Below are 281261 nucleotides of genomic sequence, written 5' to 3'. Positions count from 1 at the left end.
CCTTGGTAAGAGATTTGTTCTTTCTTACTTGTACATCAATGTATCTGATCTGAGCGCACTGGTTCAATCCATCCAAGGATGTGAGTCCACAGCGTCTAAGTGTCAAAGTCTGCAGGTTGTTACACTCGGAAAGTGTAGACAGGCAACAACCCGGCAGGTCTTCCAGCATCACTGTCGTAACCTGATTTTTACCAGCATAATGACAATAAAGTTAGCAGAAACATATAAGACATATCTCAGCCAGGAAATGAGTTTTAATTTCTACCTGTTTGAGAGAGCTCCAAGTTCCTGTTTTGAGAATAGTGCTCACAGACAGAGGGGGTAAACTGGGTACTCTTTTTCTTCTTGGCCCTCTTTTTTGGGACTGTTGTTGTGCCGAAGACACTTTCCTTTTGTTCTGCAATGATAGTTTGGACCAAGGAGTGCAGCTCATCATCCAGGCCAGTCGCTTCTGCTCTGTGCTGTCAGGCAGACACACTGAAACTGATTCTTGGCTTTCAGGTTCATGGTCCTTAAGATCGACAGCTGTGGTATTTTGATGTCCTCTAGTGTTCATTTCAGGTGCTACATCGTTCAAATCAGAAGCCGGCATAGTCAAGTCGGTATCTACGCTCGGAGTCGCTTCAACACTTAGGTGATCTGCAACACCTGAGGAACCAATTAAACTAATGCCAAGGTCATTGGAAAGTCCTTGATGTGCATTTATGTGGGATTCTGGAGTGGGTTTGGTCAATTTAAAGCTTTTTCTTGATTGTGAGAGATTTATCTGAGAATCAAGCTCTGCGTTGCCAACAACTCTTTTCTTTTCTTCATGGCTCTTTATTCTGTCTTGATCACTCTTTGTTTGCGGTCTCACATTCTCTAATCTTTCTGTGTCTTCTGTGCTTATGCCTTTAGTTTTGTCCTGTTTTTTCATCGCATTCCTGTCGTCATCCAATGTGTTTTCCATGTTCTTCCCATGCCTTATTCTTTCATTATTATCTTCTATTTTTCTCACAATTACCTCATTGGCTTTGATCTCATTTTCCTCTCTTTCTTCCTCTCTTTTAAATTCATCCTCCACCTGGCTACTGCTTTCCACTTCTGTTCTCTCCTTTTCTTTATTCTTCCTGTGTGCATCCACTTCCTGTCTTCTGCAATCATCTATTACACTTGTAATGTTGTTCTGTTCCTCCTTCCTCTTAATTTCCCTCCTCCTATTCTTATCTTCTTCCTCTTTCCTCCTCTGTTGTTCAAGTCTCTGCTCTCTCTCCAGACGATGGCGATCTTGTTCTTTCGCTCTTTCATAATCTTCTCTCCGTCTCTCCATTTCCTCCCTCTGTGCTCGCTCTTCCTCCTCGATCCTTTTTCTTTCCTCATCCTTCTCCTTCTTCATCTTCTCCCATTCCCTCTTCTCCTCCTCATACCTTTTCTCCTCCTCTCTCTTTCTCCTCAGCTCTTTTTTGCTCCAGCGACGAGCTAATGCTCCTCTGAGAGCAGCTTGGATCTTTGTGGCTGCTCTGCAGTGAAGCTTCTGGGTTCTCCTCCTTTCCTCCTCCTGAGCCTCCTCAAAAGCCTGCTTCTCCTCCTCAATCTGCTCCTCCAGTTTCCTGATTAAGTTCTGAAATTAACCAAAAAACTTGACTGGTACACATATATAAACATATATACATACACACGCATACACTCACCGGCCACTTTATTAGGTACACCTTGCTAGTACCGGGTTGGACCCCCTCTTGCCTACAGAACTGCCTTCATTATTCATGGGATAGATTCAGCAAGATGCTGGAAACATTCCACAGAGATTTTAGTCCATATTGACATGATAGCATCACGCAGTTGCTGCAGATTTGTCGGCGTCACATCCATGATGTGACTCTCCAGTTCCACCACATCCCACCTGGATGTCGCAGCAAAAATGGAGACTCATCAGACCAGGAAAGATTTTTTCCAATCTCTCTATTGTCCAATTTTGGTGAGCCTGTGCAAATTGCAGCCTCAATTTCATGTTCTTATCTGACAGGAGTGGCACCCGGTGTGTTCTTCTGCTGCTGTAGCCCATCTGCTTCAAGGTTAGATGTGTTGTGCGTTCAGAGATGCTCTTCTGCGGACTTCGGTTTTAACGAGTGGTTATTTGAGTTACTGTTGCCTTTCTATCAGCTTGAACCAGTCTGGCCATTCTCCTCTGACCTCTGGCATCATCAATTTTCATCCACAGAACTGCAGCTCACTAGATATTTTCTCTTTTTTCCATTCTCTTTAAACCCTGGAGATGGTTGTGGGTAAACATCCCAGTAGATCGGCAATTTCTGAAATACTCAGACCAGCCTGCCTTGCACCAACAACCATGCCATGTTCAAAGTCACTTAAAAAAACGTTTGTTCCCCATTCTGAGGCTCATTTTGAATTTTAGCACATCATCTTGATCATAGGCCATGAAGCCGGTTTAGGTGAATAGTCAGGTATATTTCAGTTTAGTTTGTGCCAACCCTGGGTTTTAGGCCATGAAAGTGGCTTGGCTTTTAGCGGTGTTCATCGTCATAGTAACTTACCCTCCACAGCTAACCTGTGCCATCTAACATGTCTGACACAAAAAAGAGTCACTTCTCCAGTTTCTCTTGCTCCAAATTAAAGGTCGCTACATATATATATATATATATATATATTATTATTATTTATTTTTTTAGACAAAACTATCTGGCTTTAAGCAATATTCATTTATTATAATAATTGTATGATCATTATTTATATAATGACTATATATCTAATCCATTACACAAGCAATTTTACAATTTAACAATTATTATTAAGCATTTAATTAAATTGTATATAACGACAATATGCAAGATAAATAAGATTTGGAATCGACAGATAAAAGCTTTAAAAATGACTACCTGTACATGTCATTTTTGAAGTCTCTGTGTACCTATACGATCAAATATATAAACTAACTTAACAACTTTCACTTGCACTGATGCTTGCACTTGCTAAATATTTTCTTCTTGCTGATAATTGAAGACATAATTGAATTGACTCTCTTGTGAGAAGTGAATCTGAGTTTCATTGCTTCACAGCATGTATATTGTTCAACCATGTACCATCATGGTACATGCCCAATTTCTACATGGCTAAATGCATAGAATTGCTGCTATCGGATTGGCTGAGATATTTGCATTAACAAATTTGCATTGTTGATCAGGTGTACCTAATAAAGTGGCCTGTAATATGTTTGGATATACAGTTGTAGTCAAAATTATTCAACCCTCATTGCAAATCAGGTTTATTGGCTAAATTTACAAACTTTCAGCTGTTTGCAACGAACAAATCAAACAAAAGTAATTGAAATAGCTCCAGACAACACCAGCTTCAGACAGCGTTTTTGAGGAATCTTAGCCCATTCCTCATGAGCAATGGCCTCCAGTCCAGTTCAGTAATATTCTTGGGTTTGGGTGCTGCAACTGCCTTCTTCAAATCCCACCAGAGATTTTCTATGGGGTTCAAGTGAGGTGACTGTGATGGTTACTGTAGAATCTTCCAGAACTTCTTCTGCAACCAAGCCTTGGTGGAATTTGAGGTATGCTTGGGATCATTGTCCTGTTGGAAGGTCCAATGACACCCAAGCTTCAGTTTCCTCACTGACGGCATGACATTTTCTCATAGGATTTCCTGATACTTCAATGAATCCATCTTGCCTTCCACAATCCACACGCTGCAGGTTTCCAGTGCCAGAGGATGCAAAGCAGCCCCAGAGGTCAAGCAGAACCAGGAACAAATCCCATAACACCCGATGTACTTCTTCCATCATAAGAAGACTGGAATCCGCACTAATATTAGACCAATGACCAGCTCCGTAACCATACTGAGCTGGTCTGTGTTTCCCAAAAGCACCGTAAGCCTAAGTAGATCGTAGAGCCATTGCCACCAATGGTCTCTTCAACTTAGCTCACTATACTTTTGAGAAACGCAGCCTTGGATGATGACATCACTGTTTTCTGGAGAACTACTTTATAGATTAAATGAACTAATTTAATAATTGATGATATTTACAACGGAACTGAATCAACACTGACCTGACTTCAGCTGAACAATGACACTGTTGTCCTTTAAAACTGCTGTACAGCCGAAATGAACTCTGTTTGCATCATTGAATCATTTTCCTGTTATCACTATCAAAGCTACTTTGAAACAATCTGTTTTGTATGAAGTGCTATATAAATAAAGGTCACTTGACTTGACATATACACTCAACAAATTGTCTCATTTGTGTGTTTTTACATAATACACCAACTCGGTTCATTCATATATTAACAAATATTTATTTTTATATTACATGTATGCATTCTTTATTCCATTTTTTTTTTTTTACTTTTGACACATTTATTAAATAGCATCTTCAACAATCTTAGGCATATTAAACTCACCTGATGTGTATCCAGCTCCAGTTGATGATCTTCTGTGTGGTGAACTTCGTTTTTAACTCCAGCATTTTGAAACTGTAATTGGCATACAGAATTTAGATCTTGTTATTCAATCAACTTTTCTTCTAATTTGAAAAAGATTATTATAAAAAAAAAAAAATGTTAGACAGTCCTACCAGAGTGACCTCCTCTATCTTCCTCAGATCCCCCTCAAACTCCATCAGACTTCTCCTCCTCCTCTCTTCTTCTTCTCTTTTCGAGTTCAAATGCAGCAGTCTTTCTACCTCCTGTGCAGCTAACTTCTGCTCCTCTTCCTCTTTGAGTCTTTTCTCTAATTCTCTCCACTCCAGACTAAGTTGCAATTCAATCTCAGTGAATGTATCACGCTCACTTACATCTAAAAACAGAGTAAAGGTACAATTCGGTGAATATAAAGAGGTTAATAAGCAATCAAAACCATTGGAGATATGGGTGCAGATTTAACAGCAGTGTAACCTAGTTTTTTAATAGTGTGTATAAACTTAAAATACAGGCCACATCATTACAGAAAATGTACCTTCCATCCATGGCATATTTGGAATCTCCAGCGGGGCATTCTGTTGCTCAACGTCTTTTAGAAGTCCAACTTGTTCCTCTAATTCAGAGATTATCTGTCAAAAACATGTGCATTTTTATAATATTCATGAACTAACGAAATAGGATCCATGCAATACATCATCTGATGTATGTTTGTACATAATCGGTATGCTGCATGTCTGAGGATAAACAAGGGTAATTTCTGAGAATTTACAGCCTAAATGAATATTGACTGAACACAAACAAAACTGGGATATGTAACAGATAATTTGCTACTGTGAGGGACAAACGGAATTAAAGGTTAAGTTAAGGACAAAACACAGACACTCCTTTCCTCTGCGATGACTCAGATAGGATAATAATCCCATTTTCATTTAACCACAAACAAACAACCATGATGACTCACTTTCTCTTTCCACTTAATGGGGTCTTCTATAAAATCTAAAGCTGGTTCAGTTGTAGGATTATCTTTGTGATTAAGGTGAGACTGCTCTTGGCTTGACAAATCTATGGGGAACCAGAAAAGGGAAAAACAATGTAATACCTCTAGTAAGCGGTCTATAAACTTTAAACTGTTTTAATTCAGAATTTTAATCTGATCTTTTAACATGCTTCTCACCCTTTTCTTCAAAATCTTCAAGGATTAATTGTTCAAAGGCATTCATTCGATTTCTTGAAGCTTCAACATATGCGAGTACTGAGTCAGGCAGCCTATCTTCTGCATGTAGCTTCTGTGAAAACAGGTTATTGACAGCGATGAAAGGACAGGTAACGTTAGAGTAAACGTACATATTTTTGGATGAACTACGTGAATTATAAATTATATCTTCTTAATGTCACAAAAGTGGAATAGATTACCATATTCAATGTAAATATTATGTTGTTTAATTGTTTTCTTCACCAGTAAAGATTAAATAGCCTACAATATATATAGCCTAACTTTAAATTATCAAATAAAGTTTTCATAATAAAGTGAGTTGTTACAATGTTGGAAAGTCAACTAACTTAACTTACATTCAAAATAAGTAACCTAACGTAAGTTAAGTAAATAACGTTAACGTTATAAATAAATAAGTAAGTTAACGTTATAGGAACTGAATAACAAAATAAAATAAAAGCCACTTACATTTCCATCCAAAACAGTAACGTTAAAGATGTCATCATCTGACTCTGAATAATTTTCAGAAGGATCGAGGTTCAATTTCATCAACTCCTCATCTATTGCCTGTTCGATGTTATCCATTACTAACGTTAGGCTATTATTAAGTCCTATATCTAACGTAAGTGTATTTGATCGCGAAGCAACAGCAAACGCGCAGATTTGTAGTTAAAGTAAACTATATATCATTGTCAACTCTTAACAAAAGCATACAATACTAATAATGATGATAGAAAAACATCTCGTAAGTATTCAACAAACACTTTATTTTCCTGACTGTGTGTTACACAGCACCTGTTTCTCTGTTTTCCTCATGTTTGTAGTTCGTCCACCGCAGTTGCTATGGACAACAAAGTACAGAGTGGCATGAGGGACAAACTTCATGAAGAGAACCCATCTAATATTGTCGGACTGCTTTTTAAGTTCAGGGTTATATTTTAATGTAAACGTATTCTTAAAAATTTAGTTAACAGCTGTTTTTGCCAATTCTGGACAGCTATTATATGGGAAGGTACAGCATTTCCAGCACACATTATTTGTTTATATTTGGTGCCCCCTAGCGGCAACATAATTCATTAAAGGGATTGGCTAGTACACCAAAAAGTTTAAATTCTGTCAGAATTTACTCACTCTCATGTTCTTCCAAACCCGTAAAACTTTCGTTCATCTTCGGAACACAAACATTAACTGGAAGAACAAGAACCTAGCCAGAACGATAAACTTGCCAGAACCTTGCCAGCTAATGTTCCTGTTAGCATGGGTCTAAATTGTACTTTTGCAGGGCCCATTGACCAGCCAGATTGTGGTTTTTATTTACGTTAATTAATTTGGCATGCAGTTGTTTTTATCCATAGCATTCAAATACATTTTAGAGCCCGGACACATTTTGATCATATGTTCCTCTGAGTGGCTGCAGGAGTCTGCTTTTGAAGTCAAACCAACTGTCCGTGTTTCATCAGATCCCGGAGCAGCATTCACCATGTTCAATTGCTCAAAAAGGCCCCATCAGCAAGCCTTGTCCGCTTTAATTAGCGGAGAGTGGCATCGACCCCTTTGTTAGTGGGCAAGTGTCCGGAGCTTTTGTCTGAGAGTATGGAACCCAGACAGGGACTAGACAGGCAGTGGCTGCAGATTTACACTGCAGATTAGGACAGTCAAAACCTGCTCAGCTCCGAACAGAGCTCAAGTTTGGATAGTGTTCCTGTGTTTGTACTGTAAAGGGTTTTCTGTTACTGGTCTGTTGCTTTTATCTGGTCATTGCTCTTCAAGCTAATTGTTTCCATTCATTCTCTCAGAGTGGGTGAGAGAGAGAAGAGAAAGAACTTGTTGAATAAAAGGCGGCTTCAGCTCTGGGTTGCTATTTGTGACTGTAGATTCTTCCTTATAGGCTATTATAAACCTTTTTGGTTAAGAGTTTAGGGTTTTCAGTTAAAGAGCTCACATATTGTCCAAAATGGCTACTTTTGGCCTTCATAAACTTTATTGTTTTACTTCAATAAATGGAAGATACACCCTATGATTCTAAACTCATTTGTGTTCTCCCCAGATGGATGCTGTCACACCCCACGCAACCTCATCATCTGCAGAGAGAAACTTTTGGTGTAATACACACACAAAAAACTATACCTTTTCAATTAAAGTGAGAACTGAAAATATAAAAATGAATTCAGAATATTAAGAGAAACCAAAACCTTAAAAACGACATATAGGCCTATATTTGTAAGTTCTTTGTGTGTTCACACCTGTAGTTCGGTTCACTTTGCTGTAAACGGAAATCGCTACTATGACGAGAAAAAACAGGTATGCTTGAGCTTTCTTTTCTTTTTAGGGTCACATCTTGTGACATCATGACCCATTTTTGGTTTGTTTACACGTCTTTGATCCGTGTTGCGTTCATATTTCATTCGAACCACACCAGAGTTCGTTCGGAAGAGGACAGTTCTGGGCAGAGCACAAATGAGTTTAGAGCAGTAAATCAAGTGGACCGAGACCACTGATAAGATGGGTCTCAGTCCGCTTCCAAACTAAATCTGGTGTGGTTCGAATTAAATATGAATGCAACACAGACCAAAGGCATGAATAAAACAAAAACAGGACATGATGTCACAAGATGCGACCCTTGAAAGGACAGAAAGCTCATTCATGGCAGTTTTTTTTTTCGCTGCGATGTTGCCCGTACAGGCATCAGAACCACCTCTTTATTCAGCATATCTTTCTTTGTGTGTGATGGAGGGATTCCTGCCTCTCATTTGACTCCTTTACAAATTTGATAAGCTCTTCACTAGTTCTCAGCTGGTAATACCATCATATGTAGGCTACGCACATACAACGGCCGCGTTTAGCCCACACAGCATTGTTTTGGATGTTCGGTCAGTTCCGTCACGAAATGTAATAGAAGAACATGAAAAATGAACATATTCCTATGCCTTTAGTTCATTGTAATGTCAGGACTAAAGGCTTTTTTTATTATTTGTCCGGAACAAACGAACCGAACTACAAGTGTGAACACACCTCGAGACCCATCTTTTCATCGATCTCGGTCCGCTTGTTTGGTGCGCACCAGGGTTCAGATGGCAACGTTCATACTAATGAACCGCACTAGAGCAATCGCACCATGGTTCATTTCAATTGAACCAAACATGCCAAACGTGAAGTGAACACACCCTAAAAAGATGGGTCTCGGTCCGCTTCCAAATGAACTGGTTTGAATAAAATATGAACGCAACAGGGACCAAAGACATGTAAACGAACCAAAATTGAGAAATTATGTCACAAGATGGCAAAAAGGACAGAATGCTCAAGTATACCTATTTTTTCTTGTCATAGTGGCAATGTTGCCCATCACAGTTCAGTACAGGCATCAGATCCAAGCTCCTCGCAGCAGATCTTCATCTGTGTTTGTGACAGAGGAATTCCTGCCACTGTTTTGACTCCTTTGATTTATAAGCTCTTCACGAGTTCTTAGCTGGTCAAAATACAAACATATAGGCTACAGTAGGCCTACACACACAACGGCCGCAAATAGTTCCATCACAAAATATAGCCTACGTAATAAAAACCTACCAATTGTGAACATATAGCTATGCTTTTAGATTCAGTATCTTTAGGTTCAGTGTTAAAATGCCAATATCAACGCTTAAGCGTCCCAGGACTAATGTTGTTGATTTTTGGTCCGGACCGAACGAACCAATGGAACCGAACTTTTAGTAGTATTGTTTGTACAGCATAAAGACAAAAATACAGTAAATATATTTTAATAATAATATTTATTTTATTTGAGCTTTCATTGAATGTAAAATATTTCCCACCTACTGTACCTTTATACTGCATGTAAAACTGAACAAATAGAAAAAATCTCTTCACAAATAGCTAAGTTGAGGCTAAACTCAGTTCATACAGTTCGATCTTGATCTTGATATATATATTATTACTGAATGACTATTCCTGTTGGTGCAGTATCTAATTACGTTAACCTTAATTGTCTTTTTTCTGGGTTTGCACGGGTTAATGCAAGTACCTGACACTGCCCTCTTAACCCAAATATTCAATTTCATATGTGAATATTGCAGTTCCCTATTGATATAAAATCTTTTTTTGTGTGTCTATGATATTTCCCATAGGTTTCATTCCTTAAAGGATTCCCAACCCTCTGATTATCCCATGACTAAGTTGAACCCAATGACACATAAATATTTTCTTGAGAAAGAAGACTTTCAAGACCACATTGAAATTAATCCTCTCAATGTCAAGCATCTCCGAGATCTTGTGAAGGCACTGCTGTCCACTCCAATTCCCACATTAATTCCATTATCTTGGGACAGTTTAGATATAATAAAAGGGTACCGGACAGAGGGAGATAAAGACAAAGAGAGCGAGAAAAAGCAGAGGGGAGAGTATTATCCATCTTTTTTCATCAGGATAAAGGTAACTGCAGTATGGGTGGGATTCAATGGTATGTGAATAGTGTCAAAGTGTATTAAATGCTAATTCACTCAGGGGAAAGCCGCTTACTGTCCTGTGCTTGCTGGACACTCATTCAGTACAGGACTCTTTCAGATGCATATCTATTTAATGGTAATGGAAATTAGCACTGATCAAACTTGGAGATTGAATGCATGAAATAACACTTTCTAGATTTTGTATTTTTATCTCCAAGAAAGCAACAGTTTATGAATTGTCTATTGTATACTTTAAATTAGGGCTGCACAATATATAAAAATTATCGAAATATCGCAAATGTATATATATCGCGATATGCATATCGTAACGGCTTGTAATAATTGGGGTCATTAACAAAAGACAAAGAGAAAATCAATCATTGCTCTTGGCTGAATAACTTTTGTAGCTTTAATAAAAATTATTAGTATATATATATATATATATATATATATATATATATATATATATATATAAAAATATATATATATTTTTTTTCATACATTGAAAACTAAGCAGTGTTTATTTTCACACTTGATTATTCCGTTTCTGTTGTTAAATAGTCCTAATGTTTATTCTTATCCTAATAATTTCCTTCCGGAAACCGGAAACCCGATTTTAAAATTACACTTCTTATGCTAGAGTAAAACACTGCTGTTCACTTTCAGAAGTTGTAGGGATGCTTTCTTGTCACAAAAAGAATGTGAAACACGTATTTAGGTTATATAATTTTAAATATATTTTATAGATCATTTACATACTTTGAGCATTATCGTATCGCATATAATGTCGCATTATTTAATGAGTTATCGCATATCGCATTTTTCTTCAATATCGTGCAGCCCTACTTTAAATTGTCATAATGATAGATTAATTAAACTCTTTGACTCAAACTATTATAATTTGGTTGTTCTACTAAACCAAAACAGTCACAATTTTAAAATGGACATCTGGTATTGGGGTAAAAAAAATGAATAGAGCAACTTGTGACAGCACTAAAGCATCATGTTACTTGACGGCATAGTTAAGAAATTAACTATTTAACAGGTAGGTAGAACAACCTGCCATCTGTGACTGACTGGTTTGTGTTTGTTATCATCACATGCTGGAACCATTCCCAAAATAATGCCCTGGGAAATGCATGATGCATGTTTATATATGATAAGATGTGATATTTCAACATTATTAAATGTAGTTCTATCTATTGAGATGTCTGTGGCACAATTGGCTTTATGTTTCATCTAATGATGTCATGGATTAAACCTTGTACAAGGAAACTGCTCCTGTGGCTCATCACAATGTGCTGAGTGCAACGTAACATCACACTAAAGTTCCAGGAACTGACATCATGATCACCTCCAGCTTTCAGCAGCACAGTCACATGTCACAAACAGAACAGCCTGCATGGGAACAAGAAAGCAATCGAAGTGCCCTTTTAAAGAACAAGTTATTACTTTAAAATCAATTACACATTTCCCAAATTAGTATATTCCAGAATCTTCACTCTGACTGTCCCTCAGTGTTGGGAGTCACTTAAAATCTTTAAGAAATGCCTGAAGACACAAATCCACAACACACACATTCTAAAGTTGTTTTCTCAAATTACCATGTTTTGCTTGTCTTCACACATTCAAATAAACATAATGGTTACACTTTATTTTAAAGGGGGCATATCATGACAATACGACTTCTCCGTGTTTAAGTGCTATAATCGGGTCCCCAGTGCATCTATACCAACTCAAAAAACATGAAAAGTGACAACCCAACTTTGTTTTGGTAAGCCTTTCTCTGCAAGCATGTCAAAAAATAAGCCGATCAGATTGCTCCCCTTCTGACAGGAAAGGGGATCTTATTATAATATTACTGCCCCTAATCTGCACGTTTCCACGCCACTGCCATTTGTTTTCACAAGCGACAACAGTGTTCTAACGCAATGGCAAAAGGTCGAACAAAGCATGCAAACTGTTCTGTCCTTGGTTGTACAGACGAGCACAGAACACTATTTGAACTAAAGAAATGTCACTGTTGTCTTATAAAGGCCTCAGGGAACTGTCAACTTATGTAAAAGTTAAACATGAAGGTACCACAACAACTGCATACATTTATATACACTAACCATTCAGAAATGTCCAGGTGTCTACAAGTTGCAACATCTTCCTGAGTCTCTCTGCACTCCGCTACTATTATTTCTGAGATTTTGGATGAATGAGATTATTTGCATGTTTTGTTATTGTATCCGAAGTGTATGGATCGGCCGTCTTCTGAACGGAGGCGGGGCCGCGGGGAGCAGCATCTCATTTGCATTTAAAGGGACACACACACACAGAAAAACGGCGCGTTTTTGCTCGGACCCAAAAAGGGGAAACTTTGACAAGCTATAATAAATTATCTGGGGGGTGTTTTGAGCTAAAATTTCACAGACACATTCTGGGGACACCAAAGATTTATATTAAACCTTGTGAAAAGGGGCATAATCACCTTTAAGGTGTCCTTGGTGTAATTATACATTTAAGTACTGAGTAAAAATTAGGCTACTTTAGGGTTAAGAATAGGGGTTGGTTTAGGGGTAGGTGCACGCAATCATGCATATTTAGTTATTACTACAGTAACTACAAACATGTGTACCCAGATAGCAGACCAACATTGAATCTACATCGAATCAATGTTAATGCATCAACCAAAACATTGATTCAATATTATTTTAACATTGATTTTTCAACATTGATCCAATATTATTTAGCATTGAATTTTCAACCTCAACCAAAATGATGATTCTGATGGAATTTCAACATTTAATCAATGTCACCTTGCTATCTTGGTAGCTAACAAGGACAGTAAAATAAAGTTACCAACACATTTTAGGAAAGAACATGAGCTTTGAAAGTAAAAAAGGTGGGCTTGTGTAAATTAAATATATTTTAAATAGCCTACCATTTGCCTATACATTTTTAATTTATACTAAACTACAACAGTTGTTATATTTTTACTGATAAATACTGCCAATTTATTTAAATTAATGTTTGTCACTATAGTGCCACACTTTGACTAAACAGCATCAAATTTGTGTCTACACTTAAAATAAATATACAGATTGAAAATCTGACATTTTGTTTAAGAGTAATTTTGTTTTCATTAAAATAGTACACACTAATTCGCTGAGGAGCCATGTTGAAACATCAGTCAAAAATGTTTTTGATAATTATTAACTTTAGATAAATCTTTCTGCACCATTTTTTTTTTATTTCAAATGAAAAAAAAAAAATCCTAAAACTAACTTAGTGGGCAAAATTATGGGAATTTCTGACTGGAAATATGGAGCTACGTGTGATATGAAGAGTATGAGCCAAGGAATTAGTGAATATAAACACTTACTATTATTATAAATTGTTCATGATTTATAACCAAAAATTCACAATTTATTAATTTTGTTTTCTCTATAGCGCCCCCAACAGTGCACGCGCATTTATACATAGACAGTATAAGAGGTTTTATACAGTCTATGATTTCTACATGTATTCCTTGGGGTGCGCGTTTCATACAGTCCAAATTTCTAATTTGTACCATTTACAGATCCGTACATCCGTTCTAAGACAAAAAAAAATAAATAATAATAATAATAATAGGATCCAGACAAAACAGCAGCGTTTCAAACACGTCGTAATGGCCCTTTGTTAATTAAATCCGTGTCAATATCTATGATTGCAGCCATTTTATTGTAAAGCTGATGTAAGATTCCCAAGCACGAGGTTATACCGGTACACCCCTAAAAATCAGCTTGTGGGCGCCGTAGTGGCTTGTACCACTGTAATGTGGTGGGGGTGGGGGTCCGATTTAAAATGATTTTCAAACATAAAAAACCCCCACTTTAAACCAAAATGAAGTGTTGTCATATTATTTGATCTGTTTAAAGAATTGATGTTGATAGTCTACATAAGACACGCCTATTTTAGTTCTTCGGGGAACACAAATCAGTTTCCTCCCCAATCTCGTGTGGGACGGACGACACTGATACAGTAGACAGAGCATCTGCGCCTCCTGCATCACATTTACATCAGATTGTACATGAGATGTCCAAACCATCGAACATAAACCGTCTTTAGGTCGAAACAGCTCTTTTCAAAACCTTAACTCGTTTCCTTTTGATTCGTTATAAGGTAAGATTGTTTTATTTTTCTATTCGATTGTGCTTATTTGACATAGAGATGAGAGAACGGCTGCGCAATCACATCCAGTGTGTATGATGAAACCTCGCACATGGGTGACAGTAAATTCGGGCGGGGTGTAAAAATGAAGTTCTTTACAAATGTATATTGTATTTCATTCGTAAATAATAAGTGTTATTCGCATGAGCGTAATTGTCTATTTCAGTCAGTGTTTTTTCCTAAAATAAGCGGAATTTAAATTGGATCTATACGTGTACACAATGGCCTTCGCTAATGACAAAAAAATATTTACTTTAGCCTATAATGTTGACATCCTATGCATATAGATTTCATGACCTTATTTTAACGATGTTTTTTTGTGTGTGTTTTTTTTTAGCTAATTTTAAAAGATTTTAGAGAATATAGGCGAAATTCTTTAAGAGATCTTACTGTAAATTAAATAACGAAGAGGCCAAAATGTGTTCAGCTGGATGCTGATTTATAAAAAGGTGCAGCCTTGAAAGAAATCTGTAAATCACATGAGCTTCGACCGATATCGGCCCAGCAGCATCATTCACATTGTACACTCGTGGTTTAGTATACAATGTACAAAACCAGAGGTTTTCAGCCACAAAAGATTTAATAGCGTGATTATTATTTTCCATGTTACTGTCCATCTATTGCAAATCCGCTCTTCAAACCTTTATTCTGGGGCGGTGCGACCACGTGACCACAGAAGGCGCGCTCTTGTCTGTTTGGGTTCGTATGCAAATGAACCGACCTCGTGCTATGAAGTGGAGCTTAAATTATTTAGATGCGAAATATGATCGTGTTCCAAACGATTCGGTTGGTTTAAATGACGTTTGATATCAGATGGAAGCTGTGATGCGAGTCATGGTTTACTCACAGCCTCCTGCTATTGAAAACACTGTATTGTGCTTTATTTACGTTTGTGCATTAGCGAATTTGCTGTTACTAGAATGAATGCGAAATTAAAAGTACCCTCTATGTTCTTTATCTATTTTTTCGCTAAACGCAATGCTTAAACTGTCCCAACTTAATGAGATATTCTGGGAATTACACCTGTTTCTGTGATATGCAGTCAGTGGAGAAAAATAAAGATTTGTGTGATCTGCCTGATGTCAAACAATAGGTTATTGCTACAAAAATATTACATTTGTAAGTCATCTTTTTTTAAGGACATTTAACATGCAAATAAGTGTCACATTGCATCAGGGGAACTAAGCTGTCTAGTTTCTGTTCTTTGTTTTTGTATCTAATAGGAAGCCTGTACCGTGAAAATGAGAAGATAAACATTTCATCAACCCACACTTTTCTTTCTGTTGACTAATTCCCTCTCTCTGACCTACATCTGCCCTTTTGAACAAAACCTACCCTGACGAAAAAGGATTTCCTAGAATCTCTCCCTCCCCATCGCCAAAAAAGACATTTTCAAATGCCCAAAAACAGCAAAACCGTCAAGAGAGAGATTGACGATGACGATGTTACGGAATCTGTCAAAGATTTGCTCTCCAATGAAGATAGCTGTGAGGACTCTTTCAAAAAGAGCTCTCTAATGGTAGGAGATGTTCCTCAGAATAAGGAGCGGGATGTTGAAGAGGGCTCAGAGGAAGAGGAGGAGGAAGAGGAGGAGAGACCCGCCTGGAGCAGCAAGCTCCAGTACATCCTCGCCCAGGTGGGCTTCTCAGTGGGCCTGGGCAACGTCTGGAGGTTCCCATATTTGTGCCAGAAAAACGGTGGTGGTAGGTTATGCATTTAAGCAAAATATATTTTTAATAAGGAGTGTAAATCCAATTAAATGTCTCAAAATTACCATTATGAATTTAAGAGCTTACAAAGGTGTCCCACTATTTTCCTTTTTTGTTTATAACGAATATCCTGTCAGTATACCATCATACTGAATTGCAGTAGGCTACCTTTCTCTTAGGAAAGGTACATTTATGCACACACACAGGTTTGTTTTGCTATACTTGTGAGGACATTCCATAGGCGTTATGGTTTTTATACTGTCCAAACTATATTCTATCCCCCTACACTAACCCTACCCATCACAGAAAACTTTATGCATTTTTACATTTTTAATCAAACACTGTTTAGTATGTTTTTTAAGCCATTTGACATCGAAATGTCCTCATAAATCACGTTGTAATAGCAGTGTAATAATACCCACGTCATTATGCAAAATTCTGTCCTCATAAATCACAAAAACAAACACACACACACACACACACATACACACACAGAGACAATTGAATGAAGAATCTTTTGAGAGTCTGTGGACCGAGAATTGAATCTGAAACCTTTTCAGTTCTGTAACACAATCTTCTATCAATTACAGACTATTGCAGAATATTTTTTTAATTGTGAGAACCCTTGTGGTTCCCCTCAAAATTTATATGAATGGAAGTCAATAAACCATTGTTTTTATAATGCAAACCTTTTAAACAAAACCTAATTTCCAAAACTTGACAACCTAAAGTCAGACATATGTCTGACACCTCATTTGCAAGTTCTCGTTATGCATTTCCTGGACGTGTCTGCAGGAAACACGAGTCTCGGTGCCAGAGGTCTTTCTATGAAAATACACACGATTATGAGAAATGAATGGCATTTTGAGGCATAATATTACAACTAATCAAAGAAAAATTTTGTCAAAATAAACAAAGATCTGCCAAAGATCATCCATATAAATACACTATATGGACAAAAGTATTGAGACAGACCTCTTAATTACTGAATTAATCTGTTTCAATCAGACCCATTGCCACAGGTATATAAAATCAAGCACCTATCCGTGCAGTTTGCCTTTACAATAATTTGTGAAACAAATGGTTCATTCTGAAGAGCTCAGTGAATTATAGCATGGTACTGTGATAGGATGCCACCTTTGCAATAAGTCAAGTTTGTGAAATTTAATTCCTGCTAGATAGGCCCTATTCCATGGTCAACTGTAAGTGGTATAATTGGAAAGTGGAAGCATTTAGGAACAGAAGCAACTCAGCTACAAAGCAGAAGACCACATAAAGTCACAGAGCGGGGTCACCAAATGCTGAGGTACATGGTGTGTAAAAGTTGCCAACGCTCTGCAGATTCCATAGCAAAAACTGTGTGGCGGGAGCTTCATGGAATGGGTTTCCATGGTTGAGCAGCTTGTCTCATATCACAAAGTGCAATGTCAAGCGTCGGATGGAGTGGGGTAAAGCACGCCTCCACAGGACTCTGGAGCAGTGGAAACATGTTCTTGGGAGTGGCGAATCACGCCTCTCTGTCTGGCAGTCTGATGGGCGAGACTGGGTTCGTCAGATGCCAGTAGACCGCTACCTGTCTGACTGCACTGTGCCAAGTGTAAACGTTAGTGGAGGGTAGATAATGGTATGGGGCTGTTTTTCAGGGGTTAGGCTAGGCCCCTTACTTCCAGTGAAGGGAAATCTTAATGCTTCAGCATACCAAGACATTTTGGACAATGCTATGCTTCCAACTTTATGGGAATGAGTTTTTTTTGGTGTTTTTTCAACAGAGATTGCGAGCCAACACTTCTCGTCATGGGTGTAAATTTCATCAGCAGTTGGGAGGGACAACACTAGTTGTTTAAATATGGGTTAGGTTCATCACATGGTCATATTAATTATTAAATTATCTGCCATCCTCCACATAGTATTTTAGGTTTCGTCTGGGACAGAGGACGTCTCTTACTTTGATATTCAGCAAGCCCACTGATCTGCCCACGGATCTCCAGAAGTGTGGAAACTGTTGTAGCTGCAAAGGGGGAGACCAACTCAATATGAATGTCTATGTATTTAGAATGCAATGTCATTACAGTCCCTGTTAGTGTAATGGTCAGGTGTCCCAATACTTTTGTTCATATCGTGTATATCAATCAATAAAAACGAATTAGAAATAGTTGTTTGAGTGAGATATCTATGTTCTCACATCAGTCAGCCATGGCATTGAAATGAAACGTTTAGCATGTTACAGGATAATCACAGGTTATATTACCCATCTGTGATTATACAAAGCTGTTTAATGTCAAGAGAAAGCAGATTACAGCTTCTTACCCTAGTCTCCCTGAGAGCAATGACATACAGAAGATTACTCATGTCTCTCTCTTTGTTCTCCTTATGTCATTTGCAAAAGACACTTTCAGAGTTAGTGAATGATTTCTGTATCAGAAAGAAAGACAGACGAGAAAGATCATTTTATACAAGGAATTCTCTTAATTTATTCTGTTGTAGGAAACTATTGTGTTTGTATACACACTTGTACAGTTTGACCAATTTTCTGTCTAACTGCATGAGAATTTGACCACAACCCTGCCGTGTCTTACTACTTACTCCAGGTTATAATAAGTGAGTGTGACCACCCTGCTGTGCAGATCTGTAATTAGATTAAATAGGCCACCGTGTGTGGGCTGTCTCTGTCTTTGCCAGGGCAGAGCAACCACAACACCGCACCATCTACAGTATGTGCCATCAATGACAGCATATGTTGTCCTCAAAGAAACACACCTACTGTATGACGTTTTGCTGCCCCAGTCTGCCAGATGTCATCTTACGCGCAACCCGTGGTGTCATACATTTTTAAACAAGTTTCTCGCAGCGCACCAATCTGACCTACATTAAAACTTAAACAAAATGCAAGATCTAAATACCCCTATTGCATGGCTACAATAAGGCTGCTATAAATGTAATGATAAAACATTAAAATCGGTCACCTTTTTCATTGCCTGGGTCAGGCACTCCAGAAATTGGATTACGTATGACAAAGGGAATCGATGCAAAATGGCTCAAAATTCTTAATGACATTTCATGATATCCCAAAGCCTGTACTGTATAGTTGCCATTTAACAAAATAGACAGGTTGAAGTAGATCTTACAAACCAAGCTGTTATTAAATAAAATATACTGCCGTTTACAGAACATACAGTACTTACTGTCTCGTTTAATTTTTGTAAATGACTCTGTAGTTTATGTTTCCAATTAGATTCATGTCTCTAAATATACCAGATGGTGGTGTCTAAAATCAAACTTATCTGTTATTCTCAGTAGGTTTCTGTGTTAAAGCACATGACTGCAACATGTTGGAAGAGCAGCAGACCTACAGGACTCTCAAAGCAATGCCATTGTATTGAAGTTGTTCCCCATAAGGCACTGGGGGAAGGAATGTTCTAACCTGTGCCATTGGCAATGCTTGAACAGTTTTGAAATGTCAGTCTCGTCCTTCTTTGGCTCTCTGTAGTGAGAGTTTAATTCAAGAGAGAAAATATTTGCAGATAATAACAGTGGGTTAACCAGTTCTTTCATATTTTATAAAAAAAAATGTTAGATTGTACCAGTGTTGTTACAAAACTAAAACTATTAAGCATTTAAAAACTGTCTTAAAATAAAGCTGAAATTAAACAAAATGTAAATAAATGGAATAAATAAGTTGAATCATTAAAAGTGAAATAAAAGTAAATTAAAGCTAAATAATACTAAAACAAAAGAACATAACTAAATTACTTAAACTGAAATGAAAATATAAAAATAAAAGCTAATTCAAAATATTAATAAATAGGCTTACTATATAAATAATACCAAAATAACATTGGATTAGACACAAAACAAACAAATTTAGCATTAAAAATAACCATAAATCAAGAAACAACAAACTAATAAATGAATGGATAGATAAATAAATAAATCGGCATAAAACCAGGAAAAAAACTATCAATACAGTGTAAAATACATAACATTAAAAACTATTTTATTTTAGATACATGACACCAATAATGGCAGTTTAAGAATGATCAAACATTGGCCTTGAAGAATGTTTGATTACAATGGGTAATTGCTTTAATTACATTTACATACTGTCACTTGTAACATGTATATACTGTATCTGTCATACTGTATATCCCAAGTCCTGCGTATAACAGTGTGGGAGTTTGGTTCCAAAATAAATAGGGCTATAACCAGTTCTCCTCTTTGTAGGAGCGTATCTGGTTCCCTACTTCATTCTGCTGGTGGTGATAGGAATTCCCCTCTTCTTCCTGGAGCTAGCAGTGGGCCAGCGCATCCGACGGGGGAGTATCGGGGTGTGGAACTACATCAGTCCACGCCTGGGTGGCATCGGCTTCGCCAGCTGTTTGGTGAATATCAGTGCTTTCATGTAGACATACGTTATTTTAAGTGCACTGTATAAAAAGAACCAAAGACGGACACTGTCTTTGCTCAGGGTGACTAATTAAACCTTTTAAAGACTTGGGGAGATGGAGTAGAGGGTGTAGCTCATACATTTAACTGCATTCTCTCTAATTGCAGGTGTGCTTTTTTGTGGCGCTCTACTACAATGTCATCATCAGCTGGAGTCTCTTCTACTTCTCGCAGTCCTTCCAGCATCCTCTTCCTTGGCACGAGTGTCCCCTGGTCAAAAACAAAACGAATACATGTAAGAAGACCGAATACATTCAATATATGACATACTGTAGACAGAACCAATAGATTTTGATATACTGAATAACTTTTCGATTGAATCTTATAATGCTGTACACGATTTTAAGTTTGATGTTTTTGTGTAGATATTGAACCAGAGTGTGAGAAAAGTTCAGCTACTACGTTCTACTGGTATCGTGTGGCCCTGGATATCTCCGATTCCATCTCTGAGAGTGGAGGACTTAACTGGAAGATGACTTTGTGCCTGTTGGTTGCTTGGACCATGGTGTGTCTTGCTATGATGAAGGGTATCCAGTCTTCTGGAAAGGTAAGAAAAGTGTTTTGTATTTTTGTTCTAGGAAAGTCTGCCTTTAGTCAAGGAATAAAGTCAGCCAAGACCTCAAGGGATGTCTTAAAAGTAGCACAGAGAGAAACACTGACCCTCAGACTGATCCTTCCTATATCAATGAGAACCATCGGCCTCTCATGTGATCCATGATTGCATAACTTTGTGAAACGTAATGCAGTGTCCATACGGATGAAAGCAAATGTGGAACTCTGACATCAGTGAGCTTTTGACCCGGTTCCCTTTTGACAGCTGATTTTCAAGTCATGTGGGTATTAAAACCCCCTAAAGAAGTTAAAACAACATATTGAGGGGTTTTCATTTTTTAAAGGCATCCATCATCATAGTGCATATGTAAAAAGAATAGGTAAGGTATTTTTCAATAATTCAATGGCCCGGAGTCAATTATTCTGGTTAAACTACAGTTACCACATCTCAAAACATTGTTCAGATTATGTATTTCCTGACAAATGTTTGAAATACATAATCAGAACAATGTTTTGAGATTGTCGCTTAGGTGTAGGACCAATTTCTTAAGCATCTAATCCTAAAACTCATTTGCTAATTCCAAATGTCACTTTAGAGCTGGTAACAGAGGCTTCAGCCACTGATAGGAGACTAATGCAGTTATTAATGCAGTTACCGCAGAGAGAGAGAGAGAGAGAGAGAGATCGTAGAGTATATGCGTCTCTCTCAACAGTGTTTGGCAGCAGCATCTCAACTGCAAGTTTATCTGCTACAAGAACAGTGCCGTTATTACCTCACAAGTGAGAAATTTCATGTAGCTTAAGTTTTTTAATTTTTCTGATTAAATCGTCATAGTCAATCAATTGCTGATGTTTGAGTGGGAGAAAAAGCGGGAGAAAGAGAGTATGTACTTTCCGTACATACTGAAACAAAACAAAAAAACATGCTCATCCACAATTCTTGCTGTTGTGGGCTGTAAGGACCATTAAAATATCTGAAATCATTTGGTGAAGTGATATGGAACTGTAATGCGGTCAAGACCTGCCTGGAATTACTCTAGCCGTGTGTTTCCCTGAAAATAATTGCACACCTTAGAACGTTCGTCAACCAATCAGATTCAAGCATTCAACATACCACTATTATAAATATAATTAATTACATACACAACGTTTAAATATCTACAAATTTTTTTTCTTACAGAGTGCACTAAATTGATGTTTGCTCATGATAGATCATCTATAGAGGTTTCTGAACAGCAGTTAAAGTTGGTATGAAACGAAAGTGTCAGAGTGAAACACCTTCTCGAACAAGAATAAATGTAGGGTGGGACTTGATTTTGTCCATCAGCAATTGATTGGCTCGTTGGATGGTTGTGGTTTGCTATTGCTGTGATCTCATGTGAGTGGCAGATTTTCCCGCCCAAACGCCATCAGAGAAAAGAAGAAGGGAAGTTAAAGATTATAAGGGCACATCAATACAAAAAATAAATAATAATAATAATGATGTGAACGGATAAATCATTTAGAGTTAATAAATACAGCAATATTCCATATAAAAAGAGGAAATGTCCATTTTGGTTTCATGGTGACTTCAATATATTGCCAGTTAAGGGGACAGCCATCCCTTCTACTGTGTAAGTGTGGCCCCTCAGTCAGTAAGGATATTATAGTATGGGATATATATGCTATACTCTGAAGGGGATAAAGACCGTCTTTGAAGCCTAATCTAGGATTTACCTCACAAAAGAATACCAATCTCATTCAACATTCCTACAAAAGCGTGTTTCACACACACACAAAAAATCCTAGTGATTTTTTTTCTTCTTCTTTGTCATTTTGTGTGCACAAAAGCATGGCAGTGCTGGTTGCCATGGTTTTATGTGCACCATCCCTATTCACAGTTCTGTGGCACTGTACCCAGTAACCTTACTCAACTACAATTATTGGTGTTTGAGGATACTGTACTGTATAATTAGAGTTGTGTCTGCAGGAAGAAGGATAGATTTATTTAGAAGGATCTTCGTATAACCTTTTTGATGCTTCACTTTTGGGGAACCACAAAGACATGTCTTTTAATCTTCTAAGTTGTGGGATAGTTAAAGTTAAGACTTTACACTATAAGACTGGCCCGCCCTTGATGAATCAGAGATGAGTCAGTATAGCCTTTTGAGCATTATGGTCATACAGTATGTACAGTAAGTCATTAATGCCATCAACAAAGGCCGTTTTGTTTACTTCAAAAGGTCATTTAAATTAATATATGACTGCACACGTTTTCATGTCAGAGCATGGTGCTAGTAATGCCAAGGTCATGGATTTGAATCCCAGGGAATGCATTAACTGATTAAATGTATAACCTCAATGCAATGCAAGTTCCTAAAATACACATTAAAAATTAAACCAAATTTAAATGTGTCCATAAAATAATTTATGGATATGCTTTAAGGATTAAGTTAAGTATTAATCATTAAGTCCTCAAATTATGGTTCTTGTAAAATCGAAAATTATTAAATTATGTTTGGGGTGTGACTTTATGACTGTACTCAACTCATAAAGAGAACCAACGTTCCCATTGCCGCAAGGTTTTGAGTCACACCAGTGTTATTGTAGTATTTTTGTTTTAGATTTAGTACTGTAGATTTAGTTTTATTTAAAAATTACAACACTGAGTCACACATGATCTCATTGTTGGCAAAAATGGAAGATATACAACTCAACAGTTCCTTCTCTTTTGATGTACATGTTTAGAGCAAAGCCTTTGGTTACAACATCCCTCGACAAACCGCAATCAGTATCATCATCTCAGTTCTGTAGATGACTATCCATGTACTGTCAGGATAAGCACTAGACACTTACGACTAGGCTTTGTTCAAACAGTCAGCAAAAATAGTTCTGACTCAAATTCGTTCAGTTGTATTCTGAATGGCATAATACCACATGAAACCCAGATATTACAAACTAGATCAAAACCAAAACCATTTGTCAGATTTCTGGAAATATGCTTCAGTCTGATTGGACTGGCCATGCAGGCTGGCATTTAACATCACACACAAAGTGTCTGCAGCTGTGTCTCAATTCACTCATTTACAGTCACATGTTGCATTCAGGCCTGCTATAGATGCCTTAACTACACCATCTGGCTTAAAGAAAGCATCTATCTTCATTAACGTTCATTCAAAATGAGCTGTGTATTGTAATAAAATATTTTTTTCATTGTAGTGTTTCAACAAATGCATCTGATTTCTTCTTTTGTAAAATGACGGACTGTCTAGGTTTGAAAAATTAACTAAAAGTCCCCCTGTAGTCAATCATTTTATCCCTTAAAACTCATCTGTGATCACCAAAATTACATATTTAAGCATTTTTCCTTGTTAAAATGTTCATGCCTTAAAATAACTTGAATGTAACTCTTCACCCTTGCCTCATTTAGTACACGCGTTTATATGAATATGTAAATGAGCCCCGCCTCCACTCACTCGCACCAGCTCAAAGATCCACTCGTTGATCACGCATTGACTTGATTGGTTACAAGGTATTTTGTGGCGTCAGAAACACCGGCGATTTCAAACCGCATTTTTTGAGACCTTTGGTTCACTGCAGTTTTAAGAAAAAAAATACTCAGTAATGGTGTTGACTTATGAATTTACACATGGTTTGTCTTAAAGCATATTAAAAACACCACATAGACTTATAGACAATATTAAAACCTTGATTTTCACCACAGGGGGACTTCAAAGGTTTGGAAAACAAACCAGAATCGGGTGCTCTATTAAAAAAAGCCTTACAGTCGATTCATAGTTTGTCAGCCCCTTATGTGCAGAAAATGATCTTACAGCTTAAGAAACACTAGCATTCAATTTTACATTGACATTATTTGATAATCTGTTTATGTCTGACTGCAGGTGATGTACTTCAGCTCTCTGTTCCCCTATGTGGTGCTTATTTGTTTCCTGGTTCGTGCTTTCCTACTCAAAGGTTCTATAGACGGCATCATCCACATGTTCACCCCGAAGGTAAGACGCTGTGTATGTGTGAGCAGATGACACATTATCACAATGGTTAGACCAATTTACTCTACATGCCCTGGTTCACACTGCAGCAATTAATCCAATTTATTGAGAATTACCGTAATCATCCATAACTAATTCCCATGTGTATCACTCGTCTCAGTTCGGTGAAGACCAGTAGATGTATCTATGGAAACAATACCCTAGCCAGATTTCCCAGCATGCATTTGTGATGTGACTCGGCAGAAGTGAATTAAATCTTCCATCAGCACACACTGAAATGCAGCAGACTGTCTAATTGTGCCAGCTATTTTACATAATATCCATCCAACACACAGACACAAGATGTGGTCACATTTTCTCCTCAGTGCAGAGGGCTGTCAATGTGTCCCTTGTTGAGTTATATGTCGCTTCAGAGTCTTATCAGAGGGTGGTTTGTGTAACACACAATTAAATGATAGTACGTAGCCAAAGCTTTAGATTTGTACTGCTTCTGTTTCACACACAATGGTAATTACCGTAGTACAGAGCCATTACAATCACTGCTTTTCTTTTTTATATAAAATCCTATATTTAACAAGGTTTTTAGATCTGTTTTTACATTTATGTTATCAAGGGTGCAATTCAGTAGTTAAAAAGGCTGGTATTATTCTATTTATATTTAATGGGATAGTTCACCCTAAAATGAATATTCTGTCATAATTTACTCTCCTGTTGTATTTTACTCCAAACCTTGCATAAATGCATTTCTTTATTCGGCGGAATACACACAAATATGTTTTGAAAAATGTTGGTTATCAAACAGTTTTGGTGACTACTGACATCCATTATATGGCAAAAAAAAAAGCCAGTTTTATTTACAGTTTTTTCCAGTTTCCAGTAAATTTTAGTGCTTCAACTTAATCTTATTTCAGGTAGTTACTGAGGCATTATTTTAACATTTTCTAAGTTTCAATCAATTTAAATGATCCATCTAATATTTATTTATTTATTATTTTTGCTTTATTTCAATTAACACAAATGTTTTAGTTAATGATAATAACCTTGATAAGTCAAATAGCTTTGGAACGATACAAGTGGGAGTAAATGATGAAAGAATTTCCCTTTAAGTGTGTGTATGACTGAAGGTAATTATTTAATATGATCATATGTTCAAATATGTAGTGTAGCCCAATGTAAAGTAGAAATCGATGTATATATCAGCCTGGATGGTTAAAAATATTTGTCCATTTTTATGTTTTCAGATATTCAAAATAAGGTATATCGCTGTGCATGATTTAGCATGTGACAAATAATACACTACACTATCTTCTTACAGCTGGAAATCATGCTGGAGCCCAAAGTGTGGCGTGAAGCTGCCACGCAGGTCTTTTTTGCCCTGGGTCTTGGTTTCGGTGGTGTTATCGCCTTCTCCAGCTACAACAAGCGAGACAACAACTGCCACTTCGATGCTGTGCTGGTCTCCTTCATTAACTTCTTCACCTCAGTGTTGGCCACTCTAGTAGTGTTCGCTGTGCTGGGCTTCAAAGCCAACATCATGATTGACAAATGTGTGGAAATGTAAGTTCAAAACCAATTAACCATGAGAAGCAGTTTAGTAGCAAGTTCCAAATATTATTCAAATGAATTTACAGTCCATAAGTGTCATCAAACTGCATACAGGCCCAATGACCGGTAGTTGAATTTCTTGTTTTAATGTATCTTAGGAACACAAAGAAGATCATTGATTTCCTTGGCAAAGAGATTAATCCAAGCTTGATCCCACACCATATTAACTTCAGTAATGTTAGCCCAGAGGACTACCAGCAAATGACCAGCATTATCCAGGGCGTGATGGAAAACGATTACCCACGCCTAGGCTTAGACAACTGCGACATCAAAGAGGAGCTAAACAAGGTGAGGAGGAGCTTAAAGTAAACTGATACACCACGGGGAAACCTTAGAGACACACGGGGAAACCTTAGAGACAACTGATATGCACAAACTTTCCATGGAATTTAACCCTGCTGGTTAGGCTCTCTCTCCAGTCATGTTTTGAAAGTTAATACAACACAAGAGAGCACTCACTATCAAAAGTGTCATTTTAAAGCCCATAACCCATGCTTCACAGCTATTAGAAAATCTGACAAACTAACTACTAAGTTACTTTTTATGGAAATGAATGTGTTGTTACTTATGCGTTACTTTTTCCTCACCTGTTTTTTACAAAAAAAAAGAAAAGAAAAAAATGGTTAGCAAATGTAAAGGCCCTTTATGTGGATGCTTTTTTCCACCACAGACTAAAACATTTTAAAAGATAATTCATGATTTTTTTCCTCAGAATTGCAAGTTTATGTCTCATTATTGTGACTTTATAACTCGTCACTGCGAGTTTATATCACGCAATTCTGAGAATATGAGGCAGAATTGTGAGATAAAAAGTTGCAATTACCTTCCTTTTTTTTTCTGTGTAGAGTAGAGGGCGCTGCTCAAACAAACCTTTCAGCTGTGAAATATAAATATTAAATATATATTTAAAATACATTCCTTGAAAATTATATAAATGTTTTCTAAAATTAAATGAATTTAAACTAGATTTTTTTTCTCAGAAATCCTTATTTGTAATTGACACATAAACAGAGGATATATAAATACGTTTATGACCAAAATAAAGAAAACTGCAGAGGAAGTACTTTAGTGACCTTTAGTGTGTAGGAGATCAAGAGCTACTGCATGATGAAACAAAAGGAAATAAATGCGGTACGTGTTGGCTGAGGTGATGCCATAATCATCAGATTAAACCACATTCACACCTGCAAGAACCGTCATAGACCGCAGCCTTCTAGAATATGAGGCTCTTTCTTTACACAGGCACATTTCCTCCCGCATCTTTTGATGTGTTTCGTTTTACCCAAATCTATTTTTGTAAGTTTCTGCTTGCTTCGAGGTAAACCCTCTAAAACATGTTGAATTATTCATGCAGAGACCTCAAGCCTAAAATACAGCATTTTAACAGTACAGAATAAACAGATGTATGTACATTATCGCTATAGCAGTAATCTAATATTAAAATCTTGACATTAAAAATTTAAAAAGTGATCAAATATATCTGAGGAAAATACAAGTTATGTTTGCCTGTGCAAAACAAGCTGCCATGATACAAGTCAAGCCTAATCTTACACTTGTCTTTTTATTTATATGTTGTTCACATGTTTTTGAAGGCATGCTAGAATCCTACCTTTACCTTTTCTCTCACAGGCGGTGCAGGGCACAGGCTTGGCCTTTATCGCTTTCACTGAAGCCATGACCCATTTCCCAGCCTCACCGTTTTGGTCTGTGATGTTCTTCCTTATGTTGGTCAATCTGGGACTGGGCAGCATGTTCGGCACTATCCAGGGCATCCTTACCCCCATTGTGGACACCTTCAAAGTACGGAAGGAATACCTCACAGGTCAGTCAATGCCAAAAAAAAAAAAAACATGACTCTGCAATATAGAGAGAAGAAAACATTTATACTTCATAGTTTCAAGAATATAATGGATCATGATCTGTCTCTGATAGATTTGCCTTTTTAGCTGAACTATTCCTTTAAATCACAACAAACATTATCATCAATGTTGAAAAAAAGTTGTTCTGCTTAATATTTTTGTGGAAATCGTGATAATTTGTTTTCCTTAATCTTTCAAATATAAATATTTTGTAACATTATAAATGTATTCACTGTCACTTTTGATAAAACTAATGCATCTTTTTTACTTTTACTTTGACTTTAACAGTAGGCTATACTGCATGGCTTTAATTGACATTTAATCAGATTAAACCTAAATCATTTCACGTAAGTTTATCCACGTAACGTTAAAGGTTTCTTTTGATAAAGTAACGATTTCTGTTCAGAAAACTAGCGTAACTTATCGGCCTGACAGAGACACATTTCCGAACGTTACTTCCGCTACTCACAAAGGTCAATAATGCCCACCCATTAGACAGTATATAAAAGTGCCCACCCACAGACGCAGAAAATCGCGTTACATTTATGAGCATAATAACTCTTATGAGCTTTCATAAAATACTGAGAGGATAACATCGTACCCCTTCCCATTTCCAGTTTAACTAACGTTATCCTTTTGATTTCTAATACACATTGTTGCTCTCTGCTTTCTTTACAGTTGGTTGCTGTGTACTTGCCTTCTTTATTGGTTTAATATTTGTCCAGCGATCTGGGAACTACTTTGTGGCCATGTTTGACGATTATTCTGCCACACTACCCCTGCTCATTGTTGTTCTTCTGGAGAACATTGCTGTGGCCTGGGTCTACGGCACCGACAAGTATGTTGCAAACTCAGCCTCTATTAGAGAGCTTACAGCGCCCTCTGGTGGCCTGATGAGCGACGTATTTATATCAAGAGAATTTATCAACACTACATAAACTACATTTATTCATTCAAATTCATGTTTAATATGGTCTTTTACTACCTTAAGACATTTTTAATTATAATTATGTAATCATAAAAGAATAGATTGCTTTCACAACCCAATTCAATGACACAAACTACTACTTTCAATTGATTGTGGCGTTGACTGATTAAATCATCTGGATTGAAAAAAGGCCTGCAGCAATTTGAAAGTCTGAGATATCTGAAGAAGATATTTTAAAAATGTTTTGAGTTTAAAATATGGACATGTATTTGTGGTTTTGCTCAGAGAACATACTGTACAGACTATTCATACTTTGTTTTTGTTTTGTTAATTTTACTTTTTTTATTAGAACTATTTAAAATATTTAAGACTAAATTTTAAACATAACTAATTAATAGACATTTAAGATACCGAATACTGAGCTTCATTTTGATGTGACAAGTATTTGTTGTCATCTTTATATATGAAATTCAAGTTTGTTACGGTTACAAGCAATGAAAAATAAATGTAGTTATAATAATATTGTAATTATAATTAAATTTTAAGTGTCCGGAGAGAATTGGTTTGGGGATTTATTTTAGTTAGATTAAACCATCAAAATATAAGGAAAATATTTGATTATTTTTAAGCATTTTAAAAACGAGAGAAGAACTAAACACTAAACTAGGTTTTATCTGACAAAATTATTTAGCAAAAAATGCCAACTGCAGTTAGTGTAGCAGCAACTCTAAGCTAATTTGCTTGGACATTGATGCCTCTCTCTCTCTTCTGTGGGTTTATTCAGGTTCTTTGAGGATCTGAAGGACATGCTTGGTTTCACTCCATACCGCTTCTATTACTATATGTGGAAGTTTGTCACACCAGTGCTGCTGCTGGGTCTTCTGGCCGCAAGTCTCATTCAGCTGGGACTGTCGCCACCTAGTTACAGCGCATGGAACCAGCAACTGGTGGGTACACTTTAATACTTAAGATACAATAATGTTTTGAACTTGGCCATCATTTTTTTTAAGACATTTTTTTATTCAGAGAGGTACCGGTACAGATTCCATACAGATTATTTCACCTATAAGTGTTCTATTTTTTCTTGATAAAAAAAAAGTAAAAACTTCAAAAATCACAAGGGTGTATTGATCTATTTTATGCTATATAATAAACATATCTTGAGCTTGTGTTAACCACAGACATTATTTTAGGCATTTATTGAAAAGATCATTAGCAGTGTCTGAAATCACATTCTGTCTTGAATAAGTACTTATTTTAAATAAGTACTGGTACTTACTCTACGTCTACGACCGCTAAAAAGTTATGTTCTAGATACTAGTGTGTAGTATGAATGTAATCCGGATATATTGCGTTCAATGTGTCATGTGATGTTGTCAACATCATGTGACCTTTCAGTGTCACTTGCGTCCCTAGCATTCACAAATCCTCTCCCGTGGCCTCATGGGATTGTAAAGTGTCCATCGTATTTAACTTCAAAATCCCGCTGGAAGAAGTAGGTCATCCGGGTACTTTTTGGGCCTTTTCAAATACCCACACTTGGCCACTTGAGAGCGTGTGCACGCGACAGGAAGTAAGTGTGCAAGACTGTCCCATGTCTAAAAAAATGACAAAGCGCAGAGCCCTTAGTGCACACTAACACACACTATCTTAAATACCGCGTCAGACCTGTATTCAAGGATAAGCGTATCCCATCATGCACAATGTTCGTGAAATCGCATTTTTTGCAACACATTAGTGTCCTATTTGCACACCTCACATTTGCAGTCTTCACGCCTACTTGAACACTTGGGCCAAATACAGGAAATACGTCATGCTAGTAGACAAGTGGTCAAGTGCAAAAACCTCAAGTGTGGGTATTTGGAAAACCCCTTTGCCTACTTTTTTGAGTCTTATGAATTCAGTCATTCTACTCTTGTCACATACTGTTTTTCACTTACTATACAGTAGGGAAGTATGAGATTTGGGAAACAACAATTTACTTCAGAATAAATGGAATTGGAAGTGCTAAAATGGCCTATCAAAAACATCATCCCTGCAGCACTCTATAGCCGCCTTTACACATCACAGCGACCATGTCAAAATCAAATTCAGTTTTATTGTCATTTAAAAATCACTTTAAAGTAGTTTTCTGGAAAAATACTTAGCATTTACACAATTTTACAATATCACAATATTACAGACAATAAATCAACATGAGGTATAATAAATGTGGGAGCATAGCACCTGCAAAAAAATGCATGTAAAAAATAAAATGTACATCTTGCATTCACCATAAATTAAATAAAACAAAAAAATAATTAAATAAAACAATCCCCAAAAAAATATTAACGTTTTTTTTATCAAAAAACTCATGCTCACTAAAGCTGCATGTATTTGATAAAAAAATACAGTAAAAACAGTAATATTGTGAAAAATTATTACAATTTAAAAGAACTGTTTTCTATTTTAAAATGTCATTTTTTCCTGTGATGGCAAAGCTGTATTTTTAGGAGCCATTACTCCAGTCTTCAGTGTCACATGATCCTTCAGAAATCATTCTAATACGCTGCTGATTACTTAATACAATAACTATAGCAAACCTGTAACAATGATAAAGTGGATTGTGCATCTTATTACAGTAATTGTCCGTTTTAAAAAGCTTAAGGTAAGGACTTTTATTGGTGTGACTAGTGCAATTTGAGCATTAATCTATGTGACTATTGAGATAAGTTAGTGCCATTGCTTTCCAGAAAAGTGACTGAAAAGAAATGATGTGTTTCTTTAAGCCCAGGTCGTTCTAAGGTTTTCAATGGCACAGTTTTACCACAGGATTAAAGTGGAATTATTCCCATGCCGGAATAATCCAATTGCTGTGTCTGTTCTCAGGCTCAAGAACAGACTCTCAGCTATCCGCCCTGGGGCCTGGCTGTCTGCATCTCACTGGTGGTCACCGCCATCCTCCCTGTGCCTGTGGTTTTCATTCTGCGCTGTCTGAACATCATCGACGAGAACGCAGGAGGCCTGTCCACCGTCTCCTACAAAAAGGGCCGCATTATAAAAGACACCGCTTGTAGGAGCAGAGAAGAGGATGAAGATGACGCAAGTCTTCTCAACACGAAGACGCCGAGCGAAGCCCCATCGCCCATGCCGGCCAACTACCGTAAGCAGAACGGCCCTGCTTCAAGTGCAGACGTCGCGCTCAACGGTAGCTGCAGCACTGGATACACAATGCCCAATATTACAGACATTCCGGACATGCCCGAATCTGATTTGTGAAGACCTGTCCAGTGTCATCTGTAACTGTGAGGACCACCGTCAGTTCATTTACCCTGTAAGAAGAACCTCTTCATCTTCAAGTTCCAGCACTTCAGATGTCAATCACCCGAGTAACCAATCACAATCAAGCTTATACTCTTTGCTTCGAACCGCTCTCTTCCATCCACACTGGTCCAGAACATTTCTAAAGCCTGGTTACACAGACAGGGCTTAGATTAAGCCAGGATTAGGCCTTAGTTCAATTAGGACATTTAAGTAGCTTTTATAAACGCGCCCTAGAAAAAAAACATTACTGGTGTGCATCTTGAGACAAAACACTCGCACTAACATACTTTTAGATATGTCAGTGCAACTTGCTTTACTTAAAACAGCTCAAACATGCATTTTAGTCTGGGACTAGCTTAAGCCTCGTCTGTGAAACCAGGGGTAATTGTATTATATGTGTAGCTAGCGCTAACGCACCCCTACCCTTTTCCCGATCCATTGCCCCAACTGCTTACGCGCACTTACCCGACTATCTAGGGGCCTGTAGGCCCTGGTTTATGCTCTACTGTAGAATGGCTATTTGTAAAAACAGATAATGTTGCAAGGCAGGGCAGTTACTGTCCACAAAAAAAGAGATTAGAAGCAGCTTAGCAGCTGTTGAAAAGACTAGAATGTAAATGTATGCGTAAAACGTGGAAAACATGCAATACGTTTTATTTTGGATGTAATTAAATCATTGTGTATGGATTGCATTTAATACAACCCTAACTCATTGTTCGAAAAAATGTGTGCCTAATCAATCCTAAAAATGTTAATAGAATACAAGGAGTGAATGTTGTACATAAGGTATTCTGGTATTCTGTAAATATATTATGAATACATTTATTCTAATATAGTTTGGAATACAGATCATGTTTTTTGGTAAGAAGTGCTTAAAAATCCAGTACGCTGACTTTTTTTGTTTGTTTATACGTTTGCTGATGTGCTATCATTGTAAGGAGTCTCGATACTCCTCCCTCTTCCTGTATATATTTTTCATGAATTTGCTCAATGACGCAGTATTTTCTTTTTCAGTATTGAGATTAAAAGATAAAGGATTCAGACACACTTTTGTGCTTAACTACTTTGTTGCACTTCACAACAACATGACCATGATCGAAACTGTACATGGACAAATATTAAGGATGCACCAATATTAAAATTCTGCCTGATATATATACGAGTAACATTCCAGTGTTGGCCATTATGGATAAATTATCAACTTATAAATATAAATTTTTATTATGCATCTTTTTAAAAAAAAATCAACCTTAAACCTTAGCCCTTGTTTAAATTAAAAGGTTTAACAACATAGGTGGGTTTAAAACATCTTTATTGTCCATTTTGATTTGTTCTGTCATTGGAAGGTCATTTTCAACAATAAAAATCTCAAAACAGGTAGTGTCTAAAATCATTATCTGACATAATTATAAAATAAACGTTAAAACCTGGTGTTACAATCACACAAGGATTAAAATAAACCTTGGCTAAAAAGCAAATGAGTGTATTTGTCATCTTTTTTTACTTTTCCCTGAATAATTTCATCTCCACACGCTTCTTTAAAACGAAAACATCTGAAAGCTAAGAGCAGTGCAAACACATCAATCATACCGCTACTCTGTCATTTAAGCAGAGATGATATTGAAAGATTCCTAGATTTCTTATTACTTTCATGACACATCTTTAAGTGTTAAGGTCTACAATTGGGCGGCCTTAGCAAAGCCCACTCGGTTACTCTCTCGATCAAACACGGTGTAGTACTGCCCTATGAACACATCACCCAGAATCCACAGTGGTCCAGCGGGGGGTGGGATATCCAGACCCATGAATCCACTCAGACAGATGTCCTTTCCACCCTGGCTTTCCTGTAAACACACATTAAGAGAATCTTTAGAATGTCTTTGTCATACATAAGAATCACTTCAGTGTTTTGCTTTGACTGGCTACAAGCTGCATGTGATTTAAAAGAAACACCATGCACATGTTTTTATTCTGACTCAGGCAGGACTTTTTCCTCAAACAACACCTCGATTTCACAGTTCTGCTAATGCAAAGTATCACATCAAAACAACAGCACTGAGGTGACAAAACAAGACTTACCTTGAGTATGTACTGTTCTCCAGTCAGAGAGTAAGTCTTTCCACCCAGGACGAATGAGACGGTGGGGAGTGTGGGCACCTTCTTACAGTCAACCATGTACTACAGAGGAAACGGGTTTAGTAAGAGAACGTTATCAAAATGTTAGATTTTCCAACACTATTAAAAACAACACACTAAGCATGCATGCTTTGTTCACAATAGTCTTTTTAAAATATATAAATATTAATAAAAAAATCTATTAAAAAAAATGTAGTTATAAAGTTGAGTCAGTATGATATATATAAAAAAATAAACACTTTTATTCAGCAAGGAAGCATTAAATTGGTCAAAAGTTACAGTAAAGAAATGTATACAATTACAGAATATTTACATTCAATTAAAAGGTTTTTTTACGTTCTATTGATCAAAAATATATTTTTTTTCACAAAATGTTTTTTTTTTTTTTTTTACGTTTTTTAATATTGATAATAAGAAATGTTTCCTGAGTACCAAATCAGCATATTATAATGTTTTCTGAAGGATCATGTGACCCTAAAGACTGGAGTAATGAAGAAAATCTGAAAATTCTGATTTACAATCAAAGGAATTGATTTCCTATTTTAAAGATTTTAAAATAGAAAAAAAATAGTAATGATATTTCACAATAACACTGTTCTTACTGTATTTTTGCTCAAATAAATGCAGCCTAAGTGAGAATAAGATAATTCTTACTGACCCCAATCTTTTGAACAGTAGTCTGTGTTTGTATTAAGAATATATATGTTAAAATAAAATATTTTATAGTATCTTAATAGATCGTTATTAAGAATAGATAGATAGTTAATTGTGTCACAAAGCTTCAGTGATGTATAATATAAATATTTAAAGTTGCAGCACCTCTCCTTGGATTAGAGGGATTGCTCCTATAGCTTTCTGCAGGGCTTTGACCTCAGCGGCGGGGCCGGTGATCAGGGACGTCCCACTGTCCACGATGGCTTCACATCCTCCTTTACACAGAGTCAGCTCGCTGCCAATGCTCATGCTACACACATAAACAGAGAACTGTTAACACTACATTATTGTTATAGTGATCTTCTGCATTGGTGGTTCAGTGGTAGAATTCCTGCCTATCACATGACAGACCAGTATATTACACATGCATGCATGCCATTTTTCATATACAGGTGAAACTCGGAAAAATTAGCTTACAGCTTATGAAAACCTTTTCACAATACTCTAATTTTGAATTTGGGGTTTTCATAAGCTGCGAGCCATAATCATCCAAATTATAACAAATAAAGGCTCACTTTGCATGTAATGAGTCTATATATTAGTTTCACCTTTTAAGTTGAATTACTAAGAAATAAATGAACTTTTGCACGATATTCAAATTCGAGTTTCACCTGTAAATGTCAAATCTGCTAAACTCAAGTTCAAACATAAATGAACAAACTGTGCTTAAAAGATTTTTATGATAAAGGGAAGAAATTACCATATTTAAAGCTCTATCTATAACCTAACAATTTCAAGCTGATTTGAGTGAAAGAAAGAAAAAAAGACCACTTAACAGTGGACAGTTTGTGCACTTAAAATGTGATTCCCACACAGAGAAATGCATGATGGAAAGGCTTAAAAAGCCATAAAGTTTGAAATGAGATACTCTCTTGCCTAAAAATAAACCATTTCCCAACTCTTGATTTCTAAACATAGATTTGTATAAATCAACTAAATGACCACTGCACTACACAGAAGCCAAAAATCTCTCACCCATCCATGTGAATCTGCCAATAGGCCTGTCTGCTGATGTCCACATAGTTAAAGTCTCCAGTGTAATATTTGGAGTCTGTGCCTCCAAGGAGCAACTCACCACCAGGTTGGGTGTCAGGGTTTCTGTCGCACAAATAAAACGGGGACATCCAAAACAATCAGCCCAAATGTTTCAACTGCATTTAATATACGTTTATGACAGACTGACATGTAACTATGTGCTTATTTTATAAACATCTGGAATAAACCAGGATGGCCTACATAAATTAATTTACCTGTTTAGGTAGAAAGAGAAAATATTTTTCTCCACTTTCTTCTGGCTCATCATCATATCAAACACAGGAGGAACCCCATCTACGGAAATGCGAGGGTAGGCCATGCCGAGAATACCATCGAACTTGGCAGCGATGAAGGCCACTCCAGGCTGTTTGATAGCCTCTCCAAATATCTGCTTCTCAACCGCAATATCCCCAACCTGAAAGAGAAGTAACAGATCGGTTTCCTGCCTTCACCGTTTCTGGTGACAAAAAAATGGTCAGACTTGTTACTTGTAGATTCCTACCGTGCATGTGTCCTGGCTGAGATACCCAGACAAGCTTCCGGATCCATACTGTATGGCAAATTCAGTCCCGTTCTTCACATAGGTGCTTGACTTGCCCCCGTTGTACTTGTGATGAAGCACTACAGGTTTAAAAAAAATAAATACTGAAGTTGCAATAGTCTTCTTCTCTATTGTGACATATATCCGAGTGAAATGGCTTCTCGAAACAAGAAAAACAGTAGTGTGGAACTGGATTTTATCCATCAGGAATTGATCGGCTCATTGGATGGTTGTGGTTTGCTAGAGAGTGCAACAGTTGGGTTCAGTTCCATAAGAAAAAACTCCATTAATTTTCTCCATAGGGAAATCAAAAACTGATTTTTTTTACAGTAACCTATAAACCTTTAAAGACAGCCTTACTGTGAACTACGAGGTTGATAGCATTTGCTTCTGTTGAAGCCGTCAGCCACATTATTTCTACTTAAAATAATGGTTCAACAGTGGAATTTGTGGTTAAAAACTACATTACCCATGATGCTGTACAGAAAATTCCACCATTCAGAGTGTTTATATTTCTCCATTGTTTTTAATTCGATTATGCTGTTCGCAATGCTTCATGGGATTGTAGTTCTTTCTCTCACTAAAGCCATTACGTACATAGTCTTGAACCTCTATTTTTGTCCAATTTCCAAATATACAGATACAGACCTTTGTTGAAATGTAGTGATACAATCTCTAAAAAGTTCTTGTTCAGATTACAGGAACCAACTAGCTACCACTAAAAAGATGTCACTGACAAACTTGAGCAACATTTGGCCACAGTGAAATAACTTCTTGTTTCTTGAAGAATTCATTTAGAATTGATTGTTAATCATTTAAGGACTTACAGCAAGCGATATCAGTCAGGGAACAGTGGACCGAGGGCACCCACAGGTTGGAGGATCCAGTGTCAAACACTACAGTGAAGGTCTGGACAGGAGTGCCAAGCCCGATCTCTCCATAGTACTGAGCCTGTAAACAAAAAATTCATTCAAAATTCAGCACCACAACAGTCTGTAAACAAAATTCAGCACCACAACATTCTGTAGACCTAAAAAAAAAATACAATTTACAATTTGTTTACAATTACTAGGTCACCCGAAAAAACAAAAATGTATGCATATATTGAAGCAATTTGCTTATATTATGCAACTATTGAAGATTTCAGTTCCACTGTGAATTGAAAATCTCAAAATTGAATAAGAAAAATGCAATAAATGTAAATTTTTAATAGTTACTGATTTACAGATATTCTAATGTATTATTACTTGAACTAAAAATCTACAAATGCCAAAGTTTTTTTTTTTACGGATGTAATTGAGATAAGATAAGATTAAAAAAACTGGAAATTTTTAGGCCAAAATTTTTTTTTGAATCATAATGCACATCTCCCATATGTCACTCAAAAAATTAATGTGATCTTTTACCCTTAAGATCTCTATTGTGATATCCCTATAAACCTTTAAAGACAGCCTTACTGTGAACTACGAGGTTGATTACACAATAGTAATTGCATCAATTACTTAAGATCAGCTGTTCATTGCCAAAGAGGATTGTTGTGCCCTACTGTGGTAAAGTCATTGTAACGGAAACATGACAAACAAACTCATGACCAGTTGTCAATCACACCATCAGCTGTCCATCACAGCTTATGACAGGAAGCAGACAAGCACATTGTGGTGAATAAAGATGACAGAACAAGTTTCAAGTTCACTTTTTCCTACAGCTAGTCACGTTCCACCATGCCGACATAGTGGTATTTACTAATCATATGATATGACTCGGCAAAAGGACTGTGTGCTAAACTATAACAACTGCTTGTCTTCATTCTTGCTACTTCCTGGATGTACAGCTTTGTGCAACCTCTGCCGTTTAAAAGAGACATTCACATGCCTCTGACGTCAAATTAATTCATTAGTGATCTTCAGAAAAAACAACAGGCCAAATAGAGATGTTTGGTAAATGATTTCACATTAAGTAGAGTCAATGGATTAATGTGCATGAGCAAAACGGCCTACACAGGAAATGATGTAAACAAGCAATACTCACATCCAGGTAGTTCTTGAGGGTTTCTGGAGTAGGACCATTACTAGCTGGGAAGCCCAGGTTGTATTTCAGGGGCACAGAACCAGCCACAAGCTCCTCCACAGCTCTGCCAGAGTCGCTCAGTGTCCGTCTGATGGAACGGAACTTCTTTAGAGGAATCCTGGAGAGAAACGGACACATTTGGATTTACTAAACTGCACACGGTTATCTTGCGGTCATAACCACATCACCTGCAGCAAACTACAAACATTCTCATGCTAAACGCAAGTCAAGGCTCCTTTCCACCCACTTTATCATGATGAACACAAGTTAGAACTTTTAAGTTGTGCAAGAACCCAATGGATCACTATACTTACAATCAACCATGCCAAGTTATACAAGTACTTTAAAAATGAATTAGTTGCATCAGTTATGGCTAACAAATAAAATTATATCTTTGCACGTGTATAACAATATGTGATGCAGTAAAAGCATGTGTTTTGGACTTTGATAAGGCGGTGAGTACTAAACCTCAGTATGTGTGTCCCTGAAAGATAAATTAGGTCAATTTATAAACATTCGAGTTAAATACAATAACAAAACAAAGGCCTTCCACCATAAGGACTAAAATAAAGTCATTGATGACCACGTGATTTAAGCATTATTCACTTGTTTTTCAGTCATGTGGGTGAGATTTATCAGCTTCAGTGCACTAAACGGGATTTCTAAAGGTTTGAACTTTAAAGGGCCCTTCATATTGGTCTAAACAGCTCCTAGTTTCTGCTGAATCACAAACGAGCACGACCAGCTTCGTTGTCTAGTGGGAGACCCGTAACGACCTCTGGGTCTTTGTGATCGTCTGCACAAAGGATTGTGTCTGTAAAACCTGGTGAGCAGACTAACGTTACCTAGACAGCATTTTTACACGTTTAAAATTATATAGAGACACTAATTACGTCTTAAGAGACAACTACAATCATTTTAATTAACTGGATACAATAGTAACGTTATTTAAACAAACTAGTAAGTGCAGGTAACGTGAATGAACTACAATTGTGTTGTTGTTATTGATAAGTTTGTTTGTTCGTTCGACCTTACCGAACAAGCGCGTCGGACGTCCACAAAAAGGCAGCAGCTAGCAGCACACAGACGATTCTCATGTTGGCGAGTCGTCGGGATCTGTTAACGCATCTGAGGAGTAACGTTAGTGTCTGTCTGTTGAGAGTGTGTTGTTGTGTGATCTGATATAAGACAAACGGCTGCAGTCAGCTGACGTGATGGTGCTGCCAAGCAACTTTTGCTCACCGTCATGTGATGATGCATTGAAGAACGTCAAGGCTGCGCTCGATTCTGCGCATTTAGAATTTGAATAAAGGCTCTGAGGATATGTTTCTTAGACACGGACGTGAGAAGATTAAACTACTGGTGATTAATCTGTCGACTCTTTGACCGGAATAAATGTAATTAGATCAAATTAATCACATTTTAATTTGGTCGAATATGTTAAATACCTAAATATATTTAGCCTATATATAGTAAATATACTTTATTTAGTTAATACTATATATAATATATAGTAATAGTATTTACTATAGGCTATATAGTAGCCTATATGAACTAAATAAATCTGATATAGCCTATTAGTAGGCTAGATTACTGAAACTGAATAGGCCTACATCTAAATAGCCTACACTACTCAGCCAAAAAAAGTTGCTTTTTGGATTTAAATACACTCTAAAATAAATTGGGTCAAATATGGACAACAGTTCTTCTAACCCTACTAGTGAGTGTAGCTTTTCATTTCTTAAAGTTAGACAACCATGTAGGAAGACACATCAAGGCCATATTCCAGGATGCCAATATCAAGATTCATCAGGTTCAAATTGTGAAAGAATGGTTGTTCATACTGCACATGAATTGGTGCCTCTGAGTAGAAAGTCATTGGGATGTGCTGGAATAGACTTTACAGAGTGCTTTACTCTGGTAATTTCAATATTAGATCTTGACCAAAAATGTATGCACCTCGAGTTAGAAGAACTGGGTAACACTTTATTTTACGGTGCCCGTGATACAGAGTAATTACATAATTAAGTACTTAGTAGTAGATGTTGTATTAACATGTAACTACATGTACTTAACATGTAATTAAGTTATGGAACAGCCTGTACTTACACATTGTAATTACACACATGTAATAGGCAGCTACTGTTACACATATGTAACAAGCGGGTCAGTTACATATGTGTTACCAACTTGGTACAATGTAATTATATAAGAATTATATAATTACGTTGTACCAAGTTGGTAACACATATGTTACTGACCCGGCTTGTTACATATGTGTAACAGTAGCTGCCTATTACATGTGTGTAATTACAATGTGTAAGTACAGGCTGTTCCATAACTTAATTACATGTTAAGTACATGTAGTTACATGTTATTACAACATCTACTACTAAGTACTTAATTATGTAATTACTCTGTATCACGGGCACCGTAAAATAAAGTGTTACCGAACTGTTGCCAAACATATAACATGCTATAAACATAATAATCACTGCAATAAAAATCTAATCATATACAGTACCCGTAAGCATTTGCCTTTTTAAATCCAAACTTTAAAGGCACACTATGCAAGATTTCCGTTTTTGTCAAACAGCGACCCCTAGAGTCGCTGTGGAGTATGTATTTAACGTTACTGTCGTAAATACCACTCACGCAGAGCCATCTCTGACCTCACGGCCTGATCCCCTCCCCCCTGTATACCGTTACAGTAAAATGGAAGCGTTGGACATCAAACAGACTCCAAAGATGTCTACTGGCCAGGCAATGTTTCAAGATTTCATACAAATATTAGGCTACATAATTGTATATGTTGTGCCGTAAAGCAAATTCTTAGTGATTCTTGCAAGATTTGGCGGGCACCACCTCTCAAACCTGCATTACTGGTTTTACCAGCGGCCCTATATCAGTTCGGTTACCATCGAAATCACTTCGAAGCTATATTATATTAACTATAACTGTATTAAGGTACAAATCTTGCATAGTGTGCCTTTAAATCTAAATTGTTAATTTTTGGCCTGCAGTGTATTTAGCCTATGTCCCTGTTAAAGATCCAGTTGGAATGACATGATGACATTGTACTGTATATGACATTGGTGAACACTGGTGCTGATCATTTCAATTCGGATTTACCCCCTCAATTTCATTTATACAATTTACATACATATTTATAGGCTAAAACTATAAAGGACTAAAAGTGACACTTAAAATAAAAATAAAGGAATAAGTTACCCATTAAATAATTAAAATGGAAAAAAAAAGAAAGAAAATATAAATAAATGACTTTTAAAATGGACAGATAGACATAACAAACTGTTTATTTATTGTTATTTTACTGGAATTTACAATAATGTAAAATGTTTACTATTTCATTATTTTATTGAACTACAGTAAATAAACCTTATGTAGATTTATTGTTCAATTAAAAAATTAAATATTAAAATATTATTTTATTTAACTTTAAAACACGAGTTAAATAAACAGTTTAAATGTCTATTAATTTGTCAATTTAAAAGTGATTTATTTATTTCCATTTTTATGTTTGAATTGTTATATTAATAAATCTCAATTAGCCTACATTCTTAAATAAAAATCTCAGCGATTTAAACTAAGATATTTTTGTTTAGTCACAAACTTAAAAAATATATATTTTTAAAGTACACTTCTAGACTACCGTAATTAACAAATGTAGCAACACACAGGATTGCGGAGAATGATTCTAGCCTACTTCCGTTTCCTCGTAGCTACCCTAAAACTCAAAATCGTGAAATACTTGTGTGTTTTATCACAGTCTCCACAGTTTACCTTTTCCCTTTTCTTCAATAAAACGACACATATAAGGTGAATTCAGGTTGATTGGAATACTTTCCCCAGTGATCTCAATAGCAAAAACTGTCCACTATTACACCACTATGTTATTTGAAACTGTAAGCTATAAATGACATGTGTCTTCACAGTTTTACCACTAGAGGTCAGTGTGATCTCGATAATGTTCTCGCTCCTGTCTGAGAATGTGGTAAAGAACCGTCTGAACTCTGACAGCAGATTCCACAAATTTACAACAAAGTTTTTGTTCTTGAACTTGTTTAGCATAACAGAATGCTGAAATGTAAAAACGAATGCACTCTTATCACTTCACACATCCCCGGCATGGGTGTCCTGAAGAAGTAACTCTTTTCAGTTCAGTGCAACCACTAAAATAACACCATTTATCACAACTCTTACGTAAGACTTCCAGACATCTATAGCTACATGTTTATATAAGTATGTAGTAGACGAGCCCTTGCTGTTGGTTTATCCTTTTTATTTCACAAAAAGCTATGATTTGCAGATTTTTCTGCCTAAAAAATGTTTAATGTATTGTATGTTTGTGGTTATCTTCCTTGTTTTACAGATTCATATCACATGTTAACTTTGGTTGGTCAACATTCCAACATTATGAATCTCATGTCAGCTGATTTTCAAGCTGACTCATTCTTTGGTTCTCAACACAAACATCCAAACACAAGCAAAAAGGAACCCATTATTTAATATATAAAATGTAATTTTATAGGTTTTGTTTGTTGGGCCTATCAAACACTTGATTTCAATTATATTTTGATTAATGACTGTAAAGAAACTGGCACGTTTTAGTTTCTGAACAGGATAGGTTTTATGTAGCTTTTATTGATCCAAAAGTTATGAGTGACTCAGAAGTATCCAGTTTCAGACTAAACTGATTTTTAGATTTCCTGGTTGCCTTTTATTAAATAGCGAAAGGTTACGTTAAATATGCATAAATGAAGCTAGGGTTAGCATATCTCTTGATGTCAGCTGTAGGTAAGTGGGTGTTTCACATTGAAAATAACTCTCAAACGGACTGTCACTGACTGCAATGGAGTCTGAATGATTCCGTCACTCTGTTTAAGTGTTATACTGTGTAATAAGCCTATATGAATATAATGTGCATATCGGTGCTGAAATGAATGAGAGGGGGATGATAGCATTTTGTTTACATGAGCTTATTTTATTTGACAACTGAGCTGCATAATTTCAAACAGCAAATGTGTAAAGCATTAAGGAAATGTGCAGCAGTCTCTCAGTGTATCCTTTAAAAAAATCCATAGATTTCTTCTACAACATGAACATTAAACATACAGCATTATTCACAAACTATATACATCCACATGCCATTGTTTAGGCAAATGACAGTTGAGGCAAAGACACTATAGGGCCTATGAAATGTGTTACAATGCAGAAATAAATGGCAGCTGGTACATCACCTATGCATTCATAAACCCAGGCCTAGAAAAATAAACACATTCAATAAAACTCAGGAGCCTTCCATGATCTCCTGATTTGATTTTCAGATCTATCCAATCTACATGTTTATTCATGTCATGTTACAGTGCTCCACAACATTTGTACAATACACAGCATGGCCCATTTAGCTTTTTCAAGGTCATGAATAGTGACAATGTTTCAGAAAAGGCAAAACACATTTGATATAATCACATATCTCTTACCTTACATACTTTTCAACGGCTGTCTCTCCTACTAAAATGAGCCAGCTCACATGTTTGTTTGTTTGTTTATGCTAGCTCAAGAGTATGATTTCATACATATATTCCAACACTTGCCTTGTATTTAAGAAGATTTCCTTAAGAAAGACATACATCATAGTTTGAGTTCAAAGGGCATTGGCTTAAAAACGAAGAGTGAGGATTGTGTTATAGGAAACTGAGAAGGCAAGAAAAAGTGCACTTTACCTCTGGATTAAATAACTACTTTTATCAGAATATATACAGTACAAACTTTTATATCTACCAAAAGAACACAGATTACATTCAATATCAAAGTTCCATAAGGTGCTATAATACCTTGTACATTTTGCTAGAGGTGACACAGGACAATGATGTCAGATTGTTGGCAAAGCACTCTCAGTGATGATTGACAGGTGATTGGTCCCGCCATTCTCATCCGGAGAGCTAATTTCCTTCACAACAAGTGATTCAGAACAATTGTTCGGGAGAGGGAGAGAGAGAGAGAGAGAGAGAGACGGGGGCTGCTGTAACATTACATCAGAGGTTTGTTGCTCACACCATTTGTCCAATTAAAATCGCTCGAAACATTTCGTCACCACCCCTACCAGAGGAGCATCTCTAAGAAATGAGTCTTGGCCCAAACTCTACGGTATGTTGAGGTATGTAGATAACTCTTTCGAGCACTGAACATTGAAAATAGCGAAATAGGACTGAAATCCAGTCATACTATAATAGAAAGTTATATTTGACAAATACTGCAGCAGTCGCACCAGCCTGCTTGAGGTCAATATCAAACATTACATCCAAGAGTCCAATATGTGACTTCCAAATCTTCACAAAAAAAAAAAACTCAGCTAGGATAAGTGCCGTTCTTTAGCTTAAAGAAGATTCATTTGTATTGCACTAAACTACATTTCTTCATAAAAAAAGACAACTACAATAACAACCCAAAAAACCCCAGAGCAAAGTCTGAGATTTCTCACATTTTCGGTCAATACTAGTTTGCCATTAAATGGCGAGACATAAAGGACATAAAAGTGGCTGCAGTCAATTGGATTTTCATTCAAATATCTCAAGGAATCAGTGCAAAAGGCACTGGCTGTTACAACGTCCCCCATTCTCCCCATTCTGATAAACCAATTTGTTGTGAAATTATGAATCCTAATAATAATTATAATAATACAAACAAAAACAAAACGATAAAAGAATAGCCTTTGCTTGGAAATCCATAGAAACACTATACTAAATACTCAATGACAATTAAATTAAGATGAACAGATAAATAGCAATATTACAAGCAAACTAGTGTGCACTCAACGGTCAAAAGGACCAGCTTTATGTACCATCATTTTCATTTCTTTGGGACTGATGACCGGCATCATTCTCTGAGCCATGGTCCCCAGACACAGGAGAGGCCGGGTCGGCGTCGCTGGACAGGTCACCGTCAGGAGACAGCGGCTCGTCGTCTTTTGAGGATGCTGCATCAAATCCGGAGGTTTTATCGGCACACACCCCGGGGAAACCGATGGCAGCGGCGGCCGCAGCTGCGGTGGAGGCGTGAGTGGGAATCCCGGGGTAAAGCCACGGGAATGGCGTGGTTAGCGCCGCCGCTGGATACACCAACTTCTCCAAATGACTTTTATCAAACAAAGGCATGTATGATGCTGCTGCGGACGGGTTTATGAAGTAAAACGGCATGCAAAAGGGAGTCTGTTGTCCACCGACACCCGTCATTCCCATTAAAGAGTTCATAAGCGCCACATCCGGTCGGGTATTGGCGGAATCAGATGCACCGTTCGCAGACCAGTTCAGTTTGGCTTTTTTGGTGACACGTTCGTCTCCGAACTCCTGCTTGATCTTAACTCCTTTCGCTGTGTCACATCCTTTCTCGCATTTGCCATCGCCTTTCTCCGCCTCTCCTCCGTATCCGCTGTCAGTGTCTGTGTCGTTCTCGTTCAGCTCGAGGTTCTGAGTCCTCTGGATGACAGGGACGCAGTTGGCTTGTGTGTCTCTCTGCGTGTCCCGCTCTGGAGCGTCGTCGCCTGGCAACTGCTGGTGCTGCAGGATCCCTGCGCCCGACTGGAACTGCGCGGAAACTTTGTGTAAGTGGTTGATGAGTCGCGTGCACCTCTGCTCACGCGCCGTCCAGTTCTCCACCTTGTTCAGATACTGCAGGACTTCTTTGGCACATGCTTGAAAGCCTGAGTGGAACGCGTCTAAGTCAGCCTGGAGGGAGGACTTTAACGATCGCTCACCTGTCATAAAACAAAGACAAAGTCCTGTCATATACAACAGAAAAATGACAGATAGACAGATACATAGAAATAATCTGTACATAGATTAGATAGTTAGATCACTTATTGATTGATTGATTGATTGATTAGATAGATAGATAGATAGATAGATAGATAGATAGATAGATAGATAGATAGATGCAAAACAGATATAAATATATATCAGATTTAAATATATGAAACCACGTGACATTAATATAAATAAGATAAATATAAAATACACATAATTATGCGTTCATATGTGCAGTTATGTTAGTGTTTAAGCTACATTTACTCTGTTTTACTTCATGTGGTATAGATGTTTCTCAGGTTGTATTGTGTGTGGGTTGCATATTATGTAATTTACCGTTCTGCAAAGCGATGATCTTCTGGTGCTGTTGCTCTGTGACAGCTGTCAAAGCGTTCAAATGCTTCAGCGTCAACTCAAGAACTACCGCTTTTTCCAAGTGACCTAGAGTCTGTAAGACAATACGAACATTTAGGATTTTCCCTACTTTCATGCTTTCCCTAATATAAATATACAAAACACATTTTAAAAAGACTAAAACATTTTTTTTACCGTAAGTTTGAGATGTTCGGGTAATAAATCTTTCAGCTGCCCAATACATTCATTTATTCGGTCCCTCCTCTTTTTCTCGATCAGTCTGTGTGGTAACTTGTATGCGTCCTGCGAATGGGAAGTAGCAATGCAAAAAGTTCTTAAAGTAATAATTATCTCTTAAATTCTTAATAACGAGGTGTTACGTGAACCTGACGGACATCACGTTTACATCACGGGTCCACAGTTTGCTTACCTTTCCTTCCTCTCTCTTCATCCCTCGTTTAGATTTGCACATGTAGAGAGACGAATATTCAACCCTATAAAAAGAAAACACTATATTAATCTCAACACACATTAAAAAAATTGTAACGTTACCTGAAACAAAATTAAAAACAAAACAACCGAACATAAAATTACCCCAAGAAATCCGCGTGATCCAGGAACTGTCTGCCCTGCATTCTAGGTATTCTTTCATCCATAACTTAGTCCCACTTTCTTGTTCGCTTCTTTTACAATCAGGTTTGGTTAATCCAGTATCAGCGGAGCGTCAGTGCGTTGTGTCCGGTCTCGCACAGCACCTCTGAATGATGAAGTGTGTGCGCGCTCGCCTGAGCTGCCACTTTGCCCAGCACTCAGTCTGCTCGTGGCGACTACCGCGCACGCGCGCCTCCAGCAGGCAGGAACCGCGCGCACACTCACGTGTAAATGCACCAGCTCGAGAGTCTGGGAATTAAATGGGTTTTGAAAGTTGTCAGTTCATTGCTGAATAGACTCTGAAAAATAATCCACAGCATATCGCTCCAAAGCATTAAAATAATTGCGTTTTAAGTCTCAGGAATAATATCTACACATGTAAATATGAAATACTAGTTCTTAATATATTATTATTAATAACATTTAAATGTTTCTATATAAAGCCAATTCAAATTATTATAGGCTAAACCTACACACATTTTTTTGTGTGTAATTTTAGAAAAAACATCAAAAATATTTCATACTTTAAAGTAAATAAACATTCAAAAGCTCATTTACGTAGCTAAATAAATGCATTATTAAAATGCCTTCATATGGGCTGTTTATCATGTTTGCCAAATATTATTATCACTATTTAAGAAGATAATTCCTCTTTTGGTGGGGTGTGGGGGGTCATAATTAAGCTTGATGTCAATAAATTCTTATTATTATTTTATTGTACATATTTTTTAAAGATTTTCAAATGGACAGTTATGATTATCTGGTATTTATTTTAAACGAAATGAACGGAATCAGTTTGTTTTTCAATTAGTCTGCTATGATGTTTGCAACTTTATAATGGAAACGTTTCTAGTTTTGTGCAGCATGTTGAGCATGAATTGACATCTATAAAATCTACTGAGATTGCTTTGCTTATATGCCGACACGATATAAACCGAGGTGTGACATTACACAACAGCAGATAGAATAAGCTCTCAATATAGTGTGGCTGAAAATAGACCACATTCTGTCAATATCCAGCCTTCAGAACACTTCAAGCTGATGAACCCATTAAAATCAGAGCATGAAATATAAAATGAGAAAAAAAATGTTTTACTAAAGCTCCAGGTGCATACAGACATATTCACTATAAGAAACGTGTCCTGCATGAAGTTAATGAATCACCATAATTAACACAAAGTGAAATATCTGCTCTCTCTCATAATATTCATAAGAGATTAACTGTAACCCTCTCACATGCCGGCGGATCACGTAACTTCATCAAAATCATGTGACTAACTCTAGGCTGTAATGAATAGATTACACAGTATGTTGCAGGAAGTTGGCAGGACTCAAACACTCGCCCACATGTTTGCCAGTGACAAGAGTTGTTTTTGCTCTCTCTGTAAGATCCCTGTTTCCTGTTTAGTTTCAGGGAGTCTAGTAGTTGTCGTGTGTTGGAGTCCCCCTTTATGTCTCCCCTCTCCTTTCCTACCCTCCCTCCTTTCCGTCTCCTCTCCGTGTGCTCTATATGTGGCTCTTGTGGAATCTGCTCCAAATGTTTTCCATATTAGTTCAGAGCCCTTTTTGCTTCCGAATAGCGAGCAGGGATCGCGTAGGGAGAGAAGCCTCCAGTGAGGAGGGAGGGGAAGGGCAGGGCAGGGCAAGCGGGGCGGCAGGCAGCGTGAAGGAACAGTCTAGCTAAAGAGAGCAAAAGAAACGGCAGGCGAGAAAGAAAAATAAGGACAAACAGATAGAGGGCGAGAGCAAGAACATCCAGTCTGCCTCAAAGGAAGATTAACAATCTCAGCACGAGACAGGAGGAATTATGGGGTCGGGGACGAGTCCGAAGGGGTCGCCTGGAGGAGGCAACGCAACCCCTGACAATGAGAAGAAGGGAAAAGCAAAACCTGAAGGCCCATTACTGGAGGATGTCCAAACATGTTGTGGCTGCCGCTTTCCTTTGCTGGTCGCTCTGTTCCAGCTTCTGTTGGGCATCGCAGTAGCAGGGGTGGCCTTCCTCATGGTTGCCATTAGCCCCTCTCTGCTGGCCAGGGAGACGCCCCATTGGGCCGGCATCATTGTAAGCTTCCTTTTGCTCTTCATCAACCTCTCCCTCAACTCCCAGCATGCCTTGTTTTACTCTTTCATGCATGAGGCCATCGCATCAGATTCATTGGCCACACAGCTTTATACTGTTCATAAGCATACAATAAGCAAACTGTTAGAGAGAGCATGTGCACATCCAAGTAAAATAATAACTACGTTCATACTGCAAGCCTTTTTTTTTGTCTTTCTAAAATGTGTTTAATATATCAGATTCAAGTGTGAACTGATCCCGATCCTGAACTGGCTCGCATGCAGAGGTGGGTAGTAACGAAGTACATTTACTTCGTTACATTTACTTGAGTATTTTTTGGGAAAAATTGTACTTTTAAGAGTAGATTTAAATGTGGGTACTTTTTACTTTTACTCGAGTACATTTCTAATAAAAAAACGGTACTTTTACTTCGTTACGTTGAGCGATGTTCCTCTCGTTACTTTATTTTAATGCAATATGTGTTGTTAAATGCGTAGTTTTCCAAGCGCGCTGTATCTTTTTTCTGGGCATGAGCGATGCTCAATTCACAAATGAATCACTCTTTTGAGTCGATTCTGTTCAAAGACTTCATCAAACAAGTGGGCAGATCTGTCTAAATCGGTTCGCGAATCAGTTTGTATGATCTGTTCAGTTTCCTGCACGCACTGAATCGTCTGAAGCGCTTTCAATTCACACTCGACTCGAAGTCGTAACAGGAAGATTTAAGAACATCAAGAAAGCTGGATGAAGTGGCTGTGGACCTACAGTACAGTCAAGTGAACGCAAATCTGCAAATGCATAATTTTTGCCAGCGATGAAGATCTCTATTATCTTCTTATGCTGAGGACGATATATCCTGTGGAACGATATTCGATTTATTTCTTGCAGAAATATACATTTGATTACATTTTGGAGAACAGACAGAAGAAGATCCGTCGATGTGCGTTTGATCGTCGTTTGTGTTCAGATGTTCAGTAGCGGTCAGCGCGAGCACATGTGAAGAGTTTGAACTCTTTCTTCTCTGTGTCAATGTTTCCCTTTACATGCCTTTAAATGCAAAACTCTGCAGATACACTATATTTCGACATTGTCTAATAATCCAACTGTAGTTGTATAAGTTACTATTATACAAACCAAAGGACAGGCAATGATTTTCGGGCTACAGATGGCAGAAATAATGCTTGTCTCTTCTGTTTTTGTGGCAAAGATAGCCTATCTAATTATGATAATAATAGTCATTTAAATAAAAAATATCTAAATAATATCATGTTTTATATATATGTCATAGTATATATAGGCCTATGATCCGAAGTAACTAACTATAGCTACTTGAGTAGTTTTCTCATTGGATACTTTTCTCATTGGATACTAATTATGATAATAATAGTCATTTAAATAAAAAATATCTAAATAATATCATGTTTTATATATATATCATATATATCGGCCTATGATCCGAAGTAACTAGTAACTAACTACTTGAGTAGTTTTCTCATTGGATACTTTTTTACTCTTACTCAAGTAACTATTAAGATTGTTACTTTTACTTTTACTTTGAGTAAATATTTCTAGAAGTACTTGTACTTTTACTTGAGTACAGTTTTTGGATACTCTACCCACCTCTGCTCGCATGCACAAAAAAACAAAAACAAAGACTGAAGTCAGTGTTATTTGTTAATTTCTAAGGTGATGCACAGGCGATAAGAAGGACAAATACAAGCATGAGGAGATCATATTTCAATATTTACGACCCCTAAAGTTTTGCTTGTGTAAAGCTGTCACCTTGATACTTATGGAAAAGTCATAAAAGTACCGTGAATAACGATATGACTGTTCAGACTGAGGTCCAGGCTACACTGTAAAAAATTATTGTGAATTTAACGGTAAAAGACTTAAACTGTGAAGAACAGTTAATTGGTTAACATAACGTTTTGGTATTAAAATAGATAACTGAAATAGATCGAACCGTACATTTAATGTACATTTACAGTAAAATACTGCTAAATTAACAGTTTTGGATAATTTACAGTGAAAAACGGTAAATTGACATTCCCAGAATTCCCTGCGTGACACTTCACTGTTTCTTCTCAGTTTTTGTTTTGACAGTCAGTTATGTACATTTAGGTTTTATGTTACATCTAATGTTGGTAAATTAATGTTTATTGACGTTTTTTTAATGTCATGTGTGTTATACCATGATGGTGTTTAGTGTTTGTGTGAATGACAATGTGCACCTTCTATCTATTAGTCATAACCTACTCAGCTTGAGCACAGCTGCTTGTGATAGTCTTTGAATCATCATGTGATTCGGATCACCACTGTGTTTGGTGCCTGACCTGTCAGTGTATTACACAATTATAAAACAGGTATTAGTTGTTCAATAGATTTTTGGTATATTACCAAAAGTAATATACCAATTAACTATTAGATTTATTGGTATATAAGCGTTTTATCAGTTTATGAAACATTGTATTTTACATTAATTATGTTAAATCTGTAAAACCTATGCTGCTACCGTATTTTTTATGGTACATTTCTGGCAACCACAGCTGCCGTTTTTTTACCGTAAATTTAACGGAACTTCTTTTTTACAGTGAATGGAAGTGACTTAAATCAAAAGATCAGTTGCCATGTTTGTGCTGTTCACACTCTAATGGAAAAAAAGAAGATTTGAGTCACATATTAAAGATTTGGGCCACTTTTTCTGATATGCTGATATGAGATTCACCACTAAGAGATTTTCATTAAATTTTGCTTGTTCATCAATGATTTACAAAGTATTCTCTTAACTTTTGCACATAAGTATTCAGTCACAGAAGCCTATTTAGAGTTTGAAACAACTCGGGTTCCTCAGCTAAATAAATCTAAAAATACTACAGTTGTGTTTGTTTGAGAATCACAAGAGAGTAAGATCAAACTTATAAATAGCAAACGATTGTTCAAAGAATTCAAGCCAGCTCAAAGCAATCCCTGAGTGCAGACATGCATGTTCAGTCACGTAGACCATAGGAAAGCACAGGGTCTGAAAGACAGGACAATAACTTTGCATGCATCAGTTGTCATCTAACCCTAACCCTTATGATGAATATAATAGAAATTACATTATTTCATTCAACTTTGTGTAACTGTAATGCATTTGTTACAGTATTAAAGGGATAGCCGTAAAGGCAGGTGACCCATTGACTTCCATAGTAGGAAATAAATAAATACTATGGACAAAATTCAACATTCTTTAAAATATCTTCCTTTGTGTTCAACTGAATTCAGAAAGTCATACAGGTTTGGAACATCATAAGGCTGAGTAAATTATGACAGAATTTTAATTTTTAGGTGAACTATCCCTTTAATCTTTGTTCAACTTTAATAAAAATCTTCCTCTTCCTTGTTAGTTCATGTTAGCTCAGGTCCATTAAATAACACTACAACTTTTGATATTAATAATGTATTAGTATTATGTTGAAATTAACATACAGATGCTTTAGAAGTATTTTTCATTGTTAGGTCATACAAATGTGGTTAACTAATGGTAAAGTGTTACCAACTTTGCTTTTAGTTGTTCAAAATGTCACATTTCAATTCAAATTACAGTTTTGCATCATTTTTGCCTCAATTCATATCAAGAAATCGAAATGAAATGTAAAAAGCATTGTCTGATCAATTTTGACTGCCAAACAACCCCCAACAACACTTTTATTGTGTAAAACATTATCTAATGCGGCAATAAAACATAAAGCGACGGCTATGTTGAATACACAAATTCAGAATCGTAAAAACGCACACATTTTATTGGAGCAATATAGATCAGAGAGATCTCAAGTTTAGGCCTAAAGAGAGGGCTGCTGTTCTTGGAGAAAACACACTGAGGTCAACAAGACTTCTCTGCCTCAGAACCTGGGAAAAACAATCAAATTAGATACCACACGTTAGTCACAAGACTCCAATCACGCTGAGAAAAGAGAGAGAGAGAGAGAGAGAGAGAGAGAGAGAGAGAGAGAGAGAGAGAGAGAGAGAGAGAGAGAGAGAGAGAGAGAGAGAGAGAGAGACAGACAGACAGACAGACAGAGAAGAAAAGAGAGAGATTAAAAGCGTGAGAGATAAAGATATCATGGAAGGGGGGGGGGGGGGGGGTCAAGCTATTCAATTTGCAGCAGCAGTCAATATATTATCAGATGACAGCTCAATGCTGAGTTGCACAATGCTGATTACAATGAGGGTTATGGTGGGCTCATGACAAGCCTGGCAGACACAGAAACACAGGAGCTCTGCTGCACTGCAAATAAGATTAGATCAATCCAGTGACTGGTGTGTGTTCATGGCAACAATGACATCAAATTTCAGCAACAGACTGTGAGTTGCTAACAGTGATCCACCCTCCAACTCAATTATTTTTGCTACATTTGGGGTCTGAGTGACAAGTCTATTAAAATGTCTCTACTGTATTTCCGTGTTTTGCAGATGTGTGTGGTGTCTCTGGTGGGATTCATCCTCTTCTGCATCACCAGAGTGCCTGACGAGAGGGCATCGACTCAGTTTATCATAAAGGTGAATGAGAAATGCAGCTTTTGGATAAAGTGACAATTACAATTGCCCCTCATACTGTATGCAAATACATTTCAAATAGAAACCCACAACGCTGCAGTCTAGCTCTGAGAGCGAAAGCTATCAACAGGTCTACAATAAAATTATCCGGAAATTAAAAATAATTTCATTATATAATGATCATTTACTCACCAACATGTTCCACTATTATTTCATTTATTTCTTCCATGAAACACAAAAAGTTATGATAGGTGGAATGTCTAAGCAGCTCTTTGCCATTCACTCTTAAAAAGAAAGGTTCTTTTTTGGCATTAATGGTTTCATGAAGAACATCTAACATCCATGGAACCTTTCCATTGCACAAAAGGTTCTTTATAGTGGAAAAACTTTCTTTGGATTATTAAAATGTTCTTCATACAAAAAATAAAATAAAAGGTTTTTTAAGATCTGATCACTGAAGAGTTCTTTGGGGAACCCAAAATGGTTCTCCTATGGCATCACAAAAAAATTACCTTTTGGAATCTTTATTTCTGGAAAGTGATTTTAAAAAACAAAAAACACCATAATATTATTACAAAAGCAGGCCATACTTGTCGAGCTCTATGTTCCAAGTCTTTGAATTATGAATTAGCAATGTTCTTTTGAGTCAGTTGTTTTAAATGAATAGTTTGAAGCGGTTAACAAAACCGGACTAAATACATTTTTTTCACAATTTGGTCCTGCAGATTCTCAAGTCAACAACATATTGAACCAAGATGATGTCCAATTGGTCTTATTCAATGAGTGAGCCTGATATTATGAGCAGTGAATCAGGCATTTGACTTTTGTTAAGAAAGTAACGTTTAATGAACGAATAGAGGGAATAAATCACAATCGTTATCGTATGGTAAACATTATGCCTACATCTCCTTTTGTGTTTCACACAAGAAATAATTTTTTATGGCTTAAGTGTGCTAATGAACTGTCTCTTTAATTAGGCATATTGTTTAATATTTAATGGACCATTGATATTGCCAGTAACATTCCTGAGTCCCCAAGACACCGAGCTGGTTTTAAATGAACAAGTATAGGCATTTTAGCCTATTAAAATCTAATTTCCATCGCACTGCCTTAATCATCACAATTGACTTCTGCCCAGCTCCTGTACTTCTTCCTGTGCACGATGGGGCTGGTCATTTCCGTACTGGTCATCGCATTCCAGTGCTACCATTACGCCCTGACCAGCAGCTACAGCTGTAAGGAAACGGAGGAGGACTGTAAGTGCACCCTGGACCCCGAGGACCCCATCGCCCGCACTTTCACCTACAGAGGTGTGACAGACTGCAGTGCCATCGACAGCACTCTACCGATGTATTACCTTCTGCAGATGCTGCTGAACCTGGCTCAAGCTATCGTCTGTCTGCTGGGGGCTTTCCTGATCTGGAAGCACAGGTACCAGGTGTTTTTCGCTGGGCTACAGATGGGATCTCCTTCTGTCCAGAATTGGCAGAAAGTTTAGGGCGGCGAGAGATTTCTGTCGAGAAGTAAACATGTGGCGCGTGGGAAGTGTTTGTGCCTTTAAGGAAGAAACTGTTTGCTGCAATATCTGCCCCAGTGGGAGTTTTCTGCCCTCTGACCTTTTCTCAAAGCAGTTGAACGAGTCTGTGTTTGTATTGCCATATTACAATATTTTGGAAAGTTTTATGCAATTTTTAGACTCATTGTATTTTTCTACATTATAGTTACCACTGCCAACACGAGTATTTTTTATCTATGATGCAAAACAAGACATGAAGATTAAAAAACAAATTAGTGACACAATCTGTTGTTGTTGTTATTATTGTGGTAATGCAATGCATAACAATTAATTTAATTGGCAGTATAAAAAGAAACACACACACAAAAAAAAAAAAACTTGAAATGCAATCAATTACACAAGCTTCACCTTTCGCATGTATTTTCTTACTTTGCACTTTTCGCTCATTGTTTCTGAGACGAAATTCCTGGTGTTCCATCCCCGTTTGCAGAGGAATATAAAACAAATTATACAAAACATTATATATCTGTCAAATCGATTAATCGTGATTAATCGCATCTAACTAAAAAGTTTGTGTTTATATAATGTGTATATAAAGTAGTAAACATTTGAATGTTTGAATGTATACACATATATGCATACATATAACATGTATAAATAAATATAATATAATCAGTAATCACACACATATATTATATAAACACAAACCTTTATATTAGATGCGATTAATTGCACTTAATCGATTTGACAGCACTAATACATACCTGTACATACATACATATCATTATGTTTTCCATTTTCTGTGCATTATTTTAGTAAAACTTGTTAGCATAACGATCAGTTCAACAGAGATTCATGCAACAGAGAAATTTGAAATTTAATTTAGATTTTTGACTATATATATATATATATAGTATGTAGTTTTGTATTGGAAGAGGTGTAAATAAAAAAAAATGTAACACAAACATACCAAAATAAATACAGTACTGCTTCAACTGAAGAACTGTCTAGAGAACTTGTAAAAAAACACGGTGTACACAACAGTCAGAAATGAAAGTGTGTGTGTGTGTGTGTGTGTGTGAGGGGGGGGGGGGGGGTCTTAGACAAACAGATACAGTAACGTTACATTCAATGGAAGGGTTGCTGTTTAACCTTTTTATTTTACATATATCTATTGCATATTTATGACAAGGTGAAAACTAAGCGAAACTTGACAATCAATCCAAACACGCTCAGTTCTTATTAACTCATTGTCAATGTAACTTGTAAGCAAATGAGTGATTTGAACACTGCCAACAGGAAGACGACTGCTTGATGTGTTAAAAGAGTCTGTTGCTTTAAAGAGACCTTCAGTCTGGTGTTGAGAAGAGATGCAACATGATGCTTCGGCATATAGGAAAAAAACACTCATAAATGTAAGCTTGTATGACTCATCTTTCCTTTGAGCTGATTTCTAATAAAAGGCATTTACATAACTCTCTCCTTTATCATCCAATTGCAAGTCTTTTAAAAATGATTAACTGAATTTCATACTTGTGTTTTTCTCATGCTGACTACCATCATTGGATCACATCCACAAATTTAAGTACCTAACGGTTTGCCCTGCCATTGTCACAAATAAGTCTTGTTTTATATTACTATATTCTTGTAGTAATATTGACTTTGCATAACAATTTTACAGGAATGATTTTCTCTGTTTAAATAATTATCAGTTTCCTAGTTGGGTGTATCACACAAAAGCTGTCAAGAATGTGTCCAGGTCATATTTAATCTAAAAAAATAAATACTAATTTATTAAAAAGTATTTTATTTTAATATATTTTCAATTCCTATTATAGTTGCGATTAATTCAAATCAAAGCTGAATTTTCAGCATCATTACTCCAGTCAGTGTCACATGATCCTTCATAAATCATTCTAATATACTGATTTGGTGCTCAAGAAACATTTCTTTACTATTATCAATGTTAAAAAAAGTTGTGCTGCTTAATATTTTTGTAGAAACCTTGATATTTTTTCCATGATTTTTTTTTTATGAATAATCTTTTCTAACATTAAAAAGTTGTATTAATTTAACGCATCCTTGCTGGAAATAAATTAATTAATTAATTAAAAAATCTATACATGGTATACTTATGCTTATTTTTTAGCTTGGTAGGTGACAATGAACTTTAATTGTATGTACAAGAGCAGTGTGAACATTTGAAAAACATCTTTTTCATTCCACAAAATAAAAAAGGGCCTGATCTCTTGGAGGGCTTCGATCTCTTTGTCTCTCCTGCAGACCTTCAGCAAGTCGCTCCGTACACTATTCGATTAGGCAGGAACGCTGAGTCAAATGAAAAATCCCCCTCAGATTTGCAGTGCTTTTAGGAGAGTGTTGCAGGGGGTGATCTCTCGCCTCTCCGGGACCAGCTCATGTGACACATCTCACCAGCATGACAACACGCACAGTCACATGCAGAAAGAAGGAAGGGAGGGTGGTATATTTAGATTAATGAGTGTGTTTATGCAGGATGGCGTACACTGTCTTGCCCTACCAATTGCGCACACCTGAATGATGGAAATGTGAGAAAGACTGTGTGTGTCAAGTCTTTACGGAGGATCAGTGATCATTAAAATGCATTCTGAGGGGACACTGAATTTACAACAAAATGATAAAACATTGAATAACTGCTACGTCTATGACATTTGCTTCTAGATTGAAAGACACGCGATCAGTGTGAGTGTGGACATTTAGTAAGAGTGGCAGTTATCCAACTTACTGTCTTCTGGTCCCTGATGGTGCATTCCAGACATGTTGGACTTTCCCTTGCTTAGTGACAGCTGTGAGCTATAACGGAGCCGTCAGGGGCTAATTTTAACCCGGGCCAGAGCAAAGGCACGAGCAGACATGGGTCTTTGTGCTCTGAAGAAATTAGGCAGAGTTGTACCCTAAATCAATAGCTTAAGCAATCAACGGATGTTTTTTGATGCAAAATTACTCCAACAATCATTGTCGACACCTTATGTAATCAAATTACTTTTTTCCCCAAGTAAATAGATATTTTGTTGGAAATTTAAAATGGACTGAGTTACTTTTACAAGTTACTTTGTTTTCCCATTTGTTGACCGACACCTCTCTTCTCCCAACGCTGAGAGAAATCGTGATTAATGTGCAGAGGCGTTGTGTGCGTTGAGTACCAGTTACTCATCTCACTTGGACAAAAACAGATTCAGTATTGTTCAAAGTGAATAAAAACAGTGAAATGCTAATTCTGATTATGCAAACCTGTAGTTAATACTGTAAATTACACAAATATAGCTACTTTATGCATTTAATCTCACTTTATTAACCAATGTGTTTGCTGTTGACCTTCGATGATCCAATTCAACCAAATTAATAAGCAAGAATGACTTTAGGTAAACAAAACATTGGCTTTTTTTATTGCCGAAATAAGAGCGTCAAACTTTCTTCTCCTGTATCCTATTCTTCTGCAAAAGGTTTGTTTGACATGCGCCTTCTACTGTACGGGAGTGATTTGCATTTTCTTCAGCCTGAGAAAGGGAGTAACGGAGTAATGCATTGCTTTTAAAAGTAACTTTCCCCAACACTTACTTGTTTAAGACTTTGACTTAATTAAATAGTTCAGTTAAATTGACTTTGATTTACAAACATATTAGAAACCTTAATCTGTGTTTCTAAAAGGTTTAAAGAATAGACTAGAGAACCAACATGAGTTTAACTTTGGGTCACAGTCATTCTGCACAACATCCAGAGTCAAACTAAGCATTGTAATACCAAATATAAATTCTTTATTATTTTCTGTACAACTGTATATAAGGCAAGCACAAAACATGCTAGTCACATGTCTGACATAAAAATACACAATAAAAGTCATTAAGAGTCAAGACTAGCGTTTAGGTCTTTGTAGAAGGTGATGCAAACACATTCCAACAGTCACGTGATTGTCTGATTATGAGATAATGTTTCCAGTCTTCTATCTTTCATTAAAGTAATTGTGAATTATAAAAAAAACTAGGAAACTCTCTAAAGGCACTTTATCTCTCCAGTTATTCCAGCACAGATTAAAGTCCACTTTGAGTTACAGAAATACTCCAGTTATGAACAGGACAATTAAAATATGATGGAGTTAATACTTGACACTTGAAAAAAAAAAAAAAAAAGACAGCCGAGTCCTCCAAATTTCCAAAATGGAAATTCCCTCATGAGCCCAGGGTTTGTGATTTTTCCGAATAAACACACTCTGTGCATTATTAACAAACGTCTTCCATCTATAAGATTTAAACGAGGAAACACTTACGAAATGACGCTCAAGTCTGTAGTCATTTCTATTCATCTATCTGGACAACTGTCATGTCATGATGGAAAGTGTGATATCACCATGAGTGTAGTGTTGATCATGGTGTGAACATCAGCATCTGTGTGTGAGTGTGTGTGGAGAGGTGATAAGTTCGTCCTCAGTGTGGAGGGGGGATTTGATGGTTTACTTGTGATGGTCCAAGAAAGCCCTGTCTCTGTTTATTCTTCCTTTGCTCCGTCATCTGTACATGTGGAAACACACACACACACAATTGAGTCACCTTTAAAAAAAACTTTACACTGTAAAAAAAGATAGATCGTTTAATATTGCAAGACTACAGTAAAAACCTGTTAATTGGTTAACTGTAACTTCCCTTACTCTACAGTAAAAAACGGTAAAAGATCTAATGACACATGTACAGTGTTAAAAAACATGTCAGAGAATTCAGTTTTTTTTACTGTAAATTATAAGGTGTAACAGCTGCTGCTGGTTCCTTATAGATTTTGTTTTTATAATGGGTTTTTTTCATAGTAAAATAAAGTCTGTGGTAAAGATAAGTTGATTATACTTTGACATTATGTTCTACAACATAAACTGCACACACCCATACAGAAAATCACACATTTTGAATCAGTTCTGTTTATTTTTGAGAACGTTGGTTTCTAATAAGTAACTAAATAAGTTTTAGGTGTGAGTGTGTGGAGTGTATTGTAGAACAAAACGTCAAAGTATCGTCAAGTTATGTTTTTACCACAGGCTTTATTTTACTCATGAATTTCATGCCGACTTGAAGATATTTTGATATACGTCTCAGTAGTTTTTTAGTATAATGAACAACAAAAACTGCTTGGTTACCAACATTCTTCAAAAAGTGTTGTTCCACAGAAGAAATAGAGTCATACAAGTTTAGAACAACTTGAGGATGACAGAATTTTTTGTCTGAACTATTCCTTTACAACAGTGTCATTTGGACCAATATCTTGTTCCATTGGTCACTTTTTTACTTTTCCAAACACACTGGGTTTAAATCATGTACAGCAGTGGCCAAAAGTAATGTCCGGCCTAGGAAAACTGATATCCACACCCTTTATTCAAATATTATAAAGATTTTGTATGCATATTGCATAGTATCATAGTTGATAACACAAAGAAACACGGCGAATTGAGTGGACATAATTTTCGGTCAGGCTGTCGTACAAAGAAATTATGAACACGCATAAAAGCAAGAGAGAACCAACAAAATATGAATAACTGATGTAGTAGTAAATGGAAGCTTTTTTTTGTTGTTGCAGATTTTATTTGTCTGTATAAAACCTGTTGCTTTAGTTTGCCTTTCTTGCCAAATAATCTAGTTTAGTGTTTTGCTCTTCCCTCATATTTAAAAAATATACATATATATATAAAAATCTAAAATATTTCCCTCATATTTTGATAGTTTTAATCGAACTTACAGGGTCATTAAAAACAAATATCTCCTCCGGACATCACTTTTGGCCACTACTGTACCTTTTTTCATGGGTGTTCCAGACAAAAAAAGGAAACTACTAAGTAAACAGGCCTAGCGAGAAAATGTGGAACACAGTGAGCTACACTAAATCAGAGAGAGCCTGTTTGTCTGAACACATGACGAGTTGGGATTTGGCCTACTGCATCTGAGCTGGATCTCAGCCTAGCTGGATCTGAGAGGTGAGGAGGATCTGTTTAATTAGGCCTGGCTGTCGGACGAGAAATCACTTTAATAAGTTATTTAACATCTAGCACTGCCAGGAGAATTACAGTAAGCCCGCTCCTCGTGACCGTCAGGAATCAGAAGGATGTGAGGGGCACCGCGGTGTGGTTAAATGTTCAAGTTCGAATGTTTCTGGCCCACTGGTTTGGACCAGTGCCGATTCTCAATGACTGTGCAGTTCTTGTGCGTTTCTGCACATAACACAGTTCAACTCAGCAGTCTGAGGTCAAACAAACATGCAGACACACACACACACACAAAAACAACTAAAAACTGAGCCATGGGGCAGCAATTTCTTTTCTAACGTCATTCCATTAAAACCTAAAGTTCTCCCTCTCCCTGTGTCATGTGAATCGGTTAAACTGTTTGTGCGGAATCACATGTGGGCCAGGCAGGTGATGGCAGTGATCCGACACAGCGGAGCAAAGCCGGAACATCCACATCGCCCCGGGGCACCGCCCCACCCCAGCTCTGACGCACTTCCACAGCAGGGCCTAATAGTAAACACTTCAGAGGCCCTGTGAGGAGAAAGACTGTTTTGCTCTGTGAAACCGGGCTGTCCCATTGGATGGCGTGCTGTACGTTACCTGTTCTTTAAGCTCCGAGAGCTGGCCAGACAGCTGAGACACGAGAGAGACAGTGGTGTCCAGTCTCTCGTGCAGCGATCGGATCTCGTTCTGTTCGCTCTCTCCCTCCGAGCTCACCAGAGACATGGCCCGCATCCGGGGAAACCAGTCCAGATTCTTCTCCTGAAGGGAAGAGAGAGATGTGAATGTTGTTTTGCAACGACTGTTTTACACATTTACACTATCATTTGAAATTTTGGGTCAGCAACACTTTTTGGGGTTCTTTTGAACCTTCTATACATAATAGAATTCAAAACAAAATATAGCTGCAAGCAGCGATTACGGGCCCAAGCCGGTGGCACCGCCACCCTGGTGCCTTTAGTTACACTAAAGGCACCGGGCTGGCGCTGCCACCGGCTTGGGCCCTCCATCGCTGCTTGCAGCTATATTTATTTATTTATATATATATATATATATATATATATATATATATATATATATATATATATATATATATATATATATAAAGCCGCCACCCCGTTGCCTTTCGGGTTCCTGTGCACGACGGGCAATAACGTAACCCCGCTTTGACTGTCGAGAAGAAGTCTGCTTTAGAGCTTGTATCAGTGTGAGTCTTTCTGCTCCCCTCCAAACACACACAGAAAAGGGGGGGGGGGGCTGTCTGTGTGTGTGCCCGATGAGATCTATATGTGTACCGAGTTTCATACTAATTCATGCAATATTCAGTTTGATATATGGACCAAGTTTTCGGACCCCGTTAAAGGGGGCGCTGTTGAGCCCCCCTGCCACGCCCGGGTACCAGCTTCAGCCCGGCCCTGATGGCCGCAGGTTCTGACCTGTGTGCAAAGTTTCAAGAGTTTTCGAGCACGTTAAGGGCCCCAAAAGTGCCCGAGAAGTCCCACACAGCAGAGAAAGGGTTAAAATAAAGCCCCCCCTCCTCTCTCACACACACAGACACTGAGAGAGACTGGCAAAATTCCCATCAAATCACATTCAAACCAAAATATCTGACTTCCTGTTGGTCGGAGCTAATGACTGTAAATTAGAAAGTTGTCCGGCTCGGGGAGATAAATATAAATACCGATTTTTGTTACTGTAGGTAAAACTAATACCCCATTTTTGACTAAAGGTGGCGCTACTGAGCCCCTTACCACGCCCGTTTCTGAAACTTTGCACAAGTGTACTAGGCAATAAATGTAAAGTGTCTGTCGAGTTTCATGCAATTTCAAGCATGCTAAGAGTCTCAAAAACTTTAAAAAAGAATATTAAAGTTTGCTGCATTGCCATGGCAACAGTATTTAAGATATCAATAATCCTTTCACAGGTCTACATCTGCCGTGTGTTTACATTATACACATAAAGTTTGAAGCAAATCGGGTAAAAATAAGAGGGTGATTTTAAAGCATTTTGAAAGTGACACACTTCCTGTTGCCAGTTGGTGGCGCTATAACTTTGACTCACAATAGTCACATCCATGTGATCGGCCTCTTACAGCGAACACACTGCTGAAGTTTCATCCAGATCAGTTAACCCTTCAAAGTCGACTGACGCTCTAGAGCGTCAAAGTGCGCACCCCTGACATATCTATTAATAACTTTGGAATGGATTAAGGTATTAACTTACTTTTTTTTTTATGAAAAAGCTGACATTCGTCTGCATAGACAGTGTTGACTTTCGCGAATGATAAGCCTTCCGTATTTTAGTGCAAATCTATAGCATTTTACCGCAAAACAAGGAAATTGTACTTTATTCTATCTAATGATATAAAATGCTGTTGGTGTGTGTGAACCAATCACAGATCTGTGTGTGAACCAATCACAGACCAAAAACAAAAAATGACGTTGTCAGATGGGCCAGGAACGTAAAAAAGGGGAGGGGTTTGAAATCAATTCCACCTGTGATAGCCGGATTGTTTGCTGACGCAACTTTTTTATACACGGTCTTTGGACGCGCACATTTGGAGATATATCAGATACGCTTATTTGTACTTGGCAAGATTATTTTCAAAGAAAACATGGCACAACGAAGATTCTCTGCCGAGCAAGTTGCTGAAATGCTTTTTGCCGACAGCGATGAGAGTGAGAATGGATCTGATCCAGATCGGTTTGATTCGGAGGAAGAGGATCAAATCTTGGACGGAATCGATCCATTTGAGGAGTAAGTATTATGAATGCTATATTGCTGATAATATATTGTCTAATAGCCTATATATTGTATCGTTTTTTTAGTAGAATTATTTTATTTTAGCTTTTCAGAAATAACGGAGCAGTAATCAAATAATGAGTGCCATCAAATAATGTGTGCGTTTTGGCCGCATGTAACGTTAGTCCATCTTCATTTATAAGCTATTTCGTTTACTTTGCTTGTCTATTTTATTGTAATGTTTTTTAGGGAAATTTTATTGTAGTTTTTCAGAAATAATGGTGCAGTAAGCCTTATCTAAGGCCTGTACTATTTGTCTACATGGGAGGGGGTTTGGTTGGTTTAGACATTGTATTTACTCTGTGCATTTTATTGTAATGTTTTTTAGGTAAAATTTTATTGTAGCTTTTTAGAAATAATGGTGCAGTAAGCCTTATCTAAGGCCTGTACTATGTGTCTACATGGGAGGGGGTTTGGTTGGTTTAGACATTGTATTTACTCTGTGCATATAATACTATGATGAAGGCTCCAGTAATAATTTTGTAGTTAGAAGTCCTATGACTTGGATGTAAAAAATGCACACATGATGATGACTAGCTAATCTTTATTTCATTATAAGAAAGGCTGTACAACTTTTGATATGTGGTAATCTAAACTAATGACAAAATCTGTGTGTTTTAGTCTAAATCCGGAAACCACAGAGCAGCCGAGTACATCTGCTGAACCCAGGACCCCGACCGCTCGCCCTTTTCCACCCAGCACCGCTTAGGCCTATATTTTTATACCAATATTTTTTTTCACCCAATTTTTTTTGCAGGTGTTCTAAAGCCTTTGAGGAATAAATATTTGTTGTAAAATCCTTTATTAATTTATTTTTTATATTTTTATATAATAAAAACAAAAATATTTAACTTCTGTTTTTGTATTTCTTGATGATATATCACATTAGAACACATACAAGTGTCTCAAGAAGTGTGTTGTCAATGCATCCACATTGTAGCTGAGAATCTATAGAATCCAGAAATATGTCTCTATTCACTCTGCTATGAATATTGACCATTCCAGAAGCCAAAATGTCAACATAGTGCCAGGCGGACTTAAAACCCCTTAGACTTTGAAGGGTTAATGTATGAGGATGTTATAACACACTTCCTGTTTCCAATATTCGCCATAAATTCGTTTCCTCGCCACGGCCAAACCGTTCGAGATATCAAAAATCCCCTGGCAATTTTTCATCCTCCATGTCTTGACTTCATGCACACCGAGTTTCGTGGTGATTGGTTGAATTTTCAAGGAGCAGTATTTTAAATTCCATTGCATGTGTTTTTTAAACTACGCCAAATAGCCGACTTCCTGTTGGGCTGGGGTAAAAAGTCAGAGCACGAAGGATATATGAACCGATGAGATCTATAAGTGTACCGAGTTTCATATTATTACACGCAAGCGTGTTTGATTTATGGACCAAGTTTTCGGACCGCGTTCCAGGGGGCGCTGTCGAGCCCCCCTGCCACGCCCGGGTACCAGCTTCTGTCCGGCTCTAATGGCCGCGGGTTCTGACATTTGTGCAAAGTTTCAAGAGTTTTTGAGCACGTTAAGGCCCCCAAAAGTGCCCGAATAGTCGTAAGAAAAATAATAATAATAATAATAATAATAATAATAATAATAATAATAATAATAATAATCCGAAGGAAAACAATAGGGCCTTCGCCTTTTCAAGGCTTGGGCCCTAAAAAGATAAATTTCCACAAAAATATTAAGCAGCACAACTGGTTTTAACATTGATGATAATAAGAAATGTTTCTTGAGCACCAAATTAGTATATAAAAATGATTTCTGAAGGACCAAAATGTATTAAAAATAGAAAAAAAAGATAAACATATTTCACTGTTACTGTTTTTACTGTATTTTTTATCACAAAAATGAAGCCTTGGTGAGCATAAGAGATTTCTTTCAAAAATGATAAAAATTCTACTGAGCCTGTTTAATAAATATGTATACATTTTTAAACCGTTTTTTTTACTCCATTTTGATTTATATTCAAGTCATTCTCAATGCATAAAAAGACATGAACTACACACTCTTGTGCCTTTATTTTTTCCCCACTGATTTTCAAGAAAATAAATGGGAAAAAATACTTCCAGAACCAAGACTGCTGATAAAGTGACATGTTGTATTGCGATATATGGACTAATGGCTTAAGTGCAGCTCTTTAAACCGTTAACAGACATATTCAACAAATAAATAGGCTAAATAAGTACAAAACACTAATAGACAGATTTTTGTTGCATAACAGTAGCAGTTAAAGGTCTCAAAGTCTAGTGCACTAAAGCACAGCATGTTGTCACTCAGAAACTGCCACTTTGGCAAATGGTGGGCCGCAAGTCTGTTCTAACAAGGTTGTGGATAGAAACAATGCAAACTAAATATACACCACCATATAAATGGTTTAAAGGTTGGGGGTCAAAAGGACAATTTCCACCTGAGATTTGGAACCAAATTACAGGGGGGTAAAAATGACTTTAAAAAGATGGCAGCATCATTATTTTATTTTTTACACACAGATTGGTAGGTCTATAGATATGGGGATTGCAATGTGGTTCCATGAGAAAATTGTTAAGTTGTACAGATTTTAAGTGGTACAGCTGAAATTTTATATGTTTGCTTTCATCACTATTAATGCTAGACTTTCTTTAGAAAAAAATCTTAACAAAATCAAACATTTTAGCTGGGGAAGTTTCTGAAATTTGGTTGATTTGACACGAAATGACCGAAAAGTCTTTAATATCACTTTTGTTCAATTTAATTCAATTCAAACTCATCACTTAGTGTCAACATAGACAGGATATCAGACATCATGGTTTAGTGCTGTGAATCATAGCCCGACTACACTAGAACATGGACTTCCGAGTCAATCATCATGACCCCTCTGAGCAAGTGTGCTAAAACTCCAACTCCAACATCTAAAGCAGAGTTCTCAAACCGGTTCCACGGAGGGCCTAGTGTATGGAGGTTTTTGGTCTTTCCCTTCAATTAGTGCCCAATTAAGACCTAGACTACCAGGTGAGGGGAGATCTTAACCAATTAGTGACCTACTCAATCAGTTTGGTTCAAGGTAAAAGAGAAAACCTGCATACACTAGGCCCTCCGTGGAACCGGTTTGAGACAACTGATCTAAAGCATATAGAGGTATAGGTCTAGACAACGTAAAGGCCTGGATGCAAAGACAACTTTAGAACAAACAGGAAGTAGTCACGCGAATCAACTGCAGCCAGTTATAAATGCTTTTTTGTGTTTTCGATAATAACAGCGAGTCATTATGTTTGTAAAGTGTGTGTGCCCGCACAGTAGCTCACGTACAAGATAGTTGTTTGTGTTCTACAAAATGTGTGTGTGAGCACGTATGCGATTTATGAGTATGTGTATGGTTTGATCTAGTCTGGGGTGTGTGAGATAAGGAGTGGGGTAACAGTGCAGTCTCTCATCACAGCAGTTACGTAAGGTGCTTTTTCACAGTCAGCCTGACAGGAGAGCTGCAAGGTACACGGAGAGTTCCAGGATATGTTTAGAGGTGGGAAAAGACTGCCTTCCCTTACACGATTATGAAACAACACACACTCACGAGGAGACACACCCAGGCACGCGCGCATTCGCACTCAAACGCAGTGCCTTTCTCCGCTATACAATAGGGAATGAGGCTTTCCAAGAAAAACACACTGAAGAAACCCATTGCTCTTCTGAGAAACAGGCGCATGAACAAGGTCAAGCACACTTTCAGATCAAAATTGGGACAAAGCACCTCTATCTCTCTGGAAAAGAGCAATCTTGTTTTGCAGGATGTTTCATTGGGATCTAAAACAGGAAAAAGGGGAAATTAGGATTAGGCAAAAATTGCGGCTAATTGGTTCCAGGGAATGGTGCATTATGAACTCTGTGAAAAACATTAAAGGAAGTGGGGAAACATAGGTGAAGTGAGGACGGATGAACAGAGACCAGATTGTGAGGGTCAAGTCTCATGAAATGCCCCATTTTTTAGTAAAGATGCAACCTGAGGATATAAATGGAGCGAAAAACCAAACATGAAAACAACATTATGACGACTGTCCAGCAAGGGAAACAAACAAACAAAGATAGAGTAGGGACAAAGTATCTTTCTCATGAAACCTGGACAACATTGAGCGATGGAGTTTTGTCAGGGTCACCAGGAGCCGGTTGCATAAACTGCTTAGACTAGTCTTACAAGTTAGTCATCAAACTTTTTCTTTAGGACTGCACATAACTTTTTTTAAATCAGGTATATAAAAACGTAGATTAGTCTAATACCAAAACATAAGAATGAATACCTCTAACTACCGGTAACTGCTAGTTGTTTGTACTAATTATTAATTGTTAATACTAACACTAAAGACCACCGTCTTAACATAATGGCTATCTGGCCCCTGATCATAACTTATAATAAATTATCTATGAGTAATTAACATTGAACATTCAATGATAAAGGCAAGCCAGTTGCTTCATAAACTCTGTGCAAGCCAAGGCAAATACTAACATGTTAATTTTTTTTAATTAACAGTACAGTTCAAAAGGTTGGGGACAGTAAGATTTTTTGGAAACTACAATTTGAGTGGAAGGAAAAACACGCTGTTTCGTGCATGTATCTTTAAATGCAAATGAGCTGCTGCTCCCCAGACAGCTTTCCAGAAGAGGGCGGAGCCTGTACAGCTATCATCTCTATCGCGGCCACGCTCACGTGACACTGGAGTTCATGCATTTTACAGCCATATCAGTTTAAACTTTTGATTCTGGTTTTCGGAGCGCACACATCCGAAGCACGCGCACAGAAACTGGATGTCAGTATTAAACTATGTTCTCCATCACGTCTTATTGCACTTAAACTGTCAAATACATAGTTATGTCTGTGTATTAGAGTGACAATAGCGTAATTTATAGTACCTACAGCCATATATGCTGTCAATATGAACCAAACAAAAAAAGGGAAACAGAAAATCCCTCACAGCTCTTGACTGAATGACTACAGTAGCTTTAATAAGAATACATTTCTTACTTGAATGCTGCTGTTAAATGATCTGGATAAACATGGCGGGCTGAGCTCATTGAGGGGAGGAGATTTACCATCACAGGAATAAATCAAAATAACAAATATTGCAAATTGTAAAAAAAAGTTTACAGGTTTTACTGCCAAATAAATGCAGCCTTGGTGAGAATTAGAGACTTCCTTACTAAAAACTAATATTACAGACCACAAACAAACAACCAAATCAAGCCAAATCAACCTGCAAATGGATTACTTCTCATTGGCTTATCATTAAGGTATATAGAAGAAAGCATTTTAACATCAAAGCGCCTAATAGCATGGCAGCTAACACCTCACAAATGTACATATACGCTTTGGCACAAGCACACTGCTGCAGGCTAGTGTGTGGGAAAGGTGTTTGGACTGTCATTAAAGTGCCATTAAACTTCTTTTTTCCATCTGACAGACAGCATAATCGTTCGATCACGTGTCCTGGTCTCTCATCATCATAAAGATGCTGTTTTGCAACGGAAAGGCAGTTTCAGAGCGTTGCCATCGACCCGGCTCTGGAAATAGCAGCACGATTGCAATAATCAGTTTGATTAGTATGGCCAGCCGCTGCGCACGCACTCCTGCAGTCATCTGTTCACACACATGCACACGCACACACACACACGCACGCATCCTGAGACGCCCAGCTGGGAGAAACGGATACAACAGTGAATGCGTGACCTTTGAACTTGCATTGATCACAAGTAGAGGCCGAAGAGTTTTTTTTTCTCGTTCCTGCCGACAGTGCATGGCGACGGTGTTGCCAAGGAGACGCCTGACTCACTGTGTGATAATGAGTGGCGTGGCAGGTGTGTGTGTGTGTGCGACAGGAGAGCACGTGTGAGGATAGGCTGAGCTAATAGAAGGCCACTTGAGATCGGTTACATAATGCTGTGACTGCTGCAGTACCTGCTCACACTTTTTCTCCAGCAGCCTGTGAGTGATAATCACACACACACACACACACACACACACACACACACACACACATACACTTGCTTCAATGTAAACCTGCAGTTGAAACTGTGCTGTGCTCAAAAAGTGTCATTCTCTAGAAGTGTTTTCTCTTTGAATATGAGCAGAGAAGCATCTAGAGCGTGCTGCTTTTGCAGAGAGTTGCATTACTTGTGTTTTCAGGTGAATGGAGTCTACAAACACACACACACACACACGCTCAACAATTTAAAAGCCAGGCTGTAGTGTTTTGCATTCAGTTACGGTTTCCTAACCCGTCCTTACATGAGACAGAAGAACAACACTGATGAAACTAAACAACCCTTAGTTATGCGTCGCCCTTCACAGCTTTAGCTCTCCATGTCTTAGCTCTCCCTTCACAGCTTTAATAAGGGCCCTTGTGTTTGTAGCAACACACAGTAATTAGTTAATGTAGTACTAATAGAACTCAATGTGTCATCAGCAGGACTTCATGGAATCTGAGCATGCAGTATCCAGCGAGAAAAGCTCTGTAGATTTCCACTGAATCCAAACATTAGTCTACTACTAATATGCCATTTTATTGGCCAGGCTGATAAACTGACCAACCTTTGGCCATTTTCAGATGATCAGCATCTGCCGCTAAAGCCTAGCCGATTAACCGTGTTTGCACTCCTTTCTGTCAGTACCAACATCTACATATAAAAAAATATATATTTAAATACACTACCGAAAAAGTCTGGGGTCAGTTAGATTTAAAAGAAAAAAAAATATATACTTTTAACCAGCAAGGATGCATTAAACTCATCAGAAGAGACAGTAAAGACATATAATGTTTCAAAAATGTCTATTAATCAAAAAAGCCTGACAAAAAAGCTGTTTTTAAACTGTTTTCAACATTGATGTTTCTTGAGCAACAAATTGCCATATTAGAATGATTTCTAAAGGATCATGTGACGCTGAAGACTGGAGAGTAATGATGCTGAAAATTCAGCTTTGCCATCACAGGAATAAATTACATTTTTAAATATAGTTGTTTTAAATAGTAATATTTCACAATATTACAGTTTTTACTGTATTTTTGATCAAATAAATGCAGCCTTAGTGATCTACAGTATATATCAAATCTCTCAGACCCCAAACTTCTGAATGGTAGTGTATATTTTGGACACATGAACTCACATTTAAGAATTACAGTAAAGTCATCAAAACTTTAAAATAACACAAATGGAAGTATGGCATTTACTGTACTATGTAACTAGTATGTTTTACTTGTTAATCTGTAGGTGAAATGTTTTTTGTTTTGTTTCTTATGTCTCCTATGTTTATTAAAATTTTTTGGATGACCGGATTATTTTTATCTGCTAAACAAGTTTACCTGTGGGTATGAAATAAAGATACCTTAACCAAAAAATGGTAAACAAATCAATCATGTGATATTTTAGACTCTTCATAGTTCATGCACACACTTCGTGTCCTGCAATACTTTTTAAACAGCTGTGAAATCAAATTCCTTGCAAATGTATTCCTGCAAAACCTGTTCCGACTTCTCCATTTAAAAAAAATATTGATTTATAATTAATTTTCATAAAAATATGTGTAAGTACTAAGTAGGCATAATTTTTAATTGTCTTGTAATACCCATATTAACGGACTGCTGTAACTGTAAATTTACCCTTTAATACACTTTTCAGAATTTTGCACACTACCATTGGTGCAGAAAATATGAAATTTCTATACAACACCACACAGATTGTTCTCCTACCCTCCACGATACACATTAGTCCCACTCGGCCCATTACCATAGAGAAAAAGCAGTCTTAACGAAGGCTTTAATTACTACACTACTTTCAGTACGCTCTGTGAGATAGCAGGAGCAAGAGAAGGTCACACACACAAATATAAACAAACAAATTAGAGCACACACACATCGAACGACTTTAGGAATGCCATCAAGGGAGTCTTTCTCTTATTTTAAGGAAGTTCACGGTCTCCTTTAGCTGGCGCCTACTGAAAACAGTGCACTCGGAGTCAGATACAGAGATATAAACACGAGTCCTGAAAACACAAGGAGAAGAACTTCGGATATTGCCATCGTTGTGTAAACATTTTGTCCCCGTATTGTAGGTTTTGCAAGGACCACACCCACACCCACACCCCCCCCCCACACACACACACACACACACACACAGTTCAAGTTCATGAATCAAGTTCAATCTTATTGAATCTTATTCAAAACTTATTTTGTGCCACAATTATGTGTTTTAATATTTTTTGTGTTATTCAGGAGAGTTAACAATGTCAACAATGTCAGACATAACGTCACAGAGATGACTGACTGAGACAAAACAAACATGCTGATTGACATACAGTGGACTCCAATAAAGTATTTGGAAATTTGAAATGTCGGAATTTCACTGCATTACATATGAAAATAAACAAATTATGCTTTCTCATAAAACAATTTTTTGTTAGACATTTGTTAGGCCTTTACATTTAGTGGTCTGGTGATTTTTAGTGTATCTAGTCAGGTTCACACAGGTGTTCCATTAGAGCAACCATGTAATTCAACACATTAACTATGAACATGATCCAATAACGTTTGACAGACACAAAGTGTCCAAATACATTTTAGGAGTCGCTGTATCATGGTACCAACTGTGCCAGAGGACTAACCTTAATCATTTGGGCCACGTAGCTCTCGGGCCCTGTGTACTCGGTGGGGTCCTTCACCTTCACCAAGACCAGGAAGTACAAATAGTGCCACATGCTGTGCTCTGACTTGATGTGCTCCTCGAACGACACGGTCTTGTTATCAAACTTGTCTCTCTCAAGACCTGAAGATGAGCAGATAATAAGAATGAATGATTCTTCAAAGAAAAGCCATTCCGTCTGTCAAAATCATTTGTTTTATTCATGGTATTCCAGTTTATAGTCACTATAAAACTTTCCCCCACATCTGTTCTTCTCTAACATGGTCTTTATGTCCTCTTCAGTGGAGTAAATGTCACCATGATCATAGTTGAATCCATCAAATAAAAAGGCCTGTCACAGACCTCATATAAAAATTCAAAGGCAGTCAGAGTAACAGAATGTGACAGGGCATGACATCTGCTTAGAGCCGCACCACTGGCTAGTTCCAAGCCATTCGAAGAGGTTTCGCTGGTGTGCAGATGTTGAAAAGACCCGTGTTTAAAGCTGTGATATTCTACACTTTTGTAGCATTTCATTTTTTGCATTAAAATAGACAAAAAAAATTTTACCTGACAATTTTCAGCCCTCACTAAGAATTTTTGCAACTGTACCTTTAAAGTAACTTATGCATGTGGAATACACTGAAATCTTAAAGAGGTCATATTATGCCCTTTTACAAAGTCTTGATTTTGTTTTTGGAGTCTACTATAATAGATTTTCATGCTTGAATGTTCAAAAAACATTATTTGTCACATATTTTACATTGTTGCAGCACCCCTCTTCTTCGTCTTTTAGTAACTCTGTTTAGTTACGGTCTCTTATCAAGACCTTCCTTATGAAAAGCACAGTGTGCTCTGATTGGTCGGCTGGACCAGTGTGTTGTGATTGGCCAACTGCTTAGAGTATGTTTCGTAAATGTCGCCTCTTACCATAACTGCAAATTTCAACACACTACAACACACTACTAATGCAACTCAACTAGGCCACGTTTTTTTGTGTGTGTGTATGCCTTCGGCGGGAATTATTTAAATGTGGAATACTGTGACATATGCGTTCCTGGAAGATTTGATGTCCCTTTGAAATGGGCTTTGTAGGTTTGTAGACCTTTTTCATGCTCAAACAGCAACATTACACACTAAAGAAAGTTGAAAATGTAAAAAATATTGGGTCCTCTTTGAGCTCCATCATAGTACTCAATTTAACCCAGAATTTCCACTTTTGAGATATAAAGAACAATTCATTTAAATTTTACTGAAATATCCAGTGATTTTGTGAAAAGATTGTTTAATGAGTACATGAATCCTGCTATTCATTTTCATTTTAGTTCAGAAATTCTACAAAATATAGAAACAAACACTGTTATGATTAGCTAACCTCTGTTAGTTAATCGTGTTTTTCATAATATGTTCCCCACTTCCCTTTAAGAAAGACGTACCACAAATGAAGCAGGTGGTCTTCAGAATTTCTTCCTTTCTCTGTTTCTCACTCCTCAGGTCAGCGAAAGTGTCAATGATCACACCAAAGATGAGGTTCAATACAATGATGATGACAATGAAGAAGAACAAGAGGTCGAACACGACACGTGCCGGGAACATGGGCTCCTGAGGATCAACAGCGAGGGGGTTATAAATTAAGATTTTACTTTATATATTTCGGCTGTAAAAGTGAAATATTACAAAATAAGTCCTAAATGCAGTTTATCATCAAATTATTGATCAGCAGTTTTCAATCATCCACAAAAAAGATCGCTTCAAAGAATATAGACAGATATGAATGCAGGGGTCTGTAAAAGCATGATGTACAGATGCCTGCGTGGATTATACTGACAGTATTAGTGACGCCACGAAGGATTTATTGGCGTATCTCATGTCTGAATGTGTTGCGTTGATGATATTCTGTTCACCTCTTTGGAGAGCTTGCGCAGAACATCTGCGATTCCTCCCCCGTTTCTCAGCCCGTGGTTCAGAACCGTAATGATGCACATCAGCAGGGTGTCACACACACGCTCTGTACCATCTTCATCCGCTTCTTCCACTGGGATGAACACACACACAAATATACAGACATAGATAACATAATAGTGTTAAACATTTGTAACTATATATTCAAGAATATTATACAATTATACAATATATATTTATGCACAAAAAAAAAAAAACATTATATATATATATATATATAATACAATATTATATATATATATATATATATATACACACAATATTTTATATATATATATATTTTATATATATATATATATATATATATATATATATATATATTATACAATATAATATATATATATATATATATATATATATATATATATATATATTATACAATAATATATATATATATATTATACAATATTATATATTATATATATATATATATATAGAGATATATATATATATATATATATATATATATATAGAGAGAGAGATATATATAGATAAACATACATACATAAATATTTCTTTATTTTGATTTCTACTTATCTATTCAGATTAATTATTTTATATTCAGGATTTTTACTTATATATTTAGACTTATAATTAGATATTCTGATGAATTACTTAATATTGAGGATATTACTTATTTATATAATTCAGTCTTATAACTATATTTTACTTGTATGTTTAGATTTATAGTTATTCAGAATTATTATTATATTTAAGATATATTTCTTTAAATATTTACATTTAAAATGATAAATTCAGATTTTTTTTTTTAGAATCATTCATATTTATAAATTCATATTGCTCCATCAATAAATCATTCCATTTATTCATCTATCCATCACATGCAAATAACAGGGATTTTTAATAATGGCCTCAGACTTTTGGCCCCACTGTAATCTATATACACAGTTTGAGAAGGCCATTAGACTTTTAAAAGAAAGTGTGCAGGAGCAGAGACTTAGAAAAGACACATCAACAAAGTAAGAAAGACAGGAAGATTGAAGGAGTGAGCGTGGAAAGGTAAGTAAGGAATACATGAGAGACACCGAGATGGAGACAGTGAGGGAGAGGTCAAAGAAAGAAAGAAAGAGGGTGAGCGTGTGAGAGAAAGAGTGCGCACGTGTTGATATCTAGAAGTACAGGTGATCTTTAAAGACTCCCAGGGCAAAGCAGAAAAAAAACAGCACATGAGTCATCTCCTCAACACACACACACACACACACACACACACACACACACACACACACACACACACACACACACACACACACACACACACACACACACACACACACACACACACACACACACACACACACACACACACACACACACACACACACACACACACACACACACACACACACACACACACACACACACACACACACACACACACACACACACACACACACACACACACACACACACACACACACACACACACACACACACACACACACACACACACACACACACACACACACACACACACACACACACACACACACACACACACACACGTCATCTCAGCACCTTAACCTCTATAATAAATACACAGGACCAGCCTTTCACAAACATACACTTCAAAAACCATAAACACAAGCACACACAAATCACACGACATGCCGCCACTAACGCAGTTTATGCTAGAACATTCAGCTGAAGGGTGAGACAGGTTAAATCAAGAGAAACTGCAGTGCTGCACAGTAAATGCTGAATTATTCTTGATGTATTTCTCAATGCGACATTCAAACTACACAATTAAATCCACGAGTCCAGGATTTTACAGTCTAACAAAACACAAGCACAGCTGTAGAATGGAAGTCCCATTTGATGGGACATCAATATGGCAAACTGTGCTTCTAAAAAGTATCACTTAAGTAACACCTAAATCACTTTTAAAAATGCATGAATGTCATTACATTAGCAAAAAAATATACCAGATCATGTGGCATCTGCAAAAACATTTCTCACAACTAAAAAACAAAGTGTCCAAATACATCTTAATTTCTCACACTATTATTATTTTATATTTCTATTTGTGAATTTTTTTGCCTGAAAAGTGTGTTCGCGCGCCATTTCTTGAACTAAATGCCACTTGGTTTGACATTTTGCTGTTTATAAGGACATTCATACATTTTAAGTGTGGCCTAACTGTCCAGAAAGTTTTTGAGGGGGGCGCTGTCACTGTAAATACAAATACAGAGGTGACTTACCGTGGTGAGAACTAAAGGCGGAGTTGGAACAGGACTCACTCAGACAGCTCATAGACTTCTTCACATTTGGCCTCTCTAAAAAACAAACACTCATCAGTTGAGTTTTTGGGTCAAAATGTTCAAATCAACATTCATAGCATGCGTTTGTGAATTTAAAAGTTTGATTTGATTCAGCTTATGGTCATTTATTTTAGTTGAAGAAGTTGAAAGTGTTTTTTCTAATGCTGTCAAATCGATTTAATCGCGATTAATCACATCTAACATAAAAGTTTTTGTTTACATAATGTGTGTGTGTATATACAGTATGTCAGTGGGTGTGTATACTGTAGACCCACACATATATTTATATATATATATATATATATATATATATACACAGTATGTGCCTATGTATATATATTGACACGTACACACACACATAGACGGATATATATATATACACACTCACATATATTATGTAAACAAAAACTTTTATGTTAGATGTGATTAATCGCGATTAATTCGAGTTGACAGCACTAGTTTTCACAATAGAAAAGCTTTATTAAATCATGTTTGTTGTGTTCCAGTGTATACGTGTGCCCTTTCTGTCCCCAGTGCTCGTGCAGTGCTGCAGTGCACAGAGGAAGTGATTACATAAGGGAGTGTGGCCACTGCTGGGTTATGCAACAGGTGCCATGTGCTAGCAGGTCCTCTCCTATCTCAACAACGCTACATGGCCATGTGTTCATATAAACACACACACACAGAATATCTTCACCGTCACGCATCCACATGTACACACTGAATTCATCGCAGATGTGCTACTCTCACTAAAAGAGACATTTTACTGGCATTCACACCAAGTCATTTACATATGCGATACGCAGGGTTGCACATTAGCACATGATAATGACTTCATCCGTGCAGAACATTTGGGAAATATGAAACGAAAGACCAAAACCACAAGTTCTATGCAATGTGCAGCTGGAAAGATAGGAGGCCATTACAGCAAAGAGCGTGACGGGGACATCATGTACACTTCATGCTTACTTAAAGAAGGGAGGTGGTCTACTTCCATAAGGAAGTCATCTTTAAAGAAGAGGAAGGCCACGATGGAAAAGAGGTAGACTAGGATGATAGCCAGAACAGCTGTGAGGAAGATGGAGCGGCCGTTCTTTGTCACACTCCTCATCACGTTTAGGAGCGTTTCCTCTCGACGCACAAGATCAAACAACTAGAGAAGAAGGAAAGACACAGGAATATTATACAAACAGGTTTACAAAAATAAATAATTTATTAAAACGCTGTTCTTTATCTTTCCATTCAAAAAAAAAAATGCATCACGGTTTCCACAAAATATTAAGCAGCACAACTGTTAATAACGATAATAATTTCATTCAGCACCAAATCAGCATATTAAAATGATTTCTGAAGCATCATGTGACACTAAAGAGTGGAGTAATGATACTGACCATTTGCTTTGTCATCACAGGAATAATTTACATTTTAAAATATATTTAAAAAAAAAATGTTTATTTCCAATTGTAATATTTCACAATATTACTGTTTTACTGTATTTTTGATCAAATAAATGCAGCCTTAGTGAGCATATAAGAAACCTTTATAAACACATTAAAAGAAAACGGTGTACACAAAAACATTTGTTTTTTATTTCTTAATGTTAAAACTAGCGCTGCCAATAGAATAAAATTAATTTGAACTAATCTCATAATTTCTGTCCAGTTTTTAGAAGCCAGAAAGAAACTGTAATAGTAAAAAAAATCTGTAAATGTGTTAAATTCTTTTATTATCTATTTAATTATTAATATCCTAAGCGAACAACTTTTACAGCCATAAAAATACATTCCTGGAGCACACTTTAAAAAAAAAAAAAGAATTAAATCAATTTCATTTATATAAAAAAAAAAATATTGAAATAAGTGTGAAATCGTACCAGGATACTGTAGAAGAACTCATGCACGAACAGACCCAGCATGCACACAATGACGTAACCGACGTGCAGAAGGAAGAAGATGTCCATGATAACTGCTTTGTACCCTCGTGTGAACGTGCCCTGGTTCCCCACAAAACTAACCAGGAACACGATTTTATTCAGCAGCTGTGAGAAGACATAAGAAGATAAAGCTACCCGACAGCAATAGATCCTTACAACAATCACATTAAACATTCTTCAATACAAACACCTTTCACACATAGCAAAGAAAAAACAACAATAAATGCAAATAACAATGCACCTAAACCATATAAATCATGCATAGTTGGGGAAAAATAGGCTTTTAATTCAATATCTTTTAAAAATGAAAGGAAAATGTTTCCATATCATTTGTTGTTATCTTCAAAGTAAGTAAATATGGGCCTGTTTATACTTGTTTTTTTCATGATCAGATAGCTATCCAATCGTGAGGAGACCAGTTGTAAATGCCCTCCGAAACGCTTTTGAGATGGATATATTATATATCCGATCAAACGACTTCAGGAGGTGGTGTAAGACTCATTCCAGACGAAACTGGACAATTGTAAATGCATCTGGTTATTGGGAGCCACATATGTAAATTTTACTTCTCCCAAAAATAAACGTGAGCGTGTTATAGGCTACAGAGAGTCAATCTGATCAGTAAACATATGAAGTGAAACGGGCCTTAAGCCTTGAATTTAGTGCAAATTCAAGCGTCACTTAGAAAGCTAGTACTTACTCAAAACCATGAGCAAGGTGAAAGAAAATATATACGGTCCGCACTTGCAGTGAGGACAAACGTGGTTTGTGGTGACTACTAGAAGATGTGGCGAGTGGCGTCTAGTATAACAGATCCCAGACTTCTAGAATCTGTTTCAGCACATGTCTCTGTTGGTCCTTCATGTGGTGCCATGATGGCCGAGGAGACGCCAGCTTGAACAGACGCAAACAGACTGACACAACAGAGGGACGTGTCAGCAGTTTGAAGGCTGGAGCTCCATTTGGCTGAGAGAGAGGCATGAAATCACTCTCATTTCTTATCTGACCGCACATCAAGCACATCAGCCGCTTCTGTCATCATACATGTAACTGACACTGATGCAAAATGGCAACGCTAGATCCTCTGCTGCCATCTTTCATATTTAGCCAGATATCGAGCGGCTTTTTGTAATTAATAGGTATTAACGATTAATCAGCAGACATGAGGTGTTAGTGGACGGTCTTTTCTAATGAAAGTCCGGTTGGTTTATAAAATGTAAAATGCACTTTGACACTTAATCAGTTCACGGACGCTGAATACCGACGGGCTAAATGAAGCGTGAATGGTTAGTAATGAATTTGCCTTACGTTGGTGGCCCCCAGAAGCAGCAGTGTGGGTCCTAAGCCCAGCGTGTAAATAGAGCGGAAGATGACGGCGACCAGGAACGCCAGGATACCTCCACGCCGGGGAAGAACAAACAATGTGAAGGTGCTCACGACCACTGCCACCCAAAGCAATACCGACAAGAATGGAGGCAAGATACCTAACAGACAAAACAAAGAACTGCATGATTTTTGGGTGAACTACCCCTTAAATTAATATCATTATGATGCAATGACTCAAATTATTAAATTATCCTTTAAACCATTAAAATTGAATCCAGAAGAATTATTTATTACAATTTTAACAACAAGAATGCCATATGAAATGTGTAGTATTTCTTTCAGAAATTCTATTTTCAAATTTTCTGGATTTCTTTTTTATTTACTACAAATGTATCATCAAAAACACATTCAAAGTAACCTTTTTTTTTTAAACAAAGTGCTGCACAACAGAGATTGGCAATTAAATGGGTTTAAAAACATGGATGAATTAAAAACATGGATGAAAAACAGTGATATACTTTTAAAATAATGTTTTAAAAACTTGTATTATTGTTATTATTTTAAGAAGTACATTCTACTGTACAATATATAATCATGTCATTTGTTCAAGTTAAACCAAACCTTTATTTCAGCAGTTTGTATTAAAGAGCTTCGTTTTTATTAAATGAAAAGGTGAAATGCTGGATTAAGTGACTCTCAGAGCAGCTCTAGATAAGTTTATATGAAACTTCACAAAAACACTACGTTGTGTACTTGAGTATGTGTAGGAGATGAAACTGTGCCGCTTATTCACACAGAATATGCAAACTCCATATCTAAATTTAATATTCACAAACACTATTCCATTTACGATTTGATGTGTATTTCTGATTTATTCATCAAATTTTTGCTAAATTCAGTGACATTCCATTTTATACAGTCAATTGAATTTTTATGAATAGATTACGTGATTCCGTTTGTGAAATCATAGGGCCATAATTATGCAACTTTTTAGTTGTCAAGAATCAAAGCCGTATACCTTCATCCCCATCATCTCCAAATGGGTAGAAAAGAGCCACAGCCAAGTTGATTAACACAGCCAAGTTAAAGGAGATACTTCCCCATAGAGATATATGTTTCGACACCCAGAAAAGTGGTGCATTATCTGCAAACACACACCAATACATCAGCATAATAACTCTGGCACAGACTCGAACTTGTGATAAATTGTTACATTTGAGCGAAGTGAAAACAACCCACTTCTTATTTTCTTCTGCCACCTCATCTCATTGTAGAGGTCATCAAACTGCTGGAAGAAGTCGTTGACCTTGCTGCCCTGGTCGTCTCGCTCTGTGGTGGTGAATACACGCACTTTTGATTCTTCTGTTAAGTACTCACAGATGTTGGGCACAGGAAACACGATCTGCTCCATTGTGCGATCATGACGAACAATCTAAAAATGCAATGAAAAAATATAGAAAAATCTCTGATGAAAGCAACGATATGTAAATAGGTCAAATGTGTCATAATAAAGTTACAGAGAAGCCATTAAATGAAGCAGTTATCTTAAACTCTCAAATTGTCGTACCTCTATCTGAGCAGTGTGGTTGGCGTAGTATCGGAGCGCTCGCTCTCCCTCGTTGCTGGGATCTAGGCCAGGTTTCAAACTCTGCTGGAGGTTTTTTTTGTGGCGTGCCAACTGGTCATAAAAATAAAATAAAACACTTCAGTCAAAACAACAGATTCAGAAACAACAGCTCCATATCAGGGTGATTCTTCAAATATGGCCACTTGTGGCCCTGTGGACTTTTAGAAAACAGACTAGTTTAAGTTTGTCTCATGTTTAAATTTGTTTTTAGTTTTTGTCTACTAATAATGTCCATCAGTGGAGAATTCTGTAAGTTTTGCTTAAAAACATGAACATTCCACAAACAGTTTCATTTTCACCTTACCTCAAATTATACGTAAAATTTTATAACATTGTTTAATGAAAATGACGAATGTGGAAATTTATTTTTTGTAATAAAATGGCCTCTATTTTGTCTTGCTAAATTTTATTTCATAGCTAGAATTTTATGTATGCTAATACACAATTATTAAGTAAAAGCAAAATGGACCATAACGGTGGCAAGATACCCAACATACAAAACAAAATTCATCCAAACATTGTGAATAACAACATTTTGTGGTAAACTAGCCCTTAAATTCAATTAGTTGCATAACAATTATTTAAAGTAATTGTAATTTTCATGAATTAAAAAAAAAGTATATTTTTAAAAACTTTTTGCATAACTAAATAAAAATTCCAACATGATTGAAAATGATGGACAGTCAAAAAAAGAAGAAGAAGAGTGTTTTCAAGTGATATTTATCTTTTTTTCTTTATTTTTCATATGAAATGTTTTTCTCATATCGAGTTTGATCTGATATGGTGGAAATAATGCTACAACCGAGGGAGTCATAATTTGTGTAAAAAATATACATAGATATAAAACACAAATTAAAATATATATATATATATATATATATATATATATATATATATATATATATATATATATATATATATATATATATATATATATAAAGGCTACTAATTTACACACACATATATATATATATATATATATTGTGAATAACAGTTTTTGACAAACGGTATATATATATACAAATGAGATATATATACATACATATATATATATATATCATTTTCACAAAATAATTATTGAAATGGTTTATGTTTATTTTATTTAGATCAAGATTTAGATGTAATAACTACATTTTATAATGGACTTTCTTAGTTTAAAATTTTAAGTCTGACTTTGAGACAATAGTACTTCAATAAAATCAACACGTTTGAAAAATAGCAACAACAAAAAAATCGAAAAAAACCTACTATTTGTTAGTTTTAATAAAAGTCAACCTCTGAGACAAAGTGCTTGAAGTTGCAGGAACACCATTAATCTATTAGTGACACATCGGTGATTTGTCTAACACAGATCACATTAGCGATTTAGAAGTTTCATAATGCCAATGCAACCCCTGGATGAGTCAATTCATAAGAGGTCAGGACTGATCAACCGGATTACTTCAAAATCAAAACATTTTAAGATGAGCCCACGCAGAAGAACTCTGATGTTTATCTCAATGACTGAATACCCACAGTGATGTGGCCAAGATTCATTAGTGAGACAACAGCATCCAGAGACAACCTAATCAAAAACAGCGCTCGGAAAATCATTTCCAACAGATGACGGGATCAAAGGGCAACGGACTATCAATATCGCTCTGCAAGATCCAAGCAATTCATTTAAGTAAAGAACCATCTCCTTAAAAAAAACAAAGTACTTTATACATAAAGGTGGCCGCTCAGTCTATTGAATCAAACTACTTACTTTTCTATTCAGTAACCAGTCTTTCTAAAAAGGCAGAGGGTCACTCTGTAACCTCAAACAAGGACAAGTCCTTGAGACAAACAAGCAATCATTCCACACCCTCAGCTTTCCTTCATCGCATAATGGCCTTAACACGGTAAATAGGAGCGAGGGATTTACATGCTTGTTTTCGCACACATTGAAAGAACACAAAAGATGTGCGCATTGAGACACTGAAGGTGAAATCACTTTGTCTCCTCACTGAGGTCTAAGCCAAAAATGTTTACAGTGTTCTTTTCATTTCAGATCAAAGCTACAGTAACATCAGGAATCTGTTTATGAGAGCTGGATGAGAGCAAGACACGCAATAGAGAGCTAAACTGACACCAAACAATGTCATTTACTTTGTCATGTACCCAGTAAACACAGGAGGATCTTGTATTTGGCAGTTGTTTTTTCAGCACTGTAGCGAACAAAAAAAACACGCCAACAATGCTGAGCAAACAAAAAGAAATTGAAACCACAATGGAAAAAAGGACATGGGAATGTTCTTTGTCAAAACCGTTTACAGTATCACTATTCAATTGACCTTCCTGAGGTACGAAGTAAATTTACACACATTTCTACGTGACAATCCAAGAATGTTTACAGAGCGCTCTCTCACGAACATAAGTTTCATGAATAAACTATTTTAAAAATTACATTTTTAAATAGAACATTTAATTGTTGCCAAAACCGACATTTCAAACCATCCGCAGCATTATGCAACTACATTTGTTTTTGTGTTCTGGGTGGTTACTTGATAGAAAACTGTAAATTCAAAGTATGAACAATTGCAACAGTGACACTTGCCTTAGCAAACACCACTAATTAAAAATAAATGTCAGTAATCATTAATAAATGTACATGTTTAATCAATGTTTAAGCACCTATTAATATAAGATGTAATATAAGTCTCAGGTGTCCCCAGTATGTGTCAGTTTGTATGTGTCATGTGAAGTATCAGCTCAAAATACCCCAAAAATCATTTATTATAGCATGCCCAAAACGCCCCTTTTTAATTTTGTTTTCGTGTGTCTATCTTTAAATGCAAATGAGCTGCTTCTCCCTGCCCCCCTTTCCAGAAGAGGTGTGCCTTTACAGATTGTGCCTCAGATACTCCGGCAACAACAAAACTGGACAAACAACACGGGGCCATTTCCACACAGCTGCTTTTCCATTATTTTCTATGTTAAAATGCACTATACAGACTTTGCATTGTTGAGGCACACTTTTTAGAAGTTAAACTTTTAACTTTAGTGCTGCATTTTTAGAATGCCGTTTCCTGCGCGAGACACTGTGAAGATTCGAGACACGAGCGCAATGGTCAACCACATCTGCCTAGCGCGTTTACATAGAAAAGCAATGGAAAAGTAGGGCAGTGGAATGGAAAAACGTGTTCGGTGTTCAATGATACAGCCAACAACAGAACATTTAGATTGATCATGTAGTTGAGAGACATTCTTGTGTTTCCACTAGCGAGGATATAAACATGGTGGACGGTGTACAGCTCACTCAGGGGAGGATCTAAGCTAATAGGTTAGATTCGGTCACCAGTCTTGACGTCACAATGTGTAGAAAATACGAACGACTCATTTTAACACACTATTAATGCTTTATGGGGAATATAAAAAAAAAGGAGTACCGGTAGGTGGATTTACACCATTATAGGTCGACACACATTAATGTTCAAACACCATGTAAAAGTGAATGTTGCATATTAGGTCCCCTTTAAAGTAATTTCTGTTTATTTATTTCTCAGTGCCAGTGAAATTAGAAAATAAGGGATTATTCCTTTCCTTTGACTCCCTCTCCTTCTTTCTCTGCTCGATTTTTATGTCCTCAGGCCCTGCTTGTTTTCTAATAGTGAGAATTTACACAGGAAAATGAGACTGACAAACATTGTGCAAATGGTCCAAGTGAAGTAGAATCTCCCCAACTAGATCATATAGTCATAGCCGTCTCAAAACCGTTGTCAATCTAAAATAGCCAAAGGGTCTGCGTAAAAAAAAGTCTTGAATTTTATACAAAAATATCACTGAACCTATGGCAAGTGTTTGCAATAGCAAAGCTTACAGTGAGAGAACTATGCATACTTGTACTGGTGTTCTCTCTCAGTCGTCTGTGTAATGTGATTTGTTTTGTGTTTGAAAATACCGAGATAAATGAACACCTGAAGTAATGTCATTATGAAAGCAGCCAGATATAAACTGTCTGGCAGATGGCTGAGGCTGTGGAAGTGAAAGAGAAGATTGAAACTGAGAAATGCACAACTTGAGAATTTCCTCACAAGGGGCCTTCAAGGGTTATTTCACCCAAAAATGAAAATTCTGTTGCTAATTACTCGGAAATGACACAAATTAAGATACTTTTAATGAAATCTAATAGCTTTCTGTCCCTCCATTGACAGCAATGCAACTACCATTTTGACGCTTCAAAAATTTAGTAAAACTAATCCATATGAATTGAGTGGTTTAGTCAAAATTTTAAAAAGTGACTTGATCGCTTTATAAGATGAACAGATTGAATTTAGGCTTTTATTCATATATAAATTAGCCTGGAAATCCAGACCTAAATCTGAAAGATTAATGAAAATCGTCCAGCTCGAGGGGCGGCACCAACCATGCATTTGAAAATCTCACCGCACGCAATTGGCTAACACTACGACCAATCACAACAATACACGGGGTGACGCATCACTAAGCCCCATGCGTTTAGCTTCCAGCGGAGTAGTAGTGGGAAGTTCGGATCATTTTACTGACTCGGGTATTTGAATCTCGTTCAGCAAAATGAACGAATCTTTTTTCGAGTAATTTCGTTCATTTCGGCATAATATAATTAAAATGTCATGTTAAATAGCGCAACACATAGTACTTAGGAAACCGTTGATTACATTTGAAAAGTTGGGTCCAACTTAAGCTATACTCGCTATAAGAGTAACTCGCTGAGCAAATTTAACTTGTGCTCTCGCGAGAACTCTGGATTTCCAGGGTACATATAACTGGTAGTTGCGTAGCTGTCAATGGAGGAACAGAAAGCTCTCAGATTTCATCAAAAAGATCCTCATTTGTGTTTTGAAGATGAACGACAGTCTTATGGGATTGGAACGACATGAAGGTGAGTAATTAATGAAATAATTTTTGGGTGAACTATCCCTTTAACCCTTCTTCAGAGGCATTTTTTTAAATGGCGAAAAGCATGTTGATGGCCATGAACTACTCGCAAACTTTCAATCTAATCCTCCGTTATCTTCAGTAGGTTTGTGCTTTTAACAGATATTGCAATGTGTTCTATCACTTCACTAAATGTTATATTGTCACATATAGTACCAGCGTTTCCCAACATTTTCATTATGCTCAAGTACCCTTAATCTCCACCAATCAATGCTGTACTGATTAGTTATCATAGCCAGCTAAATATTCCATTTTAAAGGTTTAACAAAGCAAAATGTCAGTCTTTCTAAGTACCCCTGATGTAAACAAAGACCTGCTTGGTAGCTCACATTAAACATTTAAATCTTACCTGATGGGCCAGGATGAAGATGTTGTGGCCAACATCTTTAGGTTTGATGTGATCTGATGTCTCTTGATCAATCTCACTCTCTTCTCCTTGAACGTAAGCCTCCTTCATCACATCAACCTGTAGATGTGACGTCAGAGCATTACTGCATTTATGGCACAGAACAGACATGTTTTGGCTGATAACAGATGATCTAAACCATATTTATTGATTGCACACCAGTTCGTTCAGGTACTAAGAATGCTGATATACAGTATCATCCAACAGCAGCAATATTATATGATCCTGATGAGCTCACCAGTTCATTGGGTCTCATCTTGTACAGGATCTTCTCCGCATTCTCGCTGTCATGACGACTCTCCATGATGGCCAAGAGAAGTTTAGATGCATTGTTCTGATTGTTAATTGTAAAGAAAAGAGCCTCTTTAGAATAAATTACTGTGAAGTTAAGAATATTCACACATTTTTCTCCTGGTGCTTAAAGTGCAGATGTTTTTACATGCCAAATCAAAAAATTTGCAATGCTTCCAAACAATTTGTTATCTGTAAAATTGTATTATAAATCAATTGCCCCCTTATTCAAAATACGTGATTAACTGGAAACAAACAAGTACCTTCAGCTCCAGTACAAGGTCAAGTCGGTTCTTTCCCAACGGATCAATTGGATTCACAATGAGCGCAATGATGATGTCAATGCCGTTTGACTCATGCCTTGCTATGCAAGACTGTGGAGGAGGAAATACACAATCTATGATACCAAACTATTATTTATCAAGTCTTAGACATTTAGAAAAGACTTATTTTTGCATCTTTAATAAAGCTAGAAATAAATACATTTTGGAACCAAATCTAACACTTGGACACATTTTCCAATGAGGATGATGTTACAATCAATACCTGGTTTTCATGGCAAGGACCCTGGCAGTACTCTGTGATGGTCTCAAGCGTCTGTATGACCAGGTATACGTTACTCTCATTAATGTAGAGCCCCAGCAGCCCTAGTCCTCCCGTTGTGCTGCCACAGATACAGTCAAGAAACTGCAACGTCTCACACACCAGGTTATAATTGGTTTTGTTGCTCTGATCTCGCAGAAAGTTCTGTATACAAGAGAACAGAAAGATTTGGACTAATAACTCAAGTCGAGTCCTGAGTAGCAGTAATTAGCATCTCAATTCAGACAGACTCGTCCATAACTAGGCCAGGGGTCCCTTGAGATGTTTATCTGCACAACAAAAATTGTTACTTTTCAAACATCAAGGTGCTTTTTGTTCTCACAATGGAAAAGGACTAATTTAAAGCCCTATGATTTTTGACACTGTAAAGGCAGCGTCACTGGTTTTCACTTCTAAGCACACTGGAATGGTTTACTTTACAGTCAAACAAACTAAAGCTGAGAAAAATTGGACGAATAAAAATGAGAGAAGATTTGCATCACCTACCTGCAAGTCCCTGTTGTGATTCTCACAGAGCAGCTGAAGGAAGCGTAGGATGGGTTTCATGATGATGATGGCCTGGCTCATCTGAGTCTCCTCCACCACGTCCTCCATCCCGTCCTGTCCCGACACCATCGGCTCCATCTCGGGGTCCAATTCCCGGCGATAGATGCTGTAGGCCTTTGAGGTGACCGAGGAGGCATCTTTAAGCTGACCCCGCATCTCTTCTCTGAGGTGTAAGGAGCCTCGAACTTCATAAGACAAGAGAGAATTAACTTCTGATTATTAAATTGTTACGGAATCAGTTTTGTTTAGTATTCATCAATATCTTGAATTAGCTTTTATTTTTATATTTTCATTTTAAAAAATTGTTTCCTACATTTAAGTTATTTTTTTTTAAGGTATTTTTTTAAAATATATTTCTATTTATATTTGTTTTAGTTGTAAAATAAAATTGTTGTTTTATAATTTTTGTAATTATTTTGTTTCGGTTATTATCCAAGGAAACATTTCATTTATGTTTTTTAATTTTTTTTGTATTTCAATAACTCAATTATTTTGAATTAATTTAGTTTTAGTTAACTATAACAACATTGTATGGGATGTAATATTAAAGAATATTTGCAAAACATTATTCAAAGATCAATTCAAATTCCATCATCCATACTAGGTACTGTACCTGTAAGTACTTTAGACAAAATATATTTATGAATATCACAACATCAAGCAATATATCAGACAATCAAGAGCTGTGATTCGGTCATAAGCATAAAGCCACAGGCTGATATTTATTGGAATTACTTTTATATTATAGTTCAATAAACAGGTTGTTATAGAATATTTAACAACTTAAACTCAGAGACAATATTACAAGCTATGACAATAATATTTTCAAATAAAACCAGACACAATCTGATGAATCAGCACTACTGAACGATTTGCTTAAGCAAATTAATCTATATTCACTCAATCATGAGTGAATCAGTGTTTTCAAACAAATCGGTTGAGGAACTGACTTCGTGATTGATTCACTCAAAGACAGTCTCTTGTTGACCTAGTGCATAATAATTCATTTTAAGTCCCAAAACTATATGCAAATCTTTAAACATAAAAACTTTACGTGCAAATGTGGATTGTTAAATTTAAACTTAAACTGAAAACCCGATATTGATAGACTAAGCCCCCCTTAATGTCTATAGTGGTAAGAAACACCCGACAATGTATATATATCTTCAATAAATGACAAATTCTTGCAGGATATACGGATTAAGTTCTCTTCAGCATGCTAGAGAATTGATATACCAATCCAAAGTCATCCATGAGAAGTCGTAGATACTCCTTTTGAAGGAAATATATATTTTTGGTTGTTTTTGGATACATATTAAGACACATTTGAATATTATTATTCAAAACTTAATTGCCATGTAACTGTCAACAACATTTCTCCTTATCAAACAATCATGTCTCTTGCACCACACTGTTTGACTAGGCGAATGTGATCTCTTTCCTCTCTCGATGAGAAGTGTTAAAGAAAACCCAGCTTTTTAACAGCAGGCCTTTGATAAAGCGCCAGCTACCCCTCACATGACCTCATGTGACAGGATATGGAGCACAGCAGTTGAAATGGGGACAGATACTATTCATATGCCCGATTGTTCCTTCATTTACGCTGCCTCCGGCCTGAACTGCAATCACATGATTAGCTATGCATTAAGGCACACTTGTTTGTGATAAACAGGCTATTCACAGGACCAATGACATACTTTTAGTTCAGACATAGCACATCATTTAGAGAGTCTAGGTCATTCTTTTTAGGTCCAAACATGATAAAGCAGAACACTGCAATTAGGACACATCTCTATTTTCAGCAAGAGACTAAAAGTGATTTCTAAAGGTTTATTTTTAGGCTTTAAGACATCACACCTGGTTTGTGGTCTTTTGCGGCCTTCCTTTGTTGGAGATACATTTCCACCAAGGCACCAAAGTTAGAAAAACAGCAACATTTAATTTTTCAGTTATTTTACTTCGACCCGAGAGAGAGAGAGAGCTTGATGTTTAAATGCAGCATCTTAGTGAGTATATACAAAATAAGTCCATAGCCCACAGCTGTTTAAAATAGGGATGCACCGAAATTTTTGCCATTTTGGCCGAAAGAGAAAAATGTCAGAAAATATATGGCTCCCCGCCCCTCGCTCAAGTTTCAGTCTCGCCGGTATCACTGCGAGTTATGATGCTCTGCTCAATATTCCGCTGTGCAAAGCTCAGCTGCTTACGGCCCATGCGAACGCTCCACCCATGTACCGCTCATTCTCATTGGAAAAGCAACGACCACTCAAATAATGCGCCAAAATGAAATGTCTATGAAGTAGTGGGTCTATACTTGTTTCTGACTGCAATAGCCCTAATGTGATGTAACATGGTGTATATAGTCATGCTGGGAAACACTGGGAAAACCACGTTAGCCTCTCGTTCACTGATCTGCTCACATACTCTGATAATAATAGCTTTGGACTATAGATTATTTGAATAATTGGTCAAAAAGTAAATCTGTTAAATCTGATTGTTGATAGAATAATACATTGAGATATAATATTAATATATTTTCTGTCCAATTTTAGTGTTACTTTCAATAAAAGTGTGGTTATTTTTTTTGTATTGACTTGTATTTTTTATTATTCAGTATCATTAAAAAGTACAATATCAATACACTTATACAAAAAAGCTAATTTAAAATAAAAAAGCCAAAAAAGCCTTTTTAAAAAGCGTTTTCAGCCAAATTTTCATTCAGACCATTTATCAACCTTGTATTGAAATAAATAAATCTGTTATCCATGGCAAATCTTTAGATATACTGTATTATCTCTGATCTCATTTACAGTATTTTAGTATGAAGCATGAACTTCTGAAAACATACAAAGAAACATTCCCGAGTCAATCTCAAAAAGAAAATAGAAGGGGGGGGGGGGAGAGGGAAAAAAAATATATAATAAGAAAATAAATAAATAAATAAATAACTTGCTTGATTTCATTAAAGCAAACTATTATTATACTGTTCTGTTGATTTTGGGGTGAAATATGACCCAACATTTCTTCATACTTTTCAGCATATTCACCTTCTATGGTCTTAAAAAAAACTTTTTTCCAATGAAAGAAAGTGGAAGTTCACCTTTCTTATATCTGATTCCAGAGCCTTCTCCTTCCTCTTCTCTCTTCCTGCAGCTGAGCTCAAACATGTTGACTGACACACTGGAGCGGATCTCTTTCTGAGCCTGCTCCATGCGGTCATAGAAGACCTTGAAGAACTTCTCGGACTTCTTCTGCTTGTGCAGTTGATGGTAGAAAGAGTTCTGCAGGGAGACATGAAGGAAATGACATCATCTGGATCTTATGGATGCCATGCTGTGAAAGTGTAACATCACCTTTATATACCTGAATCTGTGTATTCCCTCCTCTCAGCAGTGCAATGCCCAGCAGAATGCTTTCCTCAAATATACGGTCATTCTTAGTGCTGACGATGAGGTCGATGACCAGCTCGGACGCTCCCACGTTATCCAGCGCACACTGGATGTCTGCTACGCTAGTGCCTGGCTTATCGGAGTCCTGCCCAGGAGAGCCACCTAGGCACACATGTACACAGAAACACACTGTTGAGTCAGGATGTATATGGTGAGCGGACTGTGCTTCTTCTAATGGTCATCTGTGTACCAGACCTCCAGATGAAGAACTGCTCCCGCCGCTGTAATCCAGGGCTTTGTTGTGGGGCCGCTGGTTGCCAAAGTAGTGTGTAAGGAGACTCTTCCTCAGTGTGGTACCCTGAGGAAACAACAGAGAAAGGCAGTTGAGTCATCCTCAAAATATGGCATGTTACATGTCTTTAGATTTTTCAGTCATGAAAATTATTCTAAATGTTCAAGAAACCCCATATATAGGTAGACAGACGTACAGTTCTATAACTTTTATTATCAAATTATTAAAACCTTTATTATAGTTAAATAATATGATTTTGTTTAAAGAACAGAACTGTACATATATTTTTTCTTTATATATATATATATATATATATATATATATAGAATCAGTGCTTCATGTAAATGGGCGGAGCTAAAGAACTATTTTGGAGTGTGTTGCTTTTTCAACTCTCTGGTGTAGATTTCCGTCCAGCATCATGGGTAATGTGGTTTTTAACCAGCAATTCAACTGTTAAACACTGTCATTTTAAAAATAAGCTGAAATAATGCGGGCTGACGGCTTCGGCATAGGCAACCATGAATTAACAACCTCGTAGCTCACAGTAGGTCTGTCTTTAAAGGTTAATAAGTTACTGTTTAAAATGAATTTGCCAATGGCAAAAATGAATGGAGTTTTTACTTCAGGAACCCAACTGTTGCACTCTATTATTTTCAGGGAAATGCACGGCTAAAGTAGTTCCGCGCAGGTCTTGACCGCGTTACATGCTCCTTTCACATCACCAAATTATTTCATTTATTTATAAAGTCCTTACGGCCTACAACAGCAAAATAACCAAAACCCACAACGACACTGACCAAGCAAATAAATATAGTAAACAATAGGATAAAAACAACAAATTATTTCCATGTTTTTGTCACAAAATAACAGACCTGTTCTTGAAGCAGATAAACTTACAGTTTTGCTACTAGTAGAGACGCTACTGCCGAACACTGTTGTAATTCACAAGCTTAATCTCTCTCTCTCTCTCTCTCTCTCTCTCTCTCTCTCTCTCTCTAATAATAGCATTAATATCTGCATTAGTCTGCTATCAGTGGCTGAAGCTTCTGTTACTAGCTCTAAAATTACATTTTGGATTTAGCAATGGAGGTGTGTGATTAGATGCGTAAGAAATTAGGGTTAGGAGTTTTAAGAACAAAAAGCTGACAAATGTCTTGAAATACATCATCTGAACAATATTTTAATTTTTTAATAATTCAACAGGCCGGAATCAATTATTTCTTACTAATAATAAAAAACGTTGAGCACCAAATCAGCATATTAGAATGCTCTCCGAAGGATCATGTGACACTGAAGACTGGAGTAATGATGCTGAAAATTCATGAATATTTTACATTTAAAAATGTATCCAAATAGAAAACAGTTATTTAAAGTTGTAAATGGTTTTACTGTATTTTTGATCAAATAAATACAGCCGTGGTGCGCATAAGAGACTTGTAGAAATAGAACTAAGTGGATCTTAATCTGTACTGAACCCTGAACATTCCTTTAAGTATTTTTATTAAAAACAAAATTGTTGACAACCTACTGCAAATATTCATAGCAAACTCAGTTTTTCTGAGAGTGTGAAGAAGGGAGTGCTTCATTTCCTGTCCGTTTTGATTCCCTTCACACTTACACGTGTTTTCCTCCCAACTGTGTTGGATAAAAACACACACTCACATGGGAGAACTTTTACATAACTAGTATAAACTGTAGTAATTGCTGTAATTATGCCAGAAGTGTAGCGAAACCTCAGGGAGGCAGAGGGTAGACAGCGAGTGCTGAAGGTAGAGAGCAGACGGCTGCCTTGAAAATCTGTTTCCCAGTGGGAGAGAAACTGAACGTGTGAAAAAGACAGAGGGTGGGGGGGAGAGTGGCTGGCATAGAGACCAAGAGCGAGCGAGAGAGAGAGATAGATCAACACAGCGAGAGAGAGAGAGAGAGAGTTATGTAACACCTGGTGGCGGCTTGCTGAGAGATCACGAGGAAGACACGGCGGAAGGAGCGGGATGGTTTACTGATTGTCTCTCCCTTCCTTTGTCTCCTGGCCGAATGGTTTTTATTTTCTTTGTATCCTTCCTGCCTGTCCATTCTCTCGCTTTTATACATCTGGTTGGTAATGGTTGCAGCTATTTTTCTGTGTTTTTGAGTTTGGAGAGAGAAAGACTGTTCACGTGGTCACTGTTTAATTACGATTGACAACCGTATTTATCAACAGGTGTGACTCTCGGTTTGTCCTGTTCTTTCGACACCTTGTAGGACTGGCTTAAATATCAATTGTATGAAATATCAAAGATGACCACTTTCATTAGACCAGAAATTCATAAATGACATTTCATAAAGGAGTCCCAAATCAAATCAAATCAAATCAAATAATAAATGAATAAAACAATCAAATTACAATGAAAATAATTAATTAAATTAAATAATGAAATTGTCTAATAACAAAACATATTAAATGAATAAATGATAAAAAGTAATAAAAAAATGAAATAAAACAAAAAATGTAAATGTGTATATATATATATATAATTAAATCATAAAACAATTCAACAATCAAAAAAATAAAAACAAATGAAATAAAACTAAAACAATTAAAAAATATAAACAAATTAAATAATAAAACAATTTAACAATGAAACAGTAAAAAAGAAAAAGAATATTATAATAAAAAAAAAATATTTCAGGTCATCAATATGTTAGTTTACTTTTAAATCATACAGTATTTAACTTTTCGGGATAATCTACTAAAAATATTGTGAACAAATTCTACACATTTTGTCGATTTAAATCCCAGAATGACAATGTCCCTCCAACAAACACCACCTGCAACCGACTAGCTAACAGTAAATCAGGGATCTTGAATCCCCTGTGGGCATCAAGAAACAAGTAATGTGGCAGACAAGCAATGACATTTTACTCACTTTACCCTTCTACACTGTTGCACAGGAGGATAATGAAACCCAGGGTGGCTGTGTGGCCATGCATGCGCTGACACAAGACTGACAAACTGCCACAGAGAGAAGACACTTTTCTCTCTCACTCTGACAAGCACGTGTTGTTGCTGTTCCCACTCTCAGTAAACACCCATCAGCAGTCAGCACAGACAGTGTCTGCTTCAACTGTCTGGACCAACCATCACACACACACATTCGGTTTCACTATCTTTGTGGGGACTCTCCATAGGCTTAAATATTTTTATACTGTACGAACTGTATATTCGATCCCCTAACGCTAACCCTGCCCATCACAGAAAACAATCTGCATTTTTACATTTTCAAGAAAACATAATTTAGTATGTTTATTAATCTATTTCCCTTGTGAAGACACACACACACACACGTGCTATTTTTCCAAAAATTAAATCTGTCATAATTTATTCACCCCATATGTTGGTTTCAAACTTACTTTCTTCTGCAGAACACAAAATAATGTTGGTAACCAAACAGTTTTGGTGACAACTGACTATATCTGACAACTGACTATATTTCAAATCTTCCATTTATGTCTAAAATACTTGAAAAAGTTGTGTCCGCTCAACTGTGCTCTTTCTTGCAAGAAAACGATATCTATGAAAAGTTTCAGTCTGGATTCAGGCCACATCATAGCACAGAAACTGCGCTGGTTAAAATTACAAATGATTTACTTTTAGCTTCTGACCAAGGCTGTATCTCAATACTAGTTTTACTCGATCTTAGCGCTGCGTTTGACACTATAGATCATAAAATACTCTTAGATCGACTTCAAAATTACACTGGTGTTCAGGGACAGGCATTAAGCTGGTTTAGATCGTACCTATCAGACCGTTACCATTTTGTCCATTTAAATGGGGAAAAATCAAAGATAACGTCAGTAAATTATGGAGTGCCGCAAGGATCTGTATTAGGCCCCCTGCTATTCTCAATTTATATGCTGCCACTTGGTAATATTATAAGAAAACATGGAATAAGTTTCCACTGTTATGCTGATGACACTCAATTATATATTTCATCTAGACCAGATGATAACACTAAATTATCTAAAATGACAGAGTGTGTTAAAGATATAAAATATTGGATGACGTGTAATTTTCTTCTATTAAATTCAGATAAAACGGAGGTATTACTGATTGGTCCAAAAAACTGCCCACAAAACCTCTTACAATACAACCTTAATCTAGATGGACGTCCTGTTACTTTATCCTCTACAGTAAAAGACCTGGGTGTTATACTAGACCGCAACTTGTCTTTTGAAAATCATATTTCAAATGTCACAAGAACAGCCTTTTTCCACCTTAGAAACATTGCTAAGCTACGTAACATGCTATCAGTTTCTGATGCAGAAAAGTTAGTTCATGCATTCATGACCTCGAGACTAGATTACTGTAATGCTCTATTAGCTGGTTGTCCTGCATCCTCAATAAACAAGCTACAGTTAGTCCAAAATGCAGCCGCTAGAGTTCTTACTAGGTCAAGAAAATATGATCATATAACACCAATTTTATCATCTCTACACTGGTTACCTATTAAGTTCCGTATCAATTACAAAGTATTGTTACTGACCTATAAAGCCCTAAATGGTTTAGCTCCTGTGTATTTAAGAGATCTTCTATCGCCATATAATCCATCGCGCTCTTTAAGATCACTAAATTCGAGGCTTCTGGTCGTACCTAGGATATCTAAGTCCACTAAAGGAGGGAGGGCGTTTTCACATCTAGCTCCTAAACTCTGGAATAGCCTTCCTGATATTGTCCGAGGCTCAGACTCGCTCTACCAGTTTAAAACTAGATTAAAGACGCATCTCTTTAGCCAAGCATTCACATGATGCATCTCATACCTTTTATACTACAGTTAAATCAGATCAAATGCATTCATATTATGAACAGCAGCTACGCTAATTATTTCCCATCTGCCTTTTTTGTTGTTATCTCGGGACGCCTGTCCCGAGATAACTCAAATAGAGTTCGTCAGCTCCAGTTATGTATCCAGCCTCTCATGGAGACTTCAGATGCCCCAACGCCTGTGATGAGACGACTCGACGCCTGTGAAGAGACGACCCAACGCCGGCGATATGTTATGCCCTAAATTTCATGATTAACTAACTGTATTTTTGTATGTATATTTTTGAAATGCATTTTCTGTAAAGCTGCTTTGAAACAATGTGTATTGTGAAAAGCGCTATACAAATAAACTTGAATTGAATTGAATTGAATATCTTCTTTTTGTGTTCCACAAAACAAACAAAGTCATACAGGTTTGGAACGATGTGAGGATAACAATGTGAGAGTAAACGATGACAAAATTCCTGGGTGAATCATCCCTTTAGGTTTCAGACATAAGCCATAATTAACCATATACCGGTATGTCTATATTCAGGGCCTCTGTGACATGTCCCGCTCCTATTCACTGAAATTGGACATGCTTTCCTAGAAAGCTTTCTTTCCAACAAACTCAGCTGTAATGGCGGGGTTTAGTGTCTCCTGATGCTGCAGTCTTTCTTGCACTTCTGCAGAGGACTTGATAGGAAGACAGAGGAGGAAAGTGAGAGATGAAGGTAGCAGTGCCAGCCTGACTCATCCGTCTGCTGCTGCATGTAAGAGAAAAAAACCCTGCGCAGGTGAAGTGAGAACAAAAGAGAGAGAGCGACAGCGAGAAAAAAGGCAGAGAGAGAGAGAGGAGGAGGCTGAGGGAAAGATGGAGGGATAGATAAAGCAGTGGGGAGGAAGAAACAGACAGGGTGACTTTTTTAAAATGTGCACGGGCACGCCACACTGCGGCTGGCCTGGCTAAGCCTGGGATGCTTCAGCAAGCTTAAAAAAAAAGCCCTCCGCTGCTGTCTTGCAGGTAACTGCGAACTTCGGATGGAGGGATCAAGAGAACGAGAGATAGAGAGAGAGATAGAGAGAGAGAGAGAGAGAAAGGGAGGGGTGCTCTGTGCTGCTGGTCTCATCAAGTCAGGTTCTGTCTTAGGCCTCACAGCACACCCTGGGTCATTTCACCTCCCATTACAACACATGGAGCTCTGCACGAAACTTACAGCAGCCACACTTTCTTTTACAAGTTTTGGACATGTTAAAAATTGTAATAGAGAAAAAATATAAGTGTGCACACACACAATATACAGTCAAAAATAATATATAAATATATAATATATAAATATCACACACACACGTTTGTATATGGACAACCATTTTCAACATTGACAATAACTGAGAAATGTGTCTTGTGCACCAAACCAGCATATTTGAATGATTTGAATGAGAAAACGGTTTTAAAATGTAATAATATTTCACATTATTACTGTTCTTACTACATTTTTTGATCAAATAAATGCAGCCTAGCTTGCTGTTTAAGTATAATATAAAAAATTTAGAGGGTGCTAAAGTTATAATAAAGTCTGTGACAGGTGTGGTGTATTACAACCAAAAATTCCCTGCTAATTTAAGCCAAGGTAGTCATTTTATGTTTTAACCATTAAAGCAGTTCTGTAAACATCGCCCACAACACAAAAGGCCTTCAGAAAACTTCATTGCCACTGTAAAGTTAATAGACTGAAACCTTGCACTCTCATTTAAGGGCGGAAGGAGGACTATGACTTTGGGTGGAACAGATTTATGGAAGAGAAAGAGTGAGAGAGAAAAATCCATACACTGAAAATCTCATCGGGCAGTCTAGACATGAACACCATGGCTACATCTTTTCAGAGTTAAGAACTGGTTTAACAGAAACCGGGGAAGTGGGAAAGAATGAGTGAGAAAAAGATAATAGTTTTATGGTGCCTTCGCATCCTTTTTGAAGCTTTCAAGTATGCAAAAGCACATGAAAGTAGGGTCGGAAATTAACAAGGGCTTGAGACAAAAATGTCAGTAAAATGAACAAAAAGCCCCCCAAATTCAAAATAAAATAAAAACAGTTAAACTAAATCTATTACAATTGTCGCGATTTAAGTCAAATGTGAAAATGGATGAAGAGTGTCGACTGCGGCATCACATTTAGGCCTGTTCACCTTGCATCAGATTTCCTTTTGTGTTTTTGCATCATTGAGCACACTTGTTACTGTTGAGCTCATGAATGCAAAGGCCAATCAGAGTCACCGCTGTTCAGTGGACATGCTCACTGGTTGAATTCTCTCATCATAAACAACAGATTCAAGTCCAGATACAGTGATTGTAACATGAGTTTTGGTGAGAATGTATAACTCGAATTAGATTGACTGCTTTAGTAATGGGGAACCATCTTTGCTCACTCTCTGTATTTGAAAAAAAAAAAATATGCTACTAAAATAACCAATGTGAAGCCTTGATTTTTTTTAAAGTTTATAGTATTCAAATTGACTGAAGTAATTGTTCAATTTAAGTACCTGACATAAAAGACAACACAGAAACATTAAAAAGGTATATACATAAAAATGATAAAAGGTAAAAAATGCCCTAGGAAAATCAATTCCAGGAAGCAAATACTGCCCCTTAAATGGAAAAGTTAATTTCTGACCCTTATATGAAAGTGGTCCACATGACTCATGCACTATTGCACATTACACCAAGTCTTCTGAAGCCAAAATGTAAGTCATAATTCACTTACAAGCTCGGTTCATTCGAGCGGAACGAATCTTTCAAAGAAAAGATACGGCTCAAAAGAATGAGTTCATCTGGTTTACAAAACTGTTCTGAAAGATCCGTTCACAATTGTTTCACTTTAAGAACATTTCAAGATCTTACTGCATCTTGATCATAAGCTACACTTGCTTTGGTTCTGGCCATAAAACCCAACGCTTCTCTCTAATATCAATCTCCCATTGCATTTAATCTCCTCACAGTGAAGACTCTTAACTCAGGGTTCCTGTAAGCATCCGCCCAGGCTAGTGGCCTGACCACTCTGCGATTGGTCCAGACGTCTCTTATGACCCGCTCTCAGTGGCAGCAGTGTTCAATGTGGCTCTCCTCATAAACAGTGCCACTAGGAGCAAAACAAATTAGTCTTGCATGTGAGAGCAATTGGAGAGATTGTTGATTTGCAGGCAGGGCCAAGACAAACAGCAGGGACGTAAACAACCATTCCTGAAGATGACCGACCCTGGTGTCGTTCGGAAGTGGGGCATGTGATCGGCTAACAACATTAGGGGCACAGGACGTGTTTGTGAGATGCACTGTATGCCGTCAGCGCCTGACCCGTGGAAGCTTGGGCCTTGTTTTCGGACACACCCGAACCCTCGGAACCCACCAAAGTGAGCATTTACACACATATTAGCACGGCACGTTACGCAAACAGTACTCTGTACACATTCACAGATGCTTGGTCTCATGCACAATTAATCTGCATGATGAATCCACTTCAAATGTATAAGCAAAGGACTGACAAACTGCCAACATTAATAACATCTGTTGCACAGCCTTCCATTGAGGCAGTTATAAAAGCATGTAGGATGGAGATATCAATTTGTTTTGGGTACCAAATGAGCACAAACCACTGAAGCACTTTACTAGGGTGTGAATCCAAGTAAAGACTGAACCCCCTTAAAATCAAGTCAAAAATAATTTTTTGTAGGTTTTTTCATTTCTAATTTACAAACGTTGGATAAACTTTTAAAACTTACAGGTTTTATTAGCAAGACTGCATTCAGTTGATCTAAAGTGACAGTAAAGACATTTATAAATGTTACAAAAGATTTCCGTTGCAAAAAATGCTTCGCATTTGAACTTTCTATTTATCAAAAAATCCTTAAAAAAAGTATCAAGGTAGCAAATTTTTTTTTACTGATATAATAATAAATGTTTTTTGAGCAGAAATTATTTCTGAAGGATCATGTGACACTGAAAACTGGAGTAATGATGCTGGAAATTCAGCCTTGCATAACAGGAATACATTTAAAATGTACAAAAATAGAAAACAGTTATTTTAAATCAGAATATCTTATTATATTTTCAATCAAATAAATGCAGTATATATGTAGTCTGATAAGTAATCAGTTAATGTCCTGTAAGTACATAATAATGGTGGTATGGCAATAAATAAATACATTTTTCATTTCTGAGACGATTTTATTAAAATATATATTATGAGTAACAACTACATTGTCTTCCAATGGTGTTTTTTGACTATGCCGCACAAACGAACACCGCTACACATCAATAAAGAACCAGATCTACTGTAAGCGGCTGAGTACATGCTTCTCCTAAAGTTAGTCCTTTCTCTGAAGCTCACTGCTGCTGCATTCTGTGAACCCCATGTGGATCATCTATAGGTGTGTTTTTCTGACTCTTAAAGGAAAAGGAGCCGTACAGCCTGTACTGGCTTATTTCCATGGCGACCACACACCTCATGCACCATGCTTGATGACTTATTTAAACGGGGTGGGAAGGGGAAAAAAAACACCATCCTCATGAATAGAGAACAAAAACACAAACTTGCAAACAGATTGAAACATTTTCAACAAGAGATAATATATTAAAGATGCACTCAGCTCTGAATATAAAAATATGGGAGAAGAACACTAGTTAAAATTCTTAGTATTTTTCTAATTAAATGTTAGTGAAAAGTTGAATAGAAAATGTAATTTCTTACTTATTGTCACACTTTATATATAGACCCTTTTTACTGGGGCATGAGCCTTCCACATTTCACCTTGGTATCGCTATCGCTGTGTGTGTTAATGAATAGTATGTGAATCCCGTTTTCCAGATCTAATTTAATTGGCACGGATTTGATTGATAACGTTAGCTTGATGAAAAATGTCCCAATAATCAGTTCCTGGTTTTTACATTTATAACGATAGATTTTCTTTTTCCGGGTGGGTAGCCTATACTATTGGTCCACCTAAGTGTCAATCATTCTGGTGATATGTTTACGTAAGGCCGTCGTACGTGCTCGTCCCTATGTAGTTTTTTGCTTTCTGGTGTATTATGTGTGATGAGTTACGGTTTCAGCCATTCCTTTGAAAATGGCTGAGGGTCGAAAGAGAAAAAATGTATACGAAGTGTATGATAAGAAGAGAAAGGCCGCAGAATATAGAAACAAGACCAGAGTGATTTTGGGTGAATATTTCACACGCTGGCGTGCGCTAAAAGCACAGGTTGGGCTTCCCACTGATGCCGCAGTCGCAAAGATTCTACTAGACAGGTAAAGTTTGTCATGCTATTTGGAGAAATCCATTTAAAATCACTGCTAGTAAAAGTTAATGTAAGCGTTCCCTCTCGGGAGCAAACAGAGTGTTGCGCATGTGCATTGGAATTGGAGAGGGCGGGTCTTTTCTAAAATTAGGAAAGATCCTCCGCTATACCTTTAAGCAACAGCAGGAGTGCTGATATATCCCTGAATTTATTACAAATGTGATATTGAGATTATAGAACCGTTATTTCAACTGTTACTTCAACGAAAATAGTTCCAAAATAGCCAATCACGTTGCGTGTCTTCGAGCACCATGTTTCGTTCCTGAATGAATCAACGTTTCTGAATGAATTGATTTGAATGAATGATTCAATGACTCAATAAGATGTGACTTTCCGCCACCTACTGGTGGGTTTCCGTTGTAAGCTAGACATTTATTACATTTATTTTCTTTTTATTAATTTTAGGTAATTTTAAGTTTATTTAAATTCATTTAGATACATTTTATTTGCTCAAGTATCGAATAAAATGTAAACTTGCAATGATTAAGTTAATGTTGTTAGTAATTGTTTATAGTGAGAATAGTTTATAGTGAAAATTGGACCCTAAACTTTCAATATGGTCTCAATCTTGAATGTCCCCACCTGTAAGTCCCAGTACAGAAGTTAAATTCATATAGATTTTAAATGCCAACTGTAGCAGCAGGAACGCCGCATCCTGCTTTATTTCATTGTAAGAACAGGTCTGCTGGCATATGGCATTGGCGAGGCCCTGGGGTTAAACGTTTGTGTGTGTGTGTGTGTGTGTCTGTCTGTGTAGGCTTTGGTCTAAGAGCTCTGAATGCTCTGGTGGGATTTGTGTGTGGGCTGAAACAGTCGTATTTCATTGCAGTCATCAGGGAGACCTGCTAGCACGGAGCTAGTGTAAGAGCTGCGTTTTAGAGCATGTACGTGTCCCACCCCCAGTCCAGTGGTGTGTGTGTGTGTGCATCTGCATGTGTGTGAGGGGTTTAACCGTGTGAGGTTGGTAATCTGAAAAGCTGCTTTGCCTCCGGGCGGTAGTGTGAAACTTGGCTGGAGAGCGATACAGGCAGGATGAGAGAAAGAGAGAGGAAGGGGAAAGAGAGAGAGAGAGAGAGAGAGAGAGAGAGGAAGGGGAAAGAGAGAGAGGGAGAGAGAGAGAGAGAGAGAGAGAGAGAGAGAGAGAGAGAGAGAGAGAGAGAGAGAGAGAGAGAGAGAGAGAGAGAGAGAGAGAGAGAGAGAGAGAGAGAGAGAGAGAGAGAGAGAGAGAGAGAGAGAGAGAGAGAGAGAGAGAGTCAGTCTGTTATGTAACAGGGCTTTTCTTTCCTTTGTCAACAAACAGGAGAGACCTGTACACACACACACACACAAAGTTAGTCACCAAATACTGGCATGAGAGAGTTTACTTCAAGGGCACGCCTGACTCGTGAGACGTGAGGTATTACTCTATGCAAACACACTCCAGAACAGGCCGCGGTTAATGTTTTGTAAAAAGAGCTGGACACAAAATCTTGGAAAAGAGGGAAAAGTATGCGCTAAAGAATATAACTGGCCTGGATGTCTTACAGAGGGTTTTTTTACATGTACCCCGAGCCACGAACACTCACACATTTATCAATTTCTGGAAAAACATGAACCCTGTGTGGTGCTTCTATTACCGCCTCTTCCATGGAAATGGTCCTGGTGCTCATGCTCAAGTTCGTCCAGAGGGATTTATGAACAGGCCTGCGTTTCTCATTGACGTTACTGACTATGTTAGGACACAACCTGCCAATGCAGAAGCATAGTACAGTACATCCAGGTCTTTGTTTTGAGAACTTTCTTGATTGAACACCAAAAAGTGCAACTCATATTCAGAGCTGAGTCTGCAAAGCGTCAAGATAGACTGCGTTGATAGTGTTGCCAGAAAAACATAAATCTGACAATCTGAACAGCTCGGAGTTGAACGTCGCGGGTTGCCATCGCATAATTATGGTAATTATGACATAGCGTGAATGCAACATAAGCTTGTTGTTTTGGTTCAGGAGGAACTGTAAAAGCTGTTTGTTTGAAGCACTCTGTGACTGTGTGTGTGTGTGTACAACTCTGCACAGCCTCATGGAACACGCTAATGATGTGTGATGTCTGCGTGAGCGACAGGTAAGGATATATATTATGACAAGCAGGTTAGACATCCTATCATTGCATTCGGACCGAATGTTATGATTGGACAACATTTCTTTGCCCTAATACTTCCACAGAAGATATACATATATTTGTTTATATTTAGATGACTTCTAATATTGATTGCTATCAAAAGTGTTCATGAAAAACATTGCCTATCCTAGCTTTAATTATCATTGTGAGGGGAGAGTAAGTTAACTTTTTTGATTACGTGTACGAGGGCACTATTTATTTATTTGTATAAACACCGAAATATTCCATAAAAAAAAGAACTGTCGCTTTGATTTCATGGGGACTTGAAGTCATCGCAGAAACCATGCCCTCTCTCAGGAACCACAAGTCTGAACGCAACGAACTACACACAATCCTTCTATAGTGTCAAAAACAGTTTAGATTAGATACACTGCATGCGATTTGAAGCTTTGTTGTCAGCCTTCTTTGCTTTGACCGCTTGGCCATTACCACATATCTAAAACAACAGCAGAAAACAACAGCACCTGCTTGACATTTTGAACATTGTGTGCTGCCACATGCTCACGTTCACCTCAACACGTTGACATAAGTGATCATTCGAGAGAGAGAGAGAGAGAGAGAGAGAGAGAGAGATTTGCCAATTATATGTTCATGAGTCATGACCTGCTGCTCAGCAACCAAATCACTAAGTCATTGGTGAGAGCGATAGAAAGAGATAAAAAGAGAAGGGCTTCTAGCTAATACAAGCAAAATCCAACCAAAAAACAAAGACTTCGAGAAAAACACTGAGATAAACAAGTGTTAAATGAAGGGAGAGACCGAGCGAGTGAGCTAGAGCGAGAACATGATGAGCCACGTGAGTTTGGCTCAGACACTGCAGGCCGGTTACGTAAACACCCCCCACTCTGTCGCCTCATGGACTCAGCAGACACCGCACCTCTCCAATCCCTCCGCCTGCTGCTGCGCCACGCTTTTTCTCTTCCCTCACATGGCTTCTCACATGCTCGCTCCCTCCCTTCTCCTTTCCCCTCGCTCACCCTCCTACTCTCTCTCTCCCCGGGGAGCCGGCGGTCTGCGTGAAACTGCAGCACCACTCTCAGGGCGGGAAGAACACGGCAAAACAGCTCAACCCCGTGGAGAACGAGCGCTCCAAAATAAACAAACGCATACTGACGTGGAATTATGCACACTATCGTTTTTGTGGTGGAGAGATGGAACAAATACGAGTTGCTTTTCACACAAGTTCTGAATTGAAATCTTCTGTATAGCTGCTTTATGGCAACGAATGCGTTTCATAATCGACACATTTTTGCAACATCAACTACTGAACTGGGCCGTTTCACAAAAGCATTGTGAGCCCGAGTTAAATGTGAAGAACATTACTCACCAATGTTCTCTTAGCTTACAATACTTTTGGGAAATGCAGCCTAGAACTGAGGCAACATTGAACTAACTCCAGCTGAATAACGACACTATTGTCTTCTGTAGAGCTGCTTATAGCTAAAATTGAACTTGTTTCATAATTAATGAACTTTTCACAGAACTGACTTGAGCTGAATAAAGATACTATTGTATTTTTGAATCTGCTTTACAGCCCAGTTTGAATTGATCTCATATTTAATGAAATTTGCATCGTTGACACTGTTACTTTGCAATTTATTACAGTGAAACAAACTGTATAATGCGCTATACAAATAAAGCTGACTTAACTTGACAAGTCAAGTCACCGTTATCTATATAGTGCTTTATACAATACAGACTGTTTCAAAGCAGCTTTACAGTGACAAACAGGAAAATAACAGAATCAATGATGCTGACAGAATTCAATTCTGCTATAAAACAGCTCAAAAAAAGACAAGTGTCATTATTCAGCTCAAGTCAGTTCAATGCGGATTAAGTTCAGTTTATGAAGCATAATGAAACAAAGTTGAATCAGCTGAAATGATACATTAAAGACATTCCACAACTAACTGTGATGTCATGATTATGATGCAACAGCTGGGAATAAATCTGATTTTCCTGTCCTTTATTCTGTCCTCTTCCTTATTTTTCCCTGGCTCTCTCTTTCCCCATGTGCAGGGCTGTAGTCAGCTCTCTGCAGTATTGATTTGTGGTGCTGGGTGATTTTGGCTACCTGCTCCAACACTAGGAGTGTGTCCTCATGTGCCTTTGCTTATGTAACAGCGCGGGACTCTTTCTCCGCGGAATGCTGATTAACTGTCTGGAGCTTTAGGACTCCCAGCATTCACCCTGCCACAGATGCCAACGACACTGCAGAGGCCCGAGAGCTGCGCTTCACTTCACTCGCCCGCATATGCACACACACGCACACTCTCTCGCGCTCTGGGAGGGGTCATCAGGTTCACAGTTCTTGGTTTTGGCACTAGCGCCCTCTTCTGGTGGCTGTTGGTATGGCATCAACAATCCCTGGAGGCATTATGACATCACAGGTGGCAGGTGGATATTTGATGTGTGCTACACAACCCGCGTGTAAGATTGCATTAGAAACCTATTTCTATTAGTCAAAAGTTTTTTCATGTGTTTTTAATGTTTTTGAAAGAAGTCTATTCTAAATGTCTTTCACGCGTCCTTGCTGAACAAACTTTTTTTTTAAATAACTTTCTTGAGCAGCAAATCAACATCTTAGAATGATTTCGGAAGGATCATGTGACACTGAAGACTGCTAAAAAATTCAGCTTTGCCATCACAGGAATTAATTACATCTTAAAATGTATTAAAATAGAAAACAGTTATTTTAAATTGTAATAATATTTCCCAATTTTACTGTATTTTTAATCAAATAAATGCCTTGGTGAGCATAAGAGACTTCTTTCAGAAAACCTTCATAATTATTCCAAACTTTTGACCGGCAGTGTGCACAAGATGAGTCGTAATTTTGGTTCAAGACTTAGATAACGTATTCATTCATGAAGTAAAAGAGGGAATAAAAAAGGCTGAAATTAGGTTATGGAAATGTTTTCATCACACTTACCTTCTCCTTGAGTGTCTTCTTCCTATCAAGCATCTCTTGCAGAGTCTGGAGGATCTTAATGCACAACTTCTCCTCTTTCTCCATCAGTTTCTTGGTGTGTTTGATAAGCCTGCGAGAAAATATAGTATCATATTTAACAATAAATCAGGAATACCAAACTGGCCACCTGGCCATCAACTACGAATGTTTTAGAACTATGAATTTAACTGTAATAACTACATTTTAGTTTCAGTTTTTGACCTCATACCGAAAATATTATTCTTCATGTTTATTGGAGTAATAATGGCTAGGATTGTATTCGTAACTTTAGCATACCGCCCCATTAAATAACTAAAAACATCACACACTAGATTTTACAGTATATAATGGTCAAACATTATTTATATGAGCATGGACTGAAAGTACACTACTACTGTTCAAAAGTTTTGGGTTGGTAAGATTTTGTAATGTTTTTTTAAAAAGTCTCTTATTCTCACCAAGGCAACATTTATTTGATAAAAAAAATTTAAGAATGTAAATAGAAGTAAGAAACTTTCTTATTATTATTATATCAATGTTAAAAGCAGTTGTGTTGCTTGATAGTTTTGTGGGAAAGTTTTTTTTGTTACAATGTAGAAGTCTTTACTATCTTGTTTGATCAATTTAACGCATCCTTGCTGAACATAAAATATTAATATCTTTAAAAGATAAGATGACATCTTACAGACTCCATACTTGTTTTGAACAGTAGTTTACATAGTCTACATCAATCCACATATTTGATATCTGTCAATCAATCAAATCAATTGATTTGCAAGCCAGATTTGAGGAAAAACTATTGACACTTTAGGCGCATAAAGGGATGCATCGATATGGAAATTTTGTCCGATACCGATAATTATATTTGAAAGCCGATAACCGATATATTGGCCAATAAATCTAAATCCAAATTATTATATCATTTTTGAGAGCCTGATTACAAAAACAAAAGTCTCACCATTAAAAGCCATGTCCCAAACACACAATTATATATAATATTCTCATTATAATTTTATGTAGCCTATATAACAGACTTGCGCTGCACATTGCACTTAACTGTATTTTCCTCTTTGTAATTTCAATCATATTTCAAGCAATTCATTACCATCATGATGAACAGTGCTGAAGCGTATAGCTGAAGGTAATAATCCATTATTTATCGGCATAAATATATCGGCCAAATTTTCTTGTCGGCCCGATAACATTAAAAGTGAACACACACACATACTGTGCAAAAGTCTTAGGCACGTTAGAATTGTCACACACACAAAAATTAGTTTTAAGCCAGTTATTTATATCTTTTGCTGTAGTGTGTCAGTAGCAAATATAAGTTTACATTTTCAAACATTCCTTTTGCCATTAATTTTAATAATCCAGTGAGATTTCTGCATGCACAAAGAGTCTGACAACAGCCGGTGTTCCACACAAAGATCTTATCCAGTCTGTCTGTGATTACATTACATTAAAAAACGAGAACTTCTGCAATGTCTCCAAGATGCTTGAAGAAACCTACCTGCGCTAACTATCCCATATTATCAGGGACTGCATTCAAGTATTTAAATAGTTTTTGCACAACAAATTTCCATAAGTCACGTAATTTCAATGAATGAAGCGCCCCCAAAAAATCAGGAAACAGGAAATATGTTTTATGTCTTAGCCGTGTAGACGTATATAAGCGCACCTCAAACACAGACCTAGTGTGATTTTAGAGGTATATCTCGCTCAGACACAGATAATTGCTTATATAAGGCACTCAGAACCCCAGGCACATTCACAACAAATACATTTTATAGCTTATATATGATGTTGCTGGTATGCCATTCACAGCAGAAGCAGGTCTGACACATATATACAAACATACAAATGTTTTCAATTCTACTTCATTACTTAATCCCATTTTTTACAGGCAAACCATACAACAAACAATCAGTTGTTTAGGATGTTGCTGATATAATGTTTGGAAATATAGCAGAAATTCTCATGGATCTATAATGTCATACCTATACCTACGGCTATTTTTAACACTGTCACTGGACCGGTTTAATATATTCACTGTGGATGACGCACAGCTTTAATTTGTTTGATGTGGGTGCGTGTCTCACTTCGACATGAAGGCTCCATCCTCTCTGCGGAGCTGAGCAGACTCTGGAAACAGCATCTCTGGGCTGTGCAGCACGTCTACTAATACAGAGAACTCGGCTTCTACCCGTGGATTAAACTGCTCCTCCAGATAGGCAACGACTCCCTGAAACACATAAATCAAATCAAAAGTAGTACGGTAATCAACTTAAGACAAAAGCCTTTTTTCACATACACAAGGCTTTTAACACAAGTACGATTACTGTTATAATTAGCAGGTTAGCACAGGAGTTTTCAATCTTTTGGATGCCATGGACCACTAAATAAGAAATTACAGTAATGTACCGGTATTTATTTTACTCAATGTTTTATTTTATTCCATTAACACAGTTCAATCTTATTTTGTATTTATTTATTTGATAATTTAGTTCTCATCTAGTAATCTCACTATTAAAGGATTAGTTCACTTTTAAAGTGAAAATTCTGTCATCATATACTCACCCTTAAGTGGTTTCAAACCTGTATGAATTTCTTTCCTCTGCTGAACACAAAGGAAGATATTTAGAAGAATGTCAGTAACCAGACAGTTTTTGGTTCCCAATGACTGCCATAGTAGGAAAAAAATATACTATGGCAGTCATTGGGAACCAAAAACTGTCTGGTTACCAACATTCTTCTAAATATCTTCCTTTGTGTTCAGCAGAGGAAAGAAATTCATACAGGTTTGAAACAACTTAAGGGTGAGTATATGATGACAGATTTTTCATTTTAAAAGTGAACTAATCCTTTAACCAGTTGTTTATTAGCACATAATAATGCCTTATTCTGCATTATCCCTACCCCATACCCAAACTTAAGCATTATAACAACTACCTTACTAACTGTTAATACGCAGGAAATAAGGAGTTTGAGGCAAAAGTCATAGTTAATAGTGAATATGTGTTTTCCGCAAAATAAAGTGTTACCATTTATTTATAAAAAAAAATGTACACAGTTTTTCATTAGACATTTCCACGGACCCCGTAGGGTTAGCAGATGAAAATGACTGGATCAGTGAGGATGTGCAATGATGTGTATTATTATAATTTTTTTAAAATAATAGTATTCAGGACTACAAATCACACCAGGACAAAATTGCATTGTCGACTGTTGTGGCAAAAACTATATTTAACAAACACAGCATTCCCAGGCAAAAGAGACGTCAAGATTCAAATTGTATTTACAAGAAAAGATACATTTATTCTTGCAAGAATAGTTCCCATTCTAGCCACACAGCCCAGCTGCAGGCTGAGGTGAAACCCCAGCCTTAACAGACCAGTTTGCAGGCAGAAGTGAGACACGGATAGGTGCTTTACTGGTAGTTTTATTATTGTTCTCATCAAAGCATTCTCTAAACAACCACCCCAGAGGGCAGGACCTGAGGAACCCCCATGCTTGCCTCAACCCCTGCCTAGCCTGGGGATCTTCTCACCTCTGTATCACACACAGCTGTATCAACGTTACAACATAAAGCTCAAAATACAGAACACGTCATTCATTTGTTAAATCATTGAGAAAACAAAATAAGAAATAAAAGATTAAAATTGCCTCTACAATTAAAAAAAAACTCAGATACGTCTCATTGATGTATAAGTCACATGTTATTATTACAATATGAATTAATGCAAAATACTGGTATATAAAATAAAATCTTTACAAACATTATAAAAATACATTTTATTTCCCCTCAATCCACAACACATCTTTTCAAATTGCCAGTATTCACAAAAGGAATGAAAAACATAAAATATATAAAATAAACAAATCATGGCATTCCTTTCAAACAATACTTATTATAAACGCAGAGCCTAAACTAATTTATTCAAAGCAAAAAAAAAAAAAAACAACGACAAAAAAAACATGGGGATTTTGGAAATACGTTATACAAATAAATTCATACCACATTTCGCAAATGTGTGTACTTAGCAGGTTTTACGTGCTTGCTGTTAATGACATTAAAGGGTTAGTTCACCCAAAAATGAAAATAATGTCATTAATGACTCACCCTCATGTCGTTCTAAGCCCGTAAGACCTCCGTTCATCTTCGGAACACAGTTTAAGATATTTTAGATTTAGTCCGAGAGCTTTCTGTCCGTCCATTGAAGCTGTATATACAGTATACTGTCCATGTCCATAAAGGTAATAAAAACATCATCAAAGTAGTCCATGTGACATCAGTGGGTTAGTTAGAAGTTTTTGAAGCATCGAAAATACTTTTTGGTCCAAAAATAACACAAAATAAGACTTTATTCAGCATTGTATTCTCTCCCGGGTCTGTTGTCAATCTGCGTTCAGGACTCCACAGTGACGCTGCTGACGTAAGACGCTGATGACGTGTTATCTGGTGCGTCCGAGCTTCGTTTACAGTCTGAGGGAGACGCACGCTATATTCAAGCTATTCTACATTGTTTGCGTGGATATCATTTTTTTAATGGTGCGTAAATGTGCATGTCGCGGATGAGACACTTTTACAGCGTGCGTTTCCCTCAGACTGTAAACGAAGCTCGGGCGCACCAGAAATACACGTCATCAGCGTCTTACGCCATCAGCGTAACTGTGAAGGATTGACAACAGACCCGGGAGAGAATACAATGCTGAATAAAGTCTTATTTTGTGTTATTTTTGGACCAAAAAGTATTTTCGATGCTTCAAAAACTTCTAACTAACCCACTGATGTCACATGGACTACTTTGATGATGTTTTTATTACCTTTATGGACATGGACAGTATACTGTATATACAGCTTCAATGGAGGGACAGAAAGCTCTCGGACTAAATCTAAAATATCTTAAACTGTGTTCCGAAGATGAACGGAGGTCTTACGGGCTTAGAACGACATGAGGGTGATTCATTAATGACATTATTTTCATTTTTGGGTGAACTAACCCTTTAAGTTGCTTTGGAATATAAGTCGCAGCACGTTTCAGATGGTAAAATTATGCCACTCGTATTCAGGTACATGATTCTGATTGGTTAGTTGCCTTTAGAAAACTACACCGATGAGGGTATTTTACCGGTGACCGTTTTTGATGTGAAAGTGACGTTACCTGTAGTTTCTCAATGATCTTGTAATCATGGGCCCCAAAGGGCTCCTTACGGGGTCGTCCGCGGGTCGACAGCTTCCAGTCCTTCACTGCACGCTGCACCATGCTGGTGTGTGTCTTCAGCGACAGGGCGTTGACTTGACCGTCCAGGTCCACTGGAATGGGGATGGCCCGACTCTTGGCTGGGAAGGGTTAGGAGGAGGACAGCGTTTACAAATGTACATATTTTCAGACTACAATACATGTGTAACCTCATTACAAATGAATGAAACAAACTTTATCCAATCTGAGGGAAACACATGTTTTAAAAACATGTTAAACATATTAAAAACCTCAAATACTGATAGCAAACACATCTGTATTTTCCTTTGATTTTTTGGGTACGTTTTATAGTATGATTTTTTGATTATTTAAGGCAAGAGTAAAAATTTTTGACAATATTTCCACAGATACATTTCTTATTCATACATTATTCATTTATTTTGCAGGTTGCATGCTTTTTGTGAGCTGTACTTGTCAAATTAAATGTTATTATTATCCTCACAAATACTGTACGAAAATGAGTATGTGAAAAAATGTTTAGAAATATAGCAAGTGAAATAGCTCGACTTAACCATCCAGAATTAACTACTTGACCCAAGATGAAGTATGTAAAGTAAAATGGGAACAAGATAACCCAAGATTTCTTAAACTAGGGTTTAGAACTAAACGGGCTTAACAACTGTTAGTGTGAAAAGTCTATTTGACAATTTATTTACCTTGATTTATCTCATGTATTTATCTTCACAAAATTCTCGTTTTAAACTGTTTTTCCATAAAATATATTTTTTATTTAATTCGGTGCCTATTTCAGCAATTTTGAAATCTAATGAAGGATTGCCGATATTTAAAAACATGTCAAAACAAGATGAATTAGCAGGAAGCAGTTTTAGTCATGTTGAAGATACCGTATGACCGTACATTAAAAATAGCATTTTACGGGCAAACCAAAACCATCGGTCACATGGCGGCCTCATATTTGGGTTAAAAGTCACGTGTCTGAAAGAAATTAAACTTACCGACATCGTTAAGGGTTTTAATGCAACTCTCAATGTTAGTCTTCTGCAGGGAGTTAAGCCAGGTGCAGTTGTAGAGTCTGCATGCGGTCTGCAGCACTTGAACGAAAGTTGCTTGATGGGCCTGGCGAAGAGATCCAGTATGATTTCCCAGTCAGACAGCATAAGTAACACCACATTAATATGATTGATTCATAGAGGAGAAATGCACCAGACGAATGAGACATGTTGTGGTCAAACTCGTGGAATAAAACTTTCTCGCTCTACCTGAAGGTTTGAATTGCTGACAGAGAACTGGGAGCCGAAGAAGCCCTTGACGATGGCCATGATGGTATCAGTGACGTATTTTTCGAGGCATGTGTCAGCGTGCTTCCTGTCTGTGGTGCTGTTAGACACCTACAACAACATCATCACAGTTCAGGATGCTTATCACCCACATAGCAATCACAAATCAGTCACAGATGATCTAAACAGCTCTTCAACCCAGTATGTAATATATCATGCCTCATAAATTGCGAGGGAGGGAAAGAGAAAGAGAGAGTCGGTGTCCTTTAACTCACACTGTCCATGTCTTTAAGGAAACTTTCGAAGAGTTTCCAAATGTGATTGCTGGTGTAGATCTCCTTCATCTCCACCTCAGTGTCCACATAGCAGTGGTTCACGAAATTTACATATGCTATTTTCACCTGCAAAAGAGGTAAAAGCAATGTTCAAAAAGACTAGCTGATGTCACTTACAAAAATATGGTTTTAAATAGTATTATCATCCATACAATCGTGGTTTTATTATGGGGGGGCATGGTTTTCTTTCAAGTACCTTGTAATACCAGCTAAATACCATAGTACAGTATATGAAATCTGTAATCTTTCAGTACCATGGTATCCAATTGCCCCAAAACACTTTTTCAATGTAAATAAACATTTTTCATTAAACTACATTTTTGATAATTATTTTATTGGCTGTTATTTTATATTATTCAATACCATTCATACATATTTTTTATGTGTGGACAAAAATATACATGCGCTACTGTTTAAAAGGTTGGTGCTGGTAAGATTTTAATATTTTTGAAAGAAGTCTCTTATGTTCACCAAAGCTGCATTTATTTGATCAAAAATACAGTAAAAACAGTAGTAATTGTGGAAAAAAACATTTATTTTAATATATCATGCCACATGATACTTAAGAAATCGTTCTAATATGCTGATTCAGTGCTCATGAAACGTTTCTTATTATTATCATCATTGCCGAAAACAGTTGTGCTGCTCAAAATTTGTGGATTATTTGAAAACAACAGCATTTTTTTTAAACAGAAATCTTTTGTTTTTGAATAAAAGTAATCATTATTCTTCTTTAAAGTCTTACTAACCAGGAACTTTTAAACTGTAGTGTATTTTTTTTACTTCTGTATATCAACGCATTATGGTATTTCCATCTTATACCATCACTGTGCCTTTTTTCTAAGCGTCAACTTCCTACTGTACACGTTCTTAAGAGTGTTTAACTTTTAGCTCATTTGGGATGGACTGTAATAGTGCAAGCATTAATTTTGTTCTTCATAATTAGACAAATATCATTAGATAACTTATAAAGTGCATAAACAACAACATGTACAACTTTTCAAGAAAACATTCAGATAGGGATAATGTCCTGTTACCTCTGGAGTGCAGTCGCTGTGCAGGACCACTTTGACAATATCATCGAGTGGCAGAAGTGAGTTGCACTTGAGCTCGGTATCAACATTCTTGCCCTCGGTGCAGGCTGCCAGCAGCTCAACCAGAGTGATGTGGTACGCCAGAGGCCCGTTCTCATCCCGCTCAGAAGACATCATATTTTGCAGTGTCGGAAAAGAGGCACGGTCATTATAGAAGACCAACACGTCTTCTCCTCCGTTCACCAGCTACCGTCCAAAACAAACACATTGTCTGATTAAGAACACAATATAAATTCACTTTCATGTGAATGGAAGCGTTTTTTTTATAATAAGTGGAGAGAGATACAAGAATGAATATTAAGATATTCTCAAAATGTATGGATAACTATCACGAAATACACATTAAGAAAATGTATTCAAAACATACTGAATTTTTTTTTTTCAAAATAAAAACATTTTAAAAATAGTTAATTATTATTACTTTAAAAATATGTGCCAAATATATTGTTTTAATATTAATGTGTATTATGAACATGATTAATGTGTGTTTTGAGTCTGAATCTCCATGGAGCATTCAATTCAAAGTCCATCTCACCTCACTCATGATTTTGCACTGACATTCCTTCACGTATTTGCCATCAGCTTTGACGATGGTTTGGAGGAAGCGCAGGTACTCCACGTGACGGCCGTGGGTCTCAATGCAGTGCACGAAGTGATGCACCACGCGGTCGCTGATCTCATTGCACAGGTGGTAGTTGTTCCTGAAGATGAAGCCCATTGTCTTGGCCTCCAGAAGCTGAGCGAAGCGAAGGCAGAATCAAATAAAATATTCTCCGAATTCCATTTCAACACCAAATAATCTATTATCAATTGCAAGGACATGTAATGCTCATTAAAGGGATAGTTCATCCAAAAATGAAAATTATGTCATCATTTACTCACCCTCAAGTTGTTCCAAACCTGTCCTTTCTTCTGCAGAACACGAAAGAAGATATTTTGAAGAATGTTGGTAACCAAACGGTTGATGAGCCCCATGGACTTTCATTGTAAAAATACTATGGAAGTCAATGGTGCCCGACAACTGTTTGGTTGTGAACATTTTTCAAAATATCTTCTTTCGTGTTCAGCAGAAGAAAGAAATTTGACAATTTGAGGGTGAGTAAAAGACAGAATTTTCATATTTTGGGTGAATAACTCCCTGGTGAAACGCACCCCGGGTGTGAGGAAGAGGTTGAGGTGTTTGTGCAGCAGCGCCTGGTTCTGAGGGTTGTCTCTGCAGAAGTACTGAAGGAAAGTGTGGGCTAGAGTCATGATCTCGTCCATCTTTTCGTCCCCCTGAAGATGGAGCAGCAAGAATTTGGCAGCATTAGGATCCTGAAATGATAATCTCCAAATCTAGAGTAATTTTACTGTAGCATGTAATAAGGTTAAACCCCTTTCTGAATTAATTCGTTAGTGCCTGCTTGTGGAATCCATCAAAAACTGAACTGGTCGGCATGAGCTGGTCACATGATTCAAGGAATGTCCACTCACCTTCTCATACGGGATCTGGAGCAGGTCCAGCACCACAGTGTGAGCTCCCATGTTCTTCAGCAGCCTCTGCTGCTGCACGCGAATCTTCTTAGCAGGAGAGCAGAGTTTACTGAGACTCAGCAGGATCTATGTCACACCAGACACAAAACCACGAGACCGGCATTACATTTAGAGGGAATTCTGCTCTGTATGCGGCTATTAGCAGTGCCATTATGTAATATATAAGACTTTTACTCTATGGAGCGGAGGAAACATTGAGTGAAAAAGTTCCCACCTCTTTCACAATTTTGTAGTTGTTGGCTTTGTTGCTGTCTATTTGAGGTTTATTGTTCCCATCCTGCACTGGGCTCAAGATACCTGCTTCCTGTAAACCAGATATTACACACAGTCAGGTGACATCATCGATACTGATTTTCTATGACAGATTATTCTCATGCATGTGACTGTGTTCGCATAACAGATATGCAGACTATTTAACTCTTATTTCTGCTTTAGTGTCAGTGAAGTTTTATTTATATACTACTAGAGTATTTATTAATATTTTAATTAGTATTCATTCATATTTTTGGAATAACTATATTTTCAGTTTTCATTTTAAATTTAGTTTAAGTTTTAGTAATTTTGTGCTTTTGTCATTTTTATTAGTTTTTTAATATTTCTAACCTTTCATTTAACTTTAGTAATATTTTATATATTTATTCATATTTTATATTTTAGTTTTAGTAGTTTGAGTATTTCAACTTAAATAATAAATAGAAAAGTTTCCTTGCCAAACTAACTGAAAGAAAAGAAAAACATTTTTTTTATATTTAATTAAGTTTAGTCATTTTGTAATGCGCTTTTAAAAAAATGTATTTAGCTTTGTTCCATTTCAGATTAGTTTTAGTAGATTTAGTATTTCAACAAACAAAATTAGAAATCTTGTTTTGCCAACTAACTGAACGTCAATTAATAAAAATGTTTTTTAATAGATTTTGTTACTTACAACACTGTTCTGCTTTTTGACACAATAATAACAAAATTTGGATTAAAATTGGATTGGATTAAACAACAAGAGTATGTGCACTGCATTATGAATATTATATTTCTAATATTGGTAATATGAGTTTATTACTTACAGACAGTAATATACTGTAATGTTGGACGATTACTAGAACTGAATTATAAGTCAGCCAATCTTTTAAGGGTCAGAGAAACATTATTCACTATCAAAAAGTATTTCAAAATAAGATTTGAAATGTATTCTCTATATTGAATTCGCAATGCACTGTGATGAAGAAGCGAATCAGTTGCATTATAATTTAGCAATATGCTTGCAGTGTTTATCCTGCACACCTCTAAATTCTGCTCTTTGTTTTGATTCTCAGCAATATCTTCACCGCCGTAACCTCCACTCTTCTCAACCCACAGCTCAGACTTCTCCACTGTCAGACGCAGCTGGTCCAGGCTCGCCTTAATCTTCTTATAATTCTCCACATCCTCCTCAGAAACCAGCAACTGGACCTGCAGAACAAAAAACATTCATTGGCACATGATCATGTGGGTCTATCAATAAAACAGAGCATTTAAAAGCTTGCCAGTCTCCATACACTGATAAGAAGACCGTTGTATGAGTGAGAGTGAGACCTGTTTGAAGGCCTGCAGAACTTCGGCTCTCTGGCTGAAGTGTTTAAAGATGAGCTGAAGGGAGCCGGAGACCAGTGGAGGGTAGTCCTGCATGATGAGGTGAATGAGCACACGCAGAAACGTCTGACCACCTTCATCATCGAGGTCCACTGGGCTCCTCTCCTTAGCACTGTGAACACAAAACCTGATTGAGTAATGAAGCCAATCAGTGTTTTTTTTTTGGTCCCACTTTATATTAAGTGGCCCTAATACCTGTGAACTTACATGGTAACTACATGTGTACATAGTATGTAACTACAGTGTAAGTACACATTGGTACATAGTATCTACAACTGTATTATTAGTGTAACTACACGTATGTAACAACCCACGTAATGGTATGTGTAAGTACAAATGTGTAACAGGACATTGGTAACAACACTTTTTCAGTGTAACAGGAATTATGTAACTACATTTTGTAACAACAATATGTAGCCTATTTGTTGTTCCACTTCCACATGCAGTCTTAGATACTGCAGTTACCAGTTTGGGTATAAATATATTTAATTTCCAACAAGTGGACAGTTCCTATGGAATTATCATGTAACGACACTGATGTACACAACAATTACCTTAACAATTACACTTTATATTAAGTGGACAGTTCCTGAGGAGTTACCATGTAACACTGGTATCACAAGGTGAAACTTTAGTTGTAATTCAACATTAGTCCTGCCAGTCATAAATACATGTATTCCAACTGGTAACTGCAGTATCTAAAACTGCATGTGGAAGTGGAACAACAAATAGGCTACATATTGTTGTTACAAAATGTAGTTACATAATTACTGTTACACATGTGTACTTACTGAAGTGAAAATTTTTTGTTACCAATGTCCTGTTACACATTTGTACTTACACATACCATTCTGAGGGTTGTTACATATGTGTAGTTACGCAAATGTTACAGCTGTAGATACTATGTACTAATGTGTACTTACACTGTAGTTACATACTATGTACACATGTAGTTACCATGTAAGTTCACAGGTATTAGGGCCACTTAATATAAAGTGGGACCTTTTTTTTTTTTAAATAGAAGTTTTAAAAGACAGCAGCAAGAAATGCTAAATTTAATTCTAAGTGTCTGATAGGATGGAAAAGGTCATGTACAGGGTCAGAAATTAACTAGAGATGGGGCAAAAATTGCATACATATGGACCTGCAAATTATTGAAATGTAATGTAGCAGAATGACTATTGTGTTTTGATATCGTGAGCATCTTTTTAAAGATTCTTGATATTTGATGTTGATTCTATATTTAATAGCCATTGTTCATATTGTTGTTTGTTTCAATTAATTCAAGTATTTGACATAAATGGACAGCACACCGTTTCTTTTTATGGTTAAAAAAAAAAAAATGCCCTCACAAATGCTCCTGAAAATTAAAACAAGAAAAGTTACAGCAGTTTAAAAGTTTGGGTTTCATTAAGATTTCCTTTTTTTGATTAAAAGAAATGAACACTTTTCTTCAGCAAAGATGCATCAAACTGATAAACTATTACACAAAATACATTTCAAATAAATGATGTTCTTTTGAACTTTCTATGATCAATATTTCTGTTGATCTTTCTATTAATCCTGGAAAAAAAATTATCAGTTTTCACAAAAATATTAAGCAGCACAACTCTTTTCAACATTGAGAATATATTTTTAAAAAAAACTTCTTGAGCAGCAAATCAGCATATTACAAAGATATCTAAAGGATCATGTGACACTGAAGACTCATTTACAACATTACTGTTTTTACTGTATTTTAAATCAAATTGAAGGGTTAGTTCACCCAAAAATAAAAATTCTGTCATTAATTACTCACCCTCATTTAATTCATTAATTATTAACCCTTTCATTAAGACCTGGTGAGCTTAAAAAGCATTAAATCTTACCAACCCAAAACGAACAGTAGTGTAAATTTAAGTCTGTTTTAGTTTGTTTTGAAGCTTGACAGCAATTAACACACAGTATCAATTTTAATTTGGTTATGTCTGACTGATAACCAACCCATTTAAAAAAAAAAAAAAGTACAGATATCAATCCAGCCATTTCAATAGTTCACTCTTAAGCACCAAACACAACCCAAGTAAACGTAACACAAGGCAAATAATCACTCCCTCACCTTCCCGAAAACATATTCTCTGCTTTCTCTGCAATTTCCTCAATGTTTGGCTCTGGAATATACAATAGGAATATTAAAACATACACAAACAGACCCTTAAAACAAGAATAAACTCCTCAACTGGTATCTGAAAATGAATGTTTACTGTATGTCATGAAATGTCTCTCACCAGCCATGACAGGAACTTCCATCACTGAGGCAGAAGTGTCCAAAGTCTGCTCGGCAAACTCTTTTTTATAGATGGACAGTAGATAGGTGATGCGGTAATCGAGACGCACATTCAGAATGAACTATAAAAGGAAAAGATGAAATGTAAAATCATGCCAACATTTAAAGGGATAGTCTGGACCAAATCTGACTGCTCTATGCATGTTAGTTGATCAATGTTTATATGTGAATAAAAGCCTAAATTAAATTCGTTCATCAAAATGTTAAACCGTTCAAATGTTAAACCGTTCGATTAATATGGATTCTTTGTGATCTCTTTGTGAATGTTTTGAAGCATCAGAGTTTTGATTGAATAGAAAGACATAAACTTGAGTTTTGTGCAGTGTAACTAAAACATTTATTTTAATGCAACAGATGTACAGCAATCTGAGGGCATCACCTGCAGAATCTCAATAATCCTGAGCTTGGTGTCCATCACCATGACGTTCTCGTTGTCAGGGAGACAGATTTGCTTTCCGTGGATTGGCTGAGCATCGGGGAGACAGTGGGACATCATCAAGCCTCTGCTCAGAACCATCTGAGTCACCATCTCACCCACACCGTGGATGGTACGCATGACATTATTACCTACACAAACACAGCCTAAAGTGTTACACCGCCTCAAGCACAAGCAGCTATTATCTTATAAAACAAATACTGAAGACGCATTACTTGAGTTAAAACAGACAACTTGAAAACACCTCTCACCTCCCTCAGGGCTCTTGTTGAGTTTGGATATGAATGTGAACGTGGGTTGGACAATGTCCAGGATGGCCAGCAGGGTGCGCGTGAGGCACAAAAGCTCATTAAAGCTGTAGAAGCCAAAGTAGACCAGGTTACGTGCCAGGTGGACCACCTGTGAGAGGGACAGACAGAGGCAAAGCCATTAAAATTCATAAAAGTGTTAGAGAGTGAATCATTAGTATTCTGTTAGAGCTAATGCAGCCAATCTGCTCTGTCCTCTGGACACATCACATAATACGCTCAGGAAAAACCTCAGACCTGACACACAAATAACAGATATAAACATTGTCACTAACTATACCGATTTAGATGTCACAAGCATCAAATACAACATGATGTGATTCACTACAAAAGGACTACAATGGTTGTGCTGTGTTGTTTTGATTCTCTACAAGAACCAACTCATTAGAGTCATTTGTTTGGGAATCCGTTGGATTACATTGTTCCACTCTATACGGATAGATTTTATTTACTAAAAAAAAATAGCTCATAAGGTCATTCATTTGGGAATCAAAATCAACTCTTTAGAGTCATTTGCTCAGGAATCAGGAACACCAGTCATGCTCTATAAATGGATTTGATTCACTAACAAAAGCAGCTTATAATAGTGAATACTTCAAGAAGTGGACACGGTTTGCACTGTATGGTTCTGATTCACTACATCCAACTCACTTGAGTCAAATGTTCGGAAATCAGTTGCACTACACTGATTGCACTGTATGAATACATTGGATTTACTAACAAACCAGCTCATAAAGGTCATTAATTAGGGGAATCGGACTATGCTGGTCACAGTTTTTGATTTTGATTCACTAAATAGTACAAACTTTTTTATTTATTTTTATCAGAAATCATCTGGACTACACCATCCATACTGTATGGGTGGATTTGATTCACTTAAAACAAGCAGCTTATAAGAATCATTAGTTTGTGCTGTATGATTCTGATTCACTACAAAGAACCAACTCATTAGAGTCATGTTTAGGAGTGTAGCATAGACAGATTTGATTTATCAAAACAAACAAAAAAGTCATAAGGCTCATTAATTTGGGAATCGGACTATACGGATCACGCAGTATGCTTATGATTCACTAAATAGAACCAACTCCTTAAGTGTCGTTGACTACACTAGTCAGTCAGCTGTATGGTTAAATCTGAATCACTAAATAAAGCAGCTTATAAGAGTTCTCAGTTCAGGAATTGGACCACACTGTTTGTACTATATGGTTATGATAAAAAAAAAAAAAAAAGTAACTTAGAGAGTCATTAATCCAGGAATCGTCAGGCTGTATGTTTGCACTGTAGATTCAGAAGTGGTGTTGCTGAATACCAGAAAACAATGTCATAGCATTTCTGCATGGTTTTCTGTCCACATTTATGGAAAATTACATCTGTTATAGGAACCAACCATAATCTCACCTCAAGGGTCAGTTCATTCTTTTCACTGTCTCCAAATGGATCAGGCTGACTGACAACATCTTTGAGATATTCATCCACAAAATGCATTGTAGGGGCAAACTTTTTCTTCATCTCCTCTCTGGACGTGTCTCTGAACTCATAGTCATACCTGTGCACCAAATATACATTCAGACAAGCCAAACAACACAAAAAAGTCTTATAAATAAAGCTAGAAGCAACACTGGCAAAAAAAGTGGCTTCCATCTTACTCATTGACGGAGATCTTGGAGGGTATCTCGGTCCACAGACGTGCATAGCGAACGGGCACCACGGCCTCCTGCGGGTCGCGGTCCACGTGCATGTGCAGCATTAGACGACAAAATGAGGCACGCAGGTTGTAAGGCAGACAGTCATCAAACATGCAGCGCAGGATTAGATCCACCGGCAGCTGACTGGAAATCTGATTGATGGCCAGATATTGCCGGTCCAGGCACATTTTAGCAAAGAGATTGAGTTGGCACCTGCAAGAGAATGAATAGGGCACTTGATAACACAGCCGTTTAAACATTCACAAGTACTCCGATTCGAAGTGATTAAACTCTCACCTATAATATGTAATGTTGTCAACGTCCACCTTTTGTCTATCCTTGGCATCCTGAGCCAGGTGGCGGATGGACTTCCCATGAGGCTCTTTGTGGTTATCAATCCAGTATAGCCACACTTCTTCATCATCACCATCCTCCTGGATTAAAGATGACTCCAGAGAGGTCTCTATGTGTGGGATCAGTCTAAAGAAACACAGGCCACTGTCATATATCTTAACATAAAAAGCAAAATGATCTTGTCTATAGCTGTGTTACAGATTAATCCAATTATTCTGAGTCATTGTTACACAGCTAATCTCAGGAGGCAGCACAGAGCGGCTCTCACTTGGTCTGGAGGAGGATGTCTGCGTTGATGGGGTTCAGCATGAATTTGCAAATGAGCTCCTGAGTGACAGGAATGGCTGTTTTGTTGGAGACACACAGGTCAGACAAATAATCCAGAAACCTGGGGGGAAATGCACAAGAACTTTGAAACCACTGCTAACCAATGTGAAAATGGCACTTGTATCAAATGCAAGAATCACATCTGAATGTTTACTGCTGTTCAGAAGTTTGGGGTAGTATTTTACTTTTAAAGAAATTCATACTTGTATTCAACAAGGATGCATTAAATTAATCAAGTGACAACAAAGGCCTTTACAATGTTACAAAAGATTTAAAATAAATGCTGTTTTTTTAATGTATCATTGTTTCCACAAAAATATTATGCATCACTTTTTTTTTTTCAACTGTGATATAACAAAATTACGGTTTTACTTTTTTGATAAAAAAAAAAAAAAAGGCTGTCTTGGTGAGCATAAGAGACTTCCAAAAAATCTTACTGATTTTACTGACCAGAATTTTGAATGGTAGTGTAAACTGGACAAAAACAAAACAAGAAACATGGTTCTACAGAAAAAATGCCAACCAACCAGTCAAAAAAAAAAGAAGAAAAAAAAGAAGGAAAGCTTATGCCCATGTAATTAAATCATATTTTGGAACCAATTCTAAATAATCCTAATAGGACAAATGTGACCCTGGACCACAAAACCAGTCACATTTTATTTATACATCATCTGAAAGCCGAATAAATAAATTTTCCATTGATGTATGGTTTGTTAGGATAGGACAATATTTGGCCGAGATACTATTGGAAAATCTGGAATCTGAGGGTGCAAAAAAAAATCAAAACATTGAGAAAAATCGCCTTTAGAGTTGTCCATTTATGTTCGCGATTGTGCTGCATTAACTCACAAAAATAAATGTTTTATATCTTTACGGTAGGAAATGTACAAAATATCTTCATGGAACATGATCTTTACTTAATATCCTAATGATTTTTGGCATAAAAGAAAAATGTATAATTTTGACCCATACGATGTATTTTTGGCTATTGCCACAAATATACCCGTGCGACTGGTTTTGTGATCCAGGGTCACAAAAAATTATTTTCGAAAAAATTTAATAAGAAATTGGAAAATAAAAAATATGATTCATTTCTTTTTATCCAGCAGGACATCACAACATTCTTCACACACAAAGAATTCTTAAAAATCTCTTATTTGATCTCAATATAACTGGTCCAAAATGATACAAATTAGTGTTTATTAAAGATCCTATTCCATTTCCTTTCATACTTTCTACAAGTAGTGGTTAGCACCAAATATTTGAGTGGATGTCAAAATCTCTGGGTCAGACCTGGGCTCTCGGTTCCTGCGCAGAAGTTTGACAAAGGTCTCGATCTCACGTGCGGTGATGTGCTTCTCTAACAGCTTGCGGTTGTTGTGCAGAAGAGCAGTGATTGTGTCTTCGGCCAGGATCTCATAGCCGATCTGAGCCTGCATGATGGAAAAATTCTTGGCTATGTACTCCTGTGATAAAGAGGACACGTGTATTAGTCTCGTACATTGATTGATTAATTGGAGTTGATAATTGAAGATGTTTCTTGCCTGATTCTTGCGGTAGTCTTGTTGGGAATGGCGCAGGATTCTGTAACACAGCTGTAGCATGTACTTAAATGCAGCGTTGCGCTGCTCGCCCACATCTTCAAGCTTCGGCATTGGCGAGTCTTTAATCTCCGAAAATGGGGCTTTAAGAATTCCAAAGATCTGCAAACATAAAAATGACAGTCAGAAATCTGCCACGGAAACGATGGTCCTTAAAGAAAATCAAGTTTTTAATGTTGTTTATATGTCTATGTGGTGTTTGTAAATATGCTTTAAGACAAACCATCTGCAAATTCATAAGTCAACACCATTGCTGAGTTTTTTCTCCTTAAAACTGCAGAGAACCAAAGACAGTCTCGAAAAAGCGGTTTGAAATCGCCGGTGTTTCTTATGTCACATACTACCATGTAACCAATCAAGTCAACTTGTGGGCGGGCTTTAGCATATCATTAAATAAGCTGTGAACAAGGGTAGTCTCAAGAGAAGCCAGGTTATCATGGTATATTTTTCTGTCATGATGAACTATATGCCTTTCTCCACTGGCGTTCTAAGTTGTTCTAAGCGTTTGTAAGGACGCTGATTGGCGAACAGAAACATGGTTTGTGTAACATTAGAAACACATTATTAACTGTTTGATAACGTAGTCAAGCCAAAGGCTAATCATATTAATTACCGTATTACCATATTAATTACCGCCATACATAAAACGCATTACCATTCTGATACATCGACTTGTATACGACCCTGTATAATTCGCTCTTCCACTTCTTCTTCTGAATCAAGTTTCTGGTTCAAACATATATGGTCGAATTAAACCAGTATTTTCACTTGGCATTGTGCAGCGTTTACTACAGTAAAGTAGAGTGAGTGGATCAGGTATTCTGAGCTCATGTGATTGAGTGGAGGCGGAGCTAATTTTCATATTCTTGAGTCCGCGTATACTAAATGGAGGAAGGGTGTAGAGTTGAATTCAAGCTATTTTAAGGCATAAATAACTTTTTTACGGGGGAAAAAAATGTAATTTTGGTGATCAAAGATGAGTTTTAAGGGATAAAACCATTGACTACAGGGGGGACTTTTAAAGAATAGGTTTACTGTAAACTACACTGTTTGAGCAAACCTGTTTCAGGATGTTTTGCTCTCTCATGAGTTTCTGCCTCTCTCTGTTGGGGTTCGAGATGACAACAGCCAGCACGTCCTGCCCGTTGTTTGGCACCTCGCACACAAAGAAGATCAGATCCTCCAACAGCTTAATAGTAAACCTGAACATAAAAACATATGATCAAGTATGTTTTTAAAACTATAAATGTATAGTAGTGATCACATCTACTTCATAAGAATCCTTTGCTTATGGAAATGTAACCCAATATATATATATTGGAAGTTTTATGTGCCGTTTTCACTCATGTTCACGTTGGTCACTTGAATTCGCCGTGCTGACCAACAGAAAAGGCTACTTGGTTAAACACATACATCTCTACACTCTTAAAAATAAAGATTTTTGCTGTGATGCAATAGATGAACTATTCAGGGTTCACACCAAAGAACATTTTAGTAAACAGTTCTTAAAAGAACCAATTTTTCTTAGTGTGAAGAACATTTTAATCATCTAAACAATCTTTTTTCACTATAAAGAACCTTCAGGGCAGTGGAAAGATTTCATGGATGTTAAACGTTCTTCATGGAAACATAGATCCCAATAAAGAATCTTTATTTTTAAGAGTGCATGATATTGACATGGACATGTTTTTGCTAAAGTGCAAAGAAAAGGTCCATTGTGACCACAACTTAACGCATTAAAAGGCCTATTATCCAGTAAGTATGACATTACCTGCGTTCATTTGCTGCTGCGATATTGGTGGAACCCAATATATCCACAAATGCCTCCAGGACCTTGTTGGCATCGTTGGCAAAGTCCAAGTCTCTGACCTCTGACAGTGGGACAGAATTAATGGAGAACGCCTCCTTGTCCTCCTTCATGTGGCAGGTGCCGATCTGCACAAATAAAGAGAGAAATGACATGAGCTTTCATTGACATGGATCATTTTCCTCAAATAAAAATGGAAATAAACAACCTTGAGCATAACGGGTCGTTCTTCCTCAACATCAATAGGAATGTTAGTACTGGTCACCCAGGTGTTTGTGCACAAGTTCCTGAGTCTCACATACGAGTTCCTGAAAAAAGAAGGTACATATTTTCAAGGGATCGAACCAAAGAACTTGCAGTGGTTAGCGTCATTCTCTGATGTTAGAGCTACAGGAAATACCCAACAGTACACGAGACTTAGTATGGACTCCTATCCCATCGATAGCACTTGAATAAAAACCAACCTGGACAAATGGTTTAGTAAGTACATTTTTAAAATCTAAAAGGTTGCTCTAAAAAGGCTTTGTGAGCACTTGAATGCATTGAGATCACTTGTTCTACAATCATTAACACACTATACTCCCTATTTCACACCTACATCTCTTAGCTTGCACTTCTATCCAATTTCAGATGTTCACACTGCTTCTGTAAGGGTGATTCCTTGTAGAGTTCCTTATTTTGGATACAAGTGTTTGCTAAACAAATAAATGCAAATCTAAACTGTTTTCCATTCTAATAGGGTTGTCATGGATGAAAGTTATTTTGGTGAACAGGAACTGACCTGGGAACCAGGCAGTCTGCCCGCTGTAAGGTGGTGGCATCCAATTCGAAGAGAGAGGCGATGTCATTGCCGTGGGGCACTGCAACAAGGATGAAGGGGATCTTGTCAGCCTGCCACTTCTTTTTAGAGTACAAAGAGTCTGTGTTGGTCTGATGTTTGCACAGAAAGAAAGGGGAAGGTCACATTGGTGTATAAAGAGTCACATAAGACAATGCAAGTTCACTGAATCTGCACTTATAGGTACCGGTATTTTTACATTAATAGAAGAATAAAGGTGATGGACATCAAACCAGGGTTATTATAGCTAAAGTAAAACAAAACAAAATAAAATAAATCAATTTATAGTGATGGAATTCCAATGGAAGTCTATGAGAATAAGCATTGTAAAAACAGAAATGTGGAACTCTTATTTTTGTTAAATCAAGACAGGATTCAAAGCTTGACATGATTGCAAGCAGTTTGATAACACCAATCTCATGTTAAAATGTATAATGTTTATGTCTTGTGGCTATATTTCCGTTAGTGTTTTTCTGGTGCAAAATATTTGCCTTGTTTTTAAAAACTGAGGAAATGAGTAGGAATAATGTTCAGTATTAATTGACAGCATTGAACCAGGAATTACTATAATGGACACAGCTCCTGCACCAAAAAAAAAAAATCAGAGACAAACACAGAGGTCATCCACAGTGAGAACATTATGCAGGACTGCATCTGTGGCACAGACTGTTTGCACCAGAGCTTTTTTGATGGAGGGCTATTTGGAGAGCGGCATTATACATTCTCCTCTGCTCTGACTCTCTGCAGCTCCTCTGACTCACTCCTCCACGGAAGCAGACATAGACAGCACGTCTGCCTGACTCTCACGGGGCACCCCCAGATTCAGACATTATGTAAGGAGCCCCCTCTGCGCGTGTGCGAGTGTGTTTGTCTGTGAGGCTGCTGAAGCAGAATGCTAATACAGCGGAAAGGTGCAGTGCGTGATGCAGGCTGAAAAAAAAAACATCTCCGGAGAGTAGGAGGACGAGAGTTGTGCGAGTCAGTCTGTTGCAGCGTGAAGGAAGGGAGAGAAACGGATTACGTAATCGTGAAGTTGTGCGGGAGAGTTGGGCTGAGCCACAATGCTGTGCAGCCGACACAGAACGGGGTACCGTTCACTTAAAGGGATAGTTCACCCAACAATTGTAATTAGCCCATGATTTTCTCACCCTCAAGTCATCCTAGGTGTATATGACATTCTTCTTTCTGACGAACACAATTGGAGTTATATTAAAACATATCCTGGCTCTTCCAAGCTTTATAATGGCAGTGTTTATATTTTGAATTCCATAAAAGTGCATCGATCCATGATAAAAGTGCTCCACACGGCTCCGTGGGGGTAAATAAAGGCCTTCTGAAGCGAAGCAATGCGTTTGTGTAAGAAAATATCAATATTTAAAACTTTACAAACTGTAACCGCTAACTTCCGCTAACTGTCATCCGCGTGTTCATGAGAAACTGCCGTTCCAGCGTGTGACGTAGGTCGCTCCGGTGTTTTGCTCCATCCTCTGCGCTTCCGCGTTCGTCACCAGTACTTGCGTCATACTGTACGCTGGAACGCCAGTCTCTAGCCAACGCACGTACGACAGTACTTCAGAAGGGCTTTATTAACCCCCTGGAGCCGTGTGGAGCACTTTTATGATGGATAGATGCACTTTTATGATAGATGCACTTTTATGGATGTCAAAACAGAAACAGCCATTCACTGCCATTATAAAGCTTGGAAGAGCCAGGACATTTTTTTCATATAACTTCGATTATATTCATCTGAAAAAAGAAAGTTGTATACACCTAGGATGACTTGAGGGTGAATAAATGCATGGGCTAATTTTCATTTTTGGGTGAACTATCCCTTTAAGCTGAGCGAGTCAGATGCAAAACTTGATCTAAAGTTTAACACAATCAACAAATGTGATTCTTTCATCCACTATTTGTTAGGGCTGGTTTTAGCTTACTTTACTTTAAAGCCTTGCATCAATGTTTTATCGATTGCTAGGTCCAGGACATGCCAGGACATGGGAAAAGCAATTTCAATGGAACTCTGCAGAGCTTCCTGCGAAATTCTGCAAGCTCAGACTCATTAATGTCGTAGTTATGACATTCAAGTTCTATTTTGTAGGCTGGCATCCAAGTGAGGTCTGACTTACCTCATTTTTGGCACTGATACTGTCTGTTCGATCTTTAAATTCAGGATTCACCTGAAACAGAACCAGAAGTGTTTATGAAAGCCCTACGACATTCACAGAGAGACAAAGGCAGGTTCTTTCAGCATTTTTATCTCAACAATAAGCCCTCTGTCTGGCCTGTGCACAGTGGATGGCTGCGAATGGTTCTATACCACTGTGACAATAACATTGTGAAGACTGCCACCTGCAGCCCACTCTCAAAACCATAAAATATAATAATACATCCCTCCAGAAGAACATATTGTTGCTCAGAGGTTAGTCCTTCATAGTTTAAGAGATCATTAAGAGAATTCAATGAAGTTCACAATTACGTATACTATACACTACCGTTCAAATGTTTGGGTCGGTAAGATTATTATAAAAAATAAAAATAAAAAAAAGCTTAATTTATTTGAACAAAAAGTTTCTTCTTTTACAATATGAATAGTATTAATACTATTAATATTGCTTAATATTGATTAAAATATATATAAAAAGTAATTCATTCCTGCGATGGCAAAGCTGAATTTTCATTGCCACAAGATCCTTCAGAAATAATATAAATCTGAATTGATTCTCAAGAAACATTTTTTTTTTTTATTATCAATTTTATTCTATCTTTACTGAATAAAAGTATTAATTTCTTTAAAGAAATTACTTACTGATACCAAACTTTTGAACATTAAAACATGTCACATAAAAGAATTAGGATGGTTCTTAATATGTTTCTCCGGTGTTAACTCCAAAATAATATAATAATAAATAAGCCACAAATGAGACTAATGTTGACATACAGCAAAAATACATAGCTATAAAATTAATTGGAATATTATTATATCTCATATTGGTCTTGGGAGAATTGGATGAGAAATGTTTGAGTAGCCTATATAGACTATAGAGTTGCCCCAGTACCCTATAACATGCTTTCACGTGTTTATTTTTTCTAAAACCATTTTAGGAGGAGTAAAATTTACATATGAGGCTCCAACAACCAGATGCATTTACACTTGTCTAGTTTCATCTGGAATGAGTCTCATACCACCCCCTTGAGTGATGCGGAATTCGAATGCATCTTACGTATGAAGTGACCAGGTGTAAACAGGCCTAGCGTTCAGATACTGTTACGTCAGGGTCAGCTGACGTAAATACAGCTAAATCGCCCTGGGAAAAGCTTCATGTGCAGTGCAGCATGCAAATAAATGTAAATTACAGGCATTCACACAAACCACACCAGGTCAAACCATATACTACACAGCTCTTTAAAAGGAAAATAGGATTAGTTTCAGGGAAGGACTAGACAAAGTAGATGGAATGTGTACCTCCGCTGCAAGGTAGTTTCCTGTGGCGAGGTGTTTGAAACGAAACAGGCTGTTCCACTGACCGGCTCCTCCTCTGCAGGGGTCGTAGTGGACAACCTGAAGCACACGGGACAGGATTAGATTGAATTTCTTTAAAAAAACATTTTTAAACGGTAGCATCTACCACATTCATAAACCATAAAATGTTATTATGCTACATTTTACTTTATTACATACAGAGAACTTTTAGTTTGTAAAAACTAAACTGAAGAACTACAAGGAAAATACTTTTATTTCATCATACAGAACTATACCTCCACTTCCCAGAGTGCTTTTGAACTGGTGGCGGAGGTTGCTGATTGGCGGAGAGTGGCCCGTAAGAAGACATACTGCTGCTTCTTGTACTCATCACAAGTAAGAAACTTTTCTTGCTCTGCATGAAACAACCTCACCACATCCCCCTGAGTGAAGCAAAATGAGAGACCCACATGGTTAAAAAGATTATAAACCACAAAACAAACCTAAACTTCAACTCCCACATAACTAACATCCCGCAAACAACAGACTCACCCCTTTTAAGACATCATCTCTGTATTCACTATATTTCATGAAGAGAGTGACTTTCCAACTGGTGGTGCAGTTCAAAGCATTAACCTGTCACAACGGAAATATAAAACACACATCTTTATTGAATTTCCATTACTTTTTCATGACCTTTCTTAGTTGTTTGTGGTTATTAGATACAAATCTTTGACTCAAAAGAACAATTCACTCATAAATCATATATTTGTATGGCTTCAAAGCAAGTGTTACTCTTCATACAGTATTATCTTTTTTTATATTTAATATTTTAATGTCATGTCAAAAGCAGGTCTATCTTCATGGCAAGAACAAAATAACAAAAGTCATACACGACATTAAAAAAAAAAAGTAAGGCAAAACAAAAATTAATTCAGCTTAGTACACTTTTTCAAGATTCATTTGATCAACTTCCTAGACGTTTCCAAGCCTGGAATCCTAAACTTCCCTGATGTTTTCAGGTTTTCCAGGTAACTAACGCAACGCATCAGAACCTGTGCCTCATCATGTGATTTCATTAACAGCGCTGTGGAGAACACATCTGGTGCCTGACCTCTTTGCAGCCACGGTTATCCAGGAGTTCGATGTTGCTGGCATGGAGAGGCTGCCCTGCGTTCACAGGCATTAGAACCACTTTATCTCCAACCACCACCTACAAACACACACACACACACACACACACACACACACACACACAAGTAACACTGTATTCCACATCAACTGTTTCTGCTATTGCTCCTTTTCAACAATAAAGGAAACTAAATTACATCACATCATGTGACATGCATAGTTTGGAAATTGGTGTTTTAGAGACATTCTTGAGCCCATGAAATCTAATCTGGAATTTCGTGGCTTTCACTCACACTGGTGTAAAGTATTTGAGTAAATGTAATTAGTTACTACTTAAGTATCTTTATGGTTACTTTGTAGTTCGAAAATATTAGCATTAGCATAACTTCGACTACGTTTTTGAATAAGTATATACTAGATAATCCAATACATTTGTGATGAGTAATCCAATTACTTGTTACATTTTGCATGGCACTTAACTTTTTCTGCAGCAGTTTATTTCCGCTACAAAAGAATCAATATCGCCATCTACAGGGCATTGAAAATACTGTATCTTGTAAGTTTTGCCCTTACTCACCCAGTAATTTGTCAACAAGGTGGTTACTTTACACAAATGCGAGTGCATTAGCATTAGGTAGTTGTGAATCGCAGGTGTTTCATATATGAGATGAGGTCATGACTGCAGCCGGTCATGAGGCCGAAACCAGTGTCCAGTGCAAGAAGGCTTTGACTATTCATTTTACTTAACATCATTTTATGCATCCATCATATTAATTATAACTTTTTTTAAGGATATTGGTTTTCTTTTCCCCTTTTTGAGCACTTGAGCTTAACTGTGACTTGAGTGTTTGTAGACGTTGTGTCGAGTCTGTCGACCTGGATTTATTACAATATTGAGGTGTTGCAATATTACAATATTTCGATTTTAGAAAATAAACATGTGACTGCTCTCCTCACAAATCAACTGTTTCTTGTTTTTCACTGGCATGTCTCTTAGGTGTTGAGGACTAGGGCATCTTTAAGCCTACATTCAATATTAATAAAATACTCAAGTACTGTTGAAATCAGATACTCTGAGGCCTGGTTTCACAGCCAGGATTATCATGATTCATGATTCATGGCTTTAAAACAAACTAACTAAGGACATTGGCTATTAAGAAAGAAAATATGTCACATGGGAAAGAAAACTACATTTGTCAAGCCATTTCGTCTTTAAAGATCAGATACTAATGTAAAACGAGAGCACTAGATATTCAACAGAAAAGAGAACTTGTTTACACTCACTCACACACACACACACACACACACAGCATGCTGCAAGTGGTAGTGAACACAATTTGTAAAGAACGTGTGAGTGAAGTTGGTCGTTTAGCACTCTCTTACCCTCTATACACAACATAACATCATAAGACAACCATGTCATTCAGACTTCAACCTGTGAATGTCAACAGTCACTGTGATGATCTGAAACTGTTGAATACTATTTCATGATTTAATTCAGATTTGGATACCAGTTGCAAACTAGATCTAATAGTATTTGGATACCATTTAATAATTCAGGCTTGAAAGGAAAATTAATCAAGACAAAAATCAACCACAACTTTGTGCGAACATGGTTCTGTAACAGGCTGTTAGGGTTGCATGTTACATGCACGTTAGCATGCTGCATACATCTCTGTGTACACACACACACACTCACATACATGCATGCTGCAAACAGATTATATACCTTCATGATTCAGTTGCTGAGATGAAAACAAGAAGAGAAACCAGATGAGTTAAGACAATAAGATGTTAATGTTATGATGAGGCGATTAGCTTTTTAAAATGGGTAAAAGACCCATAAACCACTGCTGCACACTATTTCAATGTTTTAAAAAAAGAAAAAAACATGATAAACATCAGAAACTACACAGTGAGTGCCTACATTGTCTCCTTCACTGCGTAGCTTCCAGAAAGGCTGGATGTTGAACCAAGAGCCCTCATTTCCCGAAGGGTCCAGAGAAACACGCATGGCGTTCTTCTCCAGCAGGGCCGGCAGACGCTTATTCACCGTCAGGTACTTATTACTCTTAATATGGAGCAGCTGAAAATGCAAGGATAGTGTATTAAAAATATTGTAACACATAGATTACCGTTCAAAATTTTAGGGTCAGCACAAGCAGCACAACGGATTTCAACTTTGGTAATAATAATTTCATGAGCATTAAACCAGCAAATTAGAATGATTTCTGAAGGGTCATGTGACACTGAAGACAGGAGTAATGATGCTGAAAATTCAACTTTGCCATCACAGGAATAAATTAAATTTTAAGATATCCATAAACCATTGTTTTAAATTGTATTAATATTTCACAATATTCCCGTTTTCTGTATATTTGATCAAATAAATCCAGCCTTGGTGAGCATAAGAAATTACTTTTAAAAACATGAAGAAAAAAAACGTAAAAGTTCCAACCCCACACTTATGAACAGTCATATAAGTTAATACAGTATAGATTTAGAAAGTGTAAGTGGGTGTGATATGGATGTAGACACAATATAAGTGGGAGACTAAAATAAGCTGCAACATAGACCAGACATTATTCAGCAGTACGAAGTCTGGTTATGTGAGACTATAATCTGACAATAAACTCAAAGTGAAACACAAGGGCACTGGCACATGGATTTAGCTCCATAATCATGACTTCATAAATCATTAGCTTTGAAAGCAACAGCGGAAGTCAAAAGAAGGCAAGCGGTGCTCAATGCAGAGATAAATGGCATCATGGGTTGAGCCTGATCTAGTCCAGCTCCTCCTCTGTGGATCTAATGGGTGGAGGGATAGAGTTATGGGTAGGGTTATGGTGTGGTTGGACCTTCTAGCTCCACCTATTACGCCCCAAATTACATCCAGAGAGGCGGAGCTGGACATCACGCTTCACCCATGGCTCTGCAGTGAGCAGCCTCTCAAATAAGGGGCCCTTTGGGTCAAATAAGTTTGGTACAATAAAATGTCTGAAACTATGGCTTTGGTGAAAGCTTATAGAACCATTTAGATTAAAGTGACCAATCAAACTTTCTTTCTATTGGTTCGGGAGCCGTATATCACCCACGCTGTCAAACGCATATTTGGCCCTTGAGCAGTGCACTAGCAGCCTTGGCAACAGTGTGAAAACAAACAGAACGTTCTCGATGTCCAGCCAAAAGTGTAAAAAAAAACATTTGTTGATAAGGAGGAAGCTTGACTGTACCTGTATAACCCGACTGTATTTGACAACCTCTCCCAGCAATTTCTTGTTCTCAGTGTCATTTTGTTTCTGCTCCAGTTCCGCAGCATGCTGCAAAATGTGGTAGAAAGGACAGCAAACTATAATTAGCAATGTCAAAATGCCATTCTATCGCATAATCAGTGATTTTAAAGAACTAAGATGCATATCTACTGTCTGCAGCCGGTTCTACCTGTAATTTCTTGAAGAGATCTCCCTGTGAGTTGTTCCCATGTTTTCCCTGTTTTGCTTTCCAGAACTGTCTCTGTGCAGAGTACCTATTCATAGGACACACCTTGAAGAGACAATCTAGACAACAGAAAGAACAATTATTGTACTAGCTGCTGAAGATTTCTGGATACACATTATATATATATATGAATGAATGAATGAAGGCATTTATATAGTTTATTTAAATGCCACACACACACACACACACACAACTGTGAATAAGAGAAATTGTAAGCTGGTTTCAGTGTAGTACTGAATCCAAGCGACTATCATTTGTCACCGTATCACTATCATGTTACTCCAGCAAACCAAATAGATATGATTTCCTTTTGAGGCAAACAAAATAGTTCAGTAAAGACAAACTCAAATACACTTAGACAAATGTCCTATTTGGCAAAGTGACAACTGAGTAAATCCAATAGAGTCAACGTGTATTTGCTAACAGAGTGAAGAACATAATATTATAGAGGGAGCAGTGCAGAATGTCAGATAGACATTTAAGGAGCCACCAAATTGTGTCTATTCCAAAAAAGGAATAAGTAAAATCTAAAGGGTCAGATTTTTTTAATACAGAATAAGACCTCTCACTTGGATTTATTATATACATGCTCATTGACATTGAGATTAGATGAATCACCACATAAACCACATTTATCGTTGGTCATTTTAATAGGAATCCACACAATCAGAAATTTTGCAAACGGGCAAAAGATTTCCCAACAGGTTGACGAGTTTCAGCGCATTGAATGTGACTTACACATAAAGTGAGCTTTACAAATCGCTACACTATTGACAATAGACCTGAAAATAAACTAACGGGTACTTTAATATCAGGGGCTGATTTTTATTTAAAAATACATATTTGACATTTTTGTTGACATTTTTGTAACAAGGCTGTTACATTCAAAGGCACAGTATGCTTGTATTGACTTGCACTGAGCCTCTTGTTTCAACAAAGCCCTCCAGCACAAGAGGAAAATAAGAGTTGACGGTTTGTGCTATTCTGATTCGTGTAAAGTCTACCAAATTGCACTTGAGGAACAACACTGTTTACCCACCTCAGCTTACAATTGTAGTCATTAAGCAACAGCCAGGCACCCTACTGAGATCTCACTATAAAGCTGAAGACGTAGGGCGCAGACAGACTGTGTGGCCTTGGCAAGAGCAAAGATTCAGTGTGTAGGAGGCTGTTATCGCTCAAGGGCCGAGTAATTAATCAGGTGTTAAGAAACACACACACACACACACACACATACAAAGCTACAGCTAGCATAATTATATTGTTTGGTGTTGGGATTTATTTTGCCGGCCACTTTTCTGAATACACTGCAGTGGAACTAAGCAAAGGTAGCGACACTAACTTTATAAATAAACAATTGATTGATTGATTTATCCATAACAAGCGCTTATAATGGCGCTAATATGTTATCATTGGGCCATTTAGTGTGAATGTTGTCGAACTGACTCACCTCTAAATTTTTTTGGTGGGTTTGCAAGATCCCCAGCATCAGGCTGCACCACACATCGGTCATCCACCAAACTGAGAGGAAAAATATGACAACTCATTAGTATTCTTTCATTGAATGATTCAATGTCAACAATTTCCTTAAAATAGAAAATTACTAACAAAACTAAACAGAAACAGAGTTGGCAGCACTTGCTGGGTTGACCCTTCAGGTTGACCCTTCAGAGGATAAGCGGTTTGGGGAATGGATGGAAATACTGTATGGTTTAAACTTCAAAATCATATTTTATTAGAAAGGGTTTTGGACTGAGTCAATTTTTCCTGCGCCCAAGTCCATTTTTTTTGTTTACACCATTCCCTCACTAACATCCCGTTGTCTCATTCACTCGGATGTACGTCATTGCCCTTGCTTGATCACTTGGAATCCTCAATGGAGCTGATTTGTTTTTTTCCGTTATGAGTTTGTTTTACACACCATTGTATGCTTGCCTTGGGCTGCTTCCCTGTGATTGTACTTGTCAAAGGTTAGTCAGTGAATCTTTGTCATTTAGGAATAAATCACGTGGGTGTTTGAATCAAGATCGCTATCTGTTAACGATTAATCATGCAGCTCTAGTAAAGACATTTATAACATTACAAAACATTTCTATTGCAAATAAAAGCTGTTATGAAATTTCAATACATCAAAGAATCCTGAAAATAATGCACCAGTTTCAACAAAAACATTAAGCAACAAAACAGCACAACGGATTTCAACATTGATAATAATAATAAATATTTCTTGAGCAGCAAATCAGCATATCAGAATGATTTCTGAAGGATCATGTGACACTGAAGACGGGAGAATGATGCAGAAAATTCAGCTTTGCCATCACAGGAATTAATTTAACTTTAAAATATGTCAAAACAGTTCTGTTATATTGTAATAATATTTCACAATATTGCTCTTTTAACTAAAGAAATGCAGCTTTGGCGTAATATACCGGTACTAGTTTCAAAAACATCAAAAAAAAAAAAATTACCAACCCTAATCTTTTGAATGGTACTGTCTGAAGCTTATGTCCAAATACATACATTTTTGCTCACTCTTTCCTCAAGACATTCACTGTTTGAACACTGGAAAATGTTCTCTTAGGCACCTTTCTCCAATTTACAGAAAATTTCCATCAGACAATGAACAAGGGGATCAGATTACATAACTTATAAAATGAAAGTGTAGAAAATCAGTCCTAAAGATCAGATTTGAAAACTAAGTCAGATTTGCGTTCAGTCGGTTCAAACTTCAAACAAAGTCAACAAGTCCAACGTCATTTTCTGAAGTCTCGCTGTGGACACTGACTGGTCTAAAAGAGATTTTCAAAAATGTTTCAATGCTTATGAGTGCAACTGCCATGCATCAAATGAGAGTGGAAGTTAGTAAGATACTCTGGGGATTCAAAAGACTGAAGCACATCAGAAAGTACATGGTAGAAGCAAAATGAGAAACTTGAGAATTTGAAAAAAAGACCCCATGCTAAAGCGTCAAAACATCAACAATTTTTTGAATTGGTTTTATTATGAAGAAATTAGACTTAGTATAGGCTTAGTAGAATATCAAAGCAAACAGTTTCCTCTCACGAGGACTCACTTGAAAATGCTTCTAATCCTAAATCAACAAACTATTCAACTCTCTGAATGCAGAGCATATTTGCCCACTCTATTGTCAATGCAAACCCATACAGTCGAATTTAAATTACACACTATCCTCCATCACAGGCGCTCATAACAGAATAAGGTTACAGAAATGTTGAAATCTTTCAGAATATGATTTTATTTTGTTTATCATCAACAATTTGCCAGAGATTTGAGGGGCAATTTAACTGACGAGCCTCTCCTTAAACATAAAGAGGCTTCTTGTGAAAGCTTGGACCAACTTTAGATAAAAGAGGAAGCTGCAGTGCTCTTTGTAGGCCTGATAAACGTACTAACACCCAGGCTTCACCCACTGTTACAGTTACAACTAAAAATAGGCAATAACTCAACGGCAGCTCAAGGTTTTCTTAATGATAGCCCTCGACTCAGCTCGACTATCTTGTGGACACAGATCTGTAAATAAATACGTCAGCAATAAAATGTAGAAGTTCACACCACTGCGCTGAACTGACCGAAGGGACATGGGTGTGTATAGATTCTTAAAGGTTACATGTTGTGTTGACATAGAAAATTAAGTTGCTCATTGAATTATGAATATGCTTCATGAATCAAACCAGCACTACAACATAAAGCTAATCTTCCTTGCTTACAATGGCAGAAGACACACAAAAAATGGATGAATAGTGTGAGGTCATACCACACACTGCAAAACAGAACATTTAAAGGAAGTGCCACACAGCAGTTGCATTACTTTTCACCTTTTACTCTTTCAAGCTCATACACAAGAGCTGGGAGACAGTAGTGTTTCCCCAACCTTCTTGTACCTCAAATACTCTTTCAACAACAACAAATCAGAAATGTGCTCTTTTAAACTGATAACAAGTATAAATCATCAAGTGAAACCCATAATTTATGTTAATGAAAAGACTGGCCCATTTTACAGACAGGGCTTCAATTAGGGCATTTAATTCTTGTGTGCATATATTTTAGGATATGTCAGTGCAAGTTGCTTTCAGTCAAAACAGCTCAAACATACATTTTAGTCTGGGGCTTGATTTTCTCATCCTCAAGCCATAGGTGTATTTGACTATCTTCTTTCAGACGAACACAATCAGAGTTATATTAAAAAAGATCCTGGCTCTTCCACGCTTTATAATGGTAGTGAATGGGACCCAATATTTTAAAGCCCAAAAAAAGTGCATGCATTCATCATAAAAGTAATCCATACGACTCCGGGGGTTAATAAAGGCTTTCTGAAACAAAGCGATGAGTTTTTGTAAGAAAAATATCCATATTTATAACTTGAACAACTAAAACTACACAAGTCAACTTACGCCAAAAGAGTAACTTCTGACGCAATGTATGACGTAGGATAGGAGTAGCATAAGCTTAAACTTAAACGCCTCTTGGTTCAAACAAATAGGGCTGGACAACAAACTCAAGCTCCTCTTATATCGAAATCCTCCGATAATTTTCCTTTAAAATCCTCGTTTGGGACTTCTCGTTTTATTTTGCTCTTTCCTCTCTGCGCTTCTGTGTTCATCACTTTTTACCGGAGCTTACGCTTCACCAACGTCCTACGTCACGCGCTGGAATGCGATATATTCAAAATATTGGGTCCCATTCGCTACCATAAAGCTTGGAAGAGCCAGAATATGTTTTAATATGTTTGTCTGAAAGAAGACCATACACCTAGGATGTCTTGAGGCTGAGTAAATCATGGGATCATTTTCATTTTTGGGTGAACTATCACTTTAAGCCTTGTCTATGAAACCAGGGGTATATTATATGTGGCAGGCCAGCATATTTGTAATATTGGCATATTGGTGTGGGAAAAGCTGTTCTATTTAATTATCACAGTTATACAAAGAGTTCATCTTTCATATTTTATAAGCATTGATGCACTTAAAAACATTTTGAATTGTTTTCTTTAATTATTAAAAAATAAAGTTAATTTCATTATTATTCGTTTCTGTGCTTTGAGACAGAATAAAGAGCACTGAACAATTTAGCATTGTGAAAAAGAAAGAAGACCCTTCAACCTAATGTATGAATTTCCTTCTACATTAAGAAGTTAAATTCTCTGGAATGGCAAATTAGCAAAGACCTGATTTTCAAGTCTATAACATCAAGTAACAGCATGTTTTCCCCAGAATTTTAGAGCATACTTTCTTTTTTTTCACACAATGCTTCATCATTACTTCAAGGTCATTAAAATAAGGATTAAGTGAGGGAAGATATGACCAAAATCTAATATCACATTATGAATAATTTTAATTCACAATAACAATAACAATATATATATATATCACGATAGAGTTATTTTTGTTTTAAATAAAAAAGTTATGATGATGAAACATTTTATTGAAATTTCTTAAATCTCATCACCAATTTCAAAAATCCCATAAAAAAAACTAATACTAGAAAAATAAAAGTAAAATACAAAAACAAAAACTCAAGCACACTGAATGAATTCAAGTAAACCTCAGTGATAAAATAGGAACAAAGAAAATAGTTACAAGCAAAAGAACAAAAAACTACAATAGAACAAAGACAAATGAAATCGACCTACCTGAAAAACTTTAAGCACTAGAAATAAAAGACTACAATAGAACTTTAAGAGTGAATGCACTGATCTCATATACTGATACACATGCGCTTTCTTTAAAAAAAAAATACTTTCACTTCAGACATAAACGACTGTTTATGAGAATACTCGCAAAGGCAGGCATTTAGACATATATAAGATTAGATTAGATCAACCTTTATTTGTCTCACAGGTGAGACATTTCAACATTTACAGCAGAAAGTGGATAGCATGGAATAAAGTAAAATAAGTGACATTAACATAATACTAACAATATCAAAATGAAAATAAATAAATTACACAATAGGCCTACTAAAATTAAAAAGACTGTTTTTACACCTATAAAATAAATAACCAAAGATAAAAACAGTGAATATATGCATAGATGGCATGCTTTTAACAGATAAAAACAAATTCCAATATTAGTGATGCAAAGTGACATTGTGCATTGATTTCATTTTCCACTCAGTCTCTGAGTTGTGGTTTCAGTTTTAATGCTTAACAGTGCGGATTATAAAGCCTCACAGCCGCAGGAAGAAAAGATCTTCTGAATCTCTCCTTCAGACAGCGTGTCATATAAGTGTGTGTATTTAACAGTTCAAGCCCAGTAAGGCACTAAAAAGAATTCTAGGTGCCAAGTTCAGTATCTGTATGTCTCTCAGACAGCGGGTGCATGTACCAAAATGAGTCCTCTTTTGCTGCTTATTGCGCTTGAATGGTTTAAAATCACTTGTTTTTAAACCGCAAAACATAAAAATGCATTCAAACGATAAGCTTTCGAGACATCACATAATGGCAATTCCACGTGAGCATAACCGCGATAGAGACAAATTTCTACCTGTTAATCATGTCTACCGGTATCACCCTTGCACCTTTAATAAGGATAATGAAAACCTCAGAGGGAAGTATGGGGGATTGCATGCAATTTATCAGAAATGCTTTATTAAAGTCTGTCTATCCTCACATTAACCTCTAGGTATGTCTGCATTCAATAGCAATCCCTTATAATTAATAATAATAATATATATATATATATATATAAACACAGAAAGAGCCACTCCACCGAATGATGACTAAGCCAAATAAGTGCTGCAAATGGATTTTTTTTATAGTGACAAATTGTTTTATTGGCTATGCCTGCACACTTCCTCATCTTCCTGTGTATTTGTATAGGCGTATTAAACAAAGACATTAAGTACATTAATAGGATAAGTTATAGAAAGGGGGGTAGAAAACAGGAAAGGTGCTAACAGTTTTACATGCTCATAAATGAGTAACAGAGTGCTTAGTTCTCTTTAAACTGTTTGACAGTCAGCAATCTTCAAAAGACACAACTAAGTACAGCGAGTTAAACATGAACCAAATGCAAGCCTGGTCGGCAGTGTTCAAAGTTAAACATGCTAATTATAGCTCCATTACTTGATGACATGAGTGAAGGAGTTAGACCTTGTCTAAGCAAAAGGATCATTCTTAGCTACAAGTTAACAAATCCTATTATTTTACTTAAAAGAGAAGCTGTGTGTATTTCGTATGTAAGAAATTGAGACTAAAATCAACTACATTTGCTTTTACAACCTTGAACTGATACAGTATACAGAACTAAAGCACCCACATTATTGTCCTTTTAACCAAACTACTTTCAAATTACGGCCATAAATCTTTATTACGTAGAATTTCAACCAATGAAGCCTCTTATCAGTATTTCCTCTAGGTTTCTAGTACATCACAACGAGTCCTTGGTACCTAAACAAAGACAAGCCTTTCTAATTGAAGTCTATTTAACTTCCATTATATCTCTACAGACCCATGACAGCCTGGGAATTAATCCAAGAGATCGCCTTGTTTAGGATCAGATTCAGAAGAAAGGCTTTGGCTATGTTCGGCATGGAGTACAAGTATACTACTGAATACTGTACAGTTTATACAACTGCACAGTTAGCAAAATAGTTTGAAAAACAATAGGCGATATGCAAACAGAAAAAATTTAGTTTTCTTAATTTGCAAAACATGCCTTTTGCAGTCTGATCGACTAATGTTCCATTTTACTCAAATAACGTTCCGTTCATCACAATCGAAATAGAAAGTAAAGTCAAACACAATGCATTCTGGGTAGAAGTACTCCTATAGAATGCAAAAGTGGCCACCTACATTTTCAGTGGCCTTGGTTTCTAAAGTATTTTTCCCATATGGCTTCATAAAAGTGTTCGTTTAAGAGTTATAAGTCATGAACCAAAGTAAACCAACAAGCTGAGGTGAATCACAACATAAACTTTGATTGGAAGCAAAAAACAACTTGAAAATCAGACAAAAAGACAAAAGGTACAAGACTGTGTACTTAACGTCTTAAATAAAGGATAGAACTACAATCCCATGAATTGCATTGTGCATTGTGAATTGCAAAATTGGTGATCTTATATTTAGAAACAAAATATTTCACGTTTATTGCAAAATATTATGCATTTAAATATTTAAAGGGATAGTTCACCACTTCACCCTAAAATGAAAACCAAGTCACCATTTACTCACCCTGGTGTTGTTCTAATGCCAGAATGCCCTTCTTTCTTTTTCAGACCACAAGAGGAGAATTCTATTTTAAATGTCCCGCTCGCACATCCATATACTGTAATGGCAGTGAATGGCGACCAGCACAGATCTCTACAAACGCAATTTGATGAGGTTAACCATAAAAAGTTGCCTCCGACGCGCATGTAAACAGATTAGGTTTTTGTGCCACGTTCTGCTTTGTAACTTTGCAAAACATTAGCAAACCATAGTAAATCTCACAACATTATTTAGAGCAGTTTGTCTCGATCCAAACAAACTCACACACAACATGACATGAAGCGTAGATCTTGAGAAAATCCTCACGGAGTGACATGAAATGCTGCTTGGCTAAAGCTATAGGACTTCTGGGATCCGGACTGTTTTACAGCTGAAGCACGCTTGGACCATGCGACACGAGCGCACAGCTAGAACAGCACTGGAAGATCATCACGAACTAAACCAAACTTGATTTTATGACCTGCCATTCTTTCTAATAGTCACCATGTCAAGCATGAATAAATAACAAAATAAATCAATAAATTGCAACACTTTTTTCTGGGGTTGTCTGTTAAAGGTGCTGTATGGAGTTTTTCTACTAAAATGAATCCATTTTTTATTGCCTGTGTGTGAATGGGTTGTAATCTCACAATAAAATGATCCACTTGGCGGGTTTTGCCATTACATCTGAATGCAAGTATTCTTATTTCTATGTGAAGGCTCCGAGTCGGATTTGACGCGAAATCCAGTGACGTGATACCTGCATGCGCGCTCCCGAGCCTCTCGCCTCGTCTACTGACTTTGCACTCAACAGCGACGACACTGCAACTTTATGACATGGAGTCTCCTAATACTAGGAAAAGACTAGCACAACACAGACTCCAACACAAACTCCACATAATAATAAAATAACAAAAAAAGCACGTGCACGAGCACGAGCACTCGCTTGTAAACGTATTGGTTGCAATCTGAAACATCACCGCTAGATGCCGCTGAAAACTCCACATACGGTATTTTCCGGACTATAAGTCGCTCTGGGGTATAAGTCGCATCAGTCAAAAAATGCATCATGAAGAGGAAAAAAACATATATAAGTCGCACTGGACTAGAAGTCGCATTATTTAGAAATTTATTTCACAAAATCTAAGACCAAGAACAGACATTTAATCTGGAAAGGCAAGTTATTCAGATTCACAATACCACACAGAACAACAGGCTGAATAGTTGTCCGGTATGTTAACGTAACACATTAACAGTTATTCAGCTACACACTAGCACAGTTGTCTCAAACCGGTTCCACGGAGGGCCTAGTGTATGCAGGTTTTCTCTTTTACCTTGAACCAAACTGATTGAGTAGGTCACTAATTGGTTAAGATCTCCCCTCACCTGGTAGTCTAGGTCTTAATTGGGCACTAATTGAAGGGAAAGACCAAAAACCTCCATACACTAGGCCCTCCGTGGAACCGGTTTGAGAACTCTGCACTAGCATAAAGAACATATACCTGGAGGCTGAATAGGCTAAATTAACATAAGCCAGCGAGTCCAACAAGTTACCGGTAAACAAGTTCACCAAGCTCCCGCGATCTCATTCCACAACACTGAATCCATGGAGTTCTTTCTCGGTGTCGCTTCTGAACAACTTCGCCAACTAGAGCGCCCTCTCGCGGCTGTAGACAGTAATGTTTTCTCTTGGTTCATCTCAGTCAGTATGAATTCATTTTGATATATAAGTCACACCTGACTATAAGTCGCAGGACCAGTCAAACAATGAAAAAAAGTGTGACTTATAGTCCGGAAAATACGGTAGCACCTTTAAGTACAGAAGTACTATTTTAAAGGTTTCCTTTCAAATGATAAATCATGTAAATGCCTTCAGGGTGTAAGGGGTTAACAGTGACTGTCAACATAGAGCCCTTACATATTAATTATAACAAGCTTAAATTAATTGATATCGGACGATCACGATGACAAGAAATCTGTAGTCGGTATACGCTGCAGAAATTATGATCGGAGCATCTCTAACAAAAAAAGTATCTGTGTACTTTCTTCACTGAGTTGAACATCTCTGGACAAGAACTCTGTTTGTCTGATGACAGATAGAATGACCGCAAAGCACAAAACAGAATTTTAGCAATGAACACTTAGACTATATTAACCTCGGAGAAGAAAGTACATGTCACGCCTTTAAAAAAAATTAAAATAATCTTTTGAGGTCAGAAAAAGAAAGAAGGGCGTGTCATTAGAACAACACCAGGGTGAGTAAATTATGACATTTTTCGTTTTAAGGTGAATTATCCCTTTAAGCAGTTTGAGTGCTTAGAGACACTGACTAAACCATTGGCAGTGCTTCATGGGAGGGAGTGGGTGCTAGGTCTGTCTTTAAAGGTTTAGAAGTCAAAAATCAACTTAATGGGAATTAATTAGAACTTAATGAGAAAATTAATGGGAATTTTTTAGTTATTTTTCCAGTTGCACTATTGCAGTGTTCTGTACTGTACATTTTAGCAGATGTAGTAGGTCATTAGAGGTTTATGCACAAATTCTACATACTGTACTGTGCACAGTATACATACATGTAAATGTCAGGGACAGTAAGAATTGTATGTTAATATCCTATCCTCAAAAAACGCTGCCTGTCTCTAAATATGGAACAATATGACTGGATAAAAATGCTGCAAGTGTTACAAAAGGCCTAACAAAAACTGGAATGTCAACTATGCACTGCAACAATGGACACATGCAGTCTGACAGTTTACTTTGACACAAAGTCCGCTCATATGTCACTCTTCCAATGCAAGTGCACATTGCTACAACTATGTGTAAACTATGTGCATTTCAGAATTGAACTACACATGAAGTTTTACAAACATTGATACTCCAAAACAACTAAACAGCTGTCGTGAATTGCGAAAAGTTACAGAAGTGACCGTTTCTGCAATCCATCTGATGCAATGCTGCAAAATCAAAATTAATAAATATTTGAGCAAAGAGAAGCTGTACTGTGACCACAGTGAGCGTCATTTGTTCTGCACTTTAATTGCTTGATGAGTCGATGAGTCAAAGTGATTCCACACAACCTGAAATGGAGCTGAGCGTTTCAACGCCATGTGGTTATACATTCATAATCTTTCATAAGACACAAGCAGATGTGTTCCTACATGACGACGTGAAAATCTAATGAAATTCTTCTTGAAACTGTCAAATTACATTTGACGAAGGTTAATAATTAAAGGTGCACTCAACTCACAAAGTTTATCTGTGTTTAAGCACAGTCTTATTCATTCCACGAGTTCCAATGTTTAAATTGACTATATTTTTAAATTGCGCGCATCCTAATTAATATCTTTACTCTGAATTATGATGTTGACTAAGACTCCATGTCTGCAGTATAATGTGTTTGTTGTCATATTGTTTTATTTGCTATACTTTGTAAAGAGCACTAACTGAAAAAGTTTCGATAAAGAGAACATTATTATAATCATAATATGATTATTAGTAGGCCAATTACATGACAGCAGGCCACATGATATGAAAAATGGCGGCACCCATGAGGTGGCGACCCGCTCCATGTAGAATAAAACTGCTTTTTCTAGAAGAAAGATACGCTTGGAGTCTTCATGCATGTTGTGTGCAAAACTGCAATGATATTTATCTCAAATGTGCTGTCCATTTCCCCCAGGTGTAAAATGGGATTTTTAAATAAAAAAAATACTCCCATTACATTTTTAAATTAGGCCAACATAGTTGTATTTGTATTGGTGAGTAAACTAACAGCAAACTTTGCATTCCTGTTCATGATTTGCATGATTGCTTTTGAAGCAATGCTGTAACAGCACCTCTGGCCTTCAGTATGTACTCAAATCACTTCCTACTTCCACTCAACAAACTTCATCTGACATCTGAAATGTCTTGGAAAAGGTTTTAGATGTTTTTTTTATAAATATTTTACTATTGCATATTTGGGCAACATAATCACACCAGTAGCTATATCTGAATAAAATGTATAACTGCCATATTTAGTCATTTTTAAGACTACTATAATGATCATTGGGAGGCAACTTACCCTAAAGTGCTGATAAATCCATTGACAGATCCCTCCGCGTACAGAGACACGATATCCCCAATGTGAAGGAAACTGGACCTGTGGTCCGACATATCTGTAAATGTTTCAGAAGATTTTCTGATACTTTAACTACTCTGATCCAGCGCGTTGTGTCCAGTCGACTCAATGTCTCAATCCACTTGTTCCTGCGCTTTGACAGTAACACATTTTTAATCCAGCAGCCCAGAGAAGAGATGCGACTTTAGAGTTTTGATTCCTCTAACTGTCGCGTTTCTTCATGTTTTCAACTTCTTCCTGTGAAACAAACGAGGCTTTTTCTCACCAATATGCCACTCGAGTGGGAGGAGACTCACCCTCTGTCCCGTGAAATCAAGGAAGTGATGCTGTCTGTCTTTTGCTGTGGTCTGCACAATGCAAGTGAGAATGCAACTTGTGTGTTTGCGCAGTCGTGCAGGCATTAAGTGTCGGTGAGGTGGTGCAAAATGATTAAAGTTTCTCCTCAACTTTTTCATTTTATTAATAACTTTAAATAATTTTCTAATGCTTATGTATTCGCGAAAAAGCCTATTAGAGCATTTAATATAATATCGGCAGATAAATGAAAAGGCATTTGTTTTGTTTTTATTTGTAGCCTACTTGCAAGCATGCAACATTTTGCACACACACACAAAAAAATCATATTACTTTATGAACCATTCAGTTTTGCCATTAAACAATAAATTGAGATGTTTTAGATACATTTAGTAGTAAATTTGATTGTTTATTTGACGCATTTTCGTGCTTTTGGGGGGAAAAGGAGAAAAGTTCCTTACCATATCAAATGAATATTGGTAAAATAGCCTACTTCTGAATATATTAAATGAGATAGCTTTGTAACCTATCTAGGAGGTCAGATAAAGTGTCAAAGTTTCTTTGAATAATCTATAGGCCATCTTTGCATAATCACATCACCCACTGTGCTTATCAGACATGTGCAAAGTCTTCAGTAAAATAATATTTATGATTAATGGTTCTATTTAATATTTATTCAGGTGTAATTTGTTGAACAACGTGAATAGATGACAAAATGTTTTATCTTTTTCCATTATTAGAGTTTTTAAAATATATATTATATGTTTCTATATAGCCTACCTACATTATATGCTCGCTCTATCTCTTGAACATGAATTCGCCGCCTGCACTGCCATCTAGTGTAATTTGGGATGAAATAAATAAAATAAAGCCACATGGTCACATGTTTTCTTGGTTTTTACTGAATTTTGGTTTTATAATCTAATTAATACAACTCCACAGCCACATAATGTAATCGTATACAAAAAAAAAAGTATATTTTAAAAAAAAATTCGTGTGGAACTTTGAATTGTGACCTAGATGAGATGATACTAATGACTGAAATTCCCCATATTTCAAATAAATGTATAGGTTACATATGTGTAATTGTATTTACATGATTATATAGCATGGGTTCCTTCCTGACAAATATATTTTTCCATTAACTTTATCATTGCTTAGAATTCTATGAAGTTCTTAAAAACAAGAAAAATAAATAAAAATGACATTCAAATAATGACTTGAATAACTCTTCTACGATCAACTTTTTAAGTAGGCTACTGAATTAATATTTACATAATTAATGAATTAACTTTTTAGATAATAGGTTTTCAAAACATAAACTATCATGAATTACAAGGACATTTCTAACAGCTTGGTATGTTTTTTGAAACTAGATTTTACAATTTATAATATCAGTCATCCTAATTTGTCACTGACAATAATACACCGTCCAAATAAATAAATAAATAAAGGTTGAGAACAACAACCTGGCTGATCTGATCTCAGCATCAACCCTATCACGTGGTCACTGGAAGGAAAACCAAGATGCTTGACATTTGCTCACAGTTTCCATGAGGTTAAAGCTCATGAGTGACTGGCAACGACATCTAACCTGCCTGCCGGGTACCTGTAATTTACTTACTTACATATCTGTCTAAAGAAACATGAGGTCATGAACACACGCAGTACGAGATTATACCACACACTCACACACACACACACACACACACACACACACACCAACACAATACATCTATGCTCCACCTCCATTGACCTTAGGCGACAAAGCCGCAGAGAAAACCTCCCTCACATAATACCTGCGGTGCCACAGAGCCCGTGCATGCAGTATTTATCATACGCTTATTTCACTTTAAACGGAGCAGGATTCTGTTGTTGCGTGTACCATTGTGAGGATAAATAGCCGGTTTGAAACTGTAGCAGAGACTTGTACATTTGGTCCAACTCTTTTCCCTCCAGCAGCCCGATTCGCAGATCACCCGGGAACAACTAATCGGTAAGTGGCACAGACTTAAATAATCGACACTTATAGTTATCAAATAGCCTTTAACTTTTTTTTTTCATTGTCTGAAAAGATACATCTGCCTGCGATTCGTCCGCAAAAATAAACGTTTAGTTCTTTGTTTCTTGTTTACAGAAACAAAGAAGCTATGGTATTTTACTGTCTGTTTTTTACTTGAGTGCATTATACAACATCATGCCTTTTACTGTTACTTTATTCATAAATACTTTTACTTTATTCATAAATAAAGTGCATTTATTATCAGCATCATCCCTGTAAACCTACACTATTGCCAGAGCAGGATCAGGTGCCTTTTCCCACGCTGCTCTGTCACACTGATGTACGGTGCAAGTCAAGTTTCTTTATCAAGTGCACAATGATAAAGCATGCAGTAGTTATTAAATATAGGCTAATGTTGGAAATGTATTTGGGTTAGCCTATTCCTCATAAAAGGTGCCTTTTTGTGTCTCGCATGTAAACAATGACCACGCATGATATTTCCTAACACACCATCAACAACAACAAAAGTAGGCTACAGTAGGTTTCTTTGTGTGCTGTGTGTTCAGGTTACCATTATAACCCATCCTTACTAAAATGTTATGACTTCTTTTTGTATCACTTTATCCTATATTCTGTTTGATTTCTTATATAGTCACCCCCTTAAACCATAATTTTTGTATTTGATTATTGAAAACTGGATATTTGGTAATGACTAAATTAGCTGTAAAACTATCCCTGTTCGTTTTCTAATGTGGCTGATTGCACAATTGGTTTTGTAATATGAAATATGTTATTTTCTGATAGAATATATATATATATATATATATATATATATATATATATATATATATATAATATAAATTAAATATACTTTCAAAAATCACAAAAGGCACCCATTTCATGTAATGACTGTTTCTGCAGGCTCCACAGAAGAATACAGAGATAAAATCACAGATATAAGATAAGAGTTAAAAGTCAGAAATTGAACATACGACATATATATAAATAAATACAAGTATATATGCTACGTTATAACATGACTTCAACATGGACTGTTGGCTACTACAGAATAAGGAATATCACTTTAAACATGCTATATGATAAACTAGACTGCCAATTGAGAATGTGGTAAAGAAAAAATAATCCTCTTGAATTGTTTGCTTGAAAATTGCATAATGTTTATGGGGGCTTTCAATGTCTGGGCGCTTAACTTCATAAGTATTGGTGAATGCAGATTAACTCATTTAATCCCATTTGTGACCAAAAATTATGTTGTAGAGTTTGAAGGTTCTAAAAAGAGTTGTTGATGTATTATACACATGTGTATAATACATCAACAACTCTTTTTAGAACCTTTAGACCTGCAGTTTCATTTGTAGTTTATAACTGCAGTTATAAACTACAAATGAAACTGCAGGTTTTCTTGAATTTATTTAAACATTACTTTATTTAAGTTCCATTGGTAACGTTTTAAGACAATGCATGCAGTTTCTTTAATTGGGTTATCTAAGGAGATAAACACTTGTGCTGGGAAAATTTTGGGATTAAATGGGCATACTGTACATGGCTAGTTCTACAAGAGTTGCAATAAACATAGTGGGTGGCTTTTCTAATCCTTTCTTGCTTTTCAGAAGCTCCAGAGACATGGGTTTAAGGATTGGACACATTTTTGTGGGAATGACCCAAGCCAAACCTACATCTGATTCTTAATCAGTCTTCTGTTGTGGGATATAATGCTGGATTACTCAAGATGACTGAGTTGAATTATGCTTTCATAAGCGAAAACGGGAAGGAAGCGGATAAAACTTTGGACTGGAGTTGTATAGACTGGCATGCGAGGAAAGCGATAAAAGGGACGGATGCACAGACTCAAACCCAATGTGTGCAAAGCGAGGACAAAGACACACAAACGGCTAGTCCTGTCATAATGCGAATAGATTTAGGAAGGACGTCGTCCAGACTGAGGTATGGTTCCCTCACCGAGTCCGACGGCGTGCCCGCACATTTATTCCAGTTTGATAGACAAGCCCCGGCCCGCATCTCCACGTCCCCCACTCTGAGGAGGATGAGGAGTACGAGAATCTCCTACCGAGAGCCAAGCAAGTTGGACAGTCCTTTAGGAGAGGAGTCTCCAACTCCGACGAGTCCACTTTCTCAATTTTTCCGGCAGTCATCTCCACTGGCTGTTCAGTTGGATGGAGAGAGCGGGAACTTTGAATCTTCAATGATTCATGGGAAACTCAGATCTCACAGATCAAAAACCATTGACAATGGTGTCATTTGCAAGTGCAAAGAGTCTCGTGATTCAAAAGAGCCTGTTTCTGATGACAATGAGAGCTCCACCGATGACAATGAGCAGGTATATGTCTTTAAAATGATACAGGCATTCCTAACCCTATATCTATATAAGATACTTAACTGAAACATGGCACTCTAGAATACTTAATTCTGATTGGTCAATCGCGCTAGTGTTCTGATATTTCCCAATATTTCCCATCGTCCATAACAACTCTGTATATCAGACTGCTTATTCAGATAAAAAACACTGTTACTTTCATGCTTGGTATTACTGTAGTATTGTTGCAGTCAGTGTTTTAGAGCCATTAGTTTTTTAGCAAAAGCATTAAGGTAATATAAAGATAAAATGATCAATTATACACTTATTTAATCTCATATGTATTTATTTGCTAAGTAACAGCGTAAAAAAGATAGGTGTCGATTATAGATTTTAGTAATATTTTAATTAGCTTTTATTTAATATTTTTGATTTTCATTGTAATTTTAGTTTATTTTTAGTTTTTTTATATATATATTACTAGTAATTTTTTATCTCAGTTTTAGTAGTTTTAGTGCACAATTTCAGTTACTTCTCATTTTGTTTAGTTTAGGTTTTTTATCATTTAGGTTTTCATTCAATTTTTAGCGTTATTATTTAAATTAACAATACATCTTTAATAGGCTTAGTTTTAGTTAATTATAATAACCCTAGTCCTGATCACCCTGTCAGACTTTATTTAATTGTATGGCTGTACATTATCCTTTTCTAAATAGTTGATAATGCGTTTCATATGATATGTGATGAAACAGTTTTTTTCATGCCTGTAAATCAGTCTTTCCGCTCTGATCAAAGAAAGCCTCTCGTCTCTTGTCTCATTCTTCTTCGACCTCCTGAGGTAGTAGTTCACAATAAGAGCTTTCGACAGCAATTGAATCAGCAGTTTCATGCATTGTCAGCTTCAGACCTCTCCTCTGATGAAGCTCCATTCAGCGCATTCGGCAATCACCAAATAATGGAAGGGTCAGTGAAGAATCAAAAGTATAAAAGGAAAGCCCCATTCACTCCTCTCACACATTCATCCAAGCATTCCCACAATGGAGTGAGATATCTGTAGATGTGAGAACTTTAGGGTTCTTTAACCCGCACCAGTTGTATGATGAGATCCTTTGAAATTGATATTATGCAGCCGATGACTTAGAAATGACTAGTGTTTTTTCTTCTGAAAGTACTTTGCTCACGTTTTGTTGTATCTGCTTTTGATTACAGGCCAAAGATCCCTGTCATAAAAGGTAGGTGAGCTGTTTCTATCTAATGTTTTGCATAAACCGTCCCCACCCGAGTCATATTTGCATGTGAACCGTAATTTTTCCCTTAGTGTATGGTCACTTTGTTCTGTGTCAAACCAGCATTCTCATGTTCACTTAAACTACCCGGCCGGTACTTGTTGCTCAACATCTCCTATTTGAAAAGTTGTTTCATTAATCCAGGAATTTGTTTGTGTGGAAACATACCGTTTGGGGGTAATGAGGCTAAAGCGGGACACTTTTTCAGTAGAGCGCCACCATGCTGGCGCAGTGGGTGTTGGGATTGAGGGAAGTTCTTTGTTCATTGTATTGCCGCTTTGTTAGCTGCGCATGAACTTTTAATGGAGAGTTATTAGAGTTCCATCATTCGGCCCTGTACGGGCCAGACAAACTCTCATTAGTGACGCTTTTCCCCCTGTCGGGCCCACTCTGCTTGGACCACGGTCGTCTTTTCAGCGGTGGATAATTAGGCAGCTATTGTGGCCTTAATTACAGTATGGCACCGTCTGATTGCAGTGCTCATCCCTGGACGGCGATTGGACGGGACAGTTATGTTAAGGGGGCATCTTTATTCCGTGGAGGTGCGAGGACAATGCTCCCTTCTTTGTGGTCGTGCTGGGGCAGGGATAGTCGGCATAGAGGGCTGCTTCATTCTAGGATTGCCTCTAGATAACAAGCCATTAGCAGTGACCTGTTTTTAATGTCGGTAAAAAAGGAGACGCAATGAGTGACTTTTTACTGGTAGGGTTCAATGTACTGGCATCTGTGTTTCTGTTTGCACTTGCAAAGGAGAAGTTGGTAGTGTAAAAAGACACACATGTTTTTTTAAGGGGTTTTAACAAAGTATAAAGTTAAAAAGGAAGTATTTGATGGGTTCATTGTGCCAGGTACCTTGGAAATAGGTGTTCACTTTATAATGATGAAGAATTCATGTCTCACAGCAACTTTATATGAGTCAAGAGTTTATTGGTATATGATCCCATATTCACTGTGTTGAAAGACTGATAATAGTATCTGCAGTTGTTATTGTATTCAGTTCTTCAGTTGGGGTTCTTGTTATGTTAGTTTGTACATAAATATACATTAAATAAGGAAGACAACAGGTTAAGTAAAAAAATATAATTAATATGTAATATAGTGCACCTATTTAGTAAAATGCCCCTCTTTAGAATCCATCCATCCATCAATATCTCTCTGCCTGGCCTGCCTATACTATATATGACTTTCAAATTTCTAGGCCTTCACATTTCAGATAAAGATTTGTAAAGCCTTGATCAACCCATATAGGTTTTTTACTTTAATGTTGTAGTAAAATTTGTATTTATTACATGGATGGAAGGTATGGAAGGTATTTTTTCTTACTTCCAAGCTCTTATTGCTCCACAATACCTACATTTGAAGATGTAAGTAATCCCCTGTAAACTGTTTATTGACACACCACATAGTGGCACATCATTGAGTCTCTGTACAGATGGATAGGCACAAAGCTGAGGATGACTCAAACAAAAACCAGACTATCAAGTTGTGTGTGAAAACAGTCACTGCCCTTCGGATTTTATGTCTAAAAACGTAACAGGGAAACTGAAGCAGAGCAGAAAAAAACAGAAATTCACTATACGGAACTATATTCATGCTTAATATAGTGATTACTGAGTTATTATACACTATAATGATGATTAAACAGTATAGGGAACTGCACAAGAGCATAAATGTGTCCTTCTCTACATTGTTTGCAGTCCACCATATACATGAGCTTATTACATGTTTGTTTTCTCAACAAAACAAAAAAAAATCATTGGATTTGATTAATAATGACTTCCCACCCCTGCTGCTGCTGCTCTTTGTTCTTAACCAGTGAATATAATAATCTGTATCTTTCCGATATATCCCACTGCTCAGTTGTCCATTGACAGACCTATAAATCCGCCATGCAATGGTGTGCAGGTACAGCTGTTACATGGTATGGTTTCGTTAGTCATCTTTGCAAACGCAGTTCCGGCCACCCAATACTAGCAAGGCATGTTGGAAATGTGAACATGGAATTCTTTGATTTCCTGCTAAAGCAAATCTGGTTTGAAATTTCAAGTTTAGCACGGCTTGGCCCTGCATAAAGAGATTACTATACAGCGCATTGGCCAAGGTTTATCTAACCTTCTCGGATTAATTTAGTGAAATAATTGTTTTCCGAGGTCTAAGGAGCTATTGTGCTATTCTGGACTGGGTAGAGGTTAAATTAATTTGGCGGAATTGCATTTCACATGCAAATCTACCCTCTAAGCTTGTAGAAAGTGTCGTTTTACAAATGCTAAGCAAATACATGTTGAATGTGATGCTCTGTGGTTAACCAACATTATTTCAGTACACATACATCATGCATACTTTTACTTTGAAAGACTGGCTGCCTCAAGGGCTGGAATGTTCTTCAAACTCACCTGTTCTCTTCTGGTTGACTTTTTCCCAGGCTGCAGGAGAGGAGGCGGAGCTCCGTGGTCGTGAGTCTTCCTGGATTGGATGTTTCTCCTGGAGATTTGTTTGTGTCCAATGGCGCTGCTGATATTTTAAATAAATCTGCCTATTCAGGTTAGTCATGCCTTGGTCAATGTCATGACTCAGGGTTTGATATGAATTGCTAACATTTACTAACCTATATTTACACTCACAGAATGAAATCTTAAAGAAAGAATAAGTAGCTTTATAGCACATTCTCCAAATTGCAATACTTGAATGTTTTGCTCTGTATTTTCAACACTTTACAATACGGTTCATTAGTTAACATGAACTAAGAATGAACAATACTACATCATTTATTAATCTTAGTAAATATTAATTTAAAAATGTACTAATACATTATTAAAATCAAAGGTTGTATTTGGTAACATTAGTTAATGCACTGTGAAGTAACATGAACAAACAATAAACAGCTGTATTTTTTATTAACTAAAATTAACAAAGATGAATAAATACAGTATCAAATGTATTGCTCATTGTTAGTTCATGTTAACCAATGAACCTTATTGTAAAGTGCTACCAGCATTTTATTATTCCATTTTTTTACAGACACTAAGAAATCAAAGTGGCCCTTCTCGAGGCGTAGCACAGTAAGTTCCCGTATTTTAACGTTTCAACACCATCATGCAGACATCTCTCCCATGAAGTTTTGATCTAGTGCCAGTTCTGTGGTTAGTGCCATCTGCAGATACTCTATTGTCATTTTTCAGATGCTTCGTGTCATTCGGATGATGTCTAGCACATAGTGTTCACTGACCCATTTTGAGCTACATCAGATTTGAATGCATGCACACCTTCCCCCCAATCAATTCAATTAACAGTAAACAACAACAAAACGGGCCTGTCTAACAGAGCTCGAACATGTCCTGCTATCCAATCTGCTCCACAGTTTGTGCTCAAACACAAAGAGACCTGTTGAGGGCAGGGCAGTGTGATGTTAAGTAAATGTGAGTGGTGTTTTCCAACAGACAAAAGGAAAGACTTGCAGCGTAGCCGACATTGACAAGTGTCTAGCTGACGTTCAGGTCCAGGAATGGAGAGACACAGACTTTCAGACATTTAAGGTAAAAAATCTGTTGATTTTGACCACCTGAGATGAGCTTTAGAGCACCTTCGTTTTTTTATGCATGTCACATTAGAAGTCCTATTTTTGTTATTATTATTAAGTCAAGGCACCCATGCGTAAAAATGTTTTAAGTTCTCTTTGTTCTCAGACTATTTTTCGGAGAATTGTGAGATATAACCTTGCAATTGCAAGTTATAAAGCCAGAATTGCAGGGTATAAACTCGCAATTGCGAGAAAAAAAGTCAGAATTCTGATTCAGACTTTTTAACTCGCAAGTGCAAGTTTATATCTCACAAATTGCGACTTTATCTTTATTTCTTCATGAAAAATATTTTTGTCTGTGGTGTCTTGCCTTAAGGAGTCAAATTTCTCTCTCTTCTTTCAGGATATGTCTTTGGAGGACTTTTTGAGGGGTCACTCTGAACTGGAGGCAGCGGAGAATCCAAAAACCTACCGAAAACAGGAGGCCATTTGGGAGCTTTTCACCAGTGAATGTGTCTACTTCCTTGATCAGCTTATGGTTTTAAAAGAGGTGTGAACATGATGCCTTCGGTATTATGGAATGGCATGTCTTCCAGTGAAAGAGACAAATACAGTTGTTGTTTTTTTATCGTGCTTTATATTGCATGGTTACAGTAACTCAAATTTACCAGTGAACACAACCAACCACAGCCAACCAACCTTTGTAGTCTGGCACCAACCATGTGCTTGCCTTTGTTCTGCATATAGGTGTTTCTGACCACACTAACAGACCTGCAGATGAGAGAGTGTCTACAGGACATTGACTCCTGGAGGCTCTTTGCGAATCTCAATGAGCTCTGTCTGGTAAGACTTCAATGAGTTTGGTGGGAAATTGTTACAGGAAATTTAACAACTGCAGTTTTGTGACTTATCTGGTTTATAACATAAAAATATTGTTCTTAGTTCTCTTTTGTTTCTTACTATATTTCAGGTTAGCTTCGGCTTCCTTACTAGTCTCTTGCGTGTCATTAAGGAAATGTGGGCCAGTCCAGACAGCAATAGTACTCAATCTCTTCTTGAACTCCTTAGAAAGGTAGGATACTAGGTTGGCATGCACTGTATGTACAGTATGCACAGCGTGTGTGTGTGTGTGTGTGTGTGTGTGTGTGTGTGTGTGTGTGTGTGTGTGTGTGTGTGTGTGTGTGTGTGTGTGTGTGTGTGTGTGTGTGTGTGTGTGTGTGTGTGTGTGTGTGTGTGTGTGTGGAAATCTTGGTCACACTTTAGTTTAGGGTCCAATTATACTAACTATTAACTATAACTTTAGCCTCAAACTCCTAATTTACTGATTATTAATAGTTAGTGAGGTAGTTTTTGTAGTTAAGTTTAGGTATTGGGTTGGAGTAAGGGATGTAGAACAAGGTTATGTAGAATAAGGCATTAATATGTGCTTTATAAGTACTAATAAACAGCCAATATCCTAGTAATATGCATGCTAATTGGCAACTAGTTAAAAGTGAGAATTGAACCCTAAATTAAAGTGTGACTGAAATCTTTAACAATGTAAAAGTCTTTACATACAAAATAACTCATACAATCTAAAATAAAAAATGCTTATAGAAATGGAAAGTCACAGTCAGTGACCTTTAAACATAATGTATAACTGCCCAAAAGCAAACATGAGATCCAACCCCTTAGCAATATTGTGCTTACATAATGTATGATTATGTTAGAGATTCAGCAAATGATTGTTTTAGAAAACAAAAAAACTGAACTCCGCTAATCTTTTGTTCCCTGTTTGCTAAAAGATAACAGAACTTTCTCTCTATTGTTCTCTTCTGATCACTCTCCCTTATTGACTGTTGACTTTACAGGCATTTGGTGAGAGCATTTGCCATTGTCTACAGAAATACTGCCTGAATTACAGTACGGCCATCTTTTATCTGGACAGCCTGAAGCTCAGGGAGGACTTTGGCTCTTTCGTGAAGGTAACCGTGACAGGCAAGATTTGATATGGTAAATCAGGGCTTGGTCTCAATGTACTGACAAGATCTAGGGAACAGGGCAAATGTTACCACACGAGGCTCAGGCCACTGCTGGTTGTCAGGGACCGTTGCTTCTCACGCTGGAACATGGGGACCAGGTCGCTGGGGAAAATCTGTTGACTCTGCTACTTTCCCTCTCTTACATCACCAGCTGTCTCCACATCAATTTTGGCCTGTCGCTTCTTGCTTTTCCACTTGCACACAGGGGATCTGATTTGTCAGTTTTATTTATTATTTATATTTGTCACTATTATATTCATGACAAGAAGTAGGCTACAGTATTATAAAAAAGTGTGTCCCTATTGCGCTTTTTTAGATATGACCTTTTATGTAATGTTTAATATAGCTGTTTATGAATGTTAAAGGTCTGCAAAGTTTCAAAGATCAGTGCACGACCAGCAGAGTTATTGTCTGCATCTGAAAACTTAAAAAATGCTTTATTCCAGGGTAAGAAGGCATCAAGGCACGTCCGAATCCAATGTTAGCTTCACTTCTCTTGAGATACCTACATCTGATCGATTTTTTTAGGGAAGCATAGATGTATTCTTCCCTGCTTTTGATATCCCACAATCCTATGCGTTCCATTTGGTGACAGTTGAGCTAGAAAAAGAAAGATGGCAACTGAAAGTTGCGGTTGCTGGTCAGTTTGTGTGTAAATGTACGTTTTGACCTACGTTTTCCAACTCGGATGTCATTTCTAGCGAGAAATTACTACTGTAGTAATTCAATATTTGTTTAGTTGTCACCAAATCTCTCTCTATTTTGCTGTAGATCATTAAACTGTTACGCTGCCTCAGTAGTTTGTCTGAAATCAGTTTCGTAACGTACCTTGCGCAAACGCCGCCTGCGAAGTCATTGCCCAAGTTTTCGTATGCAGCCATTATTTCCCAAAAGATAGAATCGATTCTAATCTGCCTGAATCGTGTCATCAATAATTCCATTCTTACTTCCTGCATGAAGCTACAGTATGTACTGTACGTTTGCCTGACAACAACATTTACTCAGGGCTGCCAACTCTCACGCAATTGACACTGTCTCTCACGCCACACATCCATTTTCGAACACATTGAAAAATCGTGACTCAAAGAGGACACTGACACCGGAAGACAACACAGAGCAGGTTTCTTTTGATATGAAACAAAGTCTCAGCTTTCAAATTCTGTCACTTTTATTACCAAAATTCAAACAACAAATAAAGTTTAAGGCACTCTTAAATGTGACGTGGCCGATCACTGTAGCGCCTCAGTTCAAGCGGTCTGTGGTCCTCTTTATTGCAGTGTAAAAAAAATTATATGATCAGTAAGTTATGACAAGACGTTTTTACATTGCTTTAACTCATCAACATAAGTTAAGCATTTATACAATCTTGTATATAAGTTATACAAGATTGAACTCATTTTTTAAGTCCGTTTAATGTAATTTAAGTTGAATTGACTTAAACATCCAAGTTGATTGTAGTTAAAAATTTAATGCAGCATTTTCCTTTTTTACAGTGTACTAGTTAATAGTAAATTAACACGAATGAATGTTAGAAGGTATGTTGAAAGATACAGTACAACTTACCGTAAAGTATCATGCCTCATGTAATCTATCAATCAGAGTTTAAACCACGATAAGAGGTCAATAAAAGAGCTGTTGAACAATGTCTTGTAACGTTACAATTACCTGAGGAAAGTCAAATAATGACCATAGCATGTTAGTTAGCTAGAAAAATGAACTATAGAGAGGAGAATTTGGCTAAATTAATTTGAGTTGTTAATTTGCACATTTAATAATACCAGCTGACAGGGCTCCTTGTATGTTTACAGCATTAGTTGAGAGATTTAAATTCACACGTAACTACTGTAGCTGATATTTATCCAAATGAATCGATATTGAATCAAGCTAATGAATTGAAATCATGAAATTTGTGATATGGTAATGACCAATCAGAGCGAAGAGAGAGAGACCGAATCTTTTATCGAACCGTTTCAGACACTGTGAGAAAAAACGTGATGCTGCAATGTATATTTTGAGAAAAGTAAAGTGTTATTTTACCTTGGATGCCTGTATATTGTAGGAGACCAAACAAAACAAAATAAGGAGCCTTAAAAAAAAACGACATAATAGGGACACTTTAATACTTACCTACTATCTTTCTTCCCATCCTTCACTCTTTCTCTCCTCCAGTGGTGTGAGCGTAACGAGCAGTGCCGCAGACTGCAGTTGAAGGATCTTCTGGTGATTCCTCTGCAGAGGTTTACACGCTACCCTCTGCTGTTGAAGAACATTGGGAAGAGGAGTTGCTCCGAGGCCGAGGAGAACACCATACAGAGCATCGTGGATCTTGTTGACCGAGCCATCTGTAAGTCAGTGGCATTAATGTGACAGTTGAAAGTACGGACGCACGATGTGAAAATTCATGACAATAGCAATAAGCTGAAAATTATTTTCGTGTTATGGCTGATAACTGATAAATGGCAGGTATACATTTTTTTAATATAAATTAAAAATAAAACACTTAGAACTAAAATAAATTTTTTAAATGCTGAAATGAAGTAAATAAAAGTGAATTTAGTTACGTGAACATTTTATATTAATTTTGAGATTTACTAAATATGACTTTTAAAAGTTGTTAAATTAGTGTTTTTAAAATGTTTACTGTAAGTGATATTTAAATGTTATAGTACTTTGACTGAATAAATTAAAAATAAAACACCTAAATAAAAAAAAAAAAAAAAAAGTAGGCATCACAAAATTATAGTGTACAGTACTACAGACAAAAAACATTTTGTGAACATTTAAGATGACCGCAAAGGAAGTGACCATGCATCATTAAAAATCCATTATCAACCCAAACCAACTAAATTAAAACAACTTTTTTTAAGCAATACTTATGTGGGGGAAAAAATAGTTTTCTTTGTTCCTCATATGCAGATGCTTTGATCTCACTTGTCAAACCAGGAATTAGAAGCAGTGAAAGGTGACTTTTCCGGTTCTCATAGAGAAGCTGTTTGTGAGGTGTGTTGTGACAGCCGCTGTGAGAAAAGATAAGCAGAGTGACAGCTGCAAAATCAGTGGCAAACACTGAGAAAGATGTAAGCCAAAACAGTTGAAAGTATGCCATGTTTTAGTTAGTCATGAAAACCTGACATGCCCAGTTATCTTTTATGAAGCATTACACACCTTGTCATAAATCCATTATGTTTTTATCAAGTACCCTGTTTCGATAAGGAAATTAGATGAATACACCCTCTGTGTTTTCATGCATCCATGCTTGCCCTTCCATCTGTTCAAATGTTTGTATTTTAATGTGTGTTTTTTTTATAAAATTAGATTTATTTAAATATATAATTTACTAAGACAAACTTGTTAATCAAAAATGCCGTTATGATGGTAATGACCATGTGGTAGAGATACAAGATTTTGCTGTTGACACACAACAAAGTCAGGCCCTATATTTAGTCGTTTTAAAAGACAAAACGTTTTTTTTTTCTTATTTTGAAACAAATAACCCACTAACTGACTATGTGTGATGATATATGTATTTCACTTTCAACATAAACATACAGTGAAATGTATGGAAGCTTGTTTCTGTCACAGAATGAAAAAATAAAAAAGGTTATTGCAACTTTTTATCTAATAATTTTATCACTTTTTCTTGCAATTGTGACTTTATATCTCACAATTCTTACTTTTTTCTCTCGCAATTTGAGAGTTCATATCTCACAATTCTGAATTTTTTTTCTTGCAATTGTGAGTTTATATCTCACAATTCTGAATTTTTTCTCGCAATTCTGAGCTAATATCTAACAATTCTGAATTTTTTTCTCTGAATTGTACGTTTATATCTCGCATTTCGGATTTTATGACTCATATTTGTGAGTTTATAACTCACTATTCTGACTTTTCTGAGAATTGTGAAATATAAACTCACAATTGGGTAAAAACAGTCTGAATTGTGAGTTAAAAAGTCGCAATTACCTTTTTGTTATGATTTCAGCAATATTCTCTATGATATTTGATGTGATGATAATAATTGCATTTGACTTGTTGACCTGCTCCAGGGCTGATTTATGGCTAGACAAGCATGACATGAATAATAGGTTAATCTTCTATACAACGTCCCAAGATGGCAGCACCTCATTTCAACACACTTAATGACACAGTTTAACCAATATAAGGGTGTGTGTTCAACTCTACCTGGTGACTTTCAGTTGTCTGATGGGTGTGGGGTTCAAACAACATGAATGTTCGTCATTGTTGATGAAAGAGCCTTTATTTGGAACGCATCTAGAATTGAAATAAAGTCGATTATCTCCAACTGAACAAACAAAAACAGGGTCTGTGGTTGTATAAAAGCAGTAATGTGTGTTTGGGGAGGTGTGGATTAATGCACTGAACCTTTCAAAGCCAACCACCTTTGTGTGGGCTGATGAGACAATAAGTTCCCCTCCCAAATCTCTCTCTCTTTCGGTCTCTGTACAGATGATCTTGAAGGAAAAGTAAAGTGGTTAGACAACTACCAGAAGGTGAAGCAGCTGAAGGAATCTCTAGTGTGGCTTCCTGTGTGGGAGCGAGACAAGAGGGCGCATGTTCCTGAGGTCTGTGTCAAAATCTGTCTCTATAAACACACATTATACTTAAAGGCACAGTATGTAAGTTTCGCTGCTAGAGGTCACTTGTTTAAAACGATAACAAAAGCGTAGCTTGATGACGCCGTGAATGAGCGTGGAATCATGGGTGTTTTCGTCTTCACCTCCATGGAAAGCAATCCGACGGGACTCTGGCAGAAATCATGTTCATTGCTGAGCTAATGTATTCAAGTTTTATTAACGTTATTGTGGAATGAAACAGGGCGGGGCAGAGAGCCTTGGAAATTTTACGTTTGCTATTTTTATTATGCTTATATGCCGCAGTTGGTCGGCATATTTATATTTTACGATTCAAGTTCCGTTTAACGCCCGCCTCCTTCTTCTCTGAACTTGAACTTTGTTACGGTTATGTTTGACTACTTAAATTCACATACTTTTATTTTATTCGATTGAAACAGCCGCAAGTGCTGAATTATTACTCATACAGGTCACTTTATTTGATGAATTAACATTGTTGGGTAACCCAGCGCTGTTTTACTTGGCCACAACAATCATACTAAAAATAAGTTTTGAGTGTGTTGAAAGTTGTTGTAACGTTACCCTGTGTGTTTGCTCGGTAGCTAGCTGGTATGAGACACTTGTTCCACATTGCAGTAAGCTAGATCAATATTAGAATATCATATTAATAAAAGCTGGATGACTTATGTTGCTAAACATTGTATGGTGGATAATGCTGTATTACTGTTACTACAAATAAAGCTCTTTCTGATTATGCTATGTTAGCCACTTGACAAAGTAGTGTTGTCTCTGAGGCATGGTACAAACATGTTAGTCGCCATGAAATTGTTAATTTCTCTGGATTTAAACATTGCTGAAAACATTTTTATTCAAGTCAACAAAATGTATAACATTGTTCTAGTGGTTTTTGGATATTTTAATCCAAAAACCTTACATATTGTGCCTTTACTAATGTTAATTTAGCTTCATTTGAACTGTATTTGTAGAGATTTAACGGCCGTGCGTGTTTGATCCTTCACAGAATCTGAAGCACTTGCTCAAATCTGTAACCCTGGAGAACCTGGTGTCTCACCGTAGTCTTCTGCACGATGGGAAGCTCGTTCTCATAGGTCGGATGGCTGAGTTTTTCTCATTGGTCCACTTATGCTTTTAGGATGGTTGTGTGGCGTGAACTTACACTATTTCTTCGTTTGCACAGAAAACGCAAAGTTGCATGAGGTCTACCTACTTCTCTTTGACGAATTCCTTCTAATCACGAAGATCAAGCGCAGCAAAAAGGTGCGGTTCTGTATGATTTTGAAGCGTGACTGTTTGGTGTTATTACTGTAAAATGCCTAGCAGCCATGCCTCTATTGACATAAATCAAAGCATGGGTGCTGCGTACGAGTGACGGTGATGTGAAAATAGATTTGTTGATTCTGTCTGGGAGTAATTATTGATTCAAACCATTACTCCCTTTTACACTCTAAGGTTGAATAGAGATCAGTGGATTGTGACAGATCATATTATTATACTGACTACTGTAAATGGAGATTAAAAGTTGAATGAAATGTTGCCTATTTTATCTTTATATGAGATATATCACAATGATACCAAAAAATTGTAAAAGTTAATTTTGCAAGTTAATATACAGGCTATAGCGCTAAAATGTTGAAAAGTCAAGATGAAATAAAAAAATTAACCCATTTACTTTTTATATACACTACCGGTCAAAGGTTTAGGTTAATACTTTTTTTTTTTTAAAAGAAATTAATATTTTTATTCAGTAATGATGCTTTAAATTGATCAAATACTTTACCTTGTTGCATAAAATTATATTTTAAATAAATACAGATCTTTTCTACTTTCTTTTTTTTCTTTTTTTTTTCTTTTTTGGCCCGCCACAAAAACGTTATATTAAGCAGCATGACTGTTTTTAACTTTTTAAAATAATAATAAATGTTTCTTAAGCACCAAATCAGCATATTAGAATGATTTCTGAAGGATCATGTGACGCTGTAATGATGCTGAAAATTCAGCTTTGCCATCACAGGAATAAATTACATTTTAAAATATATAAAGGTAGAAAACATTTATTTTAAATTGTAATTATATTCAACAATATTACTGTATTTCGTTTGTTCAAATAAAAGCACTGCTTATGGTGCGCATAAGACACTTCTTTTTAAAAAACATAAAAAAATCTTACAGACCCAAAACCTTTGAACAGTATTAGTGTACATTTCACTGGAGTTATTTGGGACTTTTACTGAAATAAAATGAATAATATAGTTTCATTATACTGTAAATGTTATACTTTTAGTTTTTTATAAAAATCTTACCAATAGTTATATATATATTGCATGATTTGAATTACATGTAATATCAGTTAATGTATTTAAATAATGCAGCTTCCTGGTTTGGTGTGGAAAGGCCACTTTTTACAATCCAATCAATTACCAGTAAAAAAAGAAAAGTCCAATTCCATCCCACATTTATTTTAAATATTAAATATTTTTTGGAAATACAACACAACACAGAAGTAAACTGGGTCAACAAGTATTTTTTATGTTGCCTTTAAGCACAAGTTAGCATTCGTCTATTTGAGAATGGCCAAACTCTCAAACAGCTGTTCTCACAGGCTTGTGTGTTTTATGTTGTAGAAGTCTGGCGTAGTGGAGTCGAACCCCCTGCGTCCGGCTGCGGGCCAAGAGCTTGAGCTCTTATTGCAGGAGGGCTGTAGTTTCACTGTCCTGGACCAGCCCATCTCTCTGGACCGCCTGCAGTTAAAGAACATAGACCAGATCAATGCCACAGGTGTTGACGACACACACACACACACACACATACCATGACACATTCTCTGGATTAAGGTCATGTTGCAGTTGTTTAGTGCAGTTATGTAATCGCTTAGCAATGCAGACTTTTCCATTGAGGATGAACCCATGTGATCAGCACTGATAATGATGTCGATGCAAACACTGAAAGAGTGTTCACTGTTGTCTTTTGAATGTTTCAGCCGCTGGTCTTCCCAATTCATTCATAATAATGCACCAGAATCGTTACCAGCAATGCATTGGAGTCTTCATTCTACAAGCCCAGACTGAATCTATGAAGGTGAATAGAAGATTCTGCGTATTTATGTTGGATTTCAACAGAGCCAGGCTTTGATTTCCACCCAACACCCGTAATTCGCAAGATCAACCAGTGCTAACATGCCAATGTCATTACATTGAATGTTCTTAGCAGATGCTTTCTTAGAAATTACAACCGTTTTAAAATTTTAAAGGGATAGTTCACCAAAAAATGAAAATGCTGTCATCATTTACTCACCCAGCCCTCAAGTTGTTCCAAACCTGTATGAGTTTCTTTCTTCTGTTGAACACAAAAGAAGATATTTTGAAGAACGTTGGTAACCAGACAGTTGACGGCAGCCATTGACTTCCTCAGATTTTTTTTTTCAACGATAAAAGTCAATGGCTGCCGTCCATTGATTACCAATGTTTGATTACCAACATTCTTCAAAATGTTTTTTTTTTTTGGGGGGGGGGGGGGGGGGGGGGGTTATTTTGTGTTCAACATAAGAAACAAACTCATATGGGTTTTGAACAACTTGAGGATGAGTAAATGATTACAAAATTGTCATTTTTGGGTGAACTATACCTTTAAGATAAGTCCTTTTACTCAGCAACCATATTGAAGACTAAAATAATGGCTGCTGAAAATTCAGCTTTGCCATCACAAAATGTTATTATATTTCAATAACATTTAAAATCGCAAATGAAATCTTACAACAATGGTATTATCAATCATGCTAAAAATCGTATTCAGGCTGTACGTATGTTATGTATGTTTCAGAAAGCGTGGGTGTCTGTGATTGAGGATGCCATCAATTCTCTGCTGAAGCAGGACTCTCAGCAGCCGCGGGTCAAGAACTCTTGTCTTTATCTGGAGTCTTCACAGATCTAATTTATACAGAGACTTTCTGTAGAACCTCCTCCAGAGTGCCAAAAGATCACTGCATTGCACAATGCATCTCATTTACTTTAAGGAGAAATTCTGTCATCATTTACTCGCCCTCACGTCGTTCCGAATCTTCTGTGGAACAGACGTTTAACAGAACAGTACAGTGGGAATTTTTAGAAAAAAAATTGAATGGAAATAAAGCTGAAATAAACTAAGGGGGAGTTTACACAACACCGTTGTGTAAAAAAAAAAAAATTTTAAACATGCGTTCTGGACATTCATTCTGTCAAGCTTCTAAAAGGACAGAAATCACCTATGAGTATTATGAAAGTCCTCCATATGGCTCACATTGTGCTAAACATCTCCTTTTTTATCCCAGAAAGAAAGTCATAGAGGTTTGGAACAACAATATTTGACAGTGAGGGTTGATTTTAAAGCAACATTAATTTAATATTTTTTGTGTGTGTGTGCTAAAAATGGATAAACAGCACAGCTGTAATGTGGTGACCCTGAGCAGTTTGAAGTTCACAAGAGGAACCATTTTTCAATTCCCTTTTTGAATTTTTGGAGAACGAACAATGTTACATGTTCCTGTCGCAAATAAAGATGATGAATTTGTTTTTGTCACATGGACATGTTGTATTGGGGTATTAAAGTTAAATGCTTAGATAAAGAACCCATGTAGATTGTAAATGCATTGTTTGTAAGTTTCCAGTTGTTCACATTTGTATAAATTAACATTTTCTTTAAAAAAAAAATAATGCTCTACAATACATTGTGTTGGAAATAATTTCCATGTTTGACCATGAAAAATGTAATATTGTCAAGTTGTTTTTATTGTGAACAAAGTATTTCATTTACCAGTATTAACTACAGATTCTCGAAAATGATTCAAAATGCTGCCAGCCCTGTAGTTGGCGATGTCACTTTACATGTAAAGACGTAAAGCGCATGATGTAATTTTTTATAAATTCGTGTGGGGTTTTTTTTGTCTACACGGAGACGATAATGGTAGTTTTATCAAATTTGCAGTTTAAAACTTTGCCCCCCAAATATATAAAAAGTTTACCATTTTTAGTTGAAAACGGTGTCGTGTAAACAGCCCCTAAAACAAACTATTAATTGTTTTCAGTAATGGAAATAAAGCTGAAATTAACTAAGGGGGGGGGGGGGGGAGTAATAAATAAATAAAAATTAAAAAAATTAAAAAACATGCGTTCTGGATATTCATTTACACAACAACGGCATTTTGGGGGCCTAAAAAAACCCGCAAACTTTGTAAACCTTACAAGTTTTTGAAAACGAGTCTGTTATCTCTGTGTAAACTACAAAAATGCAAATTTGTGAAAACGGTGACGTCATGCGTATTACGTGTTCAGTCCCTAGGCACGTAATGTTTATTTAGTCGTTCTCGCGGATTCGCCTGTACACTTTTCCAATTTTTAGTACATTGTTGTCGTGTAAATGTACCATAAAATACAAATATTAGATAAGAAACTTCCAACTTTCAGTTACACACACACGTACGCCTGCAAGATGTCTGTTAAAGATCACTTAATCTGGAAAGCATCTGCTGTTTACAAACATCTAATAGACGTTTTTAAGATGTCAGTTTTACATACATTCTAAACGTCTATTTGACATCTGACAGGAAACGTCCTATAGACGTATTGCAGATGAGCTAACACTCTAAAAAATACGTCCAGATGTAAACGTGCACATCAAATAGACGTCTCCGAGACGTTCGTACGTGTGTTATCTGGGTTTAAGTACTAAAATGACTAAATTAAAATAAAAAAAAATTAAAGCTATATAGAAATATATAAAAAGCTGACAAAAGCACATGACACAATTACTAAAATTAAAAAGAAAAAAAAAGCTCATTCAAAATAAAATTAAAAACTATAATAGTAAAATAACACTGCATGACACTGAAAGAAAATAGAAACAACTAGTTTATTTTTTACTTTTAAACATGATGGAAAATTAGAAAACATCAATAACAACAAACGGGTAATTCACCCATTCTTCATTCGAGTCATGACCCCAGTTAACCTGAAATTACCTTTGGAATTTGATATTTTTGCACTATTTTTATGCTTTTTTAAAATAATATTCTGATTGATTTCTCATCTATGTCTGATACTGCTTTCACATCACAAATATGTAGAAACCTGCGAAATGAATCAACATATATTTGATGTTTTTTGCCTGGTGGGACTTTTCTGCATTCAGAAATACACAAAGATGACACAAACAAAGCTTGACATAAGGCACACACCTACACCACCACAACATGAATGTGAACACCCTGCTGTTCAGCAAATTAAAATGTGTCAATGAGTAATAATAAACAACCATATAACAGATACTGTTAGTGTGTAGTGCTGATACAAGTGATGCACTTTGCATATGCGGTCACAACTTAGCTTTATTTGCAAGCTGCACAACCTGTTTTTCTTCTGAATGTGCTACAAACACTGCTAATAATTACAGCATTGTTAATGGTTAGAGAAAACAGGACGTGATGTCAGATGGAGGGTTTTGACCAGTTGGCACTGAGTGATATGATACTGTTGTAGACGGCAGCACACATTCCATTCAAAATCAAGTTAAAGGGCATATAATATTCCATTTTCTGAAGTCACGTTACTTGACTGAGCTGGTGATGTGCGCAAAACATCCTGAGACACTTTAGATTTTTCCTAAAACACTTAAAAATCATTATGCATTATGCTCCTGAATCCATCTACCGACACAAACAGCAAGTAATCAATACATCAGAATCACACTGACAACAAACAGTGCCATTGATGCTGCAAGTCGATGTGCAACCTATTAAGCGAGAACGTGGCTACTAGACAAACCACATAGGCCTACAGTGAAGCGTACTTTACAGCAGTTAGTTGCAGTGCACTCGCTCACACGCAGTTCTACACTAAAAGCGCCAGCTAATAACAGGAAATGTTCTCAAAACTTCACCTGACATCTGGAAAGGTTCTGTCAAAGTTACAAACATTCTTCCAGTTATGTTAATAGATGGTTCCTTACAGGTCTTTAATAATGCTCTCAAACGTTAGCACAAACATTTCATTCATACATTTTTCATGAAATGTTTTATTCAAGATTTTAGTTGGACGTTCGTCTTTTTTTTTGGAAACCTTCCGAAATAACGTTTTCATAACTTAATGGCAACGTTAGCAAAACATTCCCTGAACTTATTTTTATTAGCTGGGTACAAAAACGCCTGGACCATCTCGCCACACTTACGGCTAAAAAAAGTTTACAAAAATTAAAACGAAAATTGTCTAGTCATTTACGCACTCTCGTGTCGTTTCAAACCTCTATGACAGGAACACACAACAGAAGATATTTTAAAAAAAATGTCAGTTTTTTTGTTTTGTCCATACAATTACAATGAAAGTCATACCGGTTTGAAACGACAAACTTTGACCGAATTTTCAATTTTAGGTGAACTATAACTAAGTCTAAAATGTTCACTTCCATCTCACACGTTGATGCCATGAATGAGGAAAAAAACGCTCAGGTTGAGGAAAAATGTAGCAGCTGAGATTTATAAAACAATCAGCGGTCTGTCATTCTTTTTCAATATGCTAGCAGGCACACAATCACACCCAATGCACAGTTATTGCTTAAAAGCAGGGCACGTATATCTGACGTGTACACTTTGATAAAAGCAAAGGAAACAAAAAATAAATGTTTGTGTGTAAATCTTTCAAAGAATCACCAACTTACTGGTGAGATTATGAATGCAAAACAAAAATCAAGTGTTTCATTTCAACAGATAAGAGCAGCAAAGCAAGCATGTACATTACACCCACATACCTTATGTTAACATGCCCACACTGAATGACAAATGTTACAGTCTCCATAGAGTGACAATTATATCTGAATTATTCACATGTGCCTCTTTTGTCTGTACATTTACTTACAAATACGATACATCAAATTAGGACCCTGCGCACAGCTTTGGTTCTACTCAGAACCCCTCTGTATACACCCTCGGCCATCTTTCTAAAAGACGATATCAATGTAAACCTCAATCCTGAGTGCCAAAGCTGCTGTACTTTAGCATAAAACATCTGTAAGGAGCTGATCTTTATATTACAAGTAATACATCTCCTCAAGCGGTCACTCCCTTTTAATTCCTCTGGGTCTGAAAGTGGCCCCGTAAATGGCAAAGGCACTGGACAGATGAGGACAGCCATTCTGATCTGATTTTCAGAATCATGTGACCACCGCAACATGCTGTTCCTCAGTGGTCCCTGCAGCTGGCCTCTCCTGGTTGCTCATCTTTCCTGGGGAGAGGTCAGGGTGAGCGGGACGCCGAGGGCTGCAGGGGACGGGTTTGTGTGTGGGGGGGGGGCATCAGCCCTGGAGGTCATCAAAGCAACCGTCACACACTCGGACGGGCTTCTTGGAGGAGGGCGTCAGGGCGTTGCGGGCCGAGCATTCTGCGCAGAAGATGTTGCCGCAGTGTCGACAGTGGTGCTGGGGGAATAGAGAGAGAGAGAGAGAGAGGTCATGATTCAGGTCAGGTGGTTAAGTTAGGTTTAGGTTAACGTGACTGATTAATAGAATGGAAGTGGTAAAAGTTAGATCCTGTGATTGTTAGGGCTGCGTATCAGAATTTATTTGACTCAAAAGATTTTATTCACAATCTGATTTGGGTACGGATTAATTTAGAGATATTTTAGTTATTCAGATATTTCTTTCTGATGCACATTTTGGAACTTTTATTACCATCTTGGTGTTACAAATCATATATTTCTACTGTTTCCATACAGTTCACCAAAATGTGAATACTTTTTGTAAAATGTAAAATATTTTATTCAGTAAGACATGGGACATATCACATAAATGTCTGACCTATATAATATAATATAATTATTCTATTATATGTAAAGCACTATTTGTAGCATACCTCCCGTCATGCAGGTTAGGTGTTTATGTGAATAAATGATAATAAATTATACTATTATTATTATACAACTGAAAAAAGGCATGGATTAAACTATCGATGATGGGATTTTAGGAAAATTGGTATCAGATAATTCAATAAACATAATAAATCAGTGGTCCTTAACTGGTTTGGCCATGGGACCAACATTTTCCCAATTATTATTACGCTGTACCCGAATCTGCCCAAATTCATAGAAATGTGTATTTATTTATTTATATATATATATATATATATATATATATACACACACAGACACAATTCAATTTTGTGACACAATTCACAATTGCTTTTAAAAACCAAGTACTTAAAGGTGCAGTGTGTAAAAAAATATGTATATGATATTGCATTTCTGTCAACAGATCCTCCTAAATATTACACAATGCACCTTTAAAATACACATAAATTGTAAGAATATCACTACCACTGATGAATAAACAGTATAAGGTAAGGCTATTAAATAGTAGTCCCAAACTAGTTTTTGATAATAATAAAAAAGTTAGTAAGTTGGTATAACCCAGTCAATCAAATATAGAAAATAACAAACTAAGTGAAAGTGGTAGTTTGCAAACTACAGTAACTATTATTTTATAGGAACTTTCTGGTGTAACATGACTCGTAGCATGCTAATAATTTAATATGCTCTTTATACAGCGTGCGTCTGACAGGATAGGACAGTTCGTTTTTCTGAGGTGAGAGACTTTTTATTTTCGCAACAAGTTAAGAAAACAACACTCGAATAATGACTCTGCTGTCAGATGAGATGTTGTCACGCTATATGTCAGTTACTGAATCAGGACAACACGTTTTTCTCAGGCACGCTTTACTTAAACTGCGTCTGGCAGAAGAGTCAACAGCTTTCACGCACGTCTTTCAAAATAAAATCCTCACACCAGAAAAACATTTAGGATTACGTTTTTTTTATTGTTGTGGTTTCATTGACTACACACTCCGTGACCCACTTTTGGGTCGTGACCCACCGGTTGAGTAACACAGGGATTGATCATTAACACAGTATTGATCTCATTCTTTGATTCATTGGAGCGGCAGCTTCATGTGAGCGTGTGTGAATGCATGGTGCAAACCTTTCTGATAGCGAGAGAGAAGCCTTTCCCACAAGCCATACAGTTCTGCACCTCGTGATCTTCCGCCCACTTCCGTGTGAGGGACTGCGACTGTTTTATCTGGAACAGGAAAAAGGAGTCACATATGACTAAATGCTAAAGTTTCCATAGCTAGGGATCCCAAACAACATTGTAAGGTCATTCAATTCATTGTGTCTGGTGTTGGGGTCAGTCTGACCTGTAAAGACTGGTTTTCACGACCAAGCTCCTGCATGGCGGCCGTGGTGTCATCCAGTTTCCTGCGCATCTCCACCATCTTAGCCTGAAGCTTCTCAATCTCACCCTCACCCTGGACACACCTGGAACAGGAGCGACAGCATGAGCGACAATTCAAGTTCATGAAAAAAATATGACTGGACTTAAAGGGTAACTGTTGCCAAAATTTAACCTAGGCTCTTTTTGTTAATCTACCCGACTCAAACTTTCGTGTAAAAGCATAATTAGAATGGAAACACCAATTTTAAGATTTTAGCTCAAAATGCCTTTTGAATGGGAGTGCTTCTATGATAGCATTTTTAAAGCGCTATTTTTAAAGCGCTAAGGCGGCGCGACAACATAAAACTGTGCTCGAAGTATCACCAGGGGCTCTACACATGAACTTGAGCATTGACTACATTGTTTGTGTACATAAAGTTTACTAAAAAGAAAGGTTTTGTACGACTCACTTTATCAGTTAGTGTTTCCGGTGGCTGGAATTTTGTCAGTCAAAAGTAGTCGATCTCCGAATGCAACGTAACATGAGGAGAGTAAAGATGGAAAGCTCCTAAAGCTTGTTTCCATATAAATTCTAAGTGTCTAAGTTATCATGCTTTTCATTGGAATCACAAGTTCATGACATTTCCTCATTTCGCCACTTTAAGGAAACGCCTAAAAGTGGCGTTTCCATTCTAATTATGCTTTTACACAAATGTTTGACTCGAGTAGATTAACAAAAAGAGCCTAGGTTCAATTTTGGCGACAGTTACCCATTAATGGTTAATGAATGGTCACTTTCTGTTTGTTTATTTAGGCCTAAAAAAATGTCTAGAGCCATCAAACCTCTCGAGCAGTGCACGTCTCTCGTCCTGGTTGTTCTGGACGGTGGCCTCCAACACGGCGATCTCCCCTCTCAGCTCATCCGTCTGTTTCTCCAGCTCACCCACTCGCCTCTGGCTGCTCTGCCACTCGCGCTTCAGCGTCGCCACATTCTCATTTAGTGCCGTCACCTGCAGATTAATCTTCACCTCAGCCTCTTCCTTCTGCTTCTCCACCTCCTCTTTAGCCTTCACTTCAGATGCCTAAAATGAAGAAATTAAAACTTTTCTGTGGAAAATTTAGAAAGCAATTTTGCTAAATAAGTCGGCAATAGAGGTTACTTACGTACTAATCGTAAATCATAATAAATATTAATATTAACAACAATAAGAGCTATTATAAATATATAATATAATTAATATAATAGTATAATATAATATGGTAACACTTCACAATACGGTTCATTAGTTAACATTAGTTATAATGTATTAACTAACAATGAGCAATACATTTGTTACAGTATTGATTAATCTTTGTTAGTGTTAGTTAATAAAAATAAATAAAGCTGTTCATTGTTTGTTCATGTTAGTTCACAGTGCATTAACTAATGTTAACAAATCCAACATTTGATTTTAAAACGTATTAGTAAAAGATTAAATTAATATTAACTAAGATTAATAAATGCTGAAAAAGTATTGTTCATTCTTAGTTCATGTTAACTAAGGTAATTAACTAATGTTAACTAATGAACCTTATTGTAAAGTGTTACATACAGGTGAAACCCGAAAAATTTGAATATCGTGCATAAGTTAATTTATTTCAGTAATTCAACTTAAAAGGTGAAACTAATATATTATATAGACTCATTACATGCAAAGTGAGATATGTCAAGCCTTTATTGGTTATAATTTTGATGATTATGGCTTACAGCTATGAAAATTTGGGGTTTTCATAAGCTGTAAGCCATAATCATTCAAAAACTTCTGCACGATATTCACATTTTTCGAGTTTCACCTGCAATATAATATAATATAATCCGTACCAATTGCTGGTGTAGTTTGTCGGTCTCAGCTTTGAGCAGCTGCTGTTTTTGTTTGATGGAGTCTCTGGTCTTCTGATGCTCTCTCTGCTCCTGTTCCAGAGATGCTTGAGCTGCTTCTACTTTCCCCTGCTGCTCCACCTTCTGCTGGATCAACAGCTGCTTCACTGCCTGAAGCTCCTTCAGCTCCTGCGACATACAAACCATTATCCCAGTTATAAACACATAGTGGGATTTGAATCTGCACTGTTTCTGGTTACAAGCCCAGATCATCAAACCATGCTGCATAATGCACAAGAGTTCAAAAGTCATCAAAAAAAACTGTAGGATTAAAAAAAATAGACAATGGTGCTGTATGTCATTCTGAGGTGCATTTACGTTCATGTTTTGTGGGCTGATTCAACGGTCGTCTTGTACTTTACACTCAAATTTATCAGGATAGATACATTACTATTCAAAAGGTTTGGGAAAAGCAAGGACATTCAGCTAGGACACATTTAATTAATTGTAAGTGACAATAAGGCCATTTATAATGTTACAAAATAGTTCCATTTCAAATAAATGCTTTCTATTAAACAAAGAATCCCTAAAAAAACGTGTCCTGGTTTCCACAAAAATATTAAGCAGCATGACTGTTTTCAACATTGATAATAAAAAGAGTTTCCTGAGCACCAAATCAGCATATAAGAATGATTTCTGAAGGATCACGTGAGACTGGAGTAATGATGCTATAAATTCAGCTTTGCATCACCAGAATAAATTACATTTTAAAATATATTCAAGTATAAAACAGGTATCTTAAATAATAATATTTTACAATTGTGTTGTTTTTATTGTATTTTTGATCAAATAAATGTAGCCTTGGTGAGCAGCAGAGATTTCATTTAAAAACTTGTTTTTTTCAATCACAAAGCTTTGAACACTAGTGTACAGTCTCACACAAAGGTGAAATATTTCACCATTCCAGAGATGCCATTATAGACGTACCCATCTGTCATGATTAATTCATTCAGTAACCAAGAATGTATAAAAATAGGTCACTGAAATAAAGTAATTTTGGCTTGACATTTAATCTCAACATGAGGGTGCCTATGAGGCAATTCATAATAATAGTAACTTTTTTTACAATGAAAAAACAGTGCACCTTTAAACAAGTTGCTTTGATTCATAAATGTGTATATAAAGTGGGGTTAGAGGTCAACAGACTGACCTTCTCATTCTTCTCGGCCAGAGCTTTGAGATCAGCAGACAGTTTGTTTTTGTCCTTTTCCAGAGCGCTCTGGCACTCTCTCAACTCCTCGCATTGAGCTTTCTCCTTCTTCAGCTGCTCCTCTGTTTGTTCCTGTAAAAGACACACACTTCAGCTGAACAACTCGACTTTTCCATAAACATTCTGAAATTACATTCTCCGTGTCTGTGTTGATAAGCAAATTAAAACTATGACTATTCCTGGCTAGAACAGAAGGTTGTGTTGATTCACTGAGTCTGGAATAAAACAGAACAGAGTATCGGCACACAATCGAGCCCGGTGGCATTTATTCCCGTAACTTTCACACCACAGAAAAACCTGTGGTTCAAGGCCTTGCCTGAGGGCACAATGGTTATAACTCAAAAATCTGTAGCATATTTTGTTACCTGTTGTTTCTGGAGTTTCTGTAGAGCCTCCACCTGCTGTTTGATCTTCTCGTCTCTCTTGCCGAGGTCTTTCTCTAGCGTTGTGCGGCCCGTCTTCAGCTCCTTGATCTGGGTTTCGTGAGCACTAAGCTGGTTCCTATTGGCCACCAGCTCTTCCTGAGCTAGAGCCAGCTTCTCCTCACACACCTACATGGCAAATATAATCAGATACTGCACATAATCATTTATTGGGATGTTCTTGTACTTTATAAAACAGACCTTGAGGTCCTGGCGTACAGCAGAGAGCTCGGACTCTTTGCCGTAGTAATCAGACTGAATGGTGGCGAGACTCTCTTTGGTGCTGTCGCTGGTCTTCTGAAGCTCTGAGCACCGATTCGTTTCAGATGTTAAATCTTTAGACAGCGCCGTCACCTGCTCCGTCAGCTTGGTCTCCTCTTCGGCCTGAAACACAATTCAATGTTATTTGAAGAAGTAGTTCAGTCATAATGTCCAACAACATGTCATATTCAAAGGCAACATCAACCCAAAATGTTTAATTCTGCCATCATTTACTCGCCCTCATGTTTTTCTGAACCCATATGTCTTTCTTTCTTCGGCAGAACACAAAATAAGTAATCTTGAAGAATGTTAGCAACCAGTTTTGGTTCCCAACATTCATCAAAATATCTTCTGGCATGTTCGACAAAAGAAAGAAAGTTATTCAGATTTGGAATGACACAAATTTTTACTTTTGGGTGGACTATCTTTTAAGAACAGGAAATTAAACAGTCGATTTGGGTGAGTTAAGAGTACTATTATGTGCATTTTATGACACATTAGTGTGTAAGAAGACTGTACGTGCCTTCTTAGCGAGGGAAGCCTGCAACTCAGACACTTGTGCCTTATGTTTCTTCACTTCCTGGCTCAAGGACCCCTGCGTAGTCTTCAGCTCTGCCTGTAGCTGCTGTGCACTCTTTTCTTTCTCTTTCAGTGTATCTTGAGATTGTTTTAGCTGAGTGTTCAGCAAGGTCAGCTGAGATTGTAGACCCTTTTCTGCCTAGAAAATTCAACAATTGTGAAATATCATGATTCATCTAACATGGGGTTAATGTTTCCTTGAAACTTAACAATAGTTATATTTCACAATCTTACCTCTATCGATTTCTCAAGCAGACCTTTAACATGGCTGAGCTCTTTAGAAGTGGTGTCCGTGTTTTTCTGAAGTTCTTGCTGTGCCTTCTGATAAATTTTCTCCTTAAAATGAGAGAAAAGCTGATAATTAAACTTCTTTTTGAGATTTTTTTTAGCTTGAAAACTGTTGCCAAATGTATTGAGATGTGTTGTACAATGCCATAACTTTCGTTTATTTTTGTACATGCACAAGTTTCCAAACACTTTTTGATGCCAAACTCTGTCATGTGACTCACCTTCTCTTCCAAAGTGGCCTTGCTGCTCTTCTTTTCTTTCTCCAGTTGAGCCTGGCTCTCTTTCAGGGCTTTAGAAGCTTTGCTCAGAGCCTCTTTCACTGTCGCCATTTCTTTAGTCTGAGCTTCCTTCTCCTCCTGAGCTTTCTGGAGATCTGCACTCAAACCCTTAACTTTCTTGTCCAACTCTGCCTGCCGCTTCTGACTCTCCTGAGACAGTTTCTCCAGGCTGGCCTGCAGGGTCACACGCTCCTGCTCTGCCTTGTCCAGCTGTTGTCTCGTTTCGGAGAGGGCTGAGGTTTTCTTCTTTAACTCCTCTTGCTGGGTGGCAGCTCTGAAACAGAACGGAAAGGGAAGATTGACAAGTCACGTCTGTGATCTATACTCATCAATATTAAAGGTTTGAGGTTGGTGTTTTCTTTAAATGTTTTTGAAAGAAGTCTCTTTTAATCACCAAGGCTACATTTATTTGATCAAAAATACTATTGTGAAATTTAAAGTAAATTACATTCTAGGATAACTATAATTTATTCATATGTAGTTAAAGCTGAATTTTCGGCATCATTACTCCAGTCTTTAGTGTCACGTGATCCTTCAGAAATCATTTAATATGCTGATTTGGTGCTCAAGAAACGATTTCTTATTTTCAATGTTGAAAACAGTTGGCTGCTTAATATTTATTATAATACAACCGTGAGACTTATGATCAAAAGAACAGCATTTATTTAAAATAAAAATGTGTAACATTATAAATGTCTTTACTGACACTGACACAATTTAACACATCCTTGCTGAATAAAAGTATTTAAAATTCTGCCCCCAAACTGTTGTGCTAGTATACTCCTAAAATTAAGCACACACACACACATATAAAAGGTATAATCTTTCTCTTCCTGGAAACTAAATAAACTATGTATGTATGTATGCATGTTAATGTTTGTTTTTAAATCAGAATGAACCCTTCGATATGCCCCACTCTAACTTCCAGTTTCAATAGGAAATACACAAACATAGAAACAAAAGCTGTTCCAAAACAAAGATATTTCAGTCTTTAACATTGCACATTTTCCAATATGAAGTACCTACCCTTGTTTTTCAGAGTCTAAAAGACGGTTCAGTTCCTTCGTCTTCATCTCCAGCTCACTGATCTGCTTCTTCAGCATCTGCTGCTCCTTCTGAGCTTGTTCCCTTCCGGAGCGAAGCTCAACTATCTCAACCTCAGCTTTCTATGTCCGACAAAAAAAGTATTTCTCAATCAAGTAAACATTCCAAATAATTATTAGCAAGTAAATAGTCAATAACAAACAGCAAAGAAATCAATCAAGACCAATTTCTTGTCAACATTGTTGTATGATTGACGTTTGACATCTAACACACAACAGGCGTGAAGCATTTCAAAAATGAAGTCATGGTGACAAAGCAGAAATGTGCTGCAGGGACGCTGACCTTGGTCTGGGTCTCCAGTGTCTCTATCCTCTGCTCTGCAGTCAGCAGTTTGTCTCTGCTGTCTTTCAGACAGGTCTCCAGCTGAGAGCTCTGCTCCTGCTTCTCCTGCAGCCTGCGGCCCTGCTCCTCCAGCTGAGCCTGCACTTTACTCAACTCCTGCGCAAACACACACAAAAAACACTTCTGTGAACTTACAACCCTCGTGACACTCTTCTATTTGACTAATACAAATATAATAGGACCAAATGGCGTCACATCAATAGTACATACGTGTTGCTTGTCTTGCAGTGCATTCTGGGCAGTCTCTAGATGGTTCTCTAAGTCGGCTCGCTGAGCAATTTTTGCTGCTTCTGCAGACAATAGCATCTCTGTCTTGGCTTTCACCTAAGAAAAAAAAAGGCATGAGGTTTTTTTTAGATTATTCAGTGATGATAATTAAATATTAATAAACTTGACCATAAGAAATCAGTAGACTGGGATAAACGCAAATAAAAATCACTCTAATGTCTTTAATCACTCTAATCACTTTGCATTAAAGGTACAATATGTAAGAATTTTGTATCAAAATATCCAAAAACCACTCGCACAGTGTTATGTATTTCTTTCAAATGTGTACTTACATTATCCTAAATGTTTCCAAAAATTTGTGAATTCAGAGAAATTCACAATTTTAAATAGTGTTAAATAATTTTAGAATAATCCCTTGTCACTTGTCGCCTGTCAATGACGTAATATCCGTGTTATCTCTGTTTTCTGCTTGTACTGCCATAGTAACCATGGCAACAGACGTGGACAACTGTGCTACGTCTAGCGGCACGCTCCCGCTGTTGTTGTTTCGCTCAAACATTATGGACCATGGCAAGACTTTGGGACAAAAGTAGAAATAAAACGAGGATCAATATCAGAATGGCGTTTTCAAGATGCCGAGAGCTCCACGACAAACTTCGACTTGACAGAGCTTCACGAGTCACGACTTGACAGAGACGCCGCTCTTGCATGCACTTTATTAGACAGGTGAGCAATTGTACATAAAACGAATCAATGTTATATAGCTCAACATGATGAAATGTTAGAATATGATCAGTATGTTATTCCAATGTTGATCTACCTTACTGCTAGTCTCATATAGCCAACAAACTAACACATAGAATAACATTATAACTTTCAAAACACCTAAGTGCAGTTTAGTATGATAGTGTTACGTTAGACCAAGTAAAACAGCGCTGCGACAACTCAAGTTTAATTTGTCAAACAAACTGACCTGTGTGAATAGTAATTCAGCACTTGCGTGTAGTAAATGTCCTTATTCCTTTATATCCGCGGGACTTGCGTGTGGCGCTGATATCTGTCTCTCATTAGCAATCGCGCCCAGCTTCATACCACAGTCATGTTAAAAAACATGAATGTTTTCACTCATCCATAAACATTACTAGATCCATGACGACAAGTTCCATGATTCCGCTTATCACTGCGTCATCAATCTACGCCTTTGTTATTGTAATAGGTTAGTGACCCATAGCGGTGAAAGAAATTACATATTGTAGCTTTAAGAGGTGCATCAATTTTTGTTCAAGATCTTATCAACTAATACAACACAAGTACCTGTGTGTCTAGCTGGACAATCTTCTCTTTGCTCTCTGTGAGCTGAGTGTTAAGTTCAGAGATGTTGGTCTCTAGGCCCTGGCACCGGTCTTGCGCTGAACGCAGGTGGGTCTTCTGCTCCTGTACCTGCTCATGAAGGTTGTCCTGAGCCTGTTTGTGGCTCTCTGACTGGTTCTTGAGCTTGTCAGTAAGCTGCGTAATCTAAATTAACACATGAGTGGAAAGCTAGAGTCAGATTCTGCCCTGTTCATAGAGTAGGATTGTCTAGTAACACTATTGAAGTGTCCAGTACTTGTTCCTGTAGTGAATGATTTTTCTCCTGAAGTTGGTTCAGCACAGCTGCCTCTCCTTCCCCGGCCTGGATCTTAGCACACAGATCCTCTCTCTCGGCCTCCAGCTGGCTCACGCTGTCCTTACTCTTCTGCAGCAGAGCTTCAAGATTCTGGATCTTCTGGTCCTTGTCCCCGATCTGACGCAACACCTGCTCCAGGTCGTTCTGCATGGGAAGGTCAAAGAAACGTGTATGTTACATGGTTTCCAAAAGAATATTAAGCAGCACAACTGTTGATAATAATACAAAATGCTTCTGCAGATTTCTGAAGGATCATGTAACGCTTAAGGCTGGAATAATGATGCTGAATATTCAGTTTTACCATTACAGGAATAAATTACATTTTAAAAGATATTTAAAAAGATATTTCACAAATTATTATGTATTATTTCTGATCAAATAAATGCAGCCATAGTGATATATATATATATATATATATATATATATATATATATATATATATATATATATATATATTGATAAATATAGAACTAAAGAATAAAAGGTATAAAAATATATATATTTCTTTACATTTACTTTCTTTCCAAAAAATACAAATAATGTTTTAATCTCAAAAACATCTTGAAATTATATAGCTATAATGTCATAGATACATAAACACATTTTTGAAGATGGCATTTACTGTAAGAAATCGGTCATCTTTAATACGATGATGGCAATATCCTTACATATGTCTGAAGATATATTTTATGCACAGTGGAGCAAATCATGTTTTTTTTATAGAAAGGCCCTTTATGAGATGCTACAGTTATGTTTACCTGTGCTTCTCTAAGTTTGCCATTAGTGCTCTGTTGAAGGGTTTGTAGTTCTTGGTTTTGCTGTTTGGATTTGTCCAGCTGATGCTGTAGGTCAGTAGACTTGGCAGAGGTCTCCTTTAACTATACGAACATGGTCACAGATATATCCGGGGGAGAGGGAGAGAGAGTGCGAGTGAGAGAGTGAGAGTGAGAGAGAAACCAAAGTGAAAAGAGAAAAGTGAAAACAAGACACTCAAGCCCACCATAGTAATAATTATTCTGTCTGGCTTGTGCACGCAAATACACACATTGTAAATTAAGAAGCTGATTAAACTAATAATTACTCTTAGTGTGCATCACTGCATTCATGTGCTCCAAGTCTTCAGCTTGTATGTCCAGTCCTGAAAATAATCAGCCTAATAATCAGCCATTTTCTGTTTTTACCTGTTCATCCACGCGGGAGAGTTTAAGCTGCAGGTCTGCCACCTGCTGTTCACGATCTTTGAGTTTCTCTCCTGACAGCTGTCTTTGTTCTTTAAGCCGGCCCTGCAGCTCCCCCAACTGACGCTCGGTGTCCAGCAGCTTCGCATGCAGCTGAAGAGGAGGAAAATATGAGAGCCTGATTATGATGATACAGCTTGATATCATATCATCTTAATGTAGGATGCTACCCTGGAAATCCAGAATTCTCGCGAGAGCACAAGTTGAATTTGCTCAGCGAGTTACTCTGGTGTTGAGTAATGATGCTCATTAAATATGCCCTTGTATCTGAGCTGCACCAATCACATCGGGTTATCTGGTATAGGCGGGCCAGAGGCGAGCTAAACGGATGACGACAGCGCTGCGACGTCATAGTAAACATTGCAAGATGGCTATGGATGAACACTAGTTGTTTGAAACGGCTTTGGGCGCTACAATGAAAGATTTAGACTTGCCTTTTTCTCTAAAAGAGGAACAGAAGACGCCGCTCGAATCGTTCCTTTGCAAGAAGGACGTTTTTGCTGTTTTGCCGACCGGATATGGCAAGATCTTCTAATCTACCAGTTAGCTCCGCTGGTAGCTAAGCGTATGAAACTTAAGACTGTGTATTGTTGTGATTGGTTGTAGTGTTATCCAATTGCATGCAGTGAGATATTCAAATGTGTGCTTGGTGCCGCCCCTCGATCTGGCCGATTTTCATTAGTCGACGCCAGACCATTAATCTTTCAGATTTGGATTTCCAGGCTAGTAGGTTGCTACTGTACAAATATAAATGTGTAATGGATTGATGGGGCTGATTCTGGATAAATGGATTTGATGTTGATTATGATTGTAAATAAAAAAAATTAATTGCATGGATGAATGGATAGATTTGATTCTGAACTAAAAGATGGATGGATTTGATTCTGAACTAAAGGATAGATGGATGTGATTCTGGATAGTTGGATGGATGTGATTCTGAATAGTTGGATGGATGTGATTCTGGATAGTTGGATGGATTTGATTCTGGATAGTTGGATGGATTTGATTCTGGATAGTTGGATGGATTTGATTCTAACTGGACGGATGGATTCTCTTTCTCACCTTGCTAATCTCACTTTGCTGCTGCAGGCCCTGGTTTTCTTTATCGTCTCTCTGCTGTTGGAGTTGTTTCCTCTCTGCCTTCAACTCCAGGTGGTTCTTCTCCAGCTCAGTGAGTTCCTGTCTGAGTCGTGCGACCTCTTCCCCGCGTTCGGTCGATTCAGTCTGGACCCGACTCAGAGCTGCCTCCCCCGATGACACCCGGGCTTGGCTCTCCTGGAGGTCCAGGTCTTTCTGGTGCAGACAAGCCTGAAGACTCTTCTTAGAGGCCTGTTCCTGACCCAGACGCTCCTCAAGTTCCTGATTCTCCTTCTCCTTACGAGATAACTTCTCTGACGAAAGCTGAGTAGTGGCAGAAAGATTAGACACTTACTGCATAAAATGACATCTCATTTGTCCAACATTTAGTCTTATAATGCCAACCTATAAAAACACAGTAAAACAAGCATGCATCAGACCAGTCTATGCATACTGTACAGAACATCAAGATTCAATAAGATGGCAAACAACAGTGTTGAGGCATGATGACAAAATGTCTGAGAAATCTGAGATATCTCCCAGACCTCTTTTATGAGTTTTTTTAGGGCAGGGCTGGATAATTGTGTTCTGACCTTTACTTGTGACAGCTATTAAAAGGGCAAGGAGGATAAGGGCACAGTGACTAACACAAAGGTGACACGAAGACGATAAATACATCATATCCTGAGCTTTGCTTCAGTACATAATGTCAAGGTTGAGAGCAGCTGAATACCCTTTCTCTTTTTGTCCAAAATCTTTGTAAGCTAAAGGCTGCAGTGTCATTTGGTCATGTGTTGCTGTTAACAGTGTTGTCTGCATTATTCCATTTTCTATTTAGTCCTCCAAGTATCTGAAAGAGTCTTAAAGGGATAGTTCCCCCAAAACGTAAACATTTGTCAACATGAGGTTTGTTTCAAACTTGAAATACTTAATTTTTTCCTAAAGGTACACTTTCCAGTATTTTAGAGCAGTGGTATACTTTATATGTCTATATATCTGTAAATATTTACATTAACAGTCAAACCAAAAATTAATCAGACACCAGATTTTCTAGTGGGTGCAGGACACTATAGACAGGGTGCACACAAGTGATGCGCATGTACGACCAAAATAAAAAATGTTCTGGGTAAATAACATAAATTGACAGCTGTTAATGAACAAACACCGTTTTAGACCGACACTGTAATACTGTATAAGATTTCCGTTTGAAATTAATGCATAAATGTGCTGGTTTCAGAGCAAACCGCGAAACTGTGACATTCACTGACTCGCTTCACTCGACAGTGCTAAAACCGGCACTAAAGTACTTACTTCCTGGCAACCCGCCAAAATAAAAGCTTGCTGATTTTAGGTTTGAAAATTGTGGGAATTCTTATAAAAAAGACAAAAAATGTAAATGTAAATATTAGCATTGTATTTAAGTGTACTATAATTGTATTTTTATTTAATATGTATATTTTTTTTAAATATAATAGTATCACACTATTCATTATTTAGTTTATTTATTTATTTTTAAAAACACTAAATAAAATGCAGTAATACTATTATTAATTATTTGTTTTTATAGTTATATTTAACGGGTCACACTATGTGCAATGTGAGCACCAACCCGAATCTCCAGGTGCTCTTATGAGAACCAGACGGAAAAACGTATGTGCACCCCTGACTACAGTTCATTTATGTAAGTGAGGATAGCAAAATAAAGTAAACTGTGACATATTATACCCAAGAATTCTTCATACAGTGGACTACCAGTAAAATGTGTAAAAAAAGGGACAAAAATGTATTCAGACACTTTGACCTGACCATGTTTTGCTTAAGTGTTTTTTCATTAAATTGCTAATGCGATCTTTTTACACCACATACTGAACAAAATTAAGCATTGCTTAGTAACTGGTTGACCTAAATTGGTATTATGTAATCGTATACTTAAATTTAACAGCTGACAGCTATTCAACATAATTAATTTGTGACAGTCTAACAGAAGGATGGCCAAAACCAGTGAAAAATCAACTGATTTGATAACTCTGAGTTCTTGTCATATTTTATTACCATTTCCTAAACTATAGTGAATTAACTGTGATAATGTGAGAAATGTTGAAGGTGTTTGAATACATTTTGGTTTGACTGTATATTCTGTAATAATGGTTCACTCTTCAAGATGCCCAAATGCATAAACTTACGTTAAATTTTACAAAATAAACCTCATTATAAAGTGTTACCAATACATACATAAATATATATATACTAATGTTATGCTAATGTTATACCTTTAAAAAGTTATAGACTAGATGAAACAAGTGAGTAGCAAGTTTAAGTTCACTCTCTCTCTTATTCCTGTCCTTGAAAGTATCTTCCCTTTGACCTTGAAAGTATCTTCCCTTTCACCTTGAAAGTATTGTTTATATTTATCCCGCAGTACATTTCACAGGGATAGTTCTATTAACGACCCCTTAATCGCCCCTATTTCACTTCCCATCAGTACCATGGTCCACGTTTTTCAGAAGTCAGTGGGCCTTTGGACTCTGATCTCCTAATCCCGTCCTGACAGCTTGAACAATGGACTAGAGAGTTGTAGGTCATTACCTGCGGCCGTATATCACTCTGACCGTCAAAACAGGCACGAGACGAATCATCCCCTGCTGCTTTAATTACACAGCATCTGTGATGCATATGTCAACACTATTTAATGGCCAATCAAAACACACAGTGTGCTGACAGGTCAATGGGGCCAGTTTGGACTGGATACACGGGGCCAGCAGCCCGAGCAGCTTCCTGAGAAATGTGTCAAGCCGTTTCCTGAAAGCCAACTGGTAGTGCATGTAAACAGAGGTACAGTAAACTTAAATTTGGAAGTGGGTGCAGAGGCTGGCAGGTCTTAACATTGTCGGCATTGGCGTGTGTTCTGTAAAGCCATAAAGTAGGCCATTAAAATATACAGCTGGATTTGCTGGGAGCATACAGCACATGCCTTGTTGCTTAGGAGGGTCCAGTAACTCTAGACACAACATATCTGCTTTTGTTTGTGTATGTGAGTGTTACCTGGGTCTGCTGCTGGAAGTTGTTCAGGTTGCTCTGTAATTGGTGGATCTGTTGGGTGTAAACCGCTGCCTCCTGAGGACCTTTTTCCAGTTCCGCCTTCAACTGAGCAATCGTTGTCTACAAACAAGCGCACAAATGTGAGACCGCCACAGAAATCAAGTCTAGCCTGTAGTATGGCCTGTAATTAATTTGCAAACAAAATAGAAGCTGAGAGGGACAGAAGTGCAGTCTGTTATGGTGCACTGTTGGGTAACTTGGTGTCAAGCATTCAGCTGATTAAATTAATATTTAAGTGTTGTTTTTTTTATTACTTTTTTTCCAGTAACAGCATTAAATTGATCAACAGTTCAAGACATATTAAGTGTGACTACTTTAAGACAGAAAATGGTTCCCTTGAGTTTACGAATCTCCAAGAGAATGCAAAGCAAGTGCAGTGTTAAGTGAAGGGTGAGAGAGAACAAGGGAGAAGGACACTCGATACACAAACCAGTGAGGTGAGACATGACACACAGTACAGTAACAGAGGTGCCAATACACTGCGCCTACAGGTTATGACAAGTACATTGGAGCAAAACACTGGCTGTGTTTCAAACCCTAGTGAGCTGCCTACCTAGGTGGAATTTTTAGTTAGTAAGGTTTTTAAAAAGATATTAATATTTTATTCAGCAAAGATGCATTAAACGTACAGTATGCAAGTTAAGAATATCATATTAATAAAAATAGCATTGTCTCTGATGCATAGTACAAACATGTTATTCGCGGTAAATCAAGAAAACAATGGAATCAAACAATAAGATTAAAAATGTTGAGGAATATAGCAATGATTCGTTTTCTATTGATAAAGGTTTCCAAACAGTCGCTCACCTGTCTAATAAAACAAAAAAACATTAAAGCATCTTTGTTGTTTCCATGGTTTCTACCGAAGTAAAACTGGACATCGAGGGTAAGGCGGATATGACGTCACTGTCAGGCGACGCAATGACACGGGACGTTACACTGGTTAAAATGGCAAATTTCTCTGGATTTAAACATTGTTGGAAACATTTGGGATAATGTAAGTACACAAGTGTGCAAAATATGTAACATTGTTCTAATGTTTTTTGGGGTATTTAAATAAAAAAATCTTACATATTGTGCCTTTAAATTGATCAAAAGTAACAGATTTCAAATTTCAAATAAATGCTGTTCTTTTGAATTTTTTATTCATCTAAGAATACTGAAAAAGTTGTAACACTGTTTCCACAAAATATTAGCAGCACAACAATTTAACAATTTTAACAATTCGAATAATAAGAACTATTTCTAGAGTCCAAATCAGCATTATAATAATTTCTGAAGGTGAGACTGTGAGACTGATGACTGGAGAAATAGCTGCTGAAAACATTGCTGTTATCATGGGATTAAATTAAAATATATTAAACTAGAAAAGTTATTTTAAATTGTAATATTTCACAATTACTGTCTTCACTGTAATTTTAATCAAATAAATGCAGCCTTGTTGAGCATAAGAAACTTCTTTCAAAAATCTTACTGACACTTTTGAAAGGAAGTCTTGGAATATGTTTAGTACTGAAAATTATTGGGGGAAAAAACATCAAATTCAAAATGAAATAGTTCATCTAACTTTTGGGTGAGTGATTCATGTAAGAAACAAATCAATTATTAAGTTGCAGCTTATTTCTATACCAGACAGCTCTCAAGAGTCTGGAACAGAGGCACTATAAACTAATGGATTTATGGAGGCATTTTGTGAAGAATAAGGTTTGCAACCTAATATTTCTAAAGCAAGCCGTGATAGACATATTTTCACTATGTTACGGAATAGAGTAGTCAGAGAGATAAGGATAGCCGAAGCAAACTTCTTTTTGACCATAATTGAAAAAGCAGGAGGTGTGACATATTAAGATCTGTCCAGGGACAGCAGATGTAAAATGGCCTTTTGGCTAATTTTGGCACACTGTACAATTATTTATGTATTATTAGTGTGCATTGTCCCTGTTAAATAAACCTGAAATAAATAAATAAAAATAAATATTTGCTTATACAGTCACTAGATGGCAGCCTTTGAATTGAGTGGACCAACCAAAGTCAAAACAGAATATCTGAAAAAAGTGCATTCAAGTAACTTGTGTGTAATGATCTATGAACCAGGACTATTCTGCTTTTGAGGGACCTTATATAATGAGAAGTAATATTTAGGTCAAAAGTGCAGGCGATTACAGGCATGTTTACAGGAAACACTCAGGGGTGGGAGGCCTGCCAGGGGGTTAATGGTTAACTTTAGGAATCTGTTAGAAAGGACAGTCAGTGTGACCCTCAGACATTTAACAAACATGTCCGGATACTACATTATGATTGTAACCTAGAGTATAAAATCCCTTGAGAGTGTATCTTCATAGTTGTTGTCTAGACAGGGTAACCACTAATCTACAATCGGCTATAGTTTGGTTTAAAGGGCAAAGTGACGTCACTGGTACACCCATTCAAAGGTCAGCTGCTTATCTTTGTCTCAAAATGACCTCTTATTATCCCTGCCTTCACGAGTTATTGATTTTGGCAATAGTCGACATATTTGCCAGATTCTATCAATACCTATATTTTCCGAATAAACAGCACAGAGATCAATTGTTTATAAAGCAAACATCATGGCAACTCTGTCCTTATGTCAGTGCAGTGCAGACAAGGTCACAGCAGGTTTGAGCTCACCTCTGAGGTAGTGAAGTTGGCCTGCAACAGTTCGTATCGGCTCCTGAGGCGCTCGGACTCCTCCTCCCTCTCTCGGGTCATGTTATCCATGAGCGTCTGCACCTGCACCAACTCTTTCTTCAACACCTCCACGTCTTCCACTCCAGGCCTCTGAAGCTGGAGGAGAGCCAATGACAGACAGGATTAAGCTGGGAGAGATTGATGATGTATACGCAGCAGCAGCTGAGAGGATGCGAACTCATTAATTATCATGAGACAATAAAGGAGACGTTACCAGCTCTGCCGCCAGTCTCTCCTTCTCCTGTTTCTCTCTCTGCAGATCTTGGTTTAGATTGGCCAGCCTCTGCTCCAACGCTTCTTTCATGCTTTTCTCCTCATCATAACGAGATTTGATGTCTGAGATATGAAACACATACTTATTTTAAAGCCATTTTATTTTATTTCATATTATCATAAGAAATGTAATATTTGTGTTAACTTCTATATTTATATCACGGACAAACTCACGGTGGCTGAGAGAGCTCATTGCGCATCTTCATCAGTATGCCAACATAAGTGCTGCAAATACTCACAATGCAACTAAATACAGAAACACGCTGCAAATACTCACAACGTAACCAAATACAGAAACGCGCTGCAAATACTCACAACGCAACTAAATACAGAAACGCGCTGCAAATACTCACAACGTAACCAAATACAGAAACGCGCTGCAAATACTCACAACGCAACTAAATACAGAAACGTGCTGCAAATATTCACAACGCAACTAAATACAGAAACGTGCTGCAAATACTCATAACGCAACCAAATACAGAAACACGCTGCAAATACTCACAACGCAACTAAATACAGAAACGCGCTGCAAATACTCACAACGCAACCAAATACAGAAACGCGCTGCAAATACTCACAACGTAACCAAATACAGAAACGCGCTGCAAATACTCACAACGCAACTAAATACAGAAACGTGCTGCAAATATTCACAACGCAACTAAATACAGAAACGTGCTGCAAATACTCATAACGCAACCAAATACAGAAACACGCTGCAAATACTCACAACGCAACTAAATACAGAAACGCGCTGCAAATACTCACAACGCAACCAAATACAGAAACACGCTGCAAATACTCACAACGCAACCAAATCCAGAAATGTGTTGCAAATACTCACAATGCAACCAAATCCAAACGCGCTGCAAATACTCACAACGCAACCAAATCCAGAAACGCGCTGCAAATACTCACAATGCAACTAAATACAGAAACGCGCTGCAAATACTCACAATGCAACCAAATACAGAAACGCGCTGCAAATACTCACAACGCAACCAAATACAGAAACACGCTGCAAATACTCACAACGCAACCAAATACAGAAACACGCAGAAAATACTCACAACGCAACCAAATACAGAAACACGCAGCAAATACTCACAGTGCACATGCGATCAGGATGTTAAAATAAACACAAAAAATCCTCACCTTTCAGGTCATTGACATCACCACTGACGAGTATTGAACAATAAACGGTCCCAGCCTATTAAACATTTCCATTGTGGTCTGTGCTATTTGCAGCTTGTTTCTGTATTTGGTTGAGAATTTGCAGCACATATGTGTTGTCAAACTGATGATGTTTTTTTTATTTTGCAGGTGTTTTTTCTATTTACATGCGTTTTCCTCAGTTGCAGCCCGTTGAGCTCTCTCGGCCACCGCACAAGCTGCATAAATATAAAAGGCAGGAACTTTCCCGCAAACTTACCAACTATCTCAGTTGCGAGCTGAGCAGCTTTCTGTTCAAATAAGTCTTTCATCTGTTTGATGTTGAACTTCTCGGTTTCAGATTCGTTGAGCTTTACCTCGAGCTCTGAAAAGATAGAAATACTGACTGCGGCTTCACAAAATGATACAATACAAGACACATTCAGTTGACAAAATTATTTTAAATTGACACTATTGTACCACACCCTACTTACAGTATAAGTAAACTTGGCCAAAAGGTTTAAAAGCCAAAATGTGAAGCTCTTATTTTTGGTAACTGTGATTAAGCATTTTTAATGATAAAAACAAATGATAATAATAAATATTTTAATATATATACATTATATATATATATATATATATATATATATATATATATATATATATATATATATATATACACACACACACACACATTTTAAACGCTTATATGATTACAGGATATTGCTAAGAATGTAATCAATGAATCAATGTAATCCCACAGATCTATTGATTGAGTTTAACTTTTATTGAACCTGCTAAATTCCTTTAAAGAACTAATTAACACTACTCAACTAACCGGATTCTTCTCCACTGGTACCACCACTCTGTGAGACCTAAAATCGATACACATACACCCATTCAATTAGAGAACACAGCAAACATTCCTTCAGTAATCAATAGACATTATTAAAAGTGTAAACCTTTCTTAAACCATCTTTGATTTCTGTGTGTGAACAACCAAGCATTTCAAAGCATTTACTTTATTAGTTGCTAGTTGTCCTTGTACTTTTTCTAATTCTTTTTTCAGTTCCTCAGAATACCAGCGTTCCTCCTGAAAACACACACCACAAATTGCACATCAGCAATTTCAAACCTAATAGACATATCCAATGGAAATAACATAATTGAGTAATGGTGCTATGAGTAGTGCACATTTCAGGCATACTAAGGCTGATAAGAAGGCAGAATACCTTCAGTGAAGCCTGTAAATCTTGGACTTCCTGTCGAAGGACTAGATCCTCCCTTAACAAGAAAAACACATACCTTTATAATAAACTTTTCATATTATGCAGTTTTCTGTGGAATAACATGTCGCAATACATGATGTTTCTTTGATGATGAACTCATGTTCATGGTCATACATGGTCCACAATAAAACAAAAGATTATCTGGGTTTAATACTACAGAAGCCCACCTGCCAGGGCTGAAGGGGGACGGCTGGTCTCCTGGCTCATGGAACACCTCATAATGTTTGAAGAGCTCCTCAGCAGAGTTATGTGACTTCATACACTGGGGACAAATGAAGCCCTGCAGACAAACAAATTAACACCACAATGAGATTCAAAAGAGCAAAGAACACATAGGCTAACTTAACATCATCATACATCCATTATTAAAATGAGAGTTAATAATTTATATCCCCTCATTTTTGAACCCTCATTTTTTTCTAAAACCATATGATTTTATTTCTTCCATAGAATACAAAAGGAGATGTTAGGCAGGACGTTCAAGTCAAGCCAATAACACAGAACATCTACAAAATTGAGACACAGGGGAATGAAAAATTGGGTCTCATTCACTATGCATGCGCACACAGATTTATGTGTAAAATCTGCATACTAACGTTTTCACAAAACATGATTATATTATATTATATCAATAAATATTACGATTTAATTTCATCTTAAATATATTGGTTACACTTTATTTTAAGGTGTGATTGTTACAGTGTAATTATATATTTAAATAATATTAATTAAGTACATGTACTTACTATAGGGTTAGGGTAGGATTGGGATTTGGTTGAGGGTTAGTTGCATATAATTATGCATAATTTACTGTTATTACTATGGTAAGTAAGTACATGTTACATATGTAACAAGGACACTGTAAAATAAAGTGTTACCAATATATTTCATCATATAGCCTACAGTGAAAGAAAAGCTGTGTTATAGCTTTAGCTGTGAGGTTTAGATAATGCAGATTTACTCGTATGTACAGCTGAATACTGAGAGGTCTGTGATCTGCGTCTGAATAAAAGGTGTTTATAGTGTTATTGTGAGAGCGGCATATGTTTGACGATTCACGAAAGGCTGTAAAGGGAAGGTTGTGAGGAAAGTCCTTACGTCCTATCCAAATGACTAACCTCGTGCATGCGGCCGCTCATTTAAAATGCTCATATATGAGTAAAAGGTGAACAAAAAAATTTATTAAATTAAAATGCTAAATTTAGTATTACATGGTGGGTCTCAAAGAATAGGCTTGGACTTGGTGCTGGTAACCCAATGCACAAGACAATGGTGACACCAGAATAAACATATTAATGATTCTGAAGCTGAAAATACAGAATTATTTAAGATGAATATGCTTGCACTCTGTCACTGACTATAGGACTATTTAAAATAATGTAGGCCACTTTTTACTGGTAACATAAGACATTTGGCATTATCAGGAGGACCCACAAGTATTCCCCCATTGCATTATTATACATTATATATAGTAGTTTAATACTAACATTAATACTAATACTAACATAAAAACTCTGTAAACTTGTTTTTTTTTTTCTTACACAGTAATTTTTATTTTGGGTGAACTATACACAATACAGATGGTCACTATCCACGATTCATATTGTTCAATTTTTTATTTTGTGATATATTGTTACACCCCTAGAAGCTTGACAAACCCTGGTCACCATTCACTTTCATAAGAGTAGAGTGAACATTGTGATAAACTTATTTTGAAAGAAAATCCTAATAAGAATGAGTAGCTAAATGATGGCAGAACTTTCATTTCTGCGTCAACTATCCCTAAAGTCTTGAATCCAACACTGATATGATTTTAGCAAATGACAGAAAAAGATATTAAGGCAATGAGGCATTTGGCAGTAATATGTGAGGGTTATACATTTAATTCGGCTTACCTCCGAGGACTCATTATTCATATCAGCAGACGGCTGCTCAGACTCCGAGCTCTGGGAGCCTCCTTTCCCAGGAGTCTATTTCCACAAAGATATGTGCAGAGAAAGTAGAGAAAGGAAGGATTTGAATCAGACGTCAGCTGCGATGAAACTCATCTCATTATTTCACACTATTCATGTCTGGCACAGCTGATCAGGTATCCGGGCAGCTGATCAAGAATGAGTGCACATCATTTCATGTCATTCACAAGGTGTAAAGGCAAAGACCGCTTTGTTCACTTCTTGGGATGTGTTCGGCATGGCTGTCAGTCATCGGGCTGAAACGGTATACTCAGCAAGAGGGTCGTTTAACGTTTCCTTGATCTTGGCAACCGAGAGCAGTATGATGTCAAACAATACTGTTCTCTAACATTGATACGCCCTTGACATTTCGTATGTGCCTACTGTCAGATCACAAGACGTCACAACAGGGATACAAGTGGCCGAAAACTACGGCTTAGTCATAACTAGACCTTACTTTCAGCTTTCCTTCCACTTCTGAAAGAGAATAACTGAAACTTCACCACGTAACACACATTGGCTTGGTTCAAGAAATCTTTTTACTAGTATAAAAAAAAAAAAGTATGTCAAATAAACAGGACTTTCAAATCCTCAATGACTCGCTGTATTAGAGATGGGAGTTGGGTCAAGAAATGGCATGTAACACCCCAAAGTAAATACAAATAAAAAAGAACCTTTGCATAATTTTAATTTGATATGATCTGCTATTAAGACCCTTAACACTTTTTGCACTATGATATTATTTTTAGGACAAATAGTAACATTTGTATCACCCAATTATCATTACTGCAATGCAGCCATTTACTGTAACACTGTTTTGTAATGATTTTAAATAAATTAACTTTTAAATAAAGGCAGTTCAGAAAATGCTACCAAGATGTAAAAATACTTATAATAACTTTTTGAATGAAATTAAACTTTTATTTAGCAACGATGCATTAAAGGTGCAATATGTACGAATTTTGTAATAAAATATCCAAAAATCACTTATGTGATATAAGTGATTTTTTTTCCTGCAGTTGTGATATATGTGATATATTTCACAGTGTGATATATTTCCTGCAGTTGTGTACTTAAAATATCCCAAAAGTTCCCAAAGATTTTTAATTTCAGAGAAATTCCAATTGTAAATAATGGCTCGTCCCTGTTCACTTGTCGCCTGTCAATTACGTAATATACCTGATTTCCGCTTGTACTGCCATAGTAACCATGGCGACTAAGGGTGTCACGATTTCGATTTTAAATCGAAATCGATCGAAATTAAGTCACAATCTCGATCATCGAATTCAAACATGGAATCGTCGATGCTGCCACGCCCCCATGTCATGTTCGGTCGGCTTGTCAAGCAGAAAAAAAACGCGTGTTGAAATGCTGCGAGTCAACCTCCTCTGGGGGCCGCACACCCGACGAGTTGTCTATGACAACTCGAGGTATCGCACACACCGGACGAGAAGCGCCGCGGCGCGTCTATGACAACTCGAGGTATCGTACACCGGACGCACACTTTCATGTGGCCTGCAATATTGTGTTTAAGGACATTATGGAACTCATGTTTATGTTATGAGGCTACTGTACAACGTTGCTTAGTCTGCACTTTATCTCTATCTCAGAGAGCGTCAGTTAACTGAATGTATCCTGAAAATCCAAAAACATCAGCAATTTTCATTCAACCAGCTGATTTCTGTAAATGAATGTAAAACATTTATATTGCAGCAAAGTCATAACGACGATTTGAGACAAATAAATGTATATAAAATGTATTCATTTATAATAAATGTAATATAAAACTATGTGAATGGCGCTCTCTGGCGCGGCAGGATTCATTTTGAACAAGGTCCTGAGCCGTTGCTGGGCGCCGCGGACAGACGGCGAATGGCGCCGCCGATGTGTGTGTGTGTGTATGTGTGTGTACACTCAGAGAATAAAGTGTTAGAATTTTAAAGACGTGGCTCTGCGCGACGCATATATTTATCTGTTAAACTGTTTGTTTGTTTTGTTGTGAACTTGAATGTCATCTTCTGTGAAGAAGACTGCAGTTACAAAAAAGAAACTAGATCGCAGGTTATTTTGCTTAAGTTTCCAATTGACTGAAGAAGTATTGTTACATTATGTTCTTAATAAATGTTTTAAATTTGACAATGTAGTGTGGTACATTGCGAACAAAGGTCAGATATTATGCATAAAAGTTTGGTCTAAAAATGGCATAGCAACCTGTGCTTAAAAAAAAAGAAAAAAATAATAAAAACCGAGAATCGAATCGAACTGTGACCTTAGAATCGAAAATGTAATCGAATCGAGGATTTGGAGAATCGTGACACCCCTAATGGCGACAGACATGGACAAATGCGCTACGTCTAGCGGCACGCTCACGCTGTTGTTGTTTCGTTCAAACATTATGGACCATGGCAAGCAGACTTTGTGACAAAAGGAGAACTAAAACGAGGATCAATATCAGAGTGGCGTTTTCGAGATGCCGACTTCGACTTGACAGAGCTCTTACATGTACTTTATTTTAGACAGGTGAGCAAATGTACATAAAACTAATCAATGTTATATAGTTTAACATGATGAAATGTTAGAATATGATCTGTATGTTATTCTAATGTTGATCTAGCTTACTGCTAGTCTCATACAGCCAACAAACTAACATAGAATAGCATTATAACTTTCAACACACTTAAATGCAGTTTGGTGTGATAGTGTAGACCAAGTGAAACAGCGCTGCGTTACCTCACAAGTTTCATTCGTCTAATAAACTGACCTGTGTGAGTAGTAATTCAGCTCTTGCGGGTAAGTTAGTTCGGTAGAATGAAATGTCCTCATTCCTTTATATCCGCGGGACTTGCGTGTGGTGCTGATATCTGTCTCTCATTAGCAATCGCGCCCTACTTTATCCCACAGTCATGTTAACAACATCAAAGTATTCACTCATCCATGAACATTATTAGATCCATCAACTTGATGACAAGTTCCATAATTCTGCTGGAATTTTGCATCAACCTACACCTTTGTTATTGTAAGAGGTTAGCGACCCCTAGCGGCGAAAAAAAGGACATGTTGTAGCTTTAAATACCGGTAGATCAAAGGTTGACATTTATAATGTTAAAAAAATATATATATATTTTAAATAAATACTGACCTTCGCAACTTTTTATTCATTAAAGGATCCTAAAAAAAATGATCAGTTTAAAAAGATAGGCTATATTAAGCAGCACCACTAAGTTAATAAAATAATAAGAAATGTTTCTTTAGCACAGAATCAGCATATTAGAATGATTTCTGAAGGATCACATGACACTGAGAAGTGAAAATTAAGCTTATTCAATTAATTACATTTTAATACATAGCATATTAACACATTAAACAGCCATTTGAAATAGTAATAATATTTTATAATATTACTGTTTTTTATCAAATAAATGCAGCCTTGGTGAGCATAAAAGACTGTTTTGAAAGGTGGTTTATACACCATACACTACACGATTTGCATGGGCACTCCAATGCACTTATTATTATGTTGCATGCCCAAAAAAATTTACATTACCATAATGGATGACACAACATCTTAAGGTGTCTGCTGCTAGACCAAAAACCTGTGGTAGATCCACAGTATCTTACAGGAATATTATTAAGCATCATTATTAATGAAAGACTCAAGGACAGTCAGCTGCTGCCTAAAAGAACAGGTTGTATAACTATAGCAATAGGATATGACAGATCAGACATTTCTATTAATGGGGAAATCATATAGTGTGAGTCACAGCTTGACAGATAACTGAAAAATACATTCACACCAGCTATTTCAACGGGACACGTCTTTGGGACAAAATGATCAAAGCTGACACCTTGTCATTGCTTGTCGTTAATCATAAAACGACTTATGAATAAGCAATTCGACAAAGCTATATAGCCCGCTAACCGGCTAGCAGCTCAGTCTCCATGTCAACATTCACGCAGAATGACATCATCAGAACATTCACTGTTCCTTAAGAACAAAAGAGATCTGATCCAGTCGCGATTCGAGACTGTCCTCAAGAAACCACAAGCGAAAAGTCATTTTAATCAATCTTGAGCAAGGCCATCATTCAGTGTCAGGCCCGACGAGCTACAAATCACATGCAACTGAATGAGTGTGTCTGTGTGTATTTCACTCACCATCTGTAATATTCGTCTTAACATTCTGGTCCTTTCTCTGGCTAGAACTATGAAAAATCAAATCTTAAAAGTTGTGTGCTAATGAGGGAGTGTATATTTTGTTGTTGACACCTGCAGACACACACTGCTGCTTCTGTAGAAGCACACCGTTTTCCGATAAGTCCCGCCCTTCATCTAATCAATGTTTGCGATGATTGGTCCGCCTGCATGAATGGCTTCTAAGCTGCCCAATTGTAGGCTGTCTGTAAGGAGCGTCCACCAATCATTGAAAAAAGAGATTAGGTCAAAGGCGGGATTTGTCGGAATGGAGCGCAACAGTGACCGCTCACTTTTCCTTTATTCCGGAAGTATTTTCTCATTCATTTTTTTTTCTTCAATTAGGTTTTTTTTTTAAATCCACTCTAAAACGTTCTTAGCCACTGACAAAAGCAACCAGATCAGACATTAATCGCAACATAACAAACATTATTATTTTTTTAAAGTATTAGAAAATCGGAGAAGTAGGCTACATAAAGGTAAAAGGTCTTTTATGAAGCATTACGAATGACGTAATAGAATTCAACGCGACGATATTATATTGAATTATAAAAAATAAAAAATTGAATTAGGCCTATACCATTTTTTAAATTCTAAAATACATTTTTGAAGCGTATTGGAGAAATAGTCAAATATATACAGACGTTGTTTGAGAGAGTGGGTCGTCTGACTCGATTACTTTATTTGCATTGCAAATGAGAGTTGTGCTCTCCATCCAGCCAAAAGTCAGAGATTTCATTAAGATATTGATAATTCCTGTGATTTTTGTTTATAAGAAAAATAATCTTTTGTCCTCTGTTGTCCTCAAATTATATTTTGTAATTGTGTATACACAAAAAAAATTGGGGTGGATATGGAGAATTTTTTTTTAAAGGAAAACGGATATTATAATCAAGATTAATAATTTTGATAGCTGTATTTAGGCTATGTATTATTCCAATGAAAATAATAAAAATAAAAGTTTATTTTACAATTTTACATATAGGCCACACAAAACAAAAACAACAATAGACAAGAAACACGAAAAGACTATCATGGAGGTGATGGATTGGAAGGATCCACATCAGTGAAAATATATTGATCTGTGACCTTCACTGTTATGAACTCGCATTGAATAATTCCCTTTCTGCTGCTGTAAACAGTTACTCACATTAGTTCAAATTGATTCACTTCATATTACACATGTTATATGTTTTAATTATCAGGAATCTTTCAACTTTAAGTTTGCACACTTTTTTATGTCACAGGTTAAAGGTGAAGAGGGACGATAATCTACATTAGGGGGAGTTGCAGTTGCGGTTGTGCTTGTTGATCCACAAGTGCTTCAGATTCGGATCGTTCATGTAGCGTTCAACCAGTAACTCTTTTTCTCTTCACTCCTTCTCCTTGATTATTTTCTTCTCTTCCTTTTCTTGCCCTTCTCCTCTGCCCAGGTGAACAGAACACTGCAGAACACTTTTCTTTTGCACTTTTTCTGGATGTTCACATTGTGCAGCGTCTCATTCTTGCGCCTGTCAGGAGAGACTACACAGAAGAGCTTCATCATGAGCTCATCGATCTCAGAGGCATCATCCGAATGGCCTTGTATGGCCTTGGAGTCTCCTATTTCCCTGGGGTCACCTTTCTCTTCCTCAAATCCCTGGACCTCCACCACTTCGCTCACCCACAATGACAACTGTGTACAACTCGTTCTCCTCATCCTCTATGTCAACCAGCTAACTGCGCCATCATGGACACCGAATGCTCCAAGTCAATTAAATATTTGTGGTCGATATCTGCAGAAAGTCTCAAAAGTCTTTTGATCAATTTACTCATAACAACACACCAACAGCAGACCGGAGACAGACCTGAAGTTTAGAGCTGCCAGGACGGAATCTCCATGATATCACAAAAGTGAGTTCAACCCTGAGTGAGAACTCACACATTCACTATAGTTGCACCAAATAAAATACTGACTGTTTCCAAAAAGGTGTCCCATCTCTTCCCCCTCTCTGAATATTCAACTGAGATGTTTGTTTTTTTTTCTCAAAAAAATACATATTTCTACATTAAAACTGTTATATTTAAAACGTAATTTATGCACAGTGTTGGGTAAGTTTCTCTAAAAAAAAAAAAAGAAGTAATTAATTACTAGCTACTAATTATATCTTCAACAGTGTAATTAATTACTACTAATTACTCTCTCCCTAAAAGTATTCCATTACTTATTACTAATTATTTTCTAAATCTCATCAACCTCGACAGGTTGAACAATGCTAAGATAGACATGAAACGGCTCTTTGAATTCTATCCTTAAGTCCTTGAGTTAAACTAGACCACTTTTTGTTAAACATGTCATTTACATGTTTTCTTCTTTTCTTGATTAGATAAGGTCCAGTTCTAATATTTAAATTTTCAAGGTAGGCTATATACCAACAAAACATTATAGATCATGCTCTCCAGACAAATTTCATTTTTAGGTAAAGTGGACCATCCCTGATGAAAATTGATCCTGCATCTTAATTAAAAACACATGATTAATTAACACATTTAATACGACAAACATATTCAACAACATAAAACAATAACAAACCCAAAAACGTATAGCCTATAACAAGGACCCTGTTGTAACATCCTACAAGGTAAAAAAGAAAAGAAAAAGGATTACATCTACAGTAGTCGAGAAGACTAGTAATAATATTCACGTTAGATATTGGTTGTGTCTAATGTCGCCCTACCTTCATATCAATATCAAATTTATTTCTAGAACACAGTTCCAGTAGTGGGATTGAATGTGAGATTGAATAAGTGCACTCAATAACGTCCACAATGGTTTTGGACACCCAAATGGCTGTTCCTTCAAAAAAGTGCCCTATATTTATAGTCTCTATGAAAAGTTTTTTGGCTTTTAATATGAATATGTTAGCCTTACTGTTATCTATAAGTTAGTGTGCTTCAAAACAATGTCACAATTTGCATTTAGAAGACATTTAAAATGAAAATCAGGTTGATGTCAGAATCTAACGTAAGATTGACGTCAATCTCAAACGTTGGACAGATGTTTTATTGTGGTTGAAAATGAAAATCGGGTTGACGTCTTTCCGACTTTCTTTTCCAACCAAAATCCAACGTCTATCCGACGTTGGATGTTGACGTCAATTCGATGTCTGGTTCTGAGGTCAACCTGACTTTCATTTCCAACCAAAATGCAACCAGAATCATTCCCTGACTGACGTTACTACTTTCTACTCAAGGACCTTGACAGAAATGTAGTGGAATAAGAAGTACAACATTTGTCTTTCAAATGTAGTGATGCTAAAAAGTTTCCAGAAAAAATAATACTCATGCAAGTAAAGTACAGATACTCAAAAAGTGTACTTAAGTACAGTACTCAAGTAAATGTACTTTGTTACTGTCCACCTCTGCGTAAAATACACAAGTTCACTCAATGTCAAATTCAAAACTGATAGTAAATGTTGTGTTTACATTAAATGTAATGAAATCTGAATATCAAAATATTCAGAAATCAGAATGTTTATGAAAATGAACTCTAAACATATTACAAATGTGACTAAACACATGCAACTAAGGCTAACAAAAATTTAACAAGAGGAATATTTAAAATGGTAACCATATTAAAATATATTGTCTGTTTTCTCTAAACACTTTAAATTAACTTTGTGTCCAAATTTTAAAGCTTTATACTCTCATCCTTCCTTCGCACCAGATTAAACTTAATGCCTTGCCTTCTTTTCTCTTTCTTCTATCTCTGACTTGGATTTCCTGACTGCACACTCATTTCTGTTTTCTAAAAAAGTAGATTATACACATCAGCTATTAAATAAATGTCAATTTATTTAAAGAATTTGAGTATAATTACTGAAGGTTAAAGGTCACCTTACAAGAAAACTAACAAATGGTTAAACATTTTTAGCATTCTTTCCTCGTCAACTGTAACAAACAAAACGGTAACTGTCAGAATAATATTTGTATAGTTTTAGAGAGCAACCTTATAAATTACAAATGAAAATCTTATGTCAAAGGATTTTCAACCTTTCACATTGAGGAAATATTCCTTTGAGGTGTGGCCACACCCCCTAATGTCATATTGCATCAACCAAAATTATTTTAATATTTAAAAAAATAGCATCTCTTTAATAAAGATAATTTTTATGCTCTGAAAGTATAAACCCATTGAGCACAGTACAATCAAGCTTAAACGACCCACTTTACCTGATGGCCCACTTTACCTGATGGTCCACTTTACCTGCATTCAGCTATACTGTATGCCTCCAAGAGAAAACTTGACACATGACTTTCCAAGAATATCCTTACCTGATTATATAGAATATTATCTAATGTTATCACCCCGAATCCCTCTTTTAGCCATGTTTTTTTAAGCTTTATATAGGCCTACATACAGATAAGCTATTACAAATCACAGTTAACATCCCGACTTGTTCTTTACAGAGTTCATTCTGAGTTTGGAACAGAGATGAGTTTATTTTGTTTGAAATTTTTGATTTCCAAAGACAGGCAAAAAAAGTAAAAGTTTCTGTCAAATCACATTCACATTGTGGACATTTTAACACCGAATTGTTTTACATACTCAAACAGTGTTTATTTGAGCCTCGCTGATAAACAAGTAAAGAGCTGAGGTGCCTGTGTTTTTAGCAGTGCAATAATTTAACTTTAACTGTCTAAAACAAACTGTGGGACTCATAATACCAAATAAACTACTAAAAGGCAGAAGCTGACATTTTTATATTAAAACATATTTACAACCTATAACATGCAATCTTCCCTCTGAAGAAAGATAAGTATGCTTGTTTACCATTTACAGTCTTAATAAAACAGTTTGGCCACATATTCCATCCCGTTCAGTGAATTCCGCATAACAATTCCACTGAAAAAAAAAACATAGTGGAAGATTACAAAGGCCTCAAAGGAAAAGCATTATGCACAGTTACATAAAATCCCTCCTCAGCTATTTAAACTCCCAAGATTGAGCTATTTATGCAGGAATTGTTACTATAATCAAAATAAATGTATAGACCTTAGAAAAAACTGGTTTGACGAGATGTATTAGGGTTAACATTAGGTGTTTATGCCTTTTCTTTTTCTGAAATATTCAGAATATCACTTCAGGCAATATAAACAGCATAACATTACATAGTCTTTCATGGACCAATGACACCAGGCTTTTTATTTATTTATTTTTTTCCTCACATTTTACCAAATGCCATTGTGTCTTAAAGAGACAGTGGCTCAGAAGTAATTATAAGATGGAAAATTAAACCTTTATGTGCAAAGAGAAAGAAGGGTAATCACATCGCACCGCTTAATGTGGCAAATTCACATTTAAGACCAAACTGCGAAAAGACCTTCAACTTCACAGCATGTTAAACCTATATTACAGGTAGATATCTGTGATGAAGGCATCTAATATAACCAAAAGTAGCCCAAATCCTCTTTTAGACTACTTACGTATTCTATAATTCATGATTATGATAATTTCTTGCCCCTATTTGGTTCTTTATCAAGAATTTTACCCAATACCTAACAAATAAGAGTAGTTATCTATTAGATATAAATAGACAGCATTTCAAAAAGACCCATTCTTTATCCTTTCTAAACAACAATCAATCCTTTTCACATCCATCATTGTCTTCCTCCACCTAAAGCATCTGTAAAATAATATTTCTAAAATGTCCATCACGGCACGCGCCTCCATTAATCAGCGCTTACTTGACGTCACTCTTCTTCAAATAACTTTACCTTATTTGGCTTGAAATGCACGTTTACGAATGAAATATTATGAAAACGACTCTCCTTGTTCTTATTGACCCGGAAACTTGCAGGCATTTCACGACAAGCCTTTGGTTTCTACACTTAAAAAAAAGTTTCAAATAGTAAACATTGAAATTATACATGCAAAACTGTCTTTTCCAATCCAAGGATAGTTTTCCTTGCATCGGTGCCCTCTAGTGACAGTTCTATCTGTGCAAACGGGCCAGTTCACAGTCCTGTGAGGCTGTCTGGCGGAGGGGGGCGTTGTCATCCGTGTTCTCCGGCTCCTCAGCATTGCCGTTTGTGGGGCCGCAGTGAGGAGTGAGTTTGCGGAGGTACTCTGCGTGGACAGGTTTGTGGCACTGTAGCACCCGGATCGCCTCGTCGATCTTGAACCATTTCCGCTTCCGACCTGCAAAACATATAAATTCAGAGCAATTTGAAACATTTAGAAGCATAAAATACGGTAGTCTACGGATCCCCTTAAGGGACATTGTGATGGGGAAAAATTAGATGGGAGGAAAAATGATGTCAATGCTAGATAAATAAAATTAGTAATATCGCAATGTAAGATTTTGGCCATATCGCGCTCCCATACTCTCACAAAAGTTTTGCGTTCCCCTTTGTGCAAAGTTTCTCAGATGAATGCAAACATTTTGTGAGAATATGGGTAGGCGATATGACCAAAATCTTATATCGCGATATGAATCATTTTATTTTACGATATCCATATATCACGATATAGTTATTTTTACTCTAAATAAGGTTATGATGATATCAATAAATAAAATTACTAGTTAAAATGACCATTTTCAATATCACAAAAAAATTATACTAGCCTAAGTAAAAAAAAACAATAACTCTTAAGCTTACTGAAGACTTGCAAAAAGTGATTAAGAAAGAACAAAGAAACGAATTACAAGCATATAGGAACAAACTACAATAGAGAAAAAGACACAAATTAAAAAGACCTACCTGAAAAACTTCAAACACTAGAAATAAGAAATACGACATCAATTGTATAAAGTAATAAAATGTATTAAAAAACACTGCATAATCTTCACTGTGTGAATCAAATCTACGTTTAATATGTATTAAAGTTACAAAAGTGATTCAGTCAAGAGCAGTGAGAAATGTTCTCTTTTTTGTTGTATGAGTAACATTAATAACAACAGCAGGCACATCTGGATGCTGTCACTTTCTTTTGAAAGAAAGTGATGGATTTACAACAGTTTGTTGACTTGTTGATGTGCATTTCTTGGAAACTAATTTATGTTTATGTTAATAACTTTGTTCCCCAGCAACAATTCAATAGCAGAAATACAGGTTTCACAGCAGCATTAGTTAAAATACTGTCATGATTAACTCACCCTCAAGGTGAGGCAAGCAAGTTGACTTCCATAGTATTTTTTTTCCTACTATGGGAGTCAATGGTCTTCAACTCATCGACTGCCTGCTTACCGACATTCTTCAAAATACCTTTTTTTTTTGTTCAGCAGAAGAAATAAATTCATACAGGTTTGAAACAACTTAAGGGTGAGTAATTGATGAAAGAATAAAAAAAAATTAAGTGAATTATTCCTTTAAGACTGCACGGATCCAATATACTCATCCATTTTCTTTCACTTTGTTCACTTTACCTTCACTTAAGACATAAATGACTGTGTTGACTTGCAAAGACATGGTCACTTTGACAAATAAGTATGTGTATTTAAATGGATAGTTCACCCAAAAATGTAAAATTCTGTAATAATTTACTCACCCTATGAATTTATTTCCTCTGTTGAACACAAAAGAAGATATTTTGAAGAATATGGGTAACTAAACAGTTTTTGGTCCCCATTGACTTCCATGGTAGGAAAAAATACTATGGAAGTCAATGGTGCGCATTCTTCAAAATATCTTCTTTTTTGTTCAACAGAGGAAAGAAATTTATAGGTTCAACTTGAGGGTGAGTAAATGTTTGGGTGAACTATCTCTTTAACTCTTCAAGCTCAATTAGTCGGCAAAAATCACTCAGTTCAGTTCTCACGCGCTTTATGAGCAGCGGCTTTATGCGCTCGCGTCTCTCAGACAGTGATGAGAAATATAGCGCATATAGCGAAATTAGTCATCTTTCGATGCTAACTGCACTTTAAGGTCTAAAATGACTTGTTTTTAAACCAAGATAGTTTAAAATGCAGATAAACGATAAGCTTTCGTGACTGTGTAGCACAGCGACGTCACGTGAGCCGCGCAACCGCGATAGAGCAGATAGTCCAAAATCTCAACCGGTTGACAAATGTTTTGGTGACAACCGGTTAATCGTGTCTACCGGTATACAATATGTGAGAGAATACAAAAGCATTGAAAAATATTTGTTCCTCATTTTCACCATGTCCCCTTAGTGGATCTGCAATTTTGTCTATTGCCCGAGGTTATACATTTTGTACTTGCAAGAGCTATATAGATTTACTTCTGACATAGCTCAGCTAACAAAAATATGTTCTTAGAATTCTTAGAATCCCATTACATTATGAAAATGATATTAGCACCAATGGCGCGAGACTCCTCATTTCTGAATGTTCTCTGAACGTTCAAAACAAGTAGTAACATTTAAAAAACATTAGACAAACATCTAAACAACTAAAACGTTTCACGAACGTTGCACAAATAATATTTATTGTGCTAATGTTTTGAGAACATTATTAAAGACCAAATAACTTGAAGAATGTTTGCTCATAACTTGAGAAAACCTTGCCAGAACATTAGCTAAAGTTGAGAACATTTCCTGTTAGCCGGGTAACTTGCTACACTTGCTGCTCAGTTTTTTTTCTTCTGCAAAATATATATATAAAAAAACCACCAAAACATATAGCGTAAATATATAGTTATCCAACAAGAGCAAATAGGGGAAAGGGAGGCAACAGACATCCAATAAAAATGTCCAATGTTCTTTACACAGTCCAGTAAATGGAACGATAAGGGCGTCCACTTCAGGCATCAACAGGTTTAACCTTGTTAAGTTGTGCTGTTGTACATTCATACTTTACTATGTTAAGAAAGTTATATATCCAGTATGTTTTGGTAAACATGTGGCGTTTTGTTTTTTTGTGGACGCAAAACCAGCCAACACAAAGATCAGAATCATCATTATGGAGACAGACCTGGATTAAAGATCCAGACGGTTTGAAGATTTGCTGCTCAGTTTTAAAAATGCACAGCTTTATTTAAATACAGTACAAAAGGTCAACTTCACAGTGAACTTGACAGACATTTGGCTGCCCAACCATCTGACTGACAAACATTCCACTATATTTATAGTCCTCAAAACTGTCTCTCACAAAGTGCTGAAACTTAAACATTCACCTTAAGCATTTTTAAATATGTCATATATGCAGGAAGGTTAAAGGTCATTACTTTGACAAGCAGACTATTGACCTTTTCTATGCATTCAGCTCAGCTCTGTGTCAAGTACACCCGCTTCCTCATGTGTATTGAGGTTATGATGCCCTATTTGGCAGCCGAAACTTTGGTACAGGCAGAGCGAGGCCAGCGATAGGGGAGTGTAGTGACGCTAACTGGAAAACAACTGTGCCCCTGCTAACAGCACGCCTCCCTGTGAACAAACTTCGGTCTATTTATACGGCTGCTTGGACTGAAGGATTACCTGTTTTTTTCTTTCCTCACCATCCACAAATAGTGCAAGTTTTGAATTGCGCTGTCTGTGGGAAAATGTTATTATTGTGTATCCTTCCTGACAACAAAAAGGTTTTAAGTGGCTAATCCACATGCCTGCTCTATATCTGTAATAGCTTTGGAGAATAGTTACATAAATCCCCATATCTGCAGCTGCTTACAGATCAGCAGTTGCGTCTTATGAAAAGAAATGAGCTGGTTATGATAAGCTTGTCTAAAACTATATAAATTCTGTCCTGTTAGCCGACTAAGCTGTTTGTAGACAAATAAAGTCCCAACTATTGATTTACTGCAGACTTGGGAAGAGGTCACTTTGTTACAGGTGAACTTCTCTGAAGGACCCAATTTCCATAGTAATCAATCCTGTGTGCTGCAATATCCCAAGTCTTGTTCTGAAGCCGTGTGATAGCTTCGCATGAGATTTGAGAACTATGGCGGAGAGGAGGATTTTTAGTGAGCAACTTTATCAAATGGCTTCAGGAGAATTGTAATAAAGCACACAAATCAGACTACTTTTTTTATATATATATAAAAGGGTATAAATACCCTGTGTAAAAAGGGGACATTTACACGAAAACAATGTACTAAAATCGGAAAACGGCGTAACAAGTTTGACGTTTTAAGTAGAGCTGTGAAACGATTAATCGCGATTAATCGCATCCAAAATAAAAGTTTGTGTTTACACAATATATGTGTGTGTACTGTGTATAATTATTTTGTATATATAAATAAATACACACACATGCATGTATATATTTGAGAAATATTTGCATTTATATACTGCATATCTATTTTTATATAATTTATATTATATATAAATAAATAAAAAATTCTTAAATATATACATGCATGTGTGTGTATTTATACAAAATAATTATACACAATACACACACATATATTATGTATATAATGAACAAACTTTTTGGATGCGATTAATCGCATTTCGCATGTATTAATTGCATGTTTTCCACAAAAAAAGAGTTAGTGAATTTTTTTTTAACTTTTAGAATAACAGTTTACCATATCATTTTTTTATGGCTGTATTTATTTGATCAAAAATACAGTAAAATTAGCAGTAATATTATTTTAATATTACAATTTAAAATGTAGTGCCACGTGATCCTTCAGGAATCATTCTAATATGCTGATCTGGTGCACAAAAAACATTTCTTGTCATGATCAATGTTGTAAACAGTTGTGCTGCCTAATATTTTTGTGAAAACTTTCCAGGATTTTTTGATGAATAGACGGTTTAAAATAACAGCATTTCTTTGAAACAGATTTTGTTTGCAACATTATAAAAGCCTTTACTGTCACTATTGATCAACTTATTGGATCCTTGCGCAAAAGAAGTATACATTTCATTTGAAAAAAGTAAATGAAATCAAAAGCAAATCTAAATCAAATGTGATCTGATTCACAAGTGAACAACTCTTTTGAGTCGACAATTATGAATCACATTTTAGCAGTAACTGAATTAATCTGAATCGTTTATACAAAGAAGACAGTCTTATTCATAACATCAACTCACCAATATTGACTGAGTCCTCCCAGTCTTCCAGTGTCTCTGTAACAGTAAGCACATACACATATGTCCGATGCTTGCTGTCCTGGTTCTGCTGTACAGAAAGAGAAATATAAAGTTATCACATGGCTACACAATGTGCATTGAGTAGGTGTGAAGATAAGATATTTATGAACGTTTATGAAATAAAGCCTTGTTTATTGAAGCATCAGTGACAGCGTCTTATTTTATATAAGGCAGTTTGGCAGTCTTACCTCAAACACCCCGAGTAGCCTGCCAAGGGTACCCCTCACACCAGCCTGTTTAAGCAGGAATAGACACGGAAAAGGCATTAGAGAGACTCACTTTTGTCCCAACCCACAAGCCTTTTCAGTTTAAACATGGTTAAGGCATCAAACTGTAAATCATACAGAAATATAGTTGAAATTAAATAACAAAAAATATAGTCCCATAACAAATCAAATATATACATATTTATAACATCAAATATATGCATGGGGTTATGATGCGTTATTGTGCAGATTATTGCACTTTAAAAAAGGAAATGACTTCAGCTATGACATAAGCTGCAGAATTATTCTATCAGTGCTAACAGCAGCTTAACATGAAGATGAATACACCAAAATTTCTGGAACCGTACCAGCTGACGCCGACACATCAGGCCAAAACATTAGCCCCAGCTCACTGATCCGGGAGACCTGAGCTGCGTGTTTCCATAACACAGGAGATTCCCGGACAACATAATGCTCATAAGGGAACATCATGTCTTCATTCAGACATTGCAAAATGCCCCAACCCGCCCGAGCTCACCCTGCAAATTGGGTTGATACGACTGTTCACAATCGGAACTGACAAACAACAGGGGGCGATTTCAGGACTATGAGAGATTTGTCTATTTAAAATGCCCTGAGAGTGTTTCTGTCATATCGGTGTATCCTCATCTGACACGATCACATAACATGAGCACTGCCTAGACAAACCCTGAAGATAAACATCATAGCTGGAAAAGGGCCAAATTTAAACATTTCATGAGGTAATAATGACGTTTTTATGTCCCATCCAGAGTTTTGGCCTAGCTAAATTCATTTAAAGAGGACCTATTATGCCCCCCTTTTACAAAGTCTTGATTTTTTTTTGGGGGGGGGTCAATTAGAATACCTATTCATGCTTGAATGTTAAAAAAACACCTTATTTTTCTAATATTTTAGATTGTTGCAGCACCCCTCTTCCCAGTCTGTTTAGTTCCGGTCTCTTATAAAGCCCCTCCTTTCAAAAAGCTCTGATTGGTGCTCTGATTGGTTGGTTGGACAAGTGTGTTGTAATTAATCAACCGCTTCAAAACGTGTTTCGGAAATGTCACGCCCCTTACCATAGCCGCGAGTTTCAACACACTACAAATGCAACTCAACCAAGAGGACTTTTTTGCGTATGCCTCAGGCAATAAATATTTCAATGTGTATGTTGTGATGTATACGTTCCCGGAAGAAAACTCAAGACTACACTAGTCCTGGGCAAAAAGCCAAGCCAAAAATGGCAAAATATGAAGTAGTCTTTTAATGCTCTTAACCATTTTAATCACAAATCACTGGTCGAGAAATTAGCAAGAATACTGTAGATTAAGTAACTTAGGGCGGAATAGCCTTTCCCCAACTTGCAGACAGCCTTTTACATGAAGAAGAGTCAGTGTTGTTTCACTCAATGTTAATGATGTCAAACAGTTCATTAAGAGTTTAAAATGTCTCCCAGTTCGTTTGATTTTATTGTGAGACCAAATATGCACTATAGGGTTCAAATCTGGACTCTGACTAGGCCAAAGCACGAGCCTCATGGACTTATTGCATTTGGGGCTTGGCCCTTTTTTCCTGCCCAGGAGTGTACAATTGAGGCGTTTCAGGGAATTCAGAAACAGTCCTTACTGATATAGAGAATAACTCACTTTGGAGTGGACTTTGTACTTGTGCAGACTTTTTTAATGTGCATTGTGCAAACAACAAAATTACATACTTAAGAGAGTTGAAATGTAATAAAGCATAATAGGTCCTCTTTAACATGTCAAGTAAACTAATGTATTAAGTTATCATTAAATAATAAAAAAAAGTTCCTTTTTACAAGAGGCCTGTTATATAAAACGACCCGCATCGCAAGAGCTTTGGGACATCCCATCCCTGGCAAAGCCCCTGGGGGTAGTAGTGTAGGTCCCATGAGTGTTGCCATAGCCAGCAGCATGCTGTAATTCACAGACAGGTTTATGGTCTCCTCCAGGGTCTCCCTAACACTCGAATGGCTTGAGTTACACCTTTTAAACCATTATGTAACAAATAAATCCCTCGAAGTACAAAATAAAGTCTTATGCATGAAGGATAAAATGGAAAAAATAGGCCAAATATGGCTTAGTTGGGCAGGTTTTTTTTCAGTGTTATGCAACTATGCTTTAGTTAACTGAAATGTAAAACTCATTCAATCGATTTTAAATTATTGAATTGAATTCAATATGTTATTAAAGAAAGCATTACAATCTGGCGGATTATTTTTTTTATACAGCCAGATAGCGTGTGCAGCCGTGTTGTAAATGTCACTATTCGTTTAGGGTGCAATAATTAATTTCATACTTAAAAAAAACATTACCTGCTGTAATTAAGCTGCATTCACATTGGGCAACTGCAAGTGTCCAAACATCATGACTCTTGAACCTCAGGGACATGTGCATATCAGACGGACGAGGCCAACGGTAACAAGACACGGTTTCTAAATGTCGCTGTAATGCTTCACAGCTGTCAACAAATTACCCTCTTGGCATCCTCTACGATGGCCCTTCAATGTCATGACACAGCCCATCCTTGAAATGGACCACATAACCATTAGCAGGGATGGACATGAAAAGATTCATTTAGTGAAGCCTCTTAAATTGAAGATGAAAGAAAACGGGCTGATGTACAGATTGTGAATGATGATTGAGGAATCTATATGGTGGTGGTGGTGGTGGTGGTATCACATGACCATAGCTCTCATACCGAAATCTATAACAGTTGAGTCAAAGGTGTGGGCAAAAACTGAATGGAATGCAGTGTGAATGAGAGTTTCAAGGACTTTTCGTGGATAATTTAACTGCGTAAAACACATTAAAAGAAAATAAACAAAGATGTGAGCTTAGTCTTTTGTTTGTAATATTATGTAATATTTTTTCTTGACTCGTTATTTGACTAATTTAAGACATTTTTTCACAACTGTATTAAAAATTAGTTTACCGAGATGATGATTGGTTGCAACTTGCTGTGCTGTCTTACTTTTTTTATTTTTTATTATGCAGCATATAGTATATACTGCTAAGTGTGCAATAAGCAGTATGGCATGGTGTAAAACAAAAAATCCTGGTGACAAGATACGAGACAGCTGCAAACCATAACTCTCACCTAAACATGAGCACGGTCTCTATGCTGGCACTTTAAACATAACTACAGTACAGTCAAGCCTCATTTAGGACCTTGGACCTAGCGACAGACCCTCAGAAGCCTGAGGGACCAACATTACCCAACAGACCAGCTGATGATGCAACCCCCTTCAGTAAACCAGTAAAGATAAGACAAGATTTTATTTTACGCTAATAAATACATAAATAACAAAGATCAACTGATACGTCACAGTTACTGATAAAAAAACAAACAAAAATAACAACTTTATTCAACAATTTCTTCACTTCTGTGTTAGTCTTCTACGCTGTTGACGTTGTAAACACAGTGCGGCGCTTCCGGGTACTATATCAGAACGCCGGCTCATTATTGGCCAGCTCCGGGGTCAGCATCACACGCACGCGTCGTGGTGCTCACGTGAACAGCGTCAGCCAATAATGAGCCGGCTTTCTGACGTAGAACCTGGAAGCGCGCGCACTGTGTTTACAACGTAGGAGACTGACACGGACGAGAATAAATTATTGAATAAAGTTGTTATCTTTGTTTGTTTTTTGCGCACAAGAAGTATTCTCGTTGCTTCATGACATTAAGGTTGAAGCACTGTGGTCACATGGACTATTTTAACGATGTCTTTACCCCCTTTCTGAGCCTTGAAAGTTACAATAACGTTGCTGCCTATGGCTGGTTCAGAAACCTCTCGGATTTCTTTAAAAATAACTTAATTTGTGTTCCGAAGATGAACAAATGTGTTACGGATTTGGAAAGACATCAGAGTAAGTAATTAATGACAGAAATGTCATTTTTTGGGTGAACTTACCCTTTAAATCTGCAGTGGTCAGCTAGTAAAAAGCATAGCTCTCAGAAAATTACGAGTTTACACGTTGTAATTACAAGGTCTACAAGCATGTGAAGGCTTTTTACAGTTCAGACCTGGTACTATAATTATGAAATGGTGTGGCCGCAACTTTCACTCTGCAGGAATTTGGACCTTTAGGGTCAGAGTCGAGAACCAATGAGGAAGAAACCTCGAGGACAGAGCTCACCTCCTCATAGACCTCTCGAACCGCAGCTCCTCCAGGCTCCTCTTCTGGCTCCATCCCTCCTCCTGGAACAATCCACTGATCTGGGTGTCGACTGCTGCTAACGAGCAAAACCTGCCACACACACATTCACAAACAGTGCTTAGTCAGCTAGTCCAAATCCAAGTGCTCATCAACACTTTGTCAGGACATCTTGATTGCATAACTAAGCCTAACCTGATACTGCTCACAGTACCATCAGTAGCAAAAATACCATCCATCTGATAAACGTCCTTGCACTCTAGAAGAAATGTTGGCTTCCGCATGTACTGTAGCAATTCATTTAATTTCATTAAGAGTGATAGTTCATGTTGTTCCAAACCTCTCTGAGTTTTAATGCTTTGACAGTTTTTCAGTCTTCAGTGTCAATTGTTCAATGTCTTAATAGTCTCCCTTAATCCTCCTATCCAATACTTAAAACTTAACAACTACCTTACTAACTATTAATAAGCAGTAATTGGGAGTTTATCGAGGCAAAAGTCGTAGTTAACAGTTAGTTAATAGTGAGAAATGGTTAATGTTTTGACGTTTTTTGTCCATGCAATGAAAGTCAATAAGTTCCAAAGCAACGTCGGACCCCATTGCCTTTCATTGCATGGACATAAAAAAAGACTATATCTTTTAGAAATGTTGATCATGGTTTTTTACTAAAATTGTATATTTATTACAATTGAATTTCTGCTTCCATAATGAGCTACTGCATTACTCTCACTTAATGCTGTCACTCTCCACCACTCTTCTAGAAGGCAATCGTATATCTGGGGAATCACGTCTTATAAATAAACTACCGGCAACAGCTGTCTCAGCCATAGCGACAGATTCTGTCTGCTGAGAGTCAAGCTCTGCTTTGGGGTATGAGGTGTGGGAGCAAAAACAGCTGCGGCTAGACCAGGTGACCAAAAGAGATGTGGAGAAATCTCACAGGTTCCGCCTTTACATTGCTCCTGAAGGATCACGTGGTTCTTAGTTTGGGAAAACCTAAGAATCAATATGCCCCCACTAATGCAGATGGTTCAGTTACAGTAGTTGTTCAAGGATAAAAATACAGCATGGTAATTACAGTTAAGTTGTTCACTTTTATTTTTAGCAATTTAGTACACTTTTATTTCAGCAAGCATTGCAGTCAATATTTGGCTATGTGAACTGTTATGCAAAGTTCCCCACCCACTGATAGCTTTGAAAAAAACTTTTTGGATTCAATCGTCCTTGGAACTGATAAAATGCTAAAACTAAGCCAAACCTTAACCAACCTTCTGACTAACAGCACAAAACAGCAAAGGTGTTTACATGAATCTGTCCAAATTGTCAACATAGAGACAATTTTTAATAATCCCTGATATGTAGACTAGATTATTAACCATCAAAATAAAGAATCTTAAATATTTGTATTATATTTTACATTGAGTAAATTAGAGCATTCTGGGAAATGAACTGTTCTCCCACCATAGTCTATCAAAAGTTAAATTATTAATAAAATGTATATAAAATGGAATTTCAAACACTTCTAATTAATATAATTTCCTTATTCTGGAAATATGTATGACAACATTTATGGGTATAATTCAAAAATGTAAAATGAAATGCATTATTCAAAGATTTTTGCAGTTAGCCATTTCACTCCTTTCTTATTCAAATTGCAAGAATTCTGGTTGTAACCGTGTTCTCTGTATTACTGTTATTTTGGAAATTAGATATTATAGATTATATTAATATTTTTCTTTATTAATGACTAGGCTATCTAGTTTTTATTTTTATTTCAGTTTTAGTACATCAAGTTAAGCTAAATGATAATGAGAAATACTGCCTTGGCAACTAGAAATAATATGGGTTTAATTTTTGTTTTATATTTTGTGACGACCTGTGTCTTTAGTGGGGTTTTCCCCGGCGCTGGCTGGATGTCTTCGCCCTCCTAAATGGTCACATTGTACACACATGTTGCTTGCTTCCCTTTGGGCCTTTAAATAAAGCAAGATGGATGGCAGACGCGGGCGGCCTACTTGATTTGTTGCCTTTTGTTCTTTGTTTTGTTGTGCTTCTTTTTGCACACACCACAATGCCACAGCATATTACATTTCCCTGCATTAATTTAGCATTACACTACTGATGCCTGACTGCTACATTACACATATCTTTTGTATAGTTTTCCTTTTGTTAAACTTTTGCTTTAAAGTTCGGCTTTCTCGTGTTTCCCGTTTCTCGCTTTGAACAGTGCACATTGCACAACCCTGCTGTTTATAGAACACTCTACCGGCTGATGACGTTAAAAAACAAGGGTAAAAGGACTGAATCAAGGACTGTCTGAAAGCCACAACAAATGGATAACAGTTTCTATGACTTTAAAAACAGCTTATTCATCTGAATAACATTACTTGTATAATCTAATCAATCAATTGCTCAATCTTTTTCTCCATTATAAAATTATCAATGATCATTTAACTTTATTACTCCAACCCCTCATAGACCTGAGCATCTGCTGACACACTGACCCAGTTCAGAGCCCCACTGACACTCAAGATGAAATGCATGTTAAATCCCAGCCTGAGTCTGAGTGGCACGTGTGGCCCCATCGTCATAAACATGACCAAAGAGAACGTGAATCTTTTTCAGTAGGGCAAACCCCAGCAGACAGGCTGTCTTCCAGTCACGATAGCCATCAGGGTCAGGGCTGTGCTTGACATTTCAGGAAGGTCTGTAAATGTATTTGTGGATTAGATTATAAAAGGTTTTACAGTTTCACAGATAGTTTGCAACTTTGAATGCAAGACATCCTACTTGGCTGTCAAATAGTTGTCAAAAAGTGTTCTGCTCGATCGTCTCACAAGTAGGCGAGGGAGACACATTCCCGTTCACACCTGGAGTTTTAATCCATCTCTTTTGTCCATGAAAGCAATCCGGTCAAATGCATTTTCGACTACTTCTGGAAGTGGTCAAAAAAGTGGACAAGCTCAAAACGTTTTAGACCCCATTTACACCTGTATTTAGCGTCGTCCACTTGTGATCCCATCGACCAAAACACATCTTAATACCAGGTGTAAACAGGACCCTAAACTTCTTACAGTGGACTGAAGCTAAATAGGCTATTGAAGCATCAGCGAACCCATGACCTTCCAGTTGCTAACGTAATGCTGTACCAGACTAGCTACTGACATGCTAAAACAACTCACATGCATGTCTTTGGACATGTCAAAAGGATTTTGTGCATGTCAACACAAAACTAGGCTACCAAGACATTCACGCTTTCAAACCTTTCACTTCATTTGCAAGTTTGAAATGTAAAGCTCAAAAGCTAAAGGAGGAAACGCTTACGGCTTAAAATCAGTCACGTACAGCACGCAACTGAGTGCCGTTTCATTCTGGCTTGTTTTAAGGGTCATTGTTCAGGTTCAGTCCACTGTATCATGTTCGCATTTAAGGGGATCATTGTTGCTATGACAACTCTCTGGCACTACTGTTATTGAACCAGTCTGCTGAGCTTGACAATTCAAAAACTGAAATAAAGTCCCTGAGGCGAACGTGGTCCTCTTGGTAGACCAGAAATGACTGTTTATCCCTAACATAATTCTTTGTATATTTAAAGCTAAAGTTATAAAATCTACTTTTGTTTGGGACAACTCTGTCCAAAGAAAAACAGTTCAGGCATTTTACCAAGATGGAAAACAAAGACTAGCAAAGCCACCACATTTAATAAAAGTCTTAAGTGGGCAACAGAATGACAGTTGCTCAACCCAAACACCAAAAAACACAAACACATTTTTCAGCAGCACTGTATCAGCAGTATTCTTTCTGAATGTATACACATCCCAACCACACTGTTATGAGGAAAATCAACAAATGTTTTTCTGATAAAATGACGTTTATTACTGCTGTAGTATTATCATTCAATGCACACAAGCAAATTATTGTAATGTTTTGAAAACTGTACCTCACAATTCAATACGCTCAACTTTTGACCTTTCCAGTGTGATGAATGAACCAGAAGTAATATTCTGCATCATTTTTTAACACCCTTTGAGAGATTATTTGACTGATTATTTGACAAATACGTGATATATAGTTTATAAGCTATTGACATCTTTCCGTGGTTGAAACACTGATTCAGCGATTACATGAGACATATTACAGATTTTGGTAAGTTGTACGGTATCATTCAACATACCTTATGATGTTCATTGATGTTTATTTTATGCTGCAACTAGTAGTAAAGAGAAAGAGATGATCAGTTCACGTGCGCTCTGTGTTGCTTGCCACTTCAATTGAACTGAGCTGCGCAACAGTCATCATGAAATCCAAATTGACCCTATTTACTTTGTTAGCGCACATTACTATTCTTGTGGTGAACAATTAATGCGTGAAAGTTAGAAAAAACATTTGTTTGTTGTGGTAATTTTTCCACGCTTCCATGATTCCAAGCTTCCGCTCCGGAATAGAGTGGTGCAGGTATGACTTCACTTTGTAGGCCAACCAGCAGTTAGCATCACACTGGTTCCCTCGAGAAAAATCCAATAGGATTTTCCCATAGGTTTTTGGATTGTCTCAAAAAACAAGCTCTGTGATCAACAACATTTTATGAAACTTACACATTTTGTTCATAATTTTCACAGATGAACACAACTTTTATGAATTTTGAAGCCTAAATGCAGTCCCCAGAAGTAAAAAGGTAGACTATAACGGAAGTAGCGAACATCATGGTCCCACGATTGCAACGTCACCATCACTAAGCTTCCGACAACTTTTTCGGTTATCTTAAAGACTTTCCCCAGAAAGTTTGAGTTTGAATTTATAAGAGCACAATTATAAGCATAACGAGGCTGTAAAAGCGAGATGAGCTTGCATGTTCGGCATAATGACGTTTAATCTCCTCGACTGCCTCTGTAGTCCCATTTAGCCAATTGTTAGCAACCGCCTGGGTAAATCCTGAGGTACTTTATGTCACGGAATAAAACGTGAAAGCGTCTTGAGCTTGTGTTCACCTTCACCACAGACCTTAATTCAGCCATTTAAAGGGCATATTGCAGGTTTTTTTTTTTTCAGAATTAATATATAACCTTGTATGAAAATACCATATGAAGAGTAAATGCATGATTAAAAATTGTTTTGCCAGACATAAGGGCACAAATTTAGTAGAAAACGTGACCGTTTCCTTGACCGTGTTGAAAAAGCGCTTTTTTTTCACCATCGCGTCATATTACGTCACAATGGGGAGTCGTTTGCCGAGCTCTGCGTTCGCTCAGTGCAGAGTAGGCTGGTATTATGTTGAAGCGGTCGTGATTCAGTGTGTTTTCGGTGGTTATTGTATTTCAATTAATAATTATCGTGATAAATGACTGTGAATTATGGCCTGTCAGAACATCGAGTCCACAGGTTTCCGAACAAGAAAAAGGATGGTGCTATCTTCCGTGTTTGTGTGCGTTTTGTGCAGGGTAAGAGATGGGACTTCGCTTCTGCGTCTGCTTTGAAAAACGCGGTAGTGTGTAGCGTTCACTATAGACTGCATGATTATAATCCCGGCGATATGATGAGTTAATATGATGACGGCGATATGTGCACACTGTCCCGGCTCCTTCATCGGGTCGCCCGGTCCGCCGTCAGCATGTGGGTCGGCCACCGGTGGGAAACATGACGGTCACGGATCCGTCAGAGATCACTTATTGTACATTTGTTTTACAAAATGTGCCTTGTCTTAATTTATTTCTTTAACGTATCCTCCATAAACTTGTAAAGCAAGGGATGGAGAGGAGGAGTGCTTAAAGGGATGCTTTGGAGTAATTTCAACCTTGGGTCCTTTGCACCATGACCTCGGCGCCAAACACACCCCCAGAAGCTTTTTTCCCCTTGGTCGAACATTATTAAAGTTAGAGCTTATTTAGAGATATCAGCAGATAGTCGCTAATGGATCCAAGGTTGTATCTCATAATTAACCCCACTAATAATGCCAGGAATGGTACCAAACTTCTACAGCAGTACAAATGGATTCTGTACTCATAAAAAACGAGACATTGGAAAGTTTGTAAGTACATCAGGAGTTTATTTAAATAACACTTGCCTGATGGCTTATGCTACCGCTAACGCGGACGTCGAGGTCACTTCAGTGATTTGGAAAAAGCCTTTAAAAGTCCTGGCAGAAAGCGATGCATAAGGATGTAGTGTAACGACGCCCAGTTCCAGGAATGCACTAATTTTTTGTTGATAGTACCAGTTTGCAACAATTATTAGTTAACACTAAGTTGTTAACACTTCGAAAAAAGAAAAAAAAATTGGATATACCAAAAAACGTTTTCAGCAACACCGACCGGGTGATCGCGCAAGACTTTTACGGGCCTCAACATCCGGGTTAGCGGTAGCATAAGCCATCAGGCAAGTGTTATTTAAATAAACTCCTGGTGTACTTATAAACTTTCCAATGCCTTGTTTTATGAGTACAGAACCCATTTGTACTACTGTAGAAGTTTGGTACCATTCCGGGCATTATTAGTAGGGTAATTTACAAGATACAACCTTGGATCCATTTGCGCCTGCACTATAGTGGTGGTCATGGTGCAAAGGACCCTAGCTTGAAATTACTCCAAAGCATCCCTTTAAGTAAAACCCCTATTCAATATTATGTTTCACTGGGAAATACGTCACAACTCTGAAATAAAGTCGGTTGCAACTTGTGGTTCACAGGGACTTTAAAGAGCACCAAAACGTTATTCATTGTTTGAATTTTATTATAAAATTGACAGAATTTGAAAGCTGAGACTTTGTTTCATTACAAAAGTAACAAAGAAACAAAGCTTATAGAGTGATGCAGGTATGACGTGAGAACCCGGAAGTCTAATTCACCGCTGTTTCCTTTGAGATTTTCCTGTGGGGTTTTTCAATTCATTAGTAAAATAAGGTCTTGACGATACTTTCAGGTTTTTTTCTACAACACTGCACACACCCAAAACTGTCTTGTTTAGTTACTTATTAGAAACATACGTTTCCAAAAATAAACACAACACAAATTAAAGGTAAATGAGTAATTTACCTTGTAGAAAAACAGACGTCGTCAAGTTATATTTACCACAGGCTTTATTTTACTGATAAATTGAAAAACCCCATTAAAAAAAACATAGGAAATTCTCTAAGGAACCAGCGACGAATTAGACTTCCGGGTTCTGATGTCATACCTGCATCACTCTATTGCGATTTATTGTATGGGAGGCACGTACGCTTCAACGTTTTGTTTATTAATAAACTGAAAACAGCATAGACCAAAAGATAGATTCTTGGGATTTAAGAATCGGTTTAAGATTGATCGGTTCATCAAAATGAGAATTGATTAAAATCGAGAAATTGCTATTTCCCCCCAGCCCTGTTATTAGGCTTTGTGAAGTCTTGTAGGACAAGAGCACAAACAGCAGATGAGCTGAAAGACTGCACTTATCCCAAGTGAGCTATGTTGTAGCTTGTACTCAGCTAACTATCACCACGGCAGGAATGCATTGACGTCCACAGTAGAGTTCCTGTACTCAACACTTCAAATGATCAGAAGAGCATAGAAATACACACAAAAAAGAGGTAAGATCCTTCCCAAAGAGAAGGATAAAAAAGAGCTAAACCGCAATTGGTTAAAAATGTTAAAAGAAAGAGACAGATTTAAAAAAAAGTGGAGAAAGGACTCAGTCAGGGGACAGTAATTGCTGTCATTCTGGTTCTATAAATTGCTGCTGATATGTCACTTGGAGCCTTAGAACATAGTGTAACTTACCCCCTTCCCCGCTCCCTCCCTTAGTGCTAATCACATGGAGGAGAAACCTGGGAGACCAGGTCCTGTTGCAATGCGGAACATTCAGGGTCGGAGGCTCCCGTGCCTCAACATGCTTTATGTAACTTTGACAACTCTAGTACTACTTAATTAAAGATTCACTGACTTGGTGGTTTGGTCAAGTTCGTTTAAGGAAAATAAGGCATCTATGGGGGAGTATTTGTGTATACTACAACAGCATTTTCCTGTCATTTCTGAGTGCACTTTCCACATCAGGTCAAGCCCTCGTCTCAGGAGTCAAGAACACCTCGACTGTGACTGACAAGTTTCATAATAGACAGTATTTTTAGTCTAAGCAGAAACTACCTTCGAGGTCGCAGAATGCGGCGGGTGATCAATTTTATAGTACTTTTCAATGAGAGACCTTAAATTCTGTGGAACACAAATTATATTTTGAAAGACTTTCAATGCATAGACAAAATTTTTTTTTAGATTTTCAAAATATCTCACAGATTAAAGTAAGTAATTCAGGTTTAGAATGACACGAGGGTGAGTAAATTATGTAAATGATCAATTTTTGATTTAGATCTAAAACTGATTGTTTGTGACTATCCATTTGACATTTTGAGCCTAAAGGTGCATAAATTGTCTGTACTGTACATGTCAAGCATTCGCCAATCAATCACACAAACCTTAGTACGCACTAAATCCAACTCTATAAAACAACATACTGTATAGTTCAACTAAGTCTGTCTTATTAATAACCTGAGACAGACCAGACCAAGCAAAATAGCTCTATGAAAACAAAATCTCATACTATACAGTACATTTAAAGAGATTAGGTAAGAGCAAACCTGCTTATTAAGAACATTTTGTTCCTTTATTCTCGCTCTCATATACTCATATTGTTACCTGTTGTCGTGAACAGCTGTCATTACTCAGGAGTAAAGCTCACTGCTGGCTTTTAGTGTGCTGATCTCATTGATTACATTTATAAAACCTGCCATCAGTCCTCCATGCACAGTCATATATTTCTAGACATGAATCATGGATTAGTGGTTATTGAGTGTTGAGAAGCTTATTAGGGCCCGAGCACCGATGGTGCGAGGACACTATTGGAATTGCTCTGTTTATTATTATTATTATTATTATTATTATTATTTTCCGCATTTGATCGCATTTTTGAGGGCCTAAACATGCACGAAAACTCACGAAAATTTGCACACGCGTCAGAACTGGCGAAAATTGACATCTGATATGCGTTTCAGAATTGGGCCGGGTAAAATGGCTCGATAGCGCCACCTATAAAGGTTCATCGGAGTGCGCCTCCCGCTACGTTTCACGTATGTGTACGAAATTCGGTACATACATGCCATGACCAAATACCTACAAAAAAGTCTCTTGGAGCATAGCCTTAAACACAACAGGAAGTCAGCCATTTTGAACTTCCTCTCTGATTTTTGTGCAGTTTTTGCCATTTTCAGGCCTCGTACTTTAACGAACTCCTCCTACAGTTTTAATCTGATCATCTTCAAATTTGGTGAGTGTAATCTTAAGGCCTTTGCGACGTTAAATTGCGAAGATCTAGAGTTTTCGTCGAAGGGCGTGTCCTCGGCTGCCTGACAAATTTTGATGTTTCGCCATGAAACAGGAAGTTGCTGTAACTCAGGCAAACAATGTCCAATCTGCCCCAAACTTCACACGTTTGATAAGCGTTCTGTCCTGAACACATGACCATGCTCAAATTCAGTTACAGTCATAGCGCCACCTGCTGGCAACAGGAAGTGACATGTTTAACACTGTTTTGGACTCCTAATAACATATAAAAAATTGCCAGCAAGTGCTTAACATGTTAACAACATACTAGAAACATGCTAAAACATGCTAGCAAACATTAGCTAAGTGCTAAAGCATGCTATTACTGCAATTAAATAGGAATTTGCTGTAACTCAGGCATTGAATGTCCAATCTGCCCCAAACTTCACACGTTTGATAAGCGTTCTGTCCTGAACACATGACCATGCTCAAATTCAGTTACAGTCATAGCGCCACCTGCTGGCAACAGGAAGTGACATGTTTAACACTTTTTTGGACTCCTAATAACATACAAAAAAGTGCCAGCAAGTGTTAAACATGTTAACAACATACTAGAAAAATGCTAAAACATGCTAGCAAACATTAGCTAGGTGCTAAATCATGCTATTAATGCAATTAAATAGGAATTTGCTGTAACTCAGGCATTGGATGTTTAATCTGCCCCAAACTTCACACGGTTGAATATTCTCGTGTTTAACACATTTACATGAGAATATTCAGTTATAGTAATAGCGCCAACCTACTGGCAACAGGAAATGACATGTTTAACACTGTGATGCTGTACTAGCAACATATTAAATATGCCATTGAGTTATAAACATGCTAGAAACATGCTAAAACATGTTAGCAACACTTATCTGAGTTATAACGCATGCTATTATCCCCATAATCAAGGACATTTTTGTAACTGACTTTGACATACTCCTCCTATTTTTACCTACTTAAATGCACATTGCCCACCATGCTCTGTCTTCCTAAAGCCAGCGGGTGGCGGTGGCACGGGGTGTGAGGGCCCTTTCATCGCTGCTTGCAGCTTTAATTGTATAGTGTAATCTTTATTTGTAATATTATTTAGTTACTTTAACTATTCAGATAGTTATTTAACACATTCCTGCTTTTGTGATACTAATTTAAATAGACTCATTCATTCATTTTTCAAGATTAATTTTTCATCTTACAAGTACAATCTTGGTAACAGTTTAGGGTCCAATTCTCACTAGTTGCGGTTTATTAGTATGTATAAAGCACAAATGAATGCCTTATTCTGCATGACCATATTCTACATCCTCCATACCCAATTTCTAAACTTAACAACTACCTTACTAACTATTAATAAGCAGTAATTAGAAGATTGTTGAGGCAAAAGTCAGAGATAGTTAGTTAATAGTGATAATTGGACACTAGACTAAAGTGTGACAAATATTTTTAGTTGAACTATTGTATTGTTAACAACTAATCACAGGTAACAAATAAAGCTGAAACATAAAAATAAATAAGTACTTGTATCTTTTAAATAGTTGCTGGTAAATTTGGATTACCGGTACATAACTGCTGCATCTGTTATACAAGGTTTTTTTGTTTGTTTTTTTGTTGTTAACGCCATGTTAGCAACGGGCTAATTACATGGCCAACACAAGGTTAATATCACACAAATATTATATAAAACATTTAAACATGACATAGAAAATCTAAAATACATGTGGGTGATAGGCTACATTCTGAAATATTCCATGTAAACATGTTTCTAAATAAAAGCATTTTCTAGCAGTATCATAAAAATTACAGTTCATGCAGAATATATGTTTAACAGTCAAAGGAAATTGACGAGACATAAAGGAGGAACTGCATATTCGGAAGATACTCAACTGCAAAGTTGCAGTGGAACAGTTAACAGTGGACAGTAACTAAGTAACTAATTAGGTGGTCACATGTTACAATAACGTTCCATGAACTAACAATAAAACAAAACTTTTAAAACGTTCATTGATATTAGTTCCACTTCCATCTGTTAATATTAACCTATTTAATGCACCTGAGCTAAAACTAACTAACAATGAACAGTTGTATTATAATTAACTAACGTTAAAAAAAAATATAAATAAACCGTGAAATAAATGTAGGCCTTGTTCATTGTTAGTTAGTTAATGCATTAATGATACATTATGTTGATGTATTATAGAACAAGAATCTAATGATTCTAGTCACTAATTGATGGCTTACATTGGTTAAAGAAATAAGTCCTGGTAAAATAAAAAAGCCTACTAGTTAGTACCAAGGAATGCCACTTAAAAACAGGTCTGACGTGTCTGTAGGCTACAGTAGTACAGTACAGTAGTCGACAGTTATAGCACTACATAAACCACCAACCACATTTGCACTTTTCTCAGCCTTACCTCGTCCTCCCGATCGTTCTTGAAACATAGACACGCTGCTCGTTTTTTAAAGCCCTCTCCGTCATATGTCCTTGTCTGATTTGGCTTGAATTTCATCATGTGGGGTTTTCTCCGAACAAAACAAGAATACAAGTGTTCTCGGTTGCCTAGTTGTTGGATCGTACGCTCAACGCAACTGCCTTTCAGGCCAAGAGCTGAAAGTCGTCCCAGATTTTCCAGGCTGATCATACAGTTTGCATTTATAAGACGTGCCTCATGTTGAAGACATAATTCCTCTCTGGACAGCGGAGATTGTGAGTTGGGGTGTTCTCATCTTGACCATGGTGTCTGGTTGGTGCTGTGTGAAGTGTGAACACTCCTCTGCTGCGGCTCTTCAGTTCTGCGCAGTCGCCTTAAATCAGCTGCAATAGGATCTGCGTTACAAACCCAAGATGCCATCAACAGATAGGCGTTTCCCTTATTGGAAGTATGAATGAGACATCATCTCATGCGCGAGCGGAAGGGGGGAAATTATTAACCAACGCTTGAAGCGGGTAGAATTGAACTATGCTGCATCGCTATAAATTTGATACAATTGTCAGTTATTGATTTAAAGTAGCAGAGACAAAAGCAAGCAACACTGCAGCGTTATAACTGATTGTGGTGATGTTGTATTGGCGCCATCTGCTGGTACCTGAGTATTAAAGGGATAGTTCACACAAAAATAAAAATGGTATAATTTACTACTCCTAAATAATGAGTTTCTTTCTTCTGTTGAACACAAAATAATATATTTTAAAGAATGTTGGTGACAGTTGACGGCATCTATTGACTTAGGCATAGTATGTTTTTTGGCTGCCGCCAACAGTTACCAACATTCTTTAAAATCTTCTTTTGTTTTCAACAGAAGAAAGAAACTCATACAGGTTTGTTTGGAACAACATGAGGGTGAGTAGCTAAATTATGACATATGCAAATTTTTGTGTGAACTATCCCTTTAATGTAATAATTTTAAGAGTTAACCAGACAGCAAACTAATTAGCCTATTATTTTAGTCGGCGATGCTGAACCGTTTAACAAAACATCCTAGCCTATAACGGACTGAATATGTCCGAAATAATCTTGAATAAAGAACTCACTGACTTTTTTTTTTTTTGACAACTTAGCCTAAGGATAGACTACACTTGATAAACCACTTGAGTGAATCGAGGATTTGACTTATGGAAGGAAAAGAGCGTTACGTTAATAGTTTAAATGAAACAAATAAAATGTAACGTTAAGTTAGCCTACTTGAAACGTTTACGTTAACAGTTTTCTCACCACATAATTTTTTATTAAAACGTGCAACAACTTTGCAGCCAACAGATGTAATTTAGTTTTAGAATTGTCAATACAACTTATTAATATTCTGAAAGAGACTGACCATACCCGTAATGTCAGGAAGCCTGATCGCCGAGGCGTTTAACCGTTTCTTTGAAACCAGTTGAGTGAAAGAACCGATTCATAGAAAGGAATCGGACTTCGCGTTATTAACAACAAAGGAGCAATTCTGTGAAATTACATGGGAAACCAACTTAAATGTTTAATCCATAAATCCTTAATCATTAACAGTTAATAAAGTTCGATGATGATGAACAACTATCTTCAGAACTTACAAAATCCTTTAAAGATGTACTTAGTGGAATTTCTTCAAGTGAAATAAATCTGTAGCCTAATTGATCGCTCCAGGTTATTTTGGAGTAATGATAAACTTTAAGATGTGACTAACATTTTCTTATGAAAGCTTACTGAAAGGTAGGAGAACAGCGTAAGAAAAAACAAATGAGCAGTTAACCTGCTTGTCATTCTCAGAAATGTAATAAAAAGCACCACATAAATATTTCTTATTAATCAACAGATTTTATTTACAGAAAGAACAGAAATATGTGTGTGGACTGTTGTCATCACATTTTATAAAGTAGGATTTTTTTCCCCTTTCTATAGAAAGCAGGAATTTACAAACAGATGTGAAGTTGACATTTTAACCAAAGACCAATCGAAGAAATTGAGACAAAGCCTTTATTGATCTTTTGCAATGTTTCTGCAAACATTCCCACCCCTCATCCCTTTACTAAAATCGTACTATTTATCATTCATCTCCAGTCCCCTGCAACCTTGGCGTTTCAAAATGAATGCTGAAGGGAAGAAACAGACATATGAATCTCAATGCACTGGACTGTGATGGACACAAGAATAAAAGCACGCAATGTAGTTTCAAGAGTGCAATTAGTACAGCGATGGCGAGATAGATAAAACAAAACACTAAAAACCGGATATGATAACAGAATTGTTATACTGAAGAAATATTACGCAAAATCTCCCTTCTCTCTAGGCTCTACCTTACCCATAAAGTCCAGAACAAATTCTACATTAGGGTTTATATCTTCAACAGTTTCTGTGATGGTGGAAAGACTTTTCAGTTGTACCATTTCCAAGGTGTAATTACTGTTTGCACGTGGTTTAAATCTTGCGTCTCTTTTCCGGTTTAAAGAACCTATACTTTTTTGCTAGGTTTTTTTCTACGAGGGTAGGTCTGGCAAGTGTTCTAAACAGGGGCTAGTCTGCTGCTCCTCATTAACAAAGAGCAATGAGAAAAAGAAAAAAAAGGGTTAAAAGAAATGTAAAAAGTTACCCCCCCCCAAAAAAAAAAATGCAATGGGACAGACCAAATGACAGTCAGTTTTAATGCACGCTTCATAGCAGAAGTCTGTGGCTACCTCCCCAACCACTGTAAAAGAAAGCCGTATGAGTAGATCATCTGCCCATGCATCAGAACAGCAGTGAATCAGGACAAAGACGTGTTTTTTTTTTTTTTTACTAATGTGCATTTAAATCACAAATTGTCTGAAGTTTTCTGTTTACTTTTGTTAATATATTCTTTTCAGTTTATCTTTTTTTTTTTTTTTCCCTAAGACTGTGTCCTTTACATGAAAATGAATAGGTCTTGGCAGAACATGGAGTTGTTCACTCTTGACTTCCATTTTTTTCTCTCTCTCTTTTTGTGCCCCCAAACAATCCTAGACTTCAATATTGTTTCCGGCATAAAGCCTGGTCCATGTTCGAGCTGAAAAAGACAAACAAATGCAGAGTTAATACACCCCCACTCTGTAGAGAGAAATTACTTGGTATCTTCAGCACAAAACTGACTTAAACTACAGTTGTGTGAATAAAAAGGCTGTGGATTTTCTCTAATTGGCAATAGCCAAAAAATGTACTTCAAAGACAACTACATGAAAATAACTATTCTGCATTATCCTTTGCGACAGAAAGATTATCAATAGCCGCTTTCCATCATCAGGCCAGTGAGAGCCAGGACTAACAGCGTGCCGGCGGGGCCAATAGCCTCAAGGCTAAAATTAAGCTGCGTTTCCACTGTCAGGCCAGTCGCCCCCCAGAGCTACCCTGAAACCCACCTCCACAGAATGACGTCACATCTAGCTCACTGAAAACTACATAGGAAGAGAACATACTTATTCTGTCGCACCTGCTTCCCATTTATTTGTTCACGTCACATTTCTTAAGAAAGAATGAGCATTTCTATTAACATCCCATTAAATTATGTGAAATTATAAATTATTATACCTCTAAGGAGGTTGAAAAGATCTCTCCTGTCTCACTATACCGTTATCCTTTCAGCCAGAGCAACCGAGGGAGCTCGCGGACAGAAAACAGGAGTTATACGTGTTTTTAACCGGTGAGTAATTTAGAACAAGTCTAAGTTCAAGTCCGGTATCAACAAAGGCACGGGGAAGAGACAGATGAAACATAAAAACCAAATAAATACACAATTATATTATATATGATTATATATAAAAGGTCTCTGGTATTTTCCAGATGTGTGTATTTAGTTTCACAATGGTTAGCATAAGCAGCCTTTAGCATCACATATAAATATATTTCTGCCTCATACAGTGATCAGAATCCTCATCGGATCGCAATCGGACATTATTTCAAACACTCACTGGTGTGTGAAAGGAAGTTTGAGCTGAACATTGTTTTAAATGTTGAGGTTAGCTGGTAACCTGATATGAAAACAGCAGTGTTGACCCTCTCCTTACTCCGCCTTTGTTCATGATCAAGCCCCAGTTGGACCGATTTGGACCAAGGTATTCGGTGGGTCAAAAACCCCTGGCTGTTGGCCCCGAGGAAGCACAGATGAGGCCCGATCAACCCCCGGAAGTGACAGTGGACGCACTAGCACGCTCGTTTTTGTCCCGACAGTGGAAACACGGCTAATGAAGTAGTGCCACTGGCCTCTTAAAGCTCCCAGAAAGAAACTCTAATTTAAATCAATGTAGAACAAGCGGACAAATCCCTTTAAACACATTTAACCAGCACCCACCTGTCTCTATGGCTTGAGCTTCGTTAGACTTCCACTGCTCTGCGACATCATTTGCTAGAGGATCATCAGGGTTGGGTGCACTTAGTAATGCCTGGATTGATAGCAGCACTGTGCGGATCTGCAAGGCTGGAGACCACTTATCTGTGTGACATCAACAAGAGAAAGAGCATTAGGAGAAAAGTAGCTGCTAGCTTTCATATGCGCTAAGTCTAGCCATGTACAGTTGAGCAGAGGGATCATTCTCTATGGGGTCAAAAGTGTAATCTCCGATCCTCAATCTTCCTACAGAGATTAAATGGGCACATCTTTCACAGTGTGTACATGTCAGGTAAGGGAGCTATAAAATGTAATAGACTCAAACTGCCATTGCTCTGAGGTAAATATAAAATGAGTCTTTTCCAGACATCATAACTTATTAATTTTTCTCCCATACTCTCTAAGGACAAGATCATAATGTCCCTTATTTTAATAGTACATTTTATCGCCTACTTCACCTAAATGGGGGTGAAAAGACAAGACATCATTTAACATTTCTACTGTCCAACATTTCGCCAGTACTAGCACAGACTTCAGAAATAAATACATACTTTGAATAAAAATGTTAAATATGTTCTTATAAATGCATGTGTTTATTTTTGGCAATCTTCTGCTTCTCCCATTTTCTGTGCTCTCTCTCTCTATATATGGGCATCAAACATAAACAATCATATGACAATTAATGATAAATATTGATATTGTAATATCTAGCATTCTCACTGATAAATGAATTGACAATAAGCCATTACTCCAGTCTTCAGTGTCACATGATCCTTCAGAAATCATTCTAATATGCTGATCTGGTGCTCTGGTCAAGAAACATTTCTTATTATTATCATCAATGTTGAAAACAGTTTTGCTGCTTAATATTTTTGTTGAAACCATGATACATACGTTTCACAATTCTTTGATGAATACAAAGCAGTGCTTAAGATTTTTTGTGAACCCCTCGATACAGTTTCAGGATTCTTTGATGAATAGAAAGAGAAAATCTTGAAATAGAAATCTTTTGTAACATTGTAAATGTCTTTACTGTTATGTTTGGTCAATGTGATGCATCCTTGCTGAATAAAAATTAATTCTGCATGACATGTTAGTAAAAGGCCCTTCAGAATGAATAAATGATAACTGACTAATGGAAAATCTAGTGATCTTCTCAGACTAATTTCAAAGTGTAAATATTGCTATTTAAAAAAATAATGGCATTCAATTACAACAGAATTAAAGCATTAAACTCTTAATCATGTTTAGGTCATGATGAGTTTAATCTGTTAATAAAGTTTTAGACGGTGGAATAAAATGGTCTCTCACCTTTCAAAATATCTAGACATATTCTTCCCAGCTTGTCTACATTAGGGTGATATATTTTGGTCATGAAGCGTACTTTCGGAGCTGCCATGGGATATTCTTCAGGAAGAAAGAGTTCAAGTTTAAAAGTTCCCCCCTCAAAGGGAGAGTCTTGAGGTCCGGCGATGACCACGTGGAAGTAGCGAGCGTTCCCCTCATCTGGCTCTGCCTTTATACCTGGCACCGGCTCTGCCAACAAACGCTGTGTTTCCTACACACACACGCATGGATACAAGATCAATTAGGCTGGCTGGAACATAAGGCATCTCTACACACTCAGCTGATTAGCCAAAGCACTGGCAGTGAGACGGTCGAGTACACGGGAGTAAACAAAACAGTAGAAAGAGCCAACATATAATGTACACAGTGACAACAGAATCTTGTCTTTGAAAAAACTATTATTTCACCTTGTTACCTTGCACAATGGCTATGTAACAAAAGACAAATTGTCCTGCATCAACAACATTCCAATGGCAAATAAACCTGTACAGCAAAGTGGACTGACAAGTCATGAATCATTTTAGGTTAATCATTTTATGAATACTTTTTTAAAAATTAGATATTGGTATGGCCAGGCCCACATAGACTTTCAGCACTGATTTTTGGTCCTACATTCTTATTTGGAGACAAAACTATTTAAAAGAATTATATTTCAAATAAATTCTATTATTTTGGATGTTCTATTAGGCCAAAATCCTGAAAGAAAAAAAAGATCATAACTGTCAACATTGATAAAAATAAGAAATGTTTCTTATGCAGCAAATCAGCCAATTAGAAATTATTTCTGAAGGATCATGTGACACTAAAGACTTGAGTAAGGATGTTGAAAATTCAGCTTTGTCATCACAGGAATAAATGATATCTTAAATGTAATTATTTCACAATAATAATGCTTTTACTGTATTTTGATCATATAAATGCAGCCTTTTAGCGCATAAGAGACTTCTTTCAAAAAAAGTTTGAAAGAAAACCCTTACTGACCCCAAACTTTCGTGTTAACAACCATAAAAAATAGGAAAAGTTCATTTCAACAAAAATTTCAACTAAGTCACAAACTTTATGTGTGCTTAAATATAGAAACCAATGTCAGAACTACAATATTTACAGATAATACAGTATCCTTAACCTTCAGTAGGGCAGAGGACGATCTTACATCACAAATGTCTCTGATTAGACACTATAGCCTAAATGTTTTCAGTAAACACTCTTAGTTGGCACCACATTAGAAAACACAGTATCTTGCCATTTCAATATCAAGCACGGTTTTACATCTTTTTATTCCATGATCAGTCTTGATGCAGTCCTTTATCTGCATCTTGCACTGCTCGATGACATTATCGAGTAATCTCAAAAAATACAACAGTTTAAGGGTTAAACTGACAGCCATTACGAGCCAATCTAGACAGACACTTTGCATTGAGTTAGAGAGAAAAACAGGACTGACCCTGACAGTCTTCTGGAAACACACACCCATATGACTAATGAGAATCTGATATCACCTGTGGAATGCTCGAGTCTGGAGACGTTGTTCATCTGAGAACTGCTGTACTATGCTGCACTACATAGAACTCATGCCAAAAAGTGGATCTTACAATCTCAGTGTTATAAACCCATGTTCAAAAGCTACCACACCTGTTCTGCACCCTGGTTCAAAAAAGGAGAGTTCTTTGGCCATATGATAATGATGAACCTGTAAAACAAGACTCTTCTATTTCCAGTATTTCAAGATCCTTTTACTGGTTTTAATCCTGATACTGGTTAATAAAAGCTGTCATATACAATTAAAAATCGATTAAACAACCAAGAAAGATCTAATGGGGTTGGACTTTTTTTTATGTTTTTGAAATTTGAATTGAAAATAATTTCTGTTTAAATAGATCTTAAAATGTTTTTTCCTGTGATGACAAAGCTGAATTTCCAGCATTATTATTACTCTAGTTTTCAGTGTCACGTGATCCTTCAGAAATCATTCTAATATGTTGATATACATTTTTTATCATCATCATCAACAAACAAGTTTTCAGGAATCTTTGATGAATAGAAAGTTCAAAAGAACAACGTTTAATTGAAATAGAAATCGTTTGTAATATTATATATCTTACAATATAGCGCAATCATGTAAGGAATAATGAGCATTAATCAATTAATGCCTGACCGCATGATCAGGACCTTAATGTGACGATCTAGAGGGGTTTATTGTGTGATAATGACTCTCAAACTGTTTATCATCGCATTCATTACATTACTTTGATCCTTTAACCTAGCATATACATTGTGGTCAGAATGAAATTCCTCGCATGTTTCAGATATCCTACAGACAAAACCATGCTGAGCAAACACAGACAAGAGAGGGGCTCCCTGTCATGGTCTCATGCTTGGGGAACAGGCCATCAACGATTCATTCCTATCCCCGAGTTCATTTCACACGCAAACCTACTGCAAATGTTTCAATGTCTTATTCAGAGGACGGTGCAAATAAAAGAAAGTTTCCTCCATGTGGTCAAACATTCCTGGAAGTGCTCGACATATAGGCTAAGCATTAATTACTGGACAACAGAATAGGGCTGCTAAACGATTAATCGTGATTAATCACATCCAAAATAAAAGTTTGTGTTTACATAATAAATGTGCTTGTACTGTGTATAATTATTTTATTTATATATAAACACTCACACACACACGCTTGTATATATTTAAGAAATATTTGCATGTATATACTGTATATAGATATAATTTATATTATATATAAATAACAAATTTGTCTTAAATATATACATGCACGTGTGTGTAGTATTTATATATATTCAAAATATTTATACACCGTACTACACACACATTTATTATGTAAACAACATTTTTATTTTGGATGCGATTAATCAAGATTAATCTTTTCACAGCCCTACAACAGAAGTAGTGGACAACGCAAAGCAAGAAACCTTCTTGATAATATACACAAAAGATGAAGCACCAATGATATACCCAGAACCTAATCTATTTAATCTCAATAAAATGCGGAAATATAGGCATTTAAGACTCACGGTAGCACTTTATTTTACAGGCCTGTTACGCATTTATACAATGTATTATAGTTGTTACAATAACTGGGTAATAACTAGTAGGCACTAACCATGAACCTAAACTTAACCCATGTAGTAGTAACCTTATATTACCCAGTACTTTCTTAAGTACACTGATACATGTAAGTGCAAATACTGTACAATAAAATGAAACTAGACTCAAAAGTTGTGATTTTCATCGGATTAAGCCATTTACGTCATTTCACTAATAGCCATAAATCTGTTCATCCGAGTTATTTTCCTTGAAAGTGAATGGAGACTTTCATTCTGTCTAACCTTCCGCGTTCTAGACTGACATAAATCATTTGTTTTTGGTATGCAACACCATAAGTTAATAAACGATGACGATTTTAATATGAATTTTGGATGAACTGTCGCTTTACTCCAACGTTACAAATGTTGAAATGTTCCGTAAGAATAAACAACAGCTCTCATTTAGGATGGGCCGTTCTTTAATTAATGTTTTTCATAATTACCTCATGTTATGTTTTATTTGACATTTCTGCTGTTTGGGGCCTGTAGTCATTAGCTCGTTTAGCAGGAGCATCGCAACAGCTTCCTTAGCCAACAGGAAGCGAGCGAGACAAATTATTTTGCAAATGATCGTGCCTTAAATGGCCAGATAGATATCACACATGCCGTAAAAAGGGTATACATATATAATCTATATGTGAAATCGTTGTGAAAATAATCGTGACTGCTTAAATCGGATTATATTGCTAAATTGTTACGCCTAGCTAGCCGTCACTGGAGCTGTTAGCAGTCTCGCGAGCTCACACACACAACAGCTCGAGCTTAAGCAATGAATGGCTGCGAGCGAGCCACTCTCATTTAGACTTCAGTTAGTATGGGAATGTTTGTCATTTCTTAATGCTTTTGATTCACTGCCCCAAATAGTAATGAATAAGACACAGGCCCTCCGCCATTTTTCACAGCGGTGAATGTATTTTTAACCCACCCATATTCGGGATACGACTGAATGTACCGAAACGGAAGTAGCTAACAAATACAGTGCCAAACGCTAAGCCAGCTGTCGCTTCTCTTTGGCTGATAATTACAATGATATTTGAGGATTTTGTGGAGTTATGATTCAAATAGATAGACTAAAAATGTGCAGTGTGTCTCACTTCACGATTACCTTAATGATCCTGCGGGGCAACCCTGCCATCTTGTCTTGAATGCGGATTTTAGCTTTGACTCGGTGCTGCTTACTTCGTTTGCATTGACGGCGGAGACGCAGTGCACACACGCCTTCCGGCGCGTTGCGTCTAGACGCACGCGGAAACGTGCGCACTTGATGATGATGACGATGTTATCGAAGTTGTCGTTTTGGATTGAGGGAAAGCTGTTTCTTTCACCGAAAAACACACTTGATTGAAGTTTTTAATCCAGAAAAGCGTGTTTCCACGGAATAGAAAATTAAAAAGAAAAAGTTACCACACAACATTTTTGAATTTTGTTAGATCACAAGTCTTGACTTTTTTTTCTTTCTTTTTTTAAGATATAAAGGTGAACATTTCGAAATGAGCACTTTTAAGAAATATTATTCTATAGGTCTATAATGAAGCACACTGTAAAAAAAAATCATGTAAAAAAAAGGTAATTTTCTGTGGGGAGAACTCTCTCTCTCTCTCTCTCTCTCTCTCTCTCTCTCTCTCTCTCTCTCTCTCTCTCTCTCTCTCTCTCTCTCTCTCTCTCCCTCTATCTCTCTCTCTCCCTCTCTCTCTCACACACACACACACACACACACTCTTTCCCCTAATACCTCTTTCATTTGAACATGGGAGGCATTAGTTTTCGGTGAGAGTAGATGCCATACAGAATTAACTTTTGGACCTCTTCACAGCGGTGTACAAACTGAGGCTTAAGAGACAAGGGAGCAGGTCATCACAGAAATGAAGTTTCTTCAGATACTTAGACCAGGTATGAAAACTGTGTTAGCTTAAAAAAAACCTTTTCTTATTGTTTTTAATCAGTGTGATTTATGCTCAAATATTGTGTTACAGTAATTGTAGACAATAATAACTGTTTTTATTTTTGTTGTTTTAATCTACAGTGCATTCTACAAAGTCATATTTCATTTATATTGAATAACAGAACCTGTTTAATAACACCTGTTTAATATAGCAATTCCCATGATTCACAAAACCTAAAACTTTAAGATTGATAGGCCTATTTTTATGTAATGCTCTACATGTGTATTATATTAATAAGCATTCATATTTATTTACATTATGTTTATACGCATTTATATATCAAAATATGTTCAAATGAAACGAGTAGATCTTAAATGGTAAGACTTAGTCAGACTCTGAGAGTATTTTTATATCTAAAAAACTCTTAACATTAAAGTTTTAGTTTGATATTTAATGACTTGTCCAAATCTTATGATAACTGATTTATATAAAACAATCTAGTCTATTTTAATTATGTTTAGAGTGCACATGCACTGAAGTGTTAAAGGAATATTTGTCATTATTATAATTATTACTTTACACTTACAAACAAGTATAAATAATAAAAGTGCTAATATAAAAAAGTATGTACAGGGGAGCATCACATGATGATAATAATTGTGGGAATTCTTGGCTAAACCTTTCCTGATTGTCAACCTGAGTTATTTTGACAGTAAGTCAAAACGAGAGGAAATACCAGTGACCCCTTGTTCACTAATTGGCCCTTAATGTGTCTTATTGTGGTCTTCGGTGTCTTCCTTATCTGTTACTAACTGACCAGGTCTTCACTTGACCATGAAGTCTCCCATGGATCTGCACCCGTGACATGTTTCAATTCTCCCTCCCAAATATGCCTTTGTTCCAGCACATAGGAGGAGATGAACCAACGTCTAATCTATTGCCTTTTCCCGGTGCACACTGTGAACAGACAATGCCAGCCGAATTAGAGGGACTACTGCTTCCACTGAGCACTTGATATGAACGGCAGAATCCATTCTGACAGCGCTAAACCTAACTTCCTAGCACGTTTATATGGCATTTTAACCAGTTCATTACACATTTAGTATGCCAGAAGTGCAGGACTTTGATGTTGTTTTTTCGAGTGATTAAAAGTGAAAAAAGATTAGATCCCTTTCCTTACTTAGGTGAACAGGAGACAAAAAGGATAACTTTTTAAAAAGGAATGTACTAGGCTATATTTTGTTTTGATAATATTTACTCTTTAATAGTTTGTATTTTGAGGGGATTTTATTGTAGCTACTTGACAACACACCTCTAAATTATGCACATTTATTTCTACATAAAATAATTATAATATTTATTAATTTAATTATTAATAAAATGTAATTATTTTATTACATTTAATTTAAATTAATAGAGAGTTTAAGTGGAAAAATAGAGCATGAGTTATTTAAAATATAATGCACGACAGAAGGCAGATTGGTGCAATGATGGGAGAATGACAGAAAATCATGTCATACTACGGTGCAACCACTAGATGTCTGATATATATTTGGCTGGGTATTCCCCATTGTTTGGGCATTTTTAGACATGACTTACTATTATTAGGTTTTCCCTTTTGGATATATACCGGTACTTAGACAATATCAAATACTACTTTATCATGGCTGATTTGTAGAGAGTACCACAGAAAATTGCTTTGTATTTTCGTATTTTTTATGAATTTCCCCATTCATTTCTTATGGCTGTCATTTTTAACTGAACCAAATGTGGCTATTTTTTTTAAAGACAAGCCTTTTCTAATCAGATCCACATTTTTGTGTGTTCATATAGCGAGTGCCCTAAAAGGCACCAAGTTTCATATAATTCCGATAAAGTGAAAAAATGTCGACTAAAGACCACCAGAGTTAAAACATCCCTTTAACACCCATTAATCACAGAATTAAAAGAATTCAAGGAAAATGTTTGATTTTAAAGTATTATACAGCATTGAAGATTTCAATTTGTACCTTTGGTGCAAAATACATAATGGCACACTAATATATTTTTTAATAATTACTTGGAGTTGTTTGAGAACTGTTTTTTACGTTTTCAACAGTGCCAAGAAGTGACATTGAAGACTTTTGATAACGATAATGTATTTTTCGACAGCAGCTGGCGTGACATTATGGAGACCAAGCAGTGGTGTGTCCTGTTTACTTGGGCTGGTCACATGTCTGGGCTGTGTAGCATCCCTCAACATCCCCCCAATGACTCCAGGCCCGCGCTCTGCCTTTTCCGCCACACGTAGCAGCAGCGTGTTGGGTGGCAATCAGCGGGTCGTGACCTTTGACCGCCTTCTCGTCAACATCGGTGATGACTTCAACCCAGATACAGGCGGTTTCCGATGCCGCCTGCCTGGTGCATACTACTTCTCGTTCACCGTGGGAAAGTTTCCCAAGAAGATGCTGTCCGTCATGCTGGTGAAGAACGGGATGGAGGTGCAGGCCATCGCGTACGACGGATACCGGAACCAGGGTCGCAAGGTGCAGAGCCAGAGCGTGATGGTCAGTCTGAAGCCCATGGATACGGTCTACCTTCTGCTTCAGGAGAATCCCGACTACGCCATCTACAGCAACGCTGGACCATACATCACATTTAGCGGTTATCTCGTCTACCCAGACTCCACGTCATCTGTTGGATATCTCAATAACCACCTATCTCCTCCAGGCCTCCATATTCCAGGTTGTCCTCCCCCGATTGATGCCCATTATGACTGGAGAAGAACAACCATTGAGGAACCACGTTCTGCGTTTTCAGTGGCAAGAACATCATCAGCGCTGGGTGAAAGCAGAGGGCATCGGGAAAGAGAAGCTCTCACGTTTGACGTGGAATACGTTAACATAGGCGGCCACTTTAACAAAACTTCTGGACGTTTCACCTGCCACTTCCCCGGTGCGTACTTCTTCGCATTTACTGTGGGGAAACACCCTCGTCGGGCGTTGTCGGTGAAGCTGATGATGGGCAGAGGGGAGGTGCGGGCCATGGTGTTCGACGAGGACTTGTCGCGGAGGAGAGAGATGCAGAGTCAGAGTCTGCTGTTGTCACTGAAAAGAGGAGACAGTGTCTGGCTGTACAGTCAGCAGGATGACGGTTACGCCGTTTACAGCAACCAGGGACGTTACACAACATTCTCTGGATTCCTGGTCTATCCTAATGCCGATTCCATGAACATAGACAGAACTTCCCCCTAAGAACCAGTACTGAATAATTCATAGCTCCGCCTTTAACCGTTTGTTTTTGTACTAAATTTGCCAATACATTCGGTCCTCTAACATAGTGCTATTGTTATGTGCTTTTACACATGTAAATATTGTATACTTTTTTCAGGTAAAACTTAAAGAAATGGCAACAACTTTCATTAATGGCATTAACAAACATTACATTGTATGGTTAGCAGATCACTAGTGAATGTACGTTAAAATGCAATTCATATATTCATGTTTGAATGTAAATGAACTACTGATCTAAGCTTTTCATATTTATTACCTTATTATTGAAAGTTGTAAAGGCTTCCCATTTTTTATATAATTGTTTAGAAAGACATGCTACTGTGACTTTCATATTGTTAGATGCAAAATGCTCTACATAGACATAGTTGGTGCTGATTTTTATTGTACCATTGTATTTACTGTTATTACAAGTGTTAGAAAGTGTCCGAGATCTTTCTCATGGGTATTTTGGATATAAACTAATCTAAATAAACTTTAACTTAACCATGTGTGTGTGTGTGTTCTTCTTACTAGCAGTTTTTTTTAAAAGAGAGAGAAAGAAACACATTCCTAGCACTTATTATATCCAACAGGTGCCCCAAAACTCCCAGTCTTCTCAGAAAGTAAAGCCAATAAGAAAGCACACAAACTGAACTTCTTTTCAATCATATTAAAACGTCCGGAGAGAGACAATTACAAAAAAGAATAGATCATTTTTATTTAAATAGACTACAGTAAATATGTACAAAGAAATCATTTAAAATATTTTTTGTTAATAATTTAACAAGTAACATAATCACCATAAAAGGTCATTTCTAGTAATGCTCATTGTCCAAAGCTTTAGTAGGCATATATAATGTAATATTTAGCAAAAACTACCTGGTATCGGTGATTGATTGTGATTAATCTGATTATTAGTTGGCATATCATCAAGGCCGCCTTAATGCACGGGCTTACCTGGGCTGAAGCCCAGGGGCCTCGCAAGTTTAGGGGCCTCCGATGGTCGGTGGTTTTTTTTTTTTTTTTTTTTTTTTTTTTTTTTTTTTTTTTCGTGTTCAAGGCTCTAAAGCTATTATCTGAATGTCTATAGTTGCTTACAAATAATGTTAGTCAGACTGACAGCTCCCCCGTGACAGGTGAAGTGACAGCCCACCACCAGGGGTGGTCTCCCTTCACTGCGCTACTGGGTCTGTCCGTGTCATTCATTTAGTCGGAAGTTTGAGAGCGGTGATCAGAAAAGAAAAAAAATGAGTCGGAAGTTTGAGAGCGGTGCCCAGAAAAGAAAAAACCTTATTAAGAAGGATTTGCGCGAAAAATGTCTGCTAAGGAGCATCCCAAAGCTCACCGGATTTTTTCAACCAGCTTCTAGTGCTAGTGAAGATGCATCCAGCACCGGAGAAACATCGCTTCACACACCGGAGGCGGAGGGAGCGGAGGAGGTGCAGGCCGCGCCCGCGCCCGCCGCGCCCGCGCCCGCCGCGCCCGCCGCGCCCGCGCCCGCCGCGCAGGCGGACGAGGAACAGCAGGGGACTGCCAGCAGCATCAATAGAGGGGAGGAGGAGCGGGGTGCGGGTGAGTCTCAGAGAGAGGACCAGGCCGCAAACCAGTCAGATGATGATGATGACCCATATAACAGTGACCCGGGCCGCTGGGGAAATAATATTGACCCACAAGTGCGGGCTTATTGGGCGAAAATGGGACCGAAGGACTGTCAAAATAAAAATGCGGACGTGTCAGCATCGGAACGCAAATATAAACAGCAGAGAAGATTTTTCTCAAAAATGCATTTCAAACGCAAACTCAGTAATGGAGAGTTTGTGCCCAGAGAATGGCTCTGTTATTCACCATCAGTAGGTAGTGTGTTTTGTTTTGCATGCAAACTATTTGGCCAGAACAGGGAGAAATCAGCATTTGTGAGTGGGGGTTATTTTGACTGGAAACATGCAAATGATCGCATAGCAGAACATGAAAGCTGCGACATTCACAGAAAAGCCATGATCACTTACATCAGTCAAGCAGCTGACAGGGGAACAGTGGATTCAGAACTAAAAAAACAGTTCAATGAGGAGTGTGAGTACTGGACACAGGTTCTACAGAGAGTTGTTGCTGTTGTGAAGTTTTTGTCGGAACGGGGACTTGCTTTCAGAGGTGACAGCCACAGTTTTGGAGACTCAGATAACGGAAATTATTTGGGGTGCATGGAGCTGATTAGCCAGTTTGATCCTTTTTTAAAGGCTCATATTGACAAATATGGAAACGCTGGCAGAGGAACCCCATCCTACCTCTCCCTGAATGTGTGTGAGGAATTCATACAGCTGATGGGACAGAAGGTGCTCGAGGAAGTAATTAGCAGAGTGAAGCTCGCAAAGTATTTTGCTATCAGTGTGGACTCCACGCCAGATATCACCCACATTGACCAGCTGACTTTCATCTTGCGTTACGTATCACCAGAGGGCTGTATAGAGGAGCGGTTTGTAAAATTCCTCCCTATTGAAAACCACACCGGAGAAGCACTGTTCAACTCTGTTATTAGTGTTTTAGAGGAGATGGGCATTGACATTATTAACTGTAGAGGACAATGTTATGACAATGCTAATAATATGTCAGGAGCCTACAAAGGCGTGCAGGCCCGCATCAAGCAGATCAGCTCGTTGGCACAGTGGGTACCCTGTGCAGCACATACCCTAAACCTGGTGGGGGTCAACAGTGTGAACTGCTGTGAGGAGACTGAACAGTTTTTCAGTTTTGTACAAACTTTGTTCAACTTTTCATCAAAGACCACTTCACGCTGGCAGATGATCAGGGCAGGGTTGCAGCCCAATGATAATAAAAGAATAGAGACTTTGAAATCGCTTTCTGACACAAGATGGTCAGCGCATGCTGTTGCAACCAAAGCCCTATGTCAGAACTACGCAGGGATCCAGCAGTCATTACTCAACATTGCTGATGATCATGAGCACCAGAATTTGAGCACAAGAGAAGAGGCTAGGGCACTGCACAAAAAGATGAACAAACTGGAAATTGCAATAATGTGCAACATGTGGAATGCAATTCTGCAACGTTTTCATGGTGTAAGTACTGCACTACAAGCAGTGGAATTGGATCTGTGCAATGCTGTGGATCTGGTTCGATCATTGCGTGAATATGTAGCAAGCCTCCGGGATCAGTTTGATAGCTTTGAGACAGCTGCAAGGAACATGTCTCCCAATGTGTCTCATGAGTACAAAGCAGACACCCAGCGAAAAAAAAAAAGAAAGAGACAGGCTGATGAGTCATCTGAGCCTGAGTGCGAGCTATCAGGCCGCAAACGTTTCTGTACATCTGTTTATATCTATATCATTGACCGTTTAGTATCAGAACTGGACAGAAGGTACCAGTCATACAAAGATGTGTGTGAAAACTTTGGGTTTTTAAATGGGTTGCACTTGATTTCCCCCCAAGACCTCCGCTCAGCAGCATTGAACCTGCAGAGGAAATACAACAGTGACTTAGAAGAGGACTTTGTGGAGGAGGTGGTACAGTTCAGAGAATTTGTACAGGATGAAAATGTGAGCAGCAGGTCTGCAGTGGAGTTACTGAAATGTTTAAGAAAAAGAAAACTCCATACAGTGTTTCCAAACACAGACATAGCTCTACGGCTATTCCTGACTATGCCAGTGACCAACGCGAGCGGAGAACGGTCCTTCTCCAAACTGGGCTTGGTGAAAAATAGACTGCGATCAAGCATGCAGCAAGACCGACTCAGTCATCTCACACTGATGTCTATTGAGCATGACATCCTTCGTGATTTGGATTTTAAGGACATAATTAGGGCCTTTTCTTCAAAGAAGACCAGACGAAAGCACTTCTAAAAAGGTAAGAAAGTACTGTATTTATAGCTTGTGCTGTTGTGCAGGTTGTAAATGGTTGTGCATTGTTTTAAGAGAAATTAACATTTATACTGCAAACCTTCTATAAATGTTGCTCAGTTTCATCTTTTTGGTACATGGCCAAAAGTGGTTTGGCCGTGTTGGTGTTGCTATCCATGGTGCTGAAATGAGTGTGTTTGTGTCTGTGCAGGTGCATGTCATGTGATTGGTTCAAAAAGCCCGCTGAGGTCAGAGAAGAGGCTCCTACATGTATCTGTTGCTGTTCTTGCTGTTATCAGTTATATCAGTTCAGACAGTTTGAGTATGTTTGTGCAGACAGGTGATGGTTGGTGATGATGTTTTTCATAATAGTGTTTAAAATTACACATTTTGGTTTTCGTCAACGTAAGTTGCTTTGTTGATAAATAAAGTGTCTTGTGTTTATGCTCAAGAGGGCTCAGTGATATTTTAATAACAATATTATGGTGTTTTCTGGCTCAAAGAAGGAAAACTCACTGTTGTTGCCAGGTCTTGAAAGAAACTAATGCATTTTATGATGTAGATTACACCATTTCAAAACGAGACTAAATTGAGGGGATGGCGGGGGGGATTTGGGGGGCCTACAAAACCTCTCAGCCCCGGGGCCTCCCATTAGGTTAAGGCGGCCTTGCATATCATGTAAGTAACTCAATCATTAATCATCAATCAACAAATCATTAATTGACAGATATATTTTTTACTCTTTAAATTTTAAATTCTCCTTAAATAAATAATTCAGAAAATTATATTAGTGCTACATTAGTATCTATAGGACAATAAACCTTTAGAATTAAATACACATCCTTATACTGAAGACACAGCTCTACTCAAAACAGAGGGGTTATGAAAACATAAGGCTGTATCTGGCTCATACATCTTATACTGAGGGTTTGAGTCCTGGATCTGTGCAACCTATTGAAACGTGAACATCGTTAATAATAAATCAAAAAAATTAAATGGCAATTTAGTGTGTGATCCATTTGCTCACCTTATGTGACTGCTTTCTACAAGCTTTCATTTCTGTATCAGAATACGCCACAAAATGGATTAACGTGTAGATTCTGAAACAAAAGAACATTATACACCATTACTAAAAATAGGAATAAAACAGAATGATTTATCTTCAGACTTTAGACTGGTTTTATATATAATGTATTGCATGATCTCCACTTTTTGATTTAATGAAACACTAAAACAAAAAGGTCCAGCAATTTTAACCATATAAAAGAATCAATGATAGTGATTTTATTATTTTGTGCATGTTTAGTTACCTTTGGTATAGCATTGCAATAAATTGCACTATCAGCAATAATGCGAAGCTCAGTAGAAACATCAGTCCAATTGGATCAATGGAAAACATTTCTGTTGTGGATCGAGTCCCATCAGGAAACATTTTTGGGATCTTTATAGTGACTGAGTCACCAATTGTCTCAAGGAAGAAAGTTGCCACTAGCCAAAGTGCATTGCAGAAGAAAAAGGCAAATGTAACCTATATGAAAGAGAACAACAAAACAGAATGAAGACAAAACTTTACTGTTCCAGAACAGACAAAACAAAACCACATACAAAGTCATTTTTGCATATTGACAAGCTTATGAGGCTCACCTTATTTCGAAGTTCTCTCAGTTCATTAGCCATTTTTTCCTGTTGTTCTTTATTCTCTTTAAGAGGTTCTAGATATTTTTTTTGCAATTCTCTCCAGAAATTGATTTCATCCTGCAGTAAAACAGTAAATGTATATTATGTGTATGCACTATGCACCAGCAGCACCTGACATATCTGCAGCAACCAAGGGCACAAAGTTGGGCCAAAAATAAGATAAAAAATTTAAAAAAGCTGCAAAATGAGAGTTTCTCCATGTATTAATCCATGTAAAATGTAGCCATGTATTATGGAAGAATAACAATAAACAATTATTTAGCAAAAAAAAATAAATGATAAAAAATTATAAACAAATATAATATCATTTATTTCTTCCAATTCGTCTTACCATTGGAAGTGCAGATTCATGCAAGGGAAAGTCATACGATTTCATCTGCAGACGTTCAATCCAAGCTTTTGGAATTAAATATACAAACGTTTTAATCGTAATCTAATTCAATAAATCAACAGCTAGAATGTTAGGATATTAAGTATGGAAGTCATACTTACTTTGATGAGCATTGAGTGGGAACTCCTCTGCCCTACATTGTAGGAATAGAGTATTATTATTAGCGATAGTATTAAAAACATCCACTGTAATCTGAATGTAGTTTATTTGTTAATTTTTTTTTTTCTAATTTATATAAAAATTCTACACAGGTGGATAGGATGGATGGGATGAAACAATGCACATTTGTGCTATAGTTTTTTGTTTTTACCCTTGTGTTTCCAAAGGAATATGTGGCTCTTCAGTTTCGGTTATGGTTTCTGCAGGTAGTATCTCCTTGCTCGAATCTTCTTCAGATTCCAAACATGGACAATTGCAACATGTGGCATTCATGACCTTCTTCTTGATGGTATCGACTGCTGTAGTCTTAGTCTGGCCGCCGGTTTCACGAGTGCCCCACGTGACATTGTTCATGTTGACGATAGAGTAAATGGCCAAGAGCAAATACCCGCTGGGAATGCAGAGGAAGTATAACAACCCATAGATGACCAGTGAGAACTCCTGAGGGTGTAAAGCTGCCGTAATGATGTACAACACCACCATGCCGATGAGGAACAGACCACTGGGGGTCAGAAAAGTTTTTTGCCTCACTAAATCCCCTATGAGAGTAGAGATGAGGAAATAAAGCATGTGCAGTCTAAAAATATTGATGTTCTAAATCGTTTTTTTACGCATGAAAAAAGCCGTTACCTATGATGCTGAGAACCGTCCCCGCCATGAGAAATGCGTAGAACACACTCATAATTGCAGCGATTTTAATCTGCATGTCAGATGTCAGTTTGAAGCATAAGATGAGATAGACAGTAGGGGGCACTATGGCCAAAGCAAGAGCAATATTTTCATTGATATCCAAAATGAACACAAAGCTTCCTGCAAGATAAAGAAAGAACTTTAATAGTTTAAAATCTTTTTTAGCCATAAAACAGCACAATGAATCTAATGCAAATAAATTACTGTCAAATTTTCTATGCAAGCAAAACCTTACCTGATATCATGAGACAGATAGTGGCAGGGCCCAAGATGGAAGCTGCCAAGCTGATAATCTGGTACAAGATGTAAAGTTTTGAGATAGAGCTGTTCCTCTGAGAGGTCAGTCCTCCTGAGCCCAAGAGGTCGATGGTGTTGGCCATGGTAGAAGGTCCCCAGCGTCTGCGCTGGTTGTAGAACTCTTTAAAATCCTGAGGCGCATTGGTGTAGGCATCAGAAGCTGCATTGTACTCAACCCTCCACCCCTGCTGCAGAAGCAGAGTACATAACCAGCGGTCCTCGCCTGACGTTACACCGAAAAGAAGGGGAATTTGTTTAGTCAAGGCTGAATTTATATTATTAGTCATGTGGTTAACTTCATAGACATTACCTTGATCATACTGGACGCAGTGGCTGGCTTCACTTGCTTTAGTTGTGTACCTCTTCATGACGTTGTCATCCATGAGTGCGGCTCCTCTGAAAAGACTGAAACATCCAGGGCTGCACAGTACACAGCCGAACACGTGCTCTGCTGTCTTTTGCAGCCAGTGGCCTACCGCATATTCAAACTTCTGATACCACACCATGGGCCCTTTAAGCATAATATCTTATTAGTCAGTTTATCACCTTTATAATCTATACTATACATAAGTAGTCGCAAATGCAGTTTTCTTTAGAATGGATAAGTGGATCTCAGATTTTACAATGGTCATCAAGCGGCGAAATAGTTAAACATCATACCATATTTAATGTAGATGTTTCCATAGTTTTCAAAGATGAGTGCATGTCTATATTTGCGACAAGTTTCTACCAAATGACAGATGAATTTGCTGGAAAATTCCACCATAACTGGCTTTATCCCTAGAGACAATACATACAGCTCAGACATATTTGGTTGTTATCTTGATTTTATTTTATTTTAAAATTGTAATTGTATTTATTTTTATTCTCTTTGAATGCTTTTTAATTTCATTTATTATTATTAGTTTTATCTGGTTATTATTATTCCCACATCCTCTGCCTCATACTTTGAAAACCAGTCTATGTGCACTGTCGTTTAAAAGTTTGGGAGGAAGATTTTTTAAAATGTTTTTGAAAGAAGTCTCTTATGCTCACCAATGTTGCATTTATTTGATCAAAAATACAATAAAAACAGTCATATTATAGTTGTGTTGTTTTTAGTCAATGCCTATTAGCTTCATATTAGTATACTCCTTAAACTTAACAGCTGATGTGAAATAACATTACAATTTCAGTGTCACATGATCCTTCAAAAATCAGTGCTGAAAACAGTTGTGCTGCTTAACAATTAAATATAACCATGAAACATTTTTTCAGGATTCTTTGATAAATAGTTAAAAATAACAGCTTTTATTTCAAATAGAATTTTTTGTAACATTATAAATGTCTTTACTGTCACTTATGTCAAATGAATGTGCCCTTGCTGAAAGTATTAAATATATATATATATATATATATATATATATATATATATATATATATATATATATATATATATATATATATATATATATATATATATATATATAATACTTTCAGCAAGGGCACATTCATAATATAATATATATATATATAATCTTACTGAACCAAAACTTTTGAATGGTAGAGTATTCTAGATATCTAGAACATTTTACAGTAATGAATCAAAAACAATAAAATGACCTGATAACAATGGTTTATACTTAATATATATATATCCAACCTGTGCCTGTAGGATGAATCCTGCCACATGCAGCCCCAACCTCTGGGTAGAGTTTCAGTCTGTCAATTAACAGCATGACTGCGGACGGCTGGAAATCAGTATCTCCATCCAGGGCCAAGATATACGTGTTCTCCTTCTCTCTCTAATGAGCATTAAAAACATTCAGAGTCTAGCTGATTTTGTATTATTCTGTAGAAATACTAGTTGTGAATTTTAAAGTTAAAGGAGAACTCCGGTCAATTTTAACATTGAGCTCAATTTTTAGTAAATTTGGAGTGCTGTCAATACAGAGAACAACGACAAAAATCGGTGTTGCCTACACCGTGTTATCCTCTTTTTAAAATTTGCACCCTATTGACTTGAATGGGGTCTAATTTTAAACCTGCTTTTATTTCTCTTATCATCCTTGATGTGTCATACAAGTGCCCAGCCATGTTGAGTGATTCCTTCAGAGTGAACACGAGGGAATCTGACTGCAGTAGATGTGAAAGATCTACTATCAGCCAGCGCACATACCTGTATTTAGTTTCTGTTTTCGGTCGAAGTCCAAAGTAGTCAATTGTCGAGTTCACGCGCGTGATCATAGTAACTAAACCTATGCGCGTGAACTCGACAATCGACTACTTTGGACTTCGACCGAAAACAGGAACTAAATACAGGTATGTGCGCTGGCTGATAGTAGATCTTTCACATCTACTGCAGTCAGATTCCCTCGTGTTCACTCTGAAGGAATCACTCAACATGGCTGGGCACTTGTATGACACATCAAGGATGATAAGAGAAATAAAAGCAGGTTTAAAATTAGACCCCATTCAAGTCAATAGGGTGCAAATTTTAAAAAGAGGATAACACGGTGTAGGCAACACCGATTTTTGTTGTTGTTCTCTGTATTGACAGCACTCCAAATTTACTAAAAATTTAGCTCAATGTTAAAATTGACTGGAGTTCTCCTTTAAGCATCTAACCTTCAGTCTCTCCTTAAGGTCATCCAGTCCTTCTCCTGCCTCAAACTGTTTGAAGTACTGTCTGTTTAGTCTCCAACCAAAAATGTAATACAAGTACATTATCTGCAAACACAGATGATTAGTGAAGTTCTGGCCGCAAAACATCTGCACCTGTGTTTAGCTGCATGACCCTTACCTGAGACCATCTTTTTTTGTGACGAATAAGTTGCTTGTCTTTGATGTGAACCATCATCACATTGCCTTGAGGAAGGGTGTATTCCAGACGACCTCCATAGGGGGTGTTTATGATCTTCTGCCATGGTAGTGGTGGCGTCTGCTTGAATATACATGGATCCTCCACACTAAAAATGCTAATGTATGTGAAGTATTATTAGATTAGTTTTCCCATAAATTCTCAGTAACCAAAAACAGATCAAAATAAAGAGGATTCTTACGTGTAAACTTCTTTAATTACATCCACAAGAGATTCAGCGTATTCATTTGCATGCCGCTGGCTTCCATTATCAACATCCATGAAAGCGTCATCAAAATAAATATGGAATTCAAACTCGACGTCGCTGGGGTTGTCGGTCTTGGGCCTGTATTTATCGAGCCTGGTAGTAAAATAAATAGTATTCAATTACTATAATTAACCTACAATTCAATTGAGACTGAATGAGTAAGTGTATGTTTACCTGAACATAGAGATGATTATCTTCATCATTTCATCATAGGTCTCATGCCACATCGTTGCACACAGAAACACTCTGATGGTTTCTTTTGCGCTGAGGAACACATATTAAGAAATCCAAAGGAAAATTGTAATTGCTCAGAAGTTTTTCTCAGATACATATCATTTAATTACTAACATTTGTAAAATTAGAAGCAAGGGAATCAATTATTAGTTTGTAGCGGATTGACTGGGTTTTTCTGGGGTGCCAACCCCAACCCCTGACCCTTAAACAGTACAGTATGACTGGAATAACACAGTTGTTGCAAACACAACAGTATTATGAAATCCTAGTGTTATAACAGCGGTTCAAACGCGCTTTGTTTCCATTTACAAAGTTCAAACATTCAATGATTCAGTTTAAACAGTTCAAACACTCAGGTTCTTTCTCACTGTTCGACGATTCAGTGACAACGCTCAGGATGATAGACCCTATATTATATTTGACTACAGCCTATAATAAAAGATAATGAATTTCAAACCTGAACCAAACATATTTTTATTCAAAGATCCACAGTCTGTCATTAGTCTTTAGTCTGCCACAAAAAAACAACATTAAAATCATAACCTCAAATGTCATTGTGAAAAAAAAGAGAGACTGTTGTAACAGTGTGTAAATCAGACCTTTCAGGCTATAGTATAAGCCTTATGCCAAAACTATTATTACAACTAAATTGTTGGTCATTGAAGAAAACTAAATAATTGTGTAAATGATTTGTTTTGTGTAACCCGACATTAGACTTTACGGAGGTCGCCTCAGCAGCAGCTATTGTATTATACATTTATTATACATTATACGATCATCCAATCATCCTGCTTCTTAAAGAAGGACGAGACCGCCTAACATCTGCCTCCCTCCGTGAGAAACACCAAACTCTTACCTACAGACTCCGCTTTATTTTAAAGTCTCGGGTTTCTCAAATGTTTCGTCTGACAAAAAACTTTAATTTTACATCCCTCTATAGTTTTAAAAGAGTTTCAGCATCTCAGACTATCACGGCTATGCCATGCACTGTATACTTTTGTAGCTTTATACTTTTAGGCTACTGTATGTCAACTAGGGTGACCACTGCCAGACGTCCCGAAAAAATAAATGTCCTGAAATCTAAACTGTTGTCCCGAATCCGGCCCTAACTGTCCCGAAGATTATACTAAAGCAAAATATTGAGTAGTTCTTGTCTGATAAAACATTAAAAACTGTCCGTGGAGGTTGAATCGTCCTGGAGCCAGCCCCCGTCGGTTGCTCATTTGGCTGCAGTATCTTTTTTTATATATAAGTTCTATAAAGATACCGTAGGCACGAATTTAGATATGCATTGATAAGCTAATTTTCATTCATTCGTTTCGTTGACATGGCTGGTGTAGCTACAGTCCGGAACCCCAACACGCCACTAAAAAGCAAAAACGTCTCTGCAGGCTACCAGGATGAGTGAGTGGGGAAGTATCCATGGATAAAGGTATTTAATTACTTTGCATTTAACGGTGTTATTCAATTATTCGTGTTTTTATAGATGGACATGAAGTAAGAGTCAGATAATATAAATGTAAAAAACAATGAGAATGCAACATTAAATATTCAACATCGATACAGATCATTTAAAAATGTCTAACAATATGTAACCATACTTAGAAAGTTTAAACACTTACCACCGTTTCTCCTTGATTCTCTTTCTGATTTCAAAACGGGTGTTCAGCAACATGGACTGTTCCAGAAACACTCCTTCGTACATGCGTCGCACGAACAGATCTTGGGTTCTTACTATTCGGTGGATCTTCAGGAACCAGATGTAAAATGTACTGAGCATGAGTCCCAACCACCAGCTCAGAGCAGAGCCGATGAAACACGCCAGTCCTCCTGTACTCATTGTTTCCACAATGTCCCTGGCACGTAGAGTTTTTGTAGCATCAGTCAACATCAACCGCAACAATGCACCACTGGATTTCGACGGATCGTTCTCAATACAAGTAGAAGTTTGATTAGACTCTGGGAGTTTAAATGCAAGTGGAATCAAAAACAGTGCCAAAACTGCAACCTGGGCCATGTGTATGGGCAAAGCGAAGCTGCATTTCAGGGAGTGCATCTTGCAAGCCACAACTACAAACCAGCTGCACAGCGCAGAGGATACTATCTGGAGCGCCACCATTGAAATAACGACTGTTTCGAAGACGGATGTGACCGATTTCCAGTTCTGACCAGACAGAGGAACGTAAGCTCCAACCACAGCTGAAGTAATCAGGATTCTCATCAAACTGGAGATGATGCACACCACATTACGGGACTGAGCGATGTCTTTGGAAATGTCCTCTAGAAATGAGATGGAGACGAGCGTGCTGTAGTTTTCCCACCAGTTCACAGAAACACAGATGGTCCCCACGATGGCAAGGCCAATTGATATACTCATCTGAGGGGAACGTTCGATTGCCAGATAACTGACTGCAAAAAGCACATAACCCAGGACGATTAAGAAAATGGAGCATACGGGGAGCATTATAATCCGCTTCCTCTCTTTGGCTAGGCACTCTGCGACTACCTGGAACACTGCTGACAGGATGCTCACACTGTTTAGGATCATCACATTAGTGACAATGTCAAAGTGTGGCATGGCTACTATTGTTAGAATTGCAGCTCCCAATGCTACCAGGAACTCAACACACAGGACCTAGAGCAAAGATCAAAGCAAAGTCAGAAAGTTTACTGCCAGAACAATAAGTTTCTCTGCTACTATACATCTGTTTAACAAAAACTCTGTTTGCTTACCCAAAAAACAGTTTTTTTTGAGGGCATGGCTGCGCTCTTGAAAATGAACTTCCATGTGCTTTTTATCAAAAGGAGAACACTCGGCCCAACCAGAACAAAGCCAATGCCAAGTAGGGCGGCAGGCTTCTTTTCTGAACATATAATCTCAGTGTTATTGTTCCCAAATGTTATCAAAAGCAAAAACGATGTCTGTAAAGAAAAAAAAAATAGTTTCAGTCAAACCGAGCCTTTTGTGTAATATAGACAAGTTAATTGTTATCCCATAATTCAAAAATGATTAGCCAATGATTAATAAAGCAGCTCACTTTACTCAGCAGCGCAAGGGCAAAGACAAGTATGCCAACAATGGCATAGGAGAACCATTTCAAACACTGCACTCGTTTCTTTGGTATCTGCTCATCTTGAATGATCGGCACTTCTCTGCACGCATCCCAAGGTCGCCTGTTGGGAGGAAAAAAAGGGAATAGCTTAATGGAAAATTTAAAGTTCACTTGAACGAGAAATGTAAAAGATGTACAAAAAATGTTGGTATTTATAATGAGAGATTAAAGGAATATATGCCAGGAATATAAACCATATAAATAATTGTTCTTTATAAAGAAACCAATTTGGGAGAAAGTGGAATAGTAAACATTTTAAATTTGAAAATAAGCATTTAGCTGCATAATTAAATATTTGTGGAGATCTACATTTTAATTTAATATAATTTTGATAAATTAAAAACAAAAAATTCTTACCTGAATTCATGGCTCTGCTGCTTTTCCATAGTGTTTGCAAGGCAGCAAAAATCCTTGATTAACCATAAGTAAAACAGACCAGAGCCTTATAACCAGATGGGAGGGAGCACTAGGCCTACGCTATTATTCAAACGGGTTTCATGCTGTGACATATCTTTACACAGAAATCATTATACCTGTCCATGTTCCGTTTAATTTCCCAATCCCTTTGATGAAAATAGTTTCTCAAGTATTTTAAGCAACTTACCGGCTATACTAGGCCTACTACATTCTTTTCAAATGTTTTGCTTTCTCCGTGGCGCAAAAAGTGCGTATGCGCTATCACGCGGCGCATATGGGCGCAGCACTATGGGGGCGCCAAAACGATGTTGATATATTTGGTATTTTCTATATGTAGCTGCTGTTGTGATTTTTTCGTGTTGTAAATATTATTTATTCAGAATCAATATTCTCCTCACTGTTAATCAGTTTGACATATAGCCTATAAATTGGAATATTTGTGATATTTTAACCTTTATAAAGGGCATTTCCCCTAATTGTTTTAAATATATATTATGCTTAGGTAATCTTTCATTTAAAATTCTTAAATTTGATCAATAAATTAAAATAGAATAATAAGATGCAAGGGCTGTCAATCAAATTACACAGCATTAAATAATGTAATGAGATTATTTTAAATATTTTTTGAATATACAAATAAGAGATTTTGGAAAGAATGATAGCCTACACTGTTAGCCCTTACTGTAGAAAAATACCAAATTACTTTCATCAGTAAAAGCACAGTATATATTTACAAATACTTTACAAGGTGATATATCTCAGGTCAGGCAGTTGTTGTTTAATTCTTATAAAGAGCAATGGCAATGGCAGGTGTTAAATAAGCCCAAATTGAGAAGTTATGTTCACTTTAAAAATGATTACTCCACTGAGCCTTATGTCAAATGTTGGTTAACTAGATTACAGAGGTCTTTGTGTGCCCAGCTCAGAGCTGGGGTGTTGCCCTTGCAGATCGAGGTGGGGCGCTCACTGCAACACTGCGTCAATGTTACTTTTTACTCTTTGTAGTGTGGATTTTCCTGTGGGGTTGAAAGGGTTAACAGTGTAAGATAAAAAGACACACCCACGAAAAGTATTTTGACAGTAATAAACTAAGTTATAAAACAGCTTTATACTGGCAACACTGTTGCCAGTAGTTTACAGTAAAATGTAGTTTTGTGGGTCACCATTGTGCTGAAGAGTAGAGCCTGTGCTTCAGGCCAGGAGAAAATCTAGAAACATTGATGATTTGCTGCATGTTGCTTTATTTAACAGGTGGTGACTGTGTAGTTGCTGGTCCAAGGGAAATCTTTTTATGTACTTAAGTTTTTTTAGTGGTTTCAAATGAAAGTTCACAATAATACTTTGCTATTTAATGCATTATACATTTTAGTTAATACATTTAAATGATAGTTGGTCAATTTAAGGCAGTCGGTTTCTGCAAGTGAAATTAGTTTTAACTCGAGTTTTGATTTTGTGCATTTTTACAGTAACAAACTGTATATTACAGTAAAGAACTGTACAATTAACAGTAAATTAGTAAACAGTATTTTACTGTAAAAAAAACCTGGTAAGGTCTAACAGTGTACTTTTAAACACAAAACTAAACCACCAGCAGTTGGCGGTTGGCGACCGTCTTAATGAGTGAGTTATTGTCATTTATGTAAAAATCCTCCTCCTCTTGGGGATTGACTCAGCCTTGTTCAATTTCTCTTGTTGATAGACGCTGGCTTCTTCTTCAGCTCCGACTTCGCGTGCAGCCGTCACCGTGCACGAGCGCAAAACCTCACAACACCCAGCCCCTGTCGGTGATTGGTTGGAACACTGATTATTTTGGTTTTGAGTGGTTGGTGAAACCAATTGTTTTTGTGTGCAAATCTCAGAGCCTAGGCTGCCTACAGAGATGCGTTTTTTTGACAGCTTGCTTATGGAGCGGGCAGCTAGCGGATCGTTAGGAAAGATTAGATGAATGTGATAATTTATGTTTGGGCCTGAAATCGCTGATACAACCTTTAACGCAGACAATCAGTGCGTCTTGATGCGGTCAAATTTGCACGTTTCATTTAAAGACATTTGACCCCGATTGCGTTCCATATAAGACGTAATTACGCCTTCACATGACAGTTTTGCATGTTTTGGCCCTTTTGGTCTTCCTACATCAGGATCAACTGAAGGCTGGATTTTCAAATGTACATGAGGTTCGCAGCTTTATTGTTGCAGTAAACTTGCACAATGTTCTTGAATGAATCATTTATTAGATGTATGTCGGTCTGTTATTGTAGGGACATCAACTTTACATTTTTACACTAAACATGACACGGAACAAAACGTGATTGTGATTGGTTGCGTTACGTCAGTCAGTGGCTGATATTTTTATTCTTAAATACATGTAAGTGAATGTGTTTTGTCATTTAAGAAACCTTTATAATGGTCATGATTAGTTGATGATCTAAAACACACAATGAGCGCCATGTGTAGCCTACACACCGCAGTTCAGAGAATTGTATCTGTCAGGCTACAACACATCAATTCATCCACTTCTCCCGAAATACATTAAAGTAAGTGGTCAGTACAGTAGCCAGCCTGGATGCCAGCCGAACTTAGCCCCGCCCACAACATTTGAGGTCTGATAGTTCGGTCTGGACTTGATCCGTTGTGGAGCAACTATGCTCGAACCAGAGCTGTTCTGTAGTGAAGTGCTACCTGAAGCTGTTAGGGCTATTTTTGGTAGCCCTAACAGCTGTTTGGTAGCCCTAACAGCTGAACAGCTGGTTCACTTTTGATCAGTGAACCAGTTGTGAACCAGTTTGATCAGTTGAACCAGTTGTGTCAGTCAGAACATCACAGATGTACATCACAGATGTGCATCACAGGGTGCTCGCGTGGGAGATCTAAATCGAGTCAACAAATTGATAAAGAAAGCAGGCTCGGTTGTGGGGACTGAATTTGATATGATCCAGCACGTGGCTGAGAAAATAATACTCTCTAAACTAAAATCAATCATGGACAATTCCTTACATCCAATCCATGCTCTTGGGGGGGGGATCAACAAGAGCACCTTCAGCCATAGATTGATTGCACCAAAGTGCAAGTCTGAATGTACCAGGAAGTCCTTTGTACCAGCGGCCATCAGAATGTTGAATGTATTATGAATATTCACGTTACTGAATAATTCCGCTTCCAACGGGCGACCGAAGAGGAAAAGTTATTTAATGTTGTTTTAAATAGGCTACTTCGTGATAATATTCAGCAAAACAGCTCCCTTGGTTGTGTTATGTAACTAGCCTATATCATAAGTTTTATTTTTTTTAACTCAACATTTAGAATTTTTACCTACTGTAGCTTTGGTTTTTCAATCCGTAGGCTACCCGTTTCGCCCCGTGGCTCAAAAGGGATGCAACAAAAATAGGGACACACGAGAAAGCCAAAATAAAATGTAGGCTATTAACAGAATAGAACGGGGATAAAAACGATGTAAAAGACAAGGTAACAAGGAACAAATTCACAATCCGTGCACGCTTTCGCAATCGTTGTTGTGTAAATCGTTCTTTCGAAATACTGGAAATACTGTTCCAGGTGAAGTTACACAACAATATCCTGATTGCACAACAATAATATTTGGATGTAGCCAGAGATGGGCATATATACATGCAAATGTATTTAAAGTAAAAATACAAAATAATGTGTGAAACATTTTATTTAATGTAATATTAACCCATAAAGCGAAGTAGTTTCTTAAAGGGATAGTTCACTTTAAAATTAAAATTCTGTCATCATTTACTCACCCTCAAGTTGTTTTAAACCTGTATTAATTTATTTCTTCTGCTGAACACAAAGAAAGATATTTTGAAGGATGTCAGTAACCAAACAGTAGACTGTACCCATTGACTTCCATAGTATTTTTTTTCCTACTATGGAAGTAAATGGGTACAGACTACTGTTTGGTTACTGACATTCTTCAAAATATCTTCCTTTGTGTTCAGCAGAAGAAATAAATGAATACAGGTTTGAAACATCTTGAGGGTGAGTAAATGATGAAAGAATTTTAATTTTAAAGTGAACTATCCCTTTAAGTTTGATAATAAATCTGCTATGTTTATGACCGGCTATGATGTATTGGTTTATGTCATGCTGTCATGACATAGACATCTGTCATATTTGCATAAAAATGTCATAATTGAGCGAATGACTCTTAATGACAGTTGTCATAAACATGCATAAAACTCCCTTCATATTCAAGACATGTGTCATGTCATGATTATGAAGGTGTCAGGTCAGTTTTATGCACACCCCTTCAAGTAAAGTGTTACCACATTGGCTATGAGAATGTGTGCCAGTTATCTCTAAACTCTTAAAAACCTTATTACCTTTTGTTTTACTTCTTTGGGAATGATACATTTGTACCAGTCACACGGAGACATTTCAAGTGATACCAAACATGTGTAATACTGCACATTAAACCATATAGATTTTTGGGTGAATTTCAGATTATCTCAGCATGATAGAAAGAAGGGAATGGGGGAATGGTTATTAAGGTAAATGAGTAGCAAAACTCGAGAGCACGTAGATGTGAATTTGAGAACTAGTACAATAAATATTTGTACTTGTATGCTAAAATTTACACTCACAGCTCTGATGTGAAAATGTTGAAATGTGTACTCGCAGACAATAGTCACAAAACTGTATTCTGAATTTGAAGCTAGGCAAGTAGTCACAGATGTGTAAAATGCCATTCACCAAAATTCAAGGAGGCATTGCGGTTGTTGGGAGACGTTCGATGGCGGATTTCGTCATGTAGTTTCGCACTCTTGCTGCATCAAGTAAGTGGAATGACGCAGCACTGGTGGCCAGGTTCGCGGAGGGGCTGGAGGAGAAGATAAAGGATGAGATGTATGCTCATGAACTTCCTGAACACCTGGATGAACTCGTTGAGCTAGCTATTCGTTTGCATAACCGCCGGGATCTTCGTCGGAGAGCTCGGCCTTCTACATCCTTGTCTTTTGTCGACCCGGTGTCTGCCTTTTCCGTTTCTGATGCCCCAGTCCACTCACTTGCTCCTGAACCTATGCAGTTGGGCAGGTGCCGTTTATCTGCAGAGGAGAAACAGAAAGGTGGTCCCCACCATTGGGTCCCAACTCGGGACATTCTGGACTGCTCTCTTATTGAGACCATTGATCTTCCCCTCATCCAGGGAAGCCTGGTGGCATTCCTGGGGTGGAGGGTACTGTCAGGACTCTAGTTTGATCATCAGCCTTTCTGTCGTGCTTTTTTAGTGTCTTGGTTGTCAATTTCTCTCACTTAAAAACTAGATTAAATGAACAGACATAAGGAAAGCACGAGCACTGATTAGAATGAGGTGCAGCTTTGATGGCAGAAAGCTGCACCTCATTCTAATCAGTGCTCGTGGTTTCCTTACACACACAGCTGTCTCCCATTTTGCATTGATTTTCTCCACTACTTATGCTTCTCTCTTTCTTTGCTTCTGTCAGGTATGTGGAGATAGATAGGACCCAAAGGCGTGGAGCAGATTCAGTATGTCTTTTAATTTAAGCAAGGCAGACCCAATGGACAGACAGAAAACAAGTCTCTTCTTGATATAAAGTCCAACAGAAAGCGAGAGACAATAACAGCAGGTCTCTCTAGATTAACAAACAGAAAACAGCGCTGGTCTGCAAGGTCTGGTCAGGTTGGTAAACGCGGGGATGCTGGCAAGACCACGAACCCACAGCAACTCTACTCAGCGGGAATAAACTGGTTGAGCACAAAGAGAAACACAGTAACAGGAGGCAGCTCGACGCGACAGGACAGGACAGTGATCAGGAGCTCTGTAGACTGAGATAGCCATCAGTAACATACGTGACAGTCAGCAATAATCCGACAGAGGAGAAGAGAAAGAGGGGACTAGAAATAGAAAGATTAATGATAGAAGATGGGAAAGAGGTGAGGAAATAGGGGAGAGGAAGATGAGGTGACGAGATACAGCTGGAGAGAATGAACGCGTGTAGTAATATGTGTGAGTGTAAACAGGTGTGGGCGGGAGTGTGTGTGTGTGTGTGTGTGTGTACGAGGGAAAGGGAAACACAGAAGGAGGAACAAATAGAGAGAGAGAGCCAGGTACATGACAGCTTCTCTGTCAGTGTGTTTTGGTTACTGTCTGTTTCACTACTGTCCTACAAACCAGACTTGTTTGAGTCATGCCTAGCTTACATGCCTTGTCTGTTCATTTAATCTAGTTTTTCCCTCTGATTTGCCTAGTCCCTGACAAGGCCGTAGCCAGCTAGAGAGTGTAGAATGGCAAAAAGGTTCCGCCAAAATAGTTTAGATGTATTTCTTTAAAAAAAGCCAAAATTGAAAGATCAGAAAGAAGGATATGAGAACAAAGAGGAGAGCAACAGATAGGAGGATATAGATCCAACCAAGATGGAAGAAAGCAAAAGAGAGGAGGATAGAGATGAGAAGGAGACAGAGGAGAGCAACAGAGAGGAAGATAGAGATCAAAACGAGATGGAGGAGAGCAACAGAGAGGAAGATAGATATCAAAACAAGATGGAGGAGAGCAACAGAGAGCAACAGAGAGGAAGATAGAGATCAAAACGAGATGGAGGAGAGCAACAGAGAGGAAGATAGAGATCAAAACGAGATGGAGGAGAGCAACAGAGAGGAAGATAGATATCAAAACGAGATGGAGGAGAGCAACAGAGAGCAACAGAGAGGAAGATAGATATCAAAACGAGATGGAGGAGAGCAACAGAGAGCAACAGAGAGGAAGATAGAGATCAAAACGAGATGGAGGAGAGCAACAGAGAGGAAGATAGAGATCAAAACGAGATGGAGGAGAGCAACAGAGAGGAAGATAGAGATCAAAACGAGATGGAGGAGAGCAACAGAGAGGAAGATAGAGATCAAAACGAGATGGAGGAGAGCAACAGAGAGCAACAGAGAGGAAGATAGATATCAAAACGAGATGGAGGAGAGCAACAGAGAGGAAGATAGAGATCAAAACGAGATGGAGGAGAGCAACAGAGAGGAAGATAGAGATCAAAACGAGATGGAGGAGAGCAACAGAGAGCAACAGAGAGGAAGATAGAGATCAAAACGAGATGGAGGAGAGCAACAGAGAGGAAGATAGAGATCAAAACGAGATGGAGGAGAGCAACAGAGAGGAAGATAGAGATCAAAACGAGATGGAGGAGAGCAACAGAGAGGAAGATAGAGATCAAAACGAGATGGAGGAGAGCAACAGAGAGGAAGATAGATATCAAAACGAGATGGAGGAGAGCAACAGAGAGGAAGATAGATATCAAAACGAGATGGAGGAGAGCAACAGAGAGGAAGATAGAGATCAAAACGAGATGGAGGAGAGCAACAGAGAGGAAGATAGAGATCAAAACGAGATGGAGGAGAGCAACAGAGAGGAAGATAGATATCAAAACGAGATGGAGGAGAGCAACAGAGAGGAAGATAGATATCAAAACGAGATGGAGGAGAGCAACAGAGAGGAAGATAGATATCAAAACGAGATGGAGGAGAGCAACAGAGAGGAAGATAGAGATCAAAACGAGATGGAGGAGAGCAACAGAGAGGAAGATAGAGATCAAAACGAGATGGAGGAGAGCAACAGAGAGGAAGATAGAGATCAAAACGAGATGGAGGAGAGCAACAGAGAGGAAGATAGATATCAAAACGAGATGGAGGAGAGCAACAGAGAGGAAGATAGAGATCAAAACGAGATGGAGGAGAGCAACAGAGAGGAAGATAGAGATCTAAACGAGATGGAGGAGAGCAACAGAGAGGAAGATAGAGATCTAAACGAGATGGAGGAGAGCAACAGAGAGGAAGATAGAGATCTAAACGAGATGGAGGAGAGCAACAGAGAGGTACCCTGGAAATCCAGAGTTCTCGCTAGAGCACAATTTCAATTTGGTAACTCTGGTGTTGAGAAATAATGCTCATTAAATATGCCCCTCTATCTGAGCTGCACCAATCACATCGGGTTATCTGATATAGGCGGGCCAGAGGCGAGATGACATTTACTGGTAGTCATTAGTAAACATTGCAAGATGGTTATGGATGAACATCAATTGTTTGAAACGGCTTTGGGCGCTACAATGAAAGATTTAGACTTGCCTTTTTCTCTAAAAGGAACAGAAGACGGCGCTCGAATCGTTCCTTTGCAAGAAGGAAGTTTTTGCTGTTTTGCCGCCCGGATACGGCAAAAGTATAATCTACCAGTTAGCTCCACTCAAGTTCGAACCCGAAGACAGACACGAGAGGCGGAGAACAGAGTAGACGTGATAAATTTGAAGTTGCAAAAGAAAGAACGCCGTGGATCAGGAGGTGAGGTGATTTAACAGACTGCAATAGCCTGAACTTAAGTTGGACCCAACTTTTCAAATGTAATCAACATTTTCCTAAATACTAGATGTGTTGGGCTATTTAACATTTTAATTATATTATGCTGAAATTAACGAAATTACTCGATAAAAGATTAGTTCATTTTGCTGAACGAGATTCAAAGATCCAAGTCAGTAAAATTATCCAAACTTCCCACTACTGTTGTGATACGTAATACGTGATGATGTAATACGCTGTGTGCGTGTACCGGATGTAACGTTATGTGGAGCACGTTGATCCCTAGTAAAGATGTTCTTCCTAACCTCTGATGCTGTCTATTAATACTTCATGGTGGCAGCGGTAAACAACCGTTATATCAACCGTGCGTGTGTCCGTGAGCGACGACAAGTGACGCGAGCCTAATCCGTGTAAAGCACGTGCGGAATGCCTAAACGGGAGACTACTAAGTGATGCGCTCTGTACGTCTGTGTGTGATCGTGAAGGAGCATTGTCTGCGTGATAATTGCTAATCGGTCCAGAGAACACAACGGAAAAGAACGACTACTTTCAACGTGAGTAACGTTACAAGATAAATGTGCTAAAATGGCAGCACAACTACCAATCATGAACTGGTCTGACCCCGATCTGAGTGAAGCAATGTCTTTATTTAAACAAAAGATTAATCTTTACCTGGAAGATGAGGAAATAACGGTTGAAGGAAAACAAGCTAGGAAAATATGTCGAGGGATTGGTGATGAAGGATTAAAACGACTCAATGCAAGTGGGCTCAGTGATGCAGATAAGAGAAAGCCTGACACCTTGTGGAATTTTTTTGAAGGACAACTAAAGATAAATGTGAATTTCAGAATCCACAGGCTTCATCTCATGCAATATAGACAAAAACCAAACGAGAGCATCGATGACTTTGTGACTAGAGCTAGAACTTTAGCCCTGAAATGTCAATTCACTGACGAAGAGCTCAATGAACGTATAGTCAAACTTATCATTGCCAGTACTCCTTTTGATGCCTTAAGAAATGACCTATATAGTAAGCCTAAAGGTTACGCCATTACCGATGTACTAGCAGAGGGGCGAAAGTACGAAGCCTTAGCAGCTGGTAATGAACAGATACAGCAGATTGGCATGTCACACACTGAAAATGTCCATGCTGTAACAAGAGGATGAACATGTCAAAACTGTGACACAAACCATAAGCCAAAACAATGCCCTGCGTACAATGATACATGCTCTATGTGTGGTAACAGAGGCCACTGGGCTAAATGCTGTAAAAAGAGCAGACGACAAAGACAGCAATCCAGCCAGTTCAGAAGAAGTCACGAATACGCAACAGATACCAAAGCCAAACAAAAGCAAGACAAGACTACAAACGCAGCAACGAGTCCAGCATCAACGTTCTAGACAGCACTAAAAATGATGACGAGTATACATACCAAAAACACTTTTACTCCATCACCATCAGTGCAAAGTGCATGCATAGCATCCATGTAAAACCACCCAGAGATGAGGCATTTACAACTCTGAATGTTAAACCACCTCTCCTGCAAGGTCATGGATACACGCTTTGCCTGAAAATAGATACTGGGGCATCTGGAAACACACTTCCACTGCGTACATTCAACCAGATGTATGGTGCGTCACCACAAAGTATGGAACATCTACAACCAGCATCCAATGTAAAATTGACGTCATACACTGGTGATGTGATTCCCTGCTCTGGAACCATCAATATGCCATGCCAGTACAAAAAGTCCAGGTGGATAGATGCAAAATTCTATGTCGTTGACGTACCTGGGCCAGCTGTGGTTGGACTACCCACAAGTGAGCTCCTCAGCCTTGTGACAGTAAACGTTGTGATGTGATGGCTGAAAGAGAAAACGATGGACATGTGGGAAGACAAACAAAACGGAGTACCCAACAACAAATAACAAGCATCAGTGAACTAAAAGAGAAATATCCAGACCGATTTGACAAAATTGACAGTTTCAGTGGTACAGCAAAGCTCATTCTTAAGGAAGGTGCCAACCCATTCATCGACCCACCACGCAAATGCAGTATCCACATCAAGGACAAGCTTCAAAATGAGTTGAACAAACTTATCGATCAGGGAGTTCTGCGAAAAGTTGAAGAACACACAGATTGGTGTTCTAGTCTTGCCTTCAGCACAAAGAAAGACGGTTCACTTCGAATCTGCCTAGACCCACAGAAACTAAGTGCAAGCCTGAAGAGGTGTCCTCACAAAATTCCAACTGTGGAAGAACTAAACCCAAAATTTGCAAATGCAAAAGTGTTCAGCAAACTAGACGCAAAAGCACAAATTCTGACTACATTCCGTACTCCTTTTGGCAGATATTGCTGGAGACGTTTACCTTTCGGTCTCAGCGTGTCCCAAGACCTTTTCCAAGCCAAAATGGACCAAATCCTTGAAGGTCTTCATGGTGTAATCAGCATAGCAGATGATGTTGCAGTATGTGGAGTTGACGAGGAGGATCACGACAGGAATCTGATAAGCCTAATGGAAAGAGCCGTGGGAACAGGCCTGTGCCCGGTTGCATAAAGCACCTTAAGTTTTTCACTTAAGTATGACACTTAAGGGGCGATTTCCCCTTACCTAAGAGAATAATTTAAGGGTGTTGCATATAATCTCTTAAACGATTCTCTTAGGTAAGGGAAACATTTAAGTGTTTCACGACAGCGATCCTGGATTCACGTTATAAAAGTCTGTTGTTGCCATAGATACGCAAAACACTAACACTAGCGGGAAAGAGCCCCCGCAACCCGGTGAACCACTCTGCTGACAGACGATTTATGAACGTGGAAAACATCTCCCACTATCGTCTGAAAACTCCCAGTTGCAAAAAAACGCAGTGCTATAAGCAGTTGTAACACCGCAGGTAAAGAGTGGTTGCGATGTGTGACACGGTCAAGGTCGCCGTCTAGTTTGTTAGTGATGTCAAATATTACGCGTCAATCAAAACGGTATTCTTGCAACAATTTTTCATCGCTAAGATGGTCCAAAGGGTTCTCCCTATCCCTAAAAATTATTTTTGGCACATAATGATCTTCAGCTGGTTCCATAAATTCAGCCATTCCGTCTTGTTTTTTGTCCGCGTTACTCTTAAGGTTGCGATTTCCAAACCTTATGTTATACTTAGGGAAATGACCGTTAAGGGGTTTTATTCAACACTTAACGCTTTTTAAGGGATTACTTAAGTGAAAAAACAGCATTTAAGGGAAATTCTAAGTGTTTATGACGTTTCACTTAACGTTAAGTAACACTTAAGGGTATTTTTCTGCAACACCCTTAGGTTTAAGGGAAACATAAGGGCGAACTTAAGGGAAAATTTCACTTAAGGTGCTTTATGCAACCGGACACTGGTGTTTAACACTGACAAGTGTTTCATCAAGCAGCTTTCTTCGGCAACCTGTATACAGATAAAGGCATCAGACCAGATCCAGCCAAAATCCACGATATACAAAAAATGCCAACACCACAAAGCAAAGATGACCTGCATTGATTCATGAGCATGCTAAACTACCTATCACCCTACATACCAAAATTTGTGGATAAAGCTCACAACCTGAGAGGGTTGCTGAAAAATGACTCACAGTGGGCATGGGACACGGATTATCAGAAATGCTTTGATGACCTAAAGACAACATTGACTGTTGATGCCTGCTTACGGTACTACAATCCAGCAGTCACCCTCACACTGGAGGTAGATGCATCACAGAGAGGAATCGGTGTATCACTGGTGCAAGACAGCAGACCCATTGCTTTCGGTTCAAAGACACTAACTGAATGCCAATCAAGGTACAGCAACATTGAAAGAGAAATGCTTGCTATTGTGTATGGTATGCAGCGATATCAAACATACTTGTATAGCAAATCATTCATCGTAATAACCGACCACAAACCTCTCGTCACCATATGCACAAAGCCTCTGCATTCTGCTCCACCCAGGCTACAACGCATGCTGATTAAAACACAGGGATACAACTACAGCGTTGTGTATCGTCCTGGAAGCCAAATGATTCTAGCTGACACTCTCAGCCGTCTGCCAAACCCTGAAAACAATGAAGACATTGAACTTGATGAACGCATTGATGGCTGGATACAGAATTTGAAGACCCTGAGCATCATACTGTTGCGATCGCCAACACCAAGAACACCAAGATGCACCACCAAAAGAACCTCTCATTCCACGCAAAACACCCACAAAGCCATGGCAGTACTTATCGTCTGATCTGTTTGAGATTCATGGACATCAGTACCTACTTACAGTGGACATGTATTCCAAGTATCCATTGGTTGATGAAATGCCTATGCCAGTAAGCAGCAATGCAGTTGCACAAAAAATGCAAAGCTATATGTCCTTATATGGTCGTCTAGATTAAATAATGACAGACAATGGACCACAGTACACAGAACAACCTTTCAGGATATTCATAGCTGACTGGGGAATAAAACAGACCACAAGTTCACCACATTACCCAAAAAGCAATGGATTTATTGAAAGACATGTGAGACACATCAAATCCATCATCAAGAAGACAATACAGCACAAAGGAGATGTACAAGTGGCTCTGATGCAAGTGCGGGCGACACCCATTGACAGTGATCTACCGTCCCCTGCAGAATTACTCCTTGGCAGACCTATCACCACACTCCTACCGAGTCATGCAGATCCGGGTAAACTGGAACACAGACAACACCTGGAAAAAAGGACAATACTGATGAAAACACATCATGATCAATGTAGTGGTAGAGACTTACCCCCATTGTTTCGTGGACAGGATGTGAGAGTGCTGGACAAGGTGAGGAAAATATGGCACCCAGAGACTATTGTGGAAAGATGCAGGGAGCCAAGAAGTTACCTGATCCAAACACCAAATGGAAACACAATTAGACGTACCAGGAGCCATCTTCGTGAAATGTATGCAACACACACGCAGAAAATCCAGAAGGTACAATTCGCTGAAACACCCAAAAGAGAGGTGACTGAACAAAATCGCAAGGATCCAGTTGAAAACAAAGTCACACAACCTCTTGAAGCAACAACAGACAATACAGGCACTGATACAACAAAACAAACATGTGGAGCACGTTGATCCCTAGTAAAGATGTTCTTCCTAACCTCTGATGCTGTCTATTAATACTTCAACTACTACTCCACTGGTAGCTAAGCGCATAGGACTTAGTGATGTGTCACCCCGTGTATTGTTGTGATTGGTTGTAGTGTTAGCCAATTGTGTGAAGTGAGATTTTCAAATGCATGCTTGGTGCCACCCCTCGAGCAAGCCGATTTTCATTCATCGACACCAGACCATTAATCTTTCAGATTTAGGTCTGGATTTCCAGGCTAACAGAGATGAGGATAGAGATCAAAACGAGATAGAGGAGAGAAACAGAGAGGAGGATAGAGATCCAAACGAGATGGAGAGCAACAGAGAGGAGGATAGAGATCAAAACGAGATGGAGGAGAGCAACAGAGAGGCGGATAGAGATGAGAAGGAGACAGAGGAGGAGGAGGACAGAGAGTAGAGGAACTTTTTTGAGGATTCAGTGTGTTGCCAGTCAGCTGTAAAATACTGTAGCCTACCTTCCCCACAAAAAGATATATTAACAAAATCAAAACAATAATTGATTTACCACACACAAAAAAATAGAAACTGCCAGGCTAAAGCTTACCTTAGGGGTGGCAAACTAGCTGGAAGAAATTGTGCTCTCAACCACATGTATGCACAGCAAACAATAGGAAGAGGTGCTCAAACCCTGGTGCTCCAAACTCACAGCAATGTGCTTCACCCAGGTGCCTAGCCTCCCCCTCAGCGCACTCAGCCTTGGCTCAAACTAAAGAAAAAAAAAAGAAGATTTAGTGGGTCCGGTACAAATACAAAATAATCAAATCATTCACAAAAAACGACATATAATGGTTGACAGAGTCAGTTGGTACCTGCATAATACGTCCTACCTCGCTGGCAACCCATCACTGCAAGAGATGAAAAACAGCAGCGCGACCTGTAGTTAACCACCACGTGATACGCGGAAAACTGCAAAACAAAACGATGACAGAAACACTCCAAATCAAGAAATATAAAGCAAACACTAACTTATACATACCCTATGAAAATCACACGTATCAAGATATTAGCATGCAATCACGAATGTTCCACTAAAAACACAATAATAAACATTAACTTCGATTAAGCAAAACAGAAACAACATAACACATTGCGATAGCCTATACCTAACAGCTTTCAGTGAGCGCTCCTGTCTACGCATTTAAATACACAGGCCCTAATTATACCATCTACATTCCCATAAGGGTAATCAAAATCCCATACTACTACAATCACCTTTGCAGTTTACCACACATCTACACTCAAAAAATAAACTTTGGCATGTGTTGGATTAGCAAACTACTAGTTTGCTTATATTACATGACTTAATGGTGTTTATCTTCATTAAATGATTCATTCTTGTCTGTAAAACATGATTAAAAGAATATTCAGATGAATTATAAACATTAAAAATCATCTGAGCTATGGAAACAACGAAATCAGACAGCTTTCACTTATGTTGGATGGTGTAGAACTGTCTGATAAAAAATGTAATAATAAGCATATTCGCCGACATTTGCAAAAGAGTAACTCCATTGCTCCAAGGGGGATGTTTTATTGGAACTCCTTAATAAGTGAAATAAATTGGAAAAAAACATGGTTGATTCCTCTCAAATACTGTATCTCTAATAAAGCTAAAGAGGTCCACTTTAAACTTTTACATAACATTTACCCTACAAATTGTTTTGTTGCTAAGTTTCTAGACATTGACACATGCTGCAGTTTTTGTAAACAAGACACTGAAACCATTCCTCATTTATTTTTTAATTGTCCAGTTACCAAAAGGTTTTGGGAAATTTTGGGTACTCACTTTCTCCAATCTCAAAATATAACTCATTCATTCACCCTGAAAGATATTATCTGTTACTTTTATTTCCCACAAGATGGCACCCTGGAGTTTGTATTAAACTTTATAATCTTATATGCTAAGTTCTTTATACACAAGCAGAAATTTAATAAGTCTTCCTTATGTTTTAAACATTATATTTTGGAACATATGCTTCTTAAATCACACAAGCTGAACAAGAAGAATGGAAAACTTTTGTGTAAATATTATGACCTATTCCCCGAATCCTCTTAATATTCTTATTTTTCCATTTTTTATTTAGTATGTATGGTTTTTTGTTTTATTTTGTTTTTAGTTTGTTCTTCATTTGTTTGTTTTGTTCTTTGTCTCTGGTATGGTATGTCTGTATAAATGTTTGATTGTATATTGATGGTTTTACACGTTTGTACCCATTGTTACCTTCAATAAAAAAATGAAAAAAAAAAAAAAATGATTAGGGGTGTGTAATATATATTATTAGTATATTATTAATATTATTATACTAATAATATAATTATTTTATAATTAGCCTAAATATTGCAATACTTTGCACTACAGTATTGATATAATTGCGTGCGCAAAATAACTGTTTGCCAAACACTGTCAATTTTTCAAAATCAGAATTTTTTTATGAGAATGGAGAGCATTTCCGCTGCAGCATTAAAGAGCAGGGGAGAGATAGCACAACCTTGTTTGATTCCTTTATCAATTGAAAATATTGAAGATGTACCCTGAGGTAATATAACTGAGCTAGTAGTGTCCTTATAAATTAATTTGACAAAATTAATACAAATTTTCCCTAATCCAAATAATTCTAGAGGGCGAAACAAAAAATTGTGTTCGATTGTGTCAAAAGCTTTAAATAAAATCAAAAATAAAATAAAACCTTCATCTTCAATCAAATAATTATAATCCAATAAATCGAGCACAAGTCGTATATTATTGTGAACTGAGCGCCCTTTTAAAAAACGTACTCGGTTACTAACGTAACCTCGGTTCTCTCTAGGAGAGGGAACGAGTACTGGGTCGAAGAACGCTACGGGAAAGATATTTCTGTCGAGATTGAAGCCTAAAAATTAATCCTTAATTTTGTAAATATGTAAAACGCTTTTCTGTAGCATACAACCCTAGGCGGAGCAATATCGCTCACCCATTGGCTGCTCCGCTAGAAAAGCACAGCCTATGCGAGGCCAGAGACGCTGACCAATGAGGGCGCTTCGCGCCCATTCTGCGTCATCTCCCGCCGAAACAGGCGTGGCCTAGGTCTATAAATACGAGCATAGCTGTCTAACACACCGATTTTCGTCACGAAAGCGACGCAGCGTGGGCACGCACGGCATGAGACGCAGTACTCGTTCCCTCTCCTAGAGAGAACCGAGGTTACGTCAGTAACCGAGTACGTTCTCTTACGTAGAGTTCTCTCGTACTGCGTCGAAGAACGCTACGGGAACCCCCTGTAACCCGCCGTGCGTGCTCTTGGACCGACACAGACACCTAAGGGCGCGCGCGCCCTGGCATACAAGTGCCTACCCCAAGAAATATAGGGAGAGCGGCTAAAATAGCATCATCCCTTTATAGTAGTGCCTCTAAGGGCATAATAAGATATATATGAAATATTATATATATATGAGGGGTAATAGCATGCTCATGGGACACCATGTCAGTGAGTGATGCTTAAACATTGAAGTGACCTGGGCCGCAACGCGGGGCAGGAACACTAAACATAGTCTTTCTAGACCGAGAGCAGTTTAGCCTGCAGCGCAGGAACCTCTAGGTTATAGAACCGTATAAATGTAGACGGGGAGGCCCAGCCTGCCGCCATACAGATATCTTGTAACGAGATTCCGCTATACCAAGCCCACGAAGAGGCCATGCCTCTCGTAGAATGCGCTCTAATGCCCAGGGGGCATTCCAAACCTCTAGATGCGTAGGCTAGCGCAATGGCATCCACTACCCATCGAGATAGACTCTGTTTCGTCGCGGCTCGCCCTTTAGAGTGCCCACTGAACGAAACAAAGAGCTGCTCCGTCTGTCGAAAAACAGCGGAGCGGGACACATAAGCTCTTAATGCCCTGACCGGGCAAAGGGAGCTATTTCCGTCCTCCGAGGCCGGCAGGGCCGACAGGGAGATGACCTGAGCCCTGAACGGTGTGTTGAGGGACTTAGGTACGTACCCATGCTTCGGTTTCAACACGACTACAGAGTCGTTTGGCCCGAACTCCATACAAGAAGCTCTAACTGAGAGCGCTTGCAAATCCCCCACACGCTTTACTGAAGCGAGAGCCAAAAGAAACACGGTCTTGAAAGACAGGTGTTTCATGTCAACTGAGTGAATAGGCTCGAAAGGGGCCCCTTTCATAGCGTTCAACACTGTAGAAAGGTCCCAAACGGGGACTGAAGGAGGCCTTGGCGGGTTTAACCTCCTGGCTCCTCTAAGGAAACGGACCACCAGGTCGTTTCTGCCCAGTGAATGGCCAAGCGTTGGATTAACGAACGCTGATATGGCAGCTACATAGACTTTGAGCGTGGATGGGGTTCTTCCCTTATCCAACAGTTCTTGGAGGAAGGAAAGAATCTCCATTTCCCCGCACTGAAGCGGTGACAGACCTTGGTCTGAACACCAACCAGAGAACACCGACCATTTGGAAGCGTAGAGCCGTCTAGTAGACGGAGCCCTAGCCTGTTCGATCGTGTCTAACACTCCCTTTGGGAGGTTAGCGGGTACCCGTTTATGGCCCATACGTGTAGGGACCAGAGCTCCGGGCGAGGATGCAAAATGTGGCCTGCGAGAGGAGGTCTCTCCTCACTGGAATCGGCCACGGGGCAGTACTCTTCAGTCGCATCAAAACTGGGAACCAGGGTTGATTCGTCCAGTATGGAGCGACTAGTAGCACCGAGCATCCGCTTTCCTCGATACGCTCCAGCACTTGAGGCAGGAGTGAGACAGGAGGAAAGGCATAGAGCGGACGGCGGGGCCAGACACTGGCCAGCGCGTTTGCGCTCTTCGAAAAGAATTCTGGGCAGTGAGCGTTTTCCTGGTTCGCAAACAGGTCTTTTTCCGCTCTGCCGAACGTCTTCCACAGCAGACGCACTGTCTGCGTGTGTAGGGACCACTCTCCTGTAGGAACGTTGTTCCGTGAGAGTCTGTCTGGGCCTACATTCAAGTGGCCTGGCACATGCATTGCTCTCAGCGAGCGCAGGTTGTGCTGGGCCCATACCAGTATGCGTTCCGCTAACCTGAATAGGTTTCGGGATCTCACGCCACCCTGGCGGTTTATGTAGGCTACTACCGACATGTTGTCCGAACGGACCAGGACGTGGTGCCCTTTTATCCGGGGACAAAAACGCCTCAGCGCAAAGTCCACCGCCATCATTTCCAGGCAGTTTATGTGCGGTAGTTTGGCTCGTTCTGCCCACTGGCCAAAGAACGGTCTGCCGTCGAGCAGTGCTCCCCAGCCTGAGGTGGACGCGTCCGTGGACACCACCTTCAGGCTCGAGGAAGTCCCCAGGCTTACACCTGACCGGTACCAGTCTGACGCTCTCCATGGTGTCAGGGCTGAAATGCATTCCTGAGTGACCTTGAGGCGATAGCGACCGTGCAACCATGCTCGGCGCGGAACGCGCGCTTTCAACCAGAACTGCAGTGGGCGCATGCGCAGCAGGCCCAACTGCAGTACCGATGAGGTTGAGGCCATGAGGCCCAGCATTTTCTGAAATCTCTTGAGCGGGACTATATGGCCGCTGCGGAAGGATTTCGCCATTTGCAGGGTGTTTTGCCTGCGCTGTGATGACAGCTGTGCTGTCATAGATAGCGAGTTCAGATCCAGTCCTAAAAAGGAGATCCTTTGACTGGGAAACAGTGAACTTTTCTCCCAATTGACTCTCAGACCTAAGCACTCGAGGTGATCGAGTATTAGTGTCTTGTGGTGACCGAGTTCTGAAGGCGATTGAGCCAGAATCAGCCAATCGTCCAAATAGTTCAGAATTCGAACGCCTCGGAGTCTCAGGGGTGCCAGCGCCGCGTCCATGCACACTGTAAATGTACGAGGTGCTAGAGACAGGCCGAATGGCAGGACTGTGTACTGATATGCCCGGCCCTCGAAGGCGAATCTCAAAAATCGCCTGTGACGTGACGCAATTTGTATGTGAAAATACGCGTCTTTCAGATCTATCGCCATAAACCAGTCTCCTCGGCGAATCTGCGCGAGGATTTTTCTGGTCGTGAGCATTCTGAACTTTCGCTTTGCTAGCGCTTTGTTCAGACGCCTTAGATCTAAAATGGGTCTGAGACCCCCGTCTTTCTTCGGTACCAGGAAATATCTGCTGTACAGACCCCCTTCGCTCTGAGCTTGAGATAAAGGCTCTATGGCCCCTTTGCTCAATAGTTTCGCTATTTCGGCTCGAAGTAGATGTGCTACTTCTGTTTTCACCGTGGTTTCGACTTTCTCCGTGAAACGGGGAGGGCGTCGATGAAACTGCAGCGAATAGCCTCTCTTTATAGTCTCTAGCACCCATTCTGAGACCCCGGGAAGTCTTTCCCATGCATCTGCACGTGTGACTAGGGGTTGAATGTAATCTGGGCCCTGGTCGCGAAATGGCGGCGACACGAGAGCAACCGTGTGCTGTAACATGGACGCCGTGGCGTGTGAGGCGGGGGGCATGCTTAACACAGTATGCATCCCGCGCGCGCTCTGTTCTCTGAGTTGAGAGAGAGCGCGCGGGGGGAGCCCCGTAGGGCTCGTTATGTTCGTGAATAAACGTGGGCGCTTGGTGGCGGGCACATTTATAACACCGGGGACACTGTGTTTGTGAACTGACTGATCGTTCGTTGGTTTCGTTTTTACAGAAACCGCGGAACGTGCAGTGTGTAGTGGTTGTGGGCACTGGACAGCGGGCACGCTCACTACATGTAAAGCACAATCGGCATGAGCCGATTTTATGTGTGCAAACCCTGTGTTGAACGGGGCTGTGCTTGTGTGAATGAATGGGCACTGGGTGGGCATTGCAGTTACACACATTACACCATCGGCCTTGGCCGGAACACCAGAAATTAAACTCTTTTTTGGATTTATCTGGGTCGCCGTGAAAACGGCGTTTGTGTGCAGGCAAACGGGCTTTACGGCCGGTTTGTTGGCTGCTAAATACACTGGTACAAACACGGAACTTAGGGCTGTACAAGCGAGAATCTTGGGTGGAAGTCCGGCCGCAGCGGGACCCGAACACCGTCTTTTTCCTAGCATAGCTAGGATGGCGCCGAGGCCTCGGGCTTGAGCGTTATCTTGGGCCGAGGACCACGCGGTGGCGGGCGGCGTCCGGCGGAGCGAGACCGTGGTCTCTCTCGGGCCTGCTGCTGCTGGGCCGGTGCGGCGGGCGCGGGGCGCTGCTGAGTTCGGGCAGGCGGCTGTTTAGGGCGGCCTGTTGCGGAACTGGAGCGCTTTGGCAGGAAATGCCTCATGGCCTGCGAAGTCTTCTGTACCTCGGCGAATCGGTCCGCGAAGTCCTTCACGGAAGATCCGAAGAGGCCAGTCGTCGAAACGGGAGCGTCGAGGAACGCCGAGCGCTCCGACTCCGCCATTTCAGAGAGAGTTAGCCACAAATGTCTCTCGGAAACGGTAGCTGAGGCCATAAACCTGCCGATGGCGTGTGCAGCGGACTTTGTAGCACGAAGAGCTAGGTCTGTGGCGCTACGTAAATCCGGAACACTGATCGCGCCCGGGCCTTCCTCGTCTAGCTTGCGGAGGAGGTTGGCCTGGTGTATCTGAAGCACCGCCATGGTGTGCAGTGCCGATGCAGCTTGTCCAGCGGCGGAGTACACGCGGCCGTTCAACGCTGACGATGTGCGGCAAGCTCTGGATGGTAGGACTCCCTTAGCCCGCCGTCCAGCAGAGGGTGGGCAGAGGTGAGTCGCTACAGCTTCCTCGACCGGAGGGAGAGCGTGGTAGCCTCTGTCTCGAGCACCGTCCACTACGGAGAATGCTGGCGAGGCAGAAGTACGCACTCTGGCTGAAAATGGCGCCTTCCACGATTTCGCTACCTCTTCATGAAGCTCAGGAAGAAATGGGGCGTGTCTGGAGGGCGGCGCAGCGCGGTCTCCAGAAAGGAAGCAGCCATCCAGTCGGTTAAAAGCAGGTTGCTCGGGCGTCGACCACTCGAGGCCGAGGCTCGACACGGCCTGTGTGAGCAGACGCATCAGCTCTGCCTCAATGCTGATCTTCCCTCCTCTGCGTTCCGGAACAGCGGGGGAGGGGAGGTCCACGGAGCTCGCCCATCCCTCGCTCCCCGAAGCGAGAAGCGAGCAGCGGTCGTCCTCCTCCTCAGATCCAGCTTGCTGGTCATCCTCCATAACGGACAAAGCGGCGGGCTGCGGCTGTTGTCCGTCGGTGAGCGACTCGAATGAAGTGTTGAGAGGAGCTAGCGGCAGTGGCGGCGGCGAGCTCCTCGTGGAGGGAGGTTCCGGGACCCGCTGAGCGCGGCGCTTCTTACGGCGCGGCGCTACAGGGGGTGGGTGAGCAGCTTCGGCAAAAGATGCAAGGCGAGTCCGCAGAGTCGCGATGGGCATCATGTCGCAGTGATGGCAGCCGCCATCACCGAGAGCGATAGCTGCATGTTCCTCGCCCAAGCAGGAAACACACAGCTGGTGGTGGTCCCCGTCGATGAGCTCGGCTCGGCAGGAGCCGCAGGAAACGCGAGACATCTTGAAAAAGACACTCGTTGCTCTTTCTGTGAGAAAAAATGTGTGACGCGGTAGGCGAACACACACACAAAACACACACAAGCGAAAGGATATTCCACGCCGGAGAAGCGCAGCAGGGAACGGCGGCTGAAGGCGGCGAAGGCGGCGGCTTCAGAGAAGGGCTCGTCCTGCAGAAGTGCTGTTCAAAACGGCTGTGGCGGCTCGAATCCAATCCAACGATGCGTGCAGCTTCGTGAATTTTAGAAAATCGGTGTGTTAGACAGCTATGCTCGTATTTATAGACCTAGGCCACGCCTGTTTCGGCGGGAGATGACGCAGAATGGGCGCGTAGCGCCCTCATTGGTCAGCGTCTCTGGCCTCGCATAGGCTGTGCTTTTCTAGCGGAGCAGCCAATGGGTGAGCGATATTGCTCCGCCTAGGGTTGTATGCTACAGAAAAGCGTTTTACATATTTACAAAATTAAGGATTAATTTTTAGGCTTCAATCTCGACAAAGAAATATCTTTCCCGTAGCGTTCTTCGACGCAGTACGAGAGAACTCTACGTAAGAGAACCTGACTGTGTCTCTGAAATCTGTGAAATTCCATTTTTTAATCTGTTTGCATAATATGAGTTAAAATGTTATAGTCATTATTAAGCAGGGTTATAGGTCTAAGGTTTTCTATTAATTTAGGGAATTTTTCCCAGGTTTGGGGATGAGGGTGATAATCCCATGTTTCATAGTAGTTGGATTCAGATATTTCTTTTAACATTTGAAAAACAAGGTCTTTAATATTCTCCCAAAAATGTCTAGAAGTTACTCGTTAGTCCATCTGAACCGGGTGACTTGTCTAATGATAAACAATTCGTGGCTTTTTCCACTTCAACCATACTAATATCTGCATCACATACATTTTTAAAACTCTCATCTACTTTGGGGATCCAATCTTTAATAAGATCAAAGAACGCATGGGCATCTGTGTGTGAATAAGAGGATGAATACAGTTTACTGTATAGAAATTGTAAATTTCCTTAGAAATCTTTTTTGGATCTGTGCGTTCTTGGTTATTAATTAGCAAAGACTTGTAATACCATTACGCTCTTGTCTCTTTTTCTCTAATCTACAAAAATATGCAGAGCTCCTTTCACCCTCCTATCCACTTCGCCCTTGATCTTATATACGCTCCTTTGGCTTTATCAACATAAATGTTGTCTAGTGAAGATTGTAGGAGAAAAAGTTTTTCCGGTAACACTTTATTTTGATGGTCCCTTTTGAACATGCTGTTAACTATAAGTAACTGTGCAACTAACTCTCATTAGAGTATTAGTAGACTGTCTTCTTAATATCTGCAAACTCTTTATTGTGACATTCTACTGACTAAGTAACTTTGCAACTACATGCCAACTTTTTCTAACCCTAACCCTACAAGTCTACTAATGCTCTACTAACACAACGCCGGCTGACCTATTAGAACCATGAGAGAAAAGTATTTTATCTCCCCGCTGCTTTGACCAGAATTTTTCATCCATGACAACAGACAACAGAATGAGTTTCTTGGAGAAGAAAGCATTGTGCCCTTTCATTTTTACAAAAAAGAATAGGCCTACTGATTTTCTTTTAACAAAATCTCTTAGACCCCTATGTAAAGTGAAACATAAGAGAACATCTGGTTATGAGAAAACATAAAAAGGAATTAAGGAATTATTAAACATAAATAAGAGTAAAAAAAAAGAAGAGATTTCTGGAAGTAAACACTCTTGCAAGGCCCCTATATCAAGCGTTATTAAATGTGATCAGAATAACTAGAAAATAAAACTTATTTTCCTTAAATTAAGGATCTAAAGTGAACATACTTTAATAACTTAGTTAAGCTTTTCTACTTTTTTGGAAAATGTGAATTGTGTAAAGCTTCAAAGGGGTCATGACATGAGAAACCAAATTTGCCTTGATCTTTTGGTATATAAGAGGTCTTTGTACCATTAAAACGTCCTGCAAGTTTCATAGCTTAAGACTCCCTCTCCATTATAAACGAATCATTTATTTAATCAAGCTCTAAAAATACAGCTCGTTCTGGATCCATGGTAAGAAGTGACGTCACGGTACGAAGTGACGTACCAGCGTTTGCATATGACCGCCTCCAGGCACAAGACAACTACGCTTAAAGCGCAAGGCAACTACGCTCATTTCGTATCATTGTCGCGCCCGCGCGCTGCGCGCCTCACAAGTGTTCAGTCGACGGACAGCGAGTGGGTCTGTGTGTACAGGGAAACTACGATGCCGCAGATGTGCTGTTCCTGGCTGTGGACAAACAACATCTTTGAATACGCTGCGAAAGATCCAGTCGTCAGGGAAAAATAGATGCACTTTATTTTTTGCGGACGTCTCAGTCACGGCAGTGTTACGCCCGTTTCACACATACTCCGTAGAATATGGTGCGTTTGCGGTGCGTGTGCGGTACTGGAGCAGCACGCGCTATAGGCTAGTGCTTTCACATACTGTATGCTGCGTTTGCAGAGTGCTACTGATACGTAGTTTCTGTGTCACAAAATAAAAAATGGGTAGGCTAAGTAATTTTGATTTTAAAACCAAACTTTAACTTTGACATTGTTACAGACATTACAACAGTATGAAATTAATTTTAATCATTGTGATTCTTTGTTTTAGTTCGAGTTGTTGACAGAAGAAAAGCTATCACGCTATATCTGTTGCTAAGATATAATACACAAATATTTTAAATTAGAATACAAATGTATAAATACTGATTATAAATGCATATTTTAAGACTGAAAAAAAAATAAGAACCGGGAGAGAGCTAGCCCCCAGAAGACAAAGGACCTTTTTGGAAATTAACATTTGATATAATAATTATTGTTAGCACATGCCACTACATTAAAACGAGTATCCTCTGCTATAAATAAGGCTGGTTGTAGCACCAAAAAGTTAAACATTTTGATTTACAATTACATAGTCAAAATTAATTATAACTAGCCTACATAACTATAACAAACTTATAATTACACCCTGTTTAACTTCTTTATATTCAAAAAT

The 281261-nt window shown here is 37.6% G+C and overlaps 12 protein-coding genes and 1 long non-coding RNA gene across 19 annotated transcripts in view; 4 read left to right on the top strand and 9 right to left on the bottom strand.

Annotated features, from left to right (window-relative positions):
• The window catches only part of lrriq1 (leucine-rich repeats and IQ motif containing 1), a 24989-nt gene extending 18532 nt beyond the window's left edge, over positions 1 to 6457 (bottom strand). The window contains exons 1-9 of the mRNA XM_079619992.1: positions 6430 to 6457; positions 6103 to 6201; positions 5596 to 5707; positions 5383 to 5483; positions 4957 to 5050; positions 4577 to 4797; positions 4404 to 4475; positions 266 to 1600; positions 29 to 181 (exon numbers count right to left, since the gene is read on the bottom strand). Coding sequence (XP_079476118.1) covers positions 29 to 181; positions 266 to 1600; positions 4404 to 4475; positions 4577 to 4797; positions 4957 to 5050; positions 5383 to 5483; positions 5596 to 5707; positions 6103 to 6201; positions 6430 to 6450 — 2208 coding nt within the window. The 5' untranslated portion in view covers positions 6451 to 6457. The remainder of the gene's footprint in view (positions 1 to 28; positions 182 to 265; positions 1601 to 4403; positions 4476 to 4576; positions 4798 to 4956; positions 5051 to 5382; positions 5484 to 5595; positions 5708 to 6102; positions 6202 to 6429) is intronic.
• Positions 6458 to 14053: 7596 nt separating this feature from the next.
• On the top strand, positions 14054 to 33703 carry slc6a15 (solute carrier family 6 member 15). The gene is made up of 12 exons (XM_079621076.1): positions 14054 to 14225; positions 15497 to 15976; positions 20204 to 20361; positions 20534 to 20660; positions 20791 to 20972; positions 24859 to 24969; positions 26282 to 26523; positions 26670 to 26859; positions 28201 to 28393; positions 29109 to 29268; positions 30143 to 30305; positions 32227 to 33703. Exons 2-12 carry the CDS (start codon positions 15670 to 15672, stop codon positions 32614 to 32616), a joined length of 2223 nt encoding a protein of 740 aa, XP_079477202.1. The 5' UTR covers positions 14054 to 14225; positions 15497 to 15669; the 3' UTR covers positions 32617 to 33703.
• Positions 19962 to 29262, bottom strand: LOC307003024. Its single transcript, XR_013798608.1, has 3 exons — positions 29128 to 29262; positions 28187 to 28364; positions 19962 to 20635 (listed from the first exon to the last, which is right to left on the bottom strand). It is a non-coding gene; the product is annotated as an uncharacterized lncRNA (long non-coding RNA).
• A 253-nt stretch (positions 33704 to 33956) lies between the features above and the next one.
• Positions 33957 to 40437, bottom strand: ctsd (cathepsin D). The gene is made up of 9 exons (XM_079621077.1): positions 40190 to 40437; positions 39116 to 39272; positions 37915 to 38038; positions 37049 to 37167; positions 36762 to 36961; positions 36487 to 36609; positions 35617 to 35761; positions 34741 to 34839; positions 33957 to 34505 (listed from the first exon to the last, which is right to left on the bottom strand). The coding sequence occupies exons 1-9, from the start codon at positions 40249 to 40251 to the stop codon at positions 34338 to 34340; spliced, it is 1197 nt and encodes a 398-aa protein (XP_079477203.1). The 5' UTR covers positions 40252 to 40437; the 3' UTR covers positions 33957 to 34337.
• A 3698-nt stretch (positions 40438 to 44135) lies between these two features.
• bhlhe41 (basic helix-loop-helix family, member e41) lies at positions 44136 to 48226 on the bottom strand. Its single transcript, XM_079621074.1, has 5 exons — positions 47929 to 48226; positions 47765 to 47828; positions 47530 to 47637; positions 47317 to 47428; positions 44136 to 46931 (listed from the first exon to the last, which is right to left on the bottom strand). Exons 1-5 carry the CDS (start codon positions 47988 to 47990, stop codon positions 46012 to 46014), a joined length of 1266 nt encoding a protein of 421 aa, XP_079477200.1. The 5' UTR covers positions 47991 to 48226; the 3' UTR covers positions 44136 to 46011.
• Positions 48227 to 49341: 1115 nt separating this feature from the next.
• On the top strand, positions 49342 to 56383 carry sspn (sarcospan (Kras oncogene-associated gene)). The gene is made up of 3 exons (XM_079621075.1): positions 49342 to 50047; positions 54500 to 54586; positions 55722 to 56383. The coding sequence occupies exons 1-3, from the start codon at positions 49793 to 49795 to the stop codon at positions 56079 to 56081; spliced, it is 702 nt and encodes a 233-aa protein (XP_079477201.1). The 5' UTR covers positions 49342 to 49792; the 3' UTR covers positions 56082 to 56383.
• Positions 56384 to 59871: 3488 nt separating this feature from the next.
• itpr2 (inositol 1,4,5-trisphosphate receptor, type 2) lies at positions 59872 to 149860 on the bottom strand. The gene is made up of 57 exons (XM_079621073.1): positions 149519 to 149860; positions 138700 to 138770; positions 137193 to 137308; positions 136985 to 137071; positions 135679 to 135837; positions 133735 to 133833; positions 133173 to 133256; positions 132917 to 133063; positions 132624 to 132719; positions 131287 to 131337; positions 129104 to 129252; positions 128531 to 128630; positions 128287 to 128450; positions 127576 to 127717; positions 126459 to 126617; positions 126208 to 126380; positions 124856 to 124975; positions 124531 to 124713; positions 124195 to 124446; positions 123947 to 124094; positions 122492 to 122639; positions 122184 to 122371; positions 121746 to 121866; positions 121577 to 121628; positions 119422 to 119590; positions 119131 to 119298; positions 118070 to 118159; positions 117796 to 117921; positions 117475 to 117597; positions 116858 to 117058; positions 116266 to 116508; positions 115169 to 115294; positions 114876 to 115004; positions 114612 to 114732; positions 113557 to 113735; positions 110494 to 110636; positions 108374 to 108482; positions 93125 to 93227; positions 92844 to 93031; positions 92581 to 92761; positions 89421 to 89665; positions 88878 to 89078; positions 88595 to 88705; positions 88279 to 88374; positions 87984 to 88100; positions 82637 to 82747; positions 82309 to 82501; positions 82088 to 82213; positions 81052 to 81227; positions 79684 to 79848; positions 78780 to 78963; positions 77751 to 77825; positions 75474 to 75604; positions 75006 to 75171; positions 73553 to 73713; positions 62719 to 62880; positions 59872 to 60643 (listed from the first exon to the last, which is right to left on the bottom strand). The coding sequence occupies exons 1-57, from the start codon at positions 149608 to 149610 to the stop codon at positions 60560 to 60562; spliced, it is 8004 nt and encodes a 2667-aa protein (XP_079477199.1). The 5' UTR covers positions 149611 to 149860; the 3' UTR covers positions 59872 to 60559.
• Positions 149861 to 151643: 1783 nt separating this feature from the next.
• plekhg7 (pleckstrin homology domain containing, family G (with RhoGef domain) member 7) lies at positions 151644 to 170741 on the top strand. 2 transcript variants are annotated; one of them, XM_079620480.1, is made up of 17 exons: positions 151644 to 151865; positions 153503 to 154230; positions 155416 to 155438; positions 157915 to 158033; positions 158511 to 158551; positions 158930 to 159025; positions 159413 to 159559; positions 159757 to 159852; positions 159980 to 160081; positions 160860 to 160973; positions 163200 to 163374; positions 165498 to 165613; positions 166644 to 166731; positions 166821 to 166900; positions 168265 to 168418; positions 168621 to 168718; positions 169460 to 170741. In XM_079620480.1, exons 2-17 carry the CDS (start codon positions 153622 to 153624, stop codon positions 169568 to 169570), a joined length of 2169 nt encoding a protein of 722 aa, XP_079476606.1. In that variant the 5' UTR covers positions 151644 to 151865; positions 153503 to 153621; the 3' UTR covers positions 169571 to 170741. The 2 variants fall into 2 exon arrangements, with proteins under 2 accessions (XP_079476606.1, XP_079476605.1); XM_079620479.1 differs by having other exon boundaries at positions 151780 to 151865; positions 153506 to 154230; positions 169460 to 170740.
• Positions 170742 to 171504: 763 nt separating this feature from the next.
• On the bottom strand, positions 171505 to 201315 carry eea1 (early endosome antigen 1). 2 transcript variants are annotated; one of them, XM_079621715.1, is made up of 29 exons: positions 201111 to 201315; positions 196899 to 196973; positions 195171 to 195283; positions 194947 to 194998; positions 194736 to 194807; positions 194553 to 194589; positions 193995 to 194099; positions 192501 to 192622; positions 192227 to 192382; positions 189521 to 189637; positions 186464 to 186802; positions 185345 to 185494; positions 184922 to 185041; positions 184104 to 184307; positions 183812 to 184012; positions 182480 to 182593; positions 182210 to 182365; positions 181850 to 181989; positions 180767 to 181097; positions 180492 to 180593; positions 180202 to 180396; positions 179619 to 179801; positions 179361 to 179546; positions 178936 to 179067; positions 177729 to 177914; positions 176711 to 176949; positions 175851 to 175971; positions 175634 to 175732; positions 171505 to 174079 (listed from the first exon to the last, which is right to left on the bottom strand). In XM_079621715.1, exons 1-29 carry the CDS (start codon positions 201132 to 201134, stop codon positions 173957 to 173959), a joined length of 4194 nt encoding a protein of 1397 aa, XP_079477841.1. In that variant the 5' UTR covers positions 201135 to 201315; the 3' UTR covers positions 171505 to 173956. The 2 variants fall into 2 exon arrangements, with proteins under 2 accessions (XP_079477841.1, XP_079477842.1); XM_079621716.1 differs by lacking the exons at positions 171505 to 174079; positions 175634 to 175732; positions 175851 to 175971 and having other exon boundaries at positions 176808 to 176974.
• Positions 201316 to 204959: 3644 nt separating this feature from the next.
• nudt4a (nudix (nucleoside diphosphate linked moiety X)-type motif 4a) lies at positions 204960 to 228923 on the bottom strand. Of its 2 annotated transcripts, none has more exons than XM_079621112.1 (5): positions 228323 to 228923; positions 216569 to 216679; positions 212373 to 212417; positions 212125 to 212212; positions 204960 to 207327 (listed from the first exon to the last, which is right to left on the bottom strand). In XM_079621112.1, the coding sequence occupies exons 1-5, from the start codon at positions 228548 to 228550 to the stop codon at positions 207122 to 207124; spliced, it is 678 nt and encodes a 225-aa protein (XP_079477238.1). In that variant the 5' UTR covers positions 228551 to 228923; the 3' UTR covers positions 204960 to 207121. The 2 variants fall into 2 exon arrangements, with proteins under 2 accessions (XP_079477238.1, XP_079477239.1); XM_079621113.1 differs by having other exon boundaries at positions 204965 to 207327; positions 212125 to 212209; positions 228323 to 228737.
• A 1262-nt stretch (positions 228924 to 230185) lies between these two features.
• ube2na (ubiquitin-conjugating enzyme E2Na) lies at positions 230186 to 238441 on the bottom strand. Its single transcript, XM_079621111.1, has 4 exons — positions 238281 to 238441; positions 234030 to 234276; positions 232683 to 232823; positions 230186 to 231404 (listed from the first exon to the last, which is right to left on the bottom strand). Exons 1-4 carry the CDS (start codon positions 238308 to 238310, stop codon positions 231358 to 231360), a joined length of 465 nt encoding a protein of 154 aa, XP_079477237.1. The 5' UTR covers positions 238311 to 238441; the 3' UTR covers positions 230186 to 231357.
• On the top strand, positions 238428 to 242818 carry c1qtnf13 (C1q and TNF related 13). 2 transcript variants are annotated; one of them, XM_079621109.1, is made up of 3 exons: positions 238428 to 238741; positions 238989 to 239065; positions 241210 to 242818. In XM_079621109.1, the coding sequence occupies exons 2-3, from the start codon at positions 239038 to 239040 to the stop codon at positions 242289 to 242291; spliced, it is 1110 nt and encodes a 369-aa protein (XP_079477235.1). In that variant the 5' UTR covers positions 238428 to 238741; positions 238989 to 239037; the 3' UTR covers positions 242292 to 242818. The 2 variants fall into 2 exon arrangements, with proteins under 2 accessions (XP_079477235.1, XP_079477236.1); XM_079621110.1 differs by having other exon boundaries at positions 238442 to 238741; positions 241213 to 242815.
• A 4014-nt stretch (positions 242819 to 246832) lies between these two features.
• Positions 246833 to 256591, bottom strand: LOC307002842 (chitin synthase chs-1-like). Of its 3 annotated transcripts, none has more exons than XM_079620764.1 (20): positions 256380 to 256591; positions 256204 to 256256; positions 255772 to 255907; positions 255467 to 255655; positions 254356 to 255368; positions 252674 to 252763; positions 252434 to 252592; positions 252175 to 252349; positions 252000 to 252101; positions 251035 to 251176; positions 249703 to 249903; positions 249331 to 249615; positions 249036 to 249215; positions 248557 to 248944; positions 248348 to 248379; positions 248187 to 248251; positions 247802 to 247912; positions 247468 to 247685; positions 247185 to 247257; positions 246833 to 247108 (listed from the first exon to the last, which is right to left on the bottom strand). In XM_079620764.1, exons 2-20 carry the CDS (start codon positions 256230 to 256232, stop codon positions 247001 to 247003), a joined length of 3696 nt encoding a protein of 1231 aa, XP_079476890.1. In that variant the 5' UTR covers positions 256233 to 256256; positions 256380 to 256591; the 3' UTR covers positions 246833 to 247000. The 3 variants fall into 3 exon arrangements, with proteins under 3 accessions (XP_079476890.1, XP_079476889.1, XP_079476888.1); XM_079620763.1 differs by having other exon boundaries at positions 256451 to 256591; XM_079620762.1 differs by having other exon boundaries at positions 256204 to 256266; positions 256452 to 256590.
• Positions 256592 to 281261: the final 24670 nt, after the last annotated feature.

This window comes from Phoxinus phoxinus (assembly GCF_949152265.1).
Source record: "Phoxinus phoxinus genome assembly, chromosome: 8".
Lineage (NCBI taxonomy): Eukaryota > Metazoa > Chordata > Actinopteri > Cypriniformes > Leuciscidae > Phoxinus > Phoxinus phoxinus.
This window is presented reverse-complemented; position numbering and strand designations above follow the sequence as displayed.

Excerpts from the sequence above, each read along its gene's own strand:
- nudt4a (XM_079621112.1), bottom strand. The coding sequence starts at position 228,550 with ATGATCAGCCTGGAAAATCTGGGACGACTTTCAGCTCTTGGCCTGAAA. Across the intron at positions 216,680-228,322 it reads AGAACGATCGGGAGGACGAG|GTTTTGCTCGTTAGCAGCAG; the intron begins GTAAGGCTGAGA and ends TGTGTGTGGCAG. Across the intron at positions 207,328-212,124 it reads GGAGGACTCAGTCAATATTG|GTCGGAAGCGGAAATGGTTC; the intron begins GTGAGTTGATGT and ends TATGTTTTGCAG.
- itpr2 (XM_079621073.1), bottom strand. The coding sequence starts at position 149,610 with ATGTCGGACCACAGGTCCAGTTTCCTTCACATTGGGGATATCGTGTCT. Across the intron at positions 137,072-137,192 it reads ATCTCTTCAAGAAATTACAG|CATGCTGCGGAACTGGAGCA; the intron begins GTAGAACCGGCT and ends CACATTTTGCAG. Across the intron at positions 60,644-62,718 it reads TCTCGGAGCTTAAAGAACAG|ATGACGGAGCAAAGGAAGAA; the intron begins GTAACGTACAGC and ends CCACATGTACAG.
- ctsd (XM_079621077.1), bottom strand. The coding sequence starts at position 40,251 with ATGAGAATCGTCTGTGTGCTGCTAGCTGCTGCCTTTTTGTGGACGTCC. Across the intron at positions 39,273-40,189 it reads ACGTCCGACGCGCTTGTTCG|GATTCCTCTAAAGAAGTTCC; the intron begins GTAAGGTCGAAC and ends GTTTCTCTCCAG. Across the intron at positions 34,840-35,616 it reads TCCCTCTAATCCAAGGAGAG|TACATGGTTGACTGTAAGAA; the intron begins GTGCTGCAACTT and ends TTTCCTCTGTAG.
- LOC307002842 (XM_079620764.1), bottom strand. The coding sequence starts at position 256,232 with ATGGAAAAGCAGCAGAGCCATGAATTCAG. Across the intron at positions 255,369-255,466 it reads CAAAAAAAACTGTTTTTTGG|GTCCTGTGTGTTGAGTTCCT; the intron begins GTAAGCAAACAG and ends TCTTTGCTCTAG. Across the intron at positions 247,686-247,801 it reads TGAGAGAACTTCGAAATAAG|GTTACATTTGCCTTTTTCTT; the intron begins GTGAGCCTCATA and ends TCTTTCATATAG.
- plekhg7 (XM_079620480.1), top strand. The coding sequence starts at position 153,622 with ATGACTGAGTTGAATTATGCTTTCATAAGCGAAAACGGGAAGGAAGCG. Across the intron at positions 159,560-159,756 it reads AGCTTATGGTTTTAAAAGAG|GTGTTTCTGACCACACTAAC; the intron begins GTGTGAACATGA and ends TTCTGCATATAG. Across the intron at positions 168,719-169,459 it reads CCCAGACTGAATCTATGAAG|AAAGCGTGGGTGTCTGTGAT; the intron begins GTGAATAGAAGA and ends TGTATGTTTCAG.
- c1qtnf13 (XM_079621109.1), top strand. The coding sequence starts at position 239,038 with ATGAAGTTTCTTCAGATACTTAGACCAG. Across the intron at positions 239,066-241,209 it reads TCTTCAGATACTTAGACCAG|CAGCTGGCGTGACATTATGG; the intron begins GTATGAAAACTG and ends ATTTTTCGACAG.
- ube2na (XM_079621111.1), bottom strand. The coding sequence starts at position 238,310 with ATGGCAGGGTTGCCCCGCAGGATCATTAAG. Across the intron at positions 232,824-234,029 it reads ATGTCTAGATATTTTGAAAG|ATAAGTGGTCTCCAGCCTTG; the intron begins GTGAGAGACCAT and ends GATGTCACACAG. Across the intron at positions 231,405-232,682 it reads AGCTCAAGCCATAGAGACAG|CTCGAACATGGACCAGGCTT; the intron begins GTGGGTGCTGGT and ends TGTCTTTTTCAG.
- slc6a15 (XM_079621076.1), top strand. The coding sequence starts at position 15,670 with ATGCCCAAAAACAGCAAAACCGTCAAGAGAGAGATTGACGATGACGAT. Across the intron at positions 26,860-28,200 it reads TCAAAGAGGAGCTAAACAAG|GCGGTGCAGGGCACAGGCTT; the intron begins GTGAGGAGGAGC and ends TTTCTCTCACAG. Across the intron at positions 30,306-32,226 it reads GCGCATGGAACCAGCAACTG|GCTCAAGAACAGACTCTCAG; the intron begins GTGGGTACACTT and ends GTCTGTTCTCAG.
- sspn (XM_079621075.1), top strand. The coding sequence starts at position 49,793 with ATGGGGTCGGGGACGAGTCCGAAGGGGTCGCCTGGAGGAGGCAACGCA. Across the intron at positions 50,048-54,499 it reads CCCATTGGGCCGGCATCATT|ATGTGTGTGGTGTCTCTGGT; the intron begins GTAAGCTTCCTT and ends CGTGTTTTGCAG. Across the intron at positions 54,587-55,721 it reads CGACTCAGTTTATCATAAAG|CTCCTGTACTTCTTCCTGTG; the intron begins GTGAATGAGAAA and ends ACTTCTGCCCAG.
- eea1 (XM_079621715.1), bottom strand. The coding sequence starts at position 201,134 with ATGTTAAGACGAATATTACAGATG. Across the intron at positions 181,990-182,209 it reads CACTGGAGACCCAGACCAAG|AAAGCTGAGGTTGAGATAGT; the intron begins GTCAGCGTCCCT and ends TGTCGGACATAG. Across the intron at positions 176,950-177,728 it reads ACAAACTACACCAGCAATTG|GCATCTGAAGTGAAGGCTAA; the intron begins GTACGGATTATA and ends TCTTCATTTTAG.
- bhlhe41 (XM_079621074.1), bottom strand. The coding sequence starts at position 47,990 with ATGGATGAAAGAATACCTAGAATGCAGGGCAGACAGTTCCTGGATCAC. Across the intron at positions 47,829-47,928 it reads GATCACGCGGATTTCTTGGG|GGTTGAATATTCGTCTCTCT; the intron begins GTAATTTTATGT and ends TTCTTTTTATAG. Across the intron at positions 47,638-47,764 it reads TGAAGAGAGAGGAAGGAAAG|GACGCATACAAGTTACCACA; the intron begins GTAAGCAAACTG and ends TCCCATTCGCAG.